General features: G+C 32.9%; 6 protein-coding genes across 7 annotated transcripts; 2 read left to right on the top strand and 4 right to left on the bottom strand.

The window, feature by feature from the left end:
• Positions 1-37,429: 37,429 nt before the first annotated feature.
• LOC129225261 (splicing factor, suppressor of white-apricot homolog) lies at positions 37,430-76,764 on the bottom strand. The gene is made up of 13 exons (XM_054859845.1): positions 76,583-76,764; positions 75,484-75,638; positions 71,022-71,138; positions 63,305-63,372; positions 62,777-62,990; positions 62,559-62,644; positions 59,732-59,861; positions 56,319-56,537; positions 53,464-53,847; positions 46,502-46,744; positions 42,965-43,328; positions 41,808-42,140; positions 37,430-37,596 (listed from the first exon to the last, which is right to left on the bottom strand). Exons 1-13 carry the CDS (start codon positions 76,762-76,764, stop codon positions 37,527-37,529), a joined length of 2,565 nt encoding a protein of 854 aa, XP_054715820.1. The 3' UTR covers positions 37,430-37,526.
• A 3,640-nt stretch (positions 76,765-80,404) lies between these two features.
• Positions 80,405-115,512, bottom strand: LOC129225117 (crooked neck-like protein 1). The gene is made up of 15 exons (XM_054859678.1): positions 115,336-115,512; positions 107,088-107,177; positions 106,930-106,992; positions 106,755-106,846; positions 105,314-105,397; positions 102,111-102,352; positions 101,133-101,311; positions 98,253-98,414; positions 96,834-96,962; positions 94,891-95,109; positions 93,611-93,757; positions 88,862-89,056; positions 83,421-83,579; positions 83,226-83,318; positions 80,405-80,618 (listed from the first exon to the last, which is right to left on the bottom strand). The coding sequence occupies exons 1-15, from the start codon at positions 115,381-115,383 to the stop codon at positions 80,487-80,489; spliced, it is 2,034 nt and encodes a 677-aa protein (XP_054715653.1). The 5' UTR covers positions 115,384-115,512; the 3' UTR covers positions 80,405-80,486.
• Positions 115,513-118,969: 3,457 nt separating this feature from the next.
• LOC129223768 (N-alpha-acetyltransferase 20-like) lies at positions 118,970-147,053 on the top strand. Of its 2 annotated transcripts, none has more exons than XM_054858127.1 (6): positions 118,970-119,161; positions 132,210-132,234; positions 140,753-140,843; positions 141,436-141,565; positions 145,697-145,833; positions 146,107-147,037. In XM_054858127.1, the coding sequence occupies exons 1-6, from the start codon at positions 119,109-119,111 to the stop codon at positions 146,190-146,192; spliced, it is 522 nt and encodes a 173-aa protein (XP_054714102.1). In that variant the 5' UTR covers positions 118,970-119,108; the 3' UTR covers positions 146,193-147,037. The 2 variants fall into 2 exon arrangements, with proteins under 2 accessions (XP_054714102.1, XP_054714103.1); XM_054858128.1 differs by lacking the exon at positions 118,970-119,161 and adding an exon at positions 128,533-129,108 and having other exon boundaries at positions 146,107-147,053.
• Positions 147,054-147,206: 153 nt separating this feature from the next.
• LOC129223767 (replication factor C subunit 2-like) lies at positions 147,207-182,552 on the bottom strand. Its single transcript, XM_054858126.1, has 10 exons — positions 182,389-182,552; positions 176,308-176,377; positions 165,738-165,779; positions 160,613-160,719; positions 160,345-160,446; positions 158,091-158,191; positions 157,844-158,001; positions 153,204-153,269; positions 151,658-151,852; positions 147,207-148,162 (listed from the first exon to the last, which is right to left on the bottom strand). The coding sequence occupies exons 1-10, from the start codon at positions 182,478-182,480 to the stop codon at positions 148,055-148,057; spliced, it is 1,041 nt and encodes a 346-aa protein (XP_054714101.1). The 5' UTR covers positions 182,481-182,552; the 3' UTR covers positions 147,207-148,054.
• Positions 182,553-182,851: 299 nt separating this feature from the next.
• Positions 182,852-212,499, top strand: LOC129224525 (uncharacterized). Its single transcript, XM_054858990.1, has 8 exons — positions 182,852-183,098; positions 188,232-188,457; positions 196,435-196,605; positions 200,895-201,054; positions 202,715-202,845; positions 205,447-205,554; positions 211,056-211,209; positions 212,319-212,499. The coding sequence occupies exons 1-8, from the start codon at positions 182,863-182,865 to the stop codon at positions 212,447-212,449; spliced, it is 1,317 nt and encodes a 438-aa protein (XP_054714965.1). The 5' UTR covers positions 182,852-182,862; the 3' UTR covers positions 212,450-212,499.
• Positions 212,500-235,648: 23,149 nt separating this feature from the next.
• On the bottom strand, positions 235,649-263,791 carry LOC129224375 (synaptosomal-associated protein 25-like). The gene is made up of 7 exons (XM_054858818.1): positions 263,729-263,791; positions 263,569-263,610; positions 260,279-260,327; positions 244,635-244,752; positions 241,332-241,463; positions 238,394-238,538; positions 235,649-236,467 (listed from the first exon to the last, which is right to left on the bottom strand). Exons 1-7 carry the CDS (start codon positions 263,789-263,791, stop codon positions 236,402-236,404), a joined length of 615 nt encoding a protein of 204 aa, XP_054714793.1. The 3' UTR covers positions 235,649-236,401.
• Positions 263,792-278,181: the final 14,390 nt, after the last annotated feature.

The raw sequence follows: 278,181 nt of genomic DNA, 5'->3' as shown, positions 1-278,181 counted from the left end.
ACCGTAACATGAGCACAAGCCAGTTGGTGAGAAAATTCACCATACATTATTTGTAATTATACAGGCGAACCAAAAGACCTTTTAATTTTCTACTACGGGCAAAGCCGTGCGGGTACAACTAGTAAAAAATAAATTAATAAAAATATTTAAAAAATAAATAAAAAAAAAAGATTTAAAAAAATAAAAAAGGGAAAAAGGATTGAGAAAAAATTGTGGAGGGGGAGATTTGCGAAATTGAACTTGGGGGGGGGGGGCACCCCTGACATAGATACATACAAGGTGCATACACAGATACATACGCTCAGTTTTTAACTATGTAAAATTTTTAATTCTATAATATTAACATGGAATTGTCCTCTGGTAAAACTATTTCCTTGTTCATTTCAAAGCAATGCGCAGTTTTAGTTGTCATTTACTTTCTGACGCAGTTTTACCTCAAGCGTGAAGTGTTTGGCTTTATTTGCCTGAACAAAGACAACATGAATTCGTAAATAAGCTACAGGTGCAGAAAATTAGTTTTCATGGCATAAAAATTCCAAATAAACAGTTATCATTCTAGGAAGTCCTCAATATTTACCATACAAATCCTGGACGAGCTGGTTGGGAGGTCGTTTTCACCTTGAAATGTTGTCCAGCTCAATGTATGTGCCGGGTTGAAGAAATTTGAATCCATTACCATCTTATTTTAAATAAAATGTACCTCAAAAAATGTTCCTTATCTTTTTATTTTTGTTTCGAAGGAGATTTATTTCAGTTATTTAACATGCAATTGCAAGGGGCCATTCATTAAGTTCGTAAGGATGATTTTGGCAATTTTTAACCCCTCCTCCCCCCATGTAAGGGTACTTAAGATTTTTCAAACTCCTCCCCCCTTTACTTACGTAAGATTTCATTTCGTTTCTCAAAATAATAAAATGTTGTTAGAAAAGGATCAGTTTTACTAAAACTCCCAGTTTGACTTAAATCAAAAATTTTTGCTCTTCAAATATGTTAAATGATCAGGGCCACAGGGAGCCAAGGCAGGCCCCTTGTCAGTTATGTCAGTGGGCCCCTCCCCCCCCCCCCAAGAAAAAAGGGGGAGGGGAGAAAAAGAGGGGGAAAAGAAAAGAAAAGTGAAAAAAGAAGGAAAAAAAGTGGGGGAAAAGAAAAAAATCAAAATTGCTTACTAGAAAACGATTAACTCGATTTTAAGTGCCACAAGAGTAAATATCAAGAGAGTAAATTTTGCTCAATTTTTATGTTTTCTCTTATTCGGAGTCCCCCCCCCCCCCTTTCTTTCTTTCTTTTTTTTGCGTAGGTAGCCCCCTCCCCCCAAGACCGGCCCCTTGTCAGGGGCTGATTACCGCACAGGCCAACTAGGCCTGGACCTAGGGCCCCATCTTCCTTATGGGCCCCAACTTTTTAAAAACTTATACATAGCATTAAAAAATCATGCATTTTTGTGAAAATAATGAAAATTAATGATTTATTGATTGAAAACATACCTCTAAAATATTGTTAAACATTATTTTGCATTGACCTTATGTGATAGAATAGAGAGAGGAGCCTCCAAAGCATTGTGGACCTTGGGCCTCACATTTAGTTAGTCGGGACCTGCCCCTAGTTTCCGACTAGGCTGACATGGGCTCTCGTCAGGCTTGTATACGATGCGATACTAATTAAAAATAAAACATGCCACGAATAGTGCGATTCTTTAATTATATTTTACACTATTCATTCTTTGTAAACAAGTGAAAAACAGCTCAGAAACCCCCCTCCTTCTCGGGACCCTTACGTAATTAATTAATGTCCCCTAAAAAAGTAAACACACGTAAAAAAAATCGTCTGCACTGTAATAAGCTGAAATGATGCTTCAAAACAGGCTTTTAAACAAATTGAATAAATTAAAAATATGAACTATATATGCCAGGGACTCGCAGATAGGAGGTCACTGTGATATAGGCGTCATTACAAAAAAAAAAAAAATGCATTACTATCTTCAACCGTCTGTCGAATCGGCAGACAAAATTGGGCGAATAAGGAAATTTTGGGAAGTCACAAACTGTGAGCCCCCGAAAATACATGGAATATAAAAAAGTATTTGAAATATTGAAAACAAATTTTTATATTTGAGCAAAACTGGTAATGGCATGCAAGAATTATAAATTCCTGAATACGTAATTTTGTGCAAGAAATTTCAAAATTTCCAATTTAAAGCCCTATCTCTCCGACCATACCTCTTTTGTTTTCCGTTACCAAAATCTTCGTTTGTTGGAATTTCAGTTTTGAAAAATTGCCGGAGGAAAGTCCCTGAACCCGATTTTTTTCTCTAATGTCATCAAAGATGGCCTGCACTTATTGTGTGTTTAGGATTTCAATTCCGAAACACTGCAGATGGAGGGTCCCTCGGGGGGAGGGGGGGGCGATTACCCATCCTTGCCACCAGTAGAATAAGTAGGTGCGTAAGCAGTAAGCAGTACCGGATCTAGGAATTTTCCGAGGTAGGGCAAAACCTCGAACTGCACCCTCCCCGCCCCCACATCTACCATCTTTGAATTTTTCTATCAAGTTGAATTTTCGCATTTTTAATATATTGTAAAGCGCGATATAGATTAATTAAAAAATTGTTTTGTACAAAAAATGTATTATGAACTTTTTTTTTTTTTTTTTTTTTTGCTGTTTTGAAACGAAATGACTCTATAAGTCAAAACAAACGAGAAACCTCCTACACAATTTTTATCGTATCTGTTAAGAAAAATGTTCTTAGTTTACTTTTTCATTACTTTATTTTTTTTTCCAGTTTCAAATTTTCAATAATTTAATACTTTCTAGAATTTCTTAGAATACGCCTTTCTTTCCTGCCGGTAGCACCACTCGAATAGGGAAGTTTTCGATTTTTCAATGTTATTTTTATATGATAGAGTAACATGTATGAACATCATAGGTGAAAAAAATTTTGCGATACGATAAGTAGTTTTTTTTAAATTAATTTTTAAAGTTCAAGCCCTTGTGACGTCAAATGGCATAGGAAGTGACGTCATGTGCTCTTCCGATAGGAGAGAAACGCTAGCGAACCGGTTCCCATGTCATGGGAGGAACCGAAGAACGTGCATTCGACTTCGAAGACGAAACGTAAAAGTCTTATCTCCTCGCATTAAACTCCTCGCGTTTCTGGAACATTAAACCTCTCATCCTCTCGGAAATATTCGAATATCATCATTGATATTATTTGAGGAAGATTATTTAGATTGTGCTTTAACGAATCCCGCTTCCATAGTGTGCTCAAAAATATTATTGAATTTCTAAAAAATAAAAATATCAGCGCGCTCAAAATGTCCCTAGCGAAAACAAGGGAACTTCGGCGGAAGGCTGCCCATTCGCGCCCTGTGACGTAGGCTCGTGACGTTTCAGAAGAGCGCACTTTTGCGCGTGGATTTTTAAAAATTCATTAAAAATCAACCACGGTGAATTTTTTAGTTTTGAGGGTCAATTAACAATATCCAATAGCCAAAATATGAACATTTAATAGGTTGCAACTCCCCTATTTGCCGCCCGGGGCAAAAACCTCAGCTTGCCCCACCCCCGCCCCCCTCATAGATCCGGCTCTGGCAGTAAGTAACGTTCACAAACTAGAACCCTGTAGCATAGGTGGGCTTACGGAGTTGAAGCGGGTACTATTTCTCTGAGGCACTAATAACTCGCCTACATTCATTTCAAGAGAGAGGTATTCTTCTCTCTTTAATAAAATGATAATACTAATAATAGTAAATTTTTTCAAACCGGAGTAGTCTATTTTAGCACATTGTCTAACTTTGAATACATTATTGAAATTTTCCGCAACACACTTTATTTTACCCAGTAACACTAAGGTTTTAATATCCACCTATTGACTTCATATGATATACCCGTATTGGATTATCCAGATTTTCGGAAGATAGAAGCTCTGATGTGTTGTTTTCGGTCTTCATACACTCTAATGCAGTTTCGTTGACCAAGAATAAAATTCTTTCCCGCTTTTATTCTCTTCCAGATTCCAAAAAGTATTTCACTATCAACACTGCGACTGCCAGAAACAAACAAAAACGATAAACTCGGCATGTTATCGCCGCAGACCTTCGCAACAGAGTAGGAAAGCTGATGGATGACCTGAGGCCACCATAAAGGGGAGCTGACTCATCCGCCATTTTGGTTCCAGGAGATAAGCGTGATAACATTAGTTTGTGGACCAAGGGCGTATATAAGGGAGGGGCTGAGGGGGCCCGGGCCCCCTCCAAAATGTTGCTCACAAATAATTTCCAAACTTTTAGCTACAAAAATTAATAAATAAATATGATGGTGATAATAATAATTATAATGCGTTAGAGCAGAGATTTCCGAACTGGGTGCCGCAGGCAGGAGATGAGGGGTGCCGCCAAGTGTCCATGGTAACAATAATACGTATGTATATAAAACTAGATTAGAATGCCGTGAGAAAACTCTAATTCTTCAAAGGGTGCCGTGAATAGCTAAACTTTGGGGACCCTGCTTTAGATGGCACCATCAGGATGTGGTGTTCAGAAGGGGTTAGAGGATCCGTACCCCGTCCTCCAGAAAAGGACGGGTCTTGAGAAAGCGAAGTTACTTCAACAAAAAGAGAAGCAAATAATGCTGTGGGAAAAATCTCAATTCTTTCAAAAAGAAATCTTTACATTAAAAAAAATTAACAGATGCAGCGAATTGCTTAGCAATTTAAGTTCCTCTCCCCCCCCCCCTTTTTTTCTTTTCAAAATGATTCTCTCCTTAACTCTCGTTCCCTAAAAGAAATTTAAAATAAGTTTTAGTTGTTCGGTTGGAGTAATAATGGAAATTGATGTCCTAAAAACGCATTTATTTAGGCGTTTTTCCAGCATCAATTTCAAAACATTTCTGGAAGAGGATCCCCGAACCAACGTCCTTTCACTGAGGTTACTATGAAAAATAGTCAGCAATTGTGCCTTTAAGGTTTCAATTGAGAAAAGTTTCAGAGGAAGATCCCTGAAATCGCTTCTTATACCACTAAACGTCTATAAAGATGACCTGAAAATTGCGTTGTACCTTTCAGAGAAGGATTCTCGAACTCCTTCTTACTTCCGAAGATTGCCTAATGTTCGGAAAAAAATCTGAAATGCTTTTGAAAAGAAACTTAAAATAAAAATTTTCAAAAGTTACTGGTGACTACTGATCACGCTTTTCACCCCCCCCCCTCCAATTTTTTTTCCTAGTCGGTCTAAGACAAGAAAGTCTTCAAAATGCTACACTTCAAAGTCCCCTCCACACACTAAAACCATTAAAGAGTTTCTCGAACCTCGTTTTCAGGGCTACAATGTCGAAAAATTTCCAGGGGACAACTACCAAACGTCTTGCCTTCTGAAAGCATCGAAAATTGTTTAAGATTGACTTTAATGGAGCTTCAATTTTGAAAAATGTCCGAACCCCTAACGTTACCAAATATAGTCCACAGATGCGCTTTTAAGACTTCAATTACGAAAAAATTTAAGACGAGGGTCCGACTACTCCCATATGAAATCTGAATGCCGGACATAACGTCCAGGTCCAAAATGTCCGACGGACAAAAGGTCCAGGGACAGAACGTCCACATTTTTGGACAGCTAGGACATAACGTCCAGTTTTAGAAGTTTATTTCTAAAATTTAATTAATAATATGATTTGCATTGAACAATAGGTTATAAGGAAAAAACTACAATTTTGGAAAATTCAAGGTGGAGAGATCCCTCTACCTAGTATTACTAAACATCTGTTTAAAACTTCGTTTTTTAGGACTTTCATTTCACAATAGTTTTTGAGGACTGTCCCAGAACCGCATTGCCCGTAACATCATCGAAATTAGTCTGAAACTGCGTTTTTAGACCTTTAATTTCGAAAAATTGGGCGGAGAGGTGTGGGATTTCGTTTTATTGTTTTTAAAAAAATCAATAGGGGGCAACTTCAAAAAATCCCATTCTTTTCATTACACTAATGTCAACAAATCCAATTGGCGTTTTTAAGATTTTCAATTTCTAAAAACTTCCACAGAAGCCCCCGAATTTTTCCTCCCCTTAGCATCACCAGAGACTGTCTAAAACTGCGTTTTTAGGACTAGAATTTCAAAAAATTTCCGGGGGAAAACCCGCGGACCCCCCCCCCTTCCCCACCAGAAGCGATTATTTCTCGAGAGTGCCCTCCTAAAACTATTATCTGGTTGCGCCACTCGATGACACACCGTACATAAAGTTCTTGCCTCACCTAGAAAAAATTGAGAAGATCATGGCACTATTGCTCCCCCCCCCCCCCAAAAAAAATACAAAAAACAAAATAAGGGGGAGCTTATCTTGGTTATATGGGCACCCTCAAAAATAAAAACTTATATACACCACTGTTGTGGACGAAAACCGTGTTAAAGAAGCTGGTGTCCAAGCTACAGAGATGTGTTGCTGGATTGATGATGGACAATTTCAGTTCATAAAAGGAGAAGATATCATTAATTTAGATTGAAAACAAGTGAAAGTGTGATACGAAACCACATATGGTTCTTTACGGGAAATCTTTCCCGAGGAAATAACAATTCATTTATGAAATCAGTTAGCTAGCTAGTTTTTTTCAAAACAGAGTTTCACTCAACTTTTTCCAGTTACTTTTACGAAAAAGTAGCCAGCGACTCTAATAACGAAATAACGTGTTTCCGTTCCAAGTACACATGAAACAAGACTGGATCCAAAGGATTCTTGGAACCAACAGCGCCCATATAGGGGGCAATGGGGGGCTGCAGCCCCCCCCCCCCTTTGCAATTAGAACTTCCTTGCTTTTAATACTTTTTTCTTAGCAAAAATGTGAAAACTTTTCTTCTCCAGCCGTTAATGAATAAGTTATTAATTAAAGACATCAAATTTTAATAACTCTAATCTGCACTAAAATCAGTTTCCATGGGGAAAATATCCTCTTAAACCATGGGGAAAATATCTGAGCCTCCCTTACAATTTTGCATATGGGCGCCCTTGTTCCCTGCAAGGGGGCCGTATAGGGGGCAAGGGGGGGGGGCAAGTGGGGATTCAAGCTCGCCCTTTGAAATTAGAACTTCCTTGCTTTTAGTACTTTTTTCTTTGCAAAAATGCAAAAACATTCCTTCTTCAGCAATTAATGAATAAGTTATTAAAAAAGACAAATTTTAATGACTCTTATCTGTACTGAAATCGGTTTCTATGGGGAAAATATCCCGCTAAACCATGGGGCAAATATCTGAGACCCCCCCCCCCCACCCTTTAAAATTTTACATATGGGCGCCCTTTTGTTTGGAACCAAAATGTCGGCCTGTTCTCAAAAGGGTTCTGGGATCACCTCTGACGCGTTAAATGACGTCGCAGAGTCCGTAGGAAAACGACGTCAAATCCAAACTGCGTTTCTCCGTGTTTCTTGACCTAACCTGAGTTACAAAATCCAAGGGTAGATTAGCGGATCACTAATCAGACATTATCAGACAACGAAACAGTAAACTGTTGGCATTTCTCCCCAAGAGATCTCTTGACTTTTATTCCTATCTGGCCAGATTTTCCCTATCTTCAGCAAATACGATGAAGAGATCTCTTAAGAAAAAATCCCTACGGAATGCAGTGCTTTTGACTCGATTCTGAAGAGATCTCTTAAAAATCCGTCAACTCGAGCGATTACGTGACTCGAATCCATTTATAACGGAATTTGTGACTGTCCTTTTATGGTTAGAGATCTTCTAGAAAAGGCTTTGGAAATTCAAACAATTTTTTTTTCAAGAAAACGTGTAACGTAAAAAGATAACTGAACCAGGTCTGTAGTTTTGTTGTGACACGAGGGAGTGTCACAACATTTTTACAATATGTATTAAAGTGCACGTATGCACATAATTTTGCGCGTTTGTGCGTACTCTATATGCAATGAACTCGCGCAGTGGTTGAAAGTAGCGCGCTACAAGTAGCGACGCTACTGTAGTAGCTACATTTTTTAGTAGTTTGTAGTGTAGTGCACTACTTTTTTTTAAAAAAAGTAGAGTAGCGAGTAGTTCGCTACAAAAAAAAAAAGGAGTTTGTAGCGTTTTCTGGAAACTACTTTTAAATAAAGTTTCAAACAAAAAAAAAAAAAAAAAAAAGTGGTTTCAAACAATTTAACAAGTTTAAATCTTACGCGAGTAAAACTTGCATCAATCAGACTCGTAAGACTCTGAAAAATACGAGTTGACATCAGACATATTTTGACGCCATACATCTGTGACACCATTAGTTTGTTTAGTATCGAAATGTTCACATTTCAACAATATTTGCCTTGAATAGAGCATGGCTTAGAAAAAAAATAAGCGATAACTGCCAAGTGGTACCACGTTTGTGTTTTCTGTCAGCAGAGATTGTCCCGTGGATGAACATTTTAGATGTCAATGAGATTATTGTGAAAATATCCTCCTAATCAGGGTTGCCAGATTTAGGAACAGTAATTACGGGACAGGCTTCTACGAGTGAAAAGGAGGGGGGTCGAATTATTTTTGAGACGTCGCTGTAAATTCAATCTCAACGAAGCATTAAACCTCAAAAGATGTCGCCTATCAAGGTATAAAAATAGTTTTCATTGTGAATGACAAAACGCACACACACACACACACACAAACCAAATCAAAATTAAAACATTTTTTTTTTTGTTTGATGTCACATAATTTTCTTATTGCTCATTATTTCACAATTTTTGTTTATTGTATCTCTTAAAATAATGTCTCGTTCTGTAAAATATTGTAATCAACTAGAATACGGGACTTTAGCCGTCCCGTATGGAAGTTCCCCGGGACGCGGGACACTTTTTCAAAATACGGGACTGTCCCTTGAAATCCGGGACGTCTGGCAACCCTGCTCCTAATATAGAAGCTACAGTAAATGTATGTAAGAGGATGAACTGCCTTGGCCGGCTTACAATCTCAGTTAACGTGAGGGATGAGCAGTGGCGGCGCTAGGCGTCGGCGACGTCGGCGACTGCCGACGGCCTCGCGCAGATAGGGCCTCGCAAAATTCTCAGACGTAAATTCTCAAAAGTTTTAAGAAATTTCCATGCTTTCAATTGAAGCTCTTATTAAATGCAACAGACACAAAAGTAATCAAAATAGTGCGTGCAGCGGAGACTGCACAGAGCCAGCTTTAGCAAATGCGGGGCCCCAATTCTGTAGGAACCTGAATTTAAAATATTCACTAGCTACAGCTTATTGATCAGCTAACTCTCTTCCCCCCCCACCCCGTTCTATTTCTTTTCTTTTTCTCTTGTTGAAAAATTAGAAAATATTCAAAATGCTGCTTCTCCGAACACACACCCCTCCATACATGCGCGCACCGATAGCATTATGGAGCATCTGAAATTTCGTTTCGAGATCTTACATTTCGCGATATTTCCAGCTTAAAGCTAAAGCCCCCAAATACTAAACAACATCGAAAATCGCTTAAAATTGTGTTTTTGTAGCTTGAATTTCAAAAATTACCGAACCTAATATTACAAAATATGGCCTTAGAATCGCATTTTTAAGGCTTGAATATCAGAAAATATTCATGCAAGGGTCCCCATACCGCCTTTCTTTTATATCATTAGCAATTAGGTTTTTTAAACTACATCAACAAAAAGTTTAGGTGGACTGGCTCCTGAATATAAAATATTGCTAAAGTTTTTAGAAGCATAATTTTCAAAATTTTTCGAGGGAAGAGCTCCCTCCCTTTCCGTAAAATCATCAAAGTTTGTCTAAAATTCTGTTTTTGAAACTTCGATTTCGAGAATTTGCAGGGGATTGATTTTGACCTATTTTTTTTAAACAAAAGAATCGATCTGGGACACTCTCTGACCCTTTAAGTCAATAAAAGTGGCCTATAATATTTAAGGCTTCAATTTCTAGAAATTTCCACCGAGACCTCTGTAAATTTTTTCCCCTAACATCAGCAAAGAAAGCCTAAAATGGCGTTTTTAAACTAAAAATTTTAAAATTTTTCCGGGGGAGGACCCCCGGACCCACCTTTCTATCAGGCAAGGCCGTATCCAGAAATTTTTTTCGGGAGGGGCCCGGATTAGCACATTGCCCTAACACACACACACACACATATAGTATATATAGACACAGCAAACGCATAAAAATGTTAACATAGAAGACTTTTTGTCTCGATTTTTAATGATTCCACTTTTTGGACTGTTGTTATTTTAATTTCTTATTATTTTTCTTATTCACCTTGTAGTGGTAAGGATAACAGGAGAGTGTCCCTTTAAGTCGGATGTAGAACATCCATAATTTCAGGGGGTCGGGGGTTTTGCAAATCAAGATCAAACAAAATAAAAACTGCTTGCTCGACTAATCATGGAACTTAATGGACAGAGAGGAGAAAAGAGAAGCACTTCGTCATCTGCTCATATCGGCTTTTAGTGAAGTTTGTTTTTGATCACTCCCCCTACCCCATTTTTTTTTCATTGAATGCCCTACAGTATGAAAATTGTACAAAACAGTTTAAAAGAAATGGTGTAGACATTCAGAAAATAAGAACGGAAGAGTAATATTCTGGCCATTTGGACTATTCATACTTTATTTTCTTGATGAGATACGAAATTGAAGAACTTTTCAAGGAATTTCAAAAACTTAAATTATTTTCAAAGACTCTCGAACAGTTGAAATTATTTGAAGCTCTTTATTTACACTTTTCATAAGTTGATTGCAGTCTTACAAAATGATTATAACTTTGTAAGACACACCCATTTTAAGTTAAAAATAAATGCAACAAAATATTTCTCGAAACAGACTTTTTTTTTTCAATCACAAGTAGTGCAGAAAATGAAAGAGAGTAGAGTAAGTGTTATTTTTTTTCTCATATTAAAGATATTAACAGTATGCAGTAGAAGTAAGAAAAAAAAACAAGCAATAACAAAAGAACTTCCATGATACTGAATTCGGCATTAAATAAATGCAAGACAAGAAACATATCAGTCACAAAAATGATCTTGAAAGTTATGCTATAAAAACGCGAGAATCGTGATTTTTGCATTTTTTACTCAGGATGTATCAAGGAGCCCGATTTGTCACATCTTGGTAACAAGATACTCGCCTAATCGGAAACTAGGGGCCCAGCCTTTGGGGAGTCCTCGGCTCGAAATCAGTACAGTATAAGTTTTATAAGAGTTTTAGGGGGAGGAGGGCAGTGTCGTGCACAGAGGGGAGAAGGGACTCCTGTTGGCCAGGGCTCGAGCTTAAATGGGGCCCAATATTTTTAAACCTAGGGTTGAAAATATGGGTAAGCAATATGGAGGGGGCCCAAAAAAAGCATTTGTGACAGCCCCAAAATTTCTGTGCACACCCCTGGAGGAGGAAGTGCACAGAAGTCAGTTTGGTAGACTTGAAAAATCTACCGAACTGACAAAGGGCCTACCTTAACCCTGGACTGCCTTGAATTGAATTGGAAAGAAAGCAGGAAGTCCTAATTAAAGGTCTAAATTTCAAGTGTGCCTTGCAGCTAATGAGAACTAGAACTGCTTTTTCTGTATTTCTTCAAGATATTATAAATTTTGAATAGTAGCAAATTAAGAATTAAAAAAAAACATAGTTATTTTCCTTTTCTGACGTTAGGAATTTAAAAAAAAAAAAAACTTCTGTTTTACGGTGAAAAACATTTTGGGTTTCGGGGGGAGGGCCGGGCCCGTCAGGCCCCCCCCCCTCTGGATACGGCCCTGCTATCAGGTCATTTTTCCTCTTTCAATGTGCCGCCCCTCCCCCCACCACCAAGAAAAACTTTTTGATTGCGCTACTAGTCACGAAACGTTTTTGTCCTAGCAATTAAGTGAATTGGAAACTATAAGTGCTAATAGTTAGTACAAAAATTAATTCCGTGAATTCAATGATTTGTCTAAAAATATTTTATGATTAAAAGGGCCTCGCAAAACTGCATCGCCGACGTCTACTTTTGCTCTCGCGCCGCCACTGGGGATGAGTTCCAAAACTTCTCGCGCAGGTTGAAATTTCGCTTTGTGGAAAAGGGTATCTATAAGATTTTTTTGAACATACCAATCATTTTAGACATTTGTAAACACCCTTCAAAATGTTTTAACCCATTTCTTAACTTCCTATTACCGAATTTAAACACAGAGAACTGAAATTTTACTGTATTTAAATAAAAGCTCTGTTATTAAATAAAAATATGGTTAGAATGCACAAAATCAATGGGAGAGCATGGCATAAAATCAAACAGACAGTAGACAAAGTATGTAGCAATAATAAAATGCAGTACTACAATAATACTGTACAGTAAAATACAGTAATTATATTCGACGCACTTTTTAGTTGTTCAAGCATATCGAAAATCTTTAAATTTCTTTAGTTGTGTCTGACACTTTCTATTTTTACTTCCATTTTAAAAATTTAGATTAACAGCCCGCTTATGTGAAATTATGCTACATCAACTTCATATTTAAAATGAAAAAGGTGCGGAGTTGCGATTTGCAAATTAACAAAGCGATGTTTCGACTAGTACAGTGCCGGGTACTTATACTTTCAGTGATGGCAAAGGGAAAGGGAATTTACGAAACTAGTATTTAGTACCGAATAAAAAAGGTGACACCCATTGAGAAGGAATAGATGGAGAGAGTGCAACCCTACTATCGCGAAACGGCAACCATACCATGTGACCTGGGGAGCAATTTCTAGTTGACCGTAACCGCTGAAGAAGTTTTCATTAGCTGAAGCCATGAATGATAAAAACATTTAACTGTAGAAGGGAAAAATTAGATTTATAGCAATAAAGCAGTATTGTAGCATTATAAACTGTGAAGAAAAACCCATACCAGGAAATCCAGTAACTTTTCTTAGGTATCTACAAATGTTTCTTACTTCTAAATAAAGAAAAAAATAACATATATGTGCATTTAACGAGTACATTTCCCACAATTGCCTATAATTTTAAAATTTTTGTACTGATTTTACCTATAAATGTGATAAAACATTGTATATCATGAGTGCAAATAACATTTTAGTTCCATAAAAACACTTTTTACTTAACTAGTAATTATTTTAACGGCTCTCGAGTAATTTGTGTACGTTTGCTTTGTTGGCGAATAGCTTCTCGCCAAGCTCCTGTCAACAGCAGATGCGTTTAGAACAAGTTTTAGATTTGAAAATAAATATTTGTTACTTTTATGCTTTAATTTAAATACTAGTGTGCCTGCGTATGAAATAATTTCAAAATATTGATTACAAGACACAAGAATCCATAAATTTTCAGTCAATGAGCGAACTCTTTAAACATATATTTGTACATGACCGTCATTACAAGGAATAAAAATCAAAATACATGAAAAATGCAGTTACATCATATTTTAAAATCCGGGAAGAAGTGGGGAGGGGAGTTTGAATGAGAGGCCTGGTATCCGTTTTTTATTTAAAACTGGCAAAAGGTTAGCAGCGTTGCCTTTGCTAGTAACAATAATCAGTAACGATACCTTTTAAAACTGATCTTTCAACATTGCTCAAAACTCTGTTAATCTTCTAATAACAATCACAGAGAAAGTTTCAATACTATTTTTCAAAAAGCACACACACACGCGCTCAATTTAACTACACCGATGCACAACATAAAAACTTATCACAATAATTCAGGCTGAAAACTTTCGCTTACTCACAACACACTTGGTCGATCTAATATTCTCAGAAAAAAATAACAACTCTTAATTGTTTCTAAAATATCATAAAAATAAATTTACGCAGACGATAAATTAAAAAATAGGGCGATTGAATTATTCTACTTTGTTTTCTTCTTACTTGGCTTGGCTTTAATCTTCTGTTTTAATAATATTGTTTTTCGAAAGCAGACGATTTTTTCAGAATACATATTCATTTGAATTGAACAGAGATGGGCAGACTTTACCAAAAAAAAAAAAAGGATGCTTTTAATTTTCACGAATTGTCTCGATCTACCAGAAATGTGTGCAAAAATTATACATAAATTAATAATGTTAATAACTGTCGAATTGTCATTAACGTAGATAGTTAAAACAGGAAGAAAGACCTTCATTCTAAAAACCTTCCGGTAAACAATCAATGTTTAAGAGTTGAAATTCAAAATAATAATATCAACAAATCAAATAAATATTTACATTATAAGCTGAAACAATTCAAAATCTAATTCATCCGAAATCAATCCTTATTAAATATTTGTACTGTGTGTTATCTGCTACTTTTGTATGCTTGGTGTATAATTACTGATTGCTAGTCTTGCGAGTTCGGAATTAGAGTCTTAGGCTCTAAAATTCCCGGAGTCGGAGTCTGCTTTTTTTCTCTCGACTTTGCAACCCTAAATTGTTGCAAGGTTGCAGAGTCGGAGTTGGAGTAGGACTGATTTTGAAGCAAAATGGTCAGAGTCGGAGTTCGAAGGTTTTGAAACTCCCGAGTCAAAATCGGAGTCTGACTGCTTTTGGGGTAAAAAAAAAGTCGGAGTAGGAGTCAAAGGCTCTAAAATTCCCTGTGAGTTGGAGTCGGTTCTTTTTCTTCCGACTCGGCAACCCAAATTTGTTGCAGTGCTGGGGAGTCGGAACCGAACTGATTTTGAAGTTCAAGAGTTGGAGTCAAAGTTCAAAGTTTTTGAAATTCCAAGTCAAAATCTGACTCTGACTGCTTTAGAAATAAAGGAGTCGGAGTCGGAGTCGAAGGCTCTAAAATTCCCTGGGTCGGAGTCGGCCAGTTTCTTCCGACTCTACAGCCCTAATTTGTGGCAGGGCTGCAGAGTCGGAGTCGGACTGATTTTTAAGTAAACTAGTCGGAGATCGTAGGTTTTGAAACTCTGAGACGAAATCGGAGTCCGACTAATTTTGGGGTAAATGAGTCGGAGTCGAAGGCTCTAAAATTCCCCGTTTTAGAGTCGGTCATTTTTCTTCCGACTTCACAAACCTAGTTTGTAGCAGGCTTGCGGAGTTGAAGTTGGACTGATTTTGGCGTAAAAGAGTCGGCATCAGGAGTCTAAGTCCTTATAAACTGCAAGAGTCGGAGTCGGACTGCGTTTCTGAGTAAAGGAATTGGAGTCAAAGAATATAAAATTCTCGAAGTTAGAGTCGGTCATTTTTCATCTGACTCTGCAACCCTAATTTGTAGCAGGGCTGCGGAGTCAGAGTCGAACTGATTTTGAAGAAAAAAAAGTCGGAGTCGAATGCTCAAAAATTTTCGGAGTTGGTCATTTTACTTTCGGCTCCGCAACTCTAATTTGTAGCAGGGCTGCGGAGTCGGACTCGGATCCGGACTGATTTCGATGCTAAGAGTTCGAGTCCGACGGTTTTTAAACTCCGAGTTGAAATCGGAGTCGGACTATGTTTTAGATAAAGGAGTTGGAGCCAGAGTCTGTCATTTTCGCTAGAACTCTGCAGCTCTGATTTGTAGCCCCGACTTCATAATTAGTGCCGTCGTCTGAAAAATATTTAATGCCAAAAGAGCGATTGCGTGCCAAAACGCGACAACTTCCCAGCCAAACTAGTCACCTGACCTGGAAGAAATGTTTTTGAAGCTTATCTGACTGACTCTCGCTCCCTCCATTAGTATTCCTTCTCAATGGTGACAGTATTCCTTCTCAATGGTGACACCTAAGTCTTGCGATTCCCTTCCGAAAACTTTCGTGTTGCGGGATGAGGAGATCGCGTAAGCTCCAAAATTCGTTACTCGAGAAAAGCTCTCTATTTAGCCATTTCGCATAAGTCGGAGCGCGAGTCTACTGTAGTTTAAAATTGCACATTGAAGTAAAATAAGCGTTCTTAGTTACGTTTCATATTTCGGATATTTATTAATATTTGATTATAAATATTAGTACCGTTTGGAATATTTTCATTATTTCTTTATTTTTGCTTTTTTACTAATTGAGTGTTGATATATCAACGAACTAAAAGTCAATTACAAAATATTGTTAGTTTTTGAAGTATTCGGTAAAATTAAAAACTGCTCTTATTTCATTTTATCAGTAGCGTAAGAAAGGAAATGGTGTCCAGGTCCCGACCACTAGCTTGAAATTCAAAATCAATTAACTAGTTCCTACTAAATATAAGCTCCTATAAAATTAACTTCTATAATGAAAAATAAATTTTTTCTCCTTTGTTTAAAAGATGATTTTCACCATCTAAATCCATTTTATGTACATATATGTATGTCTTTCTTTGCACTTCTTGAACGAAATATTCACTGTCAGGAAAGGGTTAAAAATTTGAAGGTGGAAGTCCTTCAACTTTTTCAATCCTTTCTTGCAGCGAATATTCCTAAAAATCGCAAAAAATGTTTGGAATAACAAATTGTCTCACTAAGGGAATGAAAGAATAAGTAATTCTTAGCAACATTCCATGTTCAAATGAGCCAATTTATTAATCGAAACCACTTTTTGAATTTTTTTGTTCAATCCTCAAACGGTGTGTATGTGCATGCTTTTCATTTATTTATTTTTTTTAAAAAGTAGCGAAGTAGCGACTACTTTTCAAAAGTAGTTCGTAGTTGCTACATTTTGAAAAAAGTAGTTGTAGTTGTAGTTAACTACATTTGTATTAAAGTAATTGTAGTTCGCTACAAAAAAAAAGTAGTTTTTCCAACCACTGGACTCACGCTTCAACTTACGCGGATTGGATACAACGCGAGTTTTTTTAGGACTAACTTCTTTCAGAGCTAACGCGAACTCCTTTCCTGGAACGCGAGATTTTTCAGAAGCAGAGTACAGAATTTCGGCTTTGTTATTGGCTACCAAATACCGCTTTCGCGAATGGACTTGCATCCTTTCCGCGTATTGAAGGCGGTGCCCTCAGTGAGCCGAGAGGGCTCACTGAGGGCTCTTCAAATTTTTGGGATGGGGAAATTCTCAATTTACCGAATTCAACTCCGAATTTTGTCGAATGATAAAATGTACGGACATACACATATGTACCTAAATCTAACAAGAAAATACATTAGACATCATTAAAAAATGCAATATTGTAAAACTGAACTCCGAATTTTCGCCGAACCATTAGATAAGAATGATGGGGATTTTTTTTTTTTTTTTTTTTTTTTTTTTGCGGGGGAAGTAACAGGTGACCTCCAATTGGGATGTTCTCCGTTTGTTAGTGTGTTGCTCATAGGTATGGGCTCCCATGGACCCGACTCGAAGAATGCGAAAATTGTATGAGGGAACATAATTTTCAGTGGAATATTGCTATTGAAGTATACTCGCACTCAGCGTAAAATGCGACCCTACCTGCAGGCCCGGATCTTTAAATTTTACCCCCCCCCCCCTCCCTGCAAGAAAATCTGTAGGCCAAAGGATTATATTTGCAACATAAATAAATCTTAATTCTAGGGTTTTTTTTAAATTTTTTGGGCAGCTGGCCCTTTTACAAACATGCCCCCCCCCCCCCCACCGCACTGCAGGGTCTGCTACCCTGTTACAACCAAAAACCATAGTCAAAGTCTCAATAGGAAAGTTGTACAATGGAATGCATTAGTCTTCCGCTACATCTATTGCGTATTATAATAGTTTCCTTTTTTTTTTTGTCTTTTTTGTTTTGTTTTGTTTAATGTGTAGTGAAGTGCATTTTATATTCAGCTGAATCTTTACCTGTGCAATTGATTTCTTTTCGGCGTAGTGTACAACTGAATGTTCTATATAAGGTCGCCAATATACTGGGGCAAGTGGGGGCTCAAGCCCCTCCTCCCCCTTAGAAATGAGAACTTCCTTGCTTTTAGTGCTTTTTTCTTTGCAAAAATGTATGAAAATTTCTTTTCCAGCCATTAATGTATAAGTTATTAAAAATGTCAAATTTTAATACCCCTGATCTGTACTGAAATCGGTTTCCATGGGGAAAATATTCTGCTAAACCATGGGGAAATTTTTTGAGCCCCCCCCCCCCTTAAAATTTTGCATATGGGTGCCCTTGGTTCTATATCTTCAACAAATATTTTTACTGGCTTTTGCCTTATTCCCTATGTATATCTTCAGCTGAATTTATATTTTATTGCGTGTACAGTAGTGTTTTTCTGTCAATGTGCAATATAATCATCTACCGTGAGCACAATAGATATTTTTTTGTACCTAATGCGCAGTGGAATACATCCTTTTTAGTCAACCTTAAACAACATTTTCACGTCTCGAGAGATCTCTTAACCCCTTTCAGTTCACGAGACTATTTTCGCAATTCGAAGTTTGTGGAATAAATATCGATTCTTCTGTGATTCAAACATTATCAATTTGCCCTTGATTTTGCAAGACCTTGGTGAACTCGGATGACATCTTTACTGTTTATTTGTGTTGATATTCTCTCTTTCCTTCTTTTTTTCTCAACCTCGTAAATAATAAATGGTTTTCTCGAAAATTTTACAGCCATAACCCCCCCCCCCTCCTCCATTATTATTATCTTACAGGTTGACAAGAAATACCTTAGACACACATAATGCACTATAACTTTAATGATGATGAAAATATTACGACCAAACTTTAAAATGTGTAAGAATACATTATTTTCGTCTAATCTCGTCTCAAACCTGGTGCTGTGGCACCCTGAGGTGCTGTAGGAAGAGGCAAGGGGTGCCGCCAAGTGTCCATTATGGTATCATATGTAGGTAAGGTGGATGTGTCACATAAAGTCATGTAGACCAATAAAGCCATCCCCTTATTTTTTGATGTAGCATAGTAAAAATTCGCTATACCGTGTCTTCATCGTCATCATAAAGGCTGATTGATGATTAAGTTTTTTCAACAAGCAATTTGTTGCCTCATAATCAAAATGTAGCAAAAGTTATTATAGAAGAGAGATGTCAAAACTAACTTAGGGGGCCATTATTCATTAATTACGTAAGGGTGATTTTGGCTGTCTTTGACCCCCTCCCCCATGTAAGGGTAAGTAAATTTTTCACCTTACGTAAGATTCCATTTTGATTTTCAAAATAATAAAATAACAATTCTTACATCGCTGGAATCGTTATTAAATTTGTAACTCCAGAGCCCGAATACGCTACCTAACGGTGATTAACACTACTACTGAAAAAGGTAAAACATTCCATTCCACGTGTTTTCTTTGGGGTAAGTTACAGGCTTTAGACAGTTTGAGGTGTAGTATGATTTCAGAAGAAAAAAAAATAAAGCTTCCTTCAAACACGATAAAAAATTACTGTCATTCACTAAGCTTCAAAGAAAGTTATAAGTTTCGGCTTTTGTTTGTTTTACCTTTTTCATTCACCATTAGACTGGCTGCAGCACCCCCTATAGATTCCTGGAGTTGTGAATTCACTACATTTAAGTTTTTTTAAAAACACCTTTTTGTGTAAAGAAATCTCTGCATAGTATAAAATGAAGTCTCCAAAATGCGTCTGTTTGTTTGAACTCGCAAAACTCGAGAACTACCCGACCGATTTTGCTGAAATTTTCAGTTTGTTCCTTTAAGTCCTGAGAAGGTTTGCAGACCAGTTCGAAAACAATTCGATGAATAGTTCTTTTTTTATTCCAATTTAGGCCCAATTTTCACATAAATTCCCGAATATGGGGGTGAAAAATTACTCGCAAATAGTAATATTATATATCGTTGGAAAGGGAAGAATTTTCCGCGTTCTACGCAATTTGTTCCAACGCTCTAACTTATTTGCGGCGGGAGTTAGTTACGTTTTTAGCTCGATTTTTTTAGGCTTAGCTGAAATTTAGGCACTACTTTCTTCATCAAATCCATCAATAAAAAGTGAAGGAATTGTCCCACAGTTTTCTTTTTGACAGCATTAGAAAGAGCTGTTTTTTTTACTCCAGATCTAACTCGACCTAAGGTCGAAAGTTTAACCCTCTATCTCCATTAGAGAAAAAGTTACAAGCGAATTAAATGAAGTTTCAAAATCTGTTCTCTATTCAAGTTTTTAATTATTTTATTTTGCGTTTCCACGGTAACGCTCTTTGAATTCATTGCTTATTTCCATCTTTCTCATTTTCGATTCTTAAACTTATTTTATTTTGTGTTTCCATGGTTACGCATTTTAAATCCATCTTTCTCATTTTATTTTAATTTCTTAAAAGTATTTTAGTATCTGTCGTCATTGTTTGGCGAGAAAATTTTGCATGATGTTTTTTTTTTCTTTTATTTAATCCTGGTTATTGAAGATACATCACTTGACGCAATGGTTTTTTTCAAGTTAGACCGGGCAAAGCCGGACAATGCAGCTAGTATTTACTAAAAGGAATCTATACTGAATGTTTTTTCGACAAATATTTTTTGTATATAATGCGATACTAATTAAAAATAAGACATGCCATACACAGTGCGGTTTTATGAAAAACAGCTCATCCTAATACGTTTCTACCTTCCCGAAGCTAATAAAATATGATCCTTGCCTGACCTCTTGACCGCGCGATTTCTAATATAGAATATCGACTTAAATATTACGTAAGAAAGGGTTTGACCTCCCCTCCCCCTCCTCCCAAGTAAAGGCATGTAGAGATTTTTCAATCTCCTTCCACCTCAGGAGCCTTAAGTAATTAATGAATGGCCCCTTATTTCATTTTACGGTAGGTTTTCTTTCTACGTGATTCACTGAAGTTTATTTGACTAGAAGAATAGGTTTATCAGCCTAGAAACCTAATTTATGTAGTTGACGAATTCAGAGAGGAAAACAAAGGCGCCCATATAGGGGGACAAGAGGGGGCTAAAGCCCCCCCCCCCCTAGAAATTAGAATTTTCTTGCTTTTAGTACTTTTTTCTATGCAAAAATGTAAAAACATTTCTTCTCCAGCCATTAATGAATAATTAATTAAAAATGTCAAACTTTAATAACTCTAATCTGTACTGAAATCAGTTTCTATGGGGAAAATATCCTGCTAAACCATGGAGAAAATATCTGAGCCCCCCTCCCCCTTGAAATTTTGCATATGGGCGCCCATGGGGGAAAATGTCTTTGTGTGTCGTCATTTTTCCCTATGATTTTACATCTTAGAAAAGTACATTGTAGCGTAGCCCAATAAGCCATCTGAAGAGTATGCAAAAGCTGGTGCCAATTTAGACATAAATGAGCGTGATATTTGGTTATGAACATTATCATGATCTTAGCGCATTTACCTTATCTAAATAGAGATGGACTAGGGTGCCGCAAGAAAATTTATTTCGTCAAAGAGTTCGTCCGCCTCGCCGTGAGTCGAATTAGTTTGAGAACCCATGATTTACGTATGTCTAAGTGGGTACCTTTAGTCTTAATAGAGAGCTTGAAGCGTATTACACACAATTTTCAGCTACGCCGCAACTCACTATCTGATATTTTATCCCACTCCTTGCATAAGGATTTCTTTAGGGATGCCAAATTTTTTAGGGGTTTAGCCATTGTCTTCATCCAAGACTTGTTTGCATTGTTGAATTGCATCAACATCCCAAAGCTAATGGTTTGGAGTGGGCTATGTGCTAGTGGGAAAATATCACTTGTTTTGTTGATCAAGGGGTAAAGGTTAATCTAGAAACATACCGCAAACGTTATTTTGGAAGATGTTGTGTTACCTTAGTATCCAGAGCCGCGAAAAAAGAGCAAAAGGGAATCCAAAACTAGATAGCCCAAAATTTCGGCCCCTAATTTTGAAAATTTTCGGAGGTCCCGATCTACACTCTTCCCCCAATGTCACCAAAGATAACTTGAAATTGCATTTTTAAAATTTCAATTCCGAAAACTTTCCGGAGGATGCCATGCCACAACTTACTTGCCCCTTCTCCCCTTGCTTGACCAAACATATCGTAAAAAGATGTTTCTGGAATTTCAATTGCAAACTATTTTTGGTGGGGGCTCCCCTATTCCTTTTCTAACATTGCCAAATATAGCTTTAAAATATGATTTTAGAATGTCATACATTAAACGTTCTACATAAATAAATCTGTTTAAATGATGTGGTTAAAATTTAGAAGGCAAAATCTCCATTTCCTTCCACTAACATCTCTAAAAAAGCGTAAATAATATTAAAATTGTGCTGTTACAAGTTACAGTCTTATTGTGAAAAATTTGCGAACCCTGAACTCACTTCGCTTCACCTAACGTCATCAAGTGTAGCCTACAAGTGCGTTTTTGGCCTGGTAACTTTGAAAAAATTCCGAGGAATAGCTCTTACCTCCTCCCAACTTTCGTAGGAACAACCTAAAACGAGTTTTTAAGGCTTCCATCCTGGATATCCGGAGAAGGGTCCGCAAACCCCAACCCTTTCCCCAATATTTCTACCAATTCCAAAACCTTGTTTTTTAAAAAAAAAATTATAAAATTGTGTTTAAATAGAGATATCGAATTTAGTGTCAGTTTGGCAATGTGATTCAAAGTGTTGAAAATCCTCCCAGATCTTGGCCTAAGATCAAAAATGGTTATGTGGTAATTAGTGCAAAATAGAAAAAGGTCACCTTAGCTTAGAACAGTGATGTTGAACTTTGAATGGCGGATTAGACACTGCACTGATCCACGATTGTTTCTATGGAGAAGCAACTGTAATCACTATTTTCTGGAGGTATACAACCCAGTACAGTGCAGGGGTGCCCACCCCCTAAGAGCAAGGGCGCACCCCCCCCCCCCAAAAAGGTAAAAAATACCTCTCAAAACACTCCCTACTCGCAAAAAAATCAATGGCGCAGTCTGCGCCATGACCCTCCCTCCCCTAGATGAGCACCCCTGGTATAGTGGCACCTGCTCCCCTTACTAAAGCTTCGCTCATGCCGATGACAAGAAGCATGCCACGATAGATAGGCGTGCTGCATCGAGACCTATCTCGAAGGCCTCGGCTGCATACATCAGTTTCGCAAATAAATAACGAAAACGTCATCGGTAGGAGTACGTCATTGATTACGTCATAAGAATGACTTAGTATCCAGATGCCACCAGTTTATTACTATGACGGAGCAGCTAAGTCAAAGATTAGAACTGATTGGGGAATAAAGTAGTGAAGTAAGATTTGAAAGAAGAAAAAAATCATCAGCATTTAGTGTTTCCTAATCTACTACTTTGGTTGAAGAAAGGTGCATAGCAGGGCCGCAGAGACCCAAGGCGGGCCCCTAGTTAGTTATATCTCCGGGCCCCTCCCGCCCCCCAAAAAAGAAAAAAAAAAAGAAAAGAAAGGGGTGGGAGAAGAAAAAGAGGTAGGAGGAAAAAGGAAAAAGAAAAGGAAAAAAAAATCAAAACTCTGCTCACTAGAAAACAATTAACTCTATTTTAAGTGCCGCAACAGTAAGGGGCCATTCATTAATTACGTAAGAATGATTTTGGCAATTTTTGACCCCCTCCCCCAAGTAAGGGTACGTATGATTTTTCAACCCCCTTCCCTCCTATTCTTACGTAAGATTCCATTTCGTTTCTCAAATAATAAAATAACGAATCTTACATCACTGAAATCGAAATTAAATTCACTATTATTAAATTAAACCCTTTTGTGTAAAGAAATATTTACTAAAAAATTGGAATTTACACTGACCGTTTTTTCGACACTTTTTTGTATAAGGTGCGATACTAATTAAAAATAAAACTTGCCATACATAGTGCGATTCTTTTATTACATTTCAGACTATTCATTCTTAGTAAAACAAATAAAAAACAGCTCATCTTTATACGTTTATTACCTTCCAGGCGCAAATGAAATATAATCCCTGTCAAACTATTTGGTCGCGTGATTTCTAATGTAAAATATCAACTTGGAAAATATTACGTAAGAAAGGGTTTGAACCCCCCCCCCCCCCCAAAGTAAGGGTATGTAGAAATTTTTCCAACCCCCCTCCTCTTCAAGACCCTTACGTAATCAATGAATGGCCCCTAAATACCAAAAATGTAAATTTCACTTAATCTTTACGTTTTCTCTTATTCGGAGTTCTCCCCTCCCCTTTTTTGCGCTAGTGTCGCTCCCCCCCCCCCTCCCCCCAAGGCCCGGTTCCCTTGTTTCTGATTAGGCTGACATGGCCTCTCGTCGGACCTGGTGCATAGAGTAAACTAGTGAAGATTGTTATGACATCTTGACCACCTCCCCTGAAGAAGATTAGTTGCGTTGGGATACTATGCAGTAATAGTTATTCAACAGATCGAGCGTTTTTTAATAATAGTAACCTAATAGTTGATAACAAACATTAAAAATAACGTAAAAACTATGCCTTTCCTCAGTTTTCTATAAAAGAACAAAATAAATAGAGCAACAGATAGGCCTGTCATTTCAGTTTTCTGATTGGTGGGAGAGGGGGCAAAGGATACATACTCAACGCATTTTATAGGAAGAAAAACACCAAATTAAATGCAAAATGCACATTTACATTACGTTTTTGAAATTCAACGTGGGGGGAGGGGGTCAACTTGAAATTTAAATAGAAGTAGTTGAAGAAACTAACAGGCATACATGTTCAAGTAGAAACGCAACGTCTGAATGTCAGACAAATTATTTACTGCAATTTTTCTCTTTGTTTGTTTTACTTTCAGTGAAAATTAATCAAATACAAAAATCTGTAGACTTAACGATTTTAGCCAAGTATTTAGAAAAAAGGAGGGGGGAGGGGGATTTTCATTGTTGTTGTTGTTGTCGTGTGCCAGCTAGGCTGGCAATTTGGGGCGTGCTGCTTCATTTTTACAACTGTACCGTAATTTGGTGAGAAGTATGACTTCTACAGTACATACCAGGGTTGGTATAAAAAACCGTTTTTTTTTTTTTTTTTTTGAAAAAGAAAAACATTTTTTTTTTTTTTTTTTGGTTTAAACCGGGTTTATTTGGTTTTTATTGCTATTTGTAAGAAAAACAATTTTATTTTAGGAAAATCATAAAGATTTTATGAATTAATTGTTAAGGAATGTATATTTGTACCAAATTTCTTTGTAATTAATTAAATAATTAGAGTAAAAAAATCTTGTAATTTCATTCCCTCGTACTTGATATTTTTATAGGAGAATATTGCTTGAAAATCTTAGACTATTATAAAAAAATACAATACGTAAAGGGGTCTTGGTATAAATAATCAGAGAAATAATTTACTGTGATAGTTCAGACATTATTAATTACAAATAACCTAGAATAAATTTTTGTAAATTGATTTCCTCATGATCATAGCTATCTATTACAAAATAAAAATTTTTGTAAATTGATTTCCTCATGATCATAGCTATCTATTACAAAATAAAAAAATAAAAGAAAAATTAAAATCATGCATTCTCTTAAACATGTGAAAGTATTTTGCCCTATCTGAAAAGGAATCAGAAGTCTGATGTACTGTCTGGCCACGAATTGTATGGAAAGACAAACATCCGTTTTACAGCCGGAAATGGACAAATCTATTATTTTTTACTGATGACAGCTTTTGCAGAAGCAGAGCCTCATTCAAATAAGCGAAATACGCGCATGAAATTTTTACTTTTTCCCCTTATTCACATAAATTCGTCTTATCTGGACGTTTGAAAATTTCATACAATCCGTGGTTGGACAGTACATTATACAACTTTAAAAATCAAAAGATCAATGCATATTTTGTCTTAAATTTTTTTTTAAAAAGTTACAAATCATGTAATTTATTTACCTAATGTATCAGTGACAACAGTTATAGAAATAGGACTAGTAGTTTTTAAGAAAATCATTACGTTTTCAATAGTAGACATTATTTCTCCTGGTTTAATGCATTTAGAATACAATTTTTTTTATCAAAGAAAAAAAAAAACATTTTAACTAAAAGCCTCCGTACAAACTTAAATGAAAATATTCTTTTAACATATTTTAATAATGAGACACATTTTAATAATGTCATAAAAATTAATGTTTATTGATTCTTCTACCATTCATACATGAGACTTCTATTATTATATTGGGATACAAAAAAAAGTTAGGTGAAAATTTGACATTATTTTTTTTTATTTAAGAGCACAGAGTTTTCTATTTTCATAATTTTATACATTTTCTTTTCGCATCGTCAGTAGTAAGTAGGCCACTCTGGGCCACAGAAGGAGGGAAACAACTCAACAGTCCTTAGGGGGCGTGGTCGTCCGCCATCTTGGATTTTTCTCGTAGTCTTTTACAAGGGTATTTTTCGGATGACGTCACTGATTTCTTGAAGTCTTTTACGAGGGTATTTTAGGATGACGTCACTGATTTCTTGTAGTCTTTTACGAGGGTATTTTTAGGATGACGTCACTGATTTCTTGAAGTCTCTTACGAGGGTAAGATGACGTCATCTATGACGTCACGCTTTTGAACGACGCCATCTTGAATCATCCGCCATCTTGTATTACGTCATTTAACATGTTTAATCATGTCTGAGCATGAATAGTGTAATTAATTTGTTTTCTTTAATTGGGTAATTAGCCTAGTTAAATTTATTGAAATTATTCTGAAATATTAACGAGAGTAATATTATAAAATGCTCTCCCTGGGATTTGAACCCGAGACCTTTCGCTCCGAACGAGGATGCGCTAACCAGTAGACCGGACAAGGCTGTTACTAGGGAAGGATAATAAAGCTTTAAATGGATAACATTCAGTAGTGGCGCCATCTATCGAAGACTAGGGCCATGACAGAAAGCTTAACTGAAAGTGTGAACTTAATTGAGAAGATATGCTGTTGGCGCCATCTAGTGATAATGAATGATAAAACTGCTTAATTGCGAATCCATTTTTCGAGAGAGGGTTTGTTTTCGAAGGAAAAAAAAGGAATGTGGAAATATTATGGAAAATAATTTAAACGGTTGAACGATGGTGGCGCCATCTATTGGATTATTTTTATGAATTTTTTGTGAATATGTATTTATTTTATTTATTTATTTTCTTGAAATAAAAAATGTTTCTGGCGGGATTTGAACCTGGGATCTTTGGGTTACAAAGAGGAACCATAGATGATTGGCGCGCGCTTTACCAATCATGCTATGGCGACTTCATGATGCTTAAGTTATCTATGAAAGACTTGGATGTTTTGGGGGAAACAAAGTTTAATGACGTCAGGGTGTTGTTCCTACACGTTGTAACATGTTCCGTAGGAAACAAAGTAATAGTCATACGTCATCAAATACGTCACAGAAGAATTTGACCAATCAGGGATCAATTTAGAAAGCATATAAGATCTCCTGCTCCATTCGAAACTTCAGTTTGCTGCGTACGGCGGTGTTTGGATTAGGAACAATAACTTTTCTTCATGATGAACTCCAGCAACAGCCAGAAAAGAAAATGCGAAGAGCTGCAGACAGCAACTAAATCCGCAAAAGGCGAAGAAAGTAAAGTAAGTATTAGTTTATTTATCTTTAAAAAAGTGTATTTTGTGTTTCTTATTATGGGCATTTGTTAATTTTTTGTTTTTATCTTTTCCAACCTGGAACACCATTTTGTGAGAGGAATGTGCCAGACGGAATGTCTCCACTTGGAGATGATGTTTTCGTGTATGCAGCTACGTTTAAGTCAACTGTAAGTCTTCATGTAAGAAAGTTTCAGAAGTACGGAGAGAAGTTTTACCCAGGCATAACTCTGCGCCCCTGGTGGATTCCGTATCTTCTTGGAAGAAAGAATGCGCCTCAAGCAAAGGGAACTGCCAACATTATTTGCCCAGGAGTTGACCATTGAGAGCTCCGATTTTGTGAAATTTAAGTTTATCCGCTTAGCACTAACAGAGAAATCGAACCCCCGATCTCTCACACTGTCTGCAGAGCAGTGGGGTCAAATGATCCGCCGATACAATCCTATCTCCGATATTCTTCTAGACCATCGGTTTGCAGCAATGGATTTTTTTTCCGGCGTACAGTTCGATCGCGGAAACACCTATAGCCAAGAACCCTCTACCTGAATCTCTAGATAGCGGTTTAGGTACCCATTACCTTTACAACGTGTTGGAATTCATCATATGCAACATCATGAGAGAAAAAGGTCTCAAGCAGCCCACAATGTTAGCTGAGGAATTGTGGGGGAACCGCATTGAGGAATTCAATTCGGTAGCCTTTACAATTGGAATAGAGGATATCGCTGAACCATTTCGAGAGAAGCTATGGGAAGAACAGCCCTTCCTGAATATGAAGCCTGCAATGTACGTTACAGAACTGTTTTTGAAACAAGTTGAAAATACAAATATTTTTTATGTATATGTGAGTATTATAATGAAAACACAAATGTATTCTAAGCAATGACATTTTATTTGAAAACTAGTTATTTACATGCATATTTTTTCTTACATATTCACAAATTAATTTTTATACACAAATACAAAATTTTATTCAAAAAATTCAAATGCGTCTGCTGGGCATATAGCTTCTCTCGGGCTGATCTTAAAACCTTATTCAGTTGAACTTGTTTCAAAAACAGTTCTGTAACGTACATTGCAGGCTTCATATTCAGGAAGGGCTGTTCTTCCCATAGCTTCTCTCGAAATGGTTCAGCGATATCCTCTATTTCAATTGTAAAGGCTACCGAATTGAATTCCTCAATGCGGTTCCCCCACAATTCCTCAGCTAACATTGTGGGCTGCTTGAGACCTTTCTCTCTCATGATGTTGCATATGATGAATTCCAACACGTTGTAAAGGTAATGGGTACCTAAACCGCTATCTAGAGATTCAGGTAGAGGGTTCTTGGCTCTAGGTGTTTCCGCGATCGAACTGTACGCCGAAAAAAAATCCATTGCTGCAAACCGATGGTCTAGAAGAATATCGGAGATAGGATTGTATCGGCGGATCATTTGACCCCACTGCTATGCAGACAGTGTGAGAGATCGGGGGTTCGATTTCTCTGTTAGTGCTAAGCGGATAAACTTAAATTTCACAAAATCGGAGCTCTCAATGGTCAACTCCTGGGCAAATAATGTTGGCAGTTCCCTATTTGCTTGAGGCGCATTCTTTCTTCCAAGAAGATACGGAATCCACCAGGGGCGCAGAGTTATGCCTTCAGTTGTTGGGTAAAACTTCTCTCCGTACTTCTGAAACTTTCTTACATGAAGACTTACAGTTGACTTAAACGTAGCTGCATACACGAAAACATCATCTCCAAGTGAAGACATTCCGTCTGGCACATTCCTCTCACAAAATGGTGTTCCAGGCTGGAAAAGATAAAAACAAAAAATTAACAAATGCCCATAATAAGAAACACAAAATACACTTTTTTAAGGATAAATAAACTAATACTTACTTTACTTTCTTCGCCTTTTGCGGATTTAGTTGCTGTCTGCAGCTCTTCGCATTTTCTTTTCTGGCTGTTGCTGGAGTTCATCATGAAGAAAAGTTATTGTTCCTAATCCAAACACCGTACGCAGCAAACTGAAGTTTCGAATGGAGCAGGAGATCTTATAAGCTTTCTAAATTGATCCCTGATTGGTCAAATTCTTCTGTGACGTATTTGATGACGTATGACTATTACTTTGTTTCCTACGGAACATGTTACAACGTGTAGGAACAACACCCTGACGTCATTAAACTTTGTTTCCCCCAAAACATCCAAGTCTTTCATAGATAACTTAAGCATCATGAAGTCGCCATAGCATGATTGGTAAAGCGCGCGCCAATCATCTATGGTTCCTCTTTGTAACCCAAAGATCCCAGGTTCAAATCCCGTCAGAAACATTTTTTATTTCAAGAAAATAAATAAATAAAATAAATACATATTCACAAAAAATTCATAAAAATAATCCAATAGATGGCGCCACCATCGTTCAACCGTTTAAATTATTTTCCATAATATTTCCACATTCCTTTTTTTTCCTTCGAAAACAAACCCTCTCTCGAAAAATGGATTCGCAATTAAGCAGTTTTATCATTCATTATCACTAGATGGCGCCAACAGCATATCTTCTCAATTAAGTTCACACTTTCAGTTAAGCTTTCTGTCATGGCCCTAGTCTTCGATAGATGGCGCCACTACTGAATGTTATCCATTTAAAGCTTTATTATCCTTCCCTAGTAACAGCCTTGTCCGGTCTACTGGTTAGCGCATCCTCGTTCGGAGCGAAAGGTCTCGGGTTCAAATCCCAGGGAGAGCATTTTATAATATTACTCTCGTTAATATTTCAGAATAATTTCAATAAATTTAACTAGGCTAATTACCCAATTAAAGAAAACAAATTAATTACACTATTCATGCTCAGACATGATTAAACATGTTAAATGACGTAATACAAGATGGCGGATGATTCAAGATGGCGTCGTTCAAAAGCGTGACGTCATAGATGACGTCATCTTACCCTCGTAAGAGACTTCAAGAAATCAGTGACGTCATCCTAAAAATACCCTCGTAAAAGACTACAAGAAATCAGTGACGTCATCCTAAAATACCCTCGTAAAAGACTTCAAGAAATCAGTGACGTCATCCGAAAAATACCCTCGTAAAAGACCACGAGAAAAATCCAAGATGGCGGACGACCACGCCCCTTAAGGACTGTTGAGTTGTTTCCCTCCTTCTGTGGCCCAGAGTGGCCTACTTACTACTTGCGTCTGAACACTTATTCAGAAATTGCATAAAGGAAGAAAGAAAAAACAATGAAATCTATCCCCAGACATATAAAAGCTGTTGTTGATACTGCATGATATTCTACTAAATAAAAATTTTGTAAAAAGTTAGATTATTCACTAATCTTTTGACATTTTTTTCAAATTGTACGAAGACTTTTGTGAGATAAAATTTCCGACGCTTTTTGGTTTTTGATTTTTTAAAAATTAAGTTTTAATGTTTTATTAAAAATTTTCGTGTATCGTGTAGTTTTGTTAAAAATAGATCATAGATCTTATAATTAAATACCTATTCCGAAATATTTATTCTAACCAATGCATAGGGGCCTATTTCATTGAAAGTCATAGGTGTGCGAACACTTTTGGGAGCCACTGTATGTACATAATAGAAAAGCTGCATAGGTTAAAAAAAATAAATAATAAAAAAAAAAACTATTTAGCAAACTTGCATTACTGTCGGCCCCGCCTAATCAAATATTGTCGGTTCCAAGAAATTTTATTCGATTAAGCGGGGTATTTGATTGAGCGGGGAAATTTTCTTTACTTTTCTAAATTGACAACATTTGCTTCAAACGCAATAATAATAAATCAATAGCTATAGAAAGGAAATAATTAATGTTATTGGCAAAAAATTTTTAAACATAAATTTTTTTTTTTTAGTTTTAGTATATGCAAGTACGTATGAAAATTATAAAAAGTAACTAACAACTTGAGTTATGATATCTGTTTTGGTACCTTTTTTCAGAACATATTCTTCTATGAAAAATTCCGTAATAGTGGATTACTTACTCAAGGTCTTTCTCTCTTTTCCCTTCCTCGTCAACCGTGTTTTATATTTAATATTTTTGAGCAATCACGATTGCTTATTGTTCTCACTAGACCGTTTTTGGCGTCCGTGCCTTTTTCAGCTTGGACCAGGCCTGCAGCACCACCGTCCACCGGCGGCGGCGCGACTGGTCCTGAGCACTGTCCCCCGAAATCCACTTTTACTGGGCGGTGGCGTCCATGTCCCACACACACGAACGCCTACACACACACACACACACACACGAACGCCTACACACACACACACACGAACGCCTACACACACACACACACGAACACCTACATACACACGAACGCCTACACACAAACACACGAACGCCTACACACACACACACACACACGAACGCCTACACACACACACACACGAACGCCTACACACACACACACACGAACGCCTACACACACACGAACGCCTACACACACACACACACGAACGCCTACACACACACACACACACACGAACGCCTACACACACGAACACCTACACGCACACGCACGTACACAACACTCACTCACACACATGCATACATACACTTACGCACCCACGCACCCACACACATGCGCCTACACAAACACACACGCTCGTGATTGCGAAAAACATAATTTGAATTCAAGATGCCAAAAATTCAAATTATTTATTTTTCAATTTATTATTAGTCCAGTCAGTCATATTAGACACCAAAATCGCAAAATGAGATGAACTTCTGATTTTTTAATTCGTTGTTTGGGTCAATTAGGGTAGTACAAATCTAAGTTTGCAGTTTTCAAAAACCTGTACTCGCGGCGTAATTCGCGAAAAACTGCGAAATTTTCGGACTTTTTTAAGTTTTTCCTTTTTATCTCCTAAACTATCGACTTTTGATACTAAATGTGACAAAATGTTTTAAAGCACATTAAATTTTGAACAATTTAAGCTCACATGGCATTCTGTACGACCAAACTATAGTTTAAGAGATATCGCACTTTAAACATTGGCCATTTTTGGCGAAAAAAAAAATATGCTTCGATCACATTCCACGCCAAATATGGACATAATTTTCCCACTCGAATTGAAAAAAAACTGGAGAAACTGTTACAGTACGTTTAATTGATTTTCATTTAAGCCAAAAACGAAGTCTGTAGATTCGATAGTTCTTCTACAATCGCAAAACAAACAAATAATCGGAAAATTCGATTTTTCAAGAAATGAGACAAAACACTTTTCAAGACAATATGGAAGATCCTATTCTAAAAAAGGGGGCTAAAAATGATATAGTAAGACTTTAATGAGTGTTTATATACGTTATGTGAGCTGTCAAAATAAGGCGAATGTAAAAAAATTAAATACAAAAATAGTTGACAGTCCTACGCCGATAACGCAAACATTCCTTCCCCTACTTATGTATGACTTTTATATTGATGAGTATTTGGCCATATTTCGTTTTTCGACTGGAAAGTTATCTACCAATTTTGATTTTGAATAGATAACATTTTTGAAAGAAAGATTTTCAATACAAAACACTTACCATTAGAATAAGAGAGATATGGACAAAAGGAAAAAAAACAAGAATGATTTCAAAAGGGTGAAACTATAGTGTTTTCAAAGTGCAGATTGCACAAAGCTGAGCAGCTAAGATCAGTTCTGCAACAAATAGCATACTCCTATATATCCCTTCTCGCACTAAAACTAAAATAAGTAAAATCTGAAAAGGACAAGTTGAGGGATCGTTTAACGTAGTGAATGGTGCCGAACCAATCTCAAAATTTATGTCCATTTTCGACCAACTCCGCTCTGAGGAATCCTTCTCCTATGCCAACCATTTGTATACTTGTCGGTACCTGTGCTACGAAGCTACCCTTTTGGTTTAAGACCAAGAAAGACGGTTCACAGTTGCATTACATGTTGCTTTGAGGAACAGGTGGAACTAAATAATGTCGCAAAATATCAGGGGATGCCTCATTTCCATACAGAGCAACCAGCTCCATCTCTACAGCTTCTGCTAAAGCTTCGGAAAGGAAAGCTATGGTGGCCTAGTCAACCTTATACCAGTTCGTTTGAAAAACACCATGCAGTTTTGCTTTTCTTAGACAGACATGGGAAGATGTGGTATCACATCCACTAACTGCATGAAGAAAAAGTACGTATCTGAGAGTTATTCCATTTTTCCTTGGTTGAAAAAAAAAGTATAAAACTGAATAGAAATTAACTGAACTTAGGCACTTTTCTGGAAGGAAATATTTTGATAATGTTAGGGACAAAAACAGCGAGGGGAAAAAAAGTAGATCCACATCCTCTTCATCATCGATTTACAATCTGTTGAGATGTACTTTTTTTTTTTTTTAAAGGCGGTTCGAATGATGTTTCAATTAATTTCTCTAGTTGTTTTTATTTTCAATGCCCTCAAGTTCAAACCTAGGGAGCAACTCGTCATTGAGGTGTCCTTTATTACAGGATTTAAAAATGTTTCCTCGGGAGCACTCTAATATTGAGAAGTCAAATATAATCACATTTGGCTAGCGCGCAGTCGTTCTGATGTATTCGAGGACAGAAAAAACGTCCCTGAGTCATTCCAGTTTTCCAATAAAGTTTAACAAGAACATAATTCATTAAACTCAACGAAAAAGCACAGAGCTGAATAGTTTAATATGTTACAACTATGGATTAGTTCTTTCAAACTCTCCTTTAGTTTCATTAGAACCAGTTCATTCATTACACAAGTATGGTCACAAACTAGGCGAAAATTTATTGATTCACAAAATCAGGAAGTTTCTTCCTGTGTACATAAAAATCCTTTGAAACCATTCCATTTTTCATGTCTCTTGTAAATAAAGGGGAGCATTTTTTTGCGTAGAAATCGAGACCTTTGCGCTTAAAGTGTACAGAGAGTATATTTTTCATTCTAGGTGACCCGCTGAAGCTTTATATTTGATATGATGAACCTGAACAGTTTCATTTGGATTTGCAAAAAGAATGAGTGAACTTTCATTTTCATTCATTCTTTGTTTCTCTGCTCGTCCGTCTTAGGATGATTAAATCTCATTACAAATTGGCACCCCAGACCATAACTCCGGGTGTTCGTCAACTGTGGCGTTCGATAATGCACTCCGGAATGTGCCGTTCACCGGCATAGCACCTGACACGAATTCGGCCATTATGGTGCCACAAATTGAAGCGGGATTCGTCAGAAAAGACGACCTGCTGCCAATCAGCACGCCAGCTCCTATGCACATTGGCCCATTGTAAGGCCCCTATATATACGAGCCGACGCATCAGCTTAAGATCAGCCTTTTTGGATCGGAGCGCGTGTTTGAGTGGTTGTCTTTTCTGGCGAGTAATCGCGTTTGGTGATTGTTCACTGCGAGTGATTATTAGTGGCCCGTAAATTGTTTATTAAATAAAGTATTATTTCTGAAAATTTGGCGAATCGCGAAACTTTACTGTGATAACCCAACCAGCACAACAATGAAAAATCCAATCCAAAAAGGCTAAACTTAAGCTGATGCGTCGGCCTGTCTATATAGCGGCTCTAGCCCATTGTACCCGCCGGCGATGGTTTTGCGCGAGAGGAATCCTGTACAAAGGAATCCTTGCGCGCAGCCCAAGCTGCAGCAGACGTCTCCGAATTGATGAAGCACACAATGAAACACCTGTAGCTGTTGACCACTGTGCTGCCAATTGTCTAGAAGAAGCCGCGCGGTTCGTCAGCGCCAAAACGCATCAGACGTTTTGGCACTGACGGCCGAAATGTGACGTCATCGCGAGCTGACGTCACATTTCGGGGTCCACTCCCGGATTTCCGAGCTATCCGACCCTCGTCCGCCCACTGCTTCCAAACACGCATGATTGTGTTGCTGTTACACTGCACACTAGCCGCTACTGCACAATAAGACAATCCAGCTTCACGAAGGCCGACGATTCTGCTCTGTTCAAACTCCGAAATTTGCTCAAATTTCGCTTTTTTTTCGTCGATGAGGCATAGTAAAGATTCAGTTAACTTTTACTCTAGCATATAACCACCGATAATCATTCACGCCTCGCTACAGCCGTCTATTTATATTCGGTTCGATTCGCCGTGCAGAGGGCGCTGCTCAGCATGCGCATGCGCTACCGGTCTGAAATTCTAATCATTTGTACATTTCCTGCAATTTTCAGCTCACTCGCGTAAGTCCTTCGTGGTGTTGTAATTTTCTCAAACAGAAGTGTAAATGATAGAACCACATTAATATTGAATACTGACAGTTTTGCAAGAAACACCAGCAGTAGATTTTCGTTTGAAAAATAGCAGGAAAAACAGTCGCTTTTTATTATATCAGAAAACTAGAGAGAAAACAGTAAAATTAACATTCAAAATACATAAGGCTCTTTTTAAATACATTTTGTTAGGGTCAATATTTAACTTATGACATTAAAAAACTTGCACTCAAAATAGGCACAGAATTTCAATTAAAAATTTCTGTAATAAGATTTTAATGAAAATTAAACAAATTTTGTTTACAAGCCTTTATTAAAGCTTAATAATAATAATAAAACAAATGCAAACAGATGAAAAAGTTGCATGAACAAAAAATTAAAATAGCATTAATGTTTATTGAAACAATCGTCATAACTATTGAGTAAATTAAAAAATAAGAAAAAAAAAAAAAAAACATGAGTGATTTGCGGTAATTTTTGCAATTTTTTTGTTGGGTTCGATCTCAAGGCTTTGTTGGTTTGTAGTATTCTTAAAGATAATTATCAAATGCTTAAAAAGAGTCATTTGGCAAAACAAAAGGAAAAAAAAATCTTAGCGTCCAATTGAAAAGAGATTTCAGGGAGGAAAACTTTGGCGATTAAAATTTATAATTTTCCCTGATATTTTGAGAATTTTTTTAATATACCTTTATTTTTTCCAGAAATTAAGATTTCCCTGATTTCCAGGTTGTGTTACCACCTTATTAGATCACACAGAAATGACAAGTTTTTACAGCAAGGTATTACATGTACAGGAACTCTGGACAATGTGAAATAAATGTACAGAAAGTAAGAACTTCTTGGGAGAGATTGCCTTGGCCCATGGGAGAATAATTTGCATAAACTGACGGCTAGAGCTGTCCTATAGAATTGCAAACAGTGTTGTTTATTAGATAATGTAGGTTTGTTTACAGACAATGACAGGATGAGGAGTCGGCAAATACATTAGCTATTAGTTCAGAGCAAAAGAAATTTCTGAGATTTTCCAAGCTATTACATGGTGTAGAAAGCTAATGACTTCTGAAAACAAGGCATATCCAAAGAAACCATCAGAAATATTAATAAACTCTTGAAGAATGGTACATTTGAGTGCAAGGCCATTGCAAGTGTCTGCCAACCTAAGTTAGCATCGAAAAAACAGGGAGATACTAAAAGTAACGAAGTATGTTTGTGATTGAACATGATATCAGTTTTAAATCTGAAGTAATATGCCATTTGCAAACTTTCTAACAGCTTTGAAAAAAAAAAAAAAAAAATAGGAAACTTTTAATGATTTTTAATGTGGGTAGTGTACATATGTGTCGATACAGACATAATATTGGATTTTGTGTTATCTCCATATATCAATATACGACAGGTGAATGGCATTGAATTTCATCATCACAAGTTGAAATCAAGTTAACTGGTGCGTTATTCGTATTTTTTAACTGGAAACATTCGCAATGCAGAATGATAAATAAATAAAACTGACAGGTTCAGATTCAAAGAGCTATATTCAGAGGCGGATCTATCCAATCATTTTGGGAGGAGACATCCGAAATTTTTGAACCAACTCAAATCCCACTCACCCCCATCTTTCTTCTAAAAAGAATATTATAATCCCCACTTAGGTCTTCAAATTGCCTATTACTCCCTGGTCAAAGGACTATATTTTGACTATTGTGTTTGCTGGGAGGAGTCTCGCCTTCAAACTTGAAAATCTTATGGAACCTCCAATTTGTTTGCCACAAACAAAATCATTTCATTTTCTTTTCATGTTGTTCAATTTTCTAAAAATGTAGTAAATTTTTCTTAGCAAAAACATTTTCAAATGCAGGCAAGTATTTTTGGATTATCCGGGGAAATCATTCAATTAAACTTGCATTTTATTATTGCATAAATGGGCAATATTCTGTTCCATAAGATTTTATTCTTATAGGTAGGATATTTATTTGTTATCTGACAAGCTCTGCTGACAGTAAGAATGAAAAAGAAATGCAGGAAGTGAGAAGCAATAGCAGAATGTAGATTTAAACAGACAAACATTAAATAAAATGATTTATTTACAAAACAATATTTTACAAAATTTCATTTGGAGGTGATTATCAGCAATGAAAAAATATTTCAGTGACATAAAAATGTGTACAAAATCATCTCCTTCGGTTCCAATAATTAGGATTAGATCTGTACCGTCTAGGAGACCGCGATCTACTTCTTGGTCTGTTAGAGGAAAAAAAAAAAAAAATTCAGATTGAATATCAATACACCAAAATTAGTCTCAAGTAGCATAGCAAGACAGAGAGATATTAAATTCCACAGAGCATCTTCTATTTATCTTTACTAATAATAAAGCTCAATGACTGGATGTCTAGACACTTCGGACGATTTTCATGAAATTTGGCACAAAGTTAGTTTGTAGCATGGGGGTGTGCACCTTGAAGCGATTTTTTGAAAATTTGATTTTTTTTTAATTCCAATTTTAAGAACATTTTACCTAGCAAATTACCATAACATGGACGAGCAAACTATCATAACATGGACGAGCAAATTATCATAACGTGGGTGAGCAACATAACAATAGCATATTGGTGAGATATTCATCATCCATTATTTGTAAATATACAGGCAAACCAAATGACTTTTTAATTTTCTACTACAAGCAAAGCCATTTGGGCACCTCTAGTTATTCATAAAATTTTTATTCAGTTAAAATTTTCATTAAAAATGGCTACAAAACAGTCAAAGATACATTTTGTAAATAGTTGCTAAAACCTGGAGCAGAGATTGGAAGGATTCCCATAAAAATTAATCTGATAATAATTTGAAAATAGCTGGGGTGAGATAATCTGTCATGTGGAAGAATGAGGAAAATACACAGGGATTTATTTCGAGAGGGGTTGATGCTAAATATTATCAGAGCTCTCCAAATTTAAGTTTGTAAATATTTAAACCCTTATTCACAATGAATAGTTTTACATTGGGAGGGACCTAGGCCCCTTCGGCTCTCTGCTCAAATATACCTTAGAGAAGATTCATACAAGCCTAACTCTTGATAATCAACTGTGAATTTAAAAAATGTATTTTAATTCAGAAAATGCAAAATAAATAAATAAAAAAAAATCATTCATTAAACTCAGGTGCCAGAAACATTCCCTTGTTTCAGTATCACTTTCATTTTCCCAAAGACTTTGATGCTTATTTTGCGTAAAATGCCTTTGAATGTATGACTGACAGGATTTTTTTCTCAGTACTGGCTATTTTCAAAAAAATATTTTAGCTGGCTTACAGAGTTTTGTACTAAAGATGAAAGACAATATGAAAAAGTATAATATAGCGACCACAGGATGACATCAATATTCCTTTACTTTGAAAAAATTGACTGGTGGGGCTTTTCCCCTGTACCCTTCATTTTGTAATGTAGGATGAAGCAAGTTCCACTGAGGGGAATATTTTTACTACTAAATGAAATATTTGATTCCTGGACCCCTCTCCCTCCCCCCGTTTATCTGCACATCTCCATATTAATCCTACTGTGAAAAATATCATGATTCAAAATATTTATAATAATTTCGAAATTTATCATTCATTATTTTGACCTAACCATCTCCTTTTTTTTTCTTCTTTTCTTTTCTGTGCTTTTTCTTTTTGTTGTTAAAGCATCAATTAAATTTTATGTTTCAAACGAATTATATGTTCACATATAATTCTATTCAAAAAAAAAACATAATATTGGATGTAAACTCAAACTGGGCTTGTTATTTCCCTCATTTTTGAAAATATGACAACATGAAATAAGTTTCGGACATCAGAATGTAAAAAGTCAAGTTTTCAGTCAAAATTCTTATGCAAATACGTTTTGGAAAAAGAAACCTACAATCTTAATTTCTTATATTATGCCAACCAAATATCATTAAGAATTTAGGAAAATGTAGGAAATGACATAGGATCAGGTGGAAATTGGAACAAAATAAAATTTATAAATGAAAAAAAAAAGGTTTTCTTAGCATATGACTTGTGGTTTACTCTTTTTTTCAAAATTGCCATTTGATTTAATAGAGTACAATAAACACATTACTATTTGGCCTAATGTTGCGGAAAGGTAGGCCAGATAGCAAAAAATTTATAGATAGATAGGTAGGAATTCTATAAATATTTGCTCACCATGCCCACCCCACTGTGGCACAAAACTTTTACTCTTTACTAACACTCAATTTGCTTAGTCTACTTAGATTTTGCCTAAATGAAAATACAAACAATTGTGTGTGCGTGTGAATCTCCTTAATTTAAAACCCCACTTAAGACGAATTACTACAAGGACGAACAACCTTTGCGATCCATGTCCTCTTGCTTGTCATTGATTGTTTCTCAGATAAGACAAATTGATTTTAAAGCTCCCTTTCATTTTATTTTAATAAGGTTTGACTGTAATTTATTCCAGAATTTTTCAAACTGCTAACTACGTGTGTTGCCACATGCAAAATTTAAGAAGGCAAATAACACACAGCTGTTTTCAACACTCCTCATTTTCTAACTAGGCAGTATAGTATGGAGGCTGGATAGTAGGGCTGAGTGATATACCGTAATATATCAATATATATTTATTACTGCAGTAATGATATTCAGATTTCAATCTGTCTGATATATCGTCGAGCCGGACTTACCTAAAAAGTAATTGAAATAATGACATAAAAATACATATTTATTCATAATTCTTTGTGCTCAATGAGCGGATCATACCTGCTAACTCTTTCAGATTTCCCAGAAGTTTTACAGATTTTCATGTCTTTTTCCGTTGTTCTGATTACGAGCAAATTTTTGAGCATTTTTGTGCTTCGCAGAACAAAAAAATTGTATCTCACCAGTTTTGCCGCTACAAGTGTTTTCTAGAATGCAGCACTGCGCCGAGTTGAAAATTTGAAACCAGGGTTGCCATAAGAAAATTTACTTGTTGCATTCAGAAATTAAGATAGAATCCAAGAGACGGAATTCGTTTGATAGAATGAATAACACTTAGCATATATTAGGGTTTCTGGTTTTTTGGGAAATATTGATTTTCGTAGAAAACCGAAAATGAACTTGCATTTTAGAACTTGTATGATTTTTGCAAATTATGTAAAGGAAAAATTTCTTAATGTGCAGATGATTTAAATATAGGTGTTAACACTCCCCTGAAAGTTTACACGGCACCCGACCCCTCCTCTAAAAATACGATTCATTGATCTGTTTCATATGAAGCTTAAAATTTTTCAAGCACCATTTGTAAAAATTCCAACAATTTGGTCTGTGCTGTGACCCCACTCACCACATGAGTGGGGGGAGGGTCACTGTAGCGAATATTATTAGAAAAAACTACTGTAATATTACTTATATCAAGATGTCCGAGGGCTTTTATCAATTGCAGATCTTGATATGCGTAGATATAAGTCCAAGCCAATTTTTGGCGACGGAAATAAAACTTAAAATTTTTTTTTCAATGCTTTTCTGAAGTGTCACTCACCAAATTTTGTCAAAAAATGCCTTTTATGCTCTTCTATACTCAGGAATTTTTTCGAATTTTTTGAAGTGGTGGAACAATACTAAAAAAATTGAAAAGTGATTTTTTTTTATCATAATTTTGCTTTCAAACAAGGTTAAATATTTTTTATTGCCAAAAAAATCATTTGAAATAAGTCAGTAAAAATTGTCTGCTCAGTAAAAAAAAATTTTTTTTTTTTTTTAAATTTTGAAACTACTTACCACAAAAAAATATTTAAACTTGTTTGAAAGCAAAATTTATTTAATTTTTTCCGTATTGTTTCACCACTTCAAAAAATTCGAAAAAATTCCTGAGTATAGAGGAGTATAAAAGACATTTTTTAACAAAATTTGGTGAGTGACTTTTCAGAAAAGCACTGAAAAAAAATATTTAAGTTTTATTTCCGTCACCAAAATCAGCTTTTCGTTGAAAAATTATGACTATAAGAATTTTTTATGTATTTTATTCCTAAGAATAAGGAAAAAAAACTATCATTCATTAATTTTGAATTTTACTTCGAAAAAAAAATTAAAATAAAAAAAACAGGTTCATTTGAATAACTCGAATGTGGTTTGAGTTAAAGAGCTGAAAATTTGGCTAAATTATTTTTATTTGACACCAAAATGAATCCCCAAATGCAAGTAGAAAAGGCTGCAAGGGCAGATTTAACATAGAAACCTGGCTACAGCCTTTATCGTGCTTTCCCAAAAATGAGAATTTTTGCAGTAGTCTTTTACACATATAGTTTGGAGAATGATAGTTTAGGGTAGAATAGAAAGCACCTAAAGAGACATTACTGAGAAATAAACAAAAACAAAAAAAAAAAAGGTAGGTTTCGAGTAGAAAAAGCACTTTAGCAAATTATTTGAAACTAGCAATCATAATAGCAAAATAATGATTTAAAACAAAATATTACCTTGGAACAAGAGCATAAGCTGCGGGTAATTCTTTTTCTTTTTTAGATTTTTCATGTTTGTGACTTTTTGGAAACTTGGACCGGTGTCGTTCCTTCTTTCGAGAGGATTTAGACTTAGAATGAGAACGTTCTTTACTCTTAGAGTGAGAGCGCTTCTTTTTCTTTTTAGGTTCAACTTTCTCTTCTGGTTCAGCTTTGACAACTGGCAAGAATTCAGAATCACTTCCAAATCCAGAAATAAATTCCTCCTCTCCAGAATGCTCAGACTCTGATGCGGATGACCACTCTGTTTTAATTCCTGGTATGCCCATGCTATTGTTGGCAGCCACATTTCTGTAAGAAAAAAAGGGTTGGTGATGAGTTGTAAATCCTGAGAACAAGTAATGACAAACTTTTTTTATTTGTGCAGTAGAAAAGCAATTGAAAATAATATATTTGCTGATGCCAATGTTATTATTCCTAAGAGTAGCTCAACTTTAAGTTAATGCAGATGAAAAAAATAATAAAAGCGACTTTGAAAAGGACAAATGTGAAGAATTAGAAGCTGAGCAACCCTCAACATACTCAATGGGCTTTGATGTGAGTAGGAAAAACTTCAAACATTTTTTTTAAACCAGTGTTTCAAAAGAAGATGTTTTTCGAGTCATTAATATTAAAAGAAAACAATGCCACACAAAAAAAGACAAAAAGACAGTTCAAAATGAGTAAATCAACTTCTTTAGTACCATACATACGTAAAGTAAAAAAAGAAAGAAATTAAAAAGGAAAAAAAAAGAAGCAAATATATGTATGATATTTTGCACAAACTTGTTTTTTAAAAGCACTTGATTATAGCAAGCAAATATAGTCTCTTTGCACCCCTCCCCATTTCATTTTATTCTGCAATCCTTTGAATGGTGTGAAAAAATTAAGTGGCCACCATGTCTCCCCCCTCCCAGTTCTTTTACCTCACAATGACTCTGAATGTGCCCCCCCCCCCCCCCCGAACCACCAGCTAGCTACGCCACTGCACGAGAATACTACAATTCCTGAACTAGATGTGTATGAAGTTTTAGAATGGTAGGATAATGGCCGTCATTAGAAAATGAAGTCAAATGAACAACCAATTGCAAAATGTAATGTTTTAAACATTAAAAAAAATGTAAATAATAACTTACAATGTATTTGCAGGAAACAGAATTCCTAACTCTGGAGATGTAACTTCAGATGCTTCTGCTAAGCTCCAAAAATCGGATCCTAGTTTGCCTTTTCCTTTATGTTTGTCATTCGCGGCCTTTTGTGTTGCTTCCATAATTCTTTCGGGACTTCTCTTTTTTAGCATTTTTAGAAATAGAGCAGCTTTTCGTTTTCTCTCTAACTGAAGTTGTTTATCTTTCCTCTGTTGATCTAACTGCAACTGTCTGTCTTTTTTCTGCTGTTCTTCCCTTTTCTGCTGCTCCATTTGTTGCTGCTTCTCCTTTTTCTGCTGTGCTAAGCGCTCCCTTGCAGCAGCAAGTAATTTATCTTTAATTCTATCTTCAGCTATGAAATGACATAAAAAATGTATATTTAAGCATTAAATATTTAATTATTGCAAGTTTTAAAAAAGAAAACTTTACATTAAACATATACATCATTATCCAGGATTTCATTTTTACATGGCAAGACCATACCCAGAAAACTTCTTTGAAGAGAGTCCCGTTATTGCTTTAGACATATGTTAGAGCAAGTATATAAAGGGTCAATATAACCCCCTGAAGTACCCTTTTATGTAATTTTGGATTCGTAATTCCTCGTAAACAGACAAAGCCTCGTCTGAAAGGGATTTATTTTGCAAATGATGTTTTACATTTCTTACCGTTTTTCTATGTTACATTTAAAAACTGCTAAAACCTTTTCTGAAAAATACATGTAAAACTTTTAAGGGGTTCCAATTGGTTTGTTCAAAACACATACTTTAAGAAAGTATAAAAATTCCCTTTGACATTAAGAGCACTTACAAAGATACAACGTAAAAAGACAAACTAACAATTTGCCAATCAATTCTGATTTATTTATTTAATTTTTTTGCAAGCATTGCAAGAGAATCAAGAAAAATGTAAAATTTTTTTAGCTTTAGAACAAGGGAAAAAAAACAACCCCTTCAATTTTCAATAAGCGCTTTGGTACCATGAAATATAGAAACTTTAAACTCTTTGTCAAAAGGAAGTTTTTGATATCAAAGAGAGTAACTCTTATCCCATCATTGGTAATTGATAAACTTCCCAAGATTAAATATATATTTCTTAAGTTTGACTTTGTTATGCATGTACTGAAATCACTTAGAAGCAATTACTTCTATTTTTCTGAAAAATTATGTTTAAAATCATTGTGATATTTATCATGGTTACTATTTCCTCCCCCCCCCTTTAAAGTAATAGTAATAAAATTTGTTTTTATTTCCAAATTTGTTTAAAAAGTTTTATGCATACAGTTGAAATGTATTGCAACAAAATTTCTGTAAGTCTAACAACAGAATGTTTTTTTAGTGATCTGCTATGCAGATTTAAATAATCAAAAATAATCAAGGTAAACCTGCCTCAGATTGGCCATAAAACTTATTATAGATCAGCATAAAGTATTACTAGCAAATGCAATAGTAAACTTAAAACCTCACATAAAGTGCAGGATAACAAGTTTCTATTTAACTGGAAAACTTGATTTAAAATTTGTTTATTTGAAGCATGATAAAATGTTATCTAAATCTCTTTCACTTTTTCTTCGTTTCTGCACATTAAATTTTACCTACTCATTAATGAATGTACCATGTATTTTAATGACTATCAGCCTGCAAATTAATCTAGTTGAAATGTTCAAAATTGGCAATGCATATTTTAGAACAGGAGGATAGATTCAGGATCAAGAAGATTAATTAAACATATCAAAGGGGACCCATATGGGGGGGGGGAAGCAAGTAGGGACTCAAGCTCCCCCTTTGAAATTAGAACTTCCTTGCTTTTAGTACTTTTTTCTTTGCAAAAATGTAAAATCATTTCTTCTCCAGCAATTCATGAATAAGTTATTAAAAATGTCAAATTTTAATAACTCTAATCTGTTCCAAAATCGGTTTATATGGGGACCTGCTTAACCATGGGGAAAATATCTGAGCCCCCCCCCCCCTTAAAATTTTGCATATGGGCGCCCTTGAAGATATCAATAATTCTGGGTTTTCTAAATAAGATGACATTTTATTTCGAATCACAATTCGCAATTAAAGAGTAACTTTTTTTGTTGTTTTTTTAGTAGCAAAGAATGGTAAATTGTTTTTTTTATGCAAATTAAAAAATTTTTAATTGAAACAAACTCAAAAGTTATAGTTGTAGTTTATGTATTGTTTTTAAGAAGATTTTATACGAATGTAATTAAATAACAGTTTACAATCAACCATGCAATACCATGAAGAGAGGGGAAAACAGCACCATTTTGCAAAAACTTGATATTTCTCACATTTTCAATGCTAGAGACATTTTTCAAATTTAAATGTTTACATTCGGGTTTTACTTCTTAAAAACATTGCATCTTTAGCTTATTTTAATATTTTTCATAATTTATATTTCAAAAGTTATCTTTTATTTTTTTTACACATTCCAAAGTTAGAACTTGTAGATTTTATTGCTGAAAGTGTGGTACAATTCTGCCTTTGCAGAAATCTAAGATTTTTACCTTAAGAATTCTTAACTCTTTTTTTTTGCTGTCCCCCCCCCCTCCCGTTACAAAATAGTCTTTAGACTTTATCCTGAATCTGCAATGCCTGTTGCAGGATCTCTTGGTTTTTGTTCTGGGTCGTAAGCAACTATATTGATTAAACGTTAGCTTGCAAATTGTCCGATACTATGTGCTATAATCAGTCTTCCATTCAACAACTATCTTTACACAGTCAAACACAATCCTTTCATTTGGCCAAAAATGTTATCACTTTATTAAAAGTATTTCTAAATATACTTTTTATGTTTTCTAATAGTAAAGCTGAAAGTCTGGATCTCTGTCTGGGTGCTGGGACGTGCATAACTCCTAGACCATTTGGCTGATTTTCATGAAATTTGGTACAAAATTAGTTTGTAGCATGGGGGTGTGCACTTCGAAGTGATTTTTCGAAAATTCGATTTCGTTCTTTTTTTATTCTAATTTTGAGGACATTTTACTGAGCAAATTATCATAACCTGGATGAGTAAATTCCCATAAAATGGACGAGCAAACTACCATAACATGGGCGAGCAAATTGGGGAGAAATTCATCATCCATTATTTGTAAATATACAGGCGAACCAAATGATCTTTCAATTTTCTACTCCAGGAAAGCCGTGTGAGTACCGCTAGTGTTAAATATACAGTTTGATATATTTCAAAGCGCTACCTTCCTCTAATTTGCGCATGCGTCCGGTCTCTTCTAATTTTATCAGAATAGGGGTAATATTGACAAGAGAGATAACGAATGTGAGGGGAATTATTTTGTTTTGTTTTGTTTTTCATTCGATTCGTTTATTAGACAAGTTGGTGTTGATGCTTTTTTTTAAAAAATACAATCCCCTTAATAATCGGTAAAGCAGAAATGCTGGCATGTTGCATTTTCTTAATCAAGCTGTCACCCCTTTTTAAAATAGAACAGTGCCCTAGTCGCGGCTTTCGACGTTGGACAATACTGTATTTCCATTAAGAAACCTAAAATTTAGAACGTACCTATTTTTGTATCCAGTGAGTCTGAATTAGTTTTGGATGATCTGTCTTTACCCTCAGTGGTGTAGTCATGATGAGAGTAGTGGTTATCTTCTGAAACTCTGTTCCTTCTGCTGGAAGAATCCACTTGTTCTTTTTTATTCTCCTCTGAACTATCTTCATCTGAGTCTCCTAACAAAGGGATCTTGATTTTGTCAGGTGGAGGTGTTTCTGAATCTTTCATTTTTAAAGAAAAACTGATTGGACCTATGAATATATACAAAAAGTAACTTTTTAGAAACTTACTGACTCTGAGAAGACTTTTAGAGTTTACACACATGGTTCAATATTATTTTTCCAAATTAAATGTAAAAACCCCGTGAAGTTTGCTTGCTTACAAAAGAATAAAATGTAAAAACATTTCAAAAAAATTTAATCCATTACTAAAACAGAAATAGAAACTACAGTAATCAAATTTTTATGATGCATTCCGTAGGTTTTTAAGGTGACAATAAGTAAAATCAAATGGTTTTACTATATAAATATAAATATACACAGTCAACTCTTGATAAGTTGAAGTTTATAACTCAAATATTTCTTTATCTCAAAGCATTCATTGAATCGTAAACTCTTGAAAAGGCTGTAGAACTTCTCACAACTTGAAGGTTTTAGCTAGTTCCTTGGAACTTCAAGCTGTCAAGAGTTAACTGTATGTATATTTAAACTATAACTTGGGCCCCTAGAAATTGCTTTGAAAAACCTAAACTTCACTAGTTCTTTCTTTTTCTTAGTCAGTACAATAATGTCTTGTCTTTATTTTTGATTTTTTTCTTGAGGTTTATCCTCACTTTCTCATATCTGCAAGGGTTGAAAGGATTTTTTCAATCTTTGGTTTTGCGCACAGAAAAATAAGAAATCACTTAGAGGGTGGAAAAGGCCACCTAACTGGTATTAATGTAAAAATCTTTTAAAAAAATAGATAATATTATTCATAGTGTGCAATTAACATTTTTAGAACTAATAATTTCTAAAACCTTTGTTTTAAAATTTGAAAAATAAGTCATTATATTGTCTGCTAATTCTGGTGTCTAGAAGTAAGCTATCCTCTTAAGAAACAATGTATGTCATTTACAGGCTCTCTCACTTGATTTTCATCTCACACACCCCATGTTGTTATGGGGGCACCATTATGACATCAATATTGATTTGAATCACAGGATCACATGCATTTTGCGTACAGAAAAGCAATAAAAAGAGATTTGGAGAGCTGTGTTGAGAGCACTCGACAAATGCCGTAAACATTAACTTCACTACAAACAAAAATAGGAATGACAAAACTAATTGAAATAAACTGAGATCAGCAAAATAGACTATTTTTGGTTCCCCACATACATAAATACATACAGATATCTTAGAACACATGTGAAGATAGATAAATGGGTGGTTAAAATAAAAATTTAGGTGTGAAATGTTTTGTTGCTACAATACTGCCATTATCTTGAAAAAGGAGGTAAAATGTGTTGGCCCAATAATGTAAAATTGCAAATGTGAAGAATTTTCCAGATAATCAAAGTTTTTAGCAATCCAATGTGGTGTCAGTCCCAATTGCCTCAGATTTTTAAGTTTCTACTATATATAAACATAATACAGTCAAATCTTGTTGATTCAAACATACTTAAAACGAATTACTGCTACCAAACTACATTTGTGACTCCTGTCTTACTGTATTAACACAAAAAGCTATCTATTGTTTTTTGGATAAGATAAACAACTACAGGTAAAACCAATTAATTTTAAAGGTTGCCCAAAGTCTATTTTAACGGGGTCGGACTGCATAGCTCTGATTAATTAATCAATTGAAGTCAGAACTTTGCATAAATCTCTTTACGATGCATCAGGTTAAGATAAGTTTTTACGGAATCCGTAAAATTTTCCACCAATTTAAAGTTTTTAAAAATTGATTTCAAATTTTTCAATAGGCTCTCAGATAAATAATACTGTTTTAAATTTATATAGGTAAAATATTATTCAAAACATTTCTAGGCAGAACATATTGCTCTAGCTCTTTTCATAATTTAGCGAGCTTCTAGCTAAAATCAGTGGTTGGAAAAACTACATTTTTTTTGTCCCGAACTACAACTACAACTACTTTAGCACAAATGTAGTTAACTACAACTACAACTACTTTTTTCAAAATGTAGCAACTACAAACTACTTTTGAAATGTAGTCGCTACTTCGCTACTTTTCAAAAAATAAATAAATAACATACACATAATACACACCGTTTGCGGATTGAATAAAAAAAATGTTGAGATTGATATATTGGTTCATTTGAACATGGAATATTGCTATAAATTATCTATTCTTTCTTTCCTTTACTGAAACGATTCGTCAATTCAAACATTGTATACCATTTGCAAACATTCCCTGCAAGAAAAGACTTTAAAGTGGAAGGAATTCAACTTTCAAATTTTTAATCCTTTCCTGACAGTAAATAGTATTTCATTCAAGAAGTGTAACTCGGCTACTTGAAATTGAGATAAATCCAGTCAAAATTTGATTTAAATTTTACATAGACATAAATATGCATAAAATTTATTTAGATGATGAAAAGCATCATCTTTTAAACAAAAGAGAAGAACTTTAATTTTCATTATATGAGTTAATTTTAAAAGAACTTATATTTCGTAGGAATTAATTGCTTTTGAGCTTCAAGCTACGGTTCCGGACCTGGACACATCTCTTTTCTTATGCCCCTGACAAAATAAAATAAAGAATTTTTCAATTTTACCGAATAATCTCAAAAACTCTGAACATTTAATAATCGACTTTTAATATGTTAATATATGAACACCCAATCAGTAAAAAAGAAAAAAAAAAAAGAAATAGGAAAAATGCCCCAAACGGTTCTACTAATTATCCGAAACATGTAACATAACTAAAAACTTACTTTACTTCAAAGTGCATTTTTTAGCAACAGTGGACTCGGGCTACAACACAATTCGACTAACACGAAATGTCTATATAGCGAGTTTTACTCGAGAAACGAATTTTGCAGCTGACGCGAATTCCTCACACGCTATACGAAAATTTTTGGAGCAGAAGCGCAGGGTTTATATCACCCTCTTTCTTGGGTACTAAATATTAGTTTCGTGAATGGAATTTCCCTTTGGTATCACTGAAAGCCAAAATTCCTCGCACCGTAGAGTAAAGGTCAAGATTTACGGTCGCCACTCGCCACGTGGCGACTCAGTTTTCAAAATTGGCGACCCCAAAAAATTTCTACAGTCGCCAACTTTTTTGGGGGGTTATTTTTAATTTAGATCCCATGAAAAGAATTTCGATGCATCAGTACTATAAGGATTCACCGATCGAGACCGTACTCCGACTGAATGTTGTTTATTTTACAAAGCTTGCATGTTCTTTCTCACTGCCTGCCTGTATGTTGGTTATTTTACGATGCTTGGATGCTCCTCTTACGCGATTTAGGCCATGTAAAAAAAGCAAGAATACAGTGAATTAGGAAGCCATTTGCTCAAGATCAGAGCGTTTGCTCCTTTGTCTTGACTCTTTGTTTTTCAAGTAATTAGCGTACTATAATCATGATTTCAAGAAGAAATCATTGTATTTTAGATTATGTTTCAGATTAATTTTGATTATTTCTTCAAAGTAATTACCTTTTCACGTTTAGTTGCTCAAATGGTATATTAAAATTATTTTTTTTTACACTGCTTCTGATTATGCGAAATTTCTTTTTTCTTCAGGCTCATTTTAGAACCTGCAGATTATAGGCCGCCCACGGATAATGCACAGGAAAATACAGTTATTAAACGGGGCTCGTACGCTCCGGAGAACCTGGAATTGTCATGGAAAACGACATAGTTAAAAATGTCAGGGAAATGTCAAATTTTGCCCCCCCCCCCCCCAATATTTTTTTTTGCAATTTTTTTTCCAGGGAATTTTGTACCTTGAGTTGTAATCTTCGTTTTTATCGATTTTTCCTGCAAAATAAATAAATAAATAAAAGTTTTGAGGCAAAATGACGCTGGCAATAAAATAAAAAAGGACCGCTGACGCCATTTTTGCCCGTCAATAGTTCCAAAGAAAAAAATTCCTAGGGTGAACAGGAATTATGCACACATTTAACAGGAGAAAAACATTTTCCTGCATCTAAAGCACAAGCCTGCGGATGGAAGGGTCAATTGGGAAAATCGTTTTTTAATCGAAAATTCCTTTCAGCTACGAATGAAACGTAGTCGCCATTTTTGGTCATTTATAAGATGGAAGTAGACACGATGCTTAAATGCCTAAGTTTCCAAAAACAAAGCAGAATTGGATGTTTTCTTTGACTGCAAACTAATGAAAACAACGCAAAATGTGCTGCAACTTGTTTTTTTTTTTTAATGTATTTTAAATATGTAATTTTCTTGAGAAATAAAAAATTTTGTTCTTAAAACTTAATCTTACACTTAACCTTATCCTCATTGCCTTGGACGCAAATGTGCTAAAAACTTTTCAACTGAATTGTAGTTTCACGAAGATTTATTATTTTTAAATTGTTTTCACGCCACAAATTCAAAAACTTATTTCTTAATTTTTGTCGCAGCCGCCATATTTGGTCATTCCCAAGATGGCAGTACACAAGATTTTTTAAGAGCCTAAGTTTCCGAAAATGGCATTGGATGTTCATTGCAGTGCAAACTGTTGATAACAACGCAAAATGTGCCCTTTTTTTCCAGAGTAATTCGTAATTATTTTCTGGAAAAATGCGAAATTTTATCTTCAGAACATTTTTTTAAATTCTAATTGATTTAGACGCTTATGTGCTAAAAACTGACTATTTTGTTTTAATTGTGGTTTTTTAAGGATTAATTATTGATCTTTTTCTAAAACAGTTTTATGTTTTGCTTAAAATCTTGTTCTGAAAGTATGAAAATATTTTGCAAATTTCGGCTCTTTAAAAGTGAAAAAAAAAAAAAAAGAATCATATTGTATGTTTTTTTACATAAACCCTCGAAGGTCGTTCCGACCCTATTTGATTCCCAATTAACTCAAACAGCCTTTATTCTGAAAAAATCGTCAAAATAGGAAAACAAATTATTTAATTTAAAACTTGAAAAGGCAACTTGTTTTTGACCGCAGAAAGCCCCCAACCCCCCCCCCTCCCTGTGCGCCCCGTTTTATCATTCCTTTGCCATAAACAATGTTCCATGTTGTCCCATAAATAATGTATTTCATTAAAAGTCCTATATATCATTAAAAATAGAAAGAAAAAAAAACTATATTTCTATAAACTATATCTTAGATTTCTGCTGTGATGTGGACGCTAATACTCGCAATCGATTAGGAATACGTTCCATTGAAAATCGTTTAAACAATGGGGGCTAGTTTCTATTTATTCGAATAACTGTTGTAATTTTTTAATCTTCAATCGCATCAGATTAAAATATAATCCAAATAGCCAGTCCTTTGATCGTTTTCCCTTCATAGTCATCCTAACATGAAGATGGTGCGTATGGAATGTAGTCGCCATGTCTGGTCATACCCTTAGTTCAAATAATGCAAAAAGAATGTTTTGTTTTGGAAATATATGCTTGGTAAATGCCAAATTGTATATTACTGGAGGAGATTTGTAGTTAATTATTTTTATGCCAAAAAAAAAAAAAAAAAAAAAAAACGAAAAAAAAAAAAACAATCTTAATTATTGAAAAAAATCAAATCATATGTTTATCTAATATTTTTTTGATTCCCTTCGTGTTAATATTCTTGCAGTTAATTCTTTTCATTAAACTAGTTACCTGAAAAGTGCATGTTGATTTTTAATACCATGGCGTTTGCAATGATTTACAAAAAGATTTTAAAAGAATTTGTTGTTGCTTTTATGGGAAATACTTTTTTTTTTCACTGTGTACAAAACTTGATTTTTGGTTTAATGATTTTTTTTTTCTTATGAAACTTTAAAATGGGTGGAATGAATCATTTGCTTCAGGAGCTCCCAACCTTCACCCAATGCCTTTTATATTTCCATGATTAATATAATTTATATTTCTTGTTAGCATTTCTTTAGAATCACTTTCATAAAATTTGTTTCAAAAAATACAAATTGAAATCCCTACCCCCCCCCCCATTCTTGTACTAGAGCGTTGTTTTCAGGACCCGAAAAACTGGTGGCCACCAAATTTTTTGAGTCTAGTGGCCATTGGCCACTTGAAAATTTTCTGAATCTTGAGGTCTACCGTAGAGTCGAAACATCAGATTGTTAACGTACAAATCGCCGCTCCGCATTTTTTTCGAAATATTAAGTTGATGAAACATAATTTCACATAAGCGGGCTGTTTATTTAAAGTTAGAAATGTATCCCTCGCGTAAGTTGAGGTTCGACTGCATGTGCAAATGGCATTGATACCAAAAGCTTTTTGCTTAACGGGCAAAGTTTGCATGAAACGGAATCAATTCGTTTTTTTCTTTCTAAGCCATGCTCTACTCAAGGGGAAAATGTTAAAGTTTCTATGCCAAACAAACTAATGGCGTCAAACAGATACAACGTATGGCGTCAAACAGATACTACGTATGGCGTCAAACAGATACTACGTATGGCGTCAAAATAATATATCAGAGGTCAGCTCATATTTTTCAGTGTTACGAATCTCATTGGTGCAAGTTTTACTCGCGTAATACTTGCACCAGTCAGATTCGTTTGAAAACGCAGTTTTTTTTTTTTTTTTTTTTTACTTTATTCAAAAGTAGTTTTCAGAAATCGCTACAAACTACTTTTTTTTGTAGCGAACTACTCGCTACTCTACTTTTTTTAAAAAGTAGTGCGCTACACTACAAACTACTAAAAAATGTAGCTACTACAGTAGCATCGCTACTTGTAGCGCGCTACTTCCAACCACTGGCTAAAATTATAGGTCAAATTCTCTGAAACTTTCAGTGCTGAAGATTTTTACAAACAACATTTAAGCTAATAGCTAAATACACTTACCTTTCAGAGCTTTTGCCTTTCCTTTTGTTTCTTCTAAGCTCTGTGGAGTTCCTGGTGAGTCAAGGAAATCTAACGAATCTGTCGTACCCTCTTCAGTAGGGATTTCCATAGAAATATTCGTGGCTGAGGCAACTTCTCCAGAATCTTGAGAATAGAGGGCATCATATTCATCTTTAGGATCAAAAGTTTCTTGTCCGTTATCATCTTTACGAACTTCAGGACTGGGAGCAACTGATGAAGTATTTTCTCTAGAACTTGCAGTACTTAAAGCATGTGCAGCTTGCTGAGCATAATATCGTATTTGATGTTTAGCATATTCTCTCCTTTGCAGATAATAATCATTAAATTCATTGCCAGCATTTAAAAAGGCAAAACGGGGATCGTCTAAACATTGGAAAAGAAAAAATACTTAAGAAAAATGCAATCCATAACAATTATACAATAATTTTACATCAATATGAACAATGAAAGCAAACATTAAATAGAGAAGTTCATAGAAAAATATCCATCACTAAATCATATCCTACATCAAAAATGTTCAATATGCTAAATTACATTAATTACTTAATTAAAGTTACCCGTTAAGTCTTAATAATCAGCAGTAGGAAACAATTATAGTCAAACTGCGAAATTCTGTTTTAAAATGAACTAAAACAATGGATTTTTCAGCTATTTATAGAAAAACTGTAAGAAAAAACATCAATTGTTTTGTCAGAATTTAATATTGAATAATATACAATCAAGTTCTTTTCTTAAAATTTAAAAATTAAATTTTGTTAATTGATCTTATGCTACTAAATATCTTCCCTCCTCTTCTCTTTTTTCTGTGACTGAAATTGCAACTGTTTTAAAAAAGAAATTTTCTCATAATATACCAGTTATTAAGTCAATTCTTTGACACAAATCATTTTTAACTATCTAGAAAACTTAACTAAAAATATGAGTTACTTAATTTAATTATTTGAAGGAAAATTCATAGTTGATTTTCAGCAGTCAGAAGTTTGAATTTTATTTTACTTTCAATTAACAATTATATTACTGATTTTCCAGAATTTAATTCATACTTTTTTTTCTGTAAGAGTTAAAGGCTTCTTGGCAACCAAAAAAAAAAAAAAACATGTATGGATCAACTTAATACATAACAAAAGTTTAAAATTATCTTTGGCATGTGTCTTTTTTTTTTTTTTTGGCAACTAAACAAGCATTCAGAATCTTATATAATTAAAAACTGAGCGTATGTACCTATGTATGTATGTCCGGGTTAATTCTCCGGAACGCCAGTAAACTGACCATCGAACCAAGTATCAATGGATTCCTAATTTTCCCATCTTTATGTTTGGCTATTTAACATAATCTTCCGATAATAATTAGCGGAGATATCAATCAAAAACTATTAATTATGACACTTTGATTTCAACATAAAATCCCTATTTTTTGAAGGCTTTTTTCCTCCATTCAAATTATTAATAAGTGCTTCATCTCAACTTTCCGTAACAATGCTTTTATTGAAATCTCTAGTGTGAAGAAAATCATCAAATGAAAGATCTGTTGCCATTTTGTTTTCTCGAATATCAACAAATAAAATTATGGGTTTTGTTTTGAGGTTTTTCTTGGGGATTTAAAATATTTCCTTTTTAGATATTTTTCTGCAATCTGCCGCTACAATTTTACTGACTCCCCCCCCCCCCCCCCCCCCCCCCCCCCCGTTCAAGCTTGATTGTTGAACACACGTCGCTTGATATAACGTTTATTTTCGAGGTGGACCGTGCAAAGCCGAGCGACGCAGCTAGTTTAGTAATAAGCTTCTAATATCTTTCAATTCTAACTTTGTAAAAATGAAATCAAACGTTTCTCATTTGCCTACTTTAAAATCAAATCAAACATAAAATTCTAAAAGAATAGATATGTAATATTTCCAGAGATTTTGAGGAGAATTCAAAGAAATTTTTAAATAAAAAAAGTTTATTTTTCGGGTTTTTCCAAAAAAAATTGAATTTTTGCAAATTAAAATGTATTTAATAGACATATTTTCTTAGAAAATACTTAAAAAATGATGAAACCATAAAAGATAAATGTAATCAATGTTATTTTTTTCTTTTAAGCATAAAGTTGCACAAAACTTGTACTGAAAAAAGTGCTAGTAGGTTTTTTTTTTTTTTTTTTTTCAGAACACCAAAAATTATCTATTTTATTTAAATCATCAAGCAGTACTTAACTTTGAGCAAATGGTGATTTTTTAAAATTGTTAAATCCAATTTTTTTTTGGCAGAAAACTGCCTATTTTTTCCTCTTTTTTTTTGCAAACTGTGAGATTCTAAACCGAAAGTTTTGCTTATTAATTTTTTAATTTGTTACAAGCAATAATATAAATATTTGTGTACATATATACACAAACATTGCATTAAAATATATTAAAATTTTGCTTAAATATTTCTACTAACTGGCATTAACAATAAGCACTAATTCTGTTCTGTGTATACATTCAGTGTTGATGTGAAAAGTAGCAAAAAATACTTTGATATACAGGAAATCTTAGAGCTTGCACTAACAAAGTTAATGTTTTTATGTATACTGAATATATAAAAATATAAATATAATCTTAAAAAAACATTGAAGACAAGTATTAAATTTTTGAACACCTAGTTTTGTGCTAGAAATTTCAAAATTTTCAATGGTCCTCAAGTAGAAATAAAGCCCTTCAAGGGGAAAAAACTCCAGTTTCTTTTCCAAAATTTCCGGTTTCCAAACATTTCCATCTCAACGAAAGACTTATGCAAAAGGAAACACATAAAGTTTATAAATGTTGAAATGATTAGTGTTAGTTATTCTAAAAGAATGCAAAACAGAATTCTTACTTTTACTTTTTACAATAGTTTCAAAATCTTCACCATTCTTTGCCACATATTCTGCCATCTTATCAATGATGGGTAATAAATCAGGGGAGGGAGGAATTATTTGTTGAGTAGATGGATGGGGCGATTGCTGATATTCCATTTGGACAGACTCTTCATTCTGACCGGAGAATGCATTCCCACCATCATTGTAATAATTTACTAAAGAATTATTCTCAGGAGCTATAAATAAGAATTTTTTTGTCTAATTAGAGATATATATGAAGCAAACATTTAAAAAATGTGCAGAAACAACATAAAATGTTCATATATTTTATTTATCAATCCAGTAAGTAAATTTGAAATTTTTACAAAATGAGAGCGTTTGAAAACTTTCAAAAGCGATGCAAAGGGAAATTCCAATTTTCTGCAATAGAAAAATGCAGAAAATTTTAGCAGAAATTTTCTGTTAAAAATATTTTTTTCTCTTCTTTTAGGTAGATTAAAGTATAGATGATCAAGGCAATTTTTAAAAAACTAGTCCAGCAGCATAAAAAAAAAAAATTAAAAAAAGAGAAGGAATATGCGTATGCTTTGTTTTAGGAACTTTTAAATAGCAGTTAGTCAAAAACATTAAGTCAGTATTCATACAGTTCTAAAAGATTGTACAAATTTTCAAAGAAAGATTACAATAGACATAAATAGATTGAAAGTGATTTTAACTCTCAAAAAAAGTTCTTTGGTAAGTGTAAATCTGTTTGCAGCAAAGCCCATGATGCCTTTTTCTATGCTTCATTAATTTCTGTCTGTATTACAATTTAATGATGAAAGTACACAGTCAAAATTTCACCCTTTTTTACAACTATGGGGAAATCGTAACCACATGAAAATGGACAAATAAGTAAATGAAAAAAATAAAGAAGTCCCAACGAAGGAACTCAAAACAAGGCTAAAACTGGCTAAGTATGGAGAAGTAACACAGGGAGGTCACCCAACTAAGCAAACTGATTTTTGAGTTTCTCAACACGAAATTTTTCAAGTTTTCCAGCCAATTCCAGCTTTTTGCTTTGTTTTTTATATGAACATTAATTTCTGATAATAATACACTCGGTAATAAAATTTGTACTTTTAAAATCCTTTAATTGTGCTAAAATACAAGTTTTAATAAGAGATTTTGAATAAAATTCATTCATGGGCATTTTTAAGTTTCACATTTTGCTACATGTAAAACTTACAAAGAACAAGTTTCAAAATTTAATAATTTTAATAAGGTTTAATTTGAGGCACAAAAATATCATAACAAGTGTGGTCTCTTCAATTCAACTCCAGACAATTTCATAAACTGAAGAAAGGAAAAGAAAAATGATTCTGTAATCAACAGCAGTTTTTTAAAACTACAGATAACTATGAAATCTTTTTTGGTTAAATTCACCTGACATTGTTTCAATAAAACGAAAGTTTTTAAAAACTTCTGTGAAATTCGTATGCCACATAATGCAATAAGTAAAAGCTATTAGTTAACTTAATTTTCACTAATTGTTGTAATTTGTTGTAAACGTGAACGCATTTGAGGCAGTGAGAAGTTTAAGGTTTTGGACCTAGGTGGGCTTTTATTGAAAAGTTTTTCTAAATCATGATGTATATCAGCACCTACCAGGGCTACAATCATAGCTAGATAATATAGATGCACGCCATGCGCGGATACATTTGATGCTGTGCTGATACACTTGCTATAGATATGTGCATTGGTTGAAATTTTTTTATAATATCCATATTAAACACTGATTATCTTCAAAACTTGAAGATAAATTATGAGATATGTTCATTATTGCTTTGACGAACACATGATTGAAAGCTAAAGGCATTTTCTTACTAAAAATTTTACCTTCCCACTGCATGTTGATTTTTATTCCTGCAGATAGTTTTGAACAATGTGCTCAGATCCTTCATATATTTTTTTATTTTACCATGGCTACTAGTACTATCTCTTGCCCTAAGACAGAGGAGAGGAGAGATACCTACCATTTGTACTGGTTATCTCCAAATTTATAATTTTGGCACTTACATCCCTCTGCTTTTCACTGCCTTATATGTCATAAAAGACTTTATCATCTTTACTAATAATAAAGCTGAAAGTCTCTCTGTCCGGAGGATGTCTGGATGTCTGTAGGATATCTGTAGGATGTCTGTGACGCGCATAGCGCCTAGACCGTTCGGCCGATTTTCATGAAATTTGGCACAAAGTTAGTATGGAGCATGGGGGTGTGCACCTCGAAGCGATTTTTCGAAAATTCGATTTTGTTCTTTTTCTACTCCAATTTTAAGAAAAAAATATCATAAGATGGACGAATAAATTACGAAATTATCATAACGTGGAACCGTAACATGGGCACAAGCCAATTGGCGAGATACGAAATTATCATAACGTGGAACCGTAACGTGGGCACAAGCCAATTGGCGAGAAAATTCACTACACATCATTTGTAAATATACAGGCGAACCAAAAGACCTTTTAATTTGCTATTATGGGCGAAGCCGTGCGGGTACCACTAGTAATCTATAAAAATGATCAACAATCTTGGATGCCACTTTTCAGTAATGAAGACAAAATTTAATTTTTTTTAAAAAATCAGCAGACGGCTTTGTCCATCAATTGAAAGTTTAACTTTTGAAAAACAGAAATCTATCTGCCAATTTTTTTCTAAAGGTATAATTCTGTCCTTAATACTGAAAAGTGACATCCATGTTCATCACCGGCACTTAACACTCTATTTATTTATTTTTCTGGGGAAAGGTTTTACGGAAGCCAAAAATTGGAGAGTTACTAAAATCCGTTTCAGATAGAGAAACTGATCTAAATTCCAAAATGAAAGTTCGATATTTTATTTGTCCCTCAGATATTAGTTTTAAAAAAATTCAAAACTAATAATACATGCAAAATTCTGGTGTTTCACTGATTTAAAACAGCTTAATAAATAGGGCATTGGGGTTTAATAAGTAGGTTAATCTGCAGGCCAGGGGAGTGAATAAGTCACTAGTAGTTTTCATGAATTTACTTTGGAAAATATTAACTATTGATATTTAATAATAATAAAAAAAAAAACTTATAATCCCCAAAATTTTAAGAAAGATTGAATACAAGAAATACTTTCTAAATTTGTATAAATCTCAACATTTATTGTCTTTTTTTTCAAAAAATTTTCATGAAAATTCATTGATTTCCATATTTTAACACTAAACATTTTTTCTAAAATCTTCATAACACTGGTAAAAATTATTGGTCATTTTTAAGCGTGATTTAGGCTTGAATCAACTCTGATGCAAAAGGATCAAACTTTTTTAATGGTAGCAAAATGATGAGCATACATGTACTGTTTCACAAAATATAAAATACTATGCATTGCAATGTATAATTAAGGTTAAATTACAAAACTTACGATAATCAGTGTATTCTACTTCAGGAATAGCTTCTTTTGCAGCTTCTTCAACATGCTGTTTCAAGTTTCTGACAAGTACCGAATAACTATCATCATGACTACGACGGAAATTGATTGAAGGCACAGTGAACTAAAAATAAATGTCTAAACATTAGGAGAAGAACATATGATTTAATTTGCTATTATAGTGTTTTTCCCAATTAAAAGGCATTACATTCTGAAATTAAGTGCATGCAGCAGCTTCAGTAACATTGATGCCATATGCAGTTAAAATGCAATGTTAGCACTTCTTAATTCCTCAATTAAGAAAAATGTGCACACTCTCCAAAAGTAACAAATAAATTATATATCTAAAAAAGTTGAACACCATCCGTTAAAAAAACAAAAATAATTTGAACTTTGACATCTTGAATTCAAATTATGCTTTTTGAAATCACAAGTAGTAATAAGACCTACTCCTTAGGCTTCTTGTTTCTACAAATGACTTCTATCCCCTAAAATTGACTTTATTTATACCCAATCCTCTCCACTTTACACGATTCTCCTTAGACAAAAACATCATCCACCACACAACTTCCTCAAACATGTCCCTTTTCCTGAGCTGTGGTGTCCATGTCCCCTAGTCCAGGGGTCTCAAACATGTCTCTTCACTTGGGCGGTGGTGTATGTATGTGTGTCGCCAAGTGCGTACTTGTGTAGGACATGGTCACCGCTCAAAAAGAGCGACTTTCGAATGACAGCGGTGGCCCCAAGAACAAATGAGCTATGCCTGCTGGGGTGGGTGGATGGTAGTGCTTTTAGCTAATTTCCCCATAAAAGTATAAGAGGGGAAAGTTTCTGAGTGGAACCCCAATCGCTAATGACATCAAAGATAGCTTAAAATAAACTTCTAGTTTGAAACATTTTCTGGAGGGAACCTAAACACATTCTCTTTCCTCTATTTTCACCAAAAATTCTTAATTTTGCGAATTTCTTCGACCCCCCTCCCTCTTCATGCAAAGCAAGATTGACTAAATTAGTGTTTTTAAAAGGTCAATTTTGAAAAGATTCCCGGGGATTCCACCGATGTCCTTACACTGATGTAACCGAAGACATCAATTTTTTTAAAAGACCTACAACTACCAGAATTTAGCTTTCTTTCAAAGCAATAAATTGTGCACAAAGAATTTAGCAACATGCGGAACATATCATGTGTTTATGAATTCCTCCCTTCTCTCTTTTCTGCATTAAAGAATAAAGAAAACTTGATGTGATGAAGATGAATAGCGTGGCAGTTTCAAGTTTGCTTCCACTCTAATAACTTCTGACTGTAAAACAAGAAGTTCCGTCTAGAACTAGACGAGCCTACTTTCCCGTATACCCATACTACTTTCTAGTACCTGATCAATATTCTCAAAAATAGCTAAAATCGCAAATTTTTTCAAACATATTTTTTTAATATTTTAAGCTGATTTCTAGGAATGAAATATTCCTTACTTTTCTTCAAAAAAACGAACAAATAAAATAGCAGCACCTTTTAAACAAAGCAGCTAATACACTTCTTTCCATTAAAAAATTTTTTTAACAGCTTTCAAAACGAAAAAATAATAATAAGTTCATTAAAATAAATACATCATATAAAAAAAAATCGTTTCTTTTTCCCCTGTTGCCGAAAATAATTTTTTAAACGAATTAATGCACTTACCAAAATAAAAAAAAAAACAATAAAATGTCAACTTAAAGAAATAATTTTCATTGTCAAAAAAAAAAAAAAAAAATCGTCTGCGCATATTTTTCGAGTTTATTCACCGAAAACTAAATACCTAAATTAAAACTTTAGCGTGAAAATAAAAACAAATCATATCAACAATAATTATTTCACAGTTAAAACCACAGCAGCGGAGTCGGAGTCAATCTCATTTTGGGATAAAAGAGTCGGAGTCGAATATCCAAGAATCGGAGTCAGTCATTTGTCCTCCGTGTATAAATGTTTGCCAAAGCTACGAAGTCAGAGTCGAAGTCGGGGAGTCGGAGTCCGATTAATTGTCGGGAACAGGAGTCAGAGTCGGTGTCAGGTCCCCCTAAATTCTCGGAGTCGGAGTCGGGAGTAGGTCGTCAAGAGCTATTTCCAACAAAGTTTGTTTGAAGTAAATCCGCCTTCAAGTACGGAATCTACATTGACTTTCAGTTTCCCCGTAGGCGCTAATGTTAAGGGATTTGAACTGTTCAAAATTGAACGGAAAATTGTTCAAATCAAAAAAATATCTTATATACAAGTTTTTTATCAATAGCTTTTTCCTACAAAGTTTGTTTGAAGCAAATTCGCCTCACAGTTCGGAATTGCTTTGAATTTCCCCGTAGGCGCTAATGTTAAGTTTTTTTGAACTGTTCAAAATTGAACAAAAAATAGTTCAAATCAAAAAGTGAAATATGGGAATGAGGTGTCCTCGCCGAGATCTTTCGAACAAAAAAAAGTTTGTTCGAATCGGACTATTCATTCAAAAGTTATTAGGGGGGGACAGACAGACAGATCGACAGACATTTTTCCCCATCTCAATACCCTACTTTCCAATTTTTAATTTTTCAATATTTATTTAATTATTTTATTTATTTTTGACTTTTTTTTGTTTTTCACGATATTTTTAAGATGCATTAAGCCTTGTTTCATGCTTTTTTCTTCTTTTTCTGACTTTTACTGGGAAAGTAGGCTAAAAAAAGTGGAAAAGGGGTGCCTAAGATAGGTCATATTGGCCCCCTCTAAATTAAAATTGTACATAGCTACTGCTAAAAATCAACATGATTGCAAAAAAAGTTATGGAAATATACAATTATTTAATAAAATAATCACCTTAGGAGCATTATCAACTCTGCCAGACATGAGACTGGGATGTAAATAATGACCATCATCATCTTCATCTTCACTTCTACTTACATCTAATATTTTAAAAAATAGAAATGAATAATCAAATAAAATGAGTACTTACAAATAATAAATTACTAAAATGCTGATGTGTAAGATTTGGCAAATTTATTCACCAAGAATTAACTTGCATAAATTTAACTTGCCTCTTTTCCTTTCTTGAATAGGTTTATATGAACCAGACTTTATTTCTTTCACCAGATGCTTGTAATACGGATGTAAAGGATTATCAAGATGCATAAATCCAAACTGCGGATTTGCATGTTGCTTCATTTTAATAATTATTTCCATCTGGCCTCCCTGCTCACTAATAAATTGCGCAGTTCTTTCAATGATTGTGTGAATTTTCATGTTGTAAGGCTGAAAAAAAGGAAGCAAGTTTGAAAAATCATTTCTAAGGCTGAAATTTAAAAAAAATCTAAATGTGTTAAACTCATCATTAGATATCATATCAAACTATTTAAGAAATGAATAATAAAAATCAGCAATTTTGAAAAATAAAATCCATATTTTGTATTTTAATCCAAAAAATGCTAGGAGTTAAGTAATCTGTGAACAAATAATTTAAAAAAGGTTGACTGAGATGATAATTAATAAAGTTAAAAAATGTACTAAGGGTAAAAAAAAAAATCTTTAAAAAATCTCAAGCAACAATCAAAACAATAGACACATACCACTTCCATGCCTTTTGGTATAGTTAAACCTTCCGGACATTCATACAGTTCATCTTCCGGTTCTTCAACTACAATAAAACCTTATTTAGTAACATATATTTAAAAATGTACCGTCTGAAAGGGATCAAATTTTTTGTTTAAGAAAATTTTTCAACTAAATTTGGTCCATATAAATATTAAGATAAATATTGTTAATTATAGATTTTTAAAAAAATGTTAAATTTTATATTCTTCTGAAATCAAATAAATCTATTAAGCATCATATACTTGAGGAACGAATTTATACACAAGGCTATCAGTGCCAAGTCAAAGAGGCATAACCACCAATATTTTTAATTTTCTGCTTATTGTCCCAGATGAAAGTTTTAATATATGCAGTTTAAATTCCATGTTGCTCTAAACCAGAAGTTCCATAAGTGTCCATGGTATCAATATACAGGGTGATTATAATTAAAGTTCCACTTTCGAAACCTGCAAAAATAAAACCACTGGTCAGAATGACGTCAAACTTCAACGGAATATTATCAAAGAAGGGGGAAAACGAATGGCAGAAGAAAAATAAATAGTTGGAATTTTTAGCAATAAATGGCTCTGCAGGTGTCAAAATATGCAAATCAAAACACCTGTATGCGCACGATTCATTGAAGTTGCCATTTCCCTACAGTCTGGCCGTCCCGATCACCTGATCTTAACCCGTGTGACTTCTGGCTATGGGGCGATCTGAAAGCTGTTGTGTTCAATGCTCTGATTGCAAACTTTGCTGAGCTGAAGGCATTGCGCAACACATTCTAAACGTGACCCCGGAAACACTTCGATCAGTTGTCAAACATGCTGTTTCTTGATTTCAACTTGTTTCAAAAAATAGGCGGGGCGACAGCATATTGAACATCTTTTGCGCCAGTCTCACAAAAATTAAAGACCGATTTGAATTTTACTGATGCTTTTTCTGCAATTTTTGGCCTCAGGACAATTAAAAACCGATTTAATTAAATTATGATGCTTACAACGCCATCTATTGCTAAAAATTACAACTATTTATTTTTCTTCTGCTAGACTTTTCCCCAGTCTTCGATAATATTCCATTTAAATTTGACGTCATTCTGACCAGTGGTTTTATTTTTACAGCATTTTAAAAGTGGAACTTTAATTATAATCACCCTGTACATGAATGTAACAGATATAGACAAGGATGACGTGAGAAAATTGTAATACTTTAAAGGGGCCCTGAACTGGAAAAGTTTGGGGACCCATACTTAAACCAGCGTTTCACAGCCGTTTTCGACTTATAGTTCAGCAAATGCTTTTGCAAAAAGGCTGGTCAAGTTTTTATCCCTTTTTTTTTTGCAAAAAAAGAGATAAAAAAAAAAAAAACAAGAAGTTCCGCCTAGAACTAAACGAGACTACTTTCCCGTATACTTATATCTAATTTCTAGTATCTGATCAATATTCTCAAAAACAGCTAAAATCGCAAATTATTTCAAACATAATTTTTCAATATTTTAAGCCGATTTCTAGGAATAAAATATGCCTCACTCATCTAAAGAATTAGAAGCGTAAAAAATAAAATAAATAAACAAACAAATAAAGTGGCAGCACCTTTTAAACAAAGCAGCCAATACACTTTTTCTGATTTAAAAAAATCATTTAACTGCTTTCAAAAATAAATAAATAAATAAATAAAATTAATAAGCTCATTAAACTAAATACATCATATTAAAAAAAAGTTTGTTTTTCCCCTGTTGCCGAAAAATAATTTTTTAAATGTATTAATGTACTTTCCAAAACAAATAAAAATAAAATGTCAACTTAAAGAAATAATTTTCGTTGTAAAAAAAAAAAAAAAAGTCTGTGCATATCTTAAAGTAGAAACATAAAGGACTTCGAGTTTATGCGACGAATATTAAATACATAAATTAAAACTTTAGAGTGAAAATAAAAACAAGTGAATTTAACAATTATTATTTCACAGTTAAAATTATGGCTGCCGAGTAGAAGTTAATCTCATTTTGGAATAAAAGAGTCAGATTCAGAAGCCGAAGGTATTTAATTCAAAGACTCGGAGTTGGAATCGGTCATTTCCCTTAGAGTACGCATGTCTGCCAATTTTTTGTGGAGTCAAACTTATTTTGGGATAAAGGAGTCGGAGTCGAATATCGAAGAATCGGAGTCAGAAATTTTTCCTCCATGTATAAATTTTTGCTAAAACTATGAAGTCGGGCAGTTGCAGTCTGACTAATTTTCGGGCACAGGAGTTGGAGCCAGGTGCCCCAAATTTCTCGGAGTTGGGAGTTTTTCGCCAAGAGCTATTTCCAACAAAATTTGTTTGAAGAAAATCCACCTTCAAGTGTGCAATCTACATTGACTTTCAGTTTCCATGTAGGTGCTAATTTTAAGGGATTTGAACTGTTCAAAATTGAACGGAAAATTGTTCAAATCAAAAAAAAATTTTATATACATGTTTTTCATCAAAAGCTTTTTTCTACAAGTTTGTTTGAAGTAAATTCGCCTCAAAGTTTGGAATTGCCATGAATTTCCCCATAGGCGTTAATGTTAAGTTTTTTTGAACTGTTCTAAATTGAATGAAAAATAGCTCAAATCAAAAAGTGAATTATAGGAATGAGGTGTCTTTGCCGAGATCTTTCGAACAAAAAAAAATCTGAATCGGACTATTCACTCAAAAGTTATTGGGGGGGGGGGGGAGCAAAGAAATTAGCATTTTAAATCTTAAATAAGATTTTTGTACAATTTATTTGGAAAAAAAATTAAAAAGTACCAAAAGTTGGAAGTATTGTTTTGAATTAAAATGTCACTAACATTTAATAACAATGTTGAAATTGGTAAATAGCAATAAATATTGCAGACATATTTCACAGCTTTTTCATCACAAAATTATGTGCATCGAAAAAGGAGTTTCTTGTAACAATATACAATAAGAGATAAATGACTGTCTGCAACTCTTGTTGTTACTTGGGCAATTTTAACTTCGTAATATGTTTCATCATAATATGTTCTTCATAATTCAAAAACGTGAGCAGCTTAACTTACTGTAGGGTCATTTGAGTCATTCAGTGTTTCATACAAGTTTATGTGGCCCCTTTCAAAGTCGTGCCGAATATATGTCAGGTTTTTCATTGTTTTCTTCTTTGGAGTGCACTTTTTGTAACTTAATGGTTTTGAGTGCATTCCTCAAGCATACAAAAGTGCTCCAACATTGCATTCAAGCTACTTCAGCGGGTTTTGGAATCTATGAAGAACTTTCTCTATTTTTTTGAAAGCATAATTGATTGGATTTTAATTTTAGTGATTTTTTTCGAAAATGCTTTTAAATTTTAAGCATTTTATCAATTGTTGAAAATATGAAAACTGAAATCTTGAAAGAGAATACCATTACCAATTCATTCTCAGGAATTTATACTCTATTTTTATTGTGTTCTTAAATGGTAAATCTACCATTGATCATATGAGACACAAAGTTGTTCTTGCTCTTCTTGTAGACATACGAGGAAGGTGATTCAAACTTCAAATGATGCTTGTGAAAAAAGTCGTTTTTGGCAAGAGCTAGAAAAACGCATGAATGGGAAAATTTGCGGGATTAGAAATATTGCGAGATTGAGAGCAAAATTTTACTGGATCAATCCTGCTAAATATCCTGCGGGATCCCACGGGATTAAAAACCCTAGTTACAAACAAAAATCTCCATAATTAACGAAAAATTGATAAAAATATAAAAATCTACAGAAAAATGGGAGAAACTGGCACTTAAATGTAAAACCAAGAGAAAGGGACAAAAACTGGAGTCTCCTTTGAGAAACGAGAATGATAGCAGGTCTGCTCTTAAAATGTTATAGTTACATAATTTATCCAAAACCTTTTCTAGTAGATTAGTAACAACAGATACTTTAAAAAACATAGTAATAAATTAAGATTTATTTGCATGAAATAGCCAAAAAGTCAAGATTAATTTGCTGTCAGATCCATCAACTTTCTGAAATTTAACAATTGAATATAAGCTAAAATTTTATCCAAGTGCATTTTATTAACTGTGAAAACTAGTAGTCACTAGATTTGAGGAGGCAAAGCAAAGAAAAATAGTAAAAAAAAACTTACCTGAAAAACTTTAAAGCATTCAATGCTAAGAAAACATATTTGAGTGAAATTGATTACATTTCATACAGTTTTGAGCTTATAAAAAGCTTAAATATTTATATGTGCAAAAAACTTCGAAATAATAATGTTTACAAAACAGTAGAACCTGTGAATAAAATGATGATTAATATCAATATTAAAAAATTTCAGCTCACAGCAATTTTAAGGTTACAGCCAACCCTCTTTATAAAAGCAAAAATTCTCAACGAATAACAACAAACAGCAAAGTTGCGAGTGAATGTAGTCACATTTGCTCACAACTTTGCTGTCGTTGTGCAACTGTGCTGTTTTGTCTGAGAGAATGTAGTCACATTCACTCAGAACTATGCTGTCGTGCGTCCACTATTCATAATTCGCTGCAACAGTTTTGTTATGACCCACAACATTTTGCTGCAACTTGAGCTTTTTCTTTCACAGATAAAGAGGTTCAATTATAACCTTAAAAAAAGCTATTTCCTGTAATTTTTTAGTGACCAGTGCATTGTTTACATTTAGTACTCATTTTGTTCATGTTTCAACACTTACAATTTTTGATAATTTTTCACGTATAGCAGCATCTGATTTAAATCTTGTAAGAATAAAGGAAAAGTTTGAAGTGATTCCAAACAAAACTTTATAACGATTTCAAGAATCCCTTATCATAAGAAACTTCTACAATTGAATTTTGATCTTAAACTGATCTTTAACCAACAATCCCATAAAAGTCATTATTAGTTAAAAATTCATCTTTAATAATTCCTTTCATAGAACTGGAAATCCCTAGGAATTTCCGTGCAAGGCTTGTATGATCTTGCCTTTGCATTTATTTTTACTATTATATTTTATTGCAAAAAATTTTCCTCAAGTTTTTATTAACACTTATCCTACCACTTACTTTTTTATTAACACTTACTTTGAAATAGAACACAATATAACAGAGCAATATAAGTCTTGACACTCTCCTTTATTCTAATACAATAATATAGTTTAAATCAAATGTGACAGAAACCTGACCCATTCCTGAGCAAATAACAATAATAATGGATTAAAGTTGTGAGTGCTATTCACGGCTTTAATCATTTTGATTTCTAATTTTATAACACAGAATAAAATTCATGTGAATAAAAAAAATTCAAGGCGAATAAACAAGAAATAGCGTCATGTTTTAAGGATAATTTTTATATTAATGAAACATAGCTCAAAGCAAAACGATTAGTATGATAAGTATATCCTTATTCCAGTTAAAACTCTTAAAATTGTTAAATTTAAAAGCATATAAATTAAAATGCAAGCTACATCATGTGTTGACTTGTTGATATTTTTCTTAATGTGTGATTGTATTTCAATTAGTTTTATGGATTGATTTTTGCATTGTGAAAGTGTTCTTCCCACACTTGTCCATGAATGTAATTTCAAATCCTACAGTTAAAAAGAGGGGGGGGGGGGGATAATCACAAAACAATTCACAATATTGATATTTCATCATTCTAAAAAATTGTTTTATCCCTTGGAGGTCTATTTTAAAAAAAGTTTTTCTAACAACGAAATCCAAAGAGGTTACAAAATGTAACTGGAGAGAATTTTATTATGAGTCACCTAAGTATCCTCGGATCATATTTATAATCGAAAATTTTAAGCCTGCCTAGCATATAGCAGTTTAAACAGCTGCAGGACATCGCCGAAAATAGTACTGCAACGGTTTAAGATAATAACAGTATTGTTTCTTGCTTTTACATCAATATTCTACACTCATTTGTTGACAAGATGTTACGAATGTCTATGCACCTTTAAACACAAAGCTGAACATGAAAAAAAATCAGATCCTAAAAAAATCATTTGAGGAAGGATCATGAACTGCTAACAACAGAGCCCAACTAAAGTTTATGAAAACACTGGGTCCAAAATTTGTTTGTTGCCCCCCCCCCCCCTCCTTCCCACTCTGAGCTTATTTTATATGGAGAAGCAGTAAAATACCTTGATACTTAGGTATTAACATATTTGTACAAATTTGGTGGTACCTTATATTACAAAAAAAAAAAAAAAGAAGTGACATAGTATTACGATAACTAAACATGATAATAGAAGATGTCATCAAATTTTGTCGTTGAAAAAAGCCATCAATATCAAAGTTTTCTATGGTATAACTTTAAATGGTGTTGTAAAAGTAGAACAAACTTGGAGTGGGTTTGGGATTTGCAAAAGAGATTGAATTTTTACAGGGATTTTTTTTTTCTAGATTTAATATTTACATCTTGCTATAGTACGATATGTAATGAGTTCAAAATTTAAATTTTACCTAGAGATTTAGTGCCCCCCAAATGTTGGTGCACTGGGCCAGTGCCCCATATGCCCATGCCTTAATCTGGCCCTGGCTAACATAAAAATCAATTTAATCGAGATAGTAATGCTCATGTGATTTACCAGCTACCATAAATCAAAGTTGCATATTAATCCAAAGATATCATGCTAAAAGATGGGAGTGGAGGGGGGGGGGAATACTTGCAGATTGTTCATTCCTATCTCAATTCACTGACTATTCAAGTTACATTTTTAGTTTCTGATAACTATTAGGCTTCTTTTGAGATTCTTTCAGTGAAACACTAACTCTCCTTCCATTGCAAGTGTTAAATCTCCAAACTATTTATACCAGCAATAAGCTACCAAAAATGAAGAAGCCTACCTACTTATTTTGAAAAACTTTTAAGACTTGTCCACTTATAGGAGTTGTGTTGATTTTGACAACGATCAGATTTCATTATTATGATGGTTCATTAGAATATTATGTTTCTGTTTATAAATAAACCAAGTTTTTACATAATCTGTCTTCTATTAGTCGCTTCAAAATTCTTAGATAATTATCTAATTATCACATAATTATAATTTATGTAGATTGATTATAATCAATCTACTAAATTATTAGTTATTTTAAGTGACAAAGCAATAACAACGTGGAAAATGGGGGAACTAATTACATTCTTTAACTATCAGTTCCTAATTCACCCATTTCATTTTGTATCCTTTCTAAATTTGTATTTTGAAATTTTGGCATTCTCTATTTCCAGCATATTTCTACATAGTCTGCTCCTCTTACCTACTCACCTAAGCAAGAAGAGTAGTCTCATGTATTTTTGTGAAATAATTCATCATAGTCTAAGGATCATATCTTGAACTTACCACAATAATTAAAAATAAATTTAACCCTAGAGAAGTTGCGCTTCGGTCGATTCCCCGCCCCATGTCAGATACTTCGCTCTATCCCATCACCCCTTATTCTAATAATGGGGCCCATCTGTGTCCCAGGTATTTCAAGGTTGCATAGCTTTTGGAAATGTATGTTGGTCATTTAGACCAATAGCTATCCTAGTCAGGTGTCATTTTCTCCCCGGCGCTTCCTTTCTTCGGCTTCCCTCTAACGGATCGCTACGGTGGGGAAAAGATCGAAGCGCGAGCACTAGCGTAACAAAAGAAAATATGACTTCTCTAGGTTTAATTTATGTAAACAAAGAATAAATAATGTATGTGAGTAAATAATTTACAAGCTATAATATCAAGGTTTATATACTTACAATAACAACAAATTTTTTAAATTTACCTTTCAATCCAGCTGGTTCTTCAAAATTCGCATTTTCAGCATTCTCATAGGTGAAAGCTATTTCATGATAAGCACCATCACACGCTATAGCAGCACGAAGTCTTTTTAATTCCTCCTCTGCAATAACAATATGTCACAGTGAAACAAAAATACATCACACAGATAAATCAAAACAAAAGAAAATATTTATTCAATAGGTATGCAAACAAGTTTTTTGTTCAAAACTAATAATTAAAACAAAAAATGTGTATGATTTTTTTTTATATTTAATAGTTATTTTAATTATTTTTTATGGTGGCTTAATCCAGCACAATATATATACAATTTTGTCCAATTGTGAAGAAATTATGATAGAAAAATACTATCAAACAACAAAATGAAACATTATTTTAAGAAATTCTTCTTAATAATAATAATAATTGTAGAAGAACCATAAGCCATTGCACACAAGCAATTTTCGCCAAAGAAGGACAAAGATTGGAGGTCCTTTCAACTACAAGAACTATGTTTATTGTGTAAACATATTGAATGCACCCAAGTTTGTAGCTTGGAACAAAAGCCTAACAATCAAATGAATTGAAAGAAGAAAATTGAAAACAATAGGACCAGCAAATGAGAAGATAAATAGAGCTAAAAATGCTTTCAGCTCTTCACATTTGATAAAATTTTTCACCAATTCAAAATATAGCATTAAGTTAAAAAAAAAAGCAAGAAAATAAGAAATATACCTGTCCGCAATTTTAATCTCATCAACAAAACCTATGGCTATAAAGAACTTTCTCTACAAGCAAAGGATGAAACAATTTGAGGAGTTTTCGAATAAATATAATTTTAAAAAATCCTTGCTTTACTCTAAATTAATTCAACTGTTAACATCAAACATTTAGAATCCTGTTCACACATATACACAACACACAAAGATGAAAGAAAGGGAGAAGATCTGAGGCAAGCAAGCAGATCATTTATATATTTGAATTATTGCTTTCTTTTCCCCCATTAACTTCATTTGCAAAGTTGCCAAAAAAAAAAAAAAAAAAAAGACAAAGTAACTTTTGGCAGGCTTCATTTTTTATGACTTTCAAGAACTTATTAATTTATTGTGAGAATTTTTATTTTACTTTAACTGCTTTTTGACATAATTATTCTAAACTATTTTCTGTAGTACCAAAAGCTTGGATTTTTGTTGATTTCTAGCATCTCCCATTGTACTCAAACCTTTTTACTTTTTATTAATGAGGCAAATTAAACGTAATGTTAAACAACTGACAATAACAATTCCAGACAACTAACACTTTTGTCAACTGAGCGACAACTTTAAATATAGTTGCCTGCAAAAAAACAGAAATGTACTTTTGTCTTATTGCAGTAAATGTCAAAGTGTTGCTATAATATTTTGAGTTATTAAATGAGGTCCCCACCCCCCTTTTTTTCAGAGGAGGACAGAGTTACAGTAATTTTCGCTTCAAAAAATTGAATAAAAAACCCTAATAAAATACAGATAACTTTTTCTCATGGGATCGTTTAATTTTAAAATTTATTATAAGTTTGTAGAGCATGAAACCAAAGATGCCTGTGGTTAAATAACTTCATTATATCATTTGGGCTATGTTTGTTTTTATAATTAAGCAAAACAATCAAATACCAAGAGTTGTATGACCAGCTTCATTTCCACTGCAATGCAAACTATACTTGCTGAAATACTTCAAATATTATGTAACTGGTTTTAAATATTAATGATACTTGTAGTATATCATTTAAATACTCAGGGGCTAAAAATCAGGGGGATATGACAAGATTCTCCCAAAACCAAACCACCATTCGTCTATCTGAGTGGAATATTCCCATATGCAAAAAATTCAAAACATGACATGGGTTGGAATATAAGTTGTACAATGTTGAACTACACAAAAAGTTAATAGCCAAATAATGTTGCTACTGTTTACATTTTCCCCACAAATTGAAATTCCCTACTCAAAAATTTGAATTTCAGTCCTTGACATTAAAAAAAAAAAATTGAGCTTGGAAATTTTACTGATACGCATTAAATGAATGAGATAGAACATATGAAAACTGGGTGCATGAAATTAACATTACTTAATTTTAAAATCAGTTAATATACACTTCAGTATTTGAACAAAATTATTGATGTTTTTCACATTAAAAATAATTATAAAATAAATTTAACAAAATGTTAAATTTGCAACAAAGTTGCTTCTAAATACCTGTGTAAATCATATTAGTATCATATTATCATTCAAAGTTTAGTGCCCAAAGCAGATATTTAAAATAAAAAAAAAATGAACACACTACATTTCAAAAATATTGCTGAGAGGACTAGGTGCATGAAATATAAAACTAAAAAAAATAATCAATTTAATTTATTCACTTTCCAAATCATGTGCAGTCAAAAATTAATATAAAAAAGGTAATTTTGCGTCAGGCAGTATTGGAATGAAAATCATTCAATTGTGAACAAAACTACTCAAATATCTTTCATATAAAAGCAAACAATAGATTGTGACACATAACATGTGCAAGAAGATCATGTAAGATTAGTATGTCTTTTGACCTGACGGAATTAAGGCAAAAAAAAAAAAAAAAATAGTTGTGGACACCATATCAACAAATTATACTTGATATTTCACCAGAACAGTCGAGAGGACATTGGATTTTGTTGGGCGAAGGAAAAAAAATCCCAGTGCCAATATACAACACTAGCAGGGTAAGCTGAGAGGAAACGTTCACTAAAGAGTACACAATATATACAAATTTTACTTTCCCCAGAACAGTTGTGAGGTCATTGAATTGGAGGCGAAAGGAAAAAAAGGTCTTAGTGCCGATATATGACACTGGCAGGGTAAACTAAGAGGAAAGGCTTACTAAAGATTACACAATACCTAGAAATTATACTTCATATTTTAATAGAACAGTTGTGATGCCATTTTCGTTGAATACTGAAATGCTGTTAGTTAAAAGGAAACATTAGATTCTAAGGGTTAAAGAAAAATTTATAATTCGATCAACAAAATTTTGTGTTGCACAGAAGACAATGATTGTGGCAATAGAAAACGAGGAGCTAATAATGAAACAAACACTTTACAGAAGATAATGATCTTCTAACTAATGATAGATTAAAATAAGATTACAGATTCTTCAGAAAGGAATCCGTGCTGTCCTCAGAAAGGAATCTGTGCTGATGCTATGTCTCGGGACTCGTTTACAGCATTAGTTTAGCGTACCACCATAAAAACAATGAAGACAGCGTCATCTATTGGCACATTTTGGAACTTTTTTCATTAAACAAGCATCTAATGGCCTAATGACTCTTCTGGTGAAATATCAAGTCATTTTGACTTTTTTTTTTTTTTGAAATCATAACTTTCATTATATTCACCAGTGTATTAAAAAGTAAATTTAAAAAAATGATACAAAATATTTCTGAAGGTATAGATAATGCTTGCTAAACCTCAATATTACTACAACAAAACCAATAATTCATCACCATTGCATAAATGCTATAATAGCTTCAAACAAAGGATTCTTTACAAAACAATACTATCAGAATTATGGTAGGTCAAATTACAATGCTTGCTCGTATTCGAGCAACTTAATGCATTCAGTAAGGGGAGAAAAGTGCTAAAGTGAAAAACTTTTCAACTATTAAAAATTTCAATACAAATATAAAAGTTTAAAATTAGACAAGGATTTACAGAGCAGAATTTCATCCCTGCAAATAGCATGCATACCTAATCCTCATCAGCAACATTCAGCTTATAAATTATGTTTCAAGTGATTTATACATAAGCAAACCGGTTAATCATGGAATGAGTATTAATTACAAATGCATAAGAAAATCATAAATATTGCAATTAAGAATGTAAGACAAAATATCCCTCAACATACAAACCAAATCCACCAGCACATTTCTAACTTGTCCTAGTTAATGAAAGAAACCATTAGTTTTGTTTCAAATCACTATGAAATACAAAAATGAAGTCATGAAACAGTACAAAAATATAAAAATACATTTGATAAAACAGAACGTAATCTAGATCTTGCAGTGAAATGATATATTACATGTGGTGGAGAATTCTCAGATTGTACTACAATTTATTCCCTCCGGTCTGAATCAGGCTTCTAAAGGCTGGCTGCCAACCAATGCACCAGTCAAGGCTGATTCCATAGAAGATTCAATATTAGTTCTGCATAAGAAAAACTGAGACACATTATTGCAAATAAAATATGAAAAATCAATACTAAGTCAGATACACAAATACAGTTCCTTTTTCATATGATCATTTAAATAAAATACTTTAACAAATACTAAAATAATCAAAACCTTCCTTACCTAGGACAAGGCTCATTCTAATATATTTGTTCATAACAATGGAGGGGAAGCTTTCCTTAAATTTGAGCAAAACGATCATGTTTTCAATTTAAGGGGTTTAAATCAAATTCTTACCTTGGTAAAGTTGTTCTTCAGAAAGATCTGAACGCAATGATCGGTAACGTTCTTCATCGCATAGTTTTTCTTCTTCAGAAATTGGATCCTCAAATTTGTCTCCCGCCACCGGTTCATACTGCTTCAAGTCGTGAAGATATCCACGTACATCATACCTAAATAGACAAAGGCACTAATCAAATGCAAACCATATCAGAACTTTTTTATATTTACCCTTTGTATCAAAAGTATGAAAATACTTTTATTATGAAAGTAATTTAATGAAATTTTGCGGTCACCTCTACCTGGCGGTAGAAATCTTTAGAAAAATTAACTGGTCCATTTAGCACGAAATGCAATTTAATCTGAAATATGTTTCTATGTAAATTTATATCAATTTTATTTATGTTTCATTTATTTATAAAGCGGGAAGTCCGGTTACTTTACTTTTGGGATGTCATGCTACAAATTTGTGAATCTTTTCAAATTTCTATCACGGGTTAAGCTGTGCAATGTGCATGCAATGTTCAATGCATATTACGTTGAAAAGAAAAACCACAACCCCATTAACCCCAAGTAAAATTTTTGGATTAATTTTTCATAGACATATTTTCTTACTTATGGATAATTTCAGTAATTTTTCCTTCAAAGAATATTATTACTGATCAAATGAAACATTTTGAATGTTTGTGAGTTTTTAGTGCAGAAAGATCACCTGAAACTTTTTGAATGAACGAGTTAAATGAACGGATCATTGAAAAGAACAACATTGCCCACCCCTCTGGTGCAAAGCAAAATCATTTAGTTAGATTAGGTTTTTGATTGGGATAGGTCAAAGCACATAAATGGTGGGAACAAAAATTGTTGTTTGCATTTCGACAGTCTGATTAAATCGCGACCCAACTCTAATGTGGTGGATAAAAGATTTGGCGTTTTTTTTAAAATCAAATTACGGAAAGTATCCTAGAATTAGTGTAGAAAACTGAATGGAATCTGGCTAAAAATATTGAAGCAGCAATACTTCACTCTTAATTTCTTTCAGCCAAGATCAAACAAATCTATTTATCATAAAAGTATTAAAAAATTATTTAATAAACAGACAGTAAAGCATTCACGCTACCTATCAATCATTAGGGTTTCATCACCCATCCAAGGAATTAGATGCTTCCCTTGCCCGATGAAAAGAGACTTATCGTCATTTGGAAATATTTTACATGAATACCCGAACAAAAAAAGCTTTTCATTTGGATCTACGGGTTTTAAGCTAGGACCTCGACTCCAACTTGCAACACCTTCGGCCATTTTTTGTGTTATTGTAATGACAGAAATAACTACTGCCATTAGAAAAAGATAAATTGAAGTTTATTTCAAGACACAATGGTTGCGTTTGACGAACTCAACCAGTCTACCGGTGACTAACCGCAACGTTCTGCGATCCGCCGGTTAATGCACCGGTTACCGTTGTAAGCTGTTGATTGGTTACGTGAAGCATGTGATCTTTAATTGTCAATTGATGAAGCAACCGGTAGCTACCGGTAAAGGTTGTCTGGTCCAAGGTGTTTGCATAGGTTAACCGATTGCCCCAACGGTTAATTTGATGACGTCCAGCTAAAAACAACCGGTGCACCGGTATTTTTTGCGAATAAGAATATTAACTGCTTACAAATGAGAACGCTGATGACTAAATCGAGTTTCCAGTGAAGAAATTGCCGGACAAATAAAAATCACATTCTCGGCTCCCGTATTTCTGTTTTCGGGAAGTAAGTAGAAGTGATGGGCAGGGCACCCCCCCCCCCTGACTGTTGTGATTTTACTCGCTGTAAGTTTCGTTAAGGCCCCTATATATTCGCAACTCCAGAACTCGAATACGCTACCTTTAGACAGTAGCTGCAGGGCTTTTCACTCCAGGGTCCCCTGTACCTACCACTATTTGTGGTTTAACCAGTTGGATGGAACCATGAAGACAGCTCTGATTTTTTGATCCAGACCAGAAATCGAGCAATCCCTGGTCCAGAACCCCCAGAGGTATCGTTTCACTTGGAGGATTTTGTGACCACGAGCATATTTAACGTCCCCCAGTCACCATTAATGAAGATGGTGGATCTTCGATCCGGCGGGAATCAAACCCGGAACCCTCTGGTCCCCGAGTCCGATGCCTTACCGATAAGGCCACCACGGCCCTTGGCTGCAGCGTCCCTGGAGTTGTGAACACGAGCCGACGCAAATCAATCAGTTTAAACTTAGCGCTCAGATCTGACATTTTGGATCGGAGCGCGTGTTTGAGTGGTTGTCTTTTTTGGCAAGTTATCGCGCTTTGTGATTTTTCACTAGCGGCACGCGAATTATTTATTTAATAAAATATTATTTTTGATCGCTTTAGCAAAACCCGAAACTTTGCTATGGTAACCCTATGTCTGCAACAAAGAAAAATCCGATCAAAAATGGCTAAACTTAAGCTGATGCGTCGACCTGTATATATAGCGGTTCTAAGTTTCGTTGGTGTACAAGTTTTTCGTGAAACGTTCCATAATAATTCAGTTTTATGCAGTACTTACTGCTAAATACCCAAGATTTGTCTTCAATTCACTGGTCGAACCGCACCATGCTGTGGACATTCGTTGGTGAGATGATAAATCCACTGTATTTACCAGTTTGTTGGTACTCTCAGCTTAATGAGATGACATCTGCCTCAAGCTGGGTTATTCACTATTCCAGGCTAACGAGTTCTAATAAGAACAAAACTGCAGCCTCAGGATGTGAAAACTGGGTGTCTGGTTCAAAACTGTATTTGTGCGATGAAAGCTTAAAATAAATACCACTCAGAGCTCTTTAAAAGCAAGAAGTACTTAGCTTTTTTCATCCAACAAATCCTCTCTTAGTTTTTTTTTTTTGCTTGAATTCTTTTTGACATTCCCCCCCCCCCCCTTTATTGTAGGTTACTGTGACCAGACGTCCGCTTTTTGTCTTACTGTCCCGCTTTTTTGTTTAAATTCCGTCACACAAGAAATATAACATACAATCTAGATTTTTTAAACGGTTTTTCACTGTCAGTAAACGTAAGAACGCCATGTAAAATGTTATTCTTTAATGTTTAATATGCTGAAGTACCTCCATCATGATTTAGATTGAAGCTTTGGAGGAGCTGTTAAGCGTCAGGTGTTGGCCGCGAACGGGGGAAAATAAATTCATGCAAGGAATTCCTTGATTTTCTGAAAGGCAACAAGAATTTGCTTCTAACAGCAAGTACAACTGAAAATAATAATTTTGATTAATAAATTTGTTGTGTGATGCAACATTCTTTACATCAATACTATTAAATTATTTTCAACTTGAGTTCTTTATTGGTACATTCGAGTTATTTCTTGGCATTTTTCTGTTACGTAAAATATTAAGCCTGTGGAAAAAAGGCTTAATAGATGCCCCCCCCCCGTCACGTGTCCCGATTTTTAGCTTGAAAAATCTGGTCAAATTATTGTAGGTGTTTTGGATTAACTCCACTATGATACATAGAAACATTTCACTGGAGAATGAAACCCTCAGGGAAATCAAAACCTCTCAATAGAGTATGTTCAAATGTTTTGATTGAGGACTAGTTGTTTAAGCAAGAGTTATTCTAATGAAGTGTAGTTATCACCTCATCACATTCAAAAAAAAAAACTATGTAAATGAATTATATCCTCCAAAACTACAAATAATTCGTTCACATGCCTAAAGTTTGTGCACATGTTTTGAGTGATTATATGACAAATGTCCATCATCCAGAAGCACTGGAAATAAAAATAATTCCAGTTACAAAAACCAATGTTTATAGTTCTATAAACAACAACATCGAAACCATTCCAGATGAAAATTTAGAACATGAAAGAGAAAGAAATTTAAATAAGCTATACGTAAGCTTGCGCCAATTATTCCAGTGACACCTTGACAGTTGTGGTTTTGAAAGCAGGTACTTGCTCTGTCAGGGCTCACAAAGCCATTCTTGCTACATGTTCTCTAGTTTTTAAGTGTTTTCAACCTTGAATACTATTTTGAATATTTGAAAGAAGTCTGCTCTTCTGTTGGTTGAAATGTATGACAATCAATTCTGCTGTAGCTGTGCCTTCTTTCATCTTTGCTGCTGTTTACTGTGATCTTTTTTTTTTTTTTTTGAATAAATTTATTACTTAGATGATGGTATTTATTATTATTTTTTATGTAATAAAATAAAATTTTCATAATAATATGAGGACTAGTGTATACATGGGTGATTGTGAGTTCATCAAAAAATACCTGAAAGTTTCAAAGCGAGAACGGGGGAGGGGGGGGGGAATCTTTGGCCCCTATTACTTAAGTGCACCTATGGCATAGTATTAAATAGTTCAATAGTCAGAGTTAAAATAGTGTGTGTACATTTGATTAAAATTTTAATGGGTTACAAAGTTACTGTTGAGCTGGTGTTATACAAAATTATCTTGACATTTGCCCATCTTAAGGTATAGGTGTCCATCTTAAGTCTTTTGCAGATAATTTTGATGAGTATTATATAATTTTTAAAAAATTGCGGAGGTAGGGAGATAAAAGCATAACAAAAAAAAAAAAAAAAAACAACATAATTCCGGTATTTTTGGACATTAAAATACCGGAAATTCGTTAAAATACCGGAGCACAATCACCCCTGTGTATAGTACCATATAGAGTAGTCATCTAACATAGACAACTAAAATAACCTGAAGAGTTTAAAAGTTCCCTACTTTTGTTAATTTATTTTTTAATATTACAAGACAACTTTCTAATTGCTATAAACAGTTTTTCAGTTGAAAGTATGAGAGTTCAGTCGGCAATCTTAGTTATTTACATGTTGCATTTTTCACTAAAATTTCAATTCCATTAGAAAAAGCCCCCCCCCCCTCTATTTTTGCACACAAGCAAATACTACAAAAACTTGTTTCATAAAATGTTTTTTATCGTTACAAAAAATATTAATTTCACAGATTAAATATTTACAACTTTTTACAAAAATATACAAAATCCAGATACAGCAAAGTCTAGCTTTCAGCACTGGAATTTTCTTGGGTCGCTTTCCATTTCTTTGCAATTTCAAGCAACTTAAGATGTGGTTGGGTAACTTCATCTGATGGGAATATGTAATCATAGTATTCCTCCCAGCCACCATCAGTCTAGCATTAAAGAATAAAATAAATTAAACATAACAGAAAAATGATAATACAAACACATTGATGCAGATAAAACAAAATTAGTACTATTACCAAAAACCACATCCCAATAACAATTTTGATTAAGTAACAGTTTCAATCTCTAAATATTTACATGGAGTTTTTCTAGAGTTTAATTTAGATTAAAAAGTAATTATAATTATAACAATGAGTGCAGTAAGTAAAAAAATTATTGATTACCATCATAATAGGCCAGTTACAATTTTGATTACAGAAAGAAATTATTACATGCACACATTTATTCAGCATAATGTCACACGTTATGGAGAAAGTTACAGAGAAGTATGATTTCAAAGTAGAAAATATGAGTCATATAATGCACAAAATGAAGTATTAAAATCGTTCTTTTGCATGCATTTACTTTTTTAAAGCATATCAAAGAATGGCAAGCTTTAAGTCTAAAATAAAATGAGTAAAGCTGCTCAGCATACCTTAATCACTTACATAGGGCATAATGTTAAAAAAAATGAAATGAATGTATAAAATGAGGAACAACTTTTAGAATAAAAAAAGAAACAAAATGCAGGAAAAGAAATGAGAAAAAAGGAAAATAAAATTGCATGAAAGTTTTACTTGACTCTCTCACACACACACATATGCATGCATATTTCCGAAGTTTGGGTCAAAAAATCTAATTTTATAAAACTACAAAATCTGCCCCCCCCCTCCTAGAAGTCATAAATAGTAAAATATTTTTGATATGCTAACATAATAAAGTTTAAAAATCCAGAGAATATTTTTAAAAAAAGCTGGAAGGAAAGCAATGCAGTCTTTTGCTAGTTAAGAATGAAGATTTTATAAAATTTAGCTTTTTTTTGCAATTTTTATAGGATGTTTAAATAATTTAAATGAAAGATTATGGAGAAAAGATTGTGTCTTCAACCCTGTCATATATTTTCTTTTATTATGAAACTCCAGTTATTTTTCTGCAACTTCAGAAAGATTAACATATTTCATATTAATATGGGAGCAGATACCCAAAGCCAAAAATGTTTCCAACTATGACAGGATGGATGTATTTATTTATTTTTTGAAGGATTCATTCATTATTATGTTTCATGATTTCCTAGATAAAAAATGTTCAAATTCTTTATTGATCTCTCTGCAAGATGTTAATTAAATTGTTACTTTGAAATCTAAATTGAAAATACAGACCTGTTGTATTTTACAATATTGAAAATCAAATTTAAGAAATACTTCAACTGCAAGTCATCCAAATTATAACAAATTTCGGAAATTTGTACCAACAAAAATGAATAGTTAAATGTTTAATGTTATTCATTTTTACCTTAAGCATAATCCAACTGACTGAACCTTTAGAAAGATTTATTAACGATAAATTTTAAGTTCTTACTTGTTGTATTAAATTGTACTACTCAGATTTAGATGAAAAAAAAGGTACAATTTAACCAGCCCATCATAATCTTTTTCAATATTAAAAAATATTTCAGCTTGTCAAAAAAATTCAAAATTGCACGCTTAGTTTCTCTTAAAGAAAAGAGTGGCCATCCCCGATACAATACAATTTAAATAAAAAAAACTAATTTTGTTTGAATCTCAGATTTTGCACATTCACTGTTTTTTTATGAGTTTTTTTACTTCTATCTCATTCTGCATCAATTTGTTTTAAAAGTGGGATATCCATCAACTGAAGGAAATTCCCAATACTGAATATTCCTCGAGAATTCTAACTGAATACTTTACACAATTATAACTAAAGAAAGTGGAAACGAATAAGAGAAATTAACAAGGTCAAATTTAGTCAAGTTTATCGTTAATTTCAAACCTAATAAAAAGCAAACACGAGACATAGCTCTCTTGTTCAAAAGAAAATGATGTTATTGTTGGAAAGGTATTGTCTTTCGGAGAGAAATTACAACGAGTTATACATAAAAAAAAAAAAAACACACACACACACACACACACACAAAAGGATTTATTCAAAAATAACACGCAAGAGACTGAATTATTTGATGATGAAGGACTTTTAGTCAATTAGAGTAGGTGTATCGTGCATTGCTACCGACCTGCGTGAATTCAGAAAGAGTATTTTCAACTGTAGAAAAGTTGAGCACTAAAATGAGTTCCAGGATTAGAGACAATTCAATAGATTCATTATATTTTTTACTATTGTTGATTTTTTATTATGACATATGTTCTCTCACTTAATATTTGTTCACAATACGTTTTCATAAATAACACAGTTTTTAAACAAAATTATGAAATATGGCAACAAAACAATACGTTTTCAAGCATTTTTTGAGAAATTTCAAATACTGGTAATTCGGTATCACATTTCAAAAATACCGAATACCAGTATTGAATTTTTGGTCCGGTATTGCAATCCTATTCGGTGTATCTCTAATGCAAACTATATTATTACATGGTGAGATGATATATGTTGTACAATACAACAGTATGTAATAAAGAAGGAACAACAGTACATATTTTTATTTATTTAATCTTTTAAAAAAATACTTAAAGCATGTTTGAATAGTATAAAAATATCAGTACGTTTAATTTTATGAAATTGATTTCAATTATACATACCCCATCATCGGATTCAATCTTTCTACGCTTTTTGACTTTCTTCGGAAATTGTTTTTCCACATCAAGTTTGCTTTCTTCATCTCCATATTGTTCCTATGAAAGATGAGAGTCATTAATTTGAAATTCAATAAATACAAAGCACACACACATACATGTACGTATAACACATTTAGTGTGTACAGTAAATTCAACTACTTCAAAATCCTTCCATGCTTCCAACAGCATGACTCGCTCTTCTTTCTCTCCTGAACTTCTCAGGGCCTTATTTGCTTTCTCGTAGGTATGTCGAGCTTGTAAAACTGCATCTTGACCTTCTCCACAGCCAAGCTCAAATCTGGCGAAACTTATCCATACCTAAATAAAAAACAATAATCATTCAATGAATATGCTATACGGGATGACTTTAAAGAGTACATATGCAACACTGTACATACATTCTGAGTAAAAACTTTAAGTTCAGTGCAAGTTTTTGAGAAATGGGATACACCTTAATCTTGGGATCAAAAAGTCATATGAGTGATAATTATTAAGCTTAAATACAAGTAAAAAATACAAAAAAATTTAATTGTAAGTGTTTCATTATTAGAAAATATTACAGATCAATATTTGAACCTGAGTAAAATCTTTAAGGCCAACAGAGAAAAAAGCATATTAAGGACAAAAATTCAAATATTTATAAGCTTGTGTGGGAGCCATTCCTTCAAATATTCTTGTTTTCATAAATGAAACTTCGTTTTTGACAAAATTTGGGATGTATTTTTTACCATTCATCTTCGATAGTAGATTTCAGCTCTATTGATGAAGTAAAGTGTCTTTCCTTTGCATAAACTCTTCTTGCTAAGTCGCCCAATAAGTTCTCTATTGGGTTAAGATCTGGAGACTTAGTTGGTCATTTCAAAGTTTCAACATTGTTTACTTGGAGACTATTTTTTGCACGTTACTCGGATGAATAGATGCATTGTTTTGCTGATATTTTAAATTTTCCCCAGCAATTAATTCGGCATTTAGTAAAAGATGACTTGGGAGGACATTTTGATATGCTTGTGAGTTGATTTTACATGAAACAAACACAACTGAGCACACACCATTGTAAGCGAAGCACTCTCAAGTTTTGACAGAGCCTCCATCTAATTGGCGCTTGTAGAATATTTCTTTTTCTTTTCGTAAATCATGTCAATAGTCAAGGCGGACGATTCTGCCTCGTTCAAACTCCGAAATTGCTCAAATTTTGTTTTCTTTCGTCGAAGAGGCATAGTAAAGATTCAGTTAACGTTTACTTTAGCATATAACCACCAATAATCATACATGCCTCGCTACAGCCGTCTATTTATATTCGTTTTGATACGCCGTTCAGAGGGCGCTGTTCAGCATACGCATGCGCTACCGGTCTGCAATTCTAATCATTTGCATATCATGCCCTACTTTACATTTCCTGCAATTTTCAGCTCACTCGCATAAGTCCTTCGTGGTGTTGCAATTTTCAAACAGGAGTGTATATAAAATGCTTATGTGTGGGGCAAAACGAGCTTTTATTTCTTTCTCTCTAATGGCAACGATCAGATTTGTTTATGTATGATCGTTGTTTACATGTGCTGCAGACTCGCTTCTAGCGTTGGATGTAGTTCAAGTTCTAGCTTTTGATTTCTAGCGTTAGGATTTTTATTTTAGAATGAGTGTTTTAGATTACTTGAATGTAATAAAAAAGAAAAAGAAATCAGCTTTAGGTTGCTACCTTCTAACACCCCTCACTTCTGATCTCCCATTTTTTTGTGCACCATTTGCCCATGAGAAAAGTGTCAAAATTATAAGATACCCTATTTCCTGTTTTTCTGAATAAATTCAACATATGACGCAGGTTTGCCCACCTCCCTAAGATCAAGGGTGCACCCCCTCTAAGCATTGCAAAAGACCTCCACCCCCCAAAAAAATGAGAAAAATACCCCTCAAAACAAACTTTTCTAAAAATTTCAATGGCACAATCTGCGCTATGACCCCTCCTCCCCCCCAGGTGGGCACCCTTACATGACGTTTTTTCTAATAACAGGGTTCATACTCAATTGGGATAAAAAATTTCCATGACTTTTCCAAGACTTTTTCATGACTTCATAAAACTTTTCATGACCTTGTTATATGAAGAGAATAGTACTATTTAATGTCAAATTTGCCAATTTTTGGAAATGGGCATTAGAAAAACTTTTACAAGAGTGCCATTACTCTCACTTATTCGTGATTGAAAATATATCAGTGCATACACTGCAGAAACTGATAAATTATTCTTATTAGTCTTTATCATATAAATTCAAGTAAAGTAAAAATATAGCGAATGCTGTTTCACTATATGCTGTAAAAAATATAGTGACTTATGTCTAAAATGTCTAATAAATGTTTAATAGATAGGGCAGAATGGTAATGAATAGGACAAAATGAGTTATTACTTAGTTTCCAATAATAAATTTATTTCATAAAAACATTGCCCTTTGGTGTCAATAGTGCATCTAATCACCCATGTAACTTGACAGTATATTTGTTCTTTAAAGTAAAGCCATGTTTTTCAGTAAATTCATTTCTCTTCTAAGTTTCATTTTTCTAAACTAAATATTTCAGCTGGCCACAAGGATCAGTTTTGCGAACTTTATGTTGGGCACCACTTTTTAGAATTCCCTTATTTCTATTTTCTGTTGCCTGACTAAAGTTTTCATTTTCTAAAGCCTTCTATTTATTAAGATAAACTGATAAATTTCATAATGATTTCTTTACAAGTATTAGAAACAAACTCGGGTGCAATTGAATTGAGGGGGGCGTAGCAAAATCAAGAACGTGCAACTCCACTACTACAGAATATGAAATATGAGAAGTGTCAAAAATAATGGTGAATTCAAAATTAGTGATGCCCCGGTAGAAACATCACATTGCAAAAAAGACGAGTGGATGCTACAGAATCAGATGAAATTGGAATCCAAACTCTGATTTGTTTTTGGGATTGTTCAATTTATATGCAATATTACTAAATCACTCAACACTTCTAGAGCTCTTTTAGCTATTGTTACTTTCTTACTTGCCAAGACATATTTCCATAACTTTAAATAAATTTCCATGACCTTTCCAGGTCTGAAATTTGTTTATTATTTTTCCATGACTTTCCAGGATTTCCATGACCCGTACGAACCCTGTAATAAATTAACCTTATCTTGTGCTTTGCATACTGTTAAATGTTCGTGTCTAAATTTTTGGGACAGGGTGTAAGTTTACTATACTGCAAGAACTTATGATTAAAGTTAAAGGCAACAAATTAAAATAAGCATTTAAACATAACAAATTTCACTGATCTCAATATTGTACACAAATGTAGCTGTCATGTATACCTGATTGCTTGAAAAACTCTTCATCTTACCTTGTACTTTGGGGCAAAAACAGGAAAATGTTTCAAAGAATATACTCAATATCAAAGGATGGGGAGGAGGGGGACGGGGGAGCTATGTTTTTCATAAAACTACAGCATCCTAATCAAATAAAGGAACAGCAAAGATCTTTATCGAGTAAAACAGACTACCAGGTAGGCGAAATCGGGCTGCTATATTAGCAATTGATTGCTTTTATGGCATTTTAAAAAGTTTTTCAGAAAATGAAAACAAAATTGGCAGTGAATATTATCTTAAAATTAATTATTTAATTAATTTGGAAAAAAAACTGACTTTACTGACTAATACTGACCAATTTTTAAAATACTGACTTTAATAAGCTAGTTTTATGCCCTGTAATAATCTTAATGCACGAGTTGCATGTCAAAGTAATTATCTCCTTTAAATGTATGAAAACCATAAGGGTTTCTTATGAGATTCATATTTAAAAAACACTACTTTTTTAATACAAATAAAGCTAGACAAATATTTTGGTGACCAGTGAGCAAGCATAGTGAGCTCGGATCATGCGTAAGCAGTTCCGGGGGTTGGCGAGCGTAAGCGAGCAGGGGGCGATAGCCTCCTAGTTGTCTTTAAAGTGGTAAGAACAAAACTCCTTAACTTTTCCTAATTCGCCAGAAAGTACCTGTAGTGAACACTTACTTTAAAAATCCGGTAACTTAATGGAAAAAAAAAGCAAGAAAAGAGCTATGTACTAAAATAGCTGAACATTTTCTTTCTTTTATGCTTCAAAATCTGTGTTTGCATAGGAAAAAAAAACTTTGATTCATGATCTTCACAAATGTAAATAATGCGAAGAATATTTTTGAAAATATTATGTAGGAAATTATAAAAAGGAATATTTTAAATTGTCAATTTAATAAGAAAAAAAAATAAGTAAAAAGATTGGAGGGAAAAAAACCTATTTATATTATTTTATTCAATTTTTAAACATATTTTATTCTTATTTAGAAGAAACTAACGCTTCATGTATGATTTATGTTTGTTTTTTATAAACCAATTTTTAATGTGTTAGAATTATTTTCATTAGATAAAATACTCATAAACTTTCCTAATACGGTGGACTCTCTCTATCTGAACACTCCCTAATGCGAACACCCCGATATTCTGAACACATTTTGATGATCCCGGCAAAACTCCATAGTCTTAACATAGGTTGACCTCTCTGTACTCTGAACGCTCTGTAATATGAAAACCCCAGTATTATGAACACTATTTTGAATTCCCGCTCAATCTCTACCTCTCTATATACTGAACATGTTCACAATTGGTGCTCTGGAATTCCTTCGAATCAAATTGGAAAGCCTAACCCTATCTCAATGATAAAAGGGCATGAAGGGGGAGATGGAGAGAGGAAGAAGAAAAATGATTTTCCTGGATATTCCTGCATCACATAAAGCCATTCAACTGAGCAATATAAGCCTGAAGTTTCTGCCCTTGAACTGTATTTCAAGAATCCAACGATTGCATCAAGTAATATTCAAGACCTTTTAGGTAAAATGCGGCTGAAAATCACTAGGAAACATTTTTACTAGTAGGATAACACGAACCTTGCATGAGAATACACAATGCAAAAACAGATTAAGAAAAAAAAAATTTCTCTGAGGGAATTGTACCAATGGCTGTATTGTAATATTTTATTGTTGAATGTTATGTGAAACTTTTTAAATTAAAAAAGTAAAAAGTAAATGCAAGAGTTTAGGTCCTACTAAGTTGAATTAAACATTGCACTAGCCACCAATAAAACATTTAGCTCCTCTATCTCAGTAACTGCTATAGCTCACTAGGCAAAGTACTGACATAATACATTAACGCAATAGAATAAATATACATGCATTTTCCAGTCTCTAGAAACAAAATACTGCAGCAATATTTTTTTGCCATATTATTTAATGTTCTTAACATATAAAGTAGTTTTTCATACTTATAACCCATCTAAAGCAATTACCATATTACATTTATGTCCTAATACATTTACTCAATTCTTTAGTACACAAGTCAGATGCAAATATTAATATATATACAAGAAAAAAAAGTCAAGTTTTTAAAGAACACATAATGACTACAAATAAAATGACAAATCTTAAAGCTGTTTAAGATTTCCTTAAAAGTTTATTAAACAACATATTTTTTCCATTTTATTTTCAAAACTGAATAAAGAATTCATTAACATTTGTGTTTTTATGACTTGGGAAAAGATTATGAAAAAACACTAACCTTAACGTGTTGTGTCCTCTCTAGAAGTCGTTCATACAATTGTCTTGCTAAATCATATTGCTCTTGCTCAATCTCAAAATCAATATAAGCTTTCCATATAACCTCAGGCATGTCAAGTCGGGGTTGGTTTATTGCTATTTCATAAATTGCTCTAGCTCGTTCAAAGTCACCGAGAATAGTCTCGAGCTCAGCAAACTAAAATGTGGGAAAGAAAAAAAACTATATTTAGAAATCAAAAGAAATATGGAAACAAAGTTACAATACAGATACTTAAACATCAATCAAAGCAATTGCATTTTCAAGATTAATACACTTGTGGTCAAAAAAAATTCCCTGACTTTTCCAGGTTATTTTTTAGAAAATTCCAGGTTACTCGCTTCATTCAAAATTAAGTTTAAGTAACAATATTTTCAAAATACTTAAAATTGTTTAATGAAGCAATGTGTAAGAACTGAAACTTTTCCCACTTGCAAATTAAAAAAAAAAAAAAAAAACTTTGATTTTTTTTTTTTAAAAATTTCTTACAATTTAAGTTTTTTTAAATTTATTTTTTAACATTTTGTTTAAAATTGTTTTTATTTGTTTACTACTTGTTGAAAACAAAGTACTTTCAACTTATTTTAGCATTCTTTGATGCCACATATCATGCATATTAGCGTTTTGCTGTAATTGTGCAACAATCTTTTCTCCGCTTTTGGTTTATAATTCTTTTTATTTTCTTATTAGTATGTAACACAAAACATATTGAGCAAAAATTTTTCAGTATAATTATGATTAACTTGTTGCATCGATGGACCATACAATACAATGCATAATAACAAAAATCAATAATCATAGGCCAATGCCAATAATCATCATTGTTTTTTCTTTTGCATATAAAGGATGCTTACATTAAAATCAAAAATTTTCTTTTGCAGAAAATAATTATTTTTTAAAAACTTACAATTAATTGCACATTTATTTTCAAGTGTTTACATGGAGATCCAATAATGTTTTTGCAAATTTATGTCTATTTCGATCTTGCAATTGACCAAATATGGTAACTAAGTAAAAAATAGAGGATAAAAAAGATAATAAGTAGATTTTTGAATTTGTAGCATTAAAGTAGTTATAAATAATTAATAATCCTTAAAAAACTACAATTAAGACAAAAAAAGTTTTTAGCACATGAGCATCTAAATCAATAAGAAAAAAAAATGTTCTGGAGATAAAATTTCGCATTTTTTCAGAAAATAATTACTATTTATCCGGGGAAAAAGGGCACATTTGCGTTGTTATCAATAGTTTGCATTGTAATAAACATCCAATGCCATTTTCGGAAACTTACTAGTTAGGCACTTAAAAAGTCTTGTGTACTGCCATCTTGGGAATGACCAAATATGGCAGCTACGATAAAAATTAAGAGATAATTTTTTGAATTTGTAGCATAAAAACAATTGAAAAATAATAAATCTTTGTGAAACTACAGGGTGGCGACAGGAACTGTGAAAAAAAGTTCCCTGACTTTTCCCTGATTAGGTTCACCAAATTTCCCTGAATTACGTTACCAATGATAATGTTTTCTTTCTTTGCTCTGCTTGAAATCTATTGTATGTTTGTATAAAATGCAGTATTTTAAACGTTTTAAGTTGTGTAAAGTTGTTGAACTAAAGATATTTTAAAAAGATGCTACTTTTTTAATAAAATGGTTTTAAAAAACATATCAAGTCAATTTTTTTTTTGGAAAAAATCCCTACAAAACAGTGTATTAAATTTTTCTACATGGAAAGATTATAGAAAATTATAAAAAAAAAAAACTTTACTTCCAGGAACCACTTAGCATAAGAATTTTAAGAAGCTATTAAAATTACTCTTAAAAACATGTGTATTTATGATAGAACTAAAAAGTAATTGAAATTATTTTGAACTAAGTTTTCAAACAGTATAATAATTGTTGCAAGAATAACAAGTAATAGTGAAAGAATTGAAGTAATGTAGTTGTTCTTATATAACTAATTGACATATTTATGTAAAACAGATGAAACCATTTGACATCCATTCATAGGGAGCTTTTCTCTAATCAAGAACATAGGTTTTAATGAATGAATACAGCATTTTAACAATAAAAAAATAAAGATATTTACTTAAGTACACAAGTTAACTTTATTTTAAATGATTTCAGTATGTAACGAAAAAAAATCTTAGATTGCTTTTGTAACAAACAACTTTGAAATGCAAGAAAAAAAAAATCAATTATTTAATTTCAAAATATATAAAAGAAGAATACAACTCGGTTATAAAATTAAAGAATCCCATAATTCTGAAGAAAAGAAAACCTTTATAATCTGCGGTGACAAAAAATAGTATAACAGCAAAAAACAAAGTTTTTTAATTGAAAGTTCAATTCTAGCAATTAAATTAAAAATGCGAAGAAGTAATAACTTTTAAGCTTTTAAGGTCTTAATTCAAAAACCAAAGATTTCTTCTTGAAATCGTGATTACAGTACACTAATTACTTCGAGACAATGGAATAAAGGCAAAGGAGTTAAAGTATTAAGGAAGGCTTCCTCTTTGCCTGTATGGTTGTTTATATTACGTAGCATTGAAAGCGTATAAGAAAATTTCAAGCTAGGTAAAATAAACAACCTAACAGACACAGAAGCAATCTTAGGAAGTTCTCCTTTGGTTAATAAGTAAGATTCATACTTTGACGTTGAGGAAGAAAGATGCACAAATATGCGGCAGTGTATAATCGCACCTCGTAAATTTAACTTTTTTTTTTGAACAGATAATTGGCGGAAAATGCGTACGAAATTAGTGTACTTAATTTTGTAAAGCAAAAAATTTTTTTTCTCTTCATAAAATCGATTTTCCCTGATTTTTTGTTATTTTTTCAAAATTCCCTGATATTTCCCTGACTTTTCCTTGATCTCCCTGATCTGTCGCCACCCTGAACTACAATTCAGTTGAAAAGTTTTTAGCAAAAAAAAGCTAAAAAAACTTTTTAATAAAAAAACGATTTTCCCGATTGATCCTACCATCCACAGGCTTGTACTTTAGAAGCAGTAAATTGTCTTCTTCCCGATTGAGTTTGTGCATAATTCTTGCTCACTCTAAGAATTTTTTTCTTGAGAATTATTGAGGGGCAAAAATGACATACGCGGAAGTTTTTTTTGGGTTGCCCTTTTTTTAATTGCCAGCGTCATTTTGCATCAAAACTTTTACAATTTTTTTCAGGAAACATCGATAAAAACGAATATTAGATCTCATGGTACAAAATTCCCTGGGAAAAAAATTTTTTTGGGCAAAATAAAAAATTTCCCTAACATTTTTAACTGTGTCATTTTCCCTGACAATTCCAGGTTTAACTGGAGTGTAGGAACCCTGATTAGCTTTTGATCAAATTAATTGTAATACAATTTTGCTACATAATCTCACAAATACAATTCTTCATAACAGAGTAATGTTTCAAAGATTTCTCTAGTTGCACATCCACATATAGAATACATACATTCATGCATATACATACAGTTAGCAGTGATGTTTCCATCAATTTTTCTGAGGGTATACTTCCCGTAATCCATTATGTACAATATGCGTATGCGGTCATATACATAATAGGTCCAGAAATTCTTGAGGGTATAACCCAAGGGTTATAGAGTTCCAGGTTTTCCATGGAGAAGAAAATAACTAGTAAAATTAAAGTTTCATACTGGCAAAATTAAAGTTTCTGCTATTATATGCGCTTGGCTTTCTGAGTGTTGTTTCATTTTCACTCTCAAAGAAGCAAGTTGGTTTATTAAGTCTTCAAGAAATATAAAGAAATTAGGTTACTTGTGAGAAAATGTGGTTAGCATAAATCTATTATTTTTGCTTCTAGAAAATTTTAAAATGCAATTTGGGGGGGGGGGAGAGAATCTGAATTATAAATGAAAATTTTTGAAGCTTGAGAAAATTCACTGTGTGCCTAAAAAATGTTTGAGAGCATGTGGCGTATGGGAACACCCCCGACAGTTAGCTCATTATTCCTGCTATTTAATGTTCAAATTTAGTGAAATGGAGAGATTGCAGATAATTAAGCAATGGCCCCATAAACTAGGTCAGCCTTTCTTAATTTCTTTCATAAGCGGAACCCCTTTTTGAAGTTCACTTTCACCATGGATTCCATGGTTTCCTTCGATCATATAGTTAGAAAATGAAAGTTATTTTAAATAATATTTATTGTCTTCAAACATTAGTACATTAATTTTTCTATTGCTCATAATGGTAAATTCATTTTGTTTATTTTTAGAAAAATTTGAAACATTACCAAGCACAAAAGCATAAAATGTAAATGATCAAAAAAGAAAAGAAACACATAGGTTTTGAACATGTATTTACATATTTTTTTTGCTTCAAAAGTTCAAACCCATTTAAAGTTTCATCACCAACTATATGAAACCTAACCAATAACTTCATTACAGTTTCATTCGTAACTAACAATAATCATATGTTTTTACCCTTAGTATACAGCGGAAATGCAGAAATCATAGTTCATCATAATTTAGGAAATAAAGGAAGAGTGAAGTATAAAACTGAAAATATTATACACTTATCTGTTACGTTCAACAGGAGACCATACAAGGTGGCAATAATTTAAAAATATGTACTGCAATTTTTGTTGTATGACTGCGTGGAATTCTTAGAACACACACTCGCATAGAAAGCCCGACATTAAAAAAATAACAATAAAGTTTAGCTTATTGATATATGAAAAAAACTGATATTTACTTTCATCCAAGTAGTACAATTTTCGGGAGAAAACTCTAGGAACTTTTGGTAAAGAATACGACATCTGTCAAATTCTCGTAACTGTATCTCCAAATCAATATAGCCACGGAAAAGTTTATCCTTCGGACACATCCCTATAGCTTTACCCTGAAATAACATACAAAGTTATGGTAAGAAAACGTTTACAATTTTAATGCCTTTGTTTCTGATTAAAATTTTATTTTGTCAACATATATTGGTCGATAATCATAATATATATCCAATATTTATTCTGAAAATATCATGATCAATCATTGCACAAGGTCAAAACTTAGGAAGTTGAAAGAAAAATTGGTAAGGTTTTATTGCATTGTTAGGGAAATGGAAATTTTAAAAATAGGAAAAAGAAATAAACATATTTAAAAAATGATGAGACACACACAATTTTCATACAGTGTATGAAAAGGTTTCGTTTTGCAATCGTTTTATCATAGGGACTTTTCTTAAAATCTAGCCACTGGAAAATCTCTTTTTTGGGGAATTTTGTTGTTTTGATGAAAAATTGGGAGATATTTACTTCATTAGCAAGTTTGGAAGAAGCCATCAAAGCTCAGAAGTCCATCAAATGAATCGAGCAAGTCCGTAGCTATGAAAAGTTACAAATGAAGCTTAATTGTACTTCATGTTTTATCATTCTTCCCCACCTCTCAAACCATTTAAATTTTTCAATGACCTCATATTTGGCTAAAAAATAATAATTCAAATTAATTATACATTGAAAGCCCTATCCTTCACTTTATCATATTACACACAGGCAAAAAGAGTGACACAACTCAAAAAAAAAAAAAAAAAAAAAAAAAGCAAAGGAGTAACACAAGGTTATATGCAAGAGTAGTTTTGAGTAATTTGGTCAAATATTACAATATGTGCAAAAAATTTATAATGTAATGTTTTAGTTGTCTAAATTAATACTGTATACTTAAAGTTATTCTTTTAAATTAGGAAATTTTAATGATGTGTCACTATTGATTATATCATTTTTATGCCATCACGCATCTGTTGTGCAAGCCAGCTTTGTGCATCAAATTTATATTCTAAATCAATAACTAGTAAGTTTTTTCAAATTTACAGTTGTGTCACTTTCCTCGCTGGGGTGCAACATACATCAATAATGCTACTTTGACATGCATTACCACAGTTAAAATACACATAATTCGTTTTGCAGCCCCCCCCCTCAAATTTAGAAATGAGAAAAAAAAAAAAGAAAGAGAAAGAAAGAAATTGTAGTTAAAATAAATTACCAAAAGTTTTCTTGCAGCCGTTAAATTTTTCTCTCTAATTTCATATTGTGCAGCCAAAAGCCAAACCTTTGCAAACGTAAATACCTTGTGAGGTATGATATTCAAACATGCGAGATAGACTTCTCTTGTTTTGTCTTCTTCAACACCTTTCACAGTCAACTCTTCATACAGTGCATAATTTATCCAGAGATAAATATATCTTCTCCAGTACCTTTTTTCCTGAAATCAAGCAGCTTCATTATTTTCAATTTAGTTTTGAAATTCTAAAAGAAAAAATGTCTGCATCTCAAATAACTAAATGTCACAACTTCATGCATTAAATCAGTAAAATTAATGACTCCACAAATAAATTTATCAAACATACATATACAAACAATTAGGGGTGTACAATATTTTTTAATGAAATGCCGCTCACAGTTACAAAAGTCAATTTTCAAAATACAACCATGACCCATTTACATCATGTAGTCTTTATTATTTTCTTTGCAATGGGTAAACACAACATGTGCGATGATAAATTGTAATTATAGATAAAGAGAAGAAATTGGCCGTACCATTGCGTTGTGAAAAACCCAAAAACATTAAGCTAAATATCTTTCCTGCTGCAAATAAAATTTAGAGGAATCCGGAAGTGACATGCAAAGCACCCGGGGGAAGCACATAGGAATATCACAATTGAAAAAAACTTAGTATATGGATTATGTGAATAAAATAGGGCGAGCAAACCCAGGACAATTTCGAAAAGCATTTTTAAGACAAAAAGATTAAAAGACATTATAGGGGCGAGTTAAGACATAGAAAGGGGCTTTGCAATTTTTACCAGACTCGATGCTGCATGGAGAAGAAAAACACAAGGGACACTAAATCAAAAAACAAACTTACCCATTTGGCAGAAATATTCATTTAATCTGGAGAAACTTCACATTACAAAAACACAAAAGTCGTAGTTGATCAATATCTAAAATTCGGTCAAAAAAAAAAAAGATAAAAAGTTCAATTTCCAAATGGGGCGGCATACAGGCTGGCATCACCATCAACTTGAGTGAAAGTGCAGGTGTTTAAAGAAACGAGGCCGAAGCAGCTCATGCAATGCACAAAGATAAACAGTTCATCGGAAACTTGCATTTGAGGCAAGACAATCCTCGCTGGTCAGCGGGGGCGAAGGTTTTTCAGTAGCGGCCTTCTGCGTTCATTGTAGCAACATCGTTAAGGGGTCTGAACCAAGCAAGGGCCGCGGGAGTCAAAAACCCATCTTCTGATGCCAATGGACATCTTCCAAAGTCTTTTTTGGAGCGCGGTGAGCTGAAGTGGCCCGCAGAAGGAAAAAGATGATATCACTGCAGAGAACTCTCTAGAAAACCTCTCCAGTTTCGAGGTGTCAGGGCTTTTATAACCTCTCAAAAATCTACAAATGCTGTTGCCAATTTTATCATCGCTCAAGCAGAAAACAATTTAATCCAAATCTGGGGAAGAAGAAGCATTGGAACTGGGTCAATGCCCAGAGCGTTTCCTGTTTACAGCAAATTCACGATCAAGGGTGGCGAATGTCGCATTCCAAGCTGCTTTAAGACATGCGAATAAGTGGTAGTTATCTAAAACGGATATTTAAAAGGAACCAATTTGACCGATTTTCCAATTTAAACTTTTTAAGATCTGGTTATTTGTCTTTTAACACATGAATTATATGTATATAATATAAAAACTTGACTAATACATTTCACAAAGAATGAAAGGGCATTAAAAAAAAGGTATAAGAATGATTTAATTAAAAACAAAACATGTCCCAACATTTCAATATATCATAAAACATGTTGTGACAACGTGGAAAAACTTTTATACCCATTAATGTTTTAATAAGGTATTCTCCTTTTTTTTCTAACTGTCAAACATTTTCCTAAGGTTAAAATAGTTCAAAGAACAAGATTCAAAGAAAATATGCTTACTTTCTTTATAGGCACATTTGCAATTGCTCTCTCATACACCTCTCTTGTTGCTTCAATACTGCTTTCACTTTCCATTAGTCTCAAATAGTCAAACCAATTGTCATAGTTTAAGGGGTTATTCTTTGCTTCCTAAAATATACAAATATCATTATTACATGAGCATAATTAGAGTGAATTTTAATGACTATGAGTTTTTTTTAAAATTCTAATTCTATATATACAATATTGAAACACAACACAAAACTATTTTTTAAAGAGTAAAAAAAAATTATCACTATAAGGCAGTATAGGAATGAGGAATTCAAAAATACAATATGTTGAGTGTTGACAACAGTAGTAGAATTTTTTTCAGTTGTCTGCCACAACAATTAAAAACCCCAAAAATAGTCTATAATGTAAATCAGCATTAGATTAGCCATAACATTTATTATAAATCATCCAGATACCTCAGGACAACATGTTGCAAAACTTTAAAAAATAAACATAGGCTAAAAAGCTTCAAAGTGGGAAATGGAGACACAGCTGCCAGAGCTGGTGCTTTTTGACCTCTCAGCTACTGAAGATTTCTGTATAGATTTAAGCATCCTTTTTGTTTTTACTTTTGCTTGCTCTTTCATTCTGAACTGCATTTCTCTACTAAAAAGGCAGATTCATGCAGAAAGCAATAAAAAAAAAAAAAAAAAAAAAAAAAAAAAAAAAAAATCCAATTCAAAAATAGTCTGAAGATGTCCTCAAGAATTTGTGACAGGCCTCAGCATCACACTGTTTCTGCTATCAGGATGTAGACATAATTAGATGATGGTTACATATTTTGCCTTTCCTTAACAAAGATATTTAATTTAGTCATAACTTTTAAACAATATTTAAAACAGAAGAAATAAAATGTGTTCCTTAACTACGTATTACTTTAATGCATTTTGCTAGTACACTTCTTTTTACATAAAACTTAACTTGAGCCATCATAATACTTACTAGTCCAAATGACCTATCTTTTATTCTGAAAATTGCTAAATATTTTATACAAGGCATGAAATCAATTTTTAGCTTTTCATGTGTCTAAATTAAAGTTATTGCTTTGCCATTTGCTTTACAAGAACAGGGGAGTGCACGTAAATTTTGGGGCCTGTCACAAATGATTTTTACGGGCCCGCTACATATTGTATACCCCCTATGTCACAACATATATTTCACCCCTCATTTCAGAAATGTTGGTCCCTCTTCAGGCTCAGGCCGAGCCGTCAACAGATCTCCCTTCTCCCCCCTGCACAAGACGACAACAATTTCTAAATAACATTTTCAGTTTTTCATCAACTAACACATTTGCAATTTATTACCTATGTAAGTATTTTTCATTTGAGAAAATGTTTATAATCTAAAAAAAGTAGATTTATTTAAAATAAATAAAAATTATTTTTTTACCTCTTCATATTGATATTTTCTTCGACTAACAATCACATTTTCTATCCCTGTTCTATCTCCATACTTTTTTTCATGAATGGTGTAGTTCTTAAAAAGCTCCTGTGCTTTTTCTTTTGGGATCTTGTCTAAGGCATATTTATATATCACTCTTACACGGTCATGCTAAAAAGGCAATTGAAAGTATGTGTTAAAGAGATACAACTTGAATAAAAAAACTTTTTACTTTATCATCATCACAAACAATCAAAAGCAGTTTGAAGGTTAAAAATAAAGTTTTATTAGATTATCAGGGCCATAGACGCAGTTCACAAAACACCATCGCTAGTCATACTTAAAGAATGAGGTACTATCTGCCATAACATAGGCATAGAACCCAAAGAGTCCTTACTTCTAGTGACAAGCATGAAGCAAAAAAGGTTGAAATATTTCTGAAAAAAAAAAATCCGTAGAAATGTACTAAAATATTTTTTAAAGCTAAATTTAAGAAAGTAAAAGGTAGTTGGTATGTTTCAAATATTTCTGTAGGGGAGGTAAAAACTTTCCTAAGGCAGACAGACGCCTTAGAAAATGACCGCCCTTACTTTTACAAAAAAGATAATTGTCTAAACTGATTTTAGAGAAAAGAGTACAAACTTTTATTTCATAACTTCACTACTGAATTATACTACATTTTAGTGCATTCAATAAAATTTAGCTGTTTTATGCGCCGAGTTTAAAATTATTTTTTTTTGCAATGCGAATTTTAGAGTGCATGTAATAGTACTTTTGAATATTTTTTCCAAGGCTACATCATTGGGCTCATTTCTTTTCTTTTACTTTTGGCGGAGTTAAAATATTTAATTTAAATGAAAAGGCAACATTAATTATGCTTTTTGTCCATTTATTTTAAGTATCTTTCTCATTTTAACTCTAGCGTCAATGACTGGGTACCAGGTACCTTTTTGCGACTTTTATCATAATTTTTACCCTTTTTAACTAAGTCTTGGTAAAATTGCTTTTGATCCTTGTTATTTAGATGAATCTGAACTAAAGAAAGTTGTAACCATGTTTTCAGAAACATTTTTCGGAGGAGTTTTTAAGCATTTAAAATTTGTATACCTATATTCAATAACCGGGTACCCATTACACTGCACATCAAAAATACCCCTTCAAAATGCTCCTGACCCCATTTTCGATGATTCTCATATAAGATGAGCCCTAGAATCAAAATATGACCACCATTTTCCTTTGTCACTCTTACCTCTTTTGATATTGCCCCCCCCCCTAATTTTATTCAGTTTTAGGCAGTTACATAGCACTTTGATAGGGGAAACGGCATTGTATATTCACCATTAATGTTCTTCTGAAGGGTTAGAGAAGTGTATAGTTCAAAAGCATGAACATTTGTAACAAGTTGGGACAATCAAGCAAGTGCCCCCCCCCCAATCTAAAAAATCCTCAGAAATGAGTTTTTTTTTTTTGATAAAGGTTTGTTTTTCAAGTTTTTCACTTATTTTCATGATGTAAAACCAAAGTATTGGACCAACTTTCCACGCCCGAAATTTTTTTAACGCTGTAAAAAAAATTAAAATTAATAAACACTTGAAAACATTGCATATTACATAGGAGTCACAATGCAGATCTTAGATGCAATTTCAGAGAGCACCGCACCCATTGTTTATCACCATTTGATCAAATGCTTCGAAATTATTGAAGCATTTGATCAATCGTGTCAACGTCAGATTTTGTTTAGCTATGAAACAAAATAGTTGTAACTTTTGGTTGCTCCAGAGTTGCTTCTGTTATGATGTGAAGTGGAAAACAATATTATGGCTTATATGAAAAATTATCATATAAGCTTTGTGCTACAATATGATTAAAGTGAAAAACAACGTAAATAAAGCACAAATATTGGAGAAGATACAGCATACAGCTATTTCAAGGCTACAATGGAACCTCTTCATCAGTGCAGAAAGCTCAACCAGGTTGAGCTTTCTGCACTGATGAAGAGGCTCCATTGTAGCCTTGAAATAGCTATATGCTGTATCTTCTCCAATATTTGTGCTTTATTTACGTTGTTTTTCACTTTAATCAATATTATGGCTTATTTTCTTTTTGTTGATGTATGAACATTGTTACATCGTCAGTGATACTGAATTAGTAACTTTGTGTTTCTCGAGATATAGACAATATTTCAGCTAGAATATATGACCAGTCTTTTTTTCTTTTCTTTTGAGCATACCTACGAATGTTGGATGGCATGACAGCAAAGGTTGAGCAAGTGATAGTGAAGATAAAAATTACAGATAACATTTTGTAACGCAATGGGCCACATGTATGAGCTTCGTAGGCCCCATATGTGGTCCGCGGGACGTAAGTTGAACATCACTGGTATAAACAAATAAAATATTATAAATTCACTATGAAATACCAAAGCCTAAAACCTAATGCATCCACTATTACAAAAAAAAACAAAAGAAACATTTTTTCTAACAGACCATTTAGCGTGAAAAGTAAATGTAAAGCGCTGGAAAAAACAATAAGCTATTTTGTTTTTTGGTAAAAACAGGATATACACATTTCCCAAGATAAGGGTGGAAGAAAAAGTTCCAATTAAATAGAAAAAGTGTCAGAAAAAAAAAAAATTCTGCTCTAAATCTTTAAAATTCAAAATGGGTACCCGGGTACCTGGTTATTGAAAGTAAAGGAAAAGTTTGGTCATTGATGCTAGGGTTAAGCATGTAAAATTTAAGCAGACAACACTGGGTGTCAATAGATTAAGAAAAAGAAGAACATTTAAAATTTGAGTAAAGAAATTAATAGATATAGAAAAATACAAATGTGCTATGCATTTTATTTTAGAACATAATATTTATCAAGTAAAATGCAAAGTTAGCTCACTTCTTTTTGATTTTCTTCAAATTTGGCAAATGCAACAAATAATTTTTCATCCATATATTCTTCACCATAAAATTCAACGGCACGCTCATAAACAGATCTAGCTCTAGAAATGAAACCATTTGTTTCTTCAAACCTTGCATACCTAATCCAGTTTTTAACCTCAGGATGAACAATGACGAGTAAATAAAGTTAAGGAAATTAATCATCTGCATTTTTTAAAAAAATATAAGAATGATTTTTCCAAAATGAATGCAAAAGGCACAATAGCATGATTGAAAAAAGAATTGCATGCACATCTATAAATCTTTTTAGCAAAATTAATGGCTTCATTGACTCTGAATCATCAAGTTACACCTAATAACCAGGTGAGGCAAGTATACACTTGCAATGGCATTGCTTGTACGGGCGGAAAAAAGAAAAGCAGAAAAGGAAAAAAAAAGTTATTTTAACAAATGAGACAATTTGGCAAAATCAAAAATTTTGTGAAACAATTCACTGGTGTACTACTTAAAAATTCTTAGTGAAAAAATCCCTAAGCAAATACTACATCAAGTAAGAAAATAAAACAGTAAAGGAATTAAGCATTACAGGAAATTGTTTTAATTCAAATGAATGCAGCACAATTACGTTAAAATTTCTTTTTAATGATAAAAACCTTGTAAAGTCTATTTTAAAGTCTGCTAATTTTTATGAAACATTAGTTTTTGCTATAGCAAAGTCGTGTTATGCTCAAAAGTTCTTAATTAGAAACCGAACCCCACTTTTCCCGAAAGAACAGGGAAAAAATTCCCCATATTATGCAGCAGCATTACATAAATTATGCATAGAAGAATGTTCTTTTTCCTGGTATGATACCTATATTAGTATAGATATGGCCAGATAGAATGTCAAAAGTATGTCTTTTAAGTGACACGGTTTTGTAAAAAAAGATTTAAGTAATTCATAAACTACAGCCAGCATTAATATAGTAAAGGATATAACGCTCATAGATGTGTCGAGCAAGATCAATTTCTTTAAATCTAAGCTCAAACTTAATGTAAGTCAACCAAGCTTGCTCATGAGGCTCCCATTCCATCCATCTTTCAAATATTTGTCTTGCTCCAGCAATATTATCCAGCATTTGTTCCATATAAGTGTACTTGTACCAGAATTGGTTAACACGAGGGAGGATGGTAACAGCACGATCGAATATGTTGCGAGCATGATTTACTTGCCGATGTCTAGAGAGAGAAAAAAAAATCTACTAGAAAATAACCTTTTGTACAGTTAATACATCAGATTTAAGAACTACATAAAAATATATATATTGTATACATAAAAATATATATTGCACACACATAAAAATTAAACATAAAAATCTATATTTTACAGTACATATTTAACGCTTGAGCAAGAAAAAAAAGTACTTCATGGAAAACATAGAAAGCAATTAAATCCATAAAAAGCAATGACTTATGCAATAAACTTTTAAAACATTTTAATTCTAACACATCACAAACGGGCAGGGTTGGCAAAAACCCGGGGGTTTTTTTTTAAAAGCCTATGGACCCAGGTTTTTTTCAAATAAAACCCAAAAAAACCCAACTAAAGCTGGGTTATTTAAAAGAAATGTGGGTTTTTTTGTCTTTTTCTAGGGAAAATGTGGGGTACTTGTAGCATATTGTAGCGTAAGTATATGGACAAAGCACAAAAAATTGTCTTGGGGTAAAAAAAGCTGGAAAATTCAGCGTTTTCTGAAGAAAAGTATAAAAGACGACAAAACCCAAGAATGGTGAAGTTTCAGATTTTTTAGTTTCCATAATTACCAACAGCTAAGGCAAAGTTACCTCTCAAGTGATAGAATCTATTGTTTGTTTGTTTGTTTTTAATTACTACCTACACTTTTTTTTGCATTTTACTTTATTGTATTTCATTTTGTTATGCAAAACTACTGTAGAACCTCAAGTAGTTTAAATCCCTTTTTACTGAATTCCAGCTTAATCAAGACATTTCTTTGAATTTATGTTGCCTGTTTTTCTATGTATGGAGTAGGAAATATTAAACTTTTTCGTAAGATAGAAAATACTGTACATCCTATTCTGTTCGACCGTTTGTAAAACCTGTAAATTTCTAAAAAATATACCTTGTTTATTCGAGATTTGTGACGTGTTGGTTTGCAGAAAATAATTCACATGAAAGCCTTTTAGCTAGAGTAGTTTCCACTGTACAATCTACAAATATCGAAAAAATCCGACGTATCAGGACTTAGTCAAGATAATCTGAGTTATTTATTGACCAGTGAAAAGTTATATATATTTATTTAAAATCCTTGAAGTATTTTTTAATGCTTTTAAGAGTTGAGAAATACAATTAAAGTTCAAAATATATTTTTTATGCCCATTGTCTGTGGTGAAGAACAAATAAAAAAGTTTAAATTGTAAAAGTATTTAAATTAATTAATTTTTTTAAAAACAACTCGGAAAATTTTAAAAACCCAAAAGTGGGCTAAGTAATGGGTTTTCTTAAGTGTGTTTTTTCAAAAAAAAAAAAAAAAACCCATTGGGTTCAATCTGGCCAACCCTGCAAACGGGGAATGACTTCTTAATTGGTTATAGGCAGACAACGTTCCTTATTACATAAAATGTTGCCAGTTTTAAGTATTAGGACATTTTAACTCAGTTACATTTAAATAAACTGGAATAATAATTACAAGATATGCTTCATTTTAAAAGAGAATCAAGAAAAAAAGATGGAGGGGGAAGCCAAAACCTTTTTAAAAATTTCTGTTTTATACTGTCTAAATTATACACAACTTTAATGACAAAATACATTGAATATGAATACCATTGACAGAATTCAATTATTTCTTAAATTAGGGATTTTGCTTCTGCTATGCTTGAAATAGTTTCAAAATATAGTTCCTCCTTCTGTTTAGACTTAGTAGAAAAAAAGCATAATGTTTCTTGTAGGACTCGACCAATAACATTATGTAACCGAAGCTTTAGATGACGGTGCATGCGTACACACAGTTTTTGTTGCCGCGCTCGCTTTGATGTTCGATCTTCAATGCGCCAGAGATGTGAGGTATGCATCACAGCCCAGGATCGTAATTTCGAACACCTATTTTGATGACGATCGTTGGCTCCTTCATGCTCTTTTTTTCTTAGTATTTTTCTGTTCTAAGGATAATAAACATGTTTTCTTCGATTATTCCTGTCTTGTCTTTTTGGTGATTTGTGTCGTCACAATCGCACAAGCGTTTCCCACCATGCATTGCAATGTGATTTCCCATCATCTAGGAGTATTCTATTTGCTCAGAAAGTCTGTAAACATTGTACTGATACACCCTGTATATGTTCTTAGGTACATATGCATGTACAGATGTGCCGAAAAAACTTGTAAACTTTAAATTGGGTGATCGTAAAATAGAAATTTAGGTCGAAATCTGATTTTTTTTTTGTGATTACAATTCCCTATTTGTAAAAAGGAAGTAAAATGAAATGAATAAATGATTCTTCAAATCCCTGACAATCTTAGCAATTTATTTCTGTTTGATTTTTTTTTTTTTTTTTGCCATTGGCAATTGGCCATTTAAAGAAAAACAATCGGCCTTTGAACAATTGGCATCGGCCCATTGGCCAAAAAATGCCATCGGTTGAGCCCTAGTTTCTTGCCCATTTCACCATGAAATAATGCTTTTCAATTAAAGATATTTTTTCTTTGAATCATTAAATTTTAGTTTTCAAATGTAGTCTCGAAAATTACAAAAAAGTCAAAACTTAATTTTGGATGGTAATTAAAGTGAATAGTTCAATTTAGATGTTCTAAATTAACATTCTGTCTATGGAGTAGCAAAGAGGATGCACCAATTGCTGTAATGAAAGGGTTACAGTAATGGAAGATGGTTCTGCAGAGAGTTGACAGCATTTGCTATTTTATGAAAAACGATTTAAATCCTATGTATTAAAATATTCACAGCGCAATGCTTATAAGCAATATTTAAAGTATAGAAAATAAAACAAATTTTTTAGGAAATGAAAATAAATAAATGTTTTTCAAAAAAAAAAAAAAAAAAAAGCTTTCCACCACTTTTTGCATTGTGGTAAAGTTGAAAAACTTATTTTCTCACCCCAAAAGACTGATATCCTGGTTCTACCTCAACCAGCCTGTACATAAAAGCAATACTTTAACACATGACTTACTTCATTTCCATTTCAGCATACTTTAACCATAAAGTAACATTCCTGTGATCCACATCCAAAGCTCTTTCATAAACAGAACGAGCTCTAAAACACAAGTAAATAAAAACAAAATAAGAAGATGAAAGTAAACACAATAATTTAGTTTCAATCTCAACTGAATAAACAAAGTAGAATAAAGAACTTTAATTATTTCATTAAAACAACATAATTAGCCTTTAAAGAAAAATCAGCAATGTTTTACATTTTTTTGAGAAATAAAAGTTTTAAAAAGAAGGAAAATTAAAGAAGTTTCAAAAATGATTGGAGATATACAATTTTTATACTCCTATATGAAAAGATTTTATTTTTGGATTGCAATCATTTCACTATTGGGATTGTTTTTCAAAATTCTAACCACTGAAAATTCTTCTTTTGGGGGAATTTTGTTGCTTTGATGAAAATTAGGAAGATATTTACTTCATTAGAGAAATCGGGAGACTGAAATTTGGGAGTTCCTCGAATGAGTCAGTAGAGTTGGCAGCTTTGTAACATTTTTATAATGCCAAGCTCAATTTTATTTTCAGATTTTGCTGTAATCAAACTCTTACTTAATGATCAAACAGTGAAATTGCATCCAAATGTCAGCACTTATTTTTTTGGCATAAACTGAAAGGTGTAGAATAAAATCTTAAAATATATACAAAATTTCAAATGCACCGATGTCATGATGTTGTACAAGGCTTCAAAGACAGTAAATTTTCAAATTAATTTTGACCATTAAAATTGCTTAACTCTTTCTGAAATTATAGTTTTTTGTAGGAGTTTATATACTGTGAAGGATTCCAAGATCTACGACAACTTTTTTGAGAATAAGACTAATTAAAAATGAAAAGCCAGTTGTAAGCTCAAGAAATTATTTGGAGAATGTGATGACTTCCAAATATCGGGAGCTTTTGTCTTCTTTTTGGATTTTTGAATGGCACTTTTTAACCCAGTAACTATCACAAGTTCTTTGCACTATTCTAAATATATCTTTGTTTTTTTAAATTTTCTTAACACTATTTATTTGATTTGTTGAAATTGGGACAAAGCAAACAGTCAATCATTCCTTAATATTTCCCCAAAAGCAGTTTTTATCCTTAATTGTTAAGAAAATCTTCGTTAAACCAGAAACATCTTCCTTACATAGGAATTTTTCTGCGATGTGAGGGTGAGACTGAGAAAAATTGTCTTCAAATAGAGATTGTCGTTAATAAGAGCGTTGTTTAACAAAGGACCAACTGTTGTTATGAAAACTGATTGCGAGATTTATTTAAACTTTCTGTCAAAAATTACACGAACAAAACTTTTCAGATTCCTCAACCTTATGTAAGAATTGAAATCTTGAATTTTAACCCAAAGAAATTCAATGCAAACAAATAAGATAACATCCATTTTAAGGTACCAAAGAAACAATAATTACCTATTGACTTCCTTTTGACTTTCTTCCCACTGAGCATATTTAATCCAATTATTAATTAAAGTTCTATTTTTCCTAATGTTATCTTCAAATGTCTGGAAGAAAACACATGAAAATATAATTAAAAGATATTAGAGTCATTATTACTGAATGGTGAAACTGAAAATTAGATTCTTACTTTTCGTTTTCGTAACTGATATTCAGCAAGTTCTTCTGGATCAGATATCTTTTGCTTGGGTGGCTACAAAGAAAAGAAAAAAAGGTGAGGTAAAAATTCTTTGTAAAAAAGCAATGTCAATTTAACTTTAGAAATAGTTTTCAACATTTCCTACTTACCGGGGGTAATATTTCCAAGTCTCTTTCTTTTGCTTCACGTAATAACTGCTCGGCAGTAATTTGAATTTCCGCTGGAGTTTTGTTTTTAACCTAAAAATGAAAAACATACAACACATAAATTTTGTCTTATATACTTTTTAAAATGTTATTTAGATACATAATTATATACTTAAACTCACACACATTGTGATAGAGATTCTATCACAGAGTGCATTTTCCCAGTGTGTCCTCCTTCTTGCATGATATATGAAGAGGAGAGACCTATCTCTGGCAGATCTGTACTCATACTATAGTGCCTAGAAGTTGTACTGTTGCAATGGAAACAGAAACTGTAGCACCTAAATGGAGGAAACAACCAGATGGTGGTGATGTCCCCGCGGACGTCAGAACTTTGTTGTTTCTCCCATTGTATCAATCGAGCAATCTCCCATCATATTTTATTTCGTAAATTTACAACAAATCTTATCAATCAGGGAAAAACCAATGCAAAACGTTAATTTAGAAAATATATTTCACCTAAAAAATTGATAAACTGAGTTCAAATTAATAAAAAATGCAGTTTATGAAAAATTGACTCGTTATATAATTTCTGTTTTCATTGTAAACGTCTTTTATCATTTCGATGCATCAAACGAAAGAAAAGGAGTTTAGATATTTCAAATTTATTTTTGTTAAAAGTTGCCAAAGTTATTTGTTATATTTTTTAATTTGTTTTAATGAAACCCACCATTAAAAAAAAAACAACATGTTAACAAAATAACTTCATACTTAAGCTCAAAAGTGTACGCAACTTTTAAAGCATGCAGTTACTTTATTTCCATTAGTACAGGGGTGCCTCCCTAAGGGCAAGAACACCCCCCTCAATATCGAGGAGACACCCAAATGTGAAAAATACGCCCCTAAAAATGATCCTTCTCTCTAGGTGAGCACTCCTGATTAGCGAATTAAAGATGAAAAATTAGAATAATATTACTAATGTACAATTATAGTAATACATATTTATAAATTTGTTTAAATACGGAATTAATGCCCCAAAATGTTTTGAGGCAAAAAATAAAACATTTTTTTTTAAATAATAAGGTAACTATATTTTGATTTATATAGCAGTTATTCGGTTTTGCTTCTTTTTTTTTTTTTTTTTCACATCAAACATGAAGCATATATTAATTTTGAATAGCTTATTAAAGAATAGTTACTGGAATTTTAAAATAATATACACACAAAAAGTAAAACTACTTCTTGCAGCACATGCATTAATGAAAACAAATAAAACTTGTATGTATTTGAACAAAATATTTAAACATTTTGAATAAACAAGACTCATTGCACACAACATTCCCAGAAAAAAAGTAATGAATTTTATTATTTTACAAATGAGACAAATAATTTGTATCAGTACCAGGTGATACAGTACATGCAAATTATTTTATTGAAAACTGTTTTACAAAGTAAATATCTTAATGTCTGAATACGATAAAAATGAAAGTTTTTTAAAAGAAAAATTTGAACAATTATAGATTGACGCAGAGGGAAGAAATGAACTTTACGCAGAAATAGATAATTGAAACTTATACATTAAAATGATTTTTTTTCTACACATTTAATACAAATAGCTAAACTAATTTGAAGTAGTGGCAGCGATTCGGTGGGGGGGGGGGGGGGGGGGGGGGGGGTGGGGGGGGGGAAGGAGGAGGGCAAACGCCCCCCCCTTATTGTATGAGAAATTTATTTTATTTTCCAACTTTTTTCTTCTTGCTCCGATCGCATCATCTATCGTGGATGCTAAAAGGGGAGCAAAGTTTTTTTTTCTTTCTCTCGTCACTGAAATATTCAAGAATTTAGATTTATGTACATATGTCTACTTATTACAGATTGTTTAAATGATACATGATTTATCTCTATAAATTTTAAGTAATTAAGCAAATTAGGCTGTAAAATGAAGTTTTGGCTGAAATCTGATTTTTGGGCTATTTTGAAATGTAAAAGAGAAATGAAAGAAAAATAAATTAATAGATAAAAGACGACAAACTACTTGGGTTTTTTCTCCATCTAGTTTTAGAAAAAGATAGTTGGTCTGCTATATGTTTAAGTATCTAATAAGAAAAGTTGCATTGATTTAAGAAGAAAAGAAAAACTACTGAACAATTACATAAAAAGAAAAAAGCAAATTCATTTATCTGCAATTTATTGCTAAAGCTTTGCAGGTTACTTTGTATTAATTGGATTCTACATCTTAAAATCATATGTAAACTTTATGGAAGCATTTGGAAGAAAAAAATTTAGTTTTTCAAAAAACAAAAAAACAAACAAACCCTGTTTAGATCTACACTACTTACTGATTTTTAGATCTACACTAAGTTGTGCAAACAAGTGACCAGATCAGTCTTTAAAAATGCCTCGGCTCTATGCTTTTTTAGTGTAATCCTGCTTGATCTGTTGCAGTTAAGGCTGCTCTTCAGTGGGGAAGAAAAACGATCTCGCTTGAAAATGGGTCTTTTCTTTAAACGAAAGCAGTGTACATCAGTGAAATGATTGACACTTCAACAGCCAATAGAACGAACGGTGACCGATGAAAGTGTGGATCATGTGACCTGTCACATTTTGCAGGGGGACAGACCGGACGCTCCCCCTGCTGTGCAAGTCAAGGGAGGTATAGCTGTCGGCGAAATGAAACCGCAGCTTTTTAGACCCTTCCAAGGAAATTCTAGTTCTTTCCCTCTTGAGTCTTGACTACATAAGTAAAAGAAAAATAACTCAATGTAAAAGGCGCGAAATTTTACATTGCCGCGCATTTTGCAATCCTACTTGTGATATTAATTTATTTGTATTCGCGCTAAAATTAATTTTGAAACAAAGATTTTTCCCCCCATTAATACGGTTTCAGATCTCATCTAGGAAAAATTAACGAATGAATGAATATTTGCAATAAATAAATTCATAAATTCGTTTTATTTTTAGAAAAATGTTCGTTATTGAAAATTGATGATTTCAAAAAAGGAAGGAAAAAAAAGATAGCCCGCATGACCACACTGAATTTTAGCGAAATGAACTCCAAATTCTAACCAAAAAATATTCTTTAAAAATGGATGATCCTACTTAATATATTTGAAAAATCGAGTGCCGAATAAAACTGGAGACTAACTAGTTATCGGTTGGCGAAATTTTTTCGCTTCCTCTGCCTGTTTGCCACTCTCCCCAACCCTATCCGAGTTGCCAGAAAACATTCTTCTTAAAAATGAAACTAGATCCTCTTTGCATAGTTAATACTTGATTGTACAATAAACATTAATGCCACTAATTAGTTACATTAACCTTTATTTGAACTGATAATATTTATATTTTAGTGCTAAATTAAATACTACTTTGTTGGTTAGTCACCTGTTTTACAAATGCAGTGGCGAATAGAAAAAAAATGTGGCTACTATAATTGCCTTTTCTCACCACTGGTGACCAGAAAATTCCCCTAATCTTTATCTTTGAATCCTTTTCTTTTTGAAAAAATATTTATTTATTTATCTAATTTTATATGTAGATGAGAAAGCTACGATAGCATTTCTCAAGGGGTTGTTATGGTGAATGTTCTTTCAAATTGAGCATAACAACGGCAAAGTCGCGGACGGCTACGGATAAGGATTTCCTGAATTTGAAAAATTAAAGATTTTTCTGTGATCTTTGTTTGTATGCAGGGGTGCTCACCCTGCTCCAAACTCAAAGGCAAAAATCACTCCTTCCCCCACTCTCAATGTTTGTAAACTATCTTGCGTTGAAATTTTAGAATAAAACTAAACCTAGCACTTTTAGAGTTTCAGATTCCCAGTTACTAAATTCGGCAAAATACATGAGGTATTACATACACTATATGACCAAAAGTATTGGGACACTTTCAAAAATTCACAATTTTACGGATTTCTTGAGAAATAAAAGACCAATTGCTCTCTGCTCTGTAATTTTTTTTCTCATGAAAAGTATACTCCAGACGTCAAATCCAATAACAATTAAGTCTGCTATTCATTTAGGGGACCAGCAACAAATAATCCGTTCTTATCATGAATCACTCTAACGATGGCAGGAAAGTGTTGCCAGTTTGCTAACAATCCCTTACCATTCGTCGCCTATCCTAGAATTATAGAAATTCGGCTCATTAGATCGCTGATAACTTTTTAAAATTTAAAGAAATTGCGGTGGAATTTTTTTCATGGATTGTAGGATGTATCTGAGCTTTGAATTACGAACGTTATAAATTGCTATCTTTCGTGCATGCGCAGTGAAAAATTAATAGCTTTAATTGTTCATATTTCATCAAATTTTCAATATTTTAACTTCAAATTTTATTATTATGTTTCTCTAAAATGCTGTCAAATATTCTAAAAGTTTAGTAACGTTTGATGAAATACTCTGCGTAATATGAGGCGAAAACCGTCCAAAATTTTTTGCATTTTCGAAAGAAATGCTTATATTTCCATGGGTATAAGAGATATTTTCACAAAAATATAAAAATAAGTTTTTGATAGATTTTTAACTCATTTCTGAAAATTATAGCTTATTCCCAGCAATTTGCAATGAAAAATGATCAAAAAACTTTTTTCCTCAATTTGTTGTCGGTCCCCTAAATGAATAGCAGACTTAATTTTTATTGGAAAATGACAACTAGAGTATACCTTTTATGCGAAGCAAATTATAGAGCAATTGGTCTATTATTTCTCGAGAAATCCCTAAAAATGTGAATTTTTGAAAGTGTCCCAATGCTTTTGGTCATATAGTGTATATAATGCTTCTACTTCAACACATTGAGTTTTTATTAAAATTTCCTAATAAGTCTTGTGAGTGTCTGATCCTCGTTAGTTGTCATAAAAAATATTAAGGGTTGTCCTTTTTCTCAGGAGGCACGAAAATATTACCTACATGTATATCTGCCTGAAAAAAAAAAAAAAAACCTCGAAATACTTAGGTGAAAAAAAATCTCAACGCCTCGCTCTGCCAGATTTTAAAGTTTTTATCGCTCTGCCTTGTTTTCATGCATCTTGCATTTAATGAATCAATAATAAAAAATAAAAAAAGGGCAAGAAACAGATTTGCAGGAAATACATAAAGTTAAAACAAAAATGAAAATGAACAGCTTGCATTTAGGAAAGCAATTATAAGTACAAGTAAGGGTTCACAATTTAAAAAGAAAAAAAAAAAATCAAGACAAACTTTTTCTTTTTAAGTTCTGTGTTACGCACTTCTGTGCCGAAAAATTATCGTATCGTGTCTTCAGTCACAGAATAAAATGAATGTTCTAATCAAATGATTATCAAGTATTTTTCATTCGTATAGAACAAAAATCTTTTTGAGATCCCACATTTTCTATTCTATTGACTCCTAATATGTAAATACAGCGAGAGAAAGGATTTAGCTTCTTGTTTAGGAGAGGGAACCATTTCGATATTTAATTAACATGATCTTTATCGTAAGCATACTATTTACTCAGAAATACTCCCTATTTTCCCAAGCCCTCTGTTTGGGGGCTATGCCTTTTAATTTTCACGAAAATAAAATTTTCAAAATGCACTTTTAGACGAACTCTGGTAGTATTTGGAAGTAAGTAAGAGGTCCTGTGATCTTCCACCAGCAAATTTTTGAACTTGAAACGCCAAAAACACAATTTCAGGTTCTTCAATTATGTTAGGAAACGGGGAGTTCGGAAGGACCTGTGATCCCGTAGCCTACATGTCAGTAAAGTATCGCTAGGTGTGGACCTAACCTGGCAACATTGTGAAAGCTACGTTAGATCTTACATTACAAAACTGCTATGTTAAATTCGATCCACCCCCAACTATACTGTGGTAGGAATAACGTTTCGACCGAATAAGAAACGCTACACGACCCCATTTGGGGTCACGACCCTGGGAACCCACCCCTGCTTTAAAACAATTTTTTATACTCATTCATGCTTTAAAGAAATGCAGGTATGTATCATTTTTCTCCTTAGAAAGTTTTCAAAAGAAAAATTCAGTGAAATCCTGTTACAACGTATATCAGTATAACGAAACACCCGTTTCAACCAAATAAGTTTTCAGTCCCGATTTTGAAGTTCATTGTTACTGGATTTCACTGTATTATGAATTACATGATCAATGTGTACATAGCTTGTAAAGAATTTTTTACGAGTTTGGCTCGAGAAATTATTTTCAAAACTGTTTGTTGAGCTGTGGAAAGCATTTTATGCGTTTACATTTGCAGTAACATAGTATAATATAGACAAAAATAGATTCCAAATATCTAGTAAATATCTGAAATACGGTTTTGGACCCCGGTTTTTTTTTTGTTTTTTTTTTTTAGAAATGGTCGCACTATTTCGAACAAAGTCTCAAAAGAGTGCCTGAAATATTTTGCCAGATTTTTTATGGAGCAAAATGTCAAACAGTACCTACCACCTCTTTCAACGAAATTCATTTTTTCTCGAGTTTTAAACAATCAAAGAATGGATATTTCAAAAAAGCAGAAAGTACACAACACGGAGAGAGGCTTGAAAAATACTCGGAAAAAAATTTACATGAAAACTTCAAAGGAATTTGTAAAACCTTCATCCAACTTTCCCCGCAGGTTAACATTGGATCCGTAGGCTTTCAGACTCTCAGTGAAAAGCATCCTTAAATTTGCTTATAAAGTAGCATTAATATACATATTTATCTTTCTTTGGATGCACCAGCTCCATTGTTTATGCCTTCTTGATGTAGTGAAAAGTAATGGGGGTAGTGCATCCCCAGAAATAGAAATATTCATTAATGCTATATTATAAGCATACTTAAGATAATTTTAATCTTAATAATATCCGTGAATTAATTTGAATAACACGGAAAGGTTCTTCACTGAAGGTCTGCGATGCAACTTCACGCAAAATGCGATACTTCCTTTTTTTAAAATTTACAACGTGAAATTTTTTTTTTCGGATATAGGGTTTATAGGTGTGAGTCCTATACTCTGGTTTCATGCCAAAAAATAAGAGAAAAAATTGTAAAACAAACCCTTAGAAAAAAGGATGGATTTTGATGATTTTAAAAACATAATAAGTGGTAATACCCCCCATGAGTTAACCAATTTCCTCCATATGTTCTTGCGTACAAACGTAGCCCCTCTCTAGCCCCTCAGAAAAGTATTAATGTATAATATAACGATCCCTTCCCCTCCAAATAAAAATAATGGCTATGAAACACAAAAACTGAAAAAAATTGCGGACGACATTTCCAAAAAAGCGGGACGTGTGAATGGGAAAAGGTGGTCATATTTGGATTCAGGAGGTCATTTAGCACAAGAATTCACAAGAATTATCTCAGAAGCACTCTTTAAAAACTATATCCTTTCTAAACACAAATCAAATCGTGAAGATGTTTCCAAGCATGTGGATTCACTTTCAAAAGCACTCATTCATTCCTTCATTGAAAAATGCCTCCGGAAAAGAGGAGAGTAGTAAATGGAAACGGTCGTTTGCGCTAATGATTGTAAATCTTATACACCTCACCCGGTTTTTCCCCTCAAGAAAGGAGGGACCAGTGAAAGGCGTGGCTTAGTAGAGAAATTGAGCTTTTTCGAAAATATTTCAGATGGTTGGAACTCCGATATTTTTTTAGAAATGGTCGCATCATTTCAAACTTAGTCTCAAAAGAGAGCTGGAAATATTTTGCGTGTTGGGGCGTTCTTAAAATTTCGATAGCACGATTTGCAGCTTTTTTACAGAGCGAAAGGTCCAACAGTACCTCGTTTTCGAAGAAATTCATTTTTTCTCGAATTTTAAAAAAACGAAGAATGGACGTATCAAAAAAGTAAAAACTAAAATACACAGACATAGGCTTGAAAAATACTCAGAAAAAAAATTGACCCGAAAACTTCAAAGGAATTTTGTAAAATAACCTTTAACTTTCCCCGTAGGTTAGCATTGGATCCGAAGCTTTCAGACTCTCAGTGAAGAGCACCCTTAATCTGCCAGCTTGATTTACTCATGCATGTGTGTAATCTGTTTGCAACAATGAGCGATCCTGTTTTAATTTTCACAGACATTTTTATATACCCTGTTATTGCTTCAGCTGTAGTTTACACGTATGGTAGTGTTACTGATTTTTTAAGCTATTGCATACACCAGCATCGCCTTTACCTAATTTATAGATTATTTTTGAATTCGCTTATCCAAGGTTAGGGTGTCACCCTATTCCGAGGATAATGAGGAGACATTTTTTTGAAAACAATTAATTTTTTCTTTAAATTAACTTACCTTTGCAACTTTAGGTATTTTTTGAGGTTTTGCCGTAGAGCTCGCCATAGTTCTTGTAGATTTAAGAAACTGTTCAATTAAAAACTTTATCTTTTTCTTTGACGAACAATTTTCTACTTTGCTATTTCTTTTCTGAGATACATTTCAATAGCATTGGCAGGTCTTTTATTTTTTTCAGTTTTGGCCCTAAAATAAAAATACAAATAATAGATCAAGAACAGAAGCGTTTCAAATTAAAATTACACCAGAAAAAAAAACAAGTAACAACCAGTATCAAGATGATTACCACATGGGGCCCAAAATAAAGGCCAAGATTCACGCCATTTTTCTTGTCGCCACTCGCCATATTCCGATCTAGTTTGTAAAAGTGGCGACCCAAAAAAAGTTCCTGGGGTGAACAGAAAGTATGCATAATACTCAAAGGGGAGATTACTTTGGAAACATGAGCCTGTGGGTTAACACTAAGTTGAGATTTGAACATGAGACAGTTACCAACATGCATGTGCAAAAAAGTTTACAACATGGGAATTTTTTTTTTTTTTTGGTTTATAATTGGAATTACTCAGGGAAATTCATCTGGGACTTAAATTAAGCACTTTTCCTGATATTCACCTTTTACAGCTTTCTGAAGATTTTCTTCTCTTGACTATGGTGCTATTTCGTTATCTAAAACTAAATCACCACCAAACTACTTTAGGAAAATGTCAGTAATTTTTTTCTAAAAATTGTTGAGGTACTATAATTTTTGTTTATTTTATTTAACCCCTAAATATTGCAAAGAAATGTGAAAAATACCCATCAAAACAACCCCCCTAAAGATTCCAATCGCGCAGTCTGTGCCATGACCCCCCCCCTCCAGGAGGGCAGTCCTGGTTACATAATGTATTATAATAGTATTTGAATTTTAAAAAGAAATTGTACAAGTGCATATATTTAATCATCAATTTATTGTTCTCTAATCATGATTAAAAAAATTTTTTTTGCTAAAACATCATGTTAAACTTATATGCAAAAACCATTTTAAAAATTTAGCATTTTTTTTTGCATTAATATCACATTTATGACATTTCTTGGAGTTGGAAATCGCATAAGTTTTTATGTAATCGAGTTATTTGAACTCAATTAGTATATGCATTACGAAAATTGTAGTAAATACTAGGCTTGCCAGATTTCTGAAATGTCCAACCGGGACACCGGAATACCTCCCTCTTCCCGTCGCGAGTATACAAAACGAAACCAGGGGGTGATAGTGGACTCAAGTAAAATTTTCTGAAGATAGTGTGAAATTTTCAGAAACTATGAGAAACTCGACCCCCCCCCCCCCGTAAAAAGTTTTGCAACATACAAACAGAAATTATTGAAAAAAAACCTTTTAAAAGTTTTTTTTTTCTTTTTTTATACAATTTTTCAGCTTTAAAATGCGTTGTCAGTTCAAAATATTTGGAAATTTTGGATCACAAACACCCCTGAAGGCCCCTGGCTGTTTCATAGCGTGTTCAGAGGGGTAGTTCATTCTCAATGCTATGAATAAATACTAATTATGAGCCTAAACCAGGGGTAATAATAAATGACACAAGCAGATAAATTCAAACATTTTATTTTTTGCATGTTAATATTTATTAGTTACTTTTGTAAGAAGAAATACTTTGAATGAGGAAAAAAAACTTGAACAATATTAGTCTTTTTTGGTTTTAAATGTTGTTGTAAAAATCCTCACAAGCCGATTCCATATTAATTTTATAAGTTTATGTTTCAAATGACAAAGTAATTATCCAAAATAATCCTTCAGTTAATATTTCTTAGACTTTTTGGGTCATCTAATCAAATTTATCTTTTTCCGGGACTTGCAGTAAACCGGCCCCGGATTTTGCCTGAAATCCGGGAATCGCGGTCAAACCGGGACGTCTAGCAAGCCTAGTAAATACGTATAGATTACACCCCTTTAGCTTTAACATACTTTTGAACAGTTTATTACACTTTCAGGGGATATTTCGATAATTGGGAATCTGGCACGGTCGTCTCATTTTCGGCGTAACTAATTTTATTTTGGTAACCCTGCTGATTTATAGCAACCCTACGTGAATAGATGTTTCCGATCTCTTTGTTTAGATTTGCAAAGAAAAATACCTCTCGCGCAGGCAAAGAAGCTAAAAATTGGCGCCAATTAAGAAAGATCGCCAGGTTCCCAATTATCGAAATCTTCCCCATTTTCAGGCGGTAAAAACCACTTGTTACTGTCCAAAACCAATTTAGGACAGTTCAAAACCCAATCCTGGAAAAGAAGTTAAGAATTGAAGGTTGCATTCCAAATCAAAAACAAAATTTTTAAGTTGCAAGAGGAGAGATAAACCATCCCAAAGAACTTCATCTAAAAAAGGCTAAGAAAATGGAAGCAAAAACTTTCCGATTGCTGGAAAAATCAAACGAAATTACCGTCTTCTCAATATTACTTGCAAAAGTAAACACGCTTTTCAAATAACAATAACAAAAATAGAGTTAACTAGTAAGCCAGTACATATAGTAGATGATCCAGGTGAGAGCAGCAAAAGTTTTTTACAGCCGCTAGAGGACGCTAACAGCTTTGGACTCCCTTCTCTTCATCTGACATTTTCTGAAGACTATGTCCATTCGATCGCATCTCATTTGAACCCTTGTATGACTATGAAAAGATTTTCATTAAAAATCAATAACTCAATTTTATTTTGAAAAATAATGATAAGTTCGGAAATGATAACTGGGGCTGCGTTCGGAAACGATCCACCGGTTACACCGCGTGGTTAGTCCGGTGTGGTTATGACGTATTTGGAATTTCTCTAGGAATTCCGGAAGAACAGCTGTGTTTCCGAACGCTCGTGGATAAATCGCGGTAGTTCTAGTTCAGCAGCAAACGACACTCCAATCAACGCGTAACTTTCATAATAGGCAAGTCACATGTGTTACGATCAAAACATGAAACACGACCGGATTGGCCAACACAGACTTTGGGTGCATTCGGAAACGCGGATCGGTCGCCTCGGTGCCACAGCAAGCGTTCGGAAACGCTTGCGGTGGAACCGGTGACGTCACTTAACCGCGTTCGGAAACACTGCGGTTGTTTTCTGGCGGTCGACTTGGTAGCAACCTGTGGCACCGCTGTCTGGAAGCGGTTAGCGAGATCACAAACGTCACAAAGTCTGTGTTGGCCAATCCGGTCGTGTTTCATGTTTTGATCGTAACGCACGTGACTTGCCTACTATGAAAGTTACGCGTTGATTGGAGTGTCGTTTGCTGCTGAACTAGAACTACCGCGGTTTAACCACGAGCGTTCGGAAACACAGCTGTTCTACCGGAATTCCTAGAGAAATTCCAAACACGTCATAACCACACCGGACTAACCACGCGGTGTAACCGGTGGATCGTTTCCGAACGCAGCCTTTGTGACGTTTGTGATCTCGCTAACCGCTTCCAGACAGCGGTGCCACAGGTTGCAGAAAACAACCGCAGTGTTTCCGAACGCGGTTAAGTGGCGTCAGCGGTTCGCACCGAGGCGAGGCGACCGATCCGCGTTTCCGAATGCACCCTAGATAGACGGGGAGAGAAGTAGACTACAACTTCCATTGCATGTTGTAGCCAATCATAGATCAGAAAGGAAGATTTTTAATTTTATTGTGTGAATGGTTAAAATTTTTGTTTGTAAATAAATAAGATTTTTAAAGTAAATATTTAAATTGTGTTTCCGCAGCTTTATTTTAATTTTGTAATTCATATTTAATTTTCCCGTTGAGACTTCAGCAATGACTACTATCCGACCCTTCACATGTGAAGATATGTTTCGATTCAATAATGTGTAAATATTTCTATTTTCCTTTCGCGAAAGTTTGGACCATACAAACATTAATTTAAAGGAAAAAATGGGTCGTTAGATGTTTCTAATAATTTTATTATTTCAACTATTTTAGTTTATTTTTCTTCTGCTTGCTATCCATTCTGTTCAGATGTTATACAAATGCTTGCATAGTTAAAAGTTTAAAATTATTTTTTGTGCAGACGAATTTCACCTTATAAACATGAAATATAGCCAGCGCCAAAAAATTTCTGATGAGTTTGATTTTTTACACAAAAAAATTTCTTCTTAAGTGGAGGTAATTTTTTTTATTTGACAAGTTTGAAAATTCCTCACTTTATGAATGACACAAATATAAAACTATATAAAATAATGCTCTTTTCAAAAGTTCCATTTAAAAAAATATTTGTTAAAATTTACGCGGAAGCTGAAAAATTTGCGCTGTAAACCAATTTAAATTTATTTCATACTTAAAATTGTCTGCTATATTCTTATACAGTGAAACCTCCGAATAGCGGGCAGTCAGGGGACCAGAAGTTTTGTCCGTTATTGGGAGGTATCCGCTATTAGGAGGTTACTACTTAATTTACCTTTTTCAAAATGAGCTGTTGTTCCCTTTGTAGAACACAATCGAAACAATTGCGAAAGGTTTACTACATTTTACTTCAAATGTAATAAATCTGAATAAAGGTATACTAACAGCACACACTTGTCTTAAAAATATTTAATCAATTAAATTAATCAGTTAAAACATTACAAAATCCAAAACATTAATTTTTTCTTTCAATGTCAGTCTCTTTCTTTTAGTTGCCATTTTAAAACTCAAATAATATTGTCACACAAAAAAATCAACTAAATCAACACGCCTTTCGGAAAGTTTGCAACTGCAAAGCTACGATTGCTGCATGAAAAGCAGGTTTGCTTGCCTCTCAATTCATCTCAGGGTATCCCATTACCAACGGCGGCGATTCGGCGGAGCAACCCCCCTCCTCCCCCACACTTAATATGGTTCATTTATTTTATCTCGAGTATCACTATTGCATGATTGACAGTTGGCAATATGACCTTGAATATGGGCAAATATTTTTCATCTCTAAAAATTAAACAACCCAACGAAACCACGGCCCCATAAAGCCGACTACTACCGGCGCCGGTCTGCTCAATTGCATCTCCCGAGAGCCCCAGTTAGAAAAAGCACCCAGTTTCCTCTTTTTTATCTTAACTTTTGAATAGTTATTGTGTACAAAATTCATTAAAATCTTAAGAAAAACGTACGTTAATTGTTAGACTGACATCACTTTTCACTTATCTGCTTCAATACTCTCAAAACTAGCCGTAACAAAATTATGACTTTTTTTTCTTTTTAATTTTTTGCTGCCCGCAAAAAGTACCACGTCTTTTAATTCTTTTTTTTCTGCCTCCAACTTTTAAACCTCAATCGCTGCCTCTGCCCATTACCAACCTTTTAATTCCAAGAAACAGTGATAAGGAGATGATGTGGGGGGGGGGGAGGGTGGAATATCAGCTGTGGAGGATGAAAAGCTTTGTAAAGCAAGCAGTTGCTACTAAGGTATTCTGTGAAAAGAAAAAAAAACCGGAAGTGCTACGATCGCAAGGGAAATTTTTTGTGAAATAACTGTCCGTTATTCGAAGTGTCCATTATTCAGAGTGAATTACATGGAATGGGCCTATATTGAGGGACTGGGACTTGCAAAAATGTCCATTAATTAGAGGTGTCCGTTATTCGGGAGTGTCCGTTAAGGGAGGTTTCACTGTAGTTTGTTCAGAATTTTTTTTGTACATGTGGTGAATTTTGATGTATTTCAGCATAGATTATGTTGATGAGATGACCACTCTTAGCCAGGGTCGCAAACCGGGTCCCATGAAATCATGCATTTCAAAAAAGTCGTTCCATTTTTAAAATCTTGGGTCTCCATTACATATTTTATCCAATGTAATCCTTATTAAAAGTGAATATATTGTCCCAACTCAACTCAATACAGTTCGGTGATAGATATACAGTCGGCGCTCGATATAACGACCATTTCCGTGCCAGAGAAAAAGTTCTTTATAAAGATTGGTCATTATAAGAGATAGAATTTTTTGAAAATATACACAGGCATCATGCATGTTTCATTGTTCCAATACAATTGGCACTTTTTTAAAGATTCCAGTAAAATGCGCAAATTCCTTTTTATCTTTGGATTTTTTATTTTTAATTATGGGTGCAAAATATTATGACAAAATATTTCTAAGTAGGAAATATAGGAAAACTATTACAGTACTTACAAATCATTTATTTTCTGAAGATAAAATCAGAAGGAGTTGCTTTCCCTTTGAGCACATGTGACTTTTGCAAAACATAATTTTCCATTTCAGTTATAGATGATAAATAGTGTTTTTCTTGCTTTTCAAAGGAACACTAAAAAGTCTCTTGAGCATTTGAAACATTTTTCATACTGGGAACTTAGGTCTCAATTTCTTCTTCTTCATCTGATCATGATACACTAATTTGTTTTTGTGCACAATATCGAGAGGTACTTCATTTTCTGACAGACACGTGTTTGACACATTCTAAATCATAATTGATTTTAGCATAACAGTCAAAGTTTAACGCTCCTACCAATTTCATTTTTTTAAGAAAATTTTTACAGCATTTCATCTTTTTCACCGAAATTTTCATCTTGGATTGCCTGTCAAATCATTTAAGCATTTTTCCCTTTGCTTTTTAAAATCAGCATGGTGGAAGCAATTCTAGATGGTCTTTTCTGAATTCCATGCTGATTTAGAAAGATGCAAATCTGTAAGGATTAAAAATTGTTGTGGAGGGGACACCTTAATATTTACTAGTTCTTTTCTTCCCTTATAAATTTCCCAATCAAAATTTTCCATTGTATGGGAATGAATAACAGTAAGATAAAAAAATTAGGATAACATTCAATGTTCAATAACAAAATATATATTTTTTATAACAGAAAAACATATTTGATACGGTATCTCCTCCGCAACAATAAATTTGTGAAATTTTGATTCAAAGTGGAAAAAAAGCCTCATATATATTTTTTAAAGAAAAAAACTATATAGATTATAAAAATATAATTTATATTAAATAGGAAAAATCATAGATTTTCTCTGTATTTGACACTTTATATTTGGGACACTTATGTCCTAAATACCATGGAATCACCCAATATAATTTTTAAGTTTTTGGTATGATAAAATTGAAATTTTACCAAAACATTTTAAATTCAATTTTAAAAGACTTACTAAATTCAAACCCTACCAGTAGTTTTGAGAAAAAAATTACATTAATTTAGTTATTAAGTTTCAAAAATTGTTGCGGAGGGGACACTTTTGCTGCGGAGGGGACAAATAATTTCCTACTTCTTCATAATTTCTTAAAATATATTATTTGTCCAGTATATTTTAGTTTCAAATGTGTTGGACAGATGTCAGCACTAGTAAATTCAAACTTCATTATACTAATACTCTGTTGTTACATTTGTGAGCCCCACTTTTGCTGTCTGTTTATAGCTGTTTTCTTTAAATCTTGCCCATGTAATTTTTAAGAGTTTTTAAGGTAGTCAAGCACAAGATAGTTGTAAAATAATGGGTAAAACATCCACAGAAAGGTCAAGGGGGTTTAGAAAAAAGGTTAAGTTGGATCCAATACTGTTATCTCAACAAAGAGCCAAGGAGAGATTAAGGTGGAAGCAGAGATCAGCAGCTGCAAAAAACAAACCCAAAGGAATGGAAGAATTAACAGCTCAGAGAGAAAAAGAGAGATTGCGAAAAGCTAAATGGAGGAAGAAAAATTTAGACCAAACAAGGGAAACTTTAGTTTCATATTCCTCTCCTGCTTCGCTTGGAAGAGCAACTGCTAGAGTGAAGCGAAAATTGCCAAAAGACTCCGAAAAGAAAGTGGAAGTAATTGCAAAAGTGATAGCTGATCTTTCACCAACAAAAAAAGCTAAGTTGTATTCCTCACCAATATTAAATTCTCGTGTCACTCGGAAAAAACGATGTAATGCTATCTCAGATGCAACTGTTAAAAGAGTACAATCATTTTTTGAAAGAGATGATATCAGTAGACTGTGTCCAGGACAAAAAGACTATGTTATTATTAAAAAGGGTAGCACCAAAACAAAAATACAAAAACGAATTTTACAAATGACAATAAGAGACGCATATTTTCTTTTCTGTGAAGGTTCTGATATAAAAATTGGAATAAGGTAGTTTTCATAACTTGCGACCAAAACATGTTGTGCCTGTTACAGAGAAAGACAGAGAAGTTTGCTATTGTATCTACCATGAAAATTTAGATTTGTTATTCACTGGATTTAAAAAAACATTTCCCTATTTGAATGTTTCTGACATCAAGGAGTTACTCAAATTGACTGTATGTGACTATGATATCCAAATGAAACCTGAATGTGCTGACCGCAAATGCCAAAACTGCTCAGTTGATTCAATCGATGATATATTTCAAGGAGTAGATCCTGATCAGCTTGTCACTTACTATCAGTGGGCTTCTGGAAATGGAAAATCTGAAAAATCTGTTGTTACTTATTCTGCTGCAGAAACAATAGAAAATTTGAAACTTTTATTGACACCCTTTTCTAGACATGTTTATAATATAAAACGGCAATTCCATGAATTATCTTTTCTCAAAGACAACTTAAAAAATAAGGAAATAATTATAATTGAAGATTTTGCCGAGAATTTTTCAATTCGACAACAGAAGGAAATTATGAATGCTCATTGGCATTCAGTGCAAGTAATAATATTTACTGCAATTGCCTACTATAGAGAAGATGATGAATTGAAGCATTTATGCTATGGTATTGTATCAGATGATAAGCAGCATGACAAAGGTGCAATTGTATCTTATAACAGTTTGATACTTAAAGATATAGAAGAAAAATTGTCGATTCAGATTGAAAAGGTTCATTATTGGAGTGATGGACCTTCTAGTCAGTTCAAGAATCGTTTTGTATTGGGCAATCTTGTATACCACAAGTCCGATTATGGATGCTATGCTGACTGGTCCTTTTTTGAGACATCTCATGGAAAAGGACCTGCTGATGGTGTTGGTGCAGACTTAAAACGGACCGTTAGTACAAAAATCCTTCAAGGGCAAGTAGTGATTAATAATGCCATTGAATTTTATGAAGTGATTAAAAATCACAGTAAAAAGATTTGTGTGCTCTTTTCCTCTGAAGCGGAAAACAATAATCGACGTCAAGATCTTGAACATCGATGGAAAAGAATTTTAAAACCAATTCCAAGAACATTACATTACGTTGAGGTTTTAAACAAGAAACAATTAAAAGTTTTTACTAATTCACCCTTTAGTCTGGATGAAGAAGAAAAAGAAGGGGAATATACAATTCACACTGTGATTACAACATTAGACTTAGATTCTGACAGAGGTTCGACCCCAGATTTACCATCACAAAAGTCCTTGTTGAAATCATCATTTGTTGTCGGAAATTTTGTCGTAACAAAACTGAAAAGTATAAAAAATAAAGATCGACTCTTTGTGGCTCAAATATGTGCTGTTGATGGCGACAACGTAGAAGTACTTTTCCTAAAAAAGTCAAATGAAACAGGCATTTCATTTATATTTCCAGAAAAGGAAGACAGAAGCTGGGTTAGCAATTCCCAGATAATTCAATTGTTACCTGAACCAAAATTTGATGTCAGAAAGTTTACTTATGCCTTTCCAAACCAAATTTCTGATATTTATGAGTGAGATTTTGAATAAAAAATGATTTCTAAGATTTTATTTACATTATTTTGACTAAGAATCAATTTGTTTCACAAAAGGACATAAAGTCCCCTCCACAACAGGTTAAGATTTTTTAAAAAAATTCTTGTGAGTTTATAACAAAAGTTAAAGTTTTTTGTAAACAGTTTTTGAATAGTTAGATGATGTTTCTTTACCATAAAAAATATGGAAATAGTCTTAAATTAAAAACAGAGCAGAGATTCGTGTTGAAAAATGAACTTTCAAAAATCTGATATTTTGCTGTCCCCTCCGCAACATTACTTTAATATTTTTTTAAAAATTCAAATTGATAGAGAATTTCAATTGAGTTAATATCATTGAATATATGCAAGGAAAAAAATTGAAGGCATTAAATAATTTAAAATTTTTTTTTAATAAGGGAAAAAAGGATGAAATGTCCCCTCCGCAACATTGCACTTACCATGGAATTGCCCAAGGATACCCATTTTGTAATCTTCACCTTCTTCCAGTCCGTAAACAGTAATGAAGGTCATTTCAAGTTACATATTAAGTATCATTGGAAAAAACAGCAGGAATAGTGTTCGCTGAATTCGGTCGCTGTATTGGATTAGATGATGCAGAGCGGTCGTTACACCGGAAGCAAATTAACATAGAGTTCATTGGAACAAATTTGGGACTATTACCACTGGTCGTTATAATGGATTGGTCTTTATAATGAGCGGTCATTATAATGAGCGCCGATTGCATAGGTAATATATTTGTGTGTATGTGCGGGGAATGCAATAATGTTTTTTCAATTTTAAAGGTCTAGAATTGCTTGAGTTAACTATACAACTAAATTTAAAATTAAAAGCTGATGCTAAAATATGGGATGCCTGAAGCACATTGAATCATTTGAGATTTTTCACAAATTCTGCCTTTATCCAGGGGTGATTGTGTTCCGGTATTTTACCGGATTTCCGGTTTTTTCATCTTGATTTCCGGTATCTTCCTCTTCGAAAATACCGGATCTCCTATATTTTCAGAAAACCCCACTTTTGTAAAATTTAGGTTGATGTTTAATGAAAAGCCGAAAGTCCAAATTGAAGACGTTTTGTTTGGTATAAAGCGTAAGCTACCGTCATATTTTACAATCTCTATAGTAATTATTGAAGAACAGCCGGTTTTGGAGATGGTATAAAGGCTAGATAAGAAGAGGAAGGAGGGTTACTTGATATTTTCCTCCCTTAATATTTCCTTTTCAAGTTGTCTAATAGCGTTTCTCTGTTGCATATCTTAATATGCAGATGATGTAACTAGGAGTGTACCCCCCCACCCGACTGCGATGGCACCCCTCAAATTTACCAAGCCCCTTTTTCCTCAAAAATTGCCACTCACTAATTAAAAGACTTAAATTCTTCTAAATTTATTTCTCCAAAAGTTTCTGTGGTATAATCTGCCTCATGATCCCCCCCCCCCCCCCAACACAAACACACGAAAATCCTTGCTGTAGCTATATTAGAATAAATTCCTAAAATATTTATTCACCAAGAGGGCCTATGGCTTTTCTCTGTTGCAGATGCTTATGTAATAGGTTTTGCAGTCCCCCCTCCCCCATAAAATGAATTTAACGACCTATATATATCGAAAATATCGATATTTGGAGAGCGATATATCGTGTTGTTAAAATTCGGATATCGCCTAGCCCTATTGCACAGTGATCATAATACATGCTGCCCCTTTTGCCCCAAACATATTTAATTCTGAAAGTTCACTTTTAGTAAATGAATGCAATTAAGGTACAGTGGAGGAAAATTAAACATTCTTTGAAAAATTTTAAAAAATGAAAAAAATTAAAAGAATTTACTTCCCTCCATGCACATGGACGCATTAAGTCCAATTAAAACTTTGAGTTTTAGCCCCAGCAAATAATAATGTATATAAATATTGTGTGCATACACGTAATGTGTATATATATGCCCATCAAAACACTTTTTCTTCTTGGAAAAAAAGTTCAGGTATTTTTTTATGGAATCATAATCACCCCTGCCTTTATCACACATTACAATAAATAATTGCCTACAAGTGTTCCAAATTTGCAAATGATTCTTAAAATTTGTGGGCTGTCCAAGAACTATTGAAATACAGTCCATTAGATTGATGATATCTTTCTAAATTTTTTAAATATTGAACTGAAATTGGTACAGATGTGATATACCCCCCCCCCCTCCCATTTGGTGACATCCAATATTTTGCACAAAATTGAAATATTTTTCTCGTCAATAAGGTGATAATTTTTTAAGTATGGCATCCCTGGCGAAACTAACCTGTATTTGGTAACCTGAAGGCAATCTTAAATCTGTTCCAACTTGTTTACTTGGGTTGTTTACTGGGTTTCATGCAGGAGAGATACGTGTTGTTTTGTGCAATATATCTTAGGGCAGTTCTCAAAAGGTGGGAGCAAACACAGACCTCAACTTTGAAGCTTCAACACCAAATAACTTTCATTTTAATTAACTCAAAAATTTTTGAGTTAAATTATAATACTGTATAGAGACAAGAATTGACATAAATTATGGAAAAAATACTCTTTAAATGCCCTTAAAAAAATCTTTTCTTTGCTAAAAGGCGCAATTTTGGACATACCAAAACGTTAACTGAGCAAATGTACCATTAAAGAAAAATTTTTTAAAATTATTTCCATAAGTTTCAAAAAAAATTTAAAGGTATGAATCTTACACTGAATAATTTTTTTTAAATATTTTACACAAATAACAAAAGTAAAGACAGATTATTCACTTTGTAGACGATTTTAGAAAATAGTAAGTTTGAAATTTGATGCTTGTCCAAAATTTACGATCTTTACAATGCTATTTTTTGAGAACTAAGTATATGATGTTTTCATTTTAAAGGTGTTTATCGAGCCTCAGGATCAATTTTTAATTGTTTAAAAGTGTTTTCATAAGCTTTTATGCAGTATCTTAGAAGAAAAATAATTTTTTTTAAATGTACATGTGAGATGTCCAAATGGCGTTACGATCTTGACGCCGATAATTCTGTCCATTTATTCATAATTTTTGATGATCTACTGTCTTCTAACCTGAATAAAAACGTTATTATAATGTTATCTTCTTTAATCCATTGGTATTTTGCATAATTAATATGTTACGCATTGAACAATACATAAATTACAGTAGAAACATGGCTGCTTATGATCGAATCGAAAGCCATTTTGCGCTAAAATCGCCAAGCAAACCTCCGTTGGCGACAACACAGTATACGATAAGCTAAAGGTTACCAGAGGGGAATTCCAATTTGACAAATGTAGTTTATCGTCAGCTGTACCAGTTTTGGCGACTTTATCACCTGCGCTAGCAATTTTTTTTTTTTCCGCTTTTATTATTTTAGAATTCTTTTTCTCTTCTTTCTTTTGGAAACATAATTTAACGATCTCCAAATAGAAATACGAATTTCTTTCTTCAATAATTTTTTTAGACATCATTTTAATTCTTATGACATTAGAAAAAATATTCATTATTAAAACTGATGTCACTTTTTACAATTGTATTATTTTTAATTTGAAGCTTTTTTTAAACTTTGCATCAATTTCTTCAATATCATTCCAAAACTTTTATTATATGTAAGGAGCAGCATGTATAGCCATTCAAGTATTTCATTAATATCCTCTTTATTATTAAATTGCAAAATTTAAAAAGTAGTAAATAAAATTTTCATTGGAAAAGTTAAAAATCAGATTAACAATTGTCAAAAATGGTGAAACTTACGTTATGATGATGTCCAAAATCCGTTACCTACAGGACAACAATGTCCAAAATCTGTTACCTACAGACTGCTGATTTAATTTGCTAATTAACAATTTTTACAAATACCTGCTGTCTTTTCATGTTCATATATTGTGTTCTAGGTATGCATACTATAGAATAAAATCAAAATTGATGTCAAATTCGAAAATTTTTGAAATTGCTCAAAGTTAACTTTTTTGTTCCCACCTTTTGAGAACTGCCCCTTACAGGAAAGCTCTTTTTGTGTTAGTTTAAATTCAGTAGTTGTGTTTTGAAGTAAAAACATTAGAAAAGGCCATTTCTTCAAACTTGAACGTTAATTAAAAGTTAAATCCAACATGGTGTGTATCTGTAACGTGCCATTGTCATATGATGTATTGTTTTAGACTGAGTGTGAGGATTTATACCATAAAAAGGTAAGTTCTTTATTTTAGAATTCAAAAAAACTCTCACTGCCGAAATTCTTTGTTTTTACAAATCCTTGAGGGGTTGGTTCTTGTAGTTTTTAACTTTATTTTTACTGTATGTAAATTAATTTTACAAAAATAGTACGGTTATTTTGTTCTAAAAGTTAATTCTTATCGATGCCAGGAATTATTTAGACATTCTATTAACGTGCCTCCTTTAGGTACTGAATTTCGGAAAATAAGTTGACTCCAGCATTTTATATAAACATTAAGGTGTTATTTTATGTAAAATATAATAGGTATTTTGAAGGCATGTCTGGATAGCAAATAAATGTATGGTATTTTTGTATTGTTTATGTTTAGGATGTTCCGTTGAGATATTTCTACTTTTCATGTACATCAAAATTTGAGTAACTACGCCCTTTTTTGGCTGAAATAGTCATTGATTTTGGGGATGTTTTCCGCTTTAAACATCGCAATTTGAATCGCTTTGCTCTTTTTTAGCAGAGTATGAGAAAAGTTTTTGTTCGATGAAATGCATGTTGGAAAATAGCTTTTATTTCTATTGGTACATATTTCATAAGTGAGCTCTTATAGTAATTTATCAATTGAAGCATTTTAAATACTTTCTAGTAATTGTTCTTTGTGTACAAAAACGTTCTTGTTTCTGGTATTTTTGAAGTGTATATTCGTGATATTTTTTGTTGTGGTTTTATGTTGTTTTAATATATATTGTGTTCTGAAGTGCTTTAATCATGTTTTTTTAATCTGATTTTTTCCTGTTGGCGCTAAAAAAACATCGCTAAGAACGATGTATGACATACAGGGTCCATTATGAAAGTAATGAGCATAATGTTATTGTGACGCGACGATAGATGGCAGCACGGTAAAACCGGCGGGGAAATGTGGTGCGGGATATGCCCTTTCAATGCGTCTAGTCGTCAGTTGCTTTCGAGCAGTTGTGAGTGGAGATAAGTGCCTCCGCTTGAAGTATGTTTTCAAATTTTGTAACATAACGCAATGGAGCGTTCGCTTGAACAATGATAAGCCATAAAGTTTTGAGTGAGGTTTGGAAAAAATGCAACCGAAACATTCCAGATGCTGCAAGAAGCCTTCAAGGACAATTGCATTGCAAGATCACAGTCTGGGAAGTGGCACAAGGCATTCAAAGAGAGCCAGGAGGAGGTCGCAGACGAACCCTGTTATGGATGTCCCCCCCCCCCCCGGTGATCCCTCACCACCTTACAGTCCCTACTTAGCTTCATGTGACTTCTTTTTGTTTCCGCGACTTGAGAGAGAGAGAGAAGAAAGGAAAACATTGGGGAACCTTGGGAAACATCCAACACCATGTTACAACGTTCCTGAGAGGCATTCCCTTGGAAGAGTTTCAGGGTGCGTTTCAGGCGTAGCAAACATGTCTCCGCAAGTGTATTGATGCAGGAGGAATGTATTTTGAAGAATATTGAACATTTGTACAAATTACGATCAATAAATATATTTTGCCAGTTAATGCTCATTATTTTCATAATGGACCCTGTATGTCGTCATACATCGTTTTCTTGGCGACGCTTTCTTGGCGCCAACAGGAAAAAGTCGCCAAGGGTGTGGTACATCACATCAGTTCCCTGAAATTTTTTTATGAGTTGCCACATCTACTTAGGTCTAAAATTATGAAGGTTATAATTTTCTATCTTTCTTGCATGCACAGTGAACACTATTTTTAAACATTCATATTTCATCAAAATTACAATATATTAACTTCAAACTTATGTATTATATAGTTCTTGTATGCTGTCCAGTTTTCTGAAAGTTTGGTTTATGGTTTAAAAAATCCTGCTTGTTATAAGCTTAAAAGCAAACAGCCAATTTTGACTAATGAAGTTATGTTATCAAGAAAAAACCAACAATTGTCACGAAAGGAAATTTGTCTCATCGAATATTTCGATATATCGACTATATCGTCGCCTTAGAGCAACAGCAAGATATCTAATACCAGGAATAACACTAAGATATCTTCCTGTTGCTCTGAGACGACAATAAAATAAATAATATTTCTCTATTCAGTTAGACAAGAATGAAGCTTCACTTCGGCTTCTATCAGAAACTGAATTATTCCAACCTATTTCTAAAAGATTAAAGTGGGATATTTTTACCAGGTTATTTTGAACTTTGGACATAAATCAGTTCTTGGAGTAAATTTACAATTTTTAAACCTATTTCAGTCAAACTCGCTTATAACGAGCCCTGATTTATCAAGAACCTGGATTTAGCGAGAACATCAGAATGGCTTGGTTGGTACAATGTTAAACCTATGGGAGCACAACTCGCTTTTAACGAGCAAACTCTATTTAAAGGGAGCAATATTTTGAGATCAAAAAATTTCCATTGCCTTTCAGCTCAGCTTATACTTCCTTGAAACAATTCTTCTAACATTCTGAAGTCACCGAAAGTTAGTGATAAATTATCAATCCCCAGAAAAAGTGATAACTCCCCATTATTTTTGTTTAAAGTGTAGAGAAACATTTAAAAATTATACATGTCTGTTGACTTCAATGTTACAGTTTTGAGATATCCTTTGGGGATATTGTAGCTCAATTTCAAGCTAATGAAGTGGAAAAAAAAGGAAAGTGACGACGATGATGACAAATATGAAAAATTTAAAGTGGGACAACCCTCAACAATTTCAATGGCTTTTGATACGCCCATAAACTTTATTTTTTTAGCAGGCCGGCAAAAGACGATGTTTTTCGGGCCTCGAGTATTTCTCAAATGAAGTAACGCAAGAGCTGAGAAGACAGGGAAGCAAAACAACCAACTTCTTTGCTACTGATCAAATGTAATAAATGAAAAAACAAAAAAAAAAAAAAACAAAGCTACTATGGATGTATTTTTATGTTTTTTGGCATGCACTAATTTTTTACGAGCACTCAGTTATAAGGAGCAAATAATGTGGTACCTTGGCATTTGTTATGCGAGTTCAACTGTAGTAGCAATCGAAAATATCTTATACTTGTACAATACTTATATTACATTATTATTTATATATGTTGTAATTTCATTTATTACTTTTAATTATGTTCTTCATCCTTTTTTTTCAATTTCATCCTTAGGAACTTAGATCCGTTAACAGAAACAGTATCCTTTCAATTTTGTGCATTTTATATTTTCTGGTATTTCTTGAAATAATTTGAGCTCTGTTGTTATTTAATAATTCATTATTGTTCCCAAGGAACAATTAGTAATAAGTTCATTGATACTTCTTCTGCAAGAATCCAACCACAGAATAAGATTTAAGAAAAATAGATTTTGAGTATAATTCGGGTTGGGGGCATTATTATTTTTTTGCAATTTTTTTCGATAACTCGCCAGTTGTGTTGTATTGTGTTTTGTTTTGCCTTTACATGGTTGCCGTAAAATTAAAATGCATGATGAGCATTGCTGTCATAAAATGTCGTCTAGCAGAAATGTCACCAACCCAGGAATTATATCAAAGCTGTCCCAAAATAAAAATTTCCTGTAAAGTTTTATGTGATAATACAATTTTCTTTTTCTAAAACGCTTTCTATATTTTTCTATCTCCTTTTTTTCTCATTCTTTTATCACTTTCTTGTATATCAAAGCATTTGAGGTATGCTCATGACAAGCTGCTAATTAGTAAGTCTTTAATTTCTTTAAATAATAAAATGGCTGTATTTAAAAATAATAAGTGATCTACTGGCCAAAAACCACTAAAAACTGTTTTGGACCGCAAAGAAATAAAGCTCACTTAGTCCATGGTAGAACTAGTGATTCTTCACAATCAATCATGCCATTCTATATCATTTACATGTTTTTTAATTTTTTGAAATATATAAGCACAGCAGTACTTTTGAGCAAAAGGAGTAGTGCAGATAATCAAGAGCGTCTAAATGGTCTAGTTCTGTCTGATGTCAATACAGAGTGAAATCAAATGTGTTATTTATCTGAACAACTTTTGAAAAAAAGAAAAACAAAAATTTCAATTTTTAATGTTTTAAAACTTTTACTGTGGTGACACTAGCAACGTTGGACCTTCAGGGTCTTTTCTGTTTAAAATCTTTCTCTCGGACTAGGAGCTTGAGGGAAAATTTGGGAAGTCCTGGACGAGTTTGTTGTGTGCTGTTGATTTTGGACCTTTTGTCGTGGTATGTGAACTTTCCGCCAGAGAAAGAAATTGGTTACTGGTGCTGGAGCGCTGATGAGATTCTGTGCAAATTTAAGTGAACTGTTAATCCTATGGCAGGTTAAAACACTAGAGTATTTTTCCATCTCTTAATTAAGAAAATGGGGCTTCAGTGGCCGAGCTGTCTAAGTGACTGCTTGACATTGGCACACTTGAGTCGGTGAGTTCGACTCCCACTCTCGCTCCGGTTGTACTTTCCCTTCTTTGTGATGTAAATTTTTCATGTGTTGTTTATGTGTAATAAAAAATAATGCGTAACTGAGGCAAAGCACTCGGATTGTAGTCCTCATCAAAACTAAAACCTGTGCAATTAAGAAAGAAAGAATTGAGAAAATATTTTAAGCATATTACTCATGCACAAATTTTGAGGTTATTTGTCATTTTTTTGAAAAATAACCAGAATCACAATAGAGTGTATTGGTATTTTATAGTACACTGCAAGCTCGGTTTTCCATCTCAGCACCCACTTTCAACTTCATTTTTTCAGCATTTAATGGAAGATATAAAAAAAGAGAATCTTAAAATTAATGCTTTCAAAATATTACATTAAAATAATACCTTTTCTGCTGCATTTCAATGTTTTTTTTCAAACTCAAAGTAAGATCAAATGCTTTCAGTTTTTTCCTTAACACAATATTGCTCATTCACATGTGAATGAAGTTTAAAACTTCAACTAGTCTTCTTTTTTTGGGGCAGTTCAGAATGCAGAATAAACAAAAGAGCTCTTATAGAATAACCACTCAAGTCTTCTACTTTTCTAATGCTTGGTGCCCATGATGCAGTCAGCAAAAGGGCGGAAAATAAATCAAAACCAATGCCACTTATCTCATCAGCGCTCCAGCACCAATAACCAATTTCTTTTTCTGGCAGAAAGTTCACATACCACGACAAAAGGTCCAAAATCAACAGCACACAACAAACTCATCCAGGACTTCCCTAATTTTCCCTCGCGCTTCTAGTTCGAGAGAAAGATTTTAAACAGAAAAGACCCTGAAGGTCCAATGTTGCTAGTGTCACCACAGTCATTGTCGTCCACACGGCGGCAATTTCGAGTGCTACAATACACTGACTAATCTCCTGTTCTCCTGTTACTAGTTATCACTACACAATACGCTTCTTTGGTCGACAAATAGGCATCTGTGCTATTTCAAATTTTACCCGGCAGCCTAGAAAAAGCGGAAATGCTGCTGAATGTTTATTCAGAAATTTATTTCAAAATCAAACATTTTATATCTACCAATATGACTTTGTATTGTAATATTTTAATTTGTCTTTCATTTCAGTGCCCCGTGTATTTCCCCACTTAGCTGTGGTTTTTATTAACGGTACAATTTTATAAATGAGTCAACGGCCAACGCTATTTTTATTAATCTATATACTTGTATTTTTTACCTGAGGTTTGTCATTGGTTTCTTGTATACTGTACTGAATAATTATTTTGAAAAAATAAATAAAAATGTTTGAAACATACATCTGGGCTGCTCATAGTTAGGCTGTAGTAATGTGTAATACAGATTCCCAAATGGTTCTAAATATTTTAAGATTACATTTTCTTTCTAACCTTTACAAAATAAACACCAAAATGAAATTCAGCCTTGTTTCAGCGAAAAATTCGTGCTTTGCATTTCAAGTCTGTTAAAATAGAGAAAATATGACCAAAGATATATGGAATTCAGAATTAACTCTAAAAATAAAAAGCTGATTATAACTGAAATTGCCGACTGAGACAGTTATAAGCACCCCAACGGGAGGTTCTTGTGACCTCCCGAAATGTCCTCATTTGGCAAATTTCGTCTGACAATTCTTCAAATTTGGAGACATTATTGTAATTTTTAAATTCTCGAGTGTCCCTTCTCATGTATGCATATTGCAAACCCTTATTTTATCATTCAGCATATTAAGATTAACACCCAAATTGAGAAATTCCCAAAAAATTCAGTTTGGAGCGTCCCTGGATACAGTGTCAGCAAAATCAAAACTTGTTGAAGTAACTGCTGGAAAATTGAGAATGCAGTTCAATTAGCTGTCGGCTAATTCACGTGATACACAAAGAAATGCCTATGCAAACTATTTATGTTTCTGATTTTTCCTTCTCCATCATTAACTCTTTAAGGACGATGGCTCATCCACTGATCTTACCCCCTAAAGACGGAGGTCACTTTCGGAACAGCATCTCAAAATCGACTCTTCCGAAGTAGAAAAGCCATTCGGTTTTACGCGGGAAAAGCTGTGCTCCTCTATTGTGAGCTAATTGGGAGGGAAGAGAATTCCCCTTATGGCAAGATTGCTAATCTCATCCGACGCTTTGCTCAAGAATGGGCAGAGCTTGCAGCGAAATTTCTTTTTCTGTTTTTTTTTTTTTCACTTCCTTTCTTTTCTTTCTTTCTTTTTTTTTTAATTTCACCACTTTAATATGATTAAAAAACTATTTTGTAGTTTTAAAATGAGGAATTTTCCTTTTTAGGAGGAACGGGTTGAACAGATTTTTATGCTCTTGTTGTGCAGTAATTGACATCTTTACTAATAATAAAACAGAAAGTCTCTCTGTCCGGAGGATGTCTGGATGTCTGTGACGCGCATAGCGCCTAAACCGTTCGGCCGATTTTCATGAAATTTGGCACAAAGTTAGTATGTAGCATGGGGGTGTGCACCTCGAAGCGATTTTTCGAAAATTCGATGTGGTTCTTTTTCCATTCCAATTTTAAGAAAAAAAAAACTATCATAAATTACGAAATTATCATAACGTGGAACCGTAACATGGGCACAAGCCAATTGGCGAGATACGAAATTATCATAACGTGGAACTGTAACGTCGGTACAAGCCAATTGGCGAGAAAATTCACCATACATTATTTGTAAATATACAAGCGAACCAAAAGACCTTTAATTTTTCTATTACGGGCGAAGCCGTGCGAGTGCCACTAGTTAAAAATAAATTCAAAATTGAAGACAAAAGTACGCTTCCAATAAGACAAAGAGTATTTGAATAGTCGCGCAAAGGTTGCGGTCCAATTTTCATTCTCGTCTTACTTTCATTTTAAGAAATAAGTAGTATTTACTTATATACTTACTCTTTTTTTGCTAATTCATTATTTAATGCTGCTAATCGCAATCTTTAATAATTAAGTATTATTTTTAAATTAAAGAGCTTTGTTTTCATTAGCAGATGAATAAAATCTTTTAACTAGGACTATTTAGGAATGCGATGCACACACACACACACGATTACTGAAATTCTGCAGCAAATGTAGAGTATTTTTTAGCATATTAATCCAAAATACTAAAGAAACATATACATGGACGTTTTTAAAACTTTTTATTCCCGCTCCTCTCCATCTTTTATTCCGAAGATCTACAAAATCAAAGATTAGCACTTTTCAAACAAAACTGACTGACGTTTTTGTATTAATTTACCGGCACTGCTGCTATAATCCAAAGTTTTGTGTATGTATTATATATTAGAAAATAACATGTCATTGTATGACGGAGACTAATTGCCATTTTATCAGGGACATTGAACTTAAAATTTGACGTGTTAAACTAACTGTATCTCAAACTCAGATGCTCACAGTAACGTAAGTCAGATTTCCCTACTTTGCAAGAGAGTGTAAAAACGTTTCTTTACTCTACTGCATACAAAGGTTGGGACTCGCGCTCTTATAAAACTGATCAATAAATAAAAAGTTTTTTTTTTCTTTTTTTTTTACAAAATTACGCTGTTATGGCTTAATGTGGAATAGGACAGTTTTTCGGGACACTACCGTTGTAAAATAAAATACCGAACTTTGGGAGTTCCTATAATGACGCAATGCCCTACCGCTAATCATTTATAATCTATGATTTCGTACAAAAGTAGGGGCATAAGTATTCATTTTATCGCGAGTTTCATTGTTGGTGACATCAGTACGTTACTTGATCAGAGATTTTAGCTTATAAATAAATATATATATATATATATATATATATATATATATATATATATATATATATATAAAAATATATATATATACACAAGGTGTTTCAGTTGAACGTTTCAGAACTTCTTTGAGGGGTAAGGTACATCCTGACTACTCGAAATCATATAGCAATGTAGGGTCGGAAATGCTTTCCAGAAGCGGGAAAAAAAATCTTTTAAAGACTCATTATTAACGACGTAAATAAAAGAAATGCATTGTTTTGTTTATCAAAAATTTTAAATAATAGAAATGACAAAACAGCAAATCTATAGCGGAAAAAAAGAGACGACTAAAGTTTCCCACCATACAATTTTGCAACTAATCACATTGAAGATTGACACGAAATTATATAACATCGCAAGCATGTATGGGGAAAGCTCTCTCCATAATAAAAGTATAGAAAACGCAATTAAACTAAAACATTTATTTGATCCCGACCCGAACAAAGATACTAAACGCTTCTACTCTCTTCGCCTATTATTGTATTCTTTCCAATTTGTATGTGATAGGGAATAGTACTTGTATCTGTACATAAACAAAAAAGAAGAAGGGAGTTTTAGGTTTGTGCGAAACATTTTACCGAAGAAAAATAAAAGAAAACATAAGATTCCCTCTCTTTTGTAGAAATCGCGCACAATACCCTTCTAAGCAGAGCAGGAGTGAATTCAAAGAAAATCGGCGCGGTCATTAGCGGATCGCTGATAAAGATCTCCCTCGAAAGTTTCCCGCCCCGGTGGTCCCGACTGTGTCCTTTCCTTTTATGCGATCCACCCCCTGAAGATACTTCTACCGGCCGTAAACGGCCGAGCTCGTTCTCAAAGGACGTTCATCTGACCCGCCCGAAATCGGCCGTGTCGTCCTTAAAGTGTTAAAAGGTGAAAATGTGCACATGTCAAGCTGCATATTACTCTACTCTAAGATTTTAAATCCAGAATCAGTTGAGAAAGATTTAAAAATGCCAACTCTAACTGAAATGTCTCGGTGGGCGCTTATTGTGTTGGGAAAATAAGCATTTGTAAACTAAGCAATCGGCATATAGTGAACAGTTGAAAAAAATGATCCTGGCTGCCATATGAATTTATCAGAATGAACATGAAGCACTGTCAGAAATTGTATGCCCCCACAAACTGTTCATATTTTATTTTCTCCTGTCAATGCTTATTCTTCATTATAAATATGTGTACCATGTGTACTACATTTTTTATAAAATCAAACGCTTCGTGAATGCCGAAACTGAAAAGTCTAAAATACTGATTCTGTTAATTGGATCATGCCATACTTCTCATGGACCAGTTAAAGCACCCTTAAAATTACGCACTAAAGAAAACAATCGGTGAAAGAATGCAGAACAATCTTGTTTACTGTACAAATGAGTGTAAACAGAGATCCCATTATTTATTTTATCTTGCGCCAAGTACCAAAAGGTTAGATATGTAACTTTGCTGACTTTTCTTTTTTAATTCTTTAATTAATGAATGCTTTGAAATTCCAAAATATTGAAAATGCCGACTGGATGAAAGCACCGGGAGGGTGAGACACCCCCCTCACCCCCTCTATAGCGACGGTCCTGCAGTGGCGTAGCTAGTGTTTGCCGCCCTGAACGGTTCCTCAATTTCCCGCCCTTTCATTGTGAATTAGCTAATACATTAAACTGTCAAGGGTGTTTAAATTAAAACTAGAAATTTAATTAAAGAAAAAAAAGACGTAATTAATTTCTAAATACTTAACAAAAGGAAAAAAAGGAGGGGGTGGAGGCCAAGCCCATACTTGTAGAAAATTGCTAAATTTACGTAAAAAATCGCAATTTCAGGCAATTTGTGTAAAGTGAAGGGAAAGGGCGGGTTGGGTATGCTCCCGAATTTTTCCAAAACTAAATTTTGGGACGTTAGGAAAAGGTATGAAATGTTAGGCTTTCCTTCCTTGGAAATTTTTCAAAATTGAAGTTTCCAAAATGCAGTTTTGATCTTTGGAGACACTAGATGAGGGAGAGGTGATTAAAGTGCGAAGAGGGGGGAGATGCTCTCAGAATAATTTTGAAACTGAAGTCCTAAAAACGTACTTTAAGCTATCTTTGATCACATTAGGAGATAAAGGATAGTCAAGGTTCAAATGCTGTTTTCACAAATTGATATTGAAGTATCGAAGTCTTAAAAACGTAATGTTAGATTATATGTTGAGACTTTAGAAGAGAGGGTAGGAGTTTTCTCCAGAAAAGTTTTCAGAATTAAAGACCCAAACATGTACTTTTTTGGCTGTGCTTGCTAGGTTAGAGGAAAAGACCGGGTTCGGGGTTCTACTCAGAAATTTGTAAACATTGAGGTCAAAAACCGTTTTTTAAGCTATATTTGGTGATATCTGGAAAAGAGATGAAAGATTCGAGAACTGCTCCTCCTAAAACCATTTTGAAGCTATCTTTCACTTTTAGACCACAGAGTGGAGGTAGGAAAGGTTCCCTACAGGAATTATTTGATACTGAATACGCTAAAAAACAATTTTAGTCTATGTTTGGCAAAGTTGAAGGACCAAACCTAATGTTAAAAAATGAAATTCGTGTACATAGTGCATAAGGAATAGACTAACAAGTGATCCAAAGTTGTCGGATAGATTTTCTACTCTCAAAAGCGAGGAAACAGAAATCCTTTTTACTTCTTTTGAAATAGAGAACTATTGTAATGAATGCAAAATCAAAGTAAACTCTGCAACATATGAAGCCACCCCTGTGATGAGCAGTAAATTGCTTTGAGTACCATTTTTCACCTCCCCCTCCCTTTTTTACTCCTGTCACCAAAAAAGTTTTTGTTTCCCTAGGAGGTTTTAAAAAACTCTCTTAAAATCCAGTGTTAACTCTTTCTTATAACCGAAAATTGGAAAACTTTATTGTTTTCTTCCTTTTGGAATTAACTTCTACAGTCTAAAAAAACATTGGTCCCATGACTTTCCACTGCCATCTCCTCAGGAAAAAACAAGGAATTGTACTGATATGCTATCAAGAAAGACTTTTGAAAGTTATTGAAAGAAGCAAGCAGAAAGTTTTGTATAAAAGTAATTTTTAAATCTGGTAGTGACACAAAAGTCGTATAATTCGAAGATTTTCTTTTTGCCTGCAGTAACAGATTGAAACCATAATTTCCTTATTTTAAAAATACGTTCTTTTTTCCACATCAAAAGGGTTAATTTGCCGCCCCCTAAAAGTGCCGCCCGGGGCGAACTGCCCCCTCCGCCCCACCCTAGCTACGCCACTGCGGTCCTGCTTATTAGTTAAAATTAAGGTATAAAGGCATTTTATGTGTACTATATAGAATCAAATGCTGCTAGCCATCACTTGATTATGATGTGGGGACACTAGAGAGATTGTACTCGTTGGGGAGGGGGGGGGGGGTTGTAATTAGGTGGATTGGGTCATTGCATGTACTGCAGCATTTGGAAGGGGACATGCCCTCATTCCTGATCAATGTAGCGTTTCAATTTTCCAAAGTGTTTTCCTTAATTATATTAGTATGGTCTTTCCTTTTATCTCCAGTACTTAGCTCACTGGCCAGAATATTTTCAAGTTGCTGAAGCTCCAAATGGTGACATTATGGGATACAGTATGTACTAAAGTCTTAATGTATACATATTTCTTTGTTTTGTGTTTCTATGAGTTTGAGCCGCGGTTTAAGATGAGTTCAGAGGTTCTTAACAAAAAAAAAAAAAAAAAAAAAAAAAACTGTAGCAAAATGCTGAAATGTCGAAGGTTAAGGAATATGTTGACATATTTTTCTAAATGCCCAATGTGTTTCATCTTTAGTTAAAAACTAAATTCGAAACTTAGTCATGACATGTTAAAATGATATATACATTAGCTATAATCTATTATGTTTTTAAATTTGTTAAAGTTAAAAAAAAGAAAAGAAATGTACTTATTATTGTGAGTGCAAAAGTTTTATTTTTTAAATGATACAAGCCCCTGCCTGAAATAACTCTTGATGGAAAGACATAGTACTCAGGTGCTCACTGATACAAGAGATAAGAATGGTCGGAAAAAACAGGAAATTTTTGGGGGGAAAACGTTTTTTCCCAAATTGCCAAAAATAAATAACAAACATTGCATCAGCCCTTTTACCTAATTTCTTCTGTCATAAAAATTATGCTTATTCATTATCTGAAAATGTTTTTCATGAACATGAAATTCCATTGCAGTTATGGGAAAAGCGGAAGGCCATGGAGAAAACTGGCATGGACATGTTACAGCATTAACCGTTGCACCTGAATATCGTCGACTAGGTTTAGCTGCAACATTAATGGCAGGACTTGAAGATATATCAGAAAAGTAAAATTTTATTTATCTCCGAAATTCTTAATTTTGGTCCTATATAAAAAAAAGTTTTCTTTTTTAAATGCTGCGTTTTAATTGTATGATGTGTTTGAGATTCCCTTCTCCATGAGAGAGAAGAAAGCATCAACCATTGCTCCCTCAATTGATATTTTAATTAGAAAAAGAAAAGTAAATGCAAATTTGATGCAGTGCCAAAATTGAAAATTAGGAGATAATCAGGACAAATGGTAGGAGAACCTCTCCTCTGTTTTATGGCAAGAGTAGTTACTAGCAGCTTTAGTGGGTGCGGCTATACAGCATGATTTAGAAAAAAAAAATCAACTTGAGATCTGAACTTTAAACGTGTTTTACTTGAAACTTTAAAACGTCCACTTACATCTCTTTGCTTTTCACTGCCTTAATTGATAACTATTTCAGTTTATTGCAACTGCGTGTTTAATGGCTCAATTAAATTTTTAGATAAATAGAAATACTGAAATCTTTTAAAAATTCTTAATTCTCTCTGGAAAACCACCCTGGAGCACTTTCATTCAAGAATCTGCACAAAAATATTTAAGGATGTTTTAAAATGATAAAATAATTGCAATAGCAAGTTTTAATGTGACACTTAAAATCTAGTGCCCAGAATATACTGTTTTTTGAGCATTATTAAATCTGCACCTGCCAGACTATAATGATGTTATTAGTATGTAGTGAAGGAGAGCTGGGAGTTGAAGGAGAGCTAATCGTGAACAGATTCAAATGCCAGATAGCAGAAACTGCGAGACAGGGACCTGCAGATAATTTTACAAAGGAACAAAAAGAAAGAAAAAATAACTAAATAAAAAAAAGGAAAAAGAAATACAACTTGGCAAAGATTGCTTAGAGACCTTTTTTTTTGACCGGAAAGGTGATGAATGCTTCAGTATTTCAGGTAGAAACATAGTCGCCGTTTTTGGTCATTCACAAGATCAAAGTATATAAGATGCTAAGTACCTAAGTTTTCAAAAACAAAGCAGAATTAGATGTTTTATTTAACTGCAAACTAATAAAAATCCCTTAAAATGTTTAGCAAATCATTTTTTTTCTTTTTTGAGCAATCACGAATTGTTTATTGTTTTCTTTTGACCTTTAAATGACATTCCTATGATTTTATTTTCCCCCACCTTCCTCTGCAACACCACCATCGACTGGTCCCTTCCGATGCTGCTCCTCCAGCGAAAACCATCTCCAGGTTGCGTCCATATCCTACACACACATGCATGCATACGCATACGCATGCCTGCACACTGTTGCATAAATATACACACACGCCTACATACACACACCAAGAACGCCTACACGCACACACTCACATGCAGACACACACACACCTTCAGAAAAATACACACTTGTAATTGCAAAAAACATAATTTGAATTTAAAATGCCAAAAATTCAAATTTTATTTTTTTCTTTCTTTCTTTCTTTTTTTTTGATTTTTTAAAATAATTTTCTTAAGAAATGAAAAATTGTGTACTTAAAATTTCATCTTATCCTCATTGCTTTGGATGCAAAAGCGCTAAAACGTTTTCAATTAAAGTGGAGTTTCATGAGGATTTTTATTTTTAAATTATTTTTTTTGCTACAACTTCAGAAATTTATATCTTAATTTTTGGCGTAGTCGCCATATTTGGTCATTCTCAAGCTGTAGGTGCGCAAGATTCTTTTAAGTGCCTACGTTTTCATAAACGGAATTGGATGTTTATTGGAATGCAACCTGTTGAAAATTATGCAAATTGTGCTATTTTTTTTCATATATATATATATATATTAATATTATCTTCATTGCTTTAGAAGCTAATATGCAAAAAACTGACTATTTCATGTAAATTGTAGTTTTTTAAGGACTTTGAATTTATTACTACTTTCCGAGTTTTGAAAATATGATATTTTCGAAAATATCAATAATATCCAATATTTTGATATATATCGGATATTTTTTGATAGATATCCGATATTTTCAATCAGTACAAACTGAAAGCTTCAAAATAGTAAATTAATCCTCAAATCACTCTTTATTTTCTTACATTGTTATTACAGTATGTAGATTTAGGCTTCTTTCAATATTTAAGCTAATATTTCATTGAAAATTTTTATCAATTTAGCATTAGCTGTTGTACTCATTTTTCTTTTGTTAGCTGCTTTTACAGTTATATGATTCAGAAATAAAAACTATGCATTAGTCGGTGCACAGTCATAAGACATTTTCTTTTTTTCTGACCAACATTTAAAATTTAACAAGGCACTCTTAATGTGAATTAAAATTGTTACGTTACTAATAATTTTATAAATATGAAACAAAAAAGGAATATTATATTACTTTGATATATTAATAATGTATTATTACATTATAAAAATATATTACATAACTTTTTGGTTATTTTTAATAATAAATGAATAATATTACTATTATTAATATAATTTTTTTATCGAAAATACTATAGTTGAAAAAATAAACATTGAAAATATCATGATATTTTCAAAATAAATATCGGATATATTTCAGCAACCCTGCTACTTTCATGTAACAAGTTCAAAAATCTTTTATAATCATGAATTTTTAAAGTAGACGCCATCTTTGGTCATTCGCAAGATGGAAATAGACGAGATTAATACTTGCCTTCAGTTTCCAGAAACAAAATTGGATATATATCTCAATACAAACTATAGAAGATAGCATAAAAATATACTATAAATCATGTTTTTTTAGAAAATAATTTTCATGCAAATATGAATTATTATCTGCACAATTGTATTTGATACTGCATCCCTTTGGAAGCTTTGCTATAATCTTAGGACATTCACCTATAAAATGCAGTTTCCTGCCAACTTCTCATTTACCAATATATATTTATTCACTTTTTGAAAAAAAATTCAATAACTTATTTCAACATAAATTTTCCATATTTTTATAAATGTATTGAACACAGGATTTGGTGCTATTTATTTTTATGGAAGTAGTGGAAACTACCCCCCCCCCCCATTTTTTAAAACTTGGCAACCGTGGTGGCCACTAAGTTTTTCGGGTCTAATGGCCACTGGTCAGTTCGAAAATTTCCAAGTCTTGACCTTTACTGAGGACTTATGTATTTTATTAATACTTAAAATAAAACTAATAATAATGCTGCAGATTATTTTCAACTGCCCAAAATAGTGTCGCAGACTGGCTAGAAAGTTTCTGCTACTGGGTTCAAATGGAACTGCTTGACTGTCTGGAGTTCTCTGGGTCGATAAGCAGTAACCAGCCGGGGATGGCAGCCTTTTGGTACCGATACATATATATATATATAATTGAAATATCGTCATGAGAAAAAATTGTAACACTATTTTCAATGGACAATGAAGGTATTCATTGCATATTAATTTTTTTGGTTTATAATATACTTTCATTGTATGTAAAAGTTTTTTCAAAGCTGATTTTATGCTTTTCGAAATTAATTGAAAGTAAATCCATATAAAGAAATATAGTGACTTGAAATTCTAAGACAGATAAAGCCTATGTCAAGCAGTGGTGTTCACATAGGATATACTCCATATATGCCGTATACTCTCAAAAATTTTTTAGATATATTATGTGTATGATCACATACAAATATTGTGCGTAATGGATTACTGGGAGTATACTCTCAGAAAAATTCACGAGAACATCACTGATGGCAAATTCTAAAATGTTGGGTCCCAAGCAATGCAGATTTGGAAGAAATCACTAGCCAGGTTTTTAAAGCTTTTTAAATAAACTTCAAAAAGTAAAACTGCAAAAAAGTTTTTAAATGCATTAAAAATATAACTGTAACCTGAAAAATTTCTAATAATCATGAAAAATATGTTCTGTAAATGTATAGAATTCATTAATGGTGACTGGACGACGTTAAATATGCTCGTGGTCACAATGTCCTTCAAGTGAAACAATACCTCTGGGGGTGCCAGACCAGAAAGTTATTCGGCTCCTGGCCTGGTTCTAAATTCTCGAACTGTCCATAGATAGCACCACCATCTATTGTGTTGTCTTCTGAAGGCAAGGCACCTGGCATGCAGTCCTTCATAGTTTGAGGGCCAGAGGTCCCTTTCATAGTTGAAATGTATAAAATATTTTTTTTTAATTTCAGAAAAAGAGCCTATTTTGTTGACCTTTTTGTTAGAGTTTCAAACAGAGTTGCTGTTGACATGTACAAGCAACTTGGATACAGTGTGTATAGACGTGTACTTGAATATTATTCTGGAGACCCAGATGAAGATGCTTTTGGTAATTTTTGCACTTTCACATTTATAGTGTAATTTTATTTCGTTTCTAGTTAAAACATCTTGATCTATTTGTCTTGTTTTCTGTGCTGAAATTTGAATTATTTACATCGTATTCCACTATCACAACTCAATCGCATCTTGCTTGAGTGCATTGAAACTTTACATTTTCCAATGAATTATCCTGAATTGTAGATGACAGCTTTTGAATTGCATTTTGCTTTCTTATTTAATGTTACTTTTAACACAATTTTTATATTTTCTGTTCTGCTTTTAGATATGAGGAAAGCTTTATCAAGGGATGTAAATAAAAAGTCTGTGATCCCACTTATTCATCCAGTTAGACCAGAAGACATAGAATAGCAATATAACCCAAACAGAAAGCAAATGTAAAAGAGGTTTGGAAGGAATCTCAATATAGAGAAGCAGAAATCCACAAAATTAAAAAAATTGTGGACATTTTTTTTGCTGTTCTATACCTTGAAACAATTACAGTATAACCTCAATTTAACAATTGCCAAGGGACTGGAAAAAGTTATCGTTAAATCAAGGACCATATACATTCAATGCAGTTAAATTCAGGCCAGTGAAATGTATCATTAGAGGGAATTGTGTATCGTTGAACTGAAGTTATGCTGTATTCTTATTTCCTAGCTGAACTTTAAAATGCATTTAGTTTCATTAAAGTATCGATAAGTTGTTAGTACTTTTGATGTATATACACAGCAGAATCTTATTATTGCATATTAATTAAAATTGGAAAGAATTTGATTTCAAAAGTAATAAATTTTGATTTACTAATAGGAAAATTCTACTTTTAATGGTGAAATATATGCAAATATGAAACTTAATACTAATTAAAAAGAAAACTATTAAATACTTAATACTAGTATAAAATGAAAGCTTGTCAGCACTTCAATGAAACAAACTTTTAACCTTTCTGTTCATCAACTTTACTATAAGAAATACAACCATTTCATGTTTTTCTAGTACTTATGTTGAAAATTCTACATGAACTTTTAAATTGCTGTGCTGTTTCCACCTGATTCTAAATTGCCTTTTATCTGTTGTTAACCACAATTTTGATTGTTATTAATAAGTCCATGTGATCCAAAAAATCTGCATTAATGAAGTTCTGCTGCGAATGCAAACAAAATGATGTGAGACAATCTGTGCATTTACTGTAATTTTGTATGAATAAATTTTTATTAAATAAAATTTATTAACAACCAGGGCTGGATTTAGACTTAACGTGGCCCTTAACTTTTTCTTACGAGGGCTGTCCAGAAAGTATCGAGATCTCTTTATTCCAAAAAATCCCTAGTGGGGGGACTGCATATCATGCATGCGCATATTTCACCTTGTCCCACAAAAATCGGCAGGTGTGTACAGCGTGCCGTTCAGTCACACTGACTTTTTTCATGTGGAGTGCTTGCTTGCATTCATCTAAAACAGAAAATGTGTGAAAACGTGGAGCATTGAATCTGCATCAATTTTTGCTTTAAGCTTGGTAAAGCAGGCACCAAAACCTAAGAGAGTTCGTTTGTAGAAAGACCAGTGTTGTGGGCGTCCTCTCGCTGGATGCTTCATCATGACGGAGCCCCACTGCATACCAGCTATCTCGTGCAGACGGAACAACCCTAGTAGCACATGTCCCCTCCATATTTCTTCCTCTTTCTCAAGATCAAGAACAGCTCAAAAAGACACTGCTTTAAGGATATTGAAACCATAAAACAGAACTTGACGTAGCAGCTTCAGATCATCTTAAAGTCTGAGTTCCCAAAATATTTCGAGGACTGGAAACATTGTTGGGCCAAGTGTGTTACTGTCAATGGAGCATATTTCGTAGGAGATTGACTCAAAACCTTTTTATGTATGTATGTTTTTGCATAATAAATTCAGTCTCGATATTTTATGACAGCCTTCGTATATGGGGCCCCTTTTGTTGTTTGATTAGAAGATCAATGCTTTTCAGATGTTTTTGTTAATATCCCATTTTTCCAGGACTTTTATAGTCTTAAAAATAAATAATTAAGTGCAAGGACTTCCTGGTAGCGTACATACCCTGTTTAATGGTTTTCGTGAATTAGTCAGTTTCAGCCCTGATTTTTGAATCCAAAAAAACTCGCAAAAGATGCCACACACATTTTTTTAAAAACCTTGTTTATTAGTAACATTTTAATAATATACATAGAAAATACAATATATAAAATTGAAATCCAGAGTTATTGAACAGTGTCTTTAACTTTCTTACACAATCTGGCCAGAAGTCCAGACAGTTGTAGAAGAGACTGTACACCTTGGACTATTTTTAAATGCGTTAGACCAATTTCCTGAAAGAAAAAAGAATTGATGCATTAAAAATCATCTTAGAAAATGAAGTATCAAGATCTGAAAAAATTAAAGCAAATGTTATAAAAAAGTAAAATAAATAAAGTTGCGTTAAAATCAAGATTGAATGATATCTTTTTAAAGAACAACTTTATCTGTGAAGTTTGAACATTCAAAGTTTCCCAAAGTTAGATTTATGCCTATCAGTTTCTATTACAACCATAAATATTGGCATAATTAACTCTCTCAGATGTTTGGCTGTGTGAAACAAATGAAGAGTGCACGAAAAAAAGCCGAAACGTCATTTTTCTTTGTTCGAGTTAAGTTCAACATTTGTTTGAAGAGTAGAATTCATTGCTCCATTTAAACAGGTAAGAAAGAATTAGGATCAAGGCGATAAAATACGAAAAATTTTACTGTACAGTGCAGTAAGGCTGGGGTTTCGAAAGTTCAAAGTGATTTTCTCAAACAATGGAAAGATTTCGCCTTTCTTCTATGTGCTTTTCAAGTACAATAATACCAGTCTCCATGTCTACAGTGTGCTAATAGGTAGGATGCAGAAGAGAAAAGTACAAAAAAACATTTTACGGGCATGTCATTAAGGGGAAAAGCGGGTCAGAAGAAGCAATTGCCCCCCAACCATTAGTGATAATAATAGCCAACTTTTTTTTAACAATATGCATCGAGCATAAACCCTTGGCTCTGTGGAAAAATTTGAAATGACAGGTCACGTGGCCTGTTATTTGGCAGTATTGTTTTCACTTGTGTATATGGCATGCTATATTAAAATATTGCAGTTTTCTTTATTACATTTTCTCCAATAAAGGTTTACTGTGCAAAGTTGTTTCTTATACAGTAAAACTCTGGTAACTCGACACACAAATGACAACTACCCTGGTTAATTGACATTTATATTTCCAATGATTGGCCTGTTTAGCTAATTTCAATGCAGGAAAAACTCGCAAAATTGACACACATTTAGAAGAACCAGTATAGGTCGACTTCCACTTGCTATTCCAGTCTACTTTTCACTACAGATATTCTTTCTCGTTGGCCATTTCTGTAAATTTTCACCTTGCTGTTTCTTAGTCAGCCAATGAATTCTTTTCTGGATAGAACTCTTTCGGAGTATTAATTCCCTTTACACCCCAGAGTGTTTGCCAACACACTATGTACTATGGTGCTAAGGTTAGGAAGTAGTTGAAGAAATGAACCCAAAGGGATCCCTAAAAAAAGAAGGCATCTGGATGCACGTTTTTCAAACACCTGTGAGCAGACATATCTTTAATAGACCTGACTGACCAAAGAGCTCTTATCTTTTCTCAACAATTTTGGAGTATTCCTTAGGAGGTATTCAAATTGATACTGTTCATTTTGTTACTTACCAAAAAAACACACACAATACTAAAGTTGATTTTTACAATGCAAACGGTATGCACTAGCAAATCAGCAACACAAAAAACTTTTTAAGAATTAAAATTATGGAATCTGAGTAAGTTAACACTACTTAAAAAGACATATTTTTCATGTTCCCCTGGGGTGTCAAGTTATTGAGATTCCACTGTATATGATTTTCATTCACTATTGAAATAATTTAATTAAAAAAAAACTAAATGTCTACAGTTAAACAGGGTGGCAACAGATCAGGGAGAACAGAGAAAAGTGAGGGAACTTCAGGGAAATATCATGGAAGTTTGAAAAAGCAACAAAAATTCATGGAAAATTAATCAAATGAAGAAAAAAAAATTTTTTTCCTTGCAAAATGAAGTATTTTGATTCCTTACGAATTTTCCGCCAATTATTTGTTTAAAAAAAGTAAAATTAATGAGTTGTGATTATACAGTGCCACATATTTGTGCATCGTTTTTCCTCAAGGTCAAAGTATTCAATCTTAGGATGAGCTTCCTAAGATTGCTTCTGTTGTCTGTAAAGCTGTTTATTTTTCCTAGCTTGTATTTTCTTTCTACGCATTCCATGCTACGTAAAATAAACAACTCTACAGGCAAAGAGGAAGCCATCATTAACGACTTTGCTCCCTTGCCTTACCCATTGTTTTGAAGTAATTAGCATACTGTTATCACAATTTCAAGAAAAAATCTTTGTTTTTTAAATCAATTCTGAAAAAATCTTAAAAGTTATCACTTGGCGTTTGATTTAATTGCTAAAATTGAATTTTGACTGAAAATCATATTTGTTTTTTTTTTTGCAATGGTATTATTCGCTATCCTTTCAGATTACACGGAGGGGTTTTTTTTTCTGACTTTAAAACCCTTTTATTTTAAAACCATATGCATATACATTTTGAAATTAATAATTGTTTTTTCATTTCAATGTGGTTTAAGACTTTGTTTCGACAACTAATGAAATCATTTGAAATTGAGTTGTGTACATAAGTAAATATTTTTATGATTTTTTGATAGTTAGAATGCTATATTTATTCATTAAAACCTAAGTTCTTGATCAGAGAATAGCTCAATATGACTGGTTGTTGGAAGATTTCAATTTGTTTTACATAAATATGTCTATCCGGCCGTGTGCAGGTAAAGGGCAGTAACTGCACATTTATTTTTTTTTTTTTTGGCCAGCTATTGTACTTTATTGTACATACTGCTTATTTGGTTTCCGCTGTAAAAGAGGTGCGAAAAAAACATCTAATTCCAACATGTTGCTATTGTTAGTACTGAATCCACCATACATTTCTTCAGATGTCTCGAAAACTAATTTCTGCAGATTCTGCCGTTTACCTGCACACGACAGTATTATTTACATAAGTAAGACTACATTACTTCTATACTTTAACTATGACTTGTTATTCTTTCAGCAAGAATTTTACTGCTTGAGAATTCAGTTCAAGATTATTTGCATTTAAATTTTTTAGTTTTATCATGATTAAATATGTCTTTAAGAGTGGTTTTAATAATTTCCTAGGATTTTTATGTTAACTGGTTCCTGGAAGTAAAGAGTATTTGTTTTAGATTTCCTACAATATTTCTTTGTCGATAATTTAATATACTATTTTTACCAAAAAAGAAAGGAGCACATCTTTTCAAAAAATATTTTTAATTAACAGCTTAAACCATTTTAAACACTGCATTTTATTTAATGTGCATGCTTTTCATGTAGGGCACAGAAAGGAAACCATTATCATTGGTAACGGAAATCAGGGAAATTTGGTGAACTTAATCAGGGAAAAGTCAGGAAATTTTTTTTCCAGTTCCTGTCGCCATCCTGTTAAAGCAGAAGGCTAGTTTTGAACTATAAATAACATATTCTTAAAATAAATAAAAATGAATAAACCTATTTGTAATAAGATAGTCAAGGTATGAGGGCAGTCCCCCCCCTCCCTCCCCAATATTTTTCATACAGTATGTTTTCCTCAAGAACAGTTTTGCAATAGATTGACATGTTAATAAAACGCCCTTGTAAAAAATTTGACATTTTGTCCAATATGCATCATAAAATCGCTTTATTTGGAAGAAGAAAGAACACATATTTACCTTAATAAATTCTAGTTTTAAGTATTCAGGCATATCATAAGTTTTACACACTCTAAAGATATTAGAAATAATATCCTCACATGCGTAACCAAGTTTCCAAAGGTGGTGCAAAATTTTGTATGCTTCATCTAGATTGCTCTCAGTACAATGTTTAATCATATCTTTTATGAGAAGTGGATGTGGTTCATCACATACCTGTAAAAGTAGATTTTCTAAGAACAAAACAAAATTTAACAATAAAAAAATAAAACAAAACATATAAATATAACATAATTATACACTCTGTGGCCAAAAACATTAGAGACACCCCTCTAATAACGTGTTGGATTACATTTAGCTTGATAACAGCCGCTATTCTTTTGGCATGGACTCCAAAGGTTGCTGATACAGCAGCGGAGAAATGTCGGCCCATGTCGACATAATTGCAGCTAGCAGTTCGGTTAGAGTGGATGGTTGTGTTTCCAAGTTGTGAACTGAACTTTCGACTTGTTTCACAAATGCTCTATTGGATTTTAATCGGGAGACTGAGCAGGCCAGTTAAGCAGGCGGAACTCGGATTGATGTTCCTCGAACCACTGGGAGACTGTTCGGGCACGGTGGAGTGGTGCATTATCCTGCTGAAAGCGACCATCTCCATCAGGGAACATTACAGTCATAAATGAGTGCACATTGATCAGAAACTACACAGAGGTACTCGGTGCTGTGTATAGATGTGTTCACAGATATCAAAGGACCCAGTGTAGACTAGGAAAACATTCCCCACACACACCATTATTCTACTGCCACCAGCTTGAAGAGTTGTCATTTTGCAGGAGGGGTCCATGAACTCGTGCTGTTTACGCCTTACCCATACTCTGATTTTGCCATCTGCATGATGGAGCAGGAAACAGGATTTATCGGACCAAGTTACCTTTTCCCAGTCCTCAAGTGACCAATTTTGGCGTTCCTGGGCGCACAGGAGGCGTTACTTCCGGTTGGTCTGTGAAACCAAAGGCAATCGTGCAGATTTGGCTTCTAAAGCCCATCTCTTGCAACGTACGTCGTGTTGTGCTGTAGGATATGTTTTGTGATGCACCTGCATTGAATGTCGCTAAGTGTTGTTGCCCTTCGGTTGCCGTGGATGATGCATGCCACTCATCTTTCAACTCTACCGTTTACCAGCCTTTTATGACCTAAATTTCCTTAGCACTGGAAGTTTTTGAGCTTACTTGCCACTCTCGAAACACTTGAGATATTGTTCAACGTGAAAATCCTAAAAGTGTGGTCATTTCCGAAATGCTAGCACCGGCTCTTCTAGCACCGACCATCATGCCTCTTTCAAACTCGTTTAAATCTTTTGTCCTACCATTACAGTCGGAAGTTTCGTGCTAACTATGTAGCCTGAAGCTAGGCATTCCGTATATACCCACATTTCCGATGTGCCATCACTCTACGTCACTGACGGATAGGTTTACTTTCGCACCGGAGGTGTCTCTAATTTTTTGGCCACTGAGTGTACATAAAAGAAAGAGTTATGTTAATTTAAATGAACTATGAAATCACATACCTTAAAAACATATTCACTGTTGACGTGGCCAAAACCAGAATATGTTGACTGTAAATTATTTAAAGCCTGAAAGAAAAAAAAATACATTCAATAATAAGCAGAACTAGAATCTTTTAAGTTGCATTTGTTTTCTTTACTGGTTATAAATGAATAGAGCTATTGTGTGCATTCCTGATAAAACATCACATTCCTGAGAAAAACTTGTCACTAACACATTTATCGTTCATCTTTCAATCAATATCATATAAGTTTTCAAAACAGAGACAAAATATATTACTACAGGGTATATTACTACAGGGTCAGTATTTTTGATGGGACAATGGAAAAAACCATGGAAAAAATAGCAAAAACTCAATCACAAATAAACTGTTAAATAGGTACTAGTAATGATATAAATAACATACTGTAAACAAATATTTCAATTACCAATTTTATTATTAATTATATTAATTTTTAAATTTAAAAAAAAATCATATTACAGTAATAGTAACTAGTAAGTGACATTAAATCTCTGCTACAACATATTGCAACACATTAAATATTTTTATAAGTTCAATTCTTTAATATTTAACCAAATTATATCTTTCAAATTACTAAATTAATTTAAAATCATGAAATTGATTATTTTTTTCTTCCTGATTTCATTAAAATTTTTAAGCTATTTAATTTTTATAGAAATGGTCAAATATATAGAGAAATATTAGGACTATTTTTTCCTCACTAAAGGAATACTTTTTCCCTCCTTTACCAGGAAATTAATATCGGGGGGGGGGGGGATGAATAAAAAAAAAGAAAAACTACCTGTATGTATCTAAATCTATAAGACAATTTATCACCTTTACTTTATGAGTTAACTATTATATTCCATTAAATTTGCAAAATATTTAAATTTTAAAGCAAATTAAATATTTGTTTATTTTAAAATAGAAAACAAAGAAACAAAATTAAAATTTTATTAAAGTTTCTTTAATGTATTTTATCAATATGCTGATGGAAAAAAATTACGAAAAATTATGTTTGTTAGTTATCAGTTGAAATTCTATTTTTGTCACTATGGCAAAAACTGGAAAAAACCTATTTTTGCAGGGTGGAAATAAACCCGCAGTTTTTTCCATGGTATTTTCTAGGGCTCGACCGATGGCATTTTTTGGCCGATGGGCCGATTGTTGGCCGATTGTTTTCCTCCAAATGGCCGATTGCCATTTGGCATTTTTCGACAGGCCCCAAACTTGTAGCTCCGCGAAAGCGATACAGAAAAACTGCATTATTGTGATTCATATTACAAATATAGAAAAATTAAAAATAACCTTCGGTTCAACGGGAATCTAACAAAATGAAACAAAACCGGTTTCGCCATCTCATAATTGTTTCCATAGTCTCCAATTCGGCAATATATCACCAAATGATCGTCAGTCTGAGATGGTATATGAGTTTTGCATTGAAATAAGTAATTTTTTAGCCACAAAAAGTGAGTAAATAGGATTTTTAGAACATCCGATCGAAAGCAAAAAGGGAAGTGCACAACTGGAACGTACGCACATCCCATATGCGAAAATTAGCCTTCTACAGCTTACCATTTTTGAGTTATGACTTATAAGAGATAAATACGTACATCCATCCGCAGGAAAACAACGCAACAATTAACGTTGTTGCGTTGTTTGGTACTTGTTGTGGTACCTGAATGCAGTAATAAAAACTCTTCCAGTTGTGACTAAAATAGAAATTCATACTGAAATTTAAGTAAACTATTTATATAAAAAAATAACTCCCTTTACTTTGTATTAAAAAGTAAAACAACAAAGGTCCTTTTTTTTCAAAAACATCGGCCAATTCCATCGGCTTTTCGATGTTTTTTAAAGGCCGATAGGCCGATGTTTCCTGCAAGTTAGCATCGGCCGCCGATGGCTAAATTGTTGAACCATCGGCGCCGATGCATCGGTCGAGTCCTAGCATTTTCCAGCAAAAACTTGACAACCCTATCATTACATGTAAGAGGGACATCCGACAGAAGGGCTTTTAATCCATAAATTTGTTTTGCATTGAAAAAGGCATCCCTTGTAACACAGAAACACGTGTCTGCAGTAATCTGCCATTTGTGATATTTGAATTTTTTTTCTTATTTTACTTTTTATCCACAAAGGTATCTATTTAGCTCACACAAAACTGGTTTTTCAAGAAAAGTATGATGAACAACTATCACAATCTATTAAAAAATTCTTCAATTATACTCTAAAATCATTCAAAGATAAAAATGTGGACAAAATAGAAATTAAATTAAACAAAAAGATCTGGCTGTATGGCGTATGGGCAAACCAAGAATTGGTAGATTGCTGGTGAACACATATCACATGGTGTAGGATCAAAACTGGCAAGTGGTTAAAAGTCATTAATTTTCCCTCTGAGTCTGTATTCTGCCAAGGCTGCTAAGTCAGAGTTGTGGAGTGGGATTGATTTTGGGGTACAGGAGTGGGAGTTGAAGGCCCTAACATTCTAGGAGTCAGAGCCAGGAGTTGGTCACTTTCCTGCCGACTCTGCAGCTCTGGTAAAAACATTTGAGCTTAGTATTCACTTCATTTTAATTTAGTCATATTTATCTCTGACTTAGATTAATATTGTCTATGAGATATGGTTTTTCGATTTCTATTAACAACTTTTCTTCCATTTCTTGAAACCAAAAACTGAAAAAACGTTTAGAATCTCTACCATAAAAAAAAAAAGTGCCACTAAACAATTTTTTGTGTTGTTGTTAATGTTAAAAAACTTCGAATTCTGCAAAAAATATGCATAAAATGAAAAAAAAAATCTTTTGTATACATGTTCTTCATTAATTTTTCCAACAAAGTTTGTTTGAAGCAACCCCAGCTTTAAGTTCTGCATCGTTATTGGCCTTCAGTTGCCTCATAGGAACTAATGTTAAGGTTTTTTGTACCGTTACAAAATTGAAAGGAAAGTTGTTTCAATCAAAAAGTAAAGAATGGGAATGAAGTGTAATTGGGAGATATTTTGGAAGACAGACCTATCTCCTCTTTCCAATTTTTATTTTTCGATAGTTATTCAATTACTTCATTTATTTTTGACTTTTCTTTTTGTTTTTAGCAATATTTTAAAAGATGTATTAAGCCTTTATGATTTTTCTTTTGTCTTTCTTTTACTTCAGCCAGAAAGCAGGCTGTAGACAGGGCCGGATCAAGGAGTCGGAGGCCCTTAGGCATTAGAAGTGATGGGGCCCCCTAGAGCCATCGCGAGGTCAGAAAACAGGGGCAGGTGTCTGTAGCGTCTTAATTTTTCACACCCAAAGCGCAACACATATTTTTACTTTCTTCTATATCTAATATATAGAAGAAAGTATTGGATTCGTGCAATTTTTCGAATTTCGAAGGATTCGAACGTTTTGAGGTGTGCTGAATCCATTTCGACTATTTTTGGAAAATGTCTGTGTGTGTGTGTATGTGTGTGTGTGTCACGTCTGTGTGTGACCAGTTTTTTGTGGCCGCTCTACAACAAAAACTACCGCAGGAAATCGAACAAAATTTGGTACACATATGTGCCCTTATGTGAACTTGTGCCCATTGGTTTTGGCGCGAATTCCTCCAAGGGGGGTGGAGCATTGGGACGTTTTTTGAGTTACGCGGGCTTGCTATTCCTCAGGAAGTAACTGGCGGAATCAAACAAAATTTGGTCCATATGTTGCCATTAATAGGAACAATTTTGGTGTCAATAACTCAAACGGGGGTTGAGCTATAGAACGTTTTTTGTCGTCAATTGTGACTGTTGTATCTCAAGAAATAATGAACAGAATGAAAGAAAAATTTATCGGCAAGTAGCCCTTAGTAGGTATAAGAGCTGATTTTATTTTGGTGTCAACTGCTAAAAAGGGGGGGGTAGCGCAATAGCCCGTTCTTTTTTTCCATTGTGAGTGCCCTATCTCAAGAAGTAATGCTACGTTCTGGTGGAAATTTGGAATATATGTGAATCCATATGTAAACAGACTTTGGTTCAATTTTGACGCCAATCGCTCCAAGAGGTGTTGATTTTTTTTTTTTTTTTTTTGCGAATAAAAATAGCTTTATTAATGCAACAATAAGAAAGATAAATCGTAATAGATTGTCGTCTGCGTATTTCTCGTGATTTTAATTGTATGGAAATGACCGGAAATAATATCTCAATGATTTATAATTTTTAACTGTTGCCATCTTATGTTTGTTAACAAATAAAATATTTGTAATTAATTCAAGCAAGGCTTTTAAAATAACTTTCAATTTTCGCTCTTTGCTTTGCTTTTGTAATAATTCAGACATTGGGATGGTCGTCAAGTTTTTGCATGTGTAATTTTGTTTTTGTTGGGAATATTGCTTCCTCGTTAAGCATGGGGAGGGATCAGAATCATAAGAAAGATATAGAAGAAAGTTTCGTGATAGCCACAACACACTAGTTATTGAATACAAACAAGCAAGGAGCACCCCCCCCCCTTTTTTTTTTGAAGAATATAACTTTTTTTTTTGTATTTGCAATTTTGATATTTCTCCGGGGCCCCTCAAGACCTTGGGGCCCCTAGGCTACTGAAGCCATTGCCTATTTGGTAATTCGGCCCTGGCTGTAGATGGTAAATGTACTGAAAATGAAAAGGAAGATTTTGTAACCTGACGCATATCGCCTTGGGCTGTAAAGACCAGAGCTTCTAAGCCATCATCTGTGTAGCTGACATCTTCTGTTTTACATACTTCCATAATTTTTGATAAAATTTGGAGATCTGAGAGTTTTCCAAAACGTACCATAGCACATCTAGATTGAATGGGTTCTAAGTAAGGGGGAAAAAATATTTTTAAGCAATCCACAAATGTTGGAAGTAAATAAATCAGTTAAAATATGAACTCAATTTTTTCCTACCTATTATTTTATCAGAAGCATTACATGCTAGTGCAAAACGTGTAGTTTTGGAGTAGATTTCCATGGTTCTTCGGAGGGCTTGTTGAGCTCCTTCCGTCATACTAATCAAAGTAAAAATGAAACAGATTAAGATATAAAACAAAGCAGCATATCTAATGTAATTGGTTAATGAGTCCCACATGAAAAAAGACCCATTTGAAAATTAACTTAAAAGAAGTTTTAAGTTCTTCAAATTTTAAATTTCACTTCTATCAATATGTGTAAAATAATGCAAATGACACACACAAATATCTAAACTTACATCAATACGCATTAAAGTTTTCATCACTACATCTTTTCATTCTATGTTACAAAGAAATATGAATGACAGATGAAAAACATGAGATAGCCATTGCAACAAAAGTCAACTGAAAATGCAAATTCTTGAACAGCTAAATCAGAGTAGCAGAGAAATTGTGCAAATCAGGAAGAATGTGTAGAAGATTAAATAAAGAAACTCAAAAAAAAAAAATCAAATCAATTAACTTTATTGAATTTCAAAAAAAAAAAAAAAGATTTTACCAAATCTACAGCATTTTTTCCCTCCAAATTTTTTCTTTATAAGAAATCCTATAAGCATTTTTTTTTTTTTTTGTATTTTTCTTCTTCCTTTTTTTGTCTAGACTAGATAATAATTACTCACAGGCCGATTTATTTAACATTTCGGTTCCAAGACAGCGTTGGATCCAACCTTGTTTCTACTATTTATAAATATGTTATAAATAGTAGTCTGACATATTCACTGGTTGCTATGTCATAAAACAATTAATGATAAGTAGGGTAAAATATCACTTAAGGTAAATCTAGAAACTCACAAATTCAAAAAAAATGTATCAGGAAATGCTTACTGTAATGAACCTCTTTTCACACCTTATTTTTTTTATTTGCATAAATTAAATCTTCTTCATTTACAGAATAAAATAATCAAACATTAATCAGGCAACACATCTAAAGCTTGAGCACCAGTTTTCTGCAACAAGGCTTTTGTACAAATACTAATTTTGTCCCCTGACAATTTTAGAACCAAAATGGCGGATGAATCAGTTCCCCTTATACGAGCAGCGTTCTTGAGAGCTACCGGTCAAGGCTTCACTCGATGCGCGTCTTATCAGGCTCGGTCATTTCTCAAAAGATCAAAGGCGCCAATTTGCCCACAAGAGTGCGCTGTAGTATAATCGAGCAATCCTTTGTTTACATTAGTTAATGTATTATTTCTGCTGTTAAAAGGGACGTTTTTTTCTATTTTATCTATTTTGGCTCGTATAGTGGCCTTAACCTAATCAGCTTGTTATTTCCTTTTTGATTTTTATTTATTACTACCTTTTTTTCCAGCCAAGTCATTTCTATTTTTGAGTGCATCGTGTCTGGCATGAAAACTGTCTGAAGTTTATACACACAGCTTTCCAGCATCAATCGATATGAAGATGAAGAACTGTAATTTCATATTTTTTCGCAGACACCTTGCTTATTATTTCATACAAAATAATGCAAGTGTTGAAAGAGCTAGTATTTTTCCATTAAAGGTACGACACTTGATTAAGCAACTTGTTTACTTTCTACCTTGGTGATAAGAGAAAAATTGCTCAAAAACTATTTGTGATATCTACAAGTAAATGGCAACCCTAGAATTTAGTAGTTGAAGTTGTAGACTTTCGCCAACAACGAAATTTTTAGTTTGTAATAGCGATAAATAAATTAATATCGCCAAAAATCAATTATGTGTTAACTGAGGTACCTTTATTGTAAAAGTACCAAAAAATCACAAACTCTCAGAAGTCTTAGCTTCAGAATGGACCTTAGAAAATACATTAGTTATAAAAATATTAAAAATAACTTGGGATAACTCTGATCCCACGCAATTAATTGAATTATGGCAAAATCAATCCCAGGAAAAAAATCCAGTTCAAGAGGGGGGGGGGGGATAAATATGCATACACATTGTAACAGGTCTAACATTTCAACATTTATTGTATTCATCAAAATATTTAGTAACTATTAAAAAAACACAAGCTACAAAACTAAAATTGTCTACTAATCACTGACAATCAAATAAGTTTGAATTTCTTGGTCGAGCATATGTATGGTAGGCTGGTAGGCGTTCTTAACATTTGGAAAAAATTTGCAACATATTCATATTAAATATTGCAGCATTGAAAACAATACAGAACAAAATCTCAATAATTGAGCTTTAATGTTTGGTGGAAGAAATAATTACCTGTCAGCTTCATCCAAAATTATAATTTTATGCTTTCCTTTAGGTAAAGTAACTTTCTGTTGAGCAAACATCTTAATCTTATTTCTCACAACTTCAATGCCTCTACAAAAAAAAAAAAAAAAAAAAAAAAAAAAAAAAAAAAAAAAACTTTTTTTAAAATTCAAAAACTAAGACAAGAAAGGACTGAGTTTATAACACTCAATAGGAAAATTAACCAAGTCATTTTACTCAATGGAAATATAATGATTGAAAGTAAATATTTCAATACCTGTCGTTTGAAGCATTTAGTTCAAGTACTGCATCCTTAAAGCATGGACCAAGCATAATTTTTGCTAAGCACAAAATTGTTGTTGTTTTGCCAACACCAGGTGGTCCCTAATTGAGATTTTTATTTTTGAAAATTGAAAGCAAACATTTAAACTTTTCACAAACACAGAATTAGTAAATAAAATAAAAGCTCAAGAATGTATAAAGTCATATGCACCAGCATTTCTGTCAACTCTTGATAACTCTAAGTTCCAAGGGACCAGCTAAAACCTTTGAGTTATTGGTAGTTCGAGTTATCGGAAGTTAAGTTCCGAGCCTTTTTAAAACTAATTTTTACTTTATATTAAAGAAATAAGGCATGATTGATTGACCACAACACATATAGTTTGAATAAAGTTAATTATTAGTACTACATTAAAAACATTTTTAAAGAGAAAAATTTTCATTAGCAGCTAATTTCAAAAGCAGTTTTAACTACTGTTTATGTCCTAGGCCCGATTTCTCGACTTTACTTTGAACTGCATTTAAATGCTTATGCCCTAATAATAAATTTTATTGAAAAAACAGGCTACTTTTTTTATTTTCGCCAAATTTCCAAGTTCTTCAATGATTAGTCAGCAATGAAATCTTAGGTTGTCAACCATGCCAAAAAGTAGCCCAATGCAATACTTTTCAAGATATTTTGCAACACTGTGTGCATTAAGGAGCACTATTATAAAGAAACTATGCCTCTCCTACAAGCAGATAAGCAAAGCAATGTGTTAAAGGAGAAAAACAACTTTTTTTTTCTTATTTTGGCTGCATTTTTATGCATAAAATGGAAATGAAACCTTCGTAAAAAACTTCGACTTAAAAGGAGTACATTCGAGATATCGAGAGATAGCCCTTTTCCCCCTTATTTTGGCGGTTTTGTCAAAAGAGACCGATTTAATTCAGTTTTTTTATTACTAAGTGTTTCAGTGCATTACACCTCAAGGTGTTTACATACTGGCTTAGCTGATAAGCGTGTCGTGCTAATAATGTGAAGGGCATAAGTCCCCCCAAACGCAAAAAGAAAAATAAAAAAAAAACAATTTAATGGTAGATTTTCCTTAGAAGAATTCTATTTCAAATTTCTATTGCTATAAATATAAACTCATTGCACTAAAATCAGGAAGCAAAACATTGATCTGAAAACGGAAAATCACAGTTTAACTTTTAAAAAATATCTTAACAAAGCATCAGTTTCAATTTATTCTGCTTTATTATGCATTGCTTCAGTGTATAGCATCCCAAGATAGAGACCCAGTAGCTCAGTATTTAACAGCACCCTGCTAAATTTGCAAAGGATTTGATCCTCCCATGGATCAGAAAGCATAGATTTTGAATGAGTAATTTTCTTCAGCTGATTCCTGATCCCAATTTCTATGAATATATAATCTTAACTCATTGGGGCAGGGTTCATACTCTATTTGGATGAAAAAATTCCATGACTTTTCCAAGACTTTTTCATGACTTCATAAACATTTTCATGACCTTGTTACATGAAGAGAATAGCACTATTTTAGAGACGTACCGAGTACTCGGTAACTACTCGGTACTCAGCCTACTCGGCCAATTTGTCGAGTACTCGGTACTCGACCAATACCGAGTATTTGCAAAAAATTGAATATTGTCCAAGACAGATACTAAAATTTATATATAAAAAAAAAGAGCAAGCATTATATTCTGCAATCAATTACAATTAAAATTTATAAGTCAAATTTAAATTTTGAGAATAATGAAGTTTGTAATGCTTCAATGGAATAAATCTTTATTTTAATGTCCCCAAAGTTAGTAAAACTTGTTCATTAAAAATTATGCAAAAAATGTAAGTATAGAAAATATGGAATTTTTATATTAAAAATGGTCTTTTGCTACAAACAAAAATTAGTTATAAAAAATATAAAAATACCTTTGCTTAAAAAACTAAAGGAAATAAAACAACGTTAAAAGCAGGAACACTGCAGACACGTGTTTTGGCGTTACAAAGAATTCCTTTTTCAATGCACAAAATGGGAGCTCGTGGATTTAAAGGCATCTGACAAAAGTCGGATTTTTTTGTTGAATGTCTTTACATTCTTTAGCTCACATGTTATGCACTGAAAAAGACGTTCCTTGTAACAGGGGGGGGGGGGGCAGAAACACATGTCTGCAGTGTTCCTGCACATTTGTTTTATCTGCTTTTAAAAAATATTTATGTTAGGCGGACTAGAACTATAATTGATTGGTATACAGAGAAACCCCTCCTAATGGACACCCCTCTTACGCGGACAATTTTTAATTCCCAAGTTCCAATGCAAATAACATTATTAAATTCCTGTCCTGCGGACACCTCTCTATCGTGGACAAAAACAACTGTCCTGTTAGTGTCCGCATTAGAGGGATTTTACTGTAATTTGTTTTAATTCCAACTTGATTAATCATACCTTTTATTTATTTTTAATTTTAAGAATAATTTTTTGGTATAATTTTTGACACAAACAAAATTGTTTATATAATGCGTAATTAAACTTCAGCAGGAATTTAGTTTTAAAAACTATTATATGGACAAGGAGGTCTATACTACTATTCCAATAAGTTCAAAATTCATCACATGTGTGTCGGTGGTTCTTCTTAAAACATAATTGGTACTTGGTAACTCGGCCGAGTCGTGAAAGGCCGAGTACTCGGTAACTCGGTACTCGGCCAAAGTGCTACTCGGTATGTCTCTATACTATTTAATACGAAACTTGCCATTTTTTGAAAATGAGCATTAGCAAAACTTCCACGTTAATGCCACTATCTCATCCAAGCATTTAATAATTGAAAAACAATCAGTGTACACCTTAAAAAACTAAACTTTGTATATGTCTTCTTCATATAAATTTAAGTAAAGTAAAAATACAGTGAATCAAATATGATGAAGCTTAAATGTGTAGTTTTTTAATGTGTATTTTTTTTATAAACAGGCAGAATGATAATGAATGGGACAAAGGTTGAATGAGTTATTAACTAAATTTCAATAAATTTGCTTTAAAAGGCTTCAGTGTCAACAGTGCATTTAATCATCCAAATAACATGACAGTACTTTGGCTCTTCAAAGTAATGAAACATTCTTTGCTAAATTCATGTTTCTAAACCAGATATTTATTTAAAAAACACATTCAGTAGTGAATATATCTTCTGATTCAAATCTACTTGTTTACTTTATTTGCACATTTTCAAATGCATAAAAATTAATAGGTTCAGAAATTCTGGAACATAGTGTTTGATTCTTGACATTGAACATAGCAGTGGGTCGCATGGATCAGTTTTGCGAGCCATATGTTGGGCACTACCGTTTTAGGGTATTAGAATTCCCCTATTTATGTATTCTATCACCTGACTCATGTCTTTATTTTTTTAAACCTTCAACAAATTAAGATAAATTTAAAAATAAATGTTATACAAGTTATGGAAACGAACTCGGATGCAATTAAATTGCGTTTTTTGAGTGGTTGTGGCAAAAATCAAAAAAGTGGCAAGTTTGCTACTACAGAATATAAAATATAAAAAATGTTGAAAATAATGTAACTTTAAAAATAAATGTTATACAAGTTATGGAAACGAACTCGGATGCAATTAAATTGCGTTTTTTGAGTGGTTGTGGCAAAAATCAAGAAAGTGCAAGTTTGCTACTACAGAATATAAAATATAAAAAATGTTGAAAATAATGTAACTTTAAAAATAAATGTTATACAAGTTATGGAGACGAACTCGGATGCAATTAAATTGCGTTTTTTGAGTGGTTGTGGCAAAAATCAAGAAAGTGCAAGTTCACTACTACAGAATATAAAATATAAAAAATGTTGAAAATAATGTAACTTCAAAATGAGTGATGTTCAAGCAGTAAGATCGCATCGCAAAAAAAAAAAAAAGTGTGGCTGCTACAGAAGTGGATGCAATGAGATTAAAATTCAGATTTATTTTTGGGATCGTTCAATTTTCCAGTTTTGACAGCTTTTTTGTGCAATACTATTAAATCACTCAAAATGTCTTTAAGCAACTGCTGATTTATCTTTGCCCAGGACATTTTTCCATGACTCTAAATAAATTTCCTTGACTTTGAATGAAAATTTCAATTTTCCATGACTTTTCCAGGTCTGAAATTTGCTAATTTTTTTTCCATGACTTTCCAGGATTTCCATGACCCGTACGAATCCAGTTGGGGATAGGATTTTAAGCCACTCTTGTGCTGTTGCATTGAAAACAGAAAAAAATCTGCATTTTAACAAATCATTGTAGCATATGAGGCTGTGTAAAGCAAAGGGATGTAATATCCAAAATTAAAAATTTAGAGATAACCAGTGCAAATGGTAAGGAAACCTTTCCTTTGTTTTTGGGCAAGAGATAGTATTAGTAGCCCTGGTAAGTGCAGCTATACAGCATGATTAAGAAACACTTTTCAATGAAAGCCTTTCTAGATTCAGAACTTTAAATGCATTTTACTCAAAACTTGAAAATGTCCACCTACATCCTTTTGCTTCTCACTGCCAAGTATATATTATTTCTCAAATGTGTTTTTTGTGGGTACGCCATAAATTCTTAAACACTTCATCAAATCACAATCAGGTTTTTGCTGTTATTAAAAAAAAATAATTAAACAGGTTTTTGAATTCCTTTAATAGCTAGATTTAGCTAGATCTGCACATGACATCGAGTGCAAATGTTTGCACGGGTCAGTTAATTTATAAAAATGAAATTTTTTTAAACTGAGAAAAAAGTTTTAAAATATCGTAACTCTACCTGATTTGCATTATGCAACCACTAGTTTTGGCATATTAGTAAGTTACAATTATAGTTCCAATATAAAAAGTCAGAGCCTAAAACATATTATGCTATAACAAAGCAATAGTTTTTGGGGAAAGACATAATGGCTGGCTAATAACAGTAAAATCTTCAAAGATAGGACAACAAATCTGCTATTGTCAATGTACATTGGTAATTTCACCGAGATTTTTTACTGCAACTTATCTGAGTGAATCATGTCCGATTGTGTCCTTCTTTTGCCCATATTCGGCTCCATGCTAACACATGCTAAACTAACTAAGTAGCACTGACTCTTAGATTTCTAGACAATCACTTACAGCTAAAATCACATTTGGAATGTTTCCTTCTCTGGAAAATACCTATAAAGACAAAAAAAGATCACTATAAATAAAGTTTAAAATACACTACATTTAAACTTAAAAATGATATTTTATTTTAATTTTCAGAAAATGATCTGCATTTTTAAAACAAATAAATAAAATTTAATCACATGTCTATCACCAACAGTGGTAAATTAATTTTATCTACCAGTTTGTTGGCACTCTCAGCTTCATTGAGGTGACACCCGCCTCCAGCTCGGTCATTTACTAACCCAGACTGATGAGTTTTATTAAGAACGAAACTGCTACCTCTGGATGTGATAACTGAGCTGTCTGGTATATTGCATAAAGTTTAAGTTTTTCCAGGTATTTCAGTTTTTGTCTTTGAAAGGGCTATGCATCAAGCCACACTAGCTAGATCTGCACATGACATTTTTAGCTGCAATCATTGGTAAATTCGCAACTGTTGCCTTTTTTAAAGCTTCCACGAACTGGTTTTATGTATAAAACTGGTATAATACAGTACTACAGTCATGGGCGTCATGTGCAACATGTTAGGGGGGCGGGCTCAGATATTCTCCCCATGGAAACTAATTTCAGTACAGACTACAGTTATTAAAATTTTATATTTTTAATAACTTATTCATTAATGGTTGGAGAAGAAATGTTTTTACATTTTGGCAAAGAAAAAAGTACTAAAAGCAAAGAAGTTCTAATTTCATTCTTGAGCCCCCTCCCCCCCCCATATGGGCGCCCACGGCTACAATTGGGGGAAATGTTCTAGAGGACGCTGTTTACTTAAATATTTGGTTTTTTATTGCAAATATAATGCAAATTTAACGTTAATTGATTTCAAGCCACCGGCTTTTCTGTAGGTGAGTCCTCCCTAACTCCAACGTGAGAGAGAGAGTTCCCCACACATTTTTTTCAACTGCATAAGTGTATGTGTATTTATCTGTTAGAGAAGCATAAATCGAGTACTTCAAACAGAGATAAAGACAAAACCAACTCCAGATAAGGATGGGGAAGAATTTCACAATACAGTCATTATGGAAAAAAACAAGAAGTTCGGTCCAGAACGAAATGAGCTTACTTTCCCGTAAACCAACATCAACTTTCTAGTAAATAATCAATATTCTCAAAAATAGCTAAATCGTAAATTATTTTAAACATATCTTTTTAACATTTTAATCTGATTTCTAGAAATAAAACATGTTTTACCAATCTGAAGAAAAAAACGCGTAAAATAAATAAATATACATATTCATATATGTCTACAAAATAAAATAAAAGAACAAATTAAGTAGTAGCACCTTTTAAACAAACCAGCTATTATTATCCATTCGAAAAAATCTTAATTCACTTTCAAAAAGAAAAAAAAAGAATAAAAAATAATAAGCTCATTAAAATAAATACATTATGTCAAAAGTAAAAAAATGTTTGTTTTTACCCAGTTACCAAAAATAAATAAATAAATAAATAAATAAATAAATAAATAAAAATAAAAAAATGAATAAATGTACTTTTAAAACAAACAAAAAACAATAAAATGTCAACTTAACAAAACAATTTTTATTACAAAAAAAAATACGTCAGTGCATATCTTTATGAAGAAAACTAAGACTGAATTTCTCCGCCTAACATTGAATACAAACTTTAGCGTGAAAATAAAAACCATCATACAATAATTATTTTCAGTGTTCGAAAATACCATGATATTCAAAAATATCAGAAATATCCGATATTTTGATATATATCGGATATTTTGATATACATCCGATATTTTCAATCTCTTTAAATAGTAACAGCATCCTCAAATCAACAATCCTGTTGTTTATTTTCTTATACTATTATTGTAATATATAAACTTAAAATTAATATTTCTTTCATTATATAAAAATATAAATTTTATGTAAATATTTACATACTTTAACCGGTATTAATTAAGTTAATGACAAAAGTATGAGCTGTTTCACTCATTTTTTTTTTGTTAGCTACTTGTACAAAATTATATAATTCAGAAATAAAAATATAAGCATATGTCAGTGTATAGCCACAAGACATTTTCCTTTCTTCTGACCAACTTTCAATTTTCAAGTAGATATTTTTTTCTGCATTAAAACAGTTACAGTAACACTTTTATAATTATAAAATAAAAAGGAATATTATGTTATTGCATTATATTACTGATATATATTATATACATATTACATTTTGATAATTTTAGTAATAAATTAATATTTATATGATCAATGCATATACCTTTTGTACTGCAAATATCGTAGTTTAAAAAATAAATATTGAAAATATCAAGATATTTTTAGAATAAATATCGGATATATATCATGATATATATCGAGCGATATTTATCGGTGAACCCTGATTATTTTCCGATTTGTTCGGTGTGCCCTGTCACGCCCACAGCAGCGCCACCTACGGCAAGTAAGATTAAGTAAGCTAGCCGAATCAATTGGATGTTCAACAAATGAGGACGTAACCCTCAGTTGTGCCCTGCACATATATGTAACAGTTACAGTAACACTTTTATAATTATAAAATAAAAAGGAATATTATGTTATTGCATTATATTACTGATATATATTATATACATATTACATTTTGATAATTTTAGTAATAAATTAATATTTATATGATCAATGCATATACCTTTTGTACTGCAAATATCGTAGTTTAAAAAATAAATATTGAAAATATCAAGATATTTTTAGAATAAATATCGGATATATATCATGATATATATCGAGCGATATTTATGTCCCCTTGGCATATGTAAAGAACCATTATCAATTCAATGCCCCTTTGGCATGAATAAAATAGTTAAAATTTTCATAATACAGTCCACTCATTTCTGAGCTCTCAACATTGGTCTTGGCCATTTTCCTTTAGTCTGCGACTCTGTCAATATTTGCGGAGTCTGAGTCGAAGACTTAAAATTTTCAAAAATTGGAGACAGTCATTTTCCCTCCGTGTCTAAATTTTTACCAAAACTAAAGAGTCAGGGTCGAAGTTGAGAATTCAGAATCCGACTAATTTTTGGGTACAGAAGCTGGAGTAGATACCCCTAAAATTCTAGGAGTCAGGAGTTAGTCATTAAGAGCTATTTCCAACAAAATTTGCATGAAGGAAATCCGCCTTTAAGTTTGGAAGCTATGTTGAATTTTAGTTTCCCCGTAGGCACTAATGTTAGAGGATTTAAACTGTTCAAAATTGAACGGGACATTGTTCAAAACAAAAAAACATTTCCTATACCTGCTCCTCATCAAAAGCTATTTCCTACAAAGTTTGTTTGAAGCTAATTCGCCTCTAAGTTCTGAATTTATATTTGCCTTGAATTTCCCTGTAGGCGATAAGTGTAAGTTTTTTTTAACAGTTCAAAATTGAACAAAAAATTGTTCAAATCAAAAAATGAAATATGCAGGGATAGAAGTGACATTTGCTAACAAAAATATAGGAAAATATAGGAATTTTCTGAAAAAAATATAGGAATTGGATAGAAAATATAGGAATTTTCTGAAAAAAATATAGGAATTCGATGGAAAATATAGGAATTTTTTGCAAACAATATAGGAATTTTTTGAAATAATATAGGAACATTTTGAAAATAAAAAAAAGAGGACATACAGGAATTTTTATAACAAGGCAAGCCAGTAGGACATTTTTTTTTCAAAATGCAATACAGTCGAACCTGTCTATCTCGACTTTTACGGCACATAAGAAAAATTCGAGATATGGAGGCTTCGAGATACAGAAGTTTTGAAAAAAGTTCTAAAAATAAGTAATTGGAGCAATGACTCGAAAGTAAAACTTTGGGAGCAATTTTACTAATCAACAATGTCCCCTTCCTCTCAGTTTCAGAATGAATTTAATTGCTGGAAAACTTGCTTTTTGTACATAAAGTTTTAATTCTGGAGGATTATGTGACTGCTAATATTAAGAAAAGTGCTTTCTGTCTCCAAATTCCAGTCAATAAAGATTGTTGTGGATGGAATTCAAGAAAGACACTTAAGTCGAAATTTGAGTTATGCAGGTTTTCAGAAAATTTCATTCAAGACAAACATGGGGGAAAACATTGAATTAATACTTTGTGTGCAGGGAAAATGAAAAACTTCGACACAGAGAGGTTTTCGAGATAGGCAGGTTCGAGATAAACAGGTTCGACTGCACTACTATTTGATTAAAAACATGTAATAACACTACCTGACATAAGTGCAATACATACGCATAAATAAGTCTAAAAATACAATTCTGCTTTGTTCTTAGAATTTTAAGCACTTAAGCATCTTGTCTGATTCCATCCCGTGAATGACCAAATATGGCGACTATGTTTCACACGTAGCTGCTGGTCCGGTAGCTTTCCGGTTGGAAAAAAATGATAGCTTTAGATTTACCCTATTATGTTGTTGGTATATTTATTTTGTGAATGAGCTGCTTTTGAATGTGGAATTTTGTGAATGGGGCCGCTTTTACGATGCGTAAATTTGTGAAGGGGCCGCAAAGCGAACCCAATTTGTGTCTGGAACGACCCCAAAGTGTGCATGTCTTTCCGACTTCCTCAATTCTTTTAAAATCGAGAACAGTTTTGCGTATTCTTTTTTGAAAACTTGGCTGTGCGGCCTCTTCGGAGGCATTATTATTAAAATGAACGTTTAGTTGATACGCGAACTGCAGCACCTACATTCCACACAATTAAAACCAAAACAATCGAAGTTGAGATGAGCTATCCCGCAAGTAGCAATAATTGCAACCGTAGCCAAACGCAAAGTTCCGAAAAAAGAAAAAAAATCGTGTGTGTGGAGACCTGAAACGGTAAGAGGTCGGAGAGCCCTTCCTACAATGACATCATCAAAACCTACACAGCCCATGCGCCCATCATGATCGCCCAAGTTCATCGACGCCGAGTTCGAAAGTGAAGTTTTGAGGACTTACGCAGGAGCTTCAAGGGCTCAGAATTGAGCTGCAGAGACGAGCTAAAATCAAACGCTGCTCCACTCAGGAAGAAACACGGTACAGGGCACTCAACACATTTTAGCTTTAGAAAAGGAAGGAAACCATTTTCAATTAAAAAGAGGACTAAAGAGGACCAGTTAGGCTTAAAAAGATGACCTTGGGAGGACCATTCATTTAATTTCAAGGAAGCACCAAAAGGCAAATTAGCTGCCTGCTGCTAAATCCATGAAGATAATTTGTTAATTAACCATAATACTGAGATTTTTAATGATGCAATTCCTTTATCTTCTGCACAACTGTTCTTTTTATCCATCGAATAATAATATTATTTACACAAACATTTGGATGGGAGGGGGGGGGGGGCGGTTGCTGGTAGTCCCACAGAAGGATAGATGAAGCTGTGCTTCATCTTTCCTTAGTTTAAAATTATTTTTGTGTTTTTCTGTCTTGTAATGCTTCTTAATAGCATTATACCCTTCACAACCGATATGAATCTATCACACACCAAACAGATCTACTGTATTCAAAGTTTTCCTAAAAATGTCTGAAATGCTCAATCACAAAGGGAAGCAGATCACATGAGGCTTAGTTTTGCAATTTTCATATTCAAAGTATATTTTCAAGAATCATAAAGCTTACATTAAAAAATTACTCCATGATTGCAGGGCCATGAGTGCTTTGAACTTTTATGGGGGGGAACAAATCCCCCCTTAGCAGGCATCATGCCGCCTGCCTTGTCTAGTGGTCAGAGAAGTCTGACAGCGACAGGAAGGTCCGGGTTCGAATCCCGGCTCGGGCATGGACATACTTTCTTTTGTCCTTTCTTTGTGTGAATCTAATGTTATGCTGTGAATAATTGCCTACCCTATAAACTGGTCCTTATGACATGTGTGTACTGTGGAAGTCGGACTTCATACCAAATGACAGTGCGGTTGGAAAAATGAAGCAGCGCACCCCAAATTGCCAGCCTAGCTGGCACATGAGAACAACAGCAGGCATCATGACAATGAAATGATGTACACAAATTCAACTTGATGAAATTACATACTTAAACTTTGTTTCATATACAAATGCTACTTTAAAATGCTATGTACTCAATTATTTAAATTTAATATCCCCCCACCCCACACAAAAAAACAGTAATAAACGAAAATAAGCAAAGAATAATCAAAATTAAGTTTGAAAAACTAAATAAACTTGAATTAAACACAAAAATTATTAATTTTTTAGTTATTTAAATAAAAATTAAAACGTATCATGTCAAAATAACTTCTAATTGTCATAAATATAAAAATATTTATAAGATGCAAAACTATTGAAAGCTCACAGAAGCATATTTTCACGAACCAAGTTCAATGTTGGCATGTTTCCCATAAAACATTTATTTTCTACTAAATTAAACATAAAACAAGGTGGCATATGGGAAAATAACATTCCATTGGGAAAAATATTTCAATATTTACATGATTCAAAAAGATTGAAATTTCAAACACAAAAAGCAATTTTCCACGAAGTCCGAGTAAGTTCAATGTTACCGTGGTTTCCAAAATAATTCCTTCGTTAATTATTGAAATTAAATGAAAAATAAGCTAATCTAAAGTAGCATATGTCAAAATAACTTCCAATTGTGGAACACATCAAAATATTTATAAGATGCAAAAGGATTGAAATTTCAAACGCGAGATGCAATTTTCCGTGAAGTCCGAATAAGCTCAATGTTGTCATGGTTTCCAAATTTTTTCCTTCTTTAATTATTGAAATTAAACGAAAAATTCGCTAAACTAATGTAGCATATGTCAAAATAACTTCCAATTGTGAAACACATCAAAATATTTACAAGATGCAAAAGGATTGAAATTTCAAACGCGAGAAGCATTTTTCCGCGAAATCCGAGTAAGTTCAATGTAGCCATGGGTTAAAAATATTTCCTTAGTTAATTATTGAAATTAAATGAAAAATAAGCTAATCTATAGCAGCATATGTCAAAATAACTTCCAATTGTCAAAAACATCAAAATATTTACAAGATGCAAAAGGATTGAAATTTCAAACGCGAGATGCAATTTTCCGCGAAGTCCGAATAAGCTCAATGTTGTCATGTTTTCCAAATTTTTTCCTTCGTTAATTACTAAAATTAAACGAAAAATAAGCTAAACTAAGGTAGCATATGTTAAAATATCTTCCAATTGTGGAACACATCAAAATATTTACAAGATGCAAAAGGATTGAAATTTCAAACGCGAGAAGCATTTTTCCGCGAAATCCGAGTAAGTTCAATGTAGCCGTGGGTTAAAAATATTTCCTTAGTTAATTATTGAAATTAAATGAAAAATAAGCTAATCTAAAGTAGCATATGTCAAAATAACTTCCAATTGTCAAAAACATCAAAATATTTACAAGATGCAAAAGGATTGAAATTTCAAACGCGAGAAGCAATTTTCCGCGAAGTCCGAATAAGCTCAATGTTACCGTGGTTTCTAAAATAATTCCTTCGTTAATTATTGAAATTAAACGAAAAATACGCTAAACTAACGTAGCATATGTCAAAATAACTTCCAATTGTGGAACACATTAAAATATTTACAAGATGCAAAAGGATTGAAATTTCAAACGCGAGAAGCATTTTTTCCGCGAAATCCGAGTAAGTACAATGTTGACATGGCTTCCAAAATAATTCCTCCGTTAATTATTGAAATTAAATGAAAAATAAGCTAATCTATATCAGCATATGTCAAAATAACTTCCAATTGTCAAAAACATCAATATGTTCACAAGATGCAAAAGGATTGAAATTTCAAACGCGAGATGCAATTTTCCGCGAAGTACAAATAAGTTCAATGTTGTCATGGTTTCCAAATTTTTCCCTTCTTTAATTACCAAAATTAAACGAAAAATAAACTAAACTAAGGTAGCATATGTTAAAATAACTTCCAATTGTGGAACACATCAAAATATTTACAAGATGCAAAAGGATTGAAATTTCAAACGCGAGATGCAATTTTCCGTGAAGTCCGAATAAGCTCAATGTTGTCATGGTTTCCAAATTTTTTCCTTCTTTAATTATTGAAATTAAACGAAAAATTCGCTAAACTAATGTAGCATATGTCAAAATAACTTCCAATTGTGAAACACATCAAAATATTTACAAGATGCAAAAGGATTGAAATTTCAAACGCGAGAAGCATTTTTCCGCGAAATCCGAGTAAGTTCAATGTAGCCATGGGTTAAAAATATTTCCTTAGTTAATTATTGAAATTAAATGAAAAATAAGCTAATCTATAGCAGCATATGTCAAAATAACTTCCAATTGTCAAAAACATCAAAATATTTACAAGATGCAAAAGGATTGAAATTTCAAACGCGAGATGCAATTTTCCGCGAAGTCCGAATAAGCTCAATTTTGTCATGTTTTCCAAATTTTTTCCTTCGTTAATTACTAAAATTAAACGAAAAATAAGCTAAACTAAGGTAGCATATGTTAAAATATCTTCCAATTGTGGAACACATCAAAATATTTACAAGATGCAAAAGGATTGAAATTTCAAACGCGAGAAGCATTTTTCCGCGAAATCCGAGTAAGTTCAATGTAGCCGTGGGTTAAAAATATTTCCTTAGTTAATTATTGAAATTAAATGAAAAATAAGCTAATCTATAGCAGCATATGTCAAAATAACTTCCAATTGTCAAAAACATCAAAATATTTACAAGATGCAAAAGGATTGAAATTTCAAACGCGAGAAGCAATTTTCCGCGAAGTCCGAATAAGCTCAATGTTACCGTGGTTTCTAAAATAATTCCTTCGTTAATTATTGAAATTAAACGAAAAATACGCTAAACTAACGTAGCATATGTCAAAATAACTTCCAATTGTGGAACACATTAAAATATTTACAAGATGCAAAAGGATTGAAATTTCAAACGCGAGAAGCATTTTTTCCGCGAAATCCGAGTAAGTACAATGTTGACATGGCTTCCAAAATAATTCCTCCGTTAATTATTGAAATTAAATGAAAAATAAGCTAATCTATATCAGCATATGTCAAAATAACTTCCAATTGTCAAAAACATCAATATGTTCACAAGATGCAAAAGGATTGAAATTTCAAACGCGAGATGCAATTTTCCGCGAAGTACAAATAAGTTCAATGTTGTCATGGTTTCCAAATTTTTCCCTTCTTTAATTACCAAAATTAAACGAAAAATAAACTAAACTAAGGTAGCATATGTTAAAATAACTTCCAATTGTGGAACACATCAAAATATTTACAAGATGCAAAAGGATTGAAATTTCAAACGCGAGAAGCATTTTTCCGCGAAATCCGAGTAAGTTCAATGTTGCCATAGTTTCCAAAATAATTCCTTCGTTAATTATTGAAACTAAACGAAAAATAAGCTAAGCTAAGGTCATGTCAAAATCACTTTCGATTGTAAAAACATCAAAATATTAACAAGATGCAAAGGGATTGAAATCTTAAACACAAAAGCAATTTTTCGCGATAAATCAAACCGAATATATATATGTTCCGAAAATTGCACTATTGAAACACAATCCAATGATTTTTGAAAGAATTCAAGCAATAAAGAAACTTTTCATACATTTTCAAGGTTTTCAAGCACTTGAAAAAAAAAAGACCTTTTTTTTCCAATAACCTTTCAAGGTTTTTTTAATGGGCGTACGAACTTGGTTCAACACGCGCTGCGGCGGCGTGTTTGGGTGTACAGTAACTTTTAACGAAATGAAAAAACTTTTAAAATGTGATATTTAAGTAAAAACTATGTAAAAGCGGACTAATCAGACTGAAATGTTAAAAAATGTTAAAAAGCGGTCTAAAGCGGACTTTACCATAAAAAACGAACTTTGGCGGGAAAAGCGGACCATTTGGGAGCCCTGCTTAGATAAAATGGCGTCTGCGCGTCGCTCGTGGAAATGCAGTAGCAAAAAGTCGGGGGAAAAGTAAAAAAAAAAAAAAAAAGGAAGCGGAAACTGAAAATATAGGAAAATATAGGAATTATAGGAAAATAGGAACCTTTTTCAGAAATATAGGAAAATATAGGAATATAGGAACGCTGCGATGCCTGAATATGGCAATAAGGTGTCCTCACCAAGATCTTTTGAACAAAAAAAAATTGTTCAAGTCGATTATTCTCTTAAAAGTTAGTAGGGGGGAGGACAGACAAACAGACCGACATTTTTCCTCATCTCAATACAATACTTTAAAATTTTTAATTTTTCCATATTTATTTAATTATTTTTGACTTTTTTTTTGTTTTTTGCAATATTTTTAAGATGCAGTAAGTCTTCTTTCATATTTTTTTCTTCCTTCTTTGACTTTTAATGGGAAAGTAGGCTAAAAAGGAAGGTTAGGAAAAAAGCAATATGAGCAAAAATAGATTTTAATAGCTAAGAAATTAATCTAACAGATTACTATAAGGATTTTCATATCATTTATTGGTGACATTACTTTAATCCCTTCTCCAAGCATTTTACACTAATTCTTTAGAAAAAAAAAAAAGCAAATGAGAAAAAGGCTTTCCATGAGTCAGTCATACCCCAGATAGATAAAAGCTATGAGATAAAATATTTTCTATTTAATACTAACTTCAAACCGTTCCACAGCTTCATCATTGCCCACAATTTCTTTAAATGTTTTGGGGCGGTACTTTTCAACCCTAGAAAAGAAAAAGAAAAAGAAAAAAAATCAAAATTTACATACCATACAACCATTACACACTAACTCAAAGGTCATTACTTTTAACGATAATTAGCGGAAACTATGCTATAGGATTCTTAGGGTTACCATAATTTGCATCAGCCAAATCCAGACAACTTCATAAAAATGAGAAAAATGGGGGGAGATGGAAGTTAGATAGTGGCGGATAGATTATAAGTGCAGGGACAAATTTTTTTAAGGAAATTGAAGACTGTTCTAGGCTATTTTGAGTGATTGGGGGTGGGGGAGGGGGGCTTCTGAGGTTCTCTCGCATAAATGTTTTGGAATTGCAGTTATAAAAATGCCGTTTTAGTAGAGCTTTGTCACCATTTGGGCATGGGCGCCCATGTGCAAAATTTTAGAGGGGGGAGGGGACTCAGACATTTTCTCCATGGTTTAGCAGGATATTTTCCCCATGGAAACTGATTTCAGTACAGATTACAGTAATTAAAATTTGACATTTTTAATAACTTATTAATTATAGCTGGAGAAAAAAATGTTTTTACATTTTTGTAAAGAAAAAATTCTAAAATCGAGAAAGTTCTAATTTCTAAGGGGGGGGCCTCGAGCTAACACTTGCCCCCCTATATGGGCGCCCATGTATTTGGGGAATGTCGAGGAGTTTCCAGGGTTGTCCTCATAATGTTTTTTTAAAAAAGTAAAGTCTAATTAAGAATAATAATAATGAAAACGAAGAAGTTTGGACTGTCTTTGGTAATGTAAGGGTAAGGAAGGCTCTTCCCGCAAATTAAAACCATCTTTAGCAAACTTATAACAATGAATTTAGGGTTCTCACAGAATTTTTGCAAAGTCTAAAACAGTTTTAGAACTTCTTTCAAAACATTTTTCAGACTTCTCTTTCATTGACTTAAAGAGGAACGAAAAGGTTCGGAGGTTCTTCGACCCAGTAGCAGAAACTTTCTAGCCAGTCTGCGACACTATTTTGGGCAGTTGAAAATAATCTGCAGCATTATTATTAGTTCTGTTTTCATAAAATACACAAGTCCCTTGAAAGGTCAAGATTCAGATATGTTCCAACTGGCCAGTGGCCATTAGACACGAAAAACTTGGTGGCCCCCACCGTCGCCGAGTTTTAAAGTATAAAAAGGGTTGGGGGGGGGGGATTCACTACTTCCATAAAAATAAATAGAACTCTGCACACTATGAAAAACAATTATTCAATTCATATTTATTTAAATGTGGAAAATTCAAGTTAAAATAGATTTTTGAATTTTTTTTTCAAAAAATGAATAAATAAATAAATTAGTGAATGAGAAATTGGCAGGAAACTGCATTTTAGATGAATGTTTCAGTTTATTGCAGAGCTTCCAAAGCAATGAGGATCAAATACAATTGTGCAGATAATAATTCATGTTTCATAAAAATAATTAAAAAAAAAAAAAACATGATTTCTTGTAAATTTTTTCTTGTTACCTTCAATAGTTTGTATTGAAGTAAACAGATCAAAACTTTATCCAATTCTTTTTTGGGGAACTTAGGCAAGTGCGAATGACCAAACATGGCGTCTACGCGAAAAATTCAATGATTATAAATAGATTTTTTAATTTGTAAAGTAGTAATAGAGAGAGATTCAAGTAGAAATTAAGTAGATTGAAATAGTCAGATTTTAGCACATATGCCTCTAAAACAATGAATATAGGATAATATTGTAAAGATAAAGTTTTGCACTTTTCAAAACAATAATTAAGAATTATCCGAACAAAATGGCACATTTTGCACAATTTTCAACAGCATGAATTGCAATAAGCATCTAATTCCGTTTATGAAAACGTAGCTTGGGAATGACCAAACATGGCGACTACGCCAAAAACTAAGATCTTAATTACTGAATTTGTTGCTAAAAATAATTTTAAAATAAAAACCCTCATGAGACTACACTTAAGTTGAAAAGTTTTTAGCGCTTTTGAGTCCAAAACAATGAGGATAAGGTGAAATTTTAAATATAAAATTTTTCATTTCTCAAGAAAACTATTTTAAAAAATCCAAAGCAAAAAAAAAAAAAATGCTGCACATTTTAAGTCATTTTTTTAGTTTGCAGTTAAATGAAACATCCAATTGTCCTTTGTTTTGGAAAATGTAGGCACTTAAGCATCTTATCTACTTCGATCTTATGAATGACCAAATATGGCGACTATGTTTCTAGATGAAATGCTGAAGCATCCATCGCTTTTCCGGTGAAAAAACGAACTCCGAACGATCTTTTTGCCAAGGTGTATTTCTTTTTTTTTTCTTTTATTTATTAATTTTTTTTTTCTTTTTGTTTTTTGGTAAAATTATCTGCAGGCTGCTGAAAAATCTGCGACGCACGTCTCGCGTCTCGCAGTTTCTGCTACCGGGTTCTTCGAATACATATTTTTGAACTGATGAAATCCTAAGAACTCAGTCACGAACTTCCTTTAAGGACTTAAGAAAAAGATCACCGGATTTTTTTTTGTTCCTAAATAGGGGCCTCAAAACACAGTTTTACGCTACCTGGGGGTTTCTCTTCCTGATTTTTTCCCCCCTCAAACTGGAGTCTTTATAACTTAAATTTAGATCACCTTTGAATTGAAAGGAAGAAGGGAGTGCGATCAGGGATTTTCTCTCGGAAAATTTTCAAAATTGAAGTTTGAAAACTGAAATTTTAAACATTATTTGGTGACGTTAATGCTTGGGTAGTGTTATCCAGAATGTTTTGAAATTGAAATATTAACGATGAGGCAATCTTTGATGATGAAAAAAGTGGGGGGGGGGGGGTAGTCGCCCCCTTCCCCCCTGAATTGTTGCCACTGTCAATCATAAACATGATTTACTATCGAGTAATGTAAAACTTCTTGACCAAAAGAGTTAGAACTGAAAACTCAAACAATATTGGAATAGTTACCTTTAGGTCTTGTATTAAAACATTTTTTAGTTACCTACTACTTTCAAATATTTGAATATGAAGTCCATCAATTTGGACAAGGTCTGAAACTTGGACAATCTGGATGAAATCCGGATGTTTGGTAAGCTATTCATTTTATCAGTTTTTGACAAGGGCTAAACAAATCATGATTTTTTTTCATTTAAAACTTTTTTTATTGTTAAAGTTATTGAAAAAGACTTAAGAAACTTCAGTTGTCGACAAATTTACATTTATATTACAAAAATAATTAAATTTGAAATACATATTTTTAAAAATTACAAAACAATAATATTTCAACTATTACTTTACTAAAATATTTCACAAAGTAACGTAAAACCAATTTGATACAAATGCATATGATTCATATCAAGTTCAATTTAGACTAGGGAGTTCCATAATCAGTGCTCGCTTGACTTGCCAACCCTCATTTGTCACTTGTGATGGCTCAAGTTTACCCGCAGCTAGTGATGTGGATCGGGTAAATACCCAGTGGGTAGGTAAATATTTTTTGGGTATTTACCCGGGTATTTACCCAAGGCCTGGGTAAATACCCAAAAACTGGGTATTTTACAAAAAAATGCAAAAAGTGAATGAGAATTTTTTTTTTTAAATCTAAATATGAAATAATTGGTAAAACTGATACATACATATGTATTACACAGTTTATAATATTTTTTATCGAAAGACTTAATGAAATTATGAAAGAAACATATCACGAACCAAAGAATCTTTCTTTTCAATGTCATAATTGAAGAAGATGTTTGCTTTTTTTTTTTTTTTTTTGTAACCAGTTAAGCTTTTTACTTTTTGTAGAATTGCTTTTTATATGTGAAATTTGGCTATCAACATTGATTAGGCATATCCAACACATTTAATGTGAATATCATATTAGATTGCTGAGTTGTTTCACACAATAATTCTTTAAATATGTGATCAAAATACAAATTTTAGGGAAAAATTTATTGTTTTGTATATACAAGGTGTTTCGTTTTAACCTGCAAGACCTTTATTTTTGCAACCGTTAGTCCTAGATGCTTACTTCCAATAGCAAAAATATTCAGATACAGAGTAAAGATATTGGAAGTTTGAAGCAAAAATAAAAATGAGTCAAGAACTACAAAATTTAACTTTTTATACGGCTCTAGGTCCCCTAACTTATATTTAGAGAAATGATCTGAATTTAAAACTTACTGACGCAAAAAAACTTAACATTTGTGCAATGAAAACTCAAGGAGATATTCCATTTGAAAGTTTTAAGGGACCATGCAGAAGATGAGATTAGAACTTATTACCCTTTCAGAATAATGACAGGTTGGCAAAGTAAAAAACACAAGGTACTACATTTTTCATTTCTACTCAAAAATTCATGCAAATGTTATGCCGTGATACGCAAAACACGCTTCAAAACCTTGAAAAATTTGAAAAATCACTCTGCACACATATAATTTTATATAAACACTCATTAACTGCTATATTTTCCCCCAAAAGATGTTACTGACGGCGAGTGTAAAATGGTGTAAGTTACAAAACGCTGCGTTTCATATCTCAGTGAATATTGGTCGTACTAATGTCAAACTTTTTTTTAAATTGTTTTTCAGTAGAGATTATTTCCCTAACTATCAATAAGTCAGAGGATCTGGGGCCCGTGTAAAAAGTTAAAATTTGTATTTTTTTACTCATTTTTTATTTTTACTTCAAATTTTCAATATCTTAAGTCTGCATCTGATTTTGAACATTTTTGCAATTGTAAGTATGCATCTAGAACTAACGGTTGCAAAAATAGAGGTCTTGAAGGTTAAAACAAAACACTTTTTATATATACATAGTGGAATACACACAGAAAAGTATTTTAGTTCAATATAAATTTTTGAAATAAATACCCGGGTAAATACCCATTTTGGGTATTTACCCAGGTATATACCCTGGGTATTTACCCCTAAAAATAAATACCCGGGTATTTTACATCACTACCTGCAGCGGATGATAAGAGATGATTTTAATGCTTTTACCTTAGGATATCCTGAAGACATCTAAATCTCAGGACATCCTCAAGACTGGATGCCCGGCCCCTTAAGGTTTAGAGGGGTGAGCGAGGACGGAATGGCTCCCCTTGAATGTACAGACTGAGGATATTTCAATAACTAGGAATCTGGCGATCTTTCTTTATTGGCGCCATTTTTTGGCTCCAGCGCCCGTGTGAGAGGTATTTTTCAGTGCAAATCTAAACAAAGAGAATGGAAACACCTTTCACAAAGGGTTACTATAAATCAGTAGGGTTAACAAAACTAAAATTATTCACACGAAAAATAAGACGACTGTACCAGATTCCCAATTATCGTATATCTCCTCCAGACTTCTAAATACATAATTTTGTGCGGGAAATTTGAAATTTTCTGGAGGGGAAATAAACTTCTTCGGAAAAACCGGTTTTCTTCCCAAAGTTTCCAGATTTTTTCGACCATTCCCATTTCTATTATTAACCTAAGAAAGATGGCTAGGAACCAATATCTTAATACAAGAAATGCACTACCAGCTCAGTCAATTCTAGCTAAGGACTACAGTTTCGTGCTTACTAGCACTCATCAGCCCGGCATAGGAAGTGAATGAGCTGGAGGTGGAAAACCTCTTAAGGAAGCCAAGAGTGCCAAATAAACTGGTAGCTAACATGGAATTAGCACTGACCAGACGAGTGACCGAAGCAATGGTTCAGTTCAACTCTAATATTGAAGGCAAGGCGTAGTATATTCAGTAAGTAGGGCGGTAACTCGTCTGGTCAGTGCTAATTCCATATTAGCTACCAGTTTGTTTGGCACTCTGGGCTTCCTTAAGAGGTTTTCCTCCTTTAGCTCATTCACTTCCTATGCCGGGCTGATGAGGGCTAATAAGCACGAAACTGCAGTCCTCGGCTGGAATTGACTGAGCTGGCGGTGTATTTCATGTATTTTTGCCTTAGCCCTGGCTATAGGGCGGTAACTTACTGAATACAATATCTTAATAGTTATGAGAAAATATCCGTAACAATGTATCTTTGGAAGTTAACATAAAAGATAATTTAAACGGATTACCAGGGAATATTTGATCTCACAGATTTCGTGGAATCAATAGAAACTGAAGAATTTGGTTTTTCTTTTTCAGTAATGTCATTATTGACAGACATGACTGATTTGTTAAACTCTTAATCGAAAGTACAATAAAAAAGACAGCCGCGAAAGAAATCAAAAAATTTTGTAAACAAAACAATTCCGCGCTAATGCTTGCAGTTGAGGTGTAACAAAGCTGATCACAAGTAATAAAAGAAATGTGTCGAATGAAACAATATTCAAACATAAAAAATCTTTATTTTCATTTAAATACAGCAAATAAATTCTTTGAAAAGATTTTACAGGCATTAATTTAAATATCTGACTAACTAATTTAACTCGGCTTCACCTCCTAACAATAATTCTGCTGTGAAGATAAATCACTGTAACTGTATTAAAAAATTATTGCGTCACACTGATTAGCGAGTTTTGTTTGTAAACACTGTACTTAAATGTAAAATGATGGCTTTCAGAACACATTTTATGAACTTTAAACATTGTACTCGAAATATTTCTACTGATGTAAATGTTTTCAAAAAGAAACAAGTTGTGATTTTAGGAAGTGGTTGGGGAAGTTACAGTGTTTTGAAAAACATCGACAAAAAAATGTTTGATGTCAAAGTGGTCACTCCTAGAAATCATTTTTTATTTACTCCCTTGCTTTGCAGTACCACTGTTGGAACTCTTGAATTTCGGTACTGCTCTATTTATGCTTTTAAATTTTTGAACCATAAGAAAAAAAAAACTTCGGACCTGTAATCGGGAATATTTATATTTTTTAAATTAAAAAGAAAAAAAAATCGTCTTCACTTACGAGATCGTTTTATTGTAAATACTAACATTCATTTAGTTCACCTTTGTCGCTTCATGCTCCAAAACGATTGCCGTTTGTGATTCGGCCATCCAATCCACCCCATTAATCACTGATTTTTGAGAATCTACTTTTACATGCTAAAATTCTTAAGATTGATTTACGTTTTTAAAATTCATTTGTATTTTATCCTTTTGAAAATAATTATGTATATACTATTCAAAATAATCATGGTACATCAAAATAATCTTCGCTCATAAATTGTGCAGAGTGCATCACTTAGAACAGAGTTTTTATACTTTCCATTTTCAATTGTTCAAAAAAAGAAACCGCTTGATCTGAGCCACTAGTTAAGGATGTTTGATGGCAGTTAATAATTTATTTCTCAGCAGCATCAAATATTAGATACTAATGTCCAATTGCATGTCTTATTGACATATTTGGAAGTTGTTTGATATTTATGCTCAAGTGTAAGTATTCACAAACACATTACTGAAGCAGACAAGTGTGGAAAGAACTTACGTGCTGGGATGACTATAGTAGTTGTGTTGCTCTTTGCATAATAAAGCATGTCACCAAAGTAGAGGACATTGGCTAGGGGTGTAGCAACTGCACAATCTGAGCGGTTTCTTTGTGGTAACACCCCCCCCCCCCCCAAACATTTGACTTTTTGTAAACTCCAAATCTTAGTATGTTAAATTTATTCATGGGAAAATTGTTAGGAAGAAAGCAAAGTCACGCTATGAGAGCAAGGGCACCCATATGCAAAATTTTAAGGGGGAGGGGGGCTCAGATATTTTCGTCATGGTTTCGCAGGATATTTTCCCAATTGAAACCGATTTCGGTACAGATTAGAGTTCTTAAAATTTGACATTTTCAATAACTTATTTCTTAATTGCTGAAGAAGAAATATTTCTACATTTTTGCGAAGAAAAAAATACTAAAAGCAAGGAAGTTCTAATTTCAAAGGGGGGGGGGGGCTTGAGCCCCCATTTGCCTCCCATATGGGCGCCCTTGTATGAGAGAGACCAGAACGTCACATAATTCTTCCTCCTCTGAAATTTTTTTTGAGGCATTTTAGGGTTTTTGATAGTTGACATATAGTCCGGGAATATTGATTGGGGTTGTCATGTCAATTCACCGTGACATCAATACAAATGGATTTTAAATTGCTACTTATTTCACTAGCTTCTATTCATTGCAGTACTAAAATCTTTTCGTATTTACCTTAATATACTATTATAGTCCTACATGTATGTCGGTTTTAACTCTTATTGATTGTTGATTTTTTACTTTCTTTGATATTGGACTTAAAACTTGGCAAGTCTGAAAAAAAAAAAAAAAAACTAGTGATGACTAAAACTTTTCACTGATGATTAATTTTCAATTCAAAATTAATCAAATGTAATTTTTTGATTGAATGTTATTATGGGGGAGGGGGGTGGGTCCCATATCAATTCATCACATTAATAAATCATATTTCACTCCCCATTAATTGAGCTTATTAATTTGGGATATGCAAAAATTATTTTAAAACTACAGCATAGCACACATCCTACATTTCACAGACACTGGTGATGGTGCAATGCTGTGGGACTTAAGGAAATCAAAATTGAACAGTTGATTTTTTAAGACATCTTTCAGGATTCCTTACCCTTAAGGGGGGATGTCCATATAAATATGATGTCATACTTTTTCCCCAACATTTTTGTCCCCCTCTTCCCTTCTTTGTCACACTTCACCTCATCCTCTCCCTTCCTCTTGTTGATGACAAACTATTTTTCAAACCATATTTCATTAAAAAATGTGATGTTGCACTTCTTGTTTTCCCTTTTTAAAATGGTTATTGAGGTTTACTTTCAGTAATACTAAAATCCCAACAAAACATTAATGTGAAAAAGTAGCCAAGTTCGGTTTTAATGAGGTGCGGGAAAGACCGTGTCACCGACAAAAAATGTTCAAATCTAAACAGTTACCAAGTTCTATAGCAGTTCCTCATGAAGTTGGATTTTCTCATGTTCTTCAATTCATTTAGAAAACAATTTTTTACTTTCTTTGATATTGGACTTTAAAAACTTGCAGCAAGTTTTAGTCATCACTAGTTTTTTTTTTTTTTTTTTTCAGACTTGCCAAGTTTTAAGTCCAATATCAAAGAAAGTAAAAAATTGTTTTCTAAATGAATTGAAGAACATGAGAAAATCCAACTTCATGAGGAACTGCTATAGAACTTGGTAACTGTTTAGATTTGAACATTTTTTGTCAGTGACACGGTCTTTCCTGCACCTCATTTAAACCAAACTTGGCTTCTTTTTCATATTAATGTTTTGTTGGGATATCATTACTTTTTGAAAAGCTAAATCAAAGGGGTACAGATGTGATATACCCCCCCATTTGGCGACATTCGATTTTTTTGCACAAAATTAAAATATTTTTCTTGCTAATGAGGCGATAATTTTTTATGCATGGCATCCCTGGCCAAACTAACCTGTGTTTAGCAACCCGAAGGCAATCTTACAGATCTGTTCAAACTTGTTTACTTGGGTTGTTTGGGTTTCACGCAGGAGAGATATGTGGTGTTGTTTCGTGCAATATACCTTACAGGAATGCTTATTTTGTGTTAGTTCAAATTCAGTAGTTGTGTTTTGAAGTAAAAACATTAGAAAATGCCAGTTTCTTCAAACTTGAAGGTTAATTAAAAGTTAACTAAAATGTGGTGTGTATCTGTAACGTGCCATTGTCATATGATGTATTGTTTTAGACTGTATGAATATTTATACCATATAAAAAGGTAAGTTCTTTATTTTAGAATTCAAAAAAACCCCTCTCACTTACAAAATTCTTTGTTTTTACAAATCCTTGAGGGGTTCTTGTAGTTTTTAACTTTATTTTTACTGTATGTAAATTAATTTTACAGAAATAGTACGGTTATTTTGTTCTAAAAGTTAATTCTTATCGATGCCACGAATTATTTAGACATTCTATTAACATGCCTCCTTTAGGTACTGAATTTTATGTTAACAATTGAAAGTTCTTTCGGTTGTACTCTTAAAAATGCTGAATTTTATTAATAAATCTGCACAATAATGGTGCATGTTTCACACTTAAAACTGTGTCATTATTGTACACTGAACGGAAGGAGTCACCCTTGGGTGTCTCCATGATAATATACATAACTGTGACCATACTCCGACTGTAATGTATATTAACAGTCGGAGGGATAACCTGGCTCGCCAGGACCTCGCTCCGCTCAGTCCTGGCGAGCCAGAGGTCTCATAGTACTTTCGTAATGAGACCGAGGCAGGGCCGGCGAGCCGAGGTCTCATTACGAAAGTACTATGAGACCGAGGGCTCGTATCCCGGAGAAATGATGAAAAAAAAATTAATGCATTAATTTCGACTTGTAATTAATACAATAATTTATTTCATTGTATTTTAATATGTTTACAAAAAACCCCGGCCCTGTTCATTTTTGAAGCATATATTCATGATGTTTTTTGTTGTGCTTTTATGTTGTTTTTATATATATTGTGTTCTGAAGTGCTTTGATCATGTTTTTTTATCTGATTTTTTCCTGTTGGCGCTGAAAAAGCATCGCTAAGAACGATGTATGACATATGTCGTCATGCATCGTTTTCTTGGCGACGTTTTCTTGGCGCCAACAGGAAAAAGTCGCCAAGGGTGGGTATATCACATCAGTTCCATCAAAGGTTATGTTCTAATTTAGACAGTTATAAATGCAAAAGCGTATATTACAAATATATGATTTCCTTTTTTTCCCCCTGCTGTTACGGTGCACTTGTTTGCAGTTTCTTTTTATTAGAAGTTATGAAGATATTTTGATAAATGGGGACATTGCATGATCGCCAATTTTGGGCAATAATCATCTGTTTTCCCATTTATCAGCAAGGCCAATGTACATTAGCTCTTAGTCTTCCCAATTTTGGTTAGAAATTAGATTGTTAATTTAAAACTTCAACAACCTTGTTTTGACAACTTTTGACGAGCCCATTTGTTTTGATTTATTTGGCGAAATATTTTGTAATCGCGTGGTTAAGTGATTACGCCGTGATGCTCATACAAAATAGCGTAGTTTTTTGCTATTTTAATGTAGTTTTTTGATTTTTAAAATTTTTCCCTTTACCTATGCATGAAAATCTATCTTCATGCCAAATTTCAAGTATGTGAGACACTTGGAAGTTCGTAAACATTTTGATGAGTGAGTGAGTGAGTGTAAAAAATGACACTTTTCAGACAGTAATAATTCCATAACTATAAGAGGTACATTCATGAAATTTAGAATTATAGGTCTGCTAAACAGTTCTATTAGACATACAAAATTTCAAGCACGTAGAATTAATAGTTTTTGAGAAATAAGGAAGTCAAAAGTAGTTTGAAATGGTTCGTGTAAGATACACACTGGCAGATGTGTCGCCTGATTTCCGAACTTGGCTGACACACTGCCGTGTGTCTAAATGCAAAGATAAGAAAGAATTGTTATTAGTACATCTAATTTATTAATACTAAGAGCAAAATCACAGAATATTAGGATAAAAAGTGCAAAAAAAAACGTATAGAATTTTATTGCTGTTATTTTTAAATGACGTTTTCTTTTTGAAGCTTAGTCAGGTAAAAACTCCAAGGACTGGTCAAATTTTTCTGCTGATGCCCAATAGCCATGGGCACCTCAGTGTGAGGTCATTGTGGCCTACCAAAAGTTTTCCTCATTTGCCAAATTTTGCCCAGCAATTCAGTACATTTGGAGACAATACTGCACTACTGCATTTTCTAAAAACTTTTGTCTAATACTCCTTCTCATTAGTTGTAGGTATGTGTGCTTGCATTGGGTGAAATTTGGAGCTGATTTGGCAAATTGAGAACTTTCCCTGTTCGAAAAATTTATGTTCAGGGCACCCTTGAGGCCAACAGTTGAGAACTGATACTTTAGACAGTGTATATTATGGTTGTTGATTAACAATTATCAAATTCAAAGTCACTGAATGAATTTTTTATGTTTTAGTTCAATTACTGAGCCAGTAAGAAATGTTGGATTCAAGGATCCATCCGACTTCATGTTAGCCTCTGCTGAAGAACTTGACCTGAAGAAACAAAAGCTGCTCTGTAAATCTGTACTGGATCCCTCAGTGCAATTTTATGTGCACTATGATGTATTAGTCATTGGTGTTGGATGTCTTAATAACACTTTTGGTGTACCTGGTGTAAATAGACATGCAATTTTTCTAAAAGTATGATTTTTTGTTCTCTTCATGTTGTGCTCATTATGTATGTATTGACTTGCAAATATATCTTAAAATTGTATGATTTTTGAATTTAAAATTGTACTTTGGAAAAAGATTTTCATATTTTGACTATATTTTACATTATGTTTTCTGTTACTTATAAAGGCGGTTGTGATCAAAAACTCCATTTAGAGGACTTTCTGGCCTTGCTAAATGTGTAATCTATATTTATTACTAGAGCCCAAATTATGCACAATAAATTCATCTAATTATATACAGAAAATCCATGAAATATGCATTAAAAATTCAAAAGATATGCACCAAAATTTTTTATTCATATTAGAATAAAAACATGAATAGCCTTAATGCACTAGCACTTTTTATATTTTTAACAGTAAATATTAGTATATATTTATTCATAAAATATACAAAAAATAGTTAATCACATTAGTAGTATGAACTAGGGATGTGTCGTTCACGAACGAAAGGGTCAAACAGAACGAATCCTTAAAATGAACAAATCCGTTCGTTCACGTAAAAAATTCACGCCCGTTCTTTTGAATGCTGAGCAGTTTGGAACATTGTATTGATGCACTTGTGATAAAATTGCTTTTATTTTGAATTACATTCATCTTCAAATTTTGAACTCTCACTCAATCTCAAATTTCCTTTTTCTCAGTGCAATACAATATATTCATTTCGAAACTTTTTACTTTTTGCTTTATTCATCATCTTATATAATTAAAAACTGAGCGTGTACTTATGTATGTATCTATGTCTGTATTTATATCAGAGTTACTTTTCCCGAATGCCAGTGAACCACTATCAAACCAGGTATCAATATATTCGTAATTTTTCCTTCTTTATTTCGGCTATTTAACATAATCCTCCAATAATAATTAGCGAAGATATTAATTAAAAATTACTAATTTTGATACTTGGATTTCGACATAAAATCCCTAATTTTAGAAGGCTTTCCTCCATTCAAATTATTATTCAGTGCCTCAACTCAACATTCCGTAACAGTGCTTTTATTAAAATTTGTGGCATGAAGAAAATCATTGAGAATAAAGATATATTGCCATTTTCTTCTCAAATATAAACAAATAAAATTCTGACTTTCGTTTTGAGGCTTTTCCTGTACTCAGAGGATTTAAAATGTTTTCTTTCTGGTTATTTTTCCGCAATTTGCTGCAAAATTTGATTGATTTTTTAATTTTTTTCATTTTTGTTCAAGCTTGATTGTTACACAAGCGTCACTTGAAGTAACTTTTATTTTCGAAGTAGACTGTGCAAAGCCGGGCGATGCAGCTAGTTTTTCTTTGACCATGGCAGTTCATTTGCAATTTTCCAATGTATCCCCCCAAAGCAGAATACTTTACGATGTTCTCCAACGTAAAATCATTTGACCAAAATTGTTCTACCAGTGCTTCAAGCATTGTACGTGAAAAAACGTGACATTTCCCACAAATTGGGTGTTAAAAATCAAAATCGTTTCACGTGAGAGGTTTTTTTTTTTTTAACTGGACTGTTACTATTTATTTCTGAAAATTGGATATTTCCGGAAACATCACAGCTTTTCAACCAAATGACTAACTAAAAAGGACTGAATTTGGAAAATTATAGTTGATCATGTGAAAACTATAAAATCAAAAAAAAAACTTTAAAAAGGTGTCAAACCTGACTCGATTGAGATTCTCCGAAAATAGTTAATATGCTTTCTAAAATGCACAGAAAGAGCAAAGGTACAAAATTTTATAAAAATCCGAACCTAGGAAGTAAATCACATTTTTTTTTGGTAAATTTTACGTGGCATGAAGGAGCAATTAAAATAATGTTACTAAATAAAGAAATTACTGAAGTAATAAATAAAATGAGTCGAGTTTGGGTTGCATATAATAAAACACTTCAAAACATTCTAAATAATTGAAATATTTTCTGGATGCAAAGGGATTGAAATCTCAAGCAAAACACGCAATTTCCGGCGATTGACGTTTTTCAATGTTGGCATGTTTCTAAAACATACGTACGTGGAAGAAATTGCAGTGGATGAAGATCGATTGAGAAAGTCCTACAAAGTACTTATTGAATTCAACATGGCGAGCTTTCCGCCAAATTATCGTAATTTGCGAGAATTTTAGATTTTCTTCTAGTTTTAAGAAATCTGCACAATTTCTGCAAAATTTGATCTTGAATTGGAAGATATTTGTAGAAAATATGCTGTTTGTACAGATTTTCTGCACCGTAGTTTCTTCAGATTTTCGGCACTGCAGTTTTAGCAGATTTTCGGCACCGCTGTTTCTGCAGATTTTCTGCAGAAAGTTCACTGAAATTTGCGGAATTTCTGCAGAAAATTTTAGTTTTCCTCTCACACTTGAACAGAATTGTTCTGCAGCTCAGGCATCTGTTCTGCGACGGACGTCGCAAATTTAGCAGTATTCTGCTTTGGGGATGTATCCATTAGTAATGTTTTGTGTAACTTATTTGGGCTACTAACAAAATGTTTGGATTTACCACTTTCTGTCCCACGCACCTGCTAAAGTTCTTCTGATGCTTTCTGTCACCAAAATTATTTCTAAAAACACCTTTTATCACTTTTCTTGCAATCCTTTTGTCTTCTGTAACATCCCTATCAATTACCATATGTGCTGATTTGCCTTAATTTTTAACATAGCTGGCGACTTCCAAGTTGCTTATTTAACATTCAATATCCTGAGATTTTTAGGAAGGATTATTACTGGAAGTTCCCTAATATTTAGATAAGTCTTTTGTTTTTAAATTAAGTTATCCAGTACTCCAGCTGAGCTACCAATTTTTTTGTCGTTACTTAGGTCAATCAGAAAGTTAGTTGTACTGATTTGAAATATGTTCCGTCTGAAACAAATTTGATGAAACTCTGTTGCAACTCTTCAGACATATACCTTAATCGTGTGACGTAGCGGCTTCCCCAAGGCTAGTTTAATTTTGCTGATAATCAGTCGTAAACATGTCTCGACGACTGCAAGTAGCGTCTAAATTGGAAATGCATGTGGGCAAAAAATAACTACCACTGAAATTTATGAGCAGTAGCATGAAGTGTATGATGAAAATGCAAAATCACTTCAAGCTATCGTGAAATGGTGCAACATGTTTGAGAATGGACGTACAAGTATTGACGATGCTGAGAGCGAGGGAAGACCAAGATTAGGTGGGAATTGTGGAATCTCCCTCTTTAGCCACTAAACCTTTAACCACCTGACTTCCATGTTTTTTGTTCCCATAAAATAAGAACTTTCATTGCAACAATACCATTCGGATGTCGAAGGGAAAGCTGCAACCCAACATTTGTTATCGGACATTGAATGGGATTTCTTTGCAGAAGGTATCAAAAATCTTGTACCACGCATCAACGAATGCTTAAATAACGGATGAGGTTGTGTTGAAAAGTAGATTTTGAATGGCATTTTAGAATAACAATCAAGTTATTGTAAAATTTCAATCTTTTTTTTGTTTTTGTTTTCTTGAACAATGCAACTAACTGTCTGACTGACCCTCGTACTTTTTCGGCTATACATTGTCTGTTGGCAATATTATATGAATAAAAAGGTCAGTTTCAACAAAATGCACCAGTTCTAATTTAAAAAACAGATGTTTACTTCAAAAAAAAAAAAAAAAAAAAAAACCCTTTGTTTTGAAACTAGTTTACAGTAAATTGGAAGCAACTACAATAATTCTTTTTAAACTTATGTCATCTTGTCTTTTTTCAAATCATATTCTGAATTGCTTCAGAGAGCATTAGTTCTGTATTTACTTCTCAACATTTGCTTTATAATATATCAAGAAATGCTTTTGCCTTGTTTACTTGCTGACTCGAGACGTGTTCCGAAACCAGTGAGGCTCCTTTTAGGATATGCTGCTCCCACCCGACGAAGAAGTAGCTTTATTGTGCTTTTCTGAACATTCAAGATATGACCCCAAATAAAATATTTTTTGATTCATTTTTCATAGATATATTTTCTTACTTTTAGATACTTTTTGTTATTTTTCCTTCAGAGAATATTACTGATCTAATAAAACATTATGTGAGTATGCGCAGGGAGATCACCTGCAACTTTTTTAATAAACAAAGTCATTCAAACGAAGGAGTTGATGGAACGGATCAAAAGAATGGACGATCTGATTAATTTTATTTTAAGCAAGGCCAAATTACAAAGTGCAAAAATATTGTGATCAGAGGAATATGTAAAAATTATAAATTATAAATAGCTGTAACAAAGATGAAAATACATCTCAGTATTCGCTTTAAAATAAATAAAATAAAAATAAATAAACTAAATTTAAAAAAAAAAACGAAAAGTATGAAAAAACTAGTAAAAAAATTATTAGCTATGCGGGTGCACCCTTCTGCATATGAATCTGCTAGCCTCCATGGGCCAGATTCAGAATTTTTATGTAGACAATAAAATAAAAAATGATCTTGTAACCATACATGCACACACGTACATACAACACAACATACAACAGTGGCGCAACTAGAAAATAATTTTTAAGGGAAGGGGGGGGGGGCCTTAAGAAAACAATCTTATCAATTTGATTGATTTGGTTTGTTTATCAAATCTCTCAATTTTGAGTCTTGTTGTTGTAAAAATGCAATTTAGCCTGTCGTTGGTGATGTTAGAGGAAAGAACGGTACAGAGAACTCCGTGGAAATTGTTAGAATTGAAGCTTTTAAACATGGGTATGGGCCATATTTATTAACATGAGGGTAAGGGATGGAGCTCTGGGACTCTCCCCGATGTTCTTTTTTTTTTGAAAAATAAATAGAAATCTATTCCTCCTCCCCTCTCTAATTTTTCGAAATTACAGTTCCAAAAACGCAATTGTACACAAACTTTGAAGATTTTTACAAGAATGGGTTCTTGCGCTCTCCCCTGGAATTTTTTTCAAACTTGAAGTCCTAAAAACTTAAGCACAATATTCTTATGATATTAAAAGGAGGGGTTCAGAGAATATTCCACTTACATTTTTCGTAAGTAGCTGTTTAAAAACCTATTTTTTTTTTTTTTTGGGGGGGGGGAGACTTGGAGGAAAGACTTTTATTTTCAGATGAACTTGAAAACAGAAGCGAAGAAATAGGGCGTGGCAACTAGCTGACCAACTAGCTGTAACTATTGAATATTCAAAGATTTCTTTTTAAAAGAAATTAAGATTTACCCTAACATTATTATTTTTTTTAGAATTAAAATCTAGTATTGTCTCCAATCTACCTAGGAAGTTCTATTGGGCAAATACTTCCTAACAATGCTCTGGAGAAAAGGGGAAAACGGACAGGCCATGGGACCAATGTCTCGTGTTAGTGATCAAACAGCTTTGCGCCAATCTTTCTTGAAGGAAAAGTTGAAAATATTAGAGTACAGTAGAATACCTTTATAATGCCGACCTATATAACGCAATTCTCTATAAACTGCACAGCTTTTCAGAAATGAACGATGAGTTTTGAAGTTTAAAAAATCCCTCTGTTTTTCTTTGTGAAGATAAAAATTGTTAGGCATATTAAATTTTGAAAGTTTTTCATCTTTTCATTTTAATTCAAAGCTTTTAAATGAAAATTAGCATTCACAGTAAAATGAAAATACCAGATGGCTCTTGAAAATGCAGCTGCTATGCAAACAATGAAGCTAGCAGAAGTGCAGGATAAAGCATTTTCTTTTGATTGTGTGTGAAACATATTTATTTGTAAACAACTAATTGTAATATTGGTGCTTTAACACTCATTGCAAGTAAAATTCATTCTGAAGTGCTAATATCTAGATACATTCTGAATGTTAGTTTCAAAATTTGTGAAATGATCTATATAATGCAAAATCCTGTGTAATGCAAAAGGTGTGGTCCCAAGGTGTGCATTATAACGGTCTTCTACTGTACTCATTTCAGGGGGGAAATGCAACAAAGTAAATTTTAAGAAATATTTCCTGACCCCCCCCTTTCCTCTCCCACACATACAATCCATTTTTTTTAATTTCAATCATGCACACACAGATAAAAAATAAAAGAAGGAAAGTAAATAAAAAGTTATAAATTATTATCTGAAAAAAGTGAGGGGGCCCGGGCAACCTCTGGCCTTTCTCACGAGCTGCCACTGTACAGTCCATAACTTTTAACTACTGATCTACACATCTCTTACAAACTAAAAGGTTGTGTAATATCTATTTTGCTTAATAAATTTTTTCTATTTTGTATCCATCAGTTTCTAGCTCTTGGCGCATGTAGAGCGTCAGCATTGGGTTTGCAACTATATGTACCTTAAAGTTCTTGCTTCTTATCCTCCCCTCTAACACCCCTTAAAGTTGTGCCCAAGAGTTTAGACTCACTCAGTATAAAATATTTTATTAGGATTTTTAATATGTGTTAAAATCAAATCTTCTGGGGGGAGGGGATGACCCTTGAAACTCCCCTGGGAGTTTTGTCTTTCCTAGATGGCTATTTTCAATGTTAGCTCCAACTACATGGGTTTGACTAATATTTTATTATTTGGGGAAAACAAAAACTTGATGAGATAAGCATCCATATTAAAAAGGAAGGAAAAACTATTTGAGATTGTATAGAAATCTTAAAATAGTTTTGCTAAAATAAATTTCCTTTATCAGTGCAGGACTTAATAAACACCCTGTATTGGGTTAGAAATTGGCTTACTGGTAGGAAGCAAAGCGTAGTTGTGAGAGGACATCATTCTAATTGGAGTGATGTTTTAAGTGGGGTTCCTCAGGGATCAGTTTTAGGGCCTCTTCTGTTTATTATATTTATGAATGACATCAATGAAAATATTTCTGGAAGCATGAATTGTTTTGCTGACGATGTAAAAGTTATGGGGATTGTCGAAAATGAAGAACAAGTAAAACAGCTGCAAGAGGATTTAGATCATATTACTAAGTGGGCAGATAAATGGGGTATGGCAGTTAATGTAGGGAAATGTCAAGTGCTACACTTAGGTCATGGAAATAAGCGTATGAGATATCGTTTACAGGGTTCAGTCATAAATCAGGCAGAAAATGTTATGGATCTGGGTGTCTTTATAAATCAGGACTTCAAGTTTAGTCAACAGTGCAGTATTGCTAGTAACAAAGCCAACAAAATGCTTGGGTTCATCAATAGATCTATTTCAAACAAATCTAAGAAAGTTCTTCTGCCTTGATATAGGAGTTTAGTAAGACCTCATTTGGAGTATGCTGTTCAGTTTTGGTCGCCTTATCTGAAGAAAGATATTTTTGTATTGGAAAGGGTTCAAAGAAGGGTAACTAAATTAGTAAGGGGACTCTCAGATTTAGATTATGATACCAGACTTAATAGGCTTAACATGTATAGCCTTGAGCAAAGGAGAGTCAGAGGGGACATGATTCAGTTATTTAAATTTATCAAAATGAAAGATGTAAATGGATTAAATTTTTGCGGGAAAAGCAGGACAAGGGGTCATTGTTTTAAGCTATTTAAATCTCAGGCTAACTTGGAAATCAGGAAAAACTACTACTTTAGCAGGGTCGTGGGCACTTGGAATAGCTTACCGGAAGAGGCGGTAATGAGCAAGGGAGTGGATAGCTTTAAGAGGGCCATTGATCTTCATTGGGGACTAATTAATTGACTAGGACCAGCCTAGCTGGGCCCAGAGCCTGTTGCTGGTCGTCACATTTGTATTTGTATATTAAAGACAGCAAAAACCACACCTGCACTTATGGCAATACTACATCAAAACCAGAGAGGACAATTCTTTTCTCACTGTATGGTTACTTAAATAATTTATCTTTGCATTCAACTCCATGTTTAGTCCGAGCGATTCCTTCCATAATGTATATTTCTACCTGTTAGATATTGGTGGTGTTTAAATTTTTCTCTGTAAGCTCACAAAATTAGTTATACAAATGGATGTTAATCAATTGAAGTTTGAAAATAAGCTTTTGTTTGAATATTTGAGTTTAATTTATCATGAAACATTTTTTGCTTAACTTTTAGGAAATTTCTCATGCTCAAAAAATTAGGCAGCGAATACTTCAAAATTGTGAGAAGGCTTTAACTCCTTCTCTCTCACAAACTGAACGAGAAAGCTATTTGCATACAGTTATAGTTGGAGGTGGACCTACTGGAGTAGAATTTGGTGCTGAATTGTATGACTTCAAAACAAAGGTTTGATCCATGTTCATTATTTTAAGCACTTTTATTTGTAATTAATATTTGACAATGTAATTATGAATTAAAATATATGTGTACCAAAAAATGTACTAGAAAATATGCACCATAAAATTCAGAATATTGTTCAAGCTTTTTCACCAAGAAAATAGGTTTGTATTTTAGAGCTTTGATTTTTCACTTGAGGGTTGATTTTTATAACACTATTATTGCTACCATTACTCATTGGTTGGGGGAAGGGGGGGGGGTAAAATGCTGTTTATTTGATTGTCACCAACTATCCTACTCTCTTTCCTATCCTGCATATTCAAGAAGTCACTGATTCTACCTTGGTCTTAGCAGTTTAGGAAAACAAGAAACTTGAGTTGGGATTGATCAAGGGCTGTAACCAGAGGGGCTTAATGGCCTCTCGCCCCTCCTCAAAGGTTCTCCAACATACAGATGCTGTTCATTTGAAAAAAAGAAACCCCTTAAGGCTGTTCTAAACCTCTCCGTAAAATCTTACTTGGCGAAATTGCAGAATCAGTGGCAACAAAAAGGGTGTACTTGGGAGGATCTCACTCAATTTTTTTTTTCATTTCTGATTGGTCTGATTTTATGATAGACAGCGTCAACCACCGATTACTTCAATGGAACAGTCATAAATTTTTCCGAAAGAGAGCGACCAGGCTCTGACGCGGGTCGCCAGTGAAAAAAGAGTGTTGAACAAACCCACAGGGCATGAACGGGGAACAACTTAACGAGCTTAGAATCTATTCTTCTGCTCCCTCACTTTCTGCACTCTGCAGGACAAATTGTTTCTTGAAGAGCTTCCTCGCAGTTGAAAACAAATTTTTCTTTCCTTTAAAATTATAGTTAAAGTGCTTTTTTTTTTTTCAATTCTGTATTATTCAGGGTGGCGACAGATCAGGGAAAAATCAGGGAACTTTATTATTCAGGGAAATATCAGGGAATTTCGAAAAAATAACAGAAAATCAGGGAAAATTGATTTTTATGAAGGAAAAAATTTTTTTTTGCTTTACAAACTTAAGTAACCAAATTCCTTACGCATTTCCTGCCAATTATCTGTTCAAAAAAAAAAAAAAAAAAAAAGTAAAATTAATGAGGTGTGATTACACACTGCCGCAAAATTTAAATAATTTTTCCTCAACGTCAAAGTATTGAATCTTACTTATTAACCGCAGGATGAACTTCCTAAGATTGCTTCTGTGTCTGTTAGGTTGTTTATTTTAACTAACTTGAAATTTCCTTTCACGCTTTCAATGCGACCTAAAATAAGCAACCATACAGGCAAAGAGGAAGCCTTCATTAATGCCTTAGCTCCTTTGCCTTTATTCCATTGTCTCGAAGTGATTAGCGTACTGTAATCACGATTTCAAGAAAAAATCCTTGGTTTTTGAATTAATACTGATAAAAGCTTTTACTTCTTCATGTTTTTAATTTAATTGCTGAAAAAAAAATACTTTCTTAATTATCTTATGCTAAATGGTTTCTAGAAGTAAAGTACTTTTTAAAAATATTCTATAATCTTTCCATGTAGAAAAATTTAGTAGAATGTTTTGTAGTTTTTTTTTCCAAAAAAATTAACTTGATAATTTTTTTTACCATTTTGTTAAAAAAAGAAGCATCTTTTTAAAATATATCAACTTTACACATCTTAAAACGTTTAAAATACTGCATTTTATACAAACATACAATGGATTTCAAGCAAAGTAAAGAAAGGAAACCATTATCATTGGTAACGTAAATCAGGGAAATTTGGTGAACTTAATCAGGGAAAAGTCAGGGAACTTTTTTTCACAGTTCCTGTCGCCACCCTGTTATTTCATATATACGTTATACACGGTCGTCCCTCCCTATCCTTTTCAACCTTTATCAAAAGAATATTCAGTCACTTATTGACACACTATTCAACAACCGAAACCACAAAAAGGAGCAATGTTCCCAAATTCTGAAACATTCGACCAACTTTTCTAAAATCCAGTCTGCAGCAACTCACTTCTTTCCCAGGACACTGAATATTTTCAGAAACATTTGATACTCTGTTCATTTTATTATATCATATATTTTTATGCTTTACCTTCTGAGAGAGTGCTCAGCTCTCCCAAAGCATGTTTGAGGCATTTGGAAAACACAATATCCCCCCACCATGTCGGAGTTTTTGCTCCGATAAAAAATTATAATAAGCGGAAAATCAATCTTCTTCTCAAAAGACAAGTTTTAAAACTCCTTAGAAAGAGCAGTAGCGGATTTTAGGGGGGGGGATGAATTAATTTCATTATTTTTATTTATTACTTTTTAATTGACCTTTCTTTTGCATTTGAACACAAAACACACACAGCATATTTTGAATAAAAGCATTTTTGTTTGCTAAAGAAGTATTCCTGGAGTCAAAGGCCCAGAGTTGCAGAATACATGAACATGGTTGCCAACCTTTGAGAAACAATTTGAGGAGCATCTGTGCTGATTTTGAGGAGCAATTTAAAATTTTGCGGAGCATTTCAGAATTTTGTTTAAAAATCATATAAAATAACTAAATCCACTTACTAAAATTGTTTTAGAGCTTTAATAATCATTTAAGCACTAGTATTAAGCACTAGTATAGAATAATTATTTTTTAAATTAAAATAAAACATCTTTAAAAACTATTTTAATCTTTGAGTATAAAAATCTTTAATTTCCTATATTTGCATGTTTGTTATGTTAAAATAGCAAAGTTTAAGCTTGAAAACTTTCGGCTGGGAAATGCGGGGCAAAAGAACTTCATTGCGGGGCCGCGGAGTTTCGCCATTTTTGCGGAGCAGTTGGTAATTCTGCATTTAACTCACTGGTTTTGAATTCAAGGGACTGTATCATCTTGATTCGTCCACTAATTCTTCTTTGTTGGAATCAATAATTAACATTTTTTTTTTAAATTGTAAACGCACCTAAAAGACTCATTTTGATCCAGGAGCCTATTTGCGAAATAGTAGATTTATTTTTCAGCTTATAAACAATGTAAAATGAAAGAAATCATGTGGTAGTTTCTAGGAAAGACCATGATTTTTAATGGAAACGGCGTGTAGTATCAATATGTTATCTCAACTGTATCATGGCTTTAAGAACAAATCAGCAACTGTTTTGAAATAATGGGTTTATTTAATAACCTTGCCCTGGTGTTATAATCATTATGACAATGATCCTAAGTAAAGTTGCTTATTGTCTAGCATCTTGGTGACATTATATTGGGTTTAGTATTTAAATAGCTTGAAATGTTAAACATGTTTTCCGTCCATTTTCAAAGTATATTAGTGCATCCAGATTCACCGGGGTGAATCTGGAATATATTCAATGCACTTCTTAGGAGAAACCTTAAACCCCACTTTGGTTAACATCCTTAATAGTCATCTAAAATTCTGATTTTTGAACTTCAAGTTCAAAAAAACAAAGAGTGCCCATGGAGGGTCCCCAAAACCTGTCTCTGATCATGGAAAATTGTGTAAAACAGTGTTTTTAAGACTTTGGTTTGAAAATTTCTTGGCCTCCAACCCTTTCCTTAACGTTATCAAAAATAGCCTACAATTGCGCTTTTTGGTTTTGAATTTGGAAACATTTCTGGAAGAGTGCCCCAAAACACCCCTTTTCTATTATCATTGACAATAATCTAAAACTAGAGTTTTGAAACTTAAAAAGTTCAAAAAATTGCAGAGGAAAAATTCCCAAATCCTCTACTCCCATTATCATGGAAGGTCCTCTAAAATTAATGTTTTTTAGCTTCAGTTTCTAAAGTTTTCCTTGAGAGAGTTTCAAGCCCTATCCCTTCCCCTAGCATCATAAAAATTGGCCTACAATTGCAATTTTAAGAGTTGAATTTAAAAAAAAATTCAAAAGGAAAGACCTGAGTTCTGTTCTTTCCTGCAACATTATCAAAGGTGGCCTACAGTTGCATCTCATTCAAAATTATCTAAAGTTCAATTTTTTTACTTCAATTTCTAATATATTTCAAGGCAGAGTTCTGAACCCCATTCATTTTATCGAAATTCCCATTTTGCAGTAAATGATCACTACTACTTTGGATTTAATAAAAACTCTTTTATTTAAAGATTCTCAGTATTTTTTTACATGTTAATCAGTAAATGATTGAAAATGTTTTATTTAGTTTTTCCTGTATTATAGAAAAATATATATTTTCTGATTGCTTTGCTTCTGATAGTTAGTGTTCTTTTGTTTATTTTGTTGATCTAAATAATTTTGTACTTTATGTAAAAATAAATGCATAAAAATTTAAATTTTGTTATCACCACTAGGATGTAAAAAGACTGTATAAGCACCAAGAGAACTTATTTAAGGTAACTTTAATAGAAGCTGAGAGCATCTTGAGAAGTTTTGATGAAAAACTGAGAAAATATGCAGAAAAGAAATTGAATGAACGATCTAACTTCACTCTTTTGAAGTCTTCTGTTACAGGTAATCTGCATTAAATTACTTAACAATTGAGGCAGTGATGAGCAAAGGGATGTGTCAAAATTAAAAAATTGACGATAACCAGTATGGATGGTAAGAGAACCTCTCTTCTGTTTCTGGGCAAGAGATATAACTAGTATACCTGGTAGGCGCTGCTATACAGCAGAATTTAGAAAAAAAATTCAGTGAAATCCTGCATAGGATCTGAACTTCAAATGCATTTTTCTCAAAACTTGAAAAAGTCCACTTAAATTCCTTTGCTTTTCACTGGCACAATTGATGCTAGATACATATTGTGATTTATGATTGATTAAATATCTGGAAAATTTTAATAAATGTTGCTAAAAACTCAGTTGAGCTATTAGGAAAATGATATCTCGAAACCATTGATATCTCGAAAAAAGTTTTCCCCCTGAATTTTGCATAAAACTCTCAAGTGTTTTCTATAATTATCTTGAAATTTATTTTTCTGAACCCTCGTAATGTCAAAATTTTTGCCACAGAAGCAAGGTTTGATTGATGCTTTTCCGTTGTAAAATTTTGTTGCCGAACAAGTTATGGCTGCATGTAGCCCTTCACCCCTTCTTCTGGAAAGTATGAGAATAGGGGATTGGGGTGAGAGAATAGGGGAGCGTTGGTATGAGGGGGTGTTGGCATCTTTTGCCTGTTTTCTCTAAAGATAAGATTCTGTCTTTTTTCTTCTAGTTTGGAACACACGCTCACTTTGACAACATGGGGTTGAGTTTTCCAGCAAAAACGTGTTCTTCTTCAGTCTGATTTTTAACTCTTGCAAAATGACTGGTTAAAAGCCTGAGTTATCAATTGAGGATAAAATTAAAATTTTGAAGTTTTTTGATGAAAACATGCTGAATAAAATTGAAATTGCTGCTAATTTTAAAATCCCTACCATTACACTTTCAACAATAATAAAAAACCGTCAAGCTATCGGAAAAAACTATCATCAAGGAAATTGTAAGAAAATGAAAATTTGAAAATCTGCTTATCCCGAAGTAGAGGAATGTGTGCATTTAAAACTTAGTGAATTGCTAAAAGGAATTATTGGTTTTTGTGGTTTACGCAATGTGATATATCTACACGTCATTGTGAGAGCTACAATGACTTATTTTTTTTCTTCTTATTTATCTCTCTTTTATCTTCTTTTTCTCATTTCTTATGCTTATTTTTTTTCAAAACCTTGATAACCCTATCTCTCTATATCTCAATTTTTTTCCCTTTCCCAGAGATTCGAGATATTGAGGTTGTACTGTATAAATAAATGCAGAAAATAGTAATTTCTACGTGAAACTAAAGACTTATTATACTAATACAAATACTAATGTGACGACCAGCAACAGGCTCTGGACCCAGCTAGGCTGGTCCGAGTGAGTTTATAAGTCCCCAATGAAGATCAATGGCCCTCTTAAAGCTATCAACCCCCTTGCTAATTACCGCCTCTTCTGGTAAGCTGTTCCAAGCGCCCACATCCCTACTAAAGAAGTAATTTTTCCTTATTTCCAGGTTAGACTGAGATTTGAATAGCTTAAACCAATGACCCCACGTCCTGCTTTCCATGCAATAATTTAACCCATTAACGTCTTTAATATAATATTATATCTATAATATAATATTAGATTGAAATACCAACTAATTTTTTTTGTTGTAGAAGTGAAAGAGAACTGTGTTATTCTTAAAGATGGCACAACCATTCCTTGTGGTTTAGTAGTTTGGAGTACGGGCCTCAGCCCCCAGCCTTTTACTCAGAAACTTCCTGTATCAAAGAATGATAAAGGGCAAGTTAGTATTTTGTTCTTTAGGTGAGGGATAATGTCTATTTTTTTCAAAGGGCTTACTGTGTAGTTAAACACCAAACTTAGCTTGAAATGGGTTTTCTTTTAGTTTCATTTTTTAAGTTACACAGTCAAAGTGCATCCAAAATATTTTGCACTCTTTTGTTCACTTTTTAAAATGCAACAGTCTGAATTAATCATCTAAGTATAGTAAATATGCCATTCATTATTAGCGAATTCACTGATCGAGTAACGCTCCTGACGTCATCAACAATGAAACTCGTGACACAGCATAATAATTTGATAATATGTTTTAGTAATGTTTAACAGGGAAAGGCTTTATTTTGACAAGGCTGAACTAGATCTAGTCACTTAACTGTCTTACTGGTAATACTCATTTTAGGAGAATGAAGAAACAAAAAAGTGGTTAACAAATTAATGCTATCTACTGGAGCTTAGGGTATATCCACAGTAGTTAGGTACAGCCCATGAGGGCCAAGGACTACTATGCCCATCTCAGTTTTCTTGCTTCTCTCTGGGATGCAAGGCTTTATGTCCAGGTTAGGCGGTTGGCTGAAGACTGAACCCCACACAGTTCTTCCCAAATATGCTTGGTACTCATTTTATTGACCCATGAAGGAAAAAAAGATTGAGTCGACTATGCCCTACCCAGGAAGAGCTTGTAAAATGGGCATATATGTAATCAATTAATTTTTAATTTTCATTATTAAGCTATTTGCACCCATGCTGTGATACCCATGCTAAGATTTTGAAAGAAGTTTCTTGCATAAATGAAAACCTATGCACTCTGTACTATATATATATATATATATATATATATATATATATATATATATATATATATATATATATATATATATATACTAAAGGACCAGACACTGTTCTGTTCAAACTTTTTAAATTGAAAAGTTAAAAAATTTCAATAAACTATCTAGTGTTTGAACCGTTTTGTTGGAAAAAATAAGTAAAAAGAAAATGTTTTAAGCTGCTTGGTGTCAGAAGAATGCATATAGCATTTATTACAACTTGATTTATTTAAAGCCCACTTAGCAGTTGTTTTATTAACTTTTTTTCCTCCCGTACTTGATGGTTTGTTCTTTCTGCCATACTCAAAGGATAAAAATCGTCCTCAGACATTAAGTGTAAAAAACTAACTACCCATCTAGAACAAACGGGAAATTCCGCTGCAACATCCCCCGTATGGAAAATAATAAAACAATGGAAAGGATATCGTTTAAAAAAATGATAAAGATAAAATCAATTCTCTGAATAAGGCAAAAATCACTCATACCCCCTCCCGATATAAAATAAACACATTCTTCAACTAAAATGACTAAATACTCTTTAAAAACGAAAAGCAGTTCTTTGCAATTTGAAATATTTCGCCAAATAAACGAAAAGTACAATAAATTACATTAACAGTAGCTTTAAAATGTAAACAAATGATCACACAACTCTGTTGTTTTTAGCCAAAGTTGCCAAACCACCACATTACTGTTATCCAGCCGATCAGAGAGCGAAGCTAACTCTGACCGATTAGCAGTCCGATCTTTTGAACAAAAACTTTTAAAACTTCATATATTGCCTAATTCGTTCTTTCCACCAAAGATAAAGATATTCCACTGCACTGATCTTTTATGCAGAGAACTACCCTGTTGTAGTTTATCTGGACGAAAATAAAATTTGTTTCGTCTTTAAATTCCATCATCTTTTCCTGAAAAAATGTACTGATTAGTTTCTTGATCCTTAAAGTATTCTTGACATTAGTGCCAAAGCTCAGATGGATTTGAGCCGAGAAACAAATGTTGCTAGGTACGGTACTTTCTGATCATTTGGTTAGGTAAACCTAAAGCACTGATCCGGTCACATGGTTTAACAATGACGACAGAACACTAGTTTTGCATGAATCTTCCAGTACTATACTTTGAAAATACATATTGGGAACTAAAATCGTTGCTTTCAGGATATAAAGGCTTCGCTCTCACTTTCTACGTTTTATGTATTCTCAATTGACATATCAGTGTAGGAAATTTCATTACAGAAAGCAGAGCTGGCTTTCTTATTGTCCTTGGGCAACTGGTTAAATATTTATTTCAGTTCTCGCTCAACAATAGATTAAAATAAATATTCATCATTTGGGAGATATATCTATCCAATGTTTAAATTAATTAATTAACAAAAACATTTCTGATTCGATCCATCACGCTCCTAAACCATGCTTGCCACAACTTAATTACAAAAAAAAAATTGATCAAAATCAGTCCAGCCGTTTAAAAGCCTTATGGTGACAAACGTCCGCGCAGAAGATATATATATATATATATATATATATATATATATATATATATATACATACATACATACATACATACATACATACATACATACATATATATATGTAAACATATGAAGATAGATAGATAGGTAGCTGTATAAAATAATCTTGTTCATTTAAAAAAAAGAATGTTTTTCTTCTTAAGCTTAAATCTTTTTTTTTTTCACTTGAAGAAGTTAGCAGTTATGCTACATAGTTAAAACAATACGATATAGTATAATAATCTGGCTTTTTTTCCCCTTTTTGCAACAGATATTAACAGATAATTACTTACGAATTTTGAGTGATGATGCAAGAAGTGTTTATGCATTAGGAGACTGTGCAGAAATTGAATCTATTCCATTGCCATGTACTGCACAGGTAGTAAATTTAATGTTTTTTTTTTAAATTATAATTCACCATGTCTTTTCTCTAAAGTTACTAAATTTTGTTTATCCTTTTTTTTAATGTATAATTTGTAATATTTTACTTAGTACCTTTACCTGGTATGTCTTGCTCCAACAGCATATTTACATCCCACTGTTTCAGTAAGAAAAGTAAGAAGAAAACCAAATCAATGTTAAAAGTATTTTTTCATCAACACAAATATATTTAAGTTATTACTTGCAACCTGATGTCCCGGTTGAATGTTTCAGAAATCTGTCAAGATTAGCTAATGAGGATTTAATTTGTATCAAAGCTCAGCTCCTGTATTTCTGTCCAGTGTAATTTTTTTTTTTTTTTGCATTCGATGGAATTCAGACTATTTGTGCATGAAAAGTTCTGAAGGTTTCAGGCTCCTACTTCTGTTTAAAGTTAAGTTCTGCAACTAAGCAAAAATCTGGGTAAAGCTGTAAAATGAGAGCAAAACAATCTTCAAGTAAATTTGTTGTGAGGAACATTTAAAAAATATATTTATTTATTTATTATTAAAATATTTTTTCAAAGTCATATATATATATCTATATACATATATAAAATTAAGCAAACAGAATTTCAAATATTAAACAAATTATAAGTAGTTAATGATGATAAAAAGGAAAATTGCAAACAGCTATTAAGTAGGAAAAGATAAAGTGTGAATCCAGAGCTCATCAGCCGTGGAGGATTCATTAATTATGGTCAAAAGACCAAAATTTTAACTATGAACTAAAAGAGAATGTTTAAGCTCCAGTACATGCAATATAGAGTAACAATGGGCAAAAGCACCACTTGCTAAACTAAAAACAATAAACTAGAGCTCAAACCTAAAACTAAAAGCAGGGGGTTTCGCCTCGACTAATTAGGAAAACAAGTTCCGATAATTAGCCATCCACGGGACAGTACCTGCCTATAACAAAATTGTCTTACTTTGAAATCCATGTAAACAAAGCCATTTCCATTGTCCAACCTGATAAAAATCCATTCCAGTTGTCAACGTAAAAATAAAATAAAGATAAAAACATATCCAGAAGATCAATCCATAGACATACCGAGTCGCCTGTTTCCCACATGTAAAAATTCATTCATCCCGGTGATTCATAAAAAATGGTTTGTCACGGATGTATCATACATTTACACAGTTAAACAGTTTCAAAAGAAACGAAATGCTCATCGAAGGCTATACTTAAGCAAATGTTTTCAACTAGATTTTTAGGGAAGTTATTATTAAAAAGTAAGTTTTTGAGTACTGAAATTTCTTGCTTAAATGCAGAAATGGTATTGCAAATTCTTTTTATTCTGATAGCTTGCAAAACAATGATGCCAATAAAAACCTTTTTACTTAAGCAGGAGGAAAAATCTTGTAAGCTGTTAACTGTGAAATTAAATTCGCGTCTTTTATCATAGATTGTAGTGGAACAATTTGAGTCAATTTGTATGTGGATATCCAGGAAATTAAAGCTATTTTGATTAGAACTAGTCTTTTTGAGCGTTAATGAACTATGATAAATAGTTTTGCTAAGTTCAGAAAAATTGGGAAAATTTATACACAAAAGGTCATTGATGTATCTGCAACAAAGAGGTGTAGAGGAAGGATTGTCAATTAAATATTTTCTCTCATAATATAAAAGAAAAAGGTTGGCTAATGTAGAGCTAAAATTAGCTCCTGCCATTAGCAATGCCATTAATTTGTAGAAAACATGAATTACTATTTTTGAAAAAATTATTGAAAATACAAAATTTAAGAAGACCAAGAGAAAAGAATTCATTAAAATCAAGGGAATCCTTGACCAAATTAAAAAGTTCTGACACAGAGGAAAAAAGTTCAATGAGTGGGATATTGGTGAAGAAGTTTTCAAAATCAAAAATTTCTAAGTTATTTATATCAAGCATATTAAGTAAATTGATCACTTCAACACTATTATTAACAATCCAAAACCAATTCATTTGTTGAAGTTTAAGTTGTTCTAGAATTTTTTTGAGAAACTGTTCAAGCTTTACACTCAGATTTTTTCCGATGGTGTTGGTGGCAGAGCATATAAAACGAAATCCAACAGGTGTTTTATGAAATTTTGGAATTGCATATAAGTAAGGTAAGTTAACAGAATCAGGACCTGGCAATTTAAAAAGTTTGTAAGCAGCAGCAAATTTTTTGATGATGGAGGATTCATTAAGTTTGGAGGAAACATAAGTGGTGGTTTTTTCTAGTTCATTTTTCAAAATATTAGCATATAATTTTTTGCAGCAGATAGAGTAATTAGAACTGGCTTTATCAACAACTGTAAAGACAAAGGCTTTTTTAAACTCATTAATGGCATTATTTTCATCAGCAGAGAGATGGAAGTATGAAGATTCTGTGTTGACAATATCACTTAAACGTGATTTCAATTCAATTAAAAAGTGGTGTCTATATTCAAGAAATACATTAAGTGGAACATTAAAACTACAGGAGATTTTTCTTAAAAAATATTCAAGTTCAAATGTAAGCTTATTATAAACTTTCAGGAAATTAATACGAAAATTAGGCCGAAATTTAGTACCCAAACTAAAAAGTTTAATGAGTTTTTTCTTTCGCAAAAAATTTAAATCACCGGTCAGAATATGACCAAGATCAGAGTTGAAGAAAATGGAATTAGAGAAATTAGCACAATTGCAATCAAAATCCAAATATTTATCAAAGTTTTTAGCAACTTCTTGATAGTTTAGAATTTTTTTCGAGAAAGGAGGATTGAATTTGTAGCTGAAGATAATTTGTAGATCCTTGATGGGAAAAAAATCCAAGAGTTTACTGTGTAGTTTTGAAAAGTTTAAATAGTCAAAGGATTTTTGCAAAAAACTAAAAGTACAGTAGTAGGTTTGATGTTGAGTAGAACCAACTTTGTAGATCAGAAGATCATAACAAAGAAATTCAAAATGTGAATTTTTAAAAAGGTAGTTTGGAAGGAAATTTTTGAGTTTTTTTTAGAAATTTAAGTTTTAGACTAAAAAGAAATTTCCTTACATATTCTGTGTCATAAGAATGACAAAATGAATTTTCAAGCTTATCTAGAATATCAATGGGCGAAAAAATGCAGAAATGAGGAGGGGATTTTCCTGATCCTCTATTAAAACGAGAAGTACTAGTATTATTTCCAAATCTAAACAGTGAATAAGTACTAAGATTTTTAGATGAGTTATGGTATGCTGTATATAATTTTTTATCAAGGGAAGAATTTAACCCATAAGGGAAAATAGATTTGAATTGCAGAATAAAATGAGATTCTAATGAAAGTCTCTTCTCCAGAGAGTGTTCAAAACCTAGAATTGAAATAGAAATATTATCAAAACTGTGGAATTGAAAGTGCTGAAGTTCTTTGTCTTCTTTGTTTGTGAACGAAAGTATATCATGTCTGTGATTGTTGATACGAATATTTAGTGAATTCCTAGTTTGTCCAATATAACAGAGATTTCAGGAAAGACATTTAATAAGATAAACAAGATGATGTTGCTTTCAAAAGTTACTCTCAAAATGAACACTAGCTTCAGTGTCAGCCAAACATCAAATTTTACAATGATTATTTGTACATAAACCCATAATAAAGAAAGAAGGTGCGGTAAGAAAATTTATATAGCAACAGGACAAGTACACGGTGGAATCGATGAAACCCGAAAATTAAAAGAACAAAATAGAAACAAAGCAAACAACCAGTATGCAAATTAGAAGGCGCAAAGCAGCACAAAATTAATTACATACAAGATAATAATAATAATAAAAGTGAAAAATATTGAAAAGACCACACCAAAAGCCCATAGATGCGCAATGCAGCAAAACTAAAAAGCCAAGTAAATATAAAATTAAGCAAACAGAATTTCAAATATTAAGCAAATTATATATAATTAATGATGATAAAAAGGAAAATTGCAAACAGCTATTAAATAGGAAAAGATAAAGTATGAATCCAGAGCTCATCAGCCGTGGAGGATTCATTAATTATGGTCAAAGACCAAAAATTTAACTATGAACTAAAAGAGAATGTTCAAGCTCCAGTACATGCAATATAGAGTAACATTGGGCAAAAGCACCACTTGCTAAACTAAAAACAATAAACTAGAGCTCAAACCTAAAACTAAAAGCAGGGGTTTCGCCTCAACTAATTAGGAAAATAAGTTCCAATAATTAGCCATTCACGGGACAGTACCTGCTTATAACAAAATTATCTTACCTTGAAATCGATATAAGCAGAGATTATATATAAACATGGATTTAGCTCTGTTTATATGGATTTCAAGGTAAGATAATTTTGTTATAGGCAGGTACTGTCCTGTGGATGGCTAATTATAGGAACTTGTTTTCCTAATTAGTCGAGGCGAAACCCCCTGCTTTTAGTTTTAGGTTTGAGCTCTAGTTTATTGTTTTTAGTTTAGCAAGTGGTGCTTTTGCCCAATGTAACTCTATATAGCGTTTACTGGAGCTTGAACATTCTCTTTTAGTTCATAGTTAAATTTTTGGTCTTTGACCATAATTAATGAATCCTCCACGGCTGATGAGCTCTGGATTCATACTTTATCTTTTCCTGTTTAATAGCTGTTTGCAATTTTCCTTTTTATCATCATTAATTATATATAATTTGTTTAATATTTGAAATTCTGTTTGCTTAATTATATATATATATATATATATATATATATATATATATATATATATATATATATATATATATATATATATATAAAATTAAGCAAACAGAATAACAAATATTAAACAAATGATGATAAAAAGGAAAAATGCAAGTAGGAATCTTTTCCTACTTAATAAAAGTTTGCATTTTTCCTTTTTATCATCATTTATTATTTTGTTTAATATTTGTTATTCTGTTTGCTTAATTTTATATTTGCTTGGCTTTTTAGTTTTGCTGCGTTGCACATCTATGGGATCTAGGTGTGGTCTTTTCAATATTTTTCACTTTTATTATATATATATATATATATATATATATATATATATAGATAGATAGATAGATAGATAGATAGATAGATAGATAGATATTGCAGAATATAATATTGATATACAATATGCAATAAAAAACTAATTTTGAAGAAATTAGTTTTCTTTTTTTTTTTAAAGATTAGATTTGTCAAGTAAGGATATTGCACCAAGTGAAGGATACATTTTTCTTAAACAATTTGTAGAAGATCCAATTAATTGAAAGCTGGTTACAATCTGTTAAAAATAGTTTAACTGTTTTTTATTGTATTTTGTTACATAAAGCTTATCCTATTCTTTTTATCCCCAACTAATTTTAAGAAATAACTAATGACTTTAATACTGCCAAAGCCCAATTAAAAATCCATGACTGTGTAAAGGAAATGTCTTACTTAGCATACTTATTAAGAAATTCTGTCTGAAACAGTATAATGTTTTCATGATAAAAGTTCAGGGTTATTTTGAAGCTTTAAGTTAAGTGTTCTCTTCACTATTGCAGGTAGCTGAGCGACAAGGTAGATACTTGGCTAATTTATTGATCAGTTTAGAGAATGGAAAGGAACAGAAGCCCTTCCATTTCCAATCATCTGGAATGTTAGCATACATTGGAGATTATAAAGCTTTAACCGACTTGCCAGATTTTAAAACTCAAGGTATATATTTTATTTTAAAACCTTTGCATTTCTTGTTTTATAGAATCATACAAATTTTGCATTTGAGATATATAGTGAGATAGTTTTTAAAAGTTTTTACTGCTTCTACATTTTAAATTTCTATAATGAAAACTTCAACACTTTTCAAAGTAGAAGCACTGTGCATATTTAAAATCTCTTTATAATGATCATTAATTTCTGAGTTATTTCTGCTGTTTTATATTGTAAAATAAAATTAAGTTTGCGTCCTATAAATATTTACTGTGCTTCAGTTGTGTTGTTCATTTGTATTTGCCTTATAAAAGTAACAATGGCATAAAATATGAAATTGTTGGTGGAGGAGAAGGGGGAAATTATTTAAATACGATTTGTTAATTTTTCTACAATATTTAACACTACAGTTACGCCGATTTTCGTACATCTAGAAATACGGTGGGGGCATTTGACCCCTGAGAAGAAATCTGCAAAGTTCTCTACAAATGTTGTATATTTGTAAACAATAAATTAAAAATAAACATATTTAGAATAAATGTGGTTTACTTAAATGATGAAGATTTTTTAAGAATGTATACGGAACCAGTTAAAAAACCTCTTAAAATAACAAACACTGTTTAATTTGCATTTTAGAAACTAGCGACTAATGTTCTCTTTTATGAACAAAAACATTATAAATGCTTAAAGTTCTTGCAATGCTATAGCTAAGAGGCATTTTTTAGATTCCACTATGTTTCAGCACATGTAAATGTATTTGCATTTCTTTTTTTCTCAAAAGGTTTTAAAATGACACCAGCCCACACTTTTTGGTAAAAGGCTATAGTTTGGGTTAAAAAAAAGTTCTTGAAAGCTTTTTATTATTAAACAGCATGATTATTTTGGAAAAGTTGAGGAAGGATTAAGGTTTTTAAGAAAATACAGAGAAGTAGTTAGCAAAGAAAGTTTGCTTGGGGATAAAATAACACCTCCCATAATTCTAGTGTTAACTGTTGAGGCACCTGGTTTAGTTAGTTTTTATTCATCATACTTTCCTCACCTGTGATTAATTCTTTAATTTAGAAACAATGAATTCCAAAAGTTTAAAATTTTGAAAAAGTACCAAATTTTGCTTTTAGGTTTTCCATCCTGGTTTTTGTGGAGGTCAGCTTACTTAACTCGTCTAGGATCATGGAGGTTAAGAATGCAAGTTCCTATAGACTGGTTGAAGACATTGCTGTTTGGTAGAGACACTTCTAACTTCAATTAAAGTAGCTCTTACAGGCTTTATAAAATGTATTTTTGTGTATATTTTGTTTGTTTTTTTAAAGATGTAAATTAAAGAATTTTGTTATATGTATAGCTATAAATAAATTATAATGCATAAATTCTCCCATTCCCCCTTTTAAAACCTCATCTTGTAGTTTGAGACATCTGATCTTGGTCAGTTAAAGCATGGCCCCTCTAGATGGCACTGACGCTTTCAGGCCTTGACAATTTATGCCTTTTCTGTGTTAAACTGATGCAACTATGATCTGCTCTTGAAATTGTCAAAAAATTTGAAACTTCATATGTTGCCCATTTTGACCGCAAGAGATGCTAAATGAAATCCTGTGCATTCACCAATCAATGTCAACGTTTCAAAGTTTGTTTATTTTTGATTGGACGTCACCCACTTGACAGCAAGAGGCGCTGAACCCATCCTGTGCATTCACCAATCAATGGCAACATAATGGAAAACAGGGATTCCCTGTAGCCCCATCTTTGTTGTCATGAGTTTCAGCGATTGTCATGGCTTATAAGCATAAGCGGAATTTAGTAGGGCCATGGTTAAAGATGTTAATGGTCATAACACAAAAATGCTATTATTTTTCTTTTATGTTTAAACTGTTAACTGAGTTTGATGAAGCAATTCATCATACACTCACAACTAGTGCAATGGTCTTAACGAAATGTTTTGTCATATTTATGAAGAAAAAAGTCCCCATTGTGAAACAAGTTGTACCAAAGTTTACCTCTGGTTAACAGAGAAAATGCAGCTTAAAATTTAAAACTTTTTCATGAATTTTCTAAATTTATTTTTACTTTTCTTGTAGCAGTTTTTTTTTTACAAAATATTTCGATGATTTGATTTTTTAGTTTTCCAATAAAATATGTTGTCTAAGCTTTGTTTCTTATATGACCTCCTTTAGAACAATCAAGCATTAATCACTGTTGTATCAAGAAGTAATAAACAATGGAGGCGGCACATCCTCAGACACATAAATATGCATTAATATTATATTATGAACATACTCAATTTCATTTTAATCTTAACTATATCTGTGAATGTAACTTGAATAAATAATATGGGAACTTTTTTAACTGAAGATCTGCAGTTCCACTCGTATGCAACATGCAGTGCTTATAAAATTAAAAAAAAAAAAAAAATATTACTAGGTGAAAATGTTGAGTTGAACAGAGGAACGCAAAACCTGCACAGCAGTCAGAGTTCATATCTTCGGCCGAAGACTAGTTGTTTGTTGCTGAACACCTGCCATGGAAAGCTGTCAGCCATCCATCACATTGCACTCTGCTACTTTTTCAATAGTTTTTTAAAAATCCTTTTGATTTCTTTTTTGAGAAGTGTTGCTTATATTAGCCATGTTCTTACTTCACGGGGATGTGATTTTACTTCTTTGTGCTGGTTTCGAAAGCTTTTGTGCACTGTTATATTGAGAAAACCTTTTTGTACACAAGCTTAGGATCTAAATTATGTCTAGCTCTGCAGCTCTCTTTTTACTTGCATTCGGATGTTCCAAAATAAATCAACTTATTTTTAGTGGCGAATCAATGGAAACGAAAGTAACGCCATGAATTAGAGACCAATTGGGGATAAATAGTTGGTTCTCTGTTTAACATCCCTCTATTTAACGACTTTCTCTGTTTAAAGATGACTTTTCACTGTCACAGATGCTCTGCTGTAGTTTTAGAAACATTCTACTTATGGATGATTTTTGCAGTCCCTTGAAAGTCGTTAAATAGAGAATCAACTGTATCACCAAGTTTTTTCGAAATTGAAGTTATATTTATTTGGCCAGATAAAGCTATTACTTCAAGTAGAATAGAATTAATGGAACAAATTTTAAAATGGTATGACTTTACAACCTCCTAAAATTTTATCAGCCAGTGTACACTAGGGCAGGGCTTCGGAACCCGGTGTGCCGCAGTATTTTCGTAGTTATATAAAAAGAAAGAGCCGTGATGTATTTTATTTGAAAGTTACGACCGAATAGCATTTGTATCGTTCTGTAACTTCTTGATTCACCCTGTCGATCATGTGCAATAAGACATATCCAACAAGGGGAGAGGGGGGATTTGCTGCCTTACCTCTTTTAAACTTCTTGTGATCCTATTATTTTCAGTTTTTGAAAACGGATTCTAATTTCCACAAAGTCAACTAATTATATGGAATTTTTTCTAAATCTTTCGCAAACGGGAGTATCGCTCCTCCTTCAGGCAGGGATCGTGCCCTCCCGCCCAGAATTGTAGCCCCTGCTTTAGCTTTTGTTTTCCTCTTTTCCAGTTCCGATACTAATTTCATTTTATTGTAGTTTCTCAAAGCTCGGTTCTGAGACCAGCAAAATAGAAATTAAAAGAAAACAAAAAAATTGAACTGTAAACACAAAATCTAGAACGAATGAATATTTTCGGTTATTGCTGTTTAAATAATTCTGAGAGTAAAACGAAGAGTGCAGCTGTCTTACTTTTACCTGTTGCATATGTTGGCACCAACGATCAAATATGTTTTGCTTTTGAAGATTTTTTTGTTGATCTATAAAAAGCAAATCAGCAAAAAAGAAAAAAAAATTAACTAATGTTTGCTAAAAGCTTTATTATTAACATTATTTATTCGACTTATTTTAGACACAAATTATTCACACTCAATTCACCAGCAGTGACATTCTGGCTTGTCTTCATACGCTCAGTGTGTTATTCGGATTGGTGCAAAACATCCTCTTTAATTACGGATGTGATATGGAAAAATTCTTGGTTAGAGAAGGCTCATCAGCTGCTAAGTCTGCGACTGAATGTACTGATACAAATGGACCTCCAAGTTAAAAGGCCAAGTTGCTGAGTAGGTAGTACAAGAAAGGATACCTGGCTTTCGGTTTTTTGTGGATCGGAGATGTAAATTCACCAAGACCTGAGTGTCTCATTTGTGGGGAGAACTTTCAAATGAAACGATGGTTCCCAGCAAATTGAAACGTCACCTATCTACTAAACATAGGCTTGCCAGACGTCCCGGTTTTCAGACAGAATCCCGGTGTCGCGGCCGGTTTACTTCGTGTCCCGGAAAAAGATAAATTTGATTACAGATGACCAAAAAAGTCTAAAAATAATTTACTGTGAAAGATTATTTGAAATAAATAACTTTGTCATTTCTGTACCTTAAGATCCAAACTGACATATTTCTCAAAAATTGCGATTTACTGCATTGTATGTAGAATCCAAGTCCACACCGAGCCATGCAAACATAATTCTAGCAAAAATTATATAATCTCTAATTACGTAGCTGTATTGAGAGCACACCGTCTTATCCTTTGCATGCGCCAGACAAATGTTTTTCCTATCTGAAAGTAGCGATTATGTGACTGTCGTTGTTACAATGGCTCCAGTGGCGGCTTGTGCCTTGAAAAAATGAGGGGGGTCAGATCATAAGTGCACTCGCACCCCCCCCCCCCCCCATGGGTGTTAAGAAATAAAAAGATTTTTGTTTAAATATTTTTTTACTATTCAAACTTTCCTAAATTAATTATTTGTTACATAAATACAATTAAATTCATTTTAAACACTGGACAAGCTACAAAATACTTTATACTAAGTTAATCATGAAATAGTCTCATGTTTATGTCCATGATTGTCAGCAGGGTGGTGCACTTTCACCCTTTGACTTTCAAAAATAAAATTTAATTAATCAGATAGGGAAAAGTCACAAAATACATCACAAAAAATATTAATCTCACGTTTATGTCCAGCATGCTTTCCAGCGCTGCAGTACGCCTCCCTTGTAGCATCGTTAAGGTACCATAATTTGCATCCATAAATTTTAAAAAGCAATATTAATCTTATATTTTTAATAGTAATACAGTAAAACCTGTGAAGTTGGCCACCCTTGTAAGTTGACCACCTGTCTAAGTTGACTGCTTTTTTCAATCAAGGAATTAGCCCTTATCATATAAATCAACCTTTGTAAGTTGACCACTATAGTCGTGAACCGTAAGTAGTCAACTTACACAGGTTTCACTGTATTATTTTTAATCTTTCAATAACTAATTATTTTGAATGAGTAAAATGAATTTTATTTTAAGCAAGACCAAATTACAAAAGTGCAAAAATATCATGATCAGAGAAATGTGCAAAAATTATAAGTTAATTAACTTTAAAAAAAATGAAAATGCATCTCAGTATTTGCTTTAAAATAAATAAAATAAAAATAGATAAACTAAATTAAAAACAAACAAAAATAAATAAATTAAAAAAACTAGTAAAAAAAAATTATTAGCTATTTAAATGCAGGTGTACCCTTCTGCATATGAATCTGCCACCGCCCATGGGCCAGATTCAATATTTTTATGCAGGCAAAGACAAAAAATATCGAACTCTTATTATTTTTCTTCAAATAATTGATAACTTGTCACATTTTCTTTAAAAACTATATGAGCAGTAAGTAAAAACAAATAACAATTTCTGTGTAACAATGGGAAGACTTTTTTGAATTAAAAAAAAATCTTGCAATGATATACGCACACACGTACATATAACACAACACACAACAGTGGCGCAACTAGATTTTTTTTTTTTTTTGGGGGGGGGGGCACAGTAGGAATCAAATCTTTTCAATTAGATTGATTTTACTTGTTCATCAAATCTCTCAACTTTGAAACTTCTAGTTTTAAAAACGCAATTTTAGACAGTTTTTGGTGATATTAGAGGAAAGAACGGTACAGGGGACTTCTTGGAAATTTGTAGAAATTGAAGTCTTAAAATGCGGTTATAGGCCATATTTATTCACGTTTAGGGTAAGGGATGGAGCTGTGGGATACTCCCCCGATAGTTTTTTTTCCTCTCTTTTTTTTGAAAAATAAATAGAAATCAACTCCGCCTCCCCCCTTCAATTTTTTGAAGTTGCAGTTTCTAAAATTCAATTGTAGACAAACTTTGAAGATTTTTACAGGAAGGGATTGTTTAGCTCTCCCCTGGAATTTTCTTTCAAAATTGAAGTCCTAAAAACTTATGCACAACATTCTATGATATTATAAGGAGGGGTTTAGAGACTATTCCACTGAAATTTTTCATAAGTGGCTGTTTACAAAAACTATTTTCTGACGATATTAAAGGAAGGCTATTCGGGGCCCTTGCCCGAATATTTTCTGAAAACGAAGTCTTAAAAACACGATTGTAGGACATTGGTAGCATAAGGGAGAGCAATCTTTCAAAATTAAAGCTCCAAAAAACGCAATTTTAAGCAATGTTGTACGGTAGTCAGAAAAATAATGATTTCTTCCAAAAATTGTCATTATAGTACGCTAATTATTTGAAGACAAAGAGTCAAGAAAGGAACAAACGGTCTAATCTTGTGCAAATGAAGGCTTCTTCCCTCACCGTATGTTGTTTAGTTTACACAGCTTGAATTGCGTAAGAAAAACACTATGTAAAATTTGAAACATACAGGCAGGGTAACTGTCTCGGCGAATTCTCCTGTAAATATTGATGTTCAATGCGTTGGTGTTGAGGGAAAAAACACGCACACAAACACAGATAATCTGCGGCAGCATTTTGTCCACACCTCTTTAATTTTACACTTTTTTAACAGCTATACAGTAAAACCCCTCCAAATGGACACCCCTCTTACACGGACAATTTTTAATTCCCCTGTTCCAAGGCAAATGACATTATTAAACCCCTGTCCTGAAGACACCCCTTTACTGTGAACAAAAAAATTTGTCCCGTTAGTGTCCGCATTAGAGGGGTTTTACTGTATATGTATAATCCACAGGAAAATCCTTTTCTTTAATTTCAAGCATGTACGTAAAAAAAAAGAAGGAAGATAAAAAGTTTTAATTATTGTCTGAAAAAAGTGAGGGGGGCCCGGGTTCCATGAGCCGTCACTGAGTGGCTCTGAGGGGTACAGATTTGTAACATTTAATTCTAAAACTAATATTGGATTAGCTTGTGAAGATTTTTACAACATGATTAAAAACAAAAAAGACTTTCAAAAAAAGTCCTAGCCAATGCAAAAAAACATGTAAATGTTGTTCAAATTTTTGTTCCACATTCGAGGTTTTTTTTTCCTTACTAGAGTAACTATTTTAAAAAAAAAACAACAACAAAAAAAAAACATGTAGGAAATCAAATCTTCAAATGTCGGAGGAATTAACTGACTAATCTGCAATATTCGGCAAAGAGGATAAACAGAAATTTGGATGAAACACAGGATGACTCGCAATACGTTAAGTGGCTCGAGTTTTTGAATTAAAAACTTTTACCGAGATTGATTTGGCGAAACCAATTAGCATTCACTCCCTGCTGTAATGAGTCAAATACTGTCTGACCACGGATTGTATGGAAAGGCAAACATCCGTTTTACAGCTGGAAATAGACGAATCCATTATTTTTAGCGATGCCAGATTTTGCAGAAGCATTCTTATCCAAATGAGCGGAATACCGGTATCAAATTTTTACTTTTCCCCCTCATTTAGATAGATTCGTCTTATCTGAACATTTGAAAATTCCATACAATCCGTGGTAGGACAGTACACTGATGCAATGACCAACGTCAATGTAGTTAAATTGGATGCAGCAGTACAAAAAATCAAAGACATTGTATTTGTTCAAAAATTTGCAGTTCTTGAGCAAAAGTAAAGCATGATTCCAATAAAAAAAGAAAAAGATTTGAAAAATTATTAGAAGGCAATGAGATTTGTGGAGATCTTTAGCTAAATGTCCATAATTATTTAAACTTTGTAAAACTGCTGTGGAGCCATAGCCCGCGTTTTCATCAATCGCATTTTTTTGGTACAAAAATCCCTTCCCATCCCATAGGGGTGTCCACCCCCCCATGTTCAATGGTGCAAATCCTCCCCAAAAAATTCTCAACCCTCTTCCCCCCCTTTTTTTTTCTTGCTATTTTTTATATTTTTAAAAATTTGTTAATTTATTTTATTTAACAATTTTTTTATTTATTTGTTTATTTATTTATTTTTAATCATTATCACCATCATTATTTTATTAGAAAAGTTCTGTGATAAGCCAATGACAAACACACACATACAAACTGAATAAATAAATGAAACATAAACAGAATAAAATAAAATAAAATAAATAATTTGAATCAAAAATAAATCAATACATAAATTTAAATAGAAAAATTAAAAAATCCTCCCCAAAAATTTTGATGACCCAACGTGCGCCATAACCTCCCCATGGGCACCCCTGCCATCCCATTCGAAGCAAAGGGCACACTTTTGTGTACCAAACGATAGTTGCTTATTATTATTATGTGACTTTGCAGTACTTTACAAATGGTGTACTGAAAAAGACTTCAGCAAAACTCACACATCCTTTTAGAGCTGTTGAAAAACAGTAGTATGGGAAAAGCTTGATTTTATATGCTAATACACATAGTATTCTACATGTGTTTAGTTTTTTTATACTTGATTTTTGTAATAACATACTTCTACGTAATAAAATTGTTTTATAACTTTTACAAAATTAATCTCACAACATAATCAGAAAATAAATTCAAATGATTCTTATCTATAAAACATTAATAAATGCATCAAAAATTATTTTTTAGCAAAGAGATTTTTGAACCAACATTTGCAAAAAAAAAAGCTAATACATTTATATTGTTGCTTAAGAGCAACAGTAAGATATCTCAGTGTTATTTCTGGGATTAGATATCTTACTGTTGCTCTGAGGTGATGATATTGAAAATTCTAACCTGAACTTTTAAAAAATCCTTATTTTTGCATACTACGCGGGAACCTAAATGCTGCATGAGAGCAAAAACCTTTATTTGATGTTAATTTCCGCTACATTATTTGCAATTGTCAACTTAAAATTTTTTTCACATTTCTTCTGATATTCAAAACTTTTTTTGGAAAAAATTATAAACTTTAGGCCTTGTGCGGGACACCTAAATATTTTTTGATTTGGATAAATATTTTAATGTAAGATGTGGGTCCATGGAAGCAACTCTTTATCAATTTGGCAAATTGAATTTCGAAAAAAAGTTATTTTCGATAAACCCTAGTGTACACTAGTAGTAGCACTCTTAACAATACTACTGGATATATTTCCCTCAGTTTTTTCGATGACAAAGATTTAAAAAAAATATAACTGTAACTTCATAAAAAGTTTAAATCTTTTGAGAATGCAATTCATTAAGAAATAAATATGGCAATAGAAAAACTGCTAAAAATAAAACTGAATGCTATCACAGTATTTTTTATTCACATAGCTTGAAACATGCACTATAACATATAAATCATTCCCAGCAACACACATATACACAAAGGCAGCATACAGACAGATTTACAAGGCAGCACATTTGATACAAACATTATACATCAATTGCGGACTTATATGAAACTAAAAGAATATAAAATAATTTTTGCCGAATTAATTTTATGTATTGTCTCTTTCCCAGACTTCACAAGAAAAATATAACAAACATTTATATTGGGACCATAAATTTACATTAAGTGAAACAGTTCTTAAATGTAAGGAAAATAAACATATCCAACAATTATGTACAGACATTTCTGTGCAGAGAAAAATCATCCTTCAGTATAAGTTATATTGGCACACGCATTAACACACAAACACTTGATACAAGACAATATTCATATAAAAATTCTTTGAAAAACTATCATAAAAACACTTTGATAAAAAACTAATTAATACTGAATTTTAAGGATAATCTCATGGCTTTGTGGGTGAAAATATCTTCGATATGCAGTTTCTTACACATTACATAAAATAGTGGTTCAAAAATGCTTTGCATTCAAATTTAATGTTAAAAAGTTTTGGAGCTAGTGTCAAGTTGTTTTTTTTTTTTTTTGTGTGTGTGTGTATATATATATATATATATATATATATATATATATATATATATATATATATATATATATATATATATATATATATATAATAAAATGTACTTCATTTCTTAAAGGACACATCCAAATTGTAACTGAAGAATTTTTTGGGAAGGGATGAAAGCGGAATACAATTATATATGTTTCCTAGATTTTTTTTTTATAATGCAAGTTTTTGAAAGCTATACCTCAAAAAATTTTTTAAAGAAAGGGGTTTGAAAAAATACATAATTCCTCGCTAAAGCAAAAAAAAAAAAAAAAAAAAAAAAAAAATCGGCCAAATAATTGCCAAGAGAGATCCAGTTGTATCAATCTAACTTTAAGAATTATTTCACTGCAGTTGATAATATTTTTCAAATAAAGCTTGAATACAATGGTATTTCAATCTAAAATTTACAATAAATAAATTAAGGTTTACCTTTATTCTAATGATACAATAATGTAATACAGTGGTCTTCAACCTTATTTAAATAATGGGTCGAGTTTTTATTATGAAAGAGCTGGCGAGCTGCATATCAATATCTACTTCAATTTAGAAGGAAACAATGTTAAGTTTTAAAATAAGTTTTCATTTATTTAAAGAATTACAGTGAAAATCTATATTCAACTCATAGTGTAATTGAAATAGCGAATCATGATTCGAAGCAAAATACTGAAACTTGTTATGAAATAAATTAAAACTATCAAAACGGTGATTTCTTTAAGTTCAGGCAGAAATCCGACATTCTTTCTGGTTAACTATTCTGTCAACAATGACTTTTACAAGTGATGAAGTGATTCGAGACAAATGTTAGAAATACGACACTTCAATTTGATTTTGTTTTACATACTTCATTTCGAAGAACAGCTCCTCACGGATGTAAGTGCAGCCCAAATAGATTGTTATGCATGGGATCAGATTACAGAAAATTGATCTTTTTAACATACAATTTATAAAACTCCAACAGTTCAAAGTTTTTAAATTTGTCATGCAAATAGCTATTGCCTTGAAATGCAATAAATTCCACTAGTGTTTACAAAATACCAACAAATATAGAAAGAAGTATTCAAGCAAAATCGTTAGGTGGATCATTGAAATCTTCACAGCATGCCATGGGTTGAAGATCACTGATGTAGGGTAAAATATATGCACTTCTAATGAAATTGGTTAGGTTTTCCTCTTACAACTTGTACTCCACAAATTTTTCAAATAAACAAAAACATAGTTTATATCAAAAACCCTTTTCCTCATTTTTACAGGAAGCATTTAGTAGATTTGAGCATGTATGCCTTTGTCACACTTCAAACTATTCTTTCATTCATCATATTATAAAATAAGTGCAAAGTACTGCAAAATATTTGCATTTAATTCTAAAAAAATTGTGAAAGTATTAAAAAGTGAAAATTTTATTACTAAAATGTGCGAAATATGTTTTGTGATTGCTGCACCTAATTGATCTCAACTCCAATCTATGTGATTCAATTAGCTATCATTATATGTTTTCTTGCATAAAGTATTAAACACTTATGTGCTCCATACTATCATCAGTAAATTCACCAGCCAAAATGTGGAGCAACAAACAATTTTCACAATTAAAGGATAAAAAGAGAAAAAACAATGCAATATTCTAATTTCAATTTACAAGACCTATTATTTTATTGCCAAATTATAAATCAGTTAACAATTGATTCAACAATTTACTGAACCATAAAATAATACATCACTTTACAGAAAGTTTTAGACATTATGCATAACATACTTTTAGACGTGTAATAAAAATAGTAAAATAGCACTTCAAGCAATATCCTCATATATGCTAATACATATATACATACAGTAAAACCCCTCCTAAGTGGAATCTTTAATTCCTAACATATTAGAAACCTCTCATACGGATACCCCCCAATACGTACACTATTTTGGGTGTCAAAAACATTCATATATCCTTCATTGCAGACAAATTATTTTAGGAATAAAAAATTAAATTTTAAGTATAAAATAATTAAACATTGGAAAGTTTATCTTGGAACACATTTGACAAGCAGTTACAGAAATTAAGCAAAACAATACTTAACAATTTTATTTTTTGCTTTTCTTAACATTTTTTAGGCTTGACAACAAAATGTACTTCCTTGCAACAATGTACCAGATCTTCAAAAAAATCTAAATAAAAATGATTATTCTGTAATATTATTTCTTTTTACCCCCCCCCCTTCCTCTTTTCCTGTTGCCTCATTCAGTTCCAGATTACTAACAAATTAGCAGACGTTGTTCTGAGGAAATGTTGAGTTGTCACACCATCTATCAAAATGTTTTCATAGCTATGGTAAAATATAAGACAAAGTATACTTTATACCAGTAAAAGATTTCAATATTTCAACCTTTTTAAATCTTGACTGGTTTTAGAGCTTCTAATATTTAATTTTATGGTATCAGAACAAAACATGACATTGTTTTTAAAAAACATTATGTTGCCAATCTATGATTAAGGTACTGACGTTTGCGAAAAATTAATTTTAAAATGTATTTACTAAAGCTAGTAAATTTCAAAAGTTATGCTTTTCAAAGGGCCTGATTACTGAATAAGCCAACTAGGCCAAGGCCTAGGGCCTCCACTTTCTGGGGGCTCTTAAATGGCTATTTTTTTTACCAGTAGCTAAAACTATTTTCGTCAATGGTTAAACTTTAAGGGTTGACTACTCAGGAGCCTCGAAAAAGCATACGGGCTAGAGTCCCCTGATATCTTAATCGGGCCCTTTATGCATATATTGAAGTGGATAATGTAAATATATTTATTTTGAGATTAACAAATAAATAAAAATTCAAAATCCACTCTTGCCGACATCTCTTTTTTAATGGAAAAGAAATTTGTTCCATTAGTGTCCACTCCAGAGGGGTTTTACTGTATACATTGCATTGATTATTTCAAACATTTTTCAAACTTTTATTTTTGGTACTTTTCTGTTATAGGCACGTCACAATACATTTTTTAATTGTTTTTTTATTCTATTTATTGTCACCTAGTTTGTCCAAGTTATATTGAAAGTACTTATGCGGTGAGACCATATTTTTTTTAAAAATCTTTGAAATGAACTTCTAAACAAAACTAGCTTTGAAACAGAACGGAAAGTTCCATTAACTTTCTGAAATGAAAAGTAATCTGCTAAAAAAGTAAATCAAACCAATGACAAATTAATCTACAAAAAAAAAAAAAAAAAAAATAAAGATTAAATAACATGAAAAACTGAATTAAATTTAACTTTAAAACCAACTTTAAATGCTCTATTAACACGTAACAATCATCCAAATAAATGAAGGTTAAAAAATGCAAAATTAGAAAAAGAAGAGCAAACATGGTAATTATGTAAACATAATTTTTTCAATTTTTGCCAAGGCAGAAAGTAATTAAGTCACCAAGCCAAGTGATGTACCTATAATGGAAAAGTACCTTTTTTAAAAATAAACTTTTATCACAAAAACTCTTGGGGAAAAAAAAAAGCTCCCACTTCTTTCAAATGCAAGCAATCTTTTATAGGGGAGCTTCTTTTCTACACTTGAATATCAAAAATACTAATAAATTCCAACAGTGAAATATTCAATATCATGAGTAAGTGTTTAATACCTAAAACACACACATTTTCTTAAAAAGCTGCTGACCAAAACAGTTTAATTATTGCAACCAGGTTACATAGAAAATTGCCTTTATTATAAATGTGGTCCCATATTTGGTGAGGAGCGAAAATCAAATGTACTGGCACGTACAAAAATTTCACTGGCTGCCAACTCTTATAATTCATTTATAAAGAAATATCTTTAACAGCATTTTAAGGTAATTGTGAGAAATGTCGATAAAAGACATGTATAAATGGGGAGAAAAAAATAAGTAAATAAAAGTGGGAAATAGGGATGCATTTTGGCAAAGAACATCCAAATGGACGGCAGGGAAGTAGAAAGCAAATACACTAAAAAAAGGAAGTAACTTGTTCATTAACATAACACTTTCTACTTAACTCAGTTACTTTTTTAATCAAAGATATAAAAAGTATGAACAATGGCAACTTGGAACTTATTTTCTAAACGGTGGCAAATTTTGATTCAACAAAGGATGAGCTTATTAGAGAAACATTTTAAAAACATTTAGAGTATAAAAATATAATGACAGATTGAAATTTTTAGCACATTAGCACTACCTATTTTTAAATCCCTGTGACATGAGTTTTACAATGGAATACCATCATGCCATTGTTAAATTTTCCAAAAATCAAAATGACAAGAATTCATTTAAATATACAAGCAAATTGCTCGAAATGAAATGCAATTTTTGCAGTGTCAAAATAAATAACATACACAATTATATTATGGACGCTTATATGCAAAATTGTAAGGGGGGAGCTCAGATGTTTTAAACCATGGTCAGGATAGTTTCCCTGTAAAAGCCAATTTCAGGACATATTAGAGTCATTAAAATTTGACATTTTTAATAACTTATTCATTAATGGCTGGAGAAAAAAATGTTTTTACATTTATGCAAAGAAAAAAGTACTAAAAGCAAGAAAGCTCTAATTTCTAGGGGGGGGGGGCTCGAGCCTCCCTGCCCCCCTATATAGGCGCCCTTTAATTATATGTTTTATGAGTATTGACACATAACTGTAACAATAAAAAGTGTTGTTAGACCTTGTATGTAAATGATTTAAACAGATTAAAAACACGAAACGAGGTGACAACCAGTGAAATAAGGGTTAAAAACTTCAAAAGTGAATATATAAAATATTTTTTGGTAATAATCGATTTTTACAAAAATGAAATAGTTTTTTTTAGCAAGCTCAAAATATCTTTTTTTTTACATATAGACCTCTCAATCATTTTCATTATTTCACATTGTAAATATTCATACAAATGTTTAATATTTTAATAAATATTTGCCATTTTTAGCGCTTAACAATCAATTATACATTTTAGGTAGAATTTTAGATAAAAAACTTGACAAATAAAATAGAAATTCAATAGAAAATTTATACAAATTTTCAACATTTGAAACAGACATGTGACTAAGTTTTACAAAAACATGACACGTTCACTAACACTTATTTTCAGACATGACACAGTTGGCAATAGTTCTCAACATTTTTATATTTCTTTCATGATAAATAAGCTTCATATAATTTAATAGCATTAAAAAGAGAGCCTTGCAGGGGTCCCCACCTAGGGGCGGGGTTATAACGACTGCACTATTGAAGTTTTTAGGATGGTTGTTGGCACCCCTGACTTTTGAATTCATAAAAAATATCTCAACCAAAAGAATCTGTGAAAAAAAAATCTTGCTAAGATTTAAGAGTTTTAAAATCCTTTTGAGTAATAAAAGCATGCATAGTAAAATCTGCTATAGAAATCTTGAATGTCTTTCCTTTCTATGTAACAGAAGGGATAAAAGCTCATAAGATATCAGCAGTTAATCAAATAATTTTGTACATAAACGCTGCATTTTTAATCAAATCATTAATTTGAAAGCTATTGTCTAATTGTGTTTTAAAAGTTATTTTAAAAAATCTAAATTTTTAATTGACAGTGCTTTGTTCGAAAATGATTGCATAGAGCTTGATTGTTCACATATCACTCAGTATCCAAAACAGGTGGTCATTAGCTATACTTCATAACAAAATTTATATATTTTTTATGCTCTGAATTCTAAACATAGTCACCAAACTTAATGCCTAAAACGTTGGATCTACCAAGCCTTTTCTTTCCAAGCTCATTGTGATACATAAAAAAAAGAAACATTTGTTCAATTCAGTATACATATATATATATATATATATATATATAATAGGGTGGTCCTAATTTTTGAAGTTGTAGATATTTTACGCGACGCCCCCTCCAATTTGTTCCATTATACAAATAAATGATCCTTGCAAAAATTTAAGTCAATCCATGAACATTAACACATGCCCCTAGGGCCCCCTTCTTTGAGTTTCGAAGAAAACATTGCGGATTTTCTCATTTTTATGTAAAAATATTCGAACGTTTTATATTTAAAGTAATTTTGAACCTCAATAGGTGCTGCTACTTCCAGACTGACCATTCTCTCACTTTTATTCTGTAAAATTTAACATGTTACAGATGGTACATGTCCACTAGTGGCCTTGGGTCAAGCGTACCGCTTTTCTGCGCTTGTTCCAACCAAGCGGCAAGGCGCAAGGGAACATTTCCTCCCACCAAGATGGACACAAGGGATTCTATAGGCCATTAATGAATAATCTTTGACAACAACAAATTGCCTTCTCCAGGCTTTGGGGGTGTTGATTTACAAAATTCCCTGTGTATGTAATAGGTGTGGCAAATAGAGCCACAAGGTTTCAATGCTATAAATATAAGTAATTGCAATTATATTTTAATTCACTGTTCTTTAGTTATAAACATACCTAAATGCTTATGCAATTTTTAATTTTTAAAATATAAATTTTGAAAAATCCTCAAATACTCCTAACATAAAAATATACTGTATTTTACATAGCTAAAACGTTAATTTAAAAAAAAATATATCTAAATCGGAACAACCAGAAATCTATAAATTTATTTTCTTCTATTTCAGTACATAGTCCTTTATTATCATCAAATTCTTGCGATTCACAAGATTTAGAAACCGAAATGGGTATCTATCCTAACCTGTTGAACTTTTGTTTTCTACAGCTGGTCTACCACAATGCAAAAAAGCTTGCCAACTATTGATATCATCTCGCCTTTCATCACTGTTAAACAAATGCCATATTAGGGATAAAGATGTTGTTCATTTATTTACAGCCTATGTAGATGCAGTAAATTTAAATCCAAATGACCTAATGATCAATTGTACATTCCTTAAGAGAGCAAGAGAAAATCTTCGAGAGGTAAAATTAAATTTCATGAATTTAAATTTAGATTTTGTAGTTATTCACTGGGATGCAAAGCTACATCCAGATGTAACTGGAAAAAGAACGCCGACAGGATTACCGTGATAGCTTCAGGTCCTAATATTGAATAGTTACTCGGAATTCCTTAGATATTTCTTCAATTGTATATGATATCTTAGATGATAGCTCTTTATTGCTAACTGCTTTAGCTGTAGTGTTTGATACAACGACTTGCAATACCAACCATATAAATTGTGCATGCATTTTTTTAGAGCAAAAACTGAACGGTGATACATTACATTTGGATTGCCATCATCATGCACTTGAAATCGTACTGCAGAGTGTGTTCTTAAAGAAGTTCTTGATTTTCTTAGTTCTAGATCAGATATTCAATTATTTAATTGCTTCAAAACTTTGTGGAAAGATCTCCATCATTCAGAACTTATAACATTTCAATCAAGTACACATACCACTTAAAGTCTAAAAGACGAAGTTGATGACATATTATTGTACGTAAAAAGCGGAATTGAGCAAGATTACAGAGAATTCTCGTAACTTGTAATAATATTTCCTAGTGAATTTCCTCTCACAGGGATATGATTTCGGCAACCTGGAGCTTATCCCTGAGCCACATGGGTGGCAAAAGGAATTTTTTTTTTGAAAATTTTTATATATAGGAAACAATTTAAATTGACCTTACATGAAAAGAAAGCCCTTCAATGCTGTTTTACAAAGCTGTTTTACAATTAAATGCTGTATGAAGATATGGTTTTTCGCAGCAACCTAATCGAGGTTCCTTTGAATAATATAATATGTCTGAAAAACTAGCAGCATACAAAATGATGACAAACATGCAGCAGAAGCAGTGATTGGAAAATTCATAAATCACTTATGTTATTTAGGGAATGAACTAGTTGCTTTGTCCGTATTGGATGAAGGAATTAACTTTGAAGATAGGAAATGACTAGTTCAAAAAATGCTTGTGATAAGGAAGATGTGTCTGGCGACTGTTTAACAAATTTCAGATAACAGTAGATGATTTGGAATACTTTTTTAGTAAAGATCTTCCTCTTTATATAATCAATTAACAGTCAATAAAACGACTGTTTGGGGGATAAGTTACAAATACTAAAACATTTTTCCCTATTTGATCCTGATTCACGGCAAAATGAAGGAAGCTATTTAAAGGAAAGAGAGATTGTTAAAATACTGAAAATTGTGAATGATACAATTGAAAGAGGAGCACAATTAATCGAAGAATTTCACAACTAATTTATCAAATATGAGTCACAAAAACAATTGATTTTACAGACCATCCAAGACTATCGGAAAAAAAAATACACACTATCGAGATACATTGAGAAAAGCGTACGATTAAGGAACGTTTCTAAAGCATTATTTCATTCTTATTCAACGTAAAATCTATAGATGATATAACGTAATTAAAAAGATTAATTTTAGTGCTACCTCACTGTAAAAATATTTTGCAAACCTAGGAGAAACGATGTACTGGGTCTGAAGTAAAAACTCGAAGATTTGTGCGAAAATTATCAAAAGTATTAAAGTTCAACGGCCTAGGGGCACGTGTTATTATTGATCGATCGAGTCCAAATTTTGCACACGTTACTTTTTATTATAGTGTCACAAAACTAGAGGGCGTCACTTGTTGAATTCCGAATTTTTTTTCCTCATATAAATAAGGACCACCCTAATATATATATATATATATATATATATATATCATCTAGATCTCTTTCATTTTTATGCCTAGATAAATTCTCACTGACAACAAGACTGAATTCTTACTCTTAATGGTGAAAGCGCTTTCTCTTAAATAATTTTAATTCCAAATTAATTAGCATTCTCCTGGTTTTGATTTTATAAATAATATTTCAGTTTTCAATAACATTATTACATTTGAGCCACAATGTAAAAAAAAAGGTTTTTTACAAGAACAAATTAGATATAGTACTTTTAATTTCATAACAGCTCCTGAATCTATTATTTTCTAAGTTAAATTCTGTCAGAGCTTTCAACTTTAGCAGATTTTACAGCATGAACGCTTTGAGCATAGCAATGAAAATGTAGTACACTATATGAGCTCTTCCATTACTGAAATAATTAATTCACCATAAATTCAGATATGACTTGTTTTTTCTTTTTATTAATTCCAGAACTCAGAGTTAAATAATTTGTCTTTAAACAGCTCATACATAATAGTTTAAATAATTAGTATGTACATGTGTAATTTTATACTATTTTTCAAAAAATATGTTTTTTTTATATTTTTTTAGGCAACTAGTTGAGAACCACATACAAATAAGTTTTACATAAAGTAGGAATTTAACATGCAGCTCATATCCAATCAAACAGCACCAACAATTGGATGACTATAATAATTTATGTTCTTGCTGTGTTATATCATAATACTCCTATTGGTCTATTTATTAATGCCATACACATCCAATACTGCAGCTATAACTAGACTTTAACCAGTAGAACACTAAACCTTTGTGAGTTAAATTTATTTGGCTTATTGCAGAATTGACTAAATATTGATCTTTTACATGTTAACTGCTGTAACATTTATATGCAGCTTTAATTCTAAAATGCTAGCATTTTCTAGATAATTATGCCATTACTGTGTAACACTGGCTAAACCTAGAAAAATGGTCGCAGTTACCTTTTTTTGCCGTAATTAAGAATTCAATTACAAAAAAGTGCGAAAAAAAAGGTTAAAAAAAAAAGAAACTTTCCAAAAACTACTGGCATTAGATACTCCTTTTTCTTTCTTCCTTTCTTTTCCACCAATAATAAACTGCAAGAACAAGTGACGTAGCATCACAAAAAACAAGTAGGAAAAAAAAAGGATCCCAAAAATCAGCATTCAAACCATATGTAATATCCGTTTCAAAATGACAATTTGCAAGAACAAATTGATGGTTAACTGAAACACCTGCAAATTTCTGTTGCACAAAAATCTTTAAAAACGGCGCAAAATACAATTATTTTTGACAAATGTAATCAAAGCAACTGAAAAAACAGATTAAAACCAAAAAACTATGTGAAAAAAACTTTTAAAGCAAATAGCTCAAAATTTTTATCCTCCAATGAAAGTCATTGATTTTAGCAACTGAGAAAGAAGGAGGTAATTGAATAACAACCTTAGAAATCTTATTTAAAAAACACATTTCGCAGATGCACTCCAGATTTTAGAATACCACTTTTAGCTCTGTTTAAAGCAGAAAGGAAATGATACGATTATAACTTTTCAAGTGAAACAAATTTTAAATGGTTCAAAAAATCAATGAAACAGCACCACTTGAAATCAAACTATTTTATCACATTTTTATGAATAAAGTCGGATACAATATTTAACATGCAAAAAGGTAGGTCAAAAAACTGAAATGTTTGATCATGCAAAAATTTTTTAAAAAAATCAAATGACATTTTCCCTTTGCTTTTAACGATTCAAAGAAAGACAGTGGTGGTAAAACAAATATCATCACCTGCGCCGCAAAGGAGAGGAATATCATCTCGACTGTATTCGAACACAGTCAAGCATCCTGCATCCCAGATGATTTGGGGATGTATTTCTGATCAAGGAGTTGGTGGGTTTCTCTTTGTGGAAAGAACAGTAAACGCTCAGGCGTATATTGGCATTTTAGAGAAGAAATTGCTTCCTACTATGCTGGATCACTTTACTTCAGTTCCAAACTTTATTTTCCAAGATGATTCTGCTCCGTGCCATAGGGCAAAACTGGTAAATAACAATTTAAAAACCTTTATCCTGCCATTAGACTTAAATTGACATGGGGGTTAAGTAATTTTTTTTCTCTAAAGTCACAGGTTCAGAAATGGAAAAATGAGCATGGGTTTAGCAGTTTGCCTTGGCCCAGAAACAGCCCCGATCTACGTAAACTATTATCGGATTCTTGCTGTTCAATGTTTATTTCATCAGTTTCGCAGAATTTCACATACATTCATTGTTAATCGGTGGACCAAAACTTCTCACATAATTTCATTGTTGTGAAAATGCGAGGGTAATGCAATTTTTTTTTACCAGCACTGTATAACAATCAAAAAAAAATGTGCACACTAATGTAAAATCTGAAAATGTTTTATCACAAAAATAAGGATTAATTTTTTTTTCAATGATGAAGAATTAGTTGATGGTTAGCCTAATAATAACAATAATAATAAAGGGAAAAAAATCAGAGGCTAATTTAAAACCATTTTAAAATTCAGGACGAGAGAAGTTTCATTTCATGATTAAACAGATGATAGCATTAACTCTCTCCTCCCTTTAATTATCATGACACAAATTATACATTTGAGAAGAAACTAAACTAAAACCTAAGGCTTAAAACTTTTGGTTTTTGAAGAGCTTGACAGTACTTTTGTCAGAACTTCAGATAAAATTTTGTTTTGGTCCCTTTGTGAGCACAATTACACCATTTGAATAGTTTAGTCCAAAAGTAATTGAATATTAAATTGAACATTAAAACACGCAAATATTTATAAACTATTTTCAAATTTGCAACATGGAGAATGGGAAAAAACTGAAGTTTTATGTAATTTAAAGTAATTTTTTGGCTCCTGTCAATTTTAAGGCTGATTCTTACAAATTGGGAAACTTTTGATTAATATAGAAGAGCTTAAAATATATAACATTATAACTAATATTTGTTAACTTGGATTTTAATAAACTACAAAGCTTCTACTAAACTATTGTCACTAAAAAAAAGAAGAGAGAAAATGCATATAAATATGCTCTCATTTAAGTAGTACAACAAAAGTTAACAAGAATGTAACAAAACTTTCAAAAAGTTAATCATCAAACCCTCAGCATAAAAAATAAAAACCAAGAAAAGTTGCTTCATTTAAAACTATACAAACAATTTTTAGGATCATTTATCAAAGTTAAATTTTAGGTAAACACTGCTATCTTACGATACAATTATGAAACTTTTAAAGGGGGAAGTAAGGGGGACATTAATTTTAAACAGCAAAACATTGCTGCTTAAATTAATTTAATTTGTTTCATCTTTATGATGCTTTTTAGAATGTTCAATGATATAAACACATTTAATGTAACAAAAAAAAAAAAAAAAAATGCTGTTTCTCGAAATCAACTCTTGTACATAAATTTTTCAGTTTAACAAAATACATAAATTTTGGAAGAAAAATCTAGAACAGATATGAAAATCTTAATGTTTTACATTAAGATAAAATGTATGATTAATATTAATGAAACTTTAGAACTGAATAAAGAGCAAAATAATGTAAAAATATAAAAGAAAAATATTAAATTTTTCTTTTATCAGTATACACCTTATTCAAACAATAACATATATATAATATTGAATGATTAGATCATTCTTTAATATTTTTTTCCTAAAAATATATCACTATAAAAATCTGTAATACTCAAGAGTCATACACAAGGTTTAAAAGATTAAGCACTTTATGGAGCCCATTTGCAAAGAACCAAGTTGTTCAAACACATAGTTCAATATTTTACATTTAATATATTTAAAAATATATATTTCTTATCTTCACATATAAACAGATAAGTGATGGACAAACACAGCATAGACAAGTTAAGAAATATTTTTCATTATACCTTTGACATTGCTTTATTCAATTTATAAATAAAAAAATTATACTTTAACCCGTTCCAGACGAACGAGGCATCACACATCTTTGGGTCAGCGCTAGGTGGTTCTTCAGAGCTTCAGAGAGGAAAAACGAAACGCATCAGTGCGTTACTGTAAGTAGTATGCAGCAAGTCTAAGGACACTGTTCTGCGTTTTGGATTTGGAACGAAATGTTTACTATTAGATGGCGAAATGTTTACTATTAGATGGCGTTACTTATCCATGTTCCTCAAATGATTGCTCTCCTGCATTAGCATTTCTCTCTCTGACGTCAGAATGGGGTCTGTCAAGTGTCTGTGATTTATTGGATTTCGAAATGTTTACTATTAGATGGCGAAATGTTTACTATTAGATGGCGTTACTTATCCATGTTCCTCAAATGATTGCTCTCCTGCATTAGCATTTCTCTCTCTGACGTCAGAATGGGGTCTGTCAAGTGTCTGTGATTTATTGGATTTCGTGAAAGAAAATATAAACATGTGCTCCCAAGTGAGAAGGGAAATGTATACTCACTTTGAAGTGGCTCTTTCTAGTTTCAGTTCCATTTATAATGGGATTGGAGGGTAGATATTCTAGCAAGGGGTTTTACTTTTATGTTTATTTGGTAGCCATGGTGAACACGTTATCTTTCCCAGGAGGAAATATCTTAATTTATGACTGATCCATCTATGGATCTTTTGGGTCACATTGAAACAACTATAAATTATTTTTCTTGGAGTTCTTCATACAGTAGGTACTTTCGAAAACCATACGCTAAAAAAGAAGGCAAAGAACTTGGAGGGAGATGCGTAATTTGCTCAAAGCAGAATAAAAGACGTAACACTACGTATGAGTGTAAAATGCTCAATGCGCATTTATCTGTGCTTTGAAATTTTTCATGCGGCTTTAATATATTAATTGTTACAATATTCTTCAAGTATTTCATAATATTAAGCGCAAATATTTTTCCTGTTTTGTAGAAAATATATTGTTTAATTTTGGTACTTTTAGTTATTGTAAAAAAAATATATTTTGCATTTTTGTTGTTAAATATCAATTATTTTTATCCAATTTTTTGTTATGATTGAAATTTTGATATATTTTATCATATATTAAAAAATGGTTTCATTTCTGCTTAAAGTATACATTTTATCCATTATTATGATGCGTACTTTCCTAAATTGCATATTAGTCTTAGCGGGAGAAATTACACCGGCCTGTGCGCACAGTCCGAGTTTAACAGCTGCCGTCCTGAGAGAGCGCTATCTTCTGCGGACTGCCGTCCCGAATGGGTTAAATTACAATACATGTGTACAAACTTTATTATAAAAAAGAATGTATTAAGCGGGAAATAATTTCAATTAAACAAATAACAAAAATTACTGCATTTAACCCAAGTCTAAGACACAGCCTCTCTTAAACTTAAAATAATTGTCAATTTTAATGGATTTGAGTGCAATTTTAAGGCATACACCCTTGTTTTCACAACTTTAGTTTTTAAATTAAAAAAATGTGTCTTAGCTTGGACAGTAAATCAAATGAACAAATTCAAGAACTTTCAGAAGGGGAAAGTTTTGAGAATGTGCAGTTTTTCAAATAGACTTCAAAAAATGCTTTAAGAAAATGTATATTACTATTATATATTGATAAAATATTTATTCGCAAAATCTCATAATGATGCACCAATTTCCCGAAATGTTCATAAAAATATCAATTTAAAAATTTACAAGTATAAAAAATGCATAGCAAATTTAGTTCCTTACATGTTTTGTGTGGAAGTTATCATAATATTAAAATATATAACTTTCTTACAAACAGTTAATATAAAACAGATTCTGGCAACGAAGGTATACTCAACTCCATCCTCATCAACAAAATTCAACACATATTGCAGAAACAACACAGAGGATATATTTAACACCAAACTGTATAACCAAACATAACTGCAATAAATTATGTCGCAAACAATGATAAATCCATTTAAAACTGAAATACACGTAACAGTATCATAATGACAACGCATCACAAACAAAGGTAAAGACAGATAAAGAGGAACAGGAGGTACCACATTTAATTGAAATGACACATTTCCATCCAAAGACCTCCATTTGATAACAAAATGTGACTTTAAAAATCAAAATATTCCACTAATGAGCAGCAATGAGAAAAATCTTGCCACCGGTAAGAACAGAGCTGGGTGAATGCTTCAAAACACACCTACATATTAATGAATTGTTTTGAAATCTATACTTGAAAATTGTTGAATGAAATGCAGATTGTTACAATAATGCTAATTGTGTTCAAATGATTAAGCTCAGCTTTAGTGATTGGTTTAGTAGTTGAAAGAATTCAAATGGGTAGTTGCAAATTATCAAACATTGTGCTCAGAAGATAGAATTATTTTGACACATTTGCTAGATTTAAGGAATAATCAACAAGAAAAAATCTACCCTCTGAATACAAGCAAAAACGATATGTTTGACCCTTACACGACATTGTAAGTACCAGATCACCATCAAAACAACGGAATCTACTTCACCTAATGCCACTTGTAATTTGGAGCTTGTGACATTAATTCTTCAAAAGCTTGGAAGCCCTTTCATTTGCATTGACAATGTGAGTTTCGTTTGACAATGCCTGAAAAGAAATGCACTATTTTAAAAGATAGGAAAGTTATTAAACAAAATCAATGCACCAGAACTTTATTTCTATTTGTGAGCACAGAATAGAACATGTACAAAATGCAAAACTCTTTCAATTTTTTTTTCTTTTAAGCGAGTATTTAAACATAAGAAGGTAAATTCTAAAACAAGAGTTCTATAAGTATCTAACTCATTCTTGCAAAGCAGGCCATAAGCAGGGAGGGGGGGGGGGGGGTGTGCAAAACTGCAGCATTGAAATGGGGAGGTTTTTTTTTTTTGCCACTTTAAGGGTTTTCATTCGAGTGTGGGGTGCTCTGTCACATTTGGAAGGGGTTACACTATCACCAATTGAAGGGATGGGCACATTTGTGATAAAAAAATATTTGAGGAACAATCGATTTATTTCACACCATTAATTAATACAATACATGCATCTATAAACCAGGACAGGGTCTCCACAACGGTTTTATTTTTCATAAAATGTGAAAAGGCTTTCCCAATTGCAAAAATGAAGCAAGGCAGTTTCGCTTTTTTTTGCTGAAACATTTTGCTGAAGGATTGATACACGCAAAAAAGAGAGAGAGAGGGGAAAAAAAGCTCCATAAAGGGGGGGGGGGGAGACAAATGGAGCAGATGAGAAGGGAGAGATGAAAAGAGGGAAGCAGGTGACGGGGAAACTTTCTTTCTGGCTATATCTTTCCATTGATGTCCAAATGGATAAATATTTACTAAATAAAGGAAAAGTCCACGATTCTGCATCACATCATAATACAGAAAATATTATTAGCACACATACAAACTCCTTGTTTAGTTATGAAATAAATTATATATTGGTTGAAATGAGATATGAAAGTTTTTATGCATAAAAATTATCCTCTCAAAGATTTTTCAATTACTATGAAGTTTAACAATACTTAATAGGGACTATGTCCCACCGATAAATGTTTTATTGTGGGAATGGGACTTGGGGCAATTTTAAGAATCAACATTGTGGTCTTTCAATGGTATGTATCATTCTTTACTATTATTATTTTAAACTTTAAAAACTTATAGTAAGTGCTACATTTGTTGAGAAACATTAGGTTAAATTTGAAATTCAACTATCTACTACAAATGAAACATATTATGGCATCTAAGAAGATATGCAAACATATTTATTCCCCAAAAGATTTTAGCATTTTGCTAAAGATCTTTCTTCATTTTAGCTTTTTTGCTAAAGAACTTTTGAACTCAGCTTAAAACCTGCTATAAAAAGGGATTAAGAACTTCATCAATCATAGAATGAAGAAAAATAGGATCACATTTAAGATACACGGAGAGGCATGAAAAATTACGTAATGATCTTATTTAATTTCATTGCAGTTTTATGACACCAAAAGTTCACGTCTGTACATCAAAAACACTTTCATTAGCTAATTTAGAATATTCAACATTTAAATATCAAACAATAAGTTAATTTTGTAATAAACAATTAAAAAATATTTTTTCAATCTAGCTTTGCAATCTAGAAATGAATTTCGAAAATATCACTTTTTAGAAAAATTGCTTAAAAATTAAGTTGCATCTAACAATCCAAAATGTGGCACCTAGATCTTGGTGCATGATACATACCCATACAGACACCATTTGCCATGGTTAAAAAAGCATGACAGTTAAACTACATAAATAAATAAATGAATACATTTTAAAACTGTTTTGAATTTTATTAAAATTTGCTTTTTTTGTACATCAAATTGTCTTTTGCTGGCTCAGATTACTGAGAAATCAAAATCTATTAAGTGATTATGCATAGCAATCAAAATTTTATAATATTTAAAAGACTTTATTTAAAAACTTAATCAAGGATTTAAAAGTTTAAACTCTTAAACACTAATGTTTAAAAAAAATGGTTGAGAGATAATTATTAACAACCAATACTTGCCTTTTTATTTATTCGGTCAATCTGGGTATTCTGAGAATCAATTTCACTACCCATATCAATGGCCATGTTTTTCAGATTTCCAATTATCGAGCTCACTTGTTGCATATTTTCTTCCATTTCATCTTCCCGAGCATCATTTGTAATTCTAATGTAGATATTAAATGCATTTATATAATTAACTTTCCTTTCATTTATAAATGGAATACAAAATATTGCATTTACATCAATAGTTATTAACCAGTTTTAAAATAAAATGAGAAAAAATAGAAACTATATTTCTATCCTAACAGTTAAATCAATTATTTCAATGTGATTTTCACCAAATGTGCGATGGCCCATTAGGGCCATCACACATGAGGATGGGTAATTGAGCAGACTTGCCTAAATCCGAATCAATACTCAGAAACATATGTTACCGTTAATGTGTGAAATCCATTATTTCATACAATAACTACAGTATTTTCGGGATTAAGCCGCGGGGCATACAAAAAAAAGGTTCAAAAATGGCGATGCGGCGCATATAATGGGTGCGGCGGCTATAGTGGTTCCCCCCCCCCCCTAAAGTTTAAAAAACAAAATCTTGAGTTTTAAAAAAAGTTGAAAATTTTACCAATAGATGGCACCACATTTTTTTCCTTTTGTTTTGCGAAATAAGCGACAAGTAAAGCAAAGAGGGGTAGCCAGGAGGGGAGGTGAGTCAGCGATTGCAGGTGTTGCACCATAGAGAGAAATGCTAAATCACGTGGGCGGTGAGCAAGCCTCATCGGAGTGAAGGGGGACTGAAGGTCAAGGAAAGGAGCTTTCTTAACAAAAGACTAGCAGGGGAGGGGGATGGAAATTCGTTTTGTAAAGGGGATTCACCGTTTTCAAGAAAGTAGGTTGCTCGGGGTGGTCAAGTGACCTACTAATTGAAAACTTGTTTCTCCATCTCCCAGCTCCAATTTTATTCACTCACATCGTCGCTTTTGCTGTCGTTCGTGCGTTCTTTCTAAAGTTATCACTTTTACATCGAGTTTCTTCTGAAATGGCTCCTAAACGATTAAAGAGTTACACTGCAGCTTTCAAGTTGGAAGTTATCTCAAAGGCAGAAGTGATTGGAAATCATCCTGCTGCCAGGGAATTTGGTATCGATGAAAGATGTGTTTGGCGTTGGAGGTCCGAAAAATCTACTATTGAAGGGATGCCTAAGACAAAACGTGCCCGACGAGGAAGAACAGCTCACTGGCCGGAATTAGAACGGGACCTGAAGAAGTGGGTAGTGAAGCAGAGAGCGAAAGGAATTTCTGTTTCGACAGTTCGAATTCGAATAGAAGCCAGGTGCATCGCTGCTAATATGAGCATATCAAACTTCAAAGCTAACGCTAATTGGTGCTTCAGATTTATGAAGCGAAACCAATTGTCTGTCAGGCAGCGAACAACTGTGGGGCAGAGTCTTCCAGCTAATTGGATGGGGCAGAAGAAAATGTTTCTAGACTACGTCGAGAAGCTGAAAAAAGAAAAGAACTTTCAGCCTCATCAACTGATCAACATGGATGAAGTCCCTCTGACGTTCAACTGCCCTCCCAACAGAACTGTTACATCTGCCGGAGAGAAGAGCATCGCCATAACAACCACGGGGCATGAAAAAACTTCATTCACATGTGTTTTGGCTTGCACGGCTAGCGGAGAAAAGCTGAGGCCAATGCTGATTTTTAAGCGGAAAATGCTCCCGAAGGACTCTTTCCCGTCGACCGTCGTCATCCGCTGCAACGAGAAGGGGTGGATGAATGAGCCTCTGATGTTAGATTGGTTCAATGAAGTTGGGCAGAAAAGGAAAGGCGCTTTTTCCAACCAAGTGGAATGTTGATCCTGGACTCCATGGTGGCGCACAAGACCGACTCTGTGAAGGAAGCGGCGCCCTGTGTTCGGCGTCCCTGGCCATCATACCGGGTGGGCTCACGAGAAAGTTGCAGCCCTTGGATTTGGCTCCGAATCACAGTTTCAAGACTCACATGCGCTAACAATGGGAGTCGCGGATGGTGAACGGATTGCATGAATATACGAAAGGCGGCAACCTGAAAAAAGCGTCGTTCGCGGAAGTGGCAAAGTGGGTGGCTGCAGCTTGGAATGCGGTAAAGCCGAGTACCATCATTACCGGCTTCACGGAGGCCGAAATCATTCCCCGAGTCCCGGATGTTGCTGAGGAAGACGACGGCTCCGATGACGAAGAAAACAGCCCGGAGCTCGATGCAGACCTTCTAGGACTGTTTGCGTCCGACAGCGATTTTGAAGGATTTTAAATCGCCGACCCGTAGTGGATGCGACCCACTGAAAAAAGCGTGCTTATAGTGGCGCCGACCACTTAAAAAAATGTGGAGCGCCATGAGGAGAAGCGTCCGCGTCCCGCTCTCTGGATAACCAACCAATGTCTCCTCCCAAAGTACAAAAATTTTATTAATAGTAATAATATAGTTATGTTAATTATTATTTTTTTAAATTTTATTTTCATTTAATTCCAAGTTTCTTAACGTCTAATTGTGCTTTTGAGTTGTATTTAGTTAAATGTGGCATTATAGTGGGTTTGGCGCTTATAATGGGTGCGGCGCATACATTAAAAAAAAAATTTCGCGACGATAATTTACAATGTGGCGCTTATAGTGGGTGCGGCGCTTAATCCCGAAAATACGGTAGGTATTAAATGAAATAACTAGACAAGTATGTAAAAAAAAATACAATTATTGAATTATGCATTGTAAGAACTGTTTGCAATCTGGATTGAGTGAAAGTAAAACATCTTAAAACTACCATGCACCATGTTTTTTTCAGTTTTAATACTAGAAGGCAGACCCTTTTGGCCCCAAGTATTGTGTTGCCTGCCATTGGTTTGCCATCCCTGGTTTAATGTAAACTGGAATTTTTACTTTCAATAGAAGAATATTTAGCTTTAAGTAATACTTACCTCTGCACATATCCTCCAGTTACAGGACCAGCACCATTTCTGTTATCAACTACTCTAGTGGGTTGAGCATTGACAATTTTTCCATCTTCATTGTTTCGCCAAGCTCGATTATCATCCTTGAACTCTGCTGATCTGAATTTTTTTTTAAAATTACAAACAATTAGATAGCTGCAGAGCTTCGATAAAATATCTGCAGATTTTATTAATCATGCATTAATGCAAGGCAAAATTTCAAAAATTAATTGAAGAGCATAATTTAAATGCTGAATGGTATATGATAGGGAGATTTGGTGACATATATTTGATTCTCTTCCTCTGTAGTGATTTTTTCAAACTAATTTCTAACTTTACTGGCGAGATGGAAAATAGTGGTGAAGAAGATGATGATGAGGAAGAAGATGAAAATAAGAGTCCATCACAAACCTTATTGTTGACCCAAGAAGCACTTCAATCAGTTAAATCTCTGCGGACATTTTTTTCAAGTCTTCCACCCACAAACGAACCCTATTCTTGTGTTTTGCACTCAATGAATACCTTGTTGGTTGACTTAACAGACAAAAAAGTGGCCAAACAAACAAAGATATTGGATTTTTTTTCAACAAAATTGATTTCAGGTATGTTTATAAGCTTTTTTCCTGAATTTATTTCAATTGATAGTAATATTTAACCATAATTAACTTTGCTAATAAAATTATTATGTACTATAAATAAATACATTTATACCTAGGTAGTGCATGTATTAGAACATTAAAATTAAAAAAAACCTATTGTATTCCCAAAATATGTAGGACTTCGATAAAACAATATATCTCTGTACAACAATATATTTCTTTGATCCCCAAAACATCTTTGTAGCGAGGTTTTACTGTATGTATGTATATATACATATATAAACATCAATAAAACAACAAGCAGACAAGGTTACAACATACATAAATGACAGGGATGAAGCCAGAACTCTTCAGCAGTGAAAAATTCACCGTATGGTCGAAAGACCAAAAAATTATACTAAAACTAAATGACATCCTTATTTATTTTTAATTTGCATTAAGAAAAGTAAGTTTGCTGTGTTCTCCAGTGATTAATAAAAAAACAAAGAATCTGCAATTATTTTCCAAAGAAGATAATGTCTTCTGAAAACCCTTTAAGTGCAAAAAAAAAAAAATAATAAATAAATAAATAAAATAAAATAAAAAAAAAAACAAAAATTTTGTATTGTAAGCACTCTTTTTCAAACGAGTGATATATATATATATATATATATATATATATATATATATATATATTGACTACATATGGCTTTATACTGCAATACATGCTGTAATTAAGTTCTTTGTTTCTCTTTAAAAAATTCAATTAGAATAAAAAAAAGATACAATTGCAGTTTATTAAATAAAACAATGGGCTAATTTTGATACACAGAGCCACATTTCTAACATAATGACTCTATAGCAGCGGTTCCCAACCTTTTTAGTTGTGCGGCCCACCAGTTTTGTAGAAAACACCATTGCGGCACACTAACTACTATATATTACTTGCAAAGCCAAAATTTATTTTCTGAGGGATGGGGGAGGTACACAAAAGGGAACCCCGCTCAGCTACTGCCATCTTGGGCTTTCAGAGTACTGACCTTTCGGCTGGGGCCCCCTAGACTCTGACGGGAAGGGAAGGGGGGAGGTATCTGCACATAACTGTTCTTAAATGTAAGTAATATACCGCATTAGGATTGAAAGTGTGTTAAAAAAAAAAAAAGAGTTTTGGGAGATGTTAGCCTCCTTTTCCCTTCATGCTGCATCACTATACCTAGATATACTGTACAAGAGCAATTTTTGTATTGAAACTGAATAGCTTCAATCTCAAATACTAGCAACATTCAATGCATTTCTATAGTATTTGTTTAAAAAACTGCAATAAGTCTCCTTCAAATAGGTAGGCTGACGAAAAGCCCCTCAAGTGTCTCAATTCACTGGTTAGTCATGCAAATTCAACAAAGGAGGAGCATTTTTAACTTACCAGTACTGTCGGCCCTGCTTAAATGAATACCTTCGGTTCCAAAAAAAATACTCAGTTAAATGGGGAAATTTTCTTTACCTTTCTAAATTGACAACATTTGTCTAAAAACTTAATAATCAATAGCAATATAAAGGAAGTAATTAATGTTATTGGTAGGAAGTTTTTGAAGTAATAACCTAAGTAAACTACGAAATAATGTATTAACTATACACAAGTATGTATGAAATAAAAAATAACAAACAATTTGAGTTAAAAAATCTTTATTTTTGCACCATTTTTCACTAGATTGTTTTTTTAAAGTCCATAATACCAGATTGCTTGCTCAAGGTCCTTTAGAAACACTTTTCTAACTCCTGTTTTCCCTCCTCGTCTAACGTGTTTTATATTTAATATTTTTCAAATTATTGTCTTTGGTGTGTGTGTGTGTATGCAATGGCAACAAATGAAGAAATTAGTGGAAATATTTTGATGGAATGTTGGGAGCACTGTTTAAAATTTTATTATTTTTGCGAAAATAATGATTCTTACTTAATTTATTTTGGTTTAAAATTTTTTCTCAGGAAATATATTTGCAAATGCTGGCCACTATGATTTGATTATCCAGGGAAATTATTCGAGTAAGTGGGGATCTTTAACATTGTGTCTAAGGGGAAATATTCAGTTCCGGAAGGTTTTATTAGCATAAGTGGGGTATTCGTTTATCCCTTACCCGATTAAGTAGGGCTGACAGCAGTTCATAATAATTCAAATAAGAAAAAATATATATATATATATAAATGAATGATTAAAATAACAAACAAAATAAATTGATTTTGCATATCAAATAATAAAATAATTTCTTAACTTTCAAAATATTTGAAACATTTTTAGGATACAGGGTTGAGATCTCAAACGCATCTTTATTTTCGGCAAAGCAAACATTAAAATTAGAATATTTTCTGTATTCAGAGTTTTTTGGTAAAAGAAATTATTTTTGGTGCAGAACTGCACTAGTGTAATAGTGGGGGAGAAATCTAATAAAAGAAATAATTTTTGAAGGGAAAAAAAATCAAGAATGCCAGGCCGAAATATTTTTCATTAGGAAAATCAGGACAACCACATGAACAATGTAAATCACAGGCCCCTAAAGAAAGGAGAATAACAAGTAGCATTCGAAGAGCACTCAAAAAGACCTGGAAGTAACTTCATAGTTTTAAAGAAGAAAAATCATGATTTGTCAATGCAAAACTTTTTGATGGATTTTCAAGGACATTAAATCAGCTCAAAGCTTTTCTAGATTAATTTTCTTACTTTGCACATGGACAGATACAGACTCCGCAACATTTTTCCATACCAGTCAAATTTTTTTCAGCTTCTCGCATGTCAGAATGAATTGCATCCATGTCTTCTTCGATTCTATCCAATTGTTCTAAAATGTAATTAAAAAATATTTGTAAAAAACAATACTAACAAATTCGGTAAAGGAAAATAAGAAGGAAAAACAATTCGCAACTTCACAAAAAAAAAAAAAAAAAGAAAGAAATTTGCATTAAGAAAGCTCTTTTGATTTATTCAAATGGGGAGGTAGTAGCAAAAAGTAGGGTGAATCGTTCAATAACTCACATAAATACCAAACAAAAGCAGCAGAACTAAACTACTAACAATAAAAGTAAATGAAAAGGGGTAACATACGAGGTGTGGTTAGAAAAAAACCGAACTTATGCTATAAAAAAATTTTATTTTCCATTATTTACAATTTGATGTTATCTCCTTCAATGTACTCTCCTCCTCGGTCTATACACTGCTCCATACAAATTTTCCACTGTTCATAGCAATGCTGCAGATCATTTTCGGTAAGTCCATACATTACTTCCGTCGCTTTTTCTTTTACTGCTTCAACACTCTCAAATCTAGTTCCTTTCAAAGCTGACTTGACTTTAGGGAAAAGAAAAAAATCACAGGGGGCCAAATCAGGTGAGTAGGGTGGATGGTCTAAGATGGGAATGTTGTGATTGGCTAAAAACTTCTTCACTGACAACGCATTGTGAGCTGGGGCATTGTCTTGGTGCAGGATCCATGTCTTTTTTTTCCACAAATCGTTCCGTTTTCTCCGTACTCGCTCACGTAGGGTAGTCAGGACGCTAATGTAGTAATGCTGATTCACTGTTTGTCCCTCTGGTACCCAATCAATGTGTACAATCCCTTTGACATCAAAAAAAAAAACAATCATCATTGCCTTGAATTTCGATTTTGACATTCGTGCTTTTTTTTTGTCGTGGAGAATCAGGAGATTTCCAATGCATCGACTGGCGTTTGGTTTCGGGACCGTAAGTAAAAAACCACGATTCATCACAAGTAATAACATTTTGTAAAAAGGTGGGATCTCTTTCAATGTTTTCTAGGATGTCAGAACAAATCATTCTTCGGCGTTCTTTCTGTTCAATTGTGAGACACTTTGGAACCATTTTTGCACACACTTTGTTCATGTTGAAACTTTCATGAAGAATCTGCCTAACACTTTCCTTGTCAATTCCTGTCAACTCAGACATTGCTCTGATTGTTAAACGGCGATCTTCTCGAACAAGTTTACCGATTTTTTCAATGTTTGCATCAGTTTTTGCTGACAATGGTCTGCCAGTGCGAGCGTCATCACTTGTGTCTTCGCGGCCATCTTTAAATCGTTTAAACCACTCAAACACTTGTGTTCGCGATAAACAATCATCGCCGTAAACGTGTTGCAACATTACAAACGTTTCACTTGCAGATTTTCCAAGTTTGAAAAGAAATTTGATGTTAACACACTGTTCTTTCTGTACACTCAACATTTTTCCGACGCACAGACAAAACGTCAACTACTTAGAACAGACGCCACGAGCAGACTGAGTGCAAGAGGCAGATGAAACTCGAGCAGTAGGCGGAGCAAGAGTCACGTGACAGGCCAGGCGACTTTCAGCCTTATTGCATTCGTTTTATTGTTTCACCTGTGCTAGTTCGGTTTTTTCTAGCCGCACCTCGTAGTTATGCAATAAGTTAAAATTTTTACTCCCCACCTTCTATTCTCAGTGACATTACAAAATGCTCTTTCATTCTCTGTTGTAAAGTCTGCAAGAAATTCTTTTATGCCAATAAATTTCTTAGTATTAAAGAAATGTAAAAATTGCAATTAAATATATACAGCAAAAAAGGAAAGAAAAATTATAAATTTGCTTTTCTGCAAAAAAAAAAAAACTTCAAACATAAGTCACTTATGACACACTTCTTCATGCTTGTATGCATCTTATATAATTAAAAACTGAATGTATGTATCTATGTCGGAGTTACATCTGCCAAATGCCCAGGTATTGATACATTTGTAATTTTCCTGTCTTTACGTTTGGCTATTTAACATAATCCTCCGATAAAAATTAGCGGAGATATCAGTTAAAGTAATATTCATACTTAGATTTCGACATTAAATCCCTATTTTTCGAAGGTTTTCCTCCATTCACAAATTATTATTCAATGCTTCATCTTAACTTTCCATAACAATGCTTTTATCAAAATTTGTAGCATGAAGAAAATCATTAAATGAAAGATCTGTAGCCATTTCTTACTTTATTTTATATCTAATATATAGAAGAAAGTATTGGATTCTTGCAAATTTTCGAAGGATTCGAACGTTTTGAGGTGTGCCGAGTCCATTTTGAAGATTTTTGGAAAATGTCTGTGTATATGTCAAGTATTTGTGTGAACAGTTTTTATGGCCGTTCTACAGCAAAAACTACTGCATGAAATCGAACAAAATTTGGTACACATATGTGCCCCTATGTGAACTTGTGCTCATTGGTTTTCGGCGAGAATTCCTCTAAAGGGGGTGAATCAATGGAATGTTTCTTCAGTTATGCGGTCCACCTATTCTGCAGAAAGTAACAGGGGGAATCAAACAAAATTTGGTCCATATGTTGCTCTCAACTTGTACAGGTGCTGATTCAGTTTTGGTGTCAATAGCTCAAACCGGGGTTGAACGTTTTTGTCCTCAATTGTGACGGCTGTATCTCAAGAAATAATGAACGGAATCAAACAAACATTTATCGACAAGTAGTCCTTAGAGAGTATAAGAGCCGATTCTATTTTGGCGTATATAGCTGAAAATGGGGTGGTGCAATCGAACGTTCCTTGTTTTCCATTGTGAGTGCCATATTTTAAGAAGTAGTGCTATGTTCTGAATGAAATTGCTCTAAGAGGAGCAGTTTTTTTTTTTCCGTGCGAATAAAAATAGCTTTATTAATGCAAAAATAAGAAAAATAAATCGTCATAGACTGTCGTCTGCGTATTTCACGTGATTTTAATTGTTGGAAAATGATTGAAAATATTATCTCAATGATTAAAAATTTTTAACTGTTGCCATCTTGTGTTTGTTAACACATTAATGTTTGTAATTAATTTAAGCAAGGCTTTTGAAATAACTTTCAATTTTCGCTCTTTGCTTTGCTTTTGAGATAATTCGGAAGTTCTTCTGCCCTTATATAGAAGTTTGGTAAGACCTCATTTGGAGTATGCTGTTCAGTTTTGGTCTCTTTATCTTAAGAAAGACAATAATGTATTGGAAAGGGTTCAAAGGCGAGCTACAAGGCTAATAAATGGACTTTCTCACTTAGACTATGATTCCAGGCTTAGAAGGCTAAAAATGTACAGTCTTGAGCAAAGAAGAGACCGAGGGGACATGATTCAGTTGTTTAAATTTATTAAAATGAAAGATGTTACGGGGCTGAAGTTTAGCACTGAAAACAGGACAAGGGGTCATTGTTTTAAGCTATTTAAATCTCAGGCTAACACGGATATTAAGAAAAATTATTATTATAGCAGGGTAGTGGAACCTTGGAACAGCTTACCGGAAGAGGTGGAAATGAGCACGGAAGTAGATAGTTTTAAGAGGGCCATTGATCTTCACTGGGGATTGTAAATTGACTAGGACCAGTCTAGCTGGGCCCAGAGCCTGTTGCTGGTCGTCACTTTTGTATTTGTATTAGATTGGTATGGTTGTTAAGTTTTTGCGTGTGTAAATTTGTTTTTGCTGGGAATACTGCTTTCTTGCCAAGCATGGGGAGGGATCAGAATTCATGAGAAAGAAATAGAAGAAAGTTTCGCGATGGCGACAACATACTATTTTTCCCTTGAATATGGACAAATAAAATTCTGGCTTAAGGCTTTTCCTGTAATCAGTAGGTTTAAAATCTTTCCTTTTTGGTTGTTTTTCCGAAATCTGCCACAAAAATTTTACGTTTCTTTTTGTTCAAGCCTGATCGTTGAACATGCGTCACTTTACTTTTATTTTCGAGGTAGCTCGTGCAAAGTCGGGCGACGTAGTTAGTATAGACAAATATTCTGAGACTTATTTTAACTATATAAAAAAAGCAGTTTAATACAGAAAAAACTTTTAGGACTAGTTTTAACTAATAAAGCGCTAACCAGTTTTTATTCCTTTCTTAGTTGTAAGTGAATTGCAGATTCAAAAAGTTTAATTTTTGCTAAGAGGCAGTTAAATTAATGCAAGAACAACTTTTTACGAACAAAACAAATTTTTATCAAGGGGAATGAACTGTTTGCTCTTACCCCCTTGATCGTTCAGCATTGTTAAAGTTTTCATTCCAACATCTTCGCTCTAAAAACAAAATAAGCAAACTCAAATAAAAGATGCCCAAATATCATAACAAGCAAAAATAAATCATAGCAACATAATGAAAAACAAGCAAAATAACTTGAAATTGCAGCAACATAATCTTGAAAAACAATGAACTATTAAATTATGGTCAGGGCCGGATTTGGATGTGTGGAGGCCCCGGGGCAACGAAGGAGTGGAGGCCCCTAATCAGGGTTCGAAAAGATCATATTTTCGAAAATATCCGATACTTTGATACATATCCGAAGATTTTGATATATATGTATATATCCGATATCTTTTACCCGTGAAAGTTAGGATATTTTGTAAAAATTTTATTGTGGTGGCCCCTTTGTTGTGTATGTCCTAGGGCAGTAGCCCCGCCAGCCCTCCCTTAAATCTGGCCCTGATTATGGTTTATTCATTCGTTTATAAGAAAAGAAATTTCTGTCACTCGGCACATATTAATATCCAGCAAACAAATTTTTTGAATTAATTTGAAAGAGAAAGCATCTTTGAAGAAAAGAACAAATTCATTATGTTAATATTTTTTAGGATTCGACCGATGCTAAATTGGAGGAAGCATTGGCCCATCAGCCTCAAAAAAACAATGAAAAGCCGATGGAATTGGCAGATGCTTTTTTTTAAAAAAGGACTTTTGTCGCTTTACTTTTTAATACCAAGTAGAAGAAGTTATTGTTTTCATATAATTTTTTTTAACTTAAATTTCAGTATGAATTTATATTTTAGTCACCTCTGAAAGAATTTTTAATACTGCATTCAGGTACTAACAGGTTAATTATTGCGTTGTTTTTTTGCAGCTGGATGTACGTATGTATCTCTCATCAGTCGTAACTCAAAAATGGTAAGTTCTAGAAGGTTAAAATTTTGTATATGGGGTCTGTGTATGTTCCAGGGTTGAACACTCCCCTTTTCGATTTCAATTGGGTGTTCTAAAAGGCCTATTTACTTATTTTTTATGTCTATTAATTACTTATCTCAATGCAAAACTAATATAGCATCTTAGACTGAGGATCTAAGTGATATATGATAGTGATATATTGCCGAACTAAAGACCAACTTGGAAACAAATATGGGATGGCAAAATCATTTTGTTAGATTCCCATTGAACCGACAGTAATTTTTAATTTTTCGATATTTGTAATATGAATCACAGTAATGACATTTTTCTGAATCACTTTGGCAGAGTTTGGGGCCCATCAAAATACATTTCGGGGCCCTCTTTCTTTATCCCCGAACTTGTAAAACATTTATCATAAGCATTTTTGTAACTCCTACGGGCCCCTATGGTTGTGGGGCCTCTTGCACAATTACAACTGTTGTAATATTACTGTGATTCATATTACAACATTTGCGATATTTTTAATCCGCCACTGCACGTCAAAACAAACTGGGGTGCGAGTTTTAAAAGGGTTTTTCTGCTCAATGTTTATGATTATTTTGAACTATTTTTTACGACTTTTTTTTCATTTCCGAGAACACTTGCGTGCCCCCCTCCCTCTGCGTGTAATTCTGAAATTAAACTCTAGTTGTACTTCCAAGTTGTTTAAAACTAACACCATTCATAAAAATTGAGTTTTTCTTTCAAGTTTTATCTATTGTTTAGGACGAATTTAGAGCATTAATGTAGATTAAAGACGTTTTGGATGGTGACATAATTCGGAAATCAGACTTTTGAATTTTTTCTTCGGAAGTGCTGAAGTAGATTCAGAAACTCTTTACTAGGCAGTGGTAGCTGTTTCTGTGCTGAAAAAATGAGGTTGATGTTAGGGCCGAAGTTGAATGTTGCGAGTTACTCCAAAATCAGAGGGTGACCCCCCCCCCTTCCCTCGTCATTTCAAGCATTTCTTAAATATTTAGCAATTATTTATTTTGCGCAAGAAATATCATTTTACATTGTATTTCTCATACTTGTTTCAACTATATTTTGTAATGCACCATCTTTTTTGCATCATTTATAGCAATCGATTTTCTTCTATTGTAAGTAACTATTTTTATGTATTTTTATAAAATCAATGAATAAAAGTTATTTTTGTTTTCATCATATTTTTAATAACATGTTACAGAAAAGTTTTGTTAAATTGAAAAAGTTAATTTGAACTTGTTTATAGCGCTTCATTAAAAGGTTAAACAATCAACTTGTTCAATATTATGTGTGCAAACATCAGATCAAGTAGTATATGTATTAAGTACTTACTACCTCTACTTAGCAAATTAGCTGATATAGGAATAGGAGGTAAAACTTTCATTTGGGTAAAAAACTGGCTGATCGTAAGGAAACAAAGGGTAGTTGTAAGGGGAAATTATTCTAATTGGAGTGAAGTTTTAAGCGGGGTTCCTCAAGGATCAGTGTTAGGGCCTATTTTGTTCATTGTTTTTATGAACGATATTCACAAAAATATTTCTGGGAACATGAATTGTTTTGCTGATGATGTCAAAGTTATGGGGACTGTAGAAAATGAAGAACAAGCAAAACAGCTGCAAGAGGATCTAGATCATATTACGAAGTGGGCTGATAAATGGGGGTATGGCTGTTAATGTTGGGAAATGTCAAGTGCTACATTTAGGGTATGGAAATAAGTGTACAAGTTATTATTTGCAAGGTTCAGTCATTAGTCAGGCAGACAAAGTTACTGATCTTGGGCTCTTAATAAGTCAGGATTTAAAGTTTAGCCAACAGTGCAGCATTGCTAGTAACAAGGCCAATAAGATGCTTGGGTTTATCAATAGATCTATTTCAAACAAATCTAAAGAAGTTCTTCTGCCCCTTATATAGAAGTTTGGTAAGACCTCATTTGGAGTATGCTGTTCAGTTTTGGTCTCTTTATCTTAAGAAAGACATTAATGTATTGGAAAGGGTTCAAAGGCAAGCTACAAGGCTAATAAATGGACTTTCTCACTTAGACTATGATTCCAGGCTTAGAAAGCTAAAAATGTACAGTCTTGAGCAAAGAAGAGACCGAGGGGACATGATTCAATTATTTAAATTTATTAAAATGAAAGATGTTATGGGGCTGAAGTTTAGCACTGAAAACAGGACAAGGGGTCATTGTTTTAAGCTATTTAAATCTCAGGCTAATATGGATGTTAGGAAAAATTATTATTTTAGCAGGGTAGTGGAAGCTTGGAACAGTTTACCGGAAGAGGTGGTAATGAGCAAGGGAGTAGATAGTTTTAAGAGGGCCATTGATCTTCACTGGGGACTGTAAATTGACTAGGACCAGTCTAGCTGGGCCCAGAGCCTGTTGCTGGTCGTCACTTTTGTATTTGTATTTGTATAAGTTATTAACATGCTATAAATATCAAGTTTATTTATTGTAGCTGTGTTTTAAGAACCTTGCACTTTTCATGGCTATTTCTTTTTTCAAAAAAAAAAAAGTAATATCACTGTTATATCCACTATAATATTAAAATCTGTTCGCGTCTGTCTGTCTGTCTGAAGATCTATCTTCTCGAGAACTGCTGCGAATCGAGAGTCAAATGAGGTGGTACCGATCAATTCGAAATTTTCCAAAGATAACAATAGGACTAATCTCGTAATTGTGCGACTTTAATTAGCGGAGATATTAATTAAAACGTTAATTAACAAAACGTTATTCAGGAATTTTTATTTCTTTCCTGTTGCCATTTTGCATATGGGTGAGCAAGTAAAATTCTAATAATTCTTTTAAAAGAGATTTTTTGGCTGCTGTCCAAATCTTAAAACAACGTTTCCATCTAGAATTTTTATTTTAAATTAGTTTAAAATTGGTTGCACTATTCGGACATAGCCTTTATTTTATCGTCTGTCTTTTTTTAAATTTTTACATTCAACGTTTCTTAACTTTTTTCAGCATAGGAAAGTTGTTTCTTTAGCTATCTTTATTGATTGTAGTGTAAGTTTATCATTCGCCGGCTTCATATTTTGGTACATTTAGGAGATGTGACTAATTATGTTTATTTTGTTGGACCTTTTCCCGTCACATGGGCGAGTTTTAGAATTGCAATAACTCTCTTTTTCCTTCCTGTTTCTATTATTGAAATACAGTTTGTATCGTTAAAAGAACATGTTAAATTAAGATTGTTTGGATTTCTTTGTGAAACAGAGTTGAACAAAAAAGATTGTTTTTAAGGATTTTAACTAAAGTTAAATTGGAATCTGATGACTTGGTATTAAATTAATGCTTACTGGTAGTTGTTTAATCTTGGTGCTTTAGTTTCACATAATCAACCAAAAAGTGTGTGTCATTTTATGTAAAAAGCTGATTGTAATTGTACATAAATATTTCAGATATATTCTATCAGATTTAATTCAGTTTAAAGTGAGCACAGATTATTAGGGCTCGACCGATGGCATTTTTTGGCCGATGGGCCGATGCCGATTGTTGGCCGATTGTTCAAAGATGGCCGATGGCCGATTGTTTTCCTCCAAATGGCCGATGGCCGATGCCGTTGGCCGATGGCGGAAAAAAAAAAAAAAAGAAAGAAAAAGAAAAAAAAATCAAAACAGAAATAAATTGATGAGATTGTCAGGAATTTAAAGTATCATTGATTCATTTCACTTTACTTCCTTTTTACGAATAAGGAATTGTAAACACAAAAAAAAAAATTAGATTTCGACTTAAATTTCTATTTTACGATCACCATATTTATACATATACTCTTGTGATGTCTTCATGCGCGTAAACTTGCGTCCCTCAAAAACGTTATAAAATAGTAAGTTAAAAACTCATACGTATGTAGGTAGTATGATCTAAAAGTTCGAGGACAAATTCTATAAAACCTTACCCTGAATAGTTCACATTGCTGAAGCACATCTATCTACAAAATAGTCACCTTGAACGACTATGCACTTCTGCCAACGTTCGTATAGCTTTTAGAAGCACTCCTGGAAGACATTTTTCGTAACCTCCTGTAAGGCCTCTTGCGCTGCTGCTTTTAACTTCATCGTGGGGAAGAAGGCGACTTTCATGTTGAGGATGTATGTTTCGATTGGTCAATACTCTGATATGACAAACAAATAACATAACGTTTCGTCGGACTTAGTTCCGTGTGATTTTTACCTGTTCCCAGCAAAAAAAAAAAAAAAAAATGCGCGCCGCTTTCTTCCGTGAGGAGAAGATAAAGAGTGCATCAAAGAAGGTAGCGAAAAATGTTTCCAGGAGTGTTTCCAAAAGTTATATGAACACTGGCAGAAGTACACAGTCACAAGACGACCTTTTGAAGGTGGATGTGCTTCAGTAATGTGAACTATTCTGGGTAAGGTTTTATACAGCTGGTCCCTCGAACTTTTGGATCGTACTACGTACAATCTGTATAGGGTGTAGTTTTGCTTCTCCTTTTTTTGACTGCTGTGATTAAAAAGAAAGAACAACAGCAAAAAAAAAAGAGATTGTTTAATAACCAATTGATTGTGTTTTTTTAAATTGAACATATAGCTAAGATTTCAGTAATATTGTAATAATGTATGGATTTAGGTACATTAAACATAATTAAAAGACATTAAATTATGTTGTTGAATCATTCAAAAAAATTAAGAATAAAACTATGAAACAGGAATATTTTTATACTTATTTAAAATTTATGAATAGAAAAGTTTGCATTTTTCAAAAAAACCTATTAACAGTGAAATAATTTTTGCTGGAAAAAGAAGTAGCCATGAAAAGAGCGAGATTCTTAAAATGCAGCTACAATAAAAAAAAACTCAATATTTACACCAAGTTAATAACTGAATACATATACTACGTGATCTGATGTTTGCACAACATTGAGCAGTTGGATTGTTTAATCTTTTATAAAGCTTTACAAACAAGTTCAAATTAATTTTTTCAATTTAACAATAATTTTCTGAAATTTAAAAAAATTGCATAATAGAAAATCCTTGAAACTTTTAACAAAAAAAACTAAAATAACTTATTCATTGATTTTATATAAATACATAAAAATAGTTACAACAGAAAAAAATTGATTACTATTAATGATGCAAAAAAAGACGGCGCATTACGAAATATAAGTGAAACAAGTATGAGAAATACGCAAAATGACACTTCTTGACCAAAATAAATAATCGCTAAATATTTAAAAAAATGCTTTGAAACGACGAGGAAGGGTTAGGGGATCACCCTCTGATTTTGGAGTAACGCACACTTCGGCCCCAACCTCGGCCTCATTTTTTTAGTACAGAACCGCTACCCCCCAACGGTTCGGAAGAGTTTCTAAATCTACTTCAGCACTTCCGAAGAAAAAAATTCAGAAGTCCCTTTGATTTCCGAATTATGTCACCATTGAAAACGTCTTTAATCAATTTCTTACATTAATGCTCTAAATTCTTTCTAAACAATAGATAAAGTTTGAAAAAAAAATCTTTAATTTTATGAACGGTGTTAGTTTTAAACAACTCAGAAGTGCAACTAGAGTTTAATTTCAGAAATATAGGGAGTGGAAGGAGGGGCACGCAAATGTTCTCGGAAATTCAAAAAATAGTCGTAAAAAATAGAGTTTATAATAATCATAAACATTCAGCAGAAAAACCCTTTCCAAACTTGCACCCGAGTTTGTTTTGACGTGCAGTGGCGGAATTAAAATATAGCAAATGTTGCAATTGCACGAGAGGCCCCATAAACCATAGGGGCACCGTAGGAGTTACAAAAAATGCTTATGATAAATGTTTTACAACTTCTGTGATAGAGAAATAGGGCCCCAAGATGTATTTTCGACGGGCCCCAAACTTGTAACTCCGCCGAAGCGATACAGAAAAGACTGCATAACTGTGATTCATATAACAAATACCGAAAAATTACAAATTGCCGTCCGTTCAAAGGGACTCTAATAAAATGACACAAAAAACCCGGTTTCGCCATCTCATATTTGTTTCCATGGTCTGAGATGCTATATTAGTTTTGCATTGAAATAAGTAATAAATAGCCACAAAAAATGAGTAAACAGGCTTTTCAGAACACCCGAGCGAAAACAAAAAGGGAAGTGCACAACTGGAACGTACGCACACCCCGCATGCGAAAATTTATCCTTCTACAGCTTGCCAATTTTGAGTTATGACTTAGGAGAGATGCATACGTACATCCAGCTGCAAGAAACAACGCAATAATTAACTTGTTTGGTACCTGAATGCAGTATTAAAAACTCTTTTAGGGGTGACTAAAATAGAAATTCATATTGAAATTTAAGTAAACAATTTTATATAATAACAATAACTCCCTTTGCTTTGTACTAAAAAATAAAACAGCAAAAGTCCTTTCTTTTTCAAAAACATCGGCCAATTCCATCGGCTTTTCGATGTTTTTTAAGGCCGATGGGCCGATGTTTCTTGCAAGTTAGCATCGGCCGCCGATGCCGATGGCTAAATTGTTGAACCATCCGCGCCGATGCATCGGCCAGGCCGATGCATCGGTCGAGTCCTACAGATTATAGTTGATAATGCATATATTTTCATCTTTTGTGCTAATTGAAAATACTCATAACTTGTGTCATTGATAACTATGACTAACGTTAAAGAGATTTTTGCCAAAAATATGCTCTACTGGTGTTTTGCAAACCTTGCATTACGCGTATTTATTTACTCCTTAGCGCTTTAGAAACTGATGTCAGAGTAATACAAAAACGTCAATTGGACATCTCTTTCATTTTTTAAGTAGCCCGTGCAACGCCGGGCACGCAGCTAGTCTTTTATGAAAAATGCAAACATTTCTATTCATAAATTTTAAATAAGTACAAACATATTAATATTATGATTCAATATTGTAATTTATCTGTTTACCTTTTCGTTTAATTTGATGACTAAAAAATGACTACATGCAATCTTTCCACTTTCATTGTGTAATTTGTTGACAGTTTCATTTTTTTTTTAAATTCTTAATTTTTTTTTTGAATGATTAAACAACATAATTTAATATTTTTAACTATGTATGGTGTAAGATAAATAAATACCTTTGTGCTGAACAGTAAAGTAAGACAAAGCTTATGGATGAAAAGACATCCGACAAAAGCTAAAAAGCTCTTTTGTCGGATGTCTTTTCATCCATTAGCTCATTATTTTTTGCATTGAAAAAGGCGTTCCCTGTAACGCCGAAACACGTATCTGCTGTATTTGGAAAATTTGAGCTTTTTCTAACGTTGCTTGTCTTACTTTACTAATTTATGTATAGTGTACCTAAATCCAAACATTATTACATCATTACTGAAATCTTAGTTATATGTTTAATTTAAGAAGATAAATCAAATGGCTATTAAACAGTATCTTATTTTTTCTTCCTTTTTTTTTTGGCTGTTGTTCTTTCATTATACAGCAGTCAAAAAAGGAGAAGCATAACTACACCCTATACAGAGTGTACGTAGTATGATCCAAAAGTTCAGGGACAAACTGTATAAAACCTTACCCAGGGTCGGATATAGGGGAGGGCAGGCGGGGCTACTGCCACGGGGCCTCCACAACAAAGGGGCCCCCACAATAAAATTTTTTAAAAATATTCTAACTATCATGGGTCGAAAATATTGGATATATACATATATATCAAAATATTCGGATATATATCAAAGTATCGGATATTTTCGAAAATATGATGATCATTTCGAACCCTGATTAGTGGCCTCCACTCCTTTGTTGCCACGGGGCCTCCACACTTCCAAATCCGGCCCTGACTTTACCCAGAATAGTTCACATTACCAAAGCACAACCACCTTTAAAGAGTCACCTTGAGCAACTATGTACTTCTGCCAACGTTCATATAAGTTTTGGAAATACTCCTGGAAGCCATTTTTCGCAACCTCCTGTGATGCAGCTTTATCTTCATCTGACGAAAGAAAGCAGCGTCCCTGCAAATGTTTTTTTTTTGCTCAGAATAGGTAAAAGTCACACGCAGCTAAGTCAGACGAAACGTTATGTTATTTGTTTGTCGTATCAGAGTTTTGACCAATCAAAGGATGCATCCTCAACATGGAAGTCACCTTCTTCCCCAAGATGAAATTAAAGCAGCAGGGCAAGAAGCCTTACAGGAGGTTGCGAAAAATGGCTTCCAGGAGTGCTTATAAAAGCTATATGAACGTTGGCAGAAGTACATAGTCGCTCAAGGTAACTATTTTGTAGATAGATGTGCTTTGGTAATGTGAACTATTCAGGGTAAGGTTTTATACAGCTTGTCCTCAAACTTTTAGATCATACTACATACATATAAATTTTCAACTTACTATTTCATAACGTTTTTGAGTGACCCAAGTTTATGCTCAAGAAAACATCACAAGAGAACTTGTGATAATTATCTGAGGAGGTGTCCAAAATGAATATTCGGCCATCATCTATATCTTAGGTACATATGCATGTACAGATGTGCCGAAAAAACTTGTTAACTTTAAATTGGGTGGATGAACGTAAAATCGAAATTTAAGTTGAAATCTGATTTTTTTTTTTTTTGTGATTACAATTCCCTATTTGTAGAAAGGAAGTAAAGTGAAATGAATAAATAATCCTTCAAATCCCTGACAATTTTAGCAATTTATTTCCATTTTTTTTTTTTTTTTGCCACTGGCTATTTGGAGAAAAACAATCGGCCATCTTTGAACAGTCGGCATTGGTCAAAAAATGCCATTGGTCGAGCCCTAATATTTTTTTTCTTTAATTACCTTTCTCAGTAGTTCATAAGCATTTTTTCAATAAGTAAATATTAAATATTTTTTGATTAAAATACTTTTAATATCGACATAAAAAATAGAAGACAAGATCAAAACTATCAGTAGAGATATAAAACTTTTCACATCACTGAGTTTATAAAACTTCCAGACAATAGAATCAAAAGATGTGATCATAAGCTATAAGTTACCACAATAGGCGGTAACTTATAGCTTTGCTTATTATCTAAAGCTTTTGTCTTCATTTTACAAAATAAACCACACCACTGTTTGAGAACTCTCAGATGGCGTGGTAAATTAATTTTAGCTACCAGCAGGGTTCGCCCAGTAATATCAGTTGATATATATCATGATATATATCCAATATTTATTTTGAAAATATTGTCATATTTATTTTTTCAAATATGGTATTTTCCATACAAAAATTATATTAATCATAGTAATATTGTTCATTTGTTATTGAAAAAAGCTAAAAAGTTATGTACTTCTTTTTTATGATGTGTTAATTTATCATTAATATAACAAAGCAAAGTAATATTTCTTTTTCATTTTATATTCATAAAATTATTAGTAATGAAACAATTTTAATGCAAATTAAAAGTATCTAATTAAAAATTAAATGTTGGTCAGAAAAAAAAGAAAATGTCTTATGAATGTACATCGAGCATTGACTAATGCACATTTTTGTTTCTGAATCATACAACTAGTGTAAAAGTAGCTAACAGAAGAAACTTGATAAATGAAACACTAGATATAAATAATGAAACAAACCTTAATATTAAGGTCTACATGTTGTAATAACAATATAAGAAAATAAAGAGTGATTTGAGGACGCTTTGACCATTTTGAAGAGTTTAGTTTGTGCTGATTGAAAATATCGGACACCATATTACAATATTCGATGTACTGTCTAACCATCGATTATATGGAAAGGTTAATATCAGGTTCATAGGCGGAAATGGACGTATCTATTAGTTTATAGGGGTGTTAGTTGGTTTGTTACAGATGTGCACTTTTGCCTCTCTATATTTAGCCTTAATTTATAAAAATAAAAATTTGCTCTCTCAGCAACATTTTTTTAATCTAAAGTATATTCGATCTATATTCTCAGGGCAAAAATTAATTGATTTATTAATTCACAACAAAGTTTTGAGCTTACCATTTTGCTTTTACGTTCCTGAACGAAATTAAAATATTATCTTTTCTTTTTGTTGTTTCCATGGTAAGTTTTGTTTTCCTTTATTTTATTTTAGAGAATGCAATAAATGAATAAGGCACTAGTGACATTATAAAACGCGTGCCTCAAAATCCCATCGTTATTTTCCCTTTTTCCCTGCTAGATTGATTCAGATGAAATAGTCTTTAATTGTTAGATTGCCAAATTACATACAATCCGAGGTCAAACAGTATATCAAAAGAGCGGATATTTTCAATATTTTTGAAAATATCATGATATTTTCGAACTCTGGCTACCAGTTTAAAGGTAATCTCAGCTTCAATGAGAAGATATTTTCTTCCAGCTCAGTTATGACTATTCCACACAGATGAGTCCAACAAGGACAAAACTGTAGGCCTCGGATGTCCTAACAGGCTGTTGGTAGAGGTTTGTATACTATAATCACTCCATACTGATTCAAAAATAAAACATACTTAGTGAGCAAATATGTTTGTAACTTACCTCCTTGCTCATCAAGAGCCACTATAGTTTGAATTCCCGTGTCTTTGCTCTAATGCAGCATTAAAAAATACATATTATATATCAGTTCTTGATTTCATCAACATTTACCTTGTAAACCAACTCATGTTTCTCAAAAATCAAACAATGATAAAACTGAACAACGTTTTCTTGGATATTGAAACTTGCTTTATTTTTTATATTGGTTAATTTTCCTCCTTTTGCTCTTAAAAACTGAATATCATCAAAATTAAAAGAACTTTCTAAATACAACCTTTTTTTTTTCACTTTACTTAAACCTACATTTTTTAAAATTACACTACATAAGTACATACAGTCAACTCTAAATAGCTTGAAGTCCCGAGGGACTGGCTAAAATATTTGAGTTACAGGAAGTTTCCACAACAGTCCCAAGAGTTTAGGACCTAATGAAAACTTTGAGGTAAAGGAATATTCGAGTTATAGGCTTCGAGTTATCGAGATTGGACTGTATAATTCATTTCACAATTGATATTGTTCATAAAAATTAAAACAACTTTTTGTATCATTAGACATACTAACTGTTTTTAAGAAAAGAATAAAGCATAAGTGTACTTTTAAGACCTTTTTTTTTTGTGGTTGGTTGGTTGGTTAAGAAACTTATTCTTTCAACTTTTAAACTGCAAGTCCTTACAAAAAATATTCAAAATTTAGCAACATTTTAAACTGATTTAGAAGTACAGAAATTAGATTAGATTCTAGAATAGAACCTTTAAGTTGTTTTGGCATCTAGTCAATGAATAAAGGAGTGAAAAGAACTTAAGACAATACTGCTATATGTTTATTTTACCGATATTAAGAGTGAGTTTATACCCTAATGTGCCCGAGTTTATTTTAAAAAAAACTATCACAGTAACATTTAAAATTATTTGAAATGCTAATGAAGATTGTAATGAAGGTTTTCTAGGAGCACTGCATTTGTCTGTGTTTATATTTGTGAAATAAGGTGATTTATTTTTAAACTGAAGTTGATAGATATTATGCACTGATATTTATTTCATGCAATTTATATAAGCAAGAAAATTAAACATTGAATCATATTCGTCGGAAGTTTAGGCATAAGTATTAGAAATAGGTATGTGTACAAGTAAAAATTGTAATTATATCTTAAAAATCAAGAGCCTCTGTATGTAGGGGGAGGGGGGGGTTGACTCCCCCCCCCCAAAAAAAATCTCTTCAATATATATGTGTCAATAATATTAGTGCGAATAGAATTTTCTTCTGGGTGTTGAGAATCTGTGACAGATTTACTATGTTACAAAATGTAATTGCAAGAGCCCCCAGAACTAATATTAAAAATGTTTACTTTAGACAAAAGGAGCCCCCAAAAATTTACAGTGAGAAACCAGCAAATGTGTGAATCTTCAACTATTTGTAATCGGATTATTTTCATGAATGTATATTAACAGACTAGGATTGGAAAAATGGCTTTAATTTATGAGTTCTAGTGGGAAAGGGTAGCAAGAGGGGGATTAACGAAAGTGCTTCAATCTAAGCCTCCTACATACATTTCAAATACATATAAAAAGTCTTATTTATCCTTTTGTCTACTATTTTATATTTTACTAGCCACCTGCGGCGACCAGCTGGTTCGCCTTTTTACGCAATTCACCTTTCTGCGCCAGGGTTGCCGCTTTCGGCGGCTGCTTAGACAATTTAGCGACTGTATTAATCAATGTTTTTCTCTATATATCAATATTATCATTCGCCTTTTTACGCCAATGTTGGCGTCTTGCTTGAAAAATTTTGTAGATGGTATTAATCAATCTTTTTTTCTATACATCAATATTATCATCTGCCTTTTTACGCCAAGGTTGCCTTCGGCGGCTGCTTAAATAAATTTTGTGTTGAATTAAATATTTTCTAGATCTATCTCCAGTTATGTCCTTTGGAATATTTTTAAAGGTGGGGGGGGGGGGAGGCACAAAGGACATACTCTTCATGCAAATTTTGTCGGAAAATAACAAAAAGCATTTCCACTCTTATGTGAAAGCATTGTTTTTTTCAAAGTCATGGTGTGTGTTTGTGTGAGGGGGGGGGGGGCTATTGATCCCCCGTTGAAGTTGCTCTATTTCTTACTGTCCATCTACTGTATCCACTTCTATATTTGTCCACCTTTCTTTCTCTCTATCAATCTAACTATACGATCCATGCATATCTACCTCTGTTAGATATTAACAAACTTTTTCTATGTTAAAAAAAAAAAACATTTTTTGCCCACTTAATATCATCTCTCTATCTACCAAACCTAACCACCAATCCCTACAAAAATCATGCCAAAAACTGCGATCTTTATTTATTTACTTAAAATTGCACGCAAAAAAAAGGTTCTAGTTCCCCGTAGTGTGCAAAAAGCAGCGCTTGCAAAAGATAAAAAAAATCACCGCTTTTATTGAATTGAAATGCGCACAAATATTTGACCAAAAATAAATATAGCAAAACATCCAGAAAAAAAAAGTTGGAAAAATAAAGATATGAAATCTCTAAACATTAAAAGAAAAAAAAAGAAAAAAAGGGAAGAGAAAGCAAACGATTTCAGTTAGGTCACGTGATGAGGAAGTGCGGAACTCAGCCGGCAAGGCTTACAGGTCGCGTCGTGTTCTGCATTTAAAAAATTGTAAAAAAAAAACTTTTGCGTATTTTTAAAAAAATTTTTCTTCTGAAGGGGGCGAAATGTTTTTACTATTACCAACTAAAATTTTGGAATTGAGGGCTCAATACTTTTTGCAGGATGGGTTTCAAAAAAACTAAACCCAGAAAAAAAATGCAAAATAAAGGTTTTTCAAAAATTCATAAAAAATACAAAAATTGCTCTATCTTCAAAATTTTTTTGTTCATTATATTTAAAATTAAATTTCCGACACTATAGTACAAAAAATATTTGTCTGGAGCGATTGGTTCGGGATCTGTGAGGTTAAAAGTACTAAAAAGTGCTAAAAATCGCATAAAACGTTAAATAACTTTTTTTTCTAATTAAAATACCGAAAATCGAAGCCCGAGGTGCACAACTTCAGCAAAAACTACACCTGTATACCAAATTTCATCTTTCTAGGCCTTACCGTTTTCCCGGGATGCGCCCTACACACACACAAACATCTTATTTTATTATATGTATAGATGACAACTATGTCACAACCTTGGTGGTCTCTATTGACGACTAAATTTTCATTGCTGGTGTTTACCCTAGAAATGAGCAAATCACGTGTAATGCAGAATAACATACATAAAATAAAGATGCTTATAAGAAAACATACTTCTTCAGCAAGTTGAATCATTCGCCTTGTGCTTTCCAGAGACTATGGAAGAAAAAATATACAAATATATGAAACAGCATTATTTAGTTTTATGAAATTTTCAGATATGTACATGCATAATAGAATTCACTAACAAAATTTGAATTAAAAGTATGCTTACATCATCTGTGATCTGATTTGCTTTCATTTGAAGAATTTCAAGCTCTGATGCGTTGTCCGACATGTTGACTTGCTTTCTAAAATTGAAAAATATAGTATTATTCCACATGTTTGAAGGAAGCACAAAGAATGATTGTCCAACAATACCTGCAGTAATGAACCAAATGTCTCTATGAGAAAATTTAATTTCTGAAGTTATTCCAGTAAAAAAAAATATATATATATATATATATATATATGTATTTTTTTGTTAACTCTGAAACCTTATTTATATAGATACCATGAAAAGCAGCCTTGAACAAAATTCATAGAAACAATTTTTATCAATTCTAGACCATGAACATTAAATTGCATTGCACTATTTCAATTTATTACTCTCCAAAAAAATTCAAGCGAAGGACACAGCAATTAAAAATTAGTGGCCCCTTTAAAAATATCAGCATGAAACCAGCAGAAGAGTGGGAACAAAATATTTCTAGCCTAATTATTTGACTTCTTTCAAAACAGAATTCCTTTCAGGAATATTTTAATAAAATTTTTGTCAGGAGGGGGCGGCTGCCCCCTTCCCCTATCCCTTTGACTTGGGAAAATTAATGTATTTACATTATGTAGTGTAGTTTTGGTTGTTTTTCGCTATAATTTGGATCGACTATACACCCTTTCATGCCCCCTGCGAAAACTTGAAATGACAGGCCTATCTACTAGCACTTAGAATAAATGTTGCGAACAAATTTTCGATCTATTCACTGCCACTGTAACAAAACAGTTTTAAAACTTACTCCACTAAAGATTAAAAAAAATAATAATTTAATAACAAAATAATGGGAGAAGGGAGAGATTAAGACAAAGTAGAGAATCATACACAGAGGAGGATAACTGATACTCTCTATCTGCCTATCATCGAAAAGTTCTCTGAAATCGTTCGGTTTTTCATTCAAATGCACCAATATTTTTAAATGATATTAATTCATTCTTCACCTCCTTTAAATTTCAAAGAAAATTGTTTCAAACTAAATATTTGATTAGATTATGAGTTTTTCAACATCAACGGTTAGGTTCATAGAAAGCAGAACGTACACTTGAGTGAAATGTCAAAATGTAAAAACCTCGAAAAATCACTGAAGCAGTATAAAACTAATATGTTTCAGAAGTAACTAAAATTTAATCAACGATTTTCAGCGCTAAGTTAAGCTAATTTGTATACAAATGATCAATATTGTCGATAAGAAAGTAAAATATTGTCAAAATAGAGTACGCAGCTTTCGTGTAGCAGAAATGTCAGTAGGAGGTTCCCATATTTAAAGATGTTAATGAATTAAATAGCCACCAACTGTCATTGACATTATGCTAATTTTATAAAATGGAACAATATCTAACATTTAAATGAATGTTCAAATTCAAATTATACCTTGCGAAACGATAAAATTAATAAATTGAAAAGACGAAACTCAGGAAATGCAGTCTAGGATATCTACTGGAGCTATAGTAATGCCATCTATGAGCTCCTAATAATAACATCTGCAGTGTAGCAATAAGTGGAAAAGTTAAGGCTCGTCTTCATCAGAAACTTCATCAACACTTTGGAGCTGAAAATATTAATATTTTACTTTATTATCTTGCCTTAAAATGTAAATTAGTGACAAAAGTTTTCAGTAAATTAGTACAAATTGTTACTTGAAGTTTTGTACCTGCCGCTAATAAATATTGCTTCTGCTCCTACTCAAGAAATTGAAAAGCTTTACATTCATCAGAGGACTGCGAACAAAAATAAATAAATGAATAAATAAATTAAGCCTCCAGAAATGCATACTGAAAAATTAACATCATGCTTACGAAATAATACTTAGGGCACCGGTGGTGATTGAACCCTGGATCTGCAATTTTTTCGAACCTGTTCGGGAGAAAACTTGAAACTGCCGCCTTTACCCATCTTCTTTTTCCTTCCAAGTTTTATATCGAGTTTAAAAGGAAAAGAATCACAGAAATAGGGTGTATTGGCAGATCCGGATGCCCACGAGCCAAGACCGCGAAATCAGAGTGCTTTCCTTCACTAGGCCACAGAGGCCGTGGAACGTAAGCACTCTTTTCTCTCGCGGAAAAATTTGCGGAGCAGTCCTTTGAATCTTCGGCAATGAGCTCAAATTTCATATGCAGTAAAAATCAGGGGATGGAGTTGATGTCATTAGGCTCCCAAATGATGAGGAGCACGACCAGTTTCTCGGTAGATGGCAGCACCACGTTCATAATTTACACATTGCTATAAGGGGGGAAAGGTGAGAAAAATGTCGTGTTTCTGTAGGAGTCGACTATTATTTTCAAGGCCGTAGCCAACATAGGCGGATTTAGGACTGAGTTCCGGGGGGGGGGGGGCAGGATTATTTTTTTTTGGAGCAACATTTTTAATTGCCCTCCCCCCCCTCTCCCATTTTTTGTCTGTTTTCTGTGATGCATAAGGCCATTCTTTACTTTTTTATGTGTCGTTTTCATTACTGTGTATAATCATGCTGTCCTTTTTTGAATTGACCTTAAAAGAGAGGGGACTGGTATTAAGAGAGTGACGCAGGGCTCCCTTTCAAATAGGATATAGAATATCTTCTAATTTAGGGGGCCCGGGGGTTACTCCCCCGAAGGAAATTATATAAAATGGACATAAAATGCTGCATTTTGAAGTCTGATAAGGGTTAATTGGAAATAATAGGCAAATTATTATTATTTTTTTTTTTAAGTTTTACGCTTTAAAAGCAGTGGCGGATCATGGGATTGTGAGGCCCCAGGCGCAGCCTGATCCCGGGGCCCTCACAACAAAAAACAATAGAGTCTTACTAATATTAACAATACTGGAAATTATAACTTTTTTATTTTTTTTGGATACACGAACAAGCTTTGTGGGGGGGAGGGGGACAGTTACATTCTTATTTAACAGGAAAAGAAAACATTTTCTGACAAAAAAAAAAAAAAAAACATTATAGTGAAAAATTTTGCCTCCTATATTTGTTCGTAATTTAGTCAGTACAGGGGGGGAGAGATTATCCGAGACCCGCTTTCTGGCATTTACAGGGGTCGGAGTAGTGATTTCAAAAATTTTAGGACACAATTTTGATGAAAGCTTAGTAATTTTTACGACAACAAATATCAAGTTTTTTTTAACTTAAACGTAATTTATAAGCTTGATTTTCGCACTGGATGATAAAACGTTTCAAATTCAATCTTGAAAATTACAATACAATGCATTCAATCTTTTATTCTTTAACACAGTGATCAGTATGAAGTAAAAATAAATGTACATATGTCCAATTGCTTCTTTACTTTTTTTGTTGTTGTTGAAAAAAAATGTCCTTAATGAGGAGGGATTAAAAGTAGAGTGCAAGGTGCAAGTCCCAAAATTTATTGTATACTTTTCTTTTTATCAGATAATCTGATACTTTTTAGTGTCTCAGAATCATCAAAAATATCCCTGTAAATTCCAGATAAAACCATTTGAAGATGCAAATGAATAATTGTTTTTTATGACAACTAAAACTATAAGAAAACCTCCGCTTACGAAATTTTATCGTGGAGTGAATTCGAAATAAAAACTTTGGATTGCTTCATCATAATCAATTTGTTTTCAGTAGAAGACAAAGAACATGGAATTTAAAATACAGTTTGATTTTTCAAGCCACTTGTCAACCTCTTATATCTCGCCGCAGCAGCATGAGACAATACCTGTGAAAATAAAATGCTTTAAATTCATCTCTTTCTGCATATGTGCTAATTTTGCATCTATTTCTGCCTGTTTTTTCAACCACAAGGAAGAGAATTTCGTTTCCCATGGCATTTTAATAAAACAAATTACTATTCACATTGTTAAAACAAAAAGTTAGTGACTAAATTTAAAAATTATATATGCAAGAAATTATCGAACTTCACTGAACAGAAACACAAAGCACCAAACTCTTTGTATTGGAAGAACAAGCTAATGCTCAGACTACAACGCAATGTAAGTTCTATAAAAATAAATCTTCCCAGTACACCTGGGGACAAAGCATTTAACTTTTGTTTTAAGTATACTTTTTGAACCAAGTGCTTACATTTGAGTTCTTATTTTATTTTATAGCTATTTTGTAGAAGAGGAATGACTGCAAGATTTAGAAAGTATAGTTAAAAACAGTTTTATATTGAGCATTTGTTTTTGTTAACTGCATCCCCCCCCCCCCCCCATGCCTTTCTCTAGGAAAAAAAAGTAGCAGCAGCAAAGGTTTTTTCTCTCTTTCTTTAAAAAAAAATTCTTAAGGTCTACGAAGTTTATTTTGTCCTAAAATACAGGCATATCATCATGAAAAGTTTCATTTTTTCTGCACAAGTTGGGAATATAGTGTGAACATTATAGACATTTTAGGACAAAACTCGAAATTTTAAGAAAATTTCAGGAACAATTCCTACCCCTCGGTATTTAGCAAAATCCCAGTTTTCTCCAGTTTTCCAATGCAAGTATAATTTAGTGGTGCCATCAGAAAAAAGTCCAAGAAGGGTGAGGCACTTTTAGCAAAAAAAAAAAAAAGAGAGAGAGAGAAAGAGAGAACTTCTGATCTGCTAAGGAAAGGGGGGTCCGGGGTTTCTCCCCCGGAAAATTTTCGGAACTTGAAGGGTTAAAAACACCATTTTAGACTTTCTTTGCTGATGTTTGGGGGGGGGGGGAGGCAGTTGTCTCAGGGGCGGAAAGTAGTAGAAATTGAAGCTTTAACAACGCGATTATAGGCCATTAACGTTAGGGGTAAGGGATGGAGCCCAGGGAGTGCCCCCAGTCATTAAAAAAAAAAAAAAGATCGAAATCAATTCTCTGCCCCTCCCCCCTTCCCAATTTCAAAATTGAAGTTTCAAAAACGCAATTGCAGACAAAATTTAGATGATAAAAAATTTTACGGGAAAGAGGTGCTGGGCTCTTCCGTGAAATTTTTTTTCAAAACTATGGTCTTAAAAACTTCAGTAATATTTTATATTCTTGGGCTATACCATTTAAATATTTTCTAACTGTTGTTTAAAAATCTTAATTTTTTTATGATATTAAAGAAAAAGTTTGTTCGGGGACTCTTGCTCGAGTATTTTCTGAAGATTTCATCGGCCTTCGGATTCCTCCGAATGGTAATCCTAAGGCGTACGCTAAGAAATAGGGTGATGAGGAGAAAAGTATAATGAGTTCGTGCGCAACTATGATGAATCCAAGTGAAATTCTTACTCTCATATTTTTACTTTTCCTGAAATATTTATATACTTCTGAAATTCAAAATTCATAATTTAATTTCCTTTAATGTTTGAAAAATAATGATTTTTCAGAAGTTTTCAAGCAAATCTTAAAGCCTATGTTTTTTTTTCTATAATCATTACCATCATTTTTTTTTTTTTTTTTGAAGCAGTGAAACTGCTCTTTAGTACATGGAAAATGTTAATGTACACTCCTGAACTGAAAACACTTCAATAGTTGGGGAGAACCTAACCTGGCAGCATTAAAGCTACGCAGATCTTAATTATTGCATTACGACGCTATCAGGTTAGGTTTGTACCAACTACAGTTTTTATATAAAACGTTTGTCTTTAATAAGTAAATCAATCTTAATGAAGTTGAAATTGTAAAATATATTACAAACAAATGGCACCAGTGAAAGAAGGAGGACACTCAAAATCAACTACTTTCGCTGCAAAGGCATTTAAAATTTTTATAGTAATTTTATAAAGCGTATTTGTAATTAATTAACAAAGGGTCCTTTTCTCTGTAATGGAAATATAATTTAAAGAAGAATTAAGAGTATATTCTTTTTTTCAAAAGCAATATCTTTTGTACCACTTTAATTGTAGCTTATTATATTTCGAAATTTATCATTTAACACTAAGATTGCAGCACAATTCAAAAAATTAAATAGTTATTAAAACATATTAAACTTATCTCAAAAGGAATGGTAGTGTCGTTGATTGAAGACACAGAGCTAAAGTACGTTCACGAGCACGAGTGAATCAAATCAAAACAGTGAATGACGAACGTTCTTCGTTCTTCCTCCAAAAAAAGAAAAAGAAAAAATTCCCGCCTTTTCCAAATGACTTATTTAACTAAATACGTCATAAAACTATCTTGTTACGGGTTGGTTACTGGGTGGGAAAGCGGGAAACTTTGCAAAAAGTAAAGAAAGAAAACATAGCTGTGCCCGGCGTGTGAAAACGACTTCAATCTGGACCCCCCACAGATCTGTCTCTTCTCCCTTCAGCATTCTAGATAAGGAAAGGCAATATAATTGTTCGTCAAGAAAAGTGACCATTCCAAGGTCGAGTTTTACACCCCATGTTGTAAATCCTGCTGCCTGCTCCCCTTCCCAGTAAGCAAAATATCTTGCCTCAGTATTGCATAAAGGTTGACATGCAAGAAAAATCATCTTGCATTAATACTGCCTCAATGTTGTTATGTTACTCCCTTTATGCTGTCAGCAGGCTGCCACAATATTGACGGACAAGGTGTATGCAGCATAATATCAGGAAAATATCAAGGTAGGCTGCTTTTGTAACATTGCATACGTATTGATATGACAGGATAATATCAAGATGTTGTCATGACAGCATGAAATCAAGGTCTAGGCAAGATGATCTTGCTTTTGTAATCTTGCATACGTATTGATATGACAGGATAATATCAAGATGTTGTCATGACAGCATGAAATCAAGGTCTAGGCAAGATGATCTTGCTTTTGTAATATTGCATGCGTATTGATATGACAGGAAAATGTCAGGATACATTGACATGACAGTATGAAATCAGCATGTTTGCAAGGCGTTTTAGCCATTTATTTATTTGTATTATTTTCACTTCAAACTCGATAATTAAATTTCATTCTTTAATTATTTCTGTTATTCTTCAAGATAGTTTTCTAGTCTAAGAATATTTTCTTAAAGCTGACATCTGATCGGAAATTCATATAAAGATATAAATAGTACTCGCAATTTAATTTAAAAAATGAAAGTTTCTTCGTTTTGCGTAATACTTGACTTATTTTTTAAATTCATGCTTCTAATTGTATTATAAAGACATAAAATGCCTATTTAGGAATAATTGCGGAAGATTTCATAGCACATTTAAGAGTAAAGGTAGCAAAATAATAAATAAATAAATAAATACAATAAAGTTCATTTTCAAATGGATGTCAGCATTGAAAATATTCCATGAACAAAACATATGAATTTATCTCAAAGAATTACATAAATAACCATTGAATATAATTAATCTTACTCGTGAGATTGAAGTGATAATACGAAATTCTGGGCTTCATGTCCTTTGTTATTTTCGGCCATTTCTAACATTGATCGCACATCGTCTGCGATATGACTTGTTTAGTACTATATTAATAAACAAATGCAAATATCAGTTAGTCATAAGTTATTCCTAAAACAATACTATTCCACAACTAATAACTAAACAACCAACGTAACGAAGCCTAAAAAATGCAACGCCACGTGCAACTCCTCTGAACCGACTGAATCAATGTACTAGCAATGCGAGGGACGCTGGGTTAGAAAGAGCTGTGCGCATGCGCAAGTATCAACGAAGGTCCACCTGTTCTATTGTGTACTAATTACCTTGACGGCGACAGCATAAAATCAATATCATCTTGACGGCGTCAACATGTATGCAATGTTGTTGTTTTAAGGTAATATCAATATTGATATTTTAGGATGAATGCAATGTTGCATACGTGTTGTTATTTTAATATTGCTTTTTAATCTTTATGCAAGCTTTATGCAGTATGAAACACGTCAATATTGACGCCGTCAGTATAATATCAAGATCTGTCAAGGTTGATGCAAGAAATTTTGCTAGTAGGGTTATTTATTTAGATAAACACCGACTCGGGCATAAAATCGCCCAAATGACGACTGGTATATTTTGAGGGACTGATATAATACTGGCACAAAAATGACGACTGGTTATCATTTGTTGGGGGGGGGGGGGGGGGGCAAATATCATCATGTGTATATCAATAGTGCTTTTTTAAAACAAGATGCATACTCCTTATTCAGACGAAGCCGATCTAGTAAGTGGTCAAAGAACTACTTGGAACGGGAAAAGTTCTTCTAGAAAGCAGGGCCGGATCTGTAATTTTTGGGGCCCCCTGCAAAAACTGTGTAGGGCCACTCCCAGAGGCCAGCAGTGTACATTCGTACCGTTAATAAGAACTTAGTGCTAGTTTTATTATTATTATTATTTTTTTTCTTTTTTTTTTAATTTCTTGGGACGTTGCGCCCTCTCAGGCAGTGTCCCCTCCTCCTGCACTTCGGGGTTTGCGGGGTACGCAGATCCGGGCCTGCTAGCAAGACTAACTGTGCATTTTATCAGAATAATTTTGTCGAGGATTTAAAAACACAATTTTATGCTGAAATTGTGGGAAGAAAGAGGAAAATTCAAACAAAGGCACCTGAAGCCAGGGGTCCCCTAAGCCTTAGGGGGCCCTATTGGAAGCAATCAGCCCGCACCTAAAATTCATGATTAAATATCAATTTTCGAGAGTTTTGAGCATTTTCCACTCAAAATTATGGCTGTCAGCGGAAAATCCTCAAACAAAAAAAATTTTGGTTTTGAGGATAGTCCACTTCGCAGCTACGAGGCCCCTTGCTTTTTTGGAGGCCCCAGCTATCGCCTCATGCACCTATGCGGTGATCCGCCACTGTTTAAAAGTGCTTTATGATGCAAGTTAATACTTTAAAAAGAAATGGTGCACAGATTTAGAGAATAGGTATCAAGAGAGTAACATACCACCCATTGGTGCAATTCTTAATTTATACACTTAATAAGAAATAAAATTGAAGCACTTCGCTGAGTAGTTTCAAAGATTTGTCTAATTATTTTCAAGGTTTGGTTGGTTACATTGGTTTTTTGGCTCAAGAGCCCTGGTAGGCTATACTGCACCGATTCTTTTCAGGGATTTTAGAACCTATCAATAATTTGCACTTTCCAGTCTCTGAAATCGAGTAGTAGATTATACAGTTGTACAGTATTGTTCAAACTTTGTAAGAAACTGCTGTTTTAAGTTTAAAAGAAAAAATAAACTTTAATTTCTCATTACAACTTTTTTTAAATTATAAGTAGTGCAGAAAACGAAAAGAAATAGAGGTAGTGTATCATTTTTTCCCCGAACTAAACAAATTAACAATATGCAGTAAAAGTAAGATAAAAGCAACCAATATAAAAATTTTTCCAAAATTCTGCATTCGGGATTAAATAAATAGCAAGATATGAAGCATGTGAGTCACAAAAATTTATTTCAAGTAATATGTTACAAACGCGAGAACCATGATTTTTACATTTTTGATGCAAGATGTAGCAAGGAGCTGAATTTCACACATTTTGGCGTTCCTCCCCCTACAATTTGTTAGAAATTTTAAAATTTAAGGTTTGTAGCCACCCGTTTCCAAATATTCAAAGTTTTCAAGTAGTACTTGAAAATGAAATTAGTTTTTCTTTCCATTTTTTAAGGAACGAATCACAATTTTTTGGGAGTTAGGGGCCCACTTCTAAGCAGGGGCCCCTAAGCTATAGCTTGTTTATCTTATAGGCAAATCAGGCCCTGTATGTAATTCACTCTTACCTGCAGATTTTTGTTTGATTTTTTGTAATTTTAACGAAAATTCGTCAGTTTTTTACAGTTAAAGGATTTATACGATTTTACCAATCTGGTTAAGGTTTTTATCGGTTTTTTTAAATCAAATTTCAGCAGATTTTTCCAAAACTTTTGATGACTGAATTACTCAGATTTCAATGACAATAAGTGTATCATTTAGACTTAGATGATTATGACTCACCTTAATTTTTAAACAGTATTTAGAAAGTAAGGAAAATGGTACTTTCTCTCTAAGTAAAAAGATTCAATTAATCAGAACGTTCAGATAACTGAAATTTATTCAGTTTGCGATAGTATTTACTTTTCTTTCTCAAAAAAAAAAAAAAAAAAAAAAGACAATCCGAAATTTTTCCAAGCGCATGAAGTACAGTTCTAACTCTTAGTTTCATATATACAAATTTTCTCCTTTAAAAAAGAAAGAAAACACAGTTATAAAAATATTTCATCAGGTAATAATGCGATCTTACAAGAATTGTGCAAAACTTTCGTGCCGGAAAATATATCTCCCTCACTTTTTCTTTTATTTCGACGTTTTCCTTACAATGTATGATTCTGGAAAATTAGAAATTTAGTTTTGAACTGCTAGAGATTGAGATTCCTATTTTTCCCCCCTAAAAAATTAACGCATTGTTTACAGTGATTTTACATTGTGTTTGTTCAATGGTTGGACAATTTTTCCAGCTTTTTGTTTCATTGTTACATACATTCGTTGAGTATGGTGTTAACTGTTACATTTGATAGCATTTTGCTGTACAAAAACCTTTTAGATGTACTTCTTTTGCAATAGCATACATTTCAAATCAGCCAATTTCATTTGAACGTGTGAATCCAGAAGGTTCTTCAAAATCTTTCGTCTGTAACAACCCAAAATATCTAGTTTTTGAAATCACGCAAATTGAAAAACATTCTGAAAAGAGAGAAAACAAATCGTAACGAGGAGATCGAGTCAATTATTATAAGTGTTGCAGCAGAATGCATAGCTCATTTAGCCTATATTTTCATTCATATACTTGCCCAAATGCAGTGGCGGCTCGTGCCTTAATTTAGTGGGTGGGCCCGCAGTTATGTTTATGGGTCATTCTTCAAAAAGTGTAACTTTTCTGTCACACGGCTTTTACAGTAAAAACTTTAGGGAACAATTCATTTAACGATGATTTTTAATGTCATCAAAAATATATCTATTTAAACCTGACAACAATTTTTTAATTTTTTTTTAAAGAAAATTTTTGGTTCACAACCTTTGTGGCGTGTCATACACCTTGTGTGACTGTTTTTGTTGCTTAATAACTTGTTTATTTAAAAGCAGTGATGTTCCCATCAATTTTCCTGAGGGTATACTCCCAGTAATCTACTAAGTACAATTTGTGTAACGTGAACATATACATAGTATGTCATAATATGAAAATTTATGATTTTTATTTTTGTTATTTATGAGTAAAATAATTGGAACTTAGCTGGGCCATTGTTTATGGTTATTTCTAGAAGGTAACACTTTCTTGTAAGAATGAAAAAAAAAAGAAAACAAAAGGTTTCGAAATTGAAAAATATTTGCGTTCAAAAGTTACGTTTTCTGGAGAATGACCCTTATATTATATGTTTACACAGATAAAATGATGAAAACAATGGTTGGTAAACTAATGCTGAGGAACATAAAATGATACTTAAATCAGTTAATACAAACTTCAGATAGCCCTACAAAATTATACCACTTGATTTAATACTCCCAAACCTGTTTTTGTGCGGTGGAAAAGAACCTCATAAAAACAAATTGTTCGTTTTAAAGATAACTTCGTTCATTTTAAAAAACATTTTGTCTGTTTCATAAATAATTTCGTCAATTGAGTCCCAATCTGATTGAAATTTTCATATATCGCGGGAAAAAGAAATCACACAAAAAAATTGTACAAAAAGAAAGACCGCACAAAAACAGGTTTGTGTGTACATAGATTATACAGGGTGTTTCGTTTTAACCAACAAGACCTTCTTTTTTGCAACTGTTTGTCCAAGATGCATACTTCTAATTGCAAAAATGTTCAAAATCAGGTGCAAGGTTAAGGAATTGAAAGTTTGAAGCAAAAATAAGAATGAGTCAAATGATACAAAATTCAATTTTTTTATACGGGCCCTAGGTTCTCCAACTTATATTCAGGGAAGTCATCACCATTAAAATGTAATTCCGACACAAAAAGTTTGACATTAGTACGACCAATGTTCACCCAGATATGAAACGCAGCGTTTCGTGACTTACACCACTTCACACTCACTGTCAATAACACCTTTTGAGGGAAAATATAGCAGTTTAAAAAGGCTTAAAATTTTTGTGTGCAAATCTGGTTTTTCAAATTGATTAATGTTTTGTAGTGTTTTCGCGTATCACAGCATAAAATTTGCATTTGTTTTTGAATAGCATTAAAAAACATAAATACTTTGTTTTTTAACTTTGACAACCTATCATTCTTCTGAAAGGACGATAAGTTCCTATCTCATTTCTATCTGGTCCCTTAAAACTTTAAACTCGAATATCTCCTTGAGTTTTGCTCGCATAAATGTCAAATTGTTTCTGTTAGTAATATATTTCAATTGAGATTATTTCCCTAAATGTAAGTTAGGAGACCTAGGGTCAGTATAAAAAGTTATTTTTAGTTTTTGACTCTTTTTTTTTTTCGCTTTAAACTTTTAGTATCTTAACTCAGCATCTGATTTTGAACATTTCTGCAATTGGAAGTATGCACCTTGAACAAACAGTTGCGAAAATGAAGGTCTTATTGGTTAAAACGGAACACCCTGCATATTTTAAATGAAACACTCGGCTTCCCTTAAGCGATCGAATTGATAATAATATTAACAGCAGTAATAACAATAATATGTTGTAATAAAAATATTAATCTCATCAACTGTGCCATTCCCCTCCCTCCAAGAGGGGTGGCACACCGTGAAACATTAAGGAACCAGACTCTCAAAAAGAGAAAGACCCCTTACCACTAAAAACACCCCCGTGAAAAATGGTTTTGCTTGGTGAATTAAATTATTTTCAGGACAGGCATAAAAAGGTATTCAACAATATTAAAAAAAAATACTTTAAATACAGTATACGCATCTTGACATAACAATTCAAGCAACTTTAAAATTAAAACATGGATAACTGACAAATAGCATCTAAAAGGTCCGTCTGAACAACAACAAAAATAAGTAAATGAAATAAAAGAAATAAACATAATATTTCTATTGCTGCATTTTTTACTAATCGACTTTCAAATTTAACTTATGTTTTATCATCATTATTAAATGATAATTTTGAGTAAGAGTGGTTGAAAAATTAATTACGGTCACACATATACCCTTAACAAAATATTTAATCGACTAGTTATAGGCACATTAGCTTGAAAGGATCTTAAATATTTTAATTAATGTCAAAACTATACCTATCCTATATGATAGAAAAAAAAGCTAAGGTACGTACCAATAGAACTGCGATCTGATGAAAAAGAGTAATGTAATTTCTACAGTGTCTCTCGACCTTTTTTGACATGCGGGCCTGCAAAAGCTTTTCAAAAAAATTCACGCGGACTTGTGCTGTTTTCTTGTTAACTTGTAAAAAAAAATGTTCGCGAACCATTAAAAACTAATGAAAAAAAAAAAAAAATTACGAACGGCTGAAGTTTTTCCCCCCTTCCTTTTTTACAAAGTAATAATAATAATAAATGAATAAGTAAATATATAAATAAAACTCTATTAAATAACTGCTACACAAGTATTTAAATATTAAGACAAGAAGTAACTATGGTCAAAAAAATGGACACAATTTTTAAAAAAGCTACTGAGAAATCATAGAAAATTACGAAAATTAATCTTAAAACTGACGTAAAAGATCAAGTGTTGGATAATATTATCATTAGGTAATATGGAGTTTCCTTTCTTCTCCTATTTTTTTATTTTTTGCGTGGACGACCAAAAAAATCTGAGGATCAGCCTTTTTTTTTTTTTTTTTTTTTTTCGCCGGTGCGTCAGACACCGGGCTGCTCTATATTCGAAAAGAAAGTCCTTACACAGAAATTTTGAGAATAAGCATCTCTAACTCCAAAAACAAACAAATAACTAAAAAAATTATGCATGCGTTGTAAAACAAATGTACGGAATCTCATGAAACCGGCAATCTCCATGCCTTATATATATATATATATATATATATATATATATATATATATATATATATATATAGTAATAGCTGTTGAAAAGGAAAAAATTAATACAAAAAAAAAAAAAAAAAAACAGAAGCGGAACGGTATGATAAAAGGTTTTCCCTGACACATGGGCAGCCGATTCTCTGCCCTTTTACATGTTATTCTAGTGAGCGACGTTTCTAGACTCTTCTCCGCTGACCTCCACTCTTCCCTCCAAACCGCTATAGACAACTACGATTTCGTTTGGGCTCGGCGAATTTTGCCCACCCTTGAGTTGCAATGAATTCCTTCGGGTGTTATCACCCGCCGTTTTTCGCTTGGCGAAAATCATTACCCTTAGTCATTGCGATTGGCTAAGGGCAGAGGCGTGACTCTTAGTTTCGGGGGCAGCTTCACGCGAGCCCGCAACTCCCAAAACTGTGCACAGCGCTAAAATTAATGGGATTTAAAAACTTTCTGGTTATGTTTAGAGATATGCGGAGAGGGGGGTAGGCTAGATGTTTGAAATCTGTTGTGCGCCTTACTTTTTACTTTTTTTAACTGAAACACGAAACGATATTTTTGTTAATAATGTATTTTATCAATTACAATTTTTTGGGTGGGCCGGGCCCACCCTGCCCATAGCGACGAGCCGCCCC

This window comes from Uloborus diversus, chromosome 6 (assembly GCF_026930045.1).
Source record: "Uloborus diversus isolate 005 chromosome 6, Udiv.v.3.1, whole genome shotgun sequence".
NCBI lineage: Eukaryota > Metazoa > Arthropoda > Arachnida > Araneae > Uloboridae > Uloborus > Uloborus diversus.
The sequence above is the reverse complement of the archived record's forward strand: the minus strand, read 5'-3'. Positions and strand labels throughout refer to the sequence as shown.

Excerpts from the sequence above, each read along its gene's own strand:
- LOC129225261 (XM_054859845.1), bottom strand. The coding sequence starts at position 76,764 with ATGGCCGAAGGTGTTGCAAGTTGGAGTCGAGGTCCTAGCTTAAAACCC. Across the intron at positions 63,373-71,021 it reads AGAACCAGCTGGATTGAAAG|TTGAAGAACCGGAAGATGAA; the intron begins GTAAATTTAAAA and ends GTTTTATTGTAG. Across the intron at positions 46,745-53,463 it reads AAAGGCAAAAGCTCTGAAAG|GTCCAATCAGTTTTTCTTTA; the intron begins GTAAGTGTATTT and ends ATATATTCATAG.
- LOC129225117 (XM_054859678.1), bottom strand. The coding sequence starts at position 115,383 with ATGGCGAGCTCTACGGCAAAACCTCAAAAAATACCTAAAGTTGCAAAG. Across the intron at positions 93,758-94,890 it reads CGGCTGCAAGAAAACTTTTG|GGTAAAGCTATAGGGATGTG; the intron begins GTAATTTATTTT and ends ATGTTATTTCAG. Across the intron at positions 80,619-83,225 it reads AGATTGAATCCGATGATGGG|ACTGATGGTGGCTGGGAGGA; the intron begins GTATGTATAATT and ends CTTTAATGCTAG.
- LOC129223768 (XM_054858127.1), top strand. The coding sequence starts at position 119,109 with ATGACTACTATCCGACCCTTCACATGTGAAGATATGTTTCGATTCAAT. Across the intron at positions 132,235-140,752 it reads TAGATCCGTTAACAGAAACA|TATGGTCTTTCCTTTTATCT; the intron begins GTATCCTTTCAA and ends TAATTATATTAG. Across the intron at positions 145,834-146,106 it reads CCCAGATGAAGATGCTTTTG|ATATGAGGAAAGCTTTATCA; the intron begins GTAATTTTTGCA and ends TTCTGCTTTTAG.
- LOC129223767 (XM_054858126.1), bottom strand. The coding sequence starts at position 182,480 with ATGTCTGTCAATAATGACATTACTGAAAAAGAAAAACCAAATTCTTCA. Across the intron at positions 160,447-160,612 it reads CTAAATGCTTCAAACGACAG|AGGCATTGAAGTTGTGAGAA; the intron begins GTATTGAAATAT and ends TTTTTTTTGTAG. Across the intron at positions 158,002-158,090 it reads TGCTTCTGATAAAATAATAG|AACCCATTCAATCTAGATGT; the intron begins GTAGGAAAAAAT and ends CCCCTTACTTAG.
- LOC129224525 (XM_054858990.1), top strand. The coding sequence starts at position 182,863 with ATGATGGCTTTCAGAACACATTTTATGAACTTTAAACATTGTACTCGA. Across the intron at positions 183,099-188,231 it reads GTTGGAACTCTTGAATTTCG|TTCAATTACTGAGCCAGTAA; the intron begins GTACTGCTCTAT and ends TTTATGTTTTAG. Across the intron at positions 205,555-211,055 it reads CATTGCCATGTACTGCACAG|GTAGCTGAGCGACAAGGTAG; the intron begins GTAGTAAATTTA and ends TCACTATTGCAG.
- LOC129224375 (XM_054858818.1), bottom strand. The coding sequence starts at position 263,791 with ATGTCGGACAACGCATCAGAGCTTGAAATTCTTCAAATGAAAGCAAAT. Across the intron at positions 260,328-263,568 it reads TGATTCAACTTGCTGAAGAA|AGCAAAGACACGGGAATTCA; the intron begins GTATGTTTTCTT and ends ATGCTGCATTAG. Across the intron at positions 244,753-260,278 it reads GGCTCTTGATGAGCAAGGAG|AACAATTGGATAGAATCGAA; the intron begins GTAAGTTACAAA and ends ATTACATTTTAG.